Below are 224,894 nucleotides of genomic sequence, written 5' to 3'. Positions count from 1 at the left end.
TCAATGTTTGATGTTTCCAGAAGCACTAAGTGCAGCGTCAGGCTGTACTGTTAATGGAAAGCACAGCTCACAGGTACTGTTTAACATGCCTAGCCTCTTCAGTCCAAAGTTTAAGACGTTAATGGCAAACTTCAAGCTTTGATAGTGCAAACTGTGGTTGATTGGCTGTTTGGATTTCCCCTTTTTTCTGTTTTTTTTTCAGTTTAGTCTGCTTACACCTCTCAGTCGTACCATAGAGCAGTGGTTATTCAGCAGGCGCTGTGTGAGCGCCATCTTCTGCCTCACTGAGGTACGGCTGTGCTGGGACTGAGGGCGGGCTGCCTTTAACTAAGATGGCGGAGGAGGGCGGGTCGTGCAGGTGCCGCCATCTTGTGTGAGGGCAGCCCGCTAGCGCTGAGCTGGCCTTGCTGGGCCTGACGGGAGAGAGCGGCGGCTGTGCGGGCGGGGGCGGGCTGTCGTGAGGTGAACGGGGACATCGGCTGTGAGCTGCTGCAGCCCCATGGCGACCTACTTGGAGTTCATTCAGCAGAATGAGGAGCGCGACGGCGTGCGCTTCAGCTGGAACGTGTGGCCGTCCAGCAGGCTGGAGGCTACGAGGATGGTGGTGCCGCTCGCCTGCCTGCTCACCCCGCTAAGGGAGCGCCCCGACCTGCCGCCCGTGCAGTACGAGCCCGTGCTGTGCAGCAGGAACACATGCAAGGCCGTGCTCAACCCGCTATGGTATGTCACTCTGAGGGGTCGGGGAAGGTGGGGAGCGGCTGGTTTGTGTGACTTGTATCAGCAATAGTGCGGCCAGCAGGAGCTGCCTGAGCCTGAGAAGAGAGGTGTGTCATCAGGGAGGCTGTTAGGCTGGAAATAATAGGGACGTGAGCAATCCTGTTATCATTCTAGAGAGTGTTATGGTGAATGGTGGAACTTAAAGATGCTGTTTATGCTGGTGTTATCCTCTGGGCTGTGGTGTTCACTTGATTTCATGCTTTCTATACGTCCCCTTGCTTACAGGCCAGCTCCAGTATGAGTATTGGTTTTCTTTGGAGTTGTGCTGGGAAAGTAAGAGGGATAATCTTTGTCACAGAGTCATGTTACTAATGTACTTCCTTGGAGCATTGCTTTGGGCTGCAAAGAAAACAGAAAAGCTAGAAAGAGGAAGTAGGAAGAGGTCAAGCCTATGAAGGAAGAATAAGGGCAGGCTTCATTGCACTAGCAGTCAACGTAGTGTGTCGTAATGGGCTGAGGAGAGGAAACTCCTTGAGGCAGAGAGCAGCTAATTTGTTCTGTGTTGGTACAGGATGTGAGTGAATGGCTTCTGCAGCTCTATGACTGCAGTACTTGTGTGCTGCAACTGTACAAACAGTGAGGTGACTGAGATAAGCCTCAGCATAGTAAAAGAGTGATTAGATGCAAATGTTTGCTTACTGCATCCGAAGCTTTGACAGTCTGTTGGTGATCCCTCACGCTAACAAGCCTGGAAACAGCAGGATTAAATGAGCTAACAGGCTTTCTGGCATTGGAACAAGAGTCTGAATCCCAAAAACTATCCGTCGAGTTGAAGTGTCTGGTATTTTGTTTCCTCTTCATCAGCACAGACAGCTATAAAGCTGGGTCATGAAATTGTTCCTGTTCTTATACTAACACCTCACCTTTCCTTTGCAGCCAAGTTGACTATCGGGCCAAGCTCTGGGCCTGTAATTTCTGCTTTCAGAGAAATCAGGTACGTTGAAAGAACAATCAGCATTTTTTTTCTTTTCAGAGGGTATTTTATTGATGATCTCACTGTGCAAAGGGTGCTAAAAGAAACAGAAATTCTGCTTGTCTAGATTTCATCTTGTGGACTTTTCTCTTGTTGAACCCGGGCCAGAGTACTTGCTAATGGGTCTGTTTTGCTAGTGATTTTAATAGCACAAAGAACATGGAAAATAGATAAAAAGCCATTTTATCACATGTGCTTCCAATGTGGTTTTTGGTATGTGACTTTTACTGTTCTTGCCAAGTATGAAGTTTATTAGATTCGGGTAGACTTTTACTATCAGAAACAGTCACGTGGCTAAGCAAGTTTTGGTTGTTGTGGTTACTGCTTGAGTCCTGTTATTAACTTACACTGGGTTGATTAACTGTTGGTAGTGCTGGCCACTGTCATACGTGCTTAGCAAAGCAGCTGTACAGGGCTCTGATGAGTTAACCAGGTTGGTACAGTTGGTAGTAAGTAAAGAACTGAATAAACACATCATAAGCAGGGCAGCCTCTGTACTGCAGAGGAGAGCCCCACATTTCTGCCCTGTAACTTGTCCTAATTCTTGGTCCTATTTTTCAGTTCCCTCCAGCATATGCAGGCATATCTGAAGTCAACCAACCAGCTGAACTTATGCCTCAGTTTTCAACAATCGAATATATAGTGCAGGTAAATCATACATAGGCAAGTTTGTGGTCTCCAAAATTGTATTCTTTGTTATCTTTTGTATGCATTTGTTGTACTTAAGATAATGGAAATAAGTAGCACTCATGTTAAATGCTTCAGATAGGGCTCATTTTATTCTTTTTCTGGAGTCGTTGGGCAAAGTGTCAGCCAGCTTATGTACAAGCCTAGTAAATCCATCTCTCTCCACATTAGCGAGGCCCACAGACTCCATTGATCTTCCTGTATGTTGTCGACACGTGCTTGGAAGAGGAGGACTTGCAGGCGCTGAAGGAGTCCCTCCAGATGTCCCTAAGTCTGCTGCCTGCTGACGCTCTAGTGGGGCTCATCACATTTGGCAGAATGATCCAGGTTCACGAGCTGAGCTGTGAAGGGATTTCTAAGAGCTACGTGTTTAGAGGCACTAAGGACCTGACAGCTAAGCAGATACAGGTATGTCCTGCCATCTGTTAGGCCAGTGGCTTGTTCCTCTTAGCTGTGTTGCAACCACCGCTGCTATTTCAAGCACCAGGCTTTTGGGGAGGAAAGGAGGTTCAGTGCTCTTAATTATTTTTATGCTATTTCACTCCCAACACCTCTCCTGTCTTTTTGCTGCTTTAAGTTCTTTGAAAACATGCATGAGGTAGTTTTTTATCTCACATAGTGCAGTCATTAATGTTTTCCTAATGAGAGTGCAAACATTGATTATTTCAGTTTTTAATTTCTTTAATGCTACAAGGTTATGGGCTTTAGACTATATTGCTTGAAAGCAAACAATGTGTAGTGCTTGATTATGAAGTCTCCTCTGCCTCCTTTTCTTCTTTTCTGTAGGATATGCTTGGTCTTTCAAGGCCGGCTGTTCCTATTCAACAGGGAAGGCCTCTTCAAGCTCCAGAGCAGCCTGTTATTTCGAGCAGGTGAGTGCTACTAAACTGCAACCAGCGAAGAGCAGGGTGGGTGTTTTATACCCTTTGGGATCACACTTCTAAACCTATGTTTTCCAAGAGGTGCTTTTGTAACAAAACGCAAATGGTGTTGTCTTGTCAGAGTTATTGTCCTGCATCAAGTGATGCAAGTGGGTGAGATTTACTAGGGCAGTGTTTTAGCCTTCTGTGGTGTCTTGTTTTTGCAGTTACAAGAACATCATTGCTAGTCAGACTGGATTTCTTCTTGATAAGTATAGCATAGCTGTCTTCAGAAAGCATATTGTTCAGGGGTCAAATGTGTTTAGAGCAGGAACCTTTTTGGTTGACGACTTCATGGGGTCCTTGTTTATGAGTAACAGTTCTTGCTTGGATGAGTAAAATAAACCACAAGAAACAACAATTGGTGGGCAGGTAGTGACCCCTGAACAGTGAAGCCCTATTTGCCTCTGTTGAATGCAGTTGTTTGCTTTTATTCTCCACTCCTCTTTTCCTGTGGCAGCTCCTCTACCTTTTGGTGGACTAAATCACCACTAAGGTCCTTTTCTGTGCTGTGAGTGACTTTGCTTTCTTGTCAGTTCCTGATGGCTTCCTTTGATCAATTCTGTTACTTTGCCTGTTAGCTTGGATTGTCTGGACGTAAAGGAACGTGCTATGTAACATTTTGCTTTTTGTTAAGTCTTCCAGTGTAATTAAAGTGTGCTAGGAACAGGGGCACACTTAAAGTGGGAAAACATTTCAATTTTTCAGGTTCTTGCAGCCAGTACATAAGATTGATATGAATCTAACAGATCTCCTTGGAGAACTTCAAAGGGACCCGTGGCCAGTGACCCAAGGAAAGAGGCCTTTGCGTTCCACTGGAGTAGCTCTTTCGATTGCAGTTGGCTTGCTAGAGGTACTTTTATTGCAGCTGTTTGTTAGGGATGAGCTGGTCAAAGTAAGCACATGGCAGTTTTTGCTGAGACATGTACAGGTCTCAGTGCACATTGGTTTGCAGCCCAGTTACTTTGAGATGCAGTGGCATATTTTGTCTGTGCTGATGTGTGGCATGAGTTAGCACCAGCTGGTGTAGAGTGGGCTATAGGAATTTATATTTAGCTGTAAACTGTGTGAAAGGTGCAGGTGTTTAAAGGTTTCTAATTCTTACATATATTGCCATGTGAAGGTGATTGTATGTACTGTGATTCTTTCTGTTGTTTCTTTGCATGGGTCATCTAAGGTTGAAGTAAAAAGAATTGAAACTGCCTGCTTCCTGTTGTGATGATTGCTGTAGTTTGAGTCTAACCTAGAGGGTGCCTGTCAGGAAATGTCTTGCTGTTTTTCAGGCCTGCCTGTAACAGAGATAGGTCCCAGATGGTGTTGCAGAATAACGTACAGATTCCTCTGTAAAGAAACCACTGTCCTCTCCCTGAGTTCTAATATAAGATCTTGTCTTTATTTTAGGGCACGTTTCCAAACACAGGAGCCAGAATAATGCTATTTACAGGTGGTCCGCCAACACAGGGACCAGGCATGGTGGTGGGAGATGAATTGAAAACACCCATTCGTTCTTGGCATGACATAGAGAAGGACAACGCGAGGTTCATGAAGAAGGCCACCAAGGTACGTGCTGGTGTCAGCTGGGGGAGAAAACACACACAGCAGCTTAGGCTTGTTGTGTGTGCAGGGGGTGCTTAAAGGCAAAATACAAATGCAAGTGTTGGAATACAGAATGGGGTTGGGAGGAAGGAGATGACCCAAACCTATATAGGCAGCTGTCCAGTATCATTCTGTAGGTCATGGAAGTCTTATTTTCTTTATATGGAATTAGTATGTCCAGACATTTGCATGGATGTTCACAAAATGCATGAGCCTTTCTGTGTGTTAAGCTATGAGAATGGTCAAAGGATGGGTGAGAGTCTTATTGTTAGTTACTTCTCCAAGTATGGTCGTGTGCCTTCTCAGAAGTATTTCAGTGTTCTCATCTGGCTGCTGGGGAGCGGAGGTCCTTTTACCTCCTTTAGGAGAGGGGAAAAAATACAAGCCTGTATTCCAAGAACTGGTGATTTCTAAAAAGGCTCCGTTTTCTCTTAACATATGAAAGAATAGTTAAAATATTAGGTGTGAAATGTGCCTGTCAGCTTAGAGGCATATTCCTTCATATTCCTTAATGTTGTTTGTGTTGTCTGTTCTCCCCAGCACTATGAGACTCTGGCCAATCGCACTGCCACCAATGGGCACTGCATTGACATCTATGCCTGCGCCCTGGATCAGACTGGACTGCTAGAGATGAAATGTTGTGCAAACCTCACTGGGTATGTCTGCAACAGGAAACACAAAGGTGGCACTTTTATTTCTGGAGGGGGAGAACAGTTTGGAAAGCAGTTAGTTTTCTATGAAAGCAAAAGGGGGAGATTTGTGTCATTTTATTCTAAATTGTGGTTTGAATTTACCAGGAGTTACATGGTAAACCTCCCCTGATCCCAGGCCACATTTCTGAAGCCTCAAAGTAGCGTAAGAGTTAACACTGCTGGTAGAAAACTCAATGTCCTGCTTTGGAGAAAGGTATTCTAAAGCATGATGCAACATGTCTTGCAAAAATGCCTTCTGTCTCCTTCAAGTGCCCTGGCAGGTAGCAAGAAGATCCTTTGCAGAACTGGTGGGACATAGATCCCCTCTGTTGTGTGTGCGTGACTGAAATGCTATCAGAATAGCAGAGCTTCAGGCATGGTGGGTAAATGCTTTCATTGTGTTGGCCAGATTTCCTCATGCTTAACAGCTCATTTTGCTTTCTTAATGGAGGTAGGCTGAGCAAAGCTCTCTTCTGGGTAGAGCTGTTTGTAACCAGTGAAAACAGGAGCATTTTTAAGGCAGCTGAAGGGATGACAAGAAACATAGCTTAGAAAGCAAGCTGGCAAAGGTGGAGCACTAACTTGTTTGGCTTTGGAGGCATCCATGAATATGTTCCCTGATGCAAATTCTACCTATGCAAAGGCATGCTTTAAAACAGTTTCTGTCTGTATTTGAGTGCATGAGAGTTGGAGGGGTTTGTATCCTTGGTGATATACTTCTAGCTCTCAATTGTTTCAATTCCCTTGCGTGGCTTTTTTTTCCTTCTCAGAGGACACATGGTGATGGGAGATTCCTTCAACACTTCTCTCTTCAAGCAGACCTTCCAGCGGGTGTTCAACAAAGGGCTCAATGGGGAATTTCGGATGGCTTTTGGTGCAAATTTGGAAGTGAAGGTGAGAGATAAGTTTAATTAACTGGCACTGACTTAGAAGTGCAAGTGCTGTTGATTGGAAAAGTTGACTAGGTATTTACGTGTAGAAAATTCTCCATCTTTGAGGTCAGCTGTAGTGCCTTCTTTGGAAAAAGCATCATGCTGGAGTGAGGGAAGGCATTCTTTATTTGAAATTTTATTAAATTTATGGTTAAAATAATAATAATAATAAAAAGCTGAGCTTATTTTCACCAGCTGTGGCAGTAGGGGTGACCTGTGAGAGTACTGAAGGATGCTTTCCATGGTAGCCTTGTATATTCACCTTCTGATTGAAGCTGAGCACCTCATTCAGTCTATGTGTGTTCCATCTGACTAACTTGATTTTTTTGTTTAAGCATTTTTGTTGTCTTGTTCTAGACATCCAGGGAGCTGAAAATTGCAGGAGCTATTGGACCGTGTGTATCCCTGAACGTGAAAGGACCCTGTGTTTCTGAAAATGTACGTTTCCAATGTGAAAAAACATAGAATGTGAGAAAAGGCAGTGCTTGCTAGACTGAGTTCTTGACCCCATAGAGCTGTCTTCTAACTGTATTGCCATCAGTAACTTAATCCGCATCCTGAAGATAAATATACGGAAGGATCGCCTCATGTCTCTGATCAGAATTTAACATGAGCTGGCCTTAACTGCTGCCAAATACAAAAGGCTGTTTTCTTTTCAATTCTGTGCAGGAACTTGGAATTGGAGGAACATCTCAGTGGAAAATTTGTGGTCTGGATCCCTGCACAACTCTGGCCATTTACTTTGAAGTGGTAAATCAGGTCAGCCCTGGCTTTTCTTTTTTTTGTCTTCATTTTTATGTACCGACTGTTTGTAACAGTGTTTTGCTCTGTAGCTTGCAAAGCCAGCCTATGTTGAGGGCTTTCTTTGTTTAATTTGCAGCACAATGCACCGATACCTCAGGGAGGCCGAGGGGCTGTACAGTTTGTCACTCAGTATCAACACTCCAGCACACAGAAGCGTATTCGTGTCACCACCATAGCCAGAAAGTGAGTACCTCATGCTGGTTCTTTGGCAGAATCGCAGAAACTCTGTGCTGGTATTGCTTTAGCTGGTTATTGCATTTGTTGGCCGTGGAGTATTTAGCATGGGGGTAGAAATGTGGATTGGGTTTTGCTGGTGACAGATTTTGCACTAACCCTTTACTAATCCTTTAGCTGGGCAGATGCACAAAGTCAGCTTCAGCACATAGAAGCTGCGTTTGACCAGGAAGCAGCTGCTGTGCTGATGGCGCGGCTGGGAGTGTACAGAGCTGAGTCTGAGGAGGGACCTGATGTGCTGCGATGGCTGGACAGGCAGCTGATCAGACTGGTAAGACTGATGGAGTGCACTGAGCAGCAGTCAGTGATCACTTTTCAGTTAAAGTGATGTCTTGGAATGAAAACACCGTTCTTTTTCCAGACTGACTTTTGCTTCATTTGTGCTGTTTGTGGTCTTACAGTATGTGATAACTGCGAAGGGAGTATGATCAGTAAGCTGGTGATGGGGTAGGCAAGCATCCCATTGTGATGAAAGAGTTAAACCTTGATATTAAAGAAGTAATAGTGAAATGACAATGCAGGTAGGAAGGGACCTCTACAGGTCTCAACACTCTGCTTCATCAGGGCTAGTTTCATGTTCCAGTTAGATGCTGTGGGTCTTGTTCAGCTGAGTTTTTATGATCTCCAGGGATGGAATTTCTCTTGGTAGCCTGTTCCAACATTTGATCACAGTGTGATTTACTGTTATTATTTCTTATATCCAATTGGAATTCTAGTTTCTTCAGTTTCATATTAGGTAGCTATGCACAGTGTAACACTGTATTCAAGACTGAACAAACCTAGCTTTTTAGGGCCCTGTTCCTTTGCCAGCTTGCTGGCATCTGCTGGCCTTGCTTCAGTATATCCATGTCTGTCTTGAACTAGGAAGCCTTAGACTAGATGCAGCATTCAGATAGGATCTCAGCAGGACAAAGTTCAGGGGAGTTATCACTTCCCAGCTAGTTACATTGTTCTGTGCCTTCGTACTGTCTCTCTCTTCAGATTTCACAGGCCTGAATTGCCACAATCCCAATCAGTTCTGTCTTAATCTGAACACTTGTGAATTTCACACTAACAGTTCTGGAACATGAGGTGCTGGAGAAAAAAGGGAAAATATCAAATAAAAATTTGAGCACCAAAACACACACGGATATACTGCGTGCTGAAATGATTGTGGACTCATTTGTGGTTGATTAACACAAAAAATTAAATTTATAAAGATAAAGGTCACCCTGCTAGTCACATAACCAGGCCAAACCAGCCCATAAAACCTTGACAAACTACTTGTTTCCATTTAGCATCTAGTGAAATTTTAGTCTGCTGCTGCTTTAGGAGGAAGTAGGAGATGCTGCAGAAGCATTTAATAGCGTGCAGAACACATTAAGTATGATGATAATTCAATGGGAAAAAATGGGTGGTGCTAGATGCACTGTTTATTCTTAAATAACTTTGAATCTGGATTCAAAATGGAAGATTTTTATGTGCGTAAAATGATAAGGTGGTTATTGTCATTCCTGTAAGATACAGAAGCTATTGACTTAAATAAGAATAGCCTGTTAAGTTCTTGCTGCCACGTTCATGACTTGTTTGCTCTGTTTAAAAACATACAAAACCTATTCCAAAAGACGTTGATTCACAGAGAGATATAAACCAAGTCTGCATTTTGCTTCCAACAGTGTCAGAAATTTGGACAGTACAACAAGGATGATCCCAACTCCTTCAGATTGTCGGAATCATTTTCTTTGTATCCCCAGGTAAGAACCTTCCTGCAACTGTGGGAAAAGTTTGCAAGGGTGAGTGATGGTAAAGCTTTTTGTATCATTAATTAATGCTTTTTGAATGTGTTGGGTGGTCTTGTAATGCAGTGCTACAAATAACTGGTAAGTGAAGAACTCTGGGAAGTTCAGTGGGAGATTGTTTTCAGGGGATTTGCTGTTTACAAGGTGCAGCAGCTTTGGCAGCTCACTGACATTTCTCACTCATCTTTCTGGTGCAGTTCATGTTCCATTTGCGACGCTCGCCATTCCTGCAGGTCTTCAATAACAGTCCAGATGAGAGCTCATACTACCGTCACCATTTTATGCGTCAGGATCTAACACAGTCGCTTATCATGGTTCAGCCCATTCTCTATGCTTACTCCTTCAATGGACCTCCAGAGGTAAGTGTTTAACAGAGAGAAGTGAATCAAACCAAAGTAAAGAGCATTCAGTCGGGATAACATTAGTTCATAAAAAGGTTCTTGTCTATTAGTTTTTCTTAGTTAAGTAATTACTAGCAATGAGGCAATGTACAATACAAGTTATATTTTCAGTAGGCATATGGCTCTCTGAAACATTTGTATGTCAAGCAGCCCTTGACAGACACGACACTCCTCTGTACATGCGAGGCTGAGCAAGTTGTTCCCCTGAACTGTAAAGTTAATATTGTTTTGAGCTTTTAATGACGATTGACCTCTATTTTCCTTAGCCAGTGCTTCTGGACAGCAGCAGCATTCTTCCTGACAGAATCCTACTGATGGATACTTTCTTCCAGATAGTTATCTACCTTGGTGAGGTATGGTGAGATGTATTCTGAACTCTCCTCTTCCTGCCACGCATGCAAACAATGCTACTGTTAGAACAAAATGAACCACTTGCAAAGCATACCCCTGGCATAGTGACATCATATGCATGTTGCCAGTTGTAATGAATAAAAATCCTGCTGGAGTAGTTAAATATATGTTCTGCTGTGAGAAATAGCCATCAAGTTAGCTTGGAAACAAAGGGGAACTTTCCTTGCTGTGCCTGGAAAGGGCCAGAAAAACCTGAAGCTAAGTAGAGCAGAGAGACCTGCAGTTTGATTTGTCAGATATATAATTGGTTGCTGGGTTTTGACACTTAAATACTGCCACTCTGAAAGAAATCAGTTATGAATTTTGCCAGCTTCTGCTTTTTAAATACTGGATCTTCTTTACAGCTGCTCCTGTACTGAGGTGTGGGCTCCTTCTGAACCTCCAGACTTAGATCAATATCTAAAGCTTTGGCTTTCCAGTGCCTTTTTGGTATAAAGTCCCATAGATCTGTGTTGGAATCCTGTCAGGTTTTATAAGGGAGCACTGAGCTGCTGCAGCTTGATGATAGAAACATCTCACACTCTGAAGAAGTTACGATGTAGAAGGTGAAGGTGGCTTGATTCTCTCTTCTTTCTCTAGAAATGTCCCTTTTATTTGATTATTTTTTTCAGTTTTGTTTAGGGAGCACTTTTCATGCAGTTTTTTCTACCTAAACATGACATCAAAAGGAATTTAAATAAACTCAGCTTGGCATTTGGTCTGACCTTCCTGCTAGTGAATTTTTTGGAGAGGTGTTTTAACTCTTCTCTTTGTTTTTGAACTGAGCTACTGACTTTTTATGACTGCTACGTTTCAAGTTTGGCATGGTAACTTGTGACTGCTCCATTATTGTCTCCCCTCATTCTTCCATGTGGTATTTGTCCTCTCTGAAAAGTGAGTAGTGAGTTGTTTGGTCCATGCAAACAGAAGTTGGATGATGGAGTCAATAGTGACAATAAACCTTCCCAGGTTACTTCAAACAGTGCCTACCTACCTCAACTATTGGGAAGCAAGAGACTCATCAGCTGGGTAAAATTAGACAGTGGAAATGTTAAATATGTGAACTGCAAGCGTATAGAGGGACTATCAACTACATGTGGATCTTGGAAAAAATATAAGGCAATGGCTGTTCCACTTAAGAACATGTCAGATTTGGAATGTCATTGATTTATAAATGCTTTATGCTTTTAATTTGAGGCAAGCAGAAGCATAATGGCTTGAAGTTCACTTTGAACAATTTGCTCTTGTACTGCACAGTCTGCTACCCAATTCTGTGTTTAGTGCATGTTCTTAACTTAAGGAACAGACAGAAACTAAACAATGCTATTGACAGAATAGTGAAAGCGTGTGTTTGCCCTGCTCTATGTAACCAGAAATGCACGTGATGTTCTGTTACCTTAAGACGTGCTGATTAAAAAGGGGAAGTCTGTAAACATCTCTGCTATCTCTTCATTTTTTCCCTGTGCTTGTGAACAGACTATTGCACAGTGGCAGAAAGCTGGTTACCAAGACATGCCTGAATATGAAAACTTCAAGCACCTGCTGCAAGCTCCACTGGATGATGCCCAGGAAATCTTGCAGACCAGATTCCCAATGCCACGTTATGTCCACACTGAACATGGGGGCAGTCAGGTAAGTAAGGAGGTTTTTCCAAGAACCTTCTCTGTTGAGCAAAGCAAATATCTGTCTTTTCTTGCTTTACTAAGTAAACAGTTCCGTAAATTAAACACAACGGTAATTTAGCTCTTAAAAGTACAGAGCTTATAGATTTTTCTCATGTTTCTTTCAAAACAACTTGTAAATCTGTAACACGTTGTAGCAGTACTGTTATCTTTCTCATGGGAGTCACAGCTATGTGATAAAGCCTTTCCCAAATGTTTATCCTTTCAGAGCACTGCCATTAAAAGTAAGCAGATTCTTAGTTTTAAGTCCAGTGAAATTGTTTATGAAACAAAGCTATTTCTGAACTCAGAAACTGGCTTCAGTTAAACAAGTACTTCCCCTGTAAAAGCAGGAGAACATCACCAGTCTTGTATCTGAGGAGATAAGTCTTAGGGGAGCTGACATTTATGTCATACTGCTCAAATGTTTTTCCCATGTTTTGTCTTTATAGGCCCGATTCCTGTTGTCTAAAGTGAATCCTTCTCAGACCCACAATAACCTCTATGCATGGGGACAGGTAAGCAATGGAAGAGCCACTCGTGTTTGGGAATGCTGTAAAATGTACATTCAAATAATTGTCTGCATTGTAGCTGTTCTGTTTTATCCCATAGTATTTGGCCTCAGACTGGGAGTGGGTTGTATTTGTCCTGCTCTTCTTATCTAACAGCTTTTTGCAATATATATGCGGTTGGCTTTGAAGATCTTTGGAACAGTGCTTTGGAATACAAGAAAACAAGGTTATTTCTGTGCTCCAAATGGTCTGTGATGAAATTACTGTCTGACACTGTGGTAGCTGTAGCGTTTTAAAAGACAACTGTGTGAATAGGTTTGTCTCTAAGGCAGGTTAGATTCTTATTCAACCTGATAATTGACATCCACTAGCATACAGATACCTATAGATCTGATTTTTCTATGGATTATAGTTTTTAATGTTTTCTGCCTTGTCTCTGTAGAGGCTTGAGCAGAAACCTTCCTAATGCCTTGGAAGGAAGAGGCTTTTCTGCAGTAGTGCAGGCGGCACTGAAAGATACTTTGGATGCTTTTGTCACAAAGTAGCACCTTTTCTAGTAGTCTGCCCTTCAAGGGGAAAAGGTTCAGCAGGCAATTAGCTTCGTGCTGACATTTGATTTGCTTTTGCTTAGTCCTGAGGGCCAGCAGCACTATTTCAGGCTCAGTATTTATTACCTTAATTTATCCACAGGAATCAGGAGCCCCAATCCTGACGGATGATGTCAGCCTGCAGGTGTTCATGGACCACCTCAAGAAGCTGGCTGTATCCAGTGCGGCGTGACTTGATGGAACCCAGAAGCACAAATGGGATCGTTACTTATATATCAGTGATGATGGGAGAGGAACGATTTATTTACATTTCTTTTTAGACTGAGGTTTTTAAGTATTAAATGAAATAAATACACGGGGAGAGCTTAGTACTTTACCCTTCTAGATACTAATTTATTTGTATTCCTTTTTATCTCTGTTGTTTACACTGCTTTTCTCATACCGTATCAGGAGCCAAAGTATGTTTTATGTGGTGTAGCTTAATCCGTGATGATCTGTGGGCTGAGGTGGTGGCTTTAGGCAACCTGGGGCTGAATCAGTGGTGAATAAAACTGGCTAAGAAAGGCGTTAACACTGAGTGCTGGTCCCCACTGAGCTGTGTCAGTGCAGAACACTCCTGTCTCTTGGTAAGGCCGAGGCCTCAGCGTGCCGCCATCTTCCTCTTCCTTCCCTCAGCTTGGGCGCATGCGCGACCCCACACACAGCCCGCCGCCATCTTCCCGCCCTCCTAGCGGCAGCCCGGCGCACGGCAGGCCATGAGGGCGGTGCGGGCGGCGGTGTGGAAGGCGCGCTGGGCGCTGCTGTACTCCATAGGCGGCTGGACCATGCTGGGCGGCATGCTGCACTACAGCTACTACCACAGCGGAACAGCCGAGGACGGCTGCGGGCACGGTACGGGACGGTAAGGCCCTCTAGGCCCGGGAGGGAGGCTGGGCTTGGCGAGGCGGGCATGCGCACTTGGAGGGGAAGACGGTGGGGGAGTGTGGTGTGTGAGGGCTGTGTTGGCCCGAGGAAAGGATGGCTCGTTTTAATGCCAAGTTCTTTGTTTTGTTTCTTTCGCTCGTTAGAGAACAAAAGCGATGATGAAGAGCGCTCCAGAAGTGTGGTGGTTACAAATGCACCCCTAGGGATCCAGGTGACCACGGTAACGACGTACCACAAGGAGCTGCCTCCTCTGACGCGGTTTCTCCGCCGTGTAACAGCCTATTTCACTGCCGGCAGCGGCCCGCCCCCTTCTGAGGGCTGAGCACTCGGGACATGGAGCCTTGTGCTGCAGAGCGGAGCCTGAGCGTGTGTCCATCGCCTGGTACCGCCCCGTTGGCTGGAGAGGTTCAGTTGCACTGTTGGAACAGCAGCTCAATGGCTGAAATTCCTCTGCACAACTCGCAGGCTTCTTGTCCGTTCACATCAATGCTGTTCTTTGCACACGTACTCATTAAATGTGAACTAGGTGCAGCGCAGTGTTGTGAGATGCTGGCGAGCTGCAGTGCTGCCCAGCTGCTTCAGCAGCTGTTTGGTGAAGGTTTCCCAGCACAGGGGCTGCTGTGCACAAGCTGCTCCCACAACAGATTGGGTCCAGAATAAAACGTTAAGGAATTATTAAGCGGGAAAGAATGCAGTTTAATCTTTGGGGTGTAAGAGTTGCTGTCATCCTTCAAAAGAAGCAGGCGGGGTGTACAGCTGTGTCCCCTGATGTTCAGCTACCTTAGTACCCCCCTTTACCTCTTCTTTCTGTAGTTGCTCTTAGAGCTGCTGTTGCTTTATAGGATCTTAATACGTGCTGCCTCCCCTTGTAGAGTGCTGTCTCCCTGCAGTGGCTGTAACCTTCCTTTCTATACAGTTTCCCCCAGTCCTTGTGGGCATATTTCCTTCCTTCAGGGGCTTCTACCACTTCCTATAGGCACTGCATCCCTTCAGAAGGAAGCTCTAGTTTCCATGGTGCCAATGGACGCCTCATTCCTGTAGAATAGAATGGTACGGGTGTGCTGGTACCTCCAGTTGTGCTTTCTGTAGGTACTGATGAAAATATAAGGAAAGAATGTGAGAGGAGCCCTCCGTACCCATCCATGTAGGCGTTCCGTCCCCACACAGCCCCGTTCCCACAGGTGCCCCTCACAGGGGCTGCCTCTCTATGCCCCGCCCGTATTGCACTGCGATGGTTCCTCCACCCGCCAGGGGACGCTGTGAGCGGCGCGGCCCAACAGGGGGCGGCCGCTGTTGCCCGGCGCCGCCACCTCCCCGCGCCGGGCCTGCGCCTTGCCGCCATGAAGGCCATCGTGCAGCGGGTGGCTCAGGCCAGTGTCACAGGTCAGTGCGCGGCACCGGGACGGACAGCGGAGCCGGAGGGGCGGGGGGGACAGGAGGCGGGGGCGGGCGGAGCGTTGTTGAAGCGTTGCCCCGCCCGCATCCTTACCCCCGCCCCGCGGCCGGGCCCCCCTCCCTCTCTCCTCTCAGCGCGGTCCCTCAGCGCTTCGCTTTCAGACATCAGCAGGGGGATTGAGTGCCCGTTCAGCAAGTTTGTGGATGATGCCAACGCGTGTGGTGTGGTTGACATGCCCAAGAAAAAAGATGCCATCCAGAGGCTCCATGGATGGGACACATGGGCTCCAGCAGTGGGCCTGGGTGAACCTCGTGAGGTTTAACAGATTCAGGTGCAAGGTCTTGCAGTTGGGTCATGGCAGCTCTGGTGATCAGTATAAGATGGGGGTGTATGTAAGGAACACAGCCCTGCTGAAAAGGACCTGGGGGCACAGGTGGATGGCAAGCTGTACAGGAGCCAGCAATGTGTCCTTACAGCCTAGGAGGCCAACCATATCCTGGGCTGCATCAAAAGAAGTGTAGCCAGCAGGGCAAGGGAGGTGATTCTACTCCTCTGTGCTGGTGAGACCTCACCTGGAGCACTGCATCCAGATGTGGAGTCCTCAGTACAGGAGAGATGTGGACCTGTTGGAGCACATCCAGAGGAGGGCCACAAAAATGATCCGAGGAATGGAACACCTCTACTACAAGGATGGGCTGGGAGAGCTGGGGCTGTTCAGCCTGGGGAAGGCTCCAAGGAGACCTGAGTGTAGCCTTTCAATATCCAGAGGAGGGCTGTGAGAAAGAAGGGAACAGAGAGTAGGATCTGTTGTGACAGAACAAGAGGAAATGGTTTCAAACTAAAAGAGGGCAGATGTAAGTGTGATATAAGTACAATATAAGTTCTGTGATTCTGTGATAAGGAAGTTTTACTAGAAAGAGTGGTGGGGCATTGCACAGGTTGCCCAGAGAGGTAGTGGATGCCTCATTGTTGGAGACATTCAGGGTCAGGCTGGACGGGCTCTGATCTATGATTTCATCTTACTTTTTTCCCCCCCTTTCCCAGTGGGTGGTGAACAGATAAGCTCAATAGGACGAGGCCTGTGTGTGCTGCTGGGCATTTCTTTAGAAGATACGCAAAGAGAGCTGGAGCACATGTAAGTCATATATTTCCTTTTACATTCTCTTGTTTTGCTTGCGCATTTTTGATTCAGTGATACCTATTCTGTAGCTAAGGAAACAAGGCACTCAGACTCCTTTTGAGTTTGCGTGTGAGAAGTTGTATTCTTCCAAAAGCCTGGATAATCTCATCAGTTACTTTTCTGTAAAGATTAACTCATTTTTGGCAGTTCAGAGATATGTCATCCCTTCTACGGCCACAAAGCATTGCAAGTCAGCCGCCAGACACGTGCAGAGGAGAGCTCTCCAGGCAGTTATTCTATTCATTCAAGGGCTGATCTCAATTCTTAAGAAGGCAAATAAGAAACAGGTAATAGAGATATAGACCTATTACAAAGGAGGAAAAGCTCCTTCAAGCAGTGAAGAGACAAGAATGTAAATGAGGGTGAAACACCTAATGGATGTGGAAGAGAAAGTAGAGAGTGAGGGTGTGAACTAAAGGTCTGTAGGGATCTCACATGTGAAACTTGTATAAAATGGTAGCAAACCTTTGAAGGCACTTGTACTAAGATGTTCTCCCATGGCTTTTCTTACTGTTTGCTTCTTCAGCATGTAATGTTTGCTTTGTTGTTGTTTCTTGTTACTACTTTGTCACATGAAAGATGTTTCTGAATATTCCAAGGCCGTGATTAGTAATAACTACGCTCACAGCACTGGGATGTTTGGATAGCTGACACAAATGAGGTGGGAAGCTGATATCTGACAACAGCAAATAAGAAGTTAGCTTAATCAGTTTTACTGCACCATCTTTATGACACTCTGTAACATGCAGTTGTTCTGTCCTGACCTTGTGCTCTATGAAAAGATGAAGAACAACCAACAGCTTTCTTAAGTTATGGCTCTGCCTAATGTGAGGAGATCTCTGTCATTTAGATAGGAAGGGATGAGGGAAATCTGTTATGTGGTGGCAGAATGAATGTGTGTCTGCCATCCCTTTATCCAGGTATTACCTGCTCCTGTTGATCCTTAATGGGACAACTGAAAAACTTCAGGAATCCTTTTCTTCTCCCAGGGTTCGAAAGATCTTAAACTTGCGAGTGTTTGAAGATGAAAGTGGGAAGCACTGGTCCAAAAGTGTGATGGATAAACAGTATGAAGTGTTGTGTGTGAGCCAGTTTACTCTGCAATGCATCCTTAAAGGAAACAAACCTGACTACCACATGGCAATGCCCACAGAGCAGGCGGAGAGTTTTTATAACAGCTTCCTAGAGCAGCTAAGAAAAGCCTACAAACCAGAGCTTATTAAAGGTAAGGGCAAAAGGTTGGTAAGGTCCTTGGTGTGACCAGTGGACTTTGTGTCTGTGTGCTTTTCTGTGATACTTTGTTTTGTGCGTTTCTGTCTGTGCTGCAGAGGAGCTGCCTGTATGCAGCAATAAGTGAGGGGATGTTAGATGCTCCATCTGGCCTTCCTCTAGCCACACCATTTCCTGGCATTCCTCTGTAGTGCCTTGACATTTAGATATTCTTATGCTGTCAGCAATTGTTCAACAGGAATGATGATGTAACCCAGAGAGGCTGTGGTTATGAGAATGAGCTGTGATGTCAGGTTTGATCACAGGCTTGATATCTTTATGCTAGAATAACCCTGAACATTTATTTCTTCTGAGACTTAGGTGGTTAGTCAGGCTCGAAGGCATCACCGCTGTTTGATGAACAGTGCATCTCAATCTGGCACTGTATTTTTACATTTTGGTTACTGATAATGATGATAGTGGGAGGTGTAATGTGGTACTTGAAAACAGCATTTGATTTAGACTATCTTATGCCATTTATGCAACAGTTTTCACCAGAAAATGCCTGGCTTCCTTTTGCTTTTGTTCTCTATCCACTCTTAATCTTTTTCTGCTTCATTTCTTGGCCATTTGCAAATTTAAACTTGAATTTTTAGTGCAGTTGTCTGAAAAACAAGAATCTAGAAGTGTGTGTGTGTTGGTTTAAATGGATTATTAACAGACTTTAGTGGAAAAGTTGAGAGGGAGAGGCGGAAAACTAGCTGGAGAAAGCTTTGGATATTCAGCTTCGCTTTTGACTGTTGATGAAAGCTAATTATCCCAGGTACCCACCCTTATCATGCAGTGCTTTCCAATGAGGCACTGTGAAATGCACACATCAAATGCTTGTCTGGTGTCAACCTTCCAATGGCTTGATATATTCCTCCAGTCAACGTTTGTTGGTGATAAGGAATGCATTTCTTATACCCCTTCCATGCAGCTGTTTTGGTCCACAACATAAAACTTATGTTCTGAATTCATTAGACCAAGTGCTATTTGAATTCTAAACTTTCCTGAAAATTCAATGGGAATAAGATTTGCTCTGCTAAGATCTGATCAATTTGGATGTTTATGTCCAGGTAAAGTAAAAAGCAAGCATAGGATTGCTTCTTTCACCAAAAAGAGGTCAATAAAAATGGATATATTTCTATATATCTACATCCTTATGCTTGAGATTTGGAAAATGCTCTGTTTCTGATCTGCTCTCAAACATTTTGTATTTTGACAGCAGCTTTTTAATCTTCTTTTTTTGATGAATAACATGCCAAAGGCCCAGGAACCTTTTCCTCAGCTGCAGGGCTATTGCCAGCAATCTCTTCTGTGGTGCTACAGTGTTTGGCTTTGCCAAAGCTTGTCTCTCTGGGTCTCAGTGGCTCATGGCACGCAGCCTTTGGAAAAGCAGTTGAGTAGTAGATCTGTTAGGATATGGCCCAAACAAGCCTTCTTCCTTCTTAACTTTTAAGTAAATACCAGACTTGCAGGACACGGTTGGGTCTGGGACATCTCCCCATGTTACCAAATTCTGACAAATCCTATGTTGCAGACAGGAACACAGGAGTTACTCTGTCAGATTGGGATCAACCTGCAAGCCAGTGTTCCCTGTTCTAGAGTATCAGTGTTAAGTGTTTTAAAAGATTTCTTTCTTTTTTCAGTCCTTTGTCCATGTATAAGATTTCTGCAAACCATCAGCCTGGTTAGCTGGACTAGAGCCCTAGCTTAGCTGCTACGTCCTTTACTTTTAGCTCCTACCTGAGACAGCTAAACCATGAGCACCATGATTATCTGTAGTCTAGATCTGTTTTGTGGACATCTTTGTACTTAGCTGTGCATTTGTTGTCACTGAATCAGAGCACAGAGCTAAATGGGTGTAGACTTATTTTTTTAATGGCTTTTTGCAGTTTATTTATTGGCTGTTATTTCCTCTGTCTTTTCCTTTCCTCCAGTACGTGTTATTCTTTCACCAGTTCCGTTTCTTCCCTTTTCAGATGGCAAGTTTGGCGCCTACATGCAGGTACACATCCAGAATGATGGTCCTGTAACAATAGAGCTGGAGTCCCCAGCTGCTGCTGTTGATCCTAAACAGGTAAGCAACCAGAGAGACAGTGTGCAAGAAATGGACGTCCAGGTTATGCCTTCACTGCAGAGGTGTACATTTGCCTTTATGTGGCACAGGTGTGTGAGAGTGCTGCATCATCACAGGGAAGCATCCTGTTATGAAGTGGTACAGCTTCCCTTAGGCACGAGGATTTTATGTTTTCCACGCAGCCTCTGAAAAGTAAAATAATTGCATAGTTGCCAAGGTATCTTGGTTTGGAATTGGTTCTCTTTTACCTTCAAATTCTGTTCTGCATCCTTTTGCAATGTTTTACCCAGAGGAGGAACTCATCTGTTCCCTGTCTGTCTGTAACCTCACGGCTTAGAACAAAGTGTTATCAGCCCAAGCTGTACATAATTAGCAGCAGCAGCAGCAGCTCTGTGTGTGGATTAACGGCTGCTTGTAGATGTAAGCACTCATCCCCTCTCAAAGGAATTGAGCTGCTGCTGATTTGCCCAGGAAAAAGTGTGTAAAAAGCTGGAGGGCACTGAAGAAAGCTCCACTTTGAGCTCAGGAGCTGTCAATCTAATGTAAATGTTCATCTCTATTAACACTATCATTCTGTGCTTTGGGTAATTCATTCTGAACAGAGCAACGTCCACGTAGTTTGAAACTGCAAGGGCCAGCAGCTTCTGAACAACTGATGTTGGTCGGTGTTTTTTAGATAAAAGGGTCAGCATGTGCATGCAAGCCTCCTTTCAGGTGTCTATAGAGATTAGATCTACCTTCAGGCTCCTCTTCTTGCTCTGAAAAGCAGGGGGAAGTCAATAGGCTGAGGGAGTTGGTCATGTTGGTGCATGGTAATTCACCATCTTCTCCAAATGTCTGAAAATCCAAGCCTTGCTGGGTTGGTTGGTTGTTTCTTGTTTCTCGCTATTGTTTTTCCTTTTCTGCTTTGCTGATCTACGCGTACATGTTATGAATTGAGATACAAGTTTGCTGCAAATGCTCATTGACAATTTTTTAGAAAATTGTATAGAATACTGTCTTCTGAAATGAAATTATTCCAGCAAGTGTTTCCTCACTGTCCTTGCTTTGTGAGTAGCTGGCAAAGCTTGAGAAGCAGCAACAAAGAAAAGAGAAGACCAGAACCAAGGTACCCTCTGAATCAAGTAGAGAAAGAAATGCCCCCCGTAGCAAAGATGACCCCAGTGCAAGCAGTGGAGCAGAAGGAGATGTGTCTTCAGAAAGAGAGCCGTAGCTCATCCAAAGCAGGCCTCAGGTATGGCTTTTTCGTTGCTGTTTCATTCCTTGAAGTCATGTCCTCCCATTTGGCAGTCTTAAACCCTGGGTGCTTTACAGAAGCAGTACCTGGATTCTGCTGAGAGCTGCATTAGAAGTCTTGAAAGGTGGAATTCCAACAATGTTACTGGTGGGCAGCCTCCTTTTTGATCTGCATTTGGCATGCCAGAATGGAGACGTGGGTGTAAACCACTTCCCAGCTGTGTGCTGGGCTGGAAGTCTGCATCCGGAGTCTGGCCCAGCCATGGCTGTTTTCAGGCTGAGACTGGAGTTCTAAAATGTTGGTCTTACAGCACAGCACTGACTTAACTTAGCATCCCGCTTTGTATTCTGTGGAGCTAAGATGCATGATTTCTATTGTCTTTACCTAGCAGCCTGGTCACTGCAGGACAACCCCCATTACTTGTAGTACCCTAATAAATAAATCATCTCCAGTAATGGAAGTGGAAAAAACTTCTGGAAACTGGAGATAGGACAGAACTGGAAGCTGCAGCTTTCCTTTGTTTAATTATTTTTATTTTCATAAAATAAATGTGCTGTGTTGCTGGTTTTGAGCTTCCAAGAAGCCAGGAAAGCATTATTTCCCTCATCTGCACAATGGAGCCCTCGTTTGGCAGTTTAATTAGGAACAGCACTGTGAAGTTTAGATCTAGCCTTTCCCTCCTTTTCCTATCCCTAGGGTGCAGTCCAGTATATATGATTTATGCTCTGAAATATCACACGTGGCTCAGATCTTTCCACTCCCTCCTTCTCAAATTTCCCAAGTGGTGAGGGAAATCCCAAGACATTGAGGACTAATGACTACTTTATAGAAGTTCGTGTTATTACCTGTATGATAGTAATGTCTCTGTTTGTTTGCCTTCCGCAGTTTCTCATACAAAAGCTGCATTGGATCCTTGAAGAGAGACCTAACAGACATTCACCTCAGCAAAGCTCTTTGAGGACTTTGGATAAAAACGGAAAAGCAGAGCTAAGACAATAGAAACTTACATCATTCTGTATTGAAACAACCAAAGCAATGCTATCAGATTCAGTTGTTAATGTGTAGTACCGGTAGTAAAAGGGACTTGTAACATTTCTGTGTATGTGTTTTCACATGGCTGCCGAATAAAGGATAGCCATAGGCAGGTTGTAGCAGAACATTCACTCTGGGTACATAAGCTACATTTCAAAAATAAATCAGGGGTTTTCCTTAAACTTACACTTGAATTCTAAAAACCATTCGAGCAAGCTTGTACTTTGATCCTCACTCTGTGATGTCACGTGCTACCTGTTTCCATGTCAGCATGAAGGTCTGTGTGTATTTGGGCATATTGTTCAGCTGCTGTGTAACACTGAGTTAGGCAGGCTAGTCTTTCTGCATGGCTTAAGTTATTAAAAGGAAAGATCAGATGCTAGTTGTTTGTCATGCAGAACACAGCTGTCTTGTACACTTTTTTAAAAACAGAGGAGACTTTATTAAACAAATGATACTAACTGAGTGCCTGTTTGTCTTTGTATGTTGCATTCCTTAAGATATAGCAACGAGTGACATGAGTGACACAGAGCAAAAGTAACACCTATTAATGCAACTCATTCACCCGTCGTTTGGAAGCTTGGAAGTCAGGTTGCTGCCCTGAAATGTTTGCTCTTTACAACATGGTAAGTCCTTTAGATCCTTCATGGGGATCATCAAAATCCCTCAGCAGCTGCTCCATATGCTGCATTGTGCAACTGTTCACATTTATATCAAGTTAATCAGGGGCAGAACAACTTTTGGAAGCTTTATTCTTCTACCTCACTTGTTCTATCAGTGTTAGAGCTCAGTGAAAACTAAAAATGATGGCTCTCAATGTATTTGAGTGCATTTCTTTCTCCTCTATATGCCAAGCCTTCAGTAACAGTAATACTATTCCTATATTAGCTGCACAAAACATTCATGTTGACCCATCTAACAACTAGTTTCCTCCAGAAGCAGTCACCTCCTTCTCCTCTGACCCTGGCACTCTCCTGGCCCATCATTGAGCCAATCCAGCTTGCTGGTGGGAGCAGACAGGAGGGGGGAGCCAAACAGGTAAGCTTGGCTGTTTTGTCTGACCACAATGGTCTTCCTTGTAGCTGCTCTACTAAACACAACCTGAGGTCTTGGACAACAAACCCTTGTTGCTTCATTGCCGTCCTAGAAGATATTGCAGGAACAGAGCCCAAAAGGGCCTCAGTGTTTGAAACGGGGAGGCAAGAGCAAGTTACTGCTGGATGTGCTGAGACCTCAGTACTTAACAGCACAGTTCACAAGACATTATTAAACACTGGTTGCTGAAAACTCTAGGAACAGTAGTGCATGGGTGGCACTGAAGTCTAGATTAAAGAAGAGGAATGTAAAATAACTGATTTTTTTCTTGGTGGGGATGAATAACTTAATCTTTCATATTGGAAAATCAACACAATTTCTGTGCTGGAAAGACTGTTAAGCTAAGAGTTTTAAATTCACTGTTTTTCTTATATTAGTAGTAAAAAACATTGGGGGGTTGGACTCGATGATCTCTAGAGGTCCCTTCCAACCCCTACAATTCTGTGACATGATTTTGGTATCTATTTCAATGCCAGCAATGAAATAGGTTCCAGAGCACCAGGCTGCCCTATCTGCCTTCCCTTCAGTCAGCCTCCTCATCACTGGGCTTCTCATCAGAATCATCACTTTCATATTCCTCATCCTCATACTGGAAAGCACCCTCAGCTTCGGGGTCAGACTGACCCTCCTCTTGCTGTCCATTGGACTGACCAGACTGAGAGCTGGGTCTTGACCTATCCTCTTCTTCCTCATTCTCTTCCTCCAGGGAATGGCCAAGCAGAAGGCCTGCCTTTGCTTCTTCCTCCTCCTTTTCTTCTTTCTGCTCCTCTTCTTCACAGTGCTGGTTGGAGGTGGGGCTGGATCTGGCCTCCTCTTCACAGTGAGGCTGCTGAACCTGAGGGCTGGCTGGTGTCTCTTCCTCTTCCTCCCCCTCAGCAGATTCACCATCCCAGCTGGGAGTTCTGATGCCTTTTATCTTCTCTTCCTCAAAGGATTGCTCAGACTGGGGACTGATGCTGGCTGTTTCCTCAAAGAATTCCCTTCCTTTCACTTGATCCTTGCTGACTCTGTAAAAACAATTTGTATGGGATTTTTATTCTCAGACAGAATGCTTTCCAGGAGGTTTTAAAAGACTTACACACTCAGGTAACTTAGGGCCAATCCTGGCACCCTTGGCTGGGGTAGAACTGGGAAAGAGGGAAGGCTGGACTCTGCTTTTACGCTAGAAAGTAACAGTACTGCTTATATATTTGGCTTTTCCATTTCCTTTCTGTCATAACAGCAAATGGATATTGAGAAGCCTTAAATAAGGCTTATTTTAAAAAACAGAAATAAAAGTGAAGGTGATGCAGAATGAAATGACTTCTCAGCAGCCTTCCAGAAATCACGGTTAAAGAACCAGACTGAAAATATTACCCTGAATTGTTCTTTGAAGTGCATGGTGTATAACATACCCAGAGCCCTTCTCTGACTCAGGAAACAATTCAGGCAAAACAACCACACACGCTGCAATATTTACTTGGAAGTACTGCAAATGATTTTCTCAGCATTAAAAATGGCTCTCATTACTACTCGGTACACAGCAGCAAAACCAAAACCCTTCTGTGATCTCTACCTTTCTTTGGCATCAAAATCTTCAGCACTGCAGTACTCTTGCAATTTAGTTGTTTGTCCTTTCTTGGAAACCAAGTCTGGGCACACCCCCAGAGCTCTCAGTCTGTTAGAATAATATTTTTCTGCAGCTATTCTGGCATTATTCTGTAGGAAAAACACAAGGGTGAAGTATGAGCTAAATGCCCGTCTTCAGATACTTTTGCTTATATTAATACTGTTTCATTATTTGCACGTGAGAAGTTAAGTTCGATTATTCACTACAGCTAAGAATGGCAAAACTACTTGAGAACTTTATAGCAGATCTTCCTCCCTTTTCTGTACTGGTTCAAATGCAATTTGCTCCCTACATCCGCCGGGTAACAAAGCGCTGTAAATACTGTGTAATGCTATTGAGGGAGCGGGGAGAAGGTACAGACCTGAAACATCAGCTGTGTTCTTCCTAGGGCTGCTTCTCTCTGGGGGAGCTGCTGCTCTGAAACATGACATTGCTTTACTCTCTCACAGTGCTGTTTTGATGTGCTGTGCAAATCTGAATCTCTCTGTCAAGCTGTGTAAGCTCTGCTCCTCCAAGTGACAGCTGGGTGAGGAGGCCTTGTCCCCAGCCTTCATGCATGCTCTGCCCTGCAGCACTGCTGGGCCAGGAAACCCACCTGGGAGGGATGAGAGAACTGGGAGGAATGGGCTGTCTATGCCTTGCTGCCTCTCTATTCCAAAAGCAGTCGGGGACTGTGCTACCAATGCTTTGTTTTACTGAGACAGAGGGGTGAAAATTCTGCATCTCAGCTTTACAGTAGACATGGGGAATGCTTGAGATCTCCTAGTATTCTCCCAGATTAAACCTCTCATCTTTTGCTGTAAATGTGTTCGACTCAGTGCTGTGTGTGTTATAACTGAACCACTGGATGTCTTTAAAACATCTCATTTCCCTGCGCAAACGCACCATGAATGCTTGGTCACAGAAAAGTGATTTGTAGGGAGATGGAGCAGTAGAAATTAAAATGGACAAAAACTTGTCTAAATAACTTCATGTAACTTTTAACAGTGTTTGACTAAAAGTTCCCTACACACTTAACTGGAGATGAGTCTAAGAAACAGACAAACAAGGCAACCTGTGTTACTCTTTCCAAGAGCAATGGCCTTTGCTTTACTCTTTCTTCCATCTCTTGTAACTCTTGCAAATACTCCTGCATTCTCTGCTTGGCGGAGTTCCTAAAGGAAACACAGTGCAACAGAAGTCAATTGTCTGTAACACAAGAAGTACTTCCTTCCAATTGCTCCATGACAAGCATGGTCCCTGGTTAAAAAAAGCATAAGGTTTTACTGTCTTACAGTGGAATTAGGTTTACCTCCTCAACTTCATGGAATGATAAAATGATTTGGAAGGGGCCTTAAAGCCCACCCAGCCCCAACCCCCAGCTGTGGGCAGGGCTGCCCCCACCAGCTCAGGCTGCCCAGGGTCCATCCAACCTGGCCTTGAGCACCTCCAGCGATGGGGCACCACAGCTTCTCTGGGCAACTGTGCCAGGGCCTCACTGCCAGAACATCCTTGTTTGGAATACCAGTGGACAAAACTATTTCTGAAGTAGTGTCCTTGGATAAGCAGCGAGAAGTCCTGTCCAGTGAGGCTAACGGGGCCTGCCTGAGTATAGTTTCTTATAATAGATTCTTCTGCCTTCCCCACCTCTTTCCATATTGTCTCTGAGTTTCTGCAGAGAGGCTCAGGATTCAGGGGATGCAATGAAATACCTGAACGCCTTTAGTTTGGATTTAGAGGTCTGAGCGAGGCTCTGATGGGGGTCGTTGGCCTCAGCCCGAGTCGTGACAATTTTCTGCAGTTTCTTTGTTCTTTGTTTCTGCTTTGTCCTGTTCCTTTTCTGTTGTTCTTCCAGCCTTCTCTTTTCCTCATGCGAATTCCTGGGTGGAGAAACAAACTAAGGCTGAGTTTGTTTGAAATCAGGCACGAGACTTCAAAGGAAGCTTCGGCAAAGGAAATTTGAAATACTAAAAAAGAAATGGAGGAGGGGGGGAGGGGGGATGAAAAAGGGCTTGGTATAAATGGGTATGTGCCACTGTAAGGGATTAGAGCGTATCCTGACAAACTGAGGCCGTTCTTCCCTTTCCTATTGACACGTGCAGGAATGTGCATTACTGCTTCTAGGAAAACCCAGTATTAGTAAAGCCCCGTGTTTAGTGTAAGGACTTGACAATGGTGTACAACTGAACATATTAAGTCCCATATTCACTGCATGAAATAATTAATTGCATCTGTAGAGGTACAAAAGAATTCTCTCTAGGTATTTAAAGGCACAGAGCATCACTGCAGCAGTTAGTCACCTTAGGGCCTGCAGCCTTCGTTGTGAGGACCATGTGACTCTTGGCGACCTGGATTCTCCAGATCCTGAGAGAGGTGAGTTGGCGCTCGACTGTCTGGTTTGGGGTCTGCGCCTTGGAGAGGCGTACGGCCAGCGTGTTTCTTTCAGCCTTTCTTCATCCTCTTGAATGTCTCTCAAGACCTTCCCCTTGTTTGAGGGAATGTACGGAGTGCGGAGATGGAACGGCTCGCACACCGTGAGGTGTTTCACCTGCTGCTGCTGCCGGAGCCGTTTCTGAAACTTCTGGTGTAGCCGGTCAAAATCTGGAACGCTGTGTTGGACCTTGGGTTGGCGCTCCGTTTCCTTTGGTTCAGCACACTTGTGTTTCTTCTTGTTGGCATCCTTGGAAGCCAGCCTGCTGGTGGGCACAGATGCATTTCGCAGCAGCTCCTCAGCTCTCATTCTAATCCGGATTTCTCTGTAGAGCTCTTCCTCCTGCAGCTTGTCTCTAACAGACGGGCTATAAACGCACCTGGGAACTGGCTTTGCTTTGAATGGTTTTGTTTGCCTTTCAGGTGTAGAGAGGTCTCTCAATTGCATTTTTCTGATTTCATCCCTTTGCTTCTCTCTTTCAATGAACTTAAACGGCTTCTGAGAAGCCAAGAGCTTGAGTTTGCTCCTCTCCTTCACAGTCTTCCTGCGCTCCTCATTCCTTTGCACGATCTCACGGTAGAGGGGCAGGAAGACGGCAGCGGGCACTGGAGTGGCTCGGAACTTTTTCTGACACTCTGCTTCTTCCTCCAGCTGCTTCTTCAGTAGGTTATTTTCTATCTCAATCTGTGACTTGGATTTGACATTCTGTTCTTTTCTTCTGGCTTCTCTAATTGTCATCTGGAAAGGCTTGGGCACCGTGACTTTTGGTGACCATGCCTTCTGCTTCTGTCTTGTCCTGGCAGCCGGGGCTCTGGGCAGGCTGTGCTTCCTGGGGGGAAGGTAGTCATCCACCGAGAAGCCGTCCCACATCCTTGCAATCCTCTCCTTAGCAAATAACAATGATCCGGTTTCACTGCAGCTGTCTTCAGATGGCAGTTCTCTGTTGGACTCACCAGACACACCTGAGCCAAAGGGATCGCTAATGCTGGAGTCAGAGAAGGATCTGGGCAGACTTAGAGGCTGATACGTGCTCTTCTCCCAGGTTGGCCTTTAAACAGAGGGGAAAAAGAGAAGTTGGTTTGAATCCATTCCAGCATTGATTTGAAGGCAGTAAACTGTTTTCAGTGCCCTCACTAGAGGGAGAAAGATGAAAAGCACTTGCAGGGTATATAGCAAACTGCTGATCACAGCCTGAACCTCTGATTGACCACCTGAGGCAAGCAATGAGTCAGCTGGGGGAGCACAGGTGAAGGTAATTCATCTGTGCTACCAGAAGGAGTTGAGCCTGGCTGCACCTCTCCCAGATCCCATTTAAGGGCTGACCACCACTAAGGCAGGATCTCTTTGTCTGGAGATTGTTCCTGTGTGGAGTTTACTGCAAACCTTCAACACTGGTGAGCGTTTCCCATCATCATAGATTATCTTTCTATCATGATACGAAACATCTGTTTAATCTCTGTTTACTTATTGACTGTATAACTGCACAGAGGGTGAGAGAGGGAAGGGAAAAGGGTAACAAGGCACTGTGCTTTATTAAATGCATTGCACAGATTCTGCTGTGGGCATACTTGTGAGTGTGACAGCCTGCTAGCAAAGTGAATAAGCATTGTAAGAACTGAAGCTGACCTCGCTGTAATTATCCCTTTACAGGAAAGGGGGAGAGCAGCAGTTCCCAGCCGCAGCACATACCTGCCCCATGTACTGCAGCCTGCAAAGGTCCTCCAAAGGTACCACAGAACTTACCTACAGCAGACATAGGAAGTTGCACTGTTAGTGTTGTTCCTCTCCAAAAGCTTCACTCCTTGTAGATACAGCTTGTTCCGATACATGCTTTCTAATTTAGCCATGGTCTCCATGTGGGCATTCTTCAGCTCCTCCAGCTTCAGGTAATATTCCTGGTTCGAGGTGCCCAGCTTGGAGAGCTCTGTCTGTGTGTCACAGCCTGTGCCCGGGGCGATGGGCTGCTCGCTGCCAGGGCCCGGCTCTGTGCCCAGCTCCCCCTAGGGATAGAGGAGGCATTTCTGTGTCAGGCTTTGTGGTTCAGAGGGAAGAGGAATGAGGTTTATAGCGCTGCTTCATTTTATTGTCTCATGAATGAAATGCTACCGCCGAATTTCATACCTCTTACCTATGCACAGACTTTAACACACGCTGCATGGAACAGTCTTCCTGCAGTGCCTTATGGCTTGAGACTGCCGTTTATGGGAAGTTAAATAACGAAGTCTGTCCCTGTGAGCCCTTATCCTTGTATCGGGAAATAGATCCAGAAGGATCTTTTGGAAGGGAAAAGTCCTTTTCTTGCTTAGAACACAGCTCTAAGACAGCCTTAACCGGCACCTCCCCCGCCCGTTTCCATAGCCGCTGTAAAGCGAAGCCCTCCGCTGCTCCTCCTAAGCTCCTTACAGCTCTGCGGCCCATCTGCTCCGCGTCCCACCGAGCCCGGCCCGGCCCCGCCGCTCCCTCCGTTACCTGCGCGCTGTGCTGCGGATCCCGTGGGTTGTGGGCAGCGGGCGCCCGGCTGTGCGGCTCCAGGGGAGCACGGGGGCAGGCGGCGGGCGGCTCCGCGCTGTGCGGAGCCTCCATGGCTGCGTGCAGGGGCGGGGACGTGTCGGGACGGGAGAGGCGGGGCCGCAGGGCCCGGTACCGCAGGGCCCGGTACCGCAGGGCCCGGTACCGCAGGGCCCGGTACCGCAGCCGGCTGCAGGGCACGGGGCGTCTGGGGCTGTGTGAGGGGGCGCGGCTGGTTCCGCTCATTGGTCACCTCCCGTTCTAAGAGGTTTGAGCTCCAGACAAATGGGGGATTATTAGTGAGTACGGGTAAACTAAGGTCAGGAATGGTCTTCTACCTCTTGGAGGTGGAATCATTGAGCACTGAGCCCTGTTAGCACCATGGGATGGCCGGGCCACAGCCCAAATGGGGAACACCTTGTAATGGGAAGCAAAGCCTGGATCAGCTAACTATGCTATGTGAGCTGCAATGATGTGGAACGCTAATGTAAATGCTAATTTAATTCAAACTAGTGAAGTCGACCTCCTTTCTAGTGAAATCATCAAGCAAAGACTCAAGTAGACTGGTGCCTGTTTATTGATAAACAGCATTTCCTTTCCGAAACCAGGAAATGTATTAAATTAACATGAGAAAAGTACATATAAGCATTCGTGGACTTTTAAGACAATTCACACAGGCGCTTCTGGTGAGGAAGCTGCAGCTCAGACCATCTGAGGAGCTGCAGAGCACAGTCCCAGCTTCCTTTATCCAGCTTATCGAGTGTTCACCTGCAAAAGCACAACAGCACATGTGAGAGGTCCACACAATACAGTAACAATGACTTCTTTGCTTATGTATTGTTACAGTCACTGCAACATCTTGCTTTAAGGTACCCTGCTTATGCCAATAGCAGTTTAATTCTCCCGTGCCCTGTTTTTAGATGACCAAATGGTAGAAACAGCTGATAGTATCATCTGTGTTTCCACCTATTCTGGCATTTATCAACAAGAACGTGATACAAACGCTACTCACCACATCGTCAATCTTAAGAATGCTGCGCACAGTTTCTGTTGCCAGAGTCAGGGCGCTCACAGACACGAGCAGCGGCTGCACCACCAGCTCCTCCAGGATGTTGGAAATGCCACCCTGCAAGAGGAAGGCACCATCACTTTGTGCACGTGAGCCTACAACCACGTTTAACACCTTCTAATAGGATCCCAGAAGTGATGCTGTGCTGAGTTAGACTATCAATTAGCTTGCACGCTTCAGTTCTCAACAGGAATATTACTGTAAAGGGCTGCTGCTGAGTATCTGATGTATCCACTCAAAGTGAGCCAAGAGAAAAACCAGCCATAGCTGTTAGCAGTTCAAACAAGACGCTGTCCCAGCAGTACTGCATGTACTACCCCCAACCCTTCTAACCACACCTGCCTGCTTTAAGTTCACTGTGACTCCAGCTGGAAAACTGTTTTTGAAGAGAAATGTGAAGGTACCAGAACGCCATGGATGTAGAATGAGAACCTGCCATTAGCAGTACTCAGGGTAAGTTCCTAACTTTAGCAAGAATTTTGTTCTCTGTATTTCAGATTTCAGGTAGTACATCTTCCTTTTAACAGCCTATTTATTTAAGCTACAGAGTTCTATGTACAACTTCTTCATTACCTTTCTGACATTAATGCCGGCTGTTTTCTCTCCTTGAGCATGCCTGTTCCTCAGCTCTGTTACTGTTGAGATAGGATTGAGACCTGCGTTTTCAGCCAGTGTAGATGGTATGACTTCCAGTGCATCCCCGTAGGCACGCACGCAGTACGAGTCCATGCCCTTCAAAGTGCGGGCGTACTCATTGAGGCGCAGGGCCAGCTCTATCTCTGGTGCTCCACCTCCTGCAATTAAAGCTCTGGGGACAGAAATTGAAGTCAAACTTCGTAAAGAGTTTTCCACGTGAATATACAAAATTATTCTGGCCAAATGGATACGTTACCTTTTCTTAACTAAGCATCTAATGACACACAGGGCATCGTGAATGGAACGCTCGGCTTCTTCTAGAACAAGTTTGTTAGATCCACGTACCACAATGGTTACTGTTTTCCCAGGGTTAGTACAGCCCGTAATCTAGAACAAAGCCAAACAAGAGAAATAAGAGAAAGCCTTCATCTGGTTTGTGCAACTGCACTAACAGTACTGAGGTCTGCTGAGCAAAACCACTGTGCTTCCCAAGCCAGAGGCTCGGCAGGGATGACAAGCAGGTACTTTAAGGCCTCTTGTTACTTATGTTATTACTTTTAAGTTAGCAGTTATTAAAAGAATGGTTCAGAAGGAATTAATCTTCTGTCACTCACTCACCTTTATTAGTTTTCCAGAACCGTTCAAGTTGACTTCCTCTGCCAGTTCAGCAGAGCCCAGCATGTCAGGAGTAAACTGGTCAATATGAGCAACAGGCTTAGTTCCAATGGTCTGCAAAAATAAGAGTAGAAACAAAGTAAGGAAACTAATCTGAACTGCAGAGTCAGCAGCCATGCTCCATGGTGTACTTCAGTAAAGCACAGGTACTACTGCTGCTCTTACATCCACCCTTTAAAGTGGGACAGCTCTACTGAACGGGAATGTCTTTCAGTGAAACATCTTTGTCTGCCTTTACACTACATTCCCAATGTGAGATTTGTTCAAGTGTGAAGAGACTGGCACTGGCTGGGTACTCCAGTTCTGGTGTCTTCATACACAACTGTTATTTTAGTAGACGTTTATGTAACTCACTTTACCTTACATATAAACTCAATGTCTTCTCTTTCAATGTCTTTAACCACCATGATCTTCATTTTGTTCAGAAAATGCAGGGCGAGGTCACTAAGAGCATCCCTAAAAACAAGAGGGGAGCACTCAGTCCAAGGTATTATTTTCATAACCGCTTCTTGGCAGTAATGCTGAAATTCTTCAGACTACCTTGTAGGGATATCCTGAAATCCAGAACCCATTAGTGACAGCACCAGCCCTGAGAGCGACAGATACAGTCTATCACTCCGTATCAACCTGATCTTTGACTTCCACTTTACAGAACTACAAACAATTCCCGCTGTTCCCCAAACGACCAAAGCAGGTGAGCAAACCAGCACTGACGTACCGCAGAATAGACTTCTGGATCAGCAGCACGTTGCATCCAGCCTTCTTAATTTGCTTCACTAAGTTTAGAATATAAGCTCTCTCCTCACGCAGTACTCTGTCCATTTGAGCGTAATCAGAAACAACAATTTGGTTGTCCATCTATTGAAAAAGAAACAAGTATCATGAACGAGTGCTCATTTTATAAGCATTGGGATGCTATATATTCTTTGATTTAATAGCCTGTGATTTAAAGTACGTACAAACAGATTACAGCCAAATGTACTATTAGAATTTGTTTCTATGAGAGATACTGGAGTTCTGAACTGTTTTCTCATGCCAGCTACAAATTGTTTAAGAGTTATGAGTAATGGGGGTTCATTACTAGCAGGCCTTCATTACAGCTGTGGAATAGAGCTGCCATTACCACATCTTAAACAAGATCCGTATTTTGCTGTTACATTTACGTTTTCTCACTTGAGTTAAACTTACATCTGTCTTTGGAGCAGAGAGGCAGAACTGAATTAGGCCAATTTTGGCCTTTTCCACTCTAGTTACACCTGTGTTGGCCACCTTCTGAGTCAGGACCAGCCCTTCCACCAGCTCACAGTCGTCAATTGTTCCTCTGCAAACAAAAACAATCCGTGGCTATTAGTGCCTTGGGAAGCAATTCCACAATGACACAGGCCTATAATTAAGATAATTAATTTAGATTTAAATAAGAATATCTAAATAATTTAGATAATTAAATAAGATTGTTTCTTACCCCAACTTCTTCACTATTTTAATATCTCTGAGGTCCACGCTGTTAGCCATAGATGGGTCAATCACCTTCATCACTGCATCCACGCTCATGGGAGAAAGTAAGCTGGAATACTGACACACAACCTAAAGGATTTAATGAGGGAAGGGAGAAAAATACATCAGCAATGCATGATTTAACACTGATCAAAAACAGCCAGCAGTTTCTCAAGGTTCTTATTCTGTTTTAGTTTGACTTTATAATCTTGGAAAAAAAACCAACAATTCCCCTCTCTGTCCATCAGGCAGGTGCATCAACGTGGTTATCTTCTTAATAAGAGGAAAGAAGAGCCCCACTGGTGGGAAGAAATAAGCTCAGGGACTTTGGAAAACGAATTTGACTTTATTTCTTTGACTCTTAAAATAAAACCATTGAGAGCTTTGCAGATTGTTCACGTATCAGCCATACCTTTGAGTTCAGTGATGTAGTTGCACTGTTCAGCAGGGTTTCTCTGTCGCTCAGTTCCACTGGCTGTGCCATGTTGGTCAATACCTCAATACCTTTCTCCAAAGCTTTCTGGAATGACTCTGAAATGATGGTGGGGTGAATTCCTGTGAATAACATAGAAGGTTGTTAGGTCACCCTTGCAAACCAGCGGTCTTTCCTCCTCTCTCCAAACCAGTCTTATATATGAAATATGTATTATATGTTATATATATAAAATAAATATGCTTGCCTTTCTGAAGGAGTCTGGAACAGGCATCCAGAAGAGCTCCGGCAATGACAACAACAGATGTAGTACCATCCCCAGCTTCAATATCTTGTGCTTTTGACAGCTCTACCAACTAAATGGACGAGAGTTTAAATGTAATGTGACTTCACTGAAAACTCTGACAGTTAGAAATAAAAAAGATATGACAGAACACAGCACTACCAGAATTACCCACAGTACCAGGGCTTATCTTTTCTAACTTGCAGCTTCTCATACGTGTATGCATATTTGGCTGGAGCAATAACAGAAGCCTCCAACAAAATAAAAGCTGTATCCTAGGATCACCAGATCATCATGTCATTTGTTTTCTTCTTTGACTCTCCTTTGTCCTACTGGTTCAGGACATCACCAACTTTTCTTTCTCAGATAAGAAAAGCTTTGGGTCAAAAACCTTTTATATCTTCAACCGTATCCAGAAAAGATTATTCCTAAGCAGTAAGAAATAAGGACCTGGAATCCTTTAACGCATCTCACAATCAATGTCAATAGACCTGAAGCACTCAGCAGAAAGGCTGTTGCTCTATCACAGACGACACCCACGTGAGACATTACAATCTGTGTTCACTTGTCCCAGAAATGAACCTCTACCGTGTACCGTTGTGCAAGTGATGTTACAAGTATTTACCATTTTGGCTGCGGGGTGTAAAACCTGCATCTGTTTCAGGATAGTAGCACCATCATTAGTGATTGTCACGTCTCCTTTAGCATCCTGAATCTGAGAAGGAGAAACAGCACTGGTTGGCAGCTAGTAATGTTTATCGTGATTCAGCGTCAGACAGCTTGACAAATAACCTTGTGAGGAAAACTGAGATAAGAATTTAAGCTACATTTTACTACAAAGAAATAACATTTGATCATAAAAACAAAGGAGTGCTTTCCAAGCTTGGAAAAGCAGCTTAAGACAAAGGAGCACATTGGTGAGTTACACAGGGCATGACAGTCTCTTCAGCAATCTCAGTTTTTGTATTTCCATTAAAAGCCTTACCATTTTATCCATTCCCTTTGGTCCGAGGCTCGTTCTAATGGCATCAGCGACAGCTGGAAAGAGAAGAACGCCATTTACAAGATGATCTACAGAGCTACAACCACTCATACACCATCCTCAACAGCGTCTCCCACTACAAAGGCACCCTCCTCATTTTACCAGCACCGAGTCACACTCAAGAACAGAACAGCAATAATACAATAATACAACGGGGCCATTTTTGCAGCTTGCCCCTGAAGCTGGCCGAGCCTTCCCGCTTTAAGGCGGCAGGAGCGAGCAGAGCGTACAGCGGCCTGTAAGTACATCAGCCTATCAGTACATCGGTCTATCAGCACAGCGGTCTATCAGCACAGCGGCCTATTAACACAGCGGCCTACCATCAGGCAGCGCCGATGCCCCGCGGCCCTCACCTTTGCCGGCGGAGATGTTGCTGAAGCGGATCTGGGAGGGCTTGTCCCGGTCCTGGTACGTGCCCTTGGCCCGATTCCCGGCCCCGCCGTGCGCTTTGTGTCCCGTGTTCTCCGGCATGGCCGCTCGCCGCCGACACACCCCCGGTCCGAGCGGATGGGGACGGATTCGCCCCGCTCAGCTCACGGAGCCGCGAAGCTTCCAGAACACGCCGCCACAGCCCCGCAGCGACACCGGGTCCTCACAGCCGGCGCCAGGCGGCACGTCACGCATAGAGCTGTCTGCGCAGCGCCTGAGAGCTGGGAGCCAAGAATTCCCTTCGTGCAGGCGAGCTGCGCGGACACCTAAAGGAACAGGCCGCGCGGGGTCCTGCAGCACTTCCCGCGCTGTGGTGTTACCTCAGGGCTGTGGAGGAAGCACAGTGTAAAGCTGTTGCTGTCACAGTCACCTTGTTTTACCTCACTGTGTTTGGTCAAAACAAAAGCCTCTCTAATATCGAAGGTAGCTTAGGGCTGAGGCTTGCTGCTTGCTCCGTTGTGCTTAGAGCCAGCATGCACTTCCAGTCTTCTTGTTTGAGAACTAGATTTAGGCCGGGAGGTGCCGGCACGTTATCTTGTTCTTCTTACCCTCTTACCATCGTTTCTGACTGTTCTGCCCTCCAGAATTTGCAGGGAGCAGTGAGAAGAATCGTACTGTTCTCATAGACTGATTTAGCAGTCTGGGTTTTCCCGGCCAGCAGCCCCCTTCTTGATCTTTAGATGTCCATGGTTCTCCTCTACCCCATCAGACTGGCAGATCTCTTCCTGGTCATAATGCTACAAAAAGAGTAAAGAACAGATGAGCTGCTGCAAAGCAGTACAGGACAGGGACTGTCCCTACTGATAATCCTCATCACTTCCACTTACTGATCTAAAAACAGGTGAGCACCTCAGTACGAAACAAAGAGTTGTGTGATCAGCAACACAAGCATCTAGAAACTGAAGTTGCAGCTGAACTTATTCACACCGAGGTCCTTCCTTTCCTTCATCAACACTCTGGAGGGTTTTGTTAACTCTGGGGAGGTTACGGTGGAGAAAAGAAGCTGCTGGAGGCTGAATCGTGGCAGAATGTTGGGGTAAATGCTGCTGAGCCTTTGAAGAATTGCCGTTTGGTTAAGGGGTTTAGGACCACAAGTGCAAGCTCCGTTTCTTCACTAAGGTGTTTCCATGTGGAATAGTACCGAGGGTGATTCCATCCTCTCCCTGTAGGTGGCAGCAGAGCACCAGTCTTGCTCTGAGGGGTTATTCCCTGAATACATTGTTTCCAAAAAAACTGCTATTTATCGTCTTGCTTGATTATGTCTTAAAGAGGTTGAAATTACTCTTGATATGCTGCCCTGCTTCAGAACAAACTACGTACTTTGGATTGCTGATAAAAAGTACCAGGAGTTGAAACGTTGTTTTCTTTTATGAATGTTTGTTTCCATGGACATGAAGCATGTTCCCACCTGTGATAAATATCTCTATTTCATACATGAAGCGTGAACCAGATCCTTCTTGGAAAGCAAGATTCTGAGCCCTCAGAAATGACATCTGTTGCGCTGAAGACGACGTGGTCTCTCAATTCCCTTGCAGCCCACAAAGCTGTGAGGTGTCTGAGCCTTGAGGAGAATGACTTTTCTTCTGAGTGGAGGCCTTTTCAGGGATCATCTCTCTTTTTCCAGAGTTTCTTCTATGTAAATGACTCCATGAGACTCAGGGACTGATTTTGAAATACTGAGCAAGGAGGAGGAACAGCACGCACCTCTGCTGCAATGCCCAGGGGATGCACCCACACGCACTGCGGGCTGTTTTGGCCTTCCTTTGCTTGAACTTGGACCTCTAGAAAGAATAAAAGCCTTGCCAAGTGAGTGGAAAAGGATCTTAGGAATGCATGTAACATTTTATTCTCAGAGAGAAAGGCCGGGGAAACAACTGAAACAAGCTTGTGAGAAAGCATGTTTGGTGCTCAGAGTGCTTCCCCCAGGTGATCTTCCTTTCATGAGAGGGATGGGATAAATAGGACAGCAAGTTGAGCTGCTACATGGTAAGTGGATTTACTACTGATCACTTTTGGGTAGCTAGTTTTGTTAGCTTGTAAGATTGGTTCAGAGATGTATGGGTGTACCTTTGTCATACATCCAAAGGTTTGTTTTAGCGTTTGGAGCTACAGAGCAGGATTGGACTGAAACACGAATATGGGGAGGAACAAGCAGGCGGAGCAGAGCTGGGAGAACAGCAGCTGTCGGACTCCACCCGCAGATGGAATAGTTTGTGTTTTGCTCCCTGGTTGCTCTCCTCACTGCTCTGACCCCAGCCAGCACTGGGGGAGGCCGCTCAGCTGCTTGTGTCCATCTGCAGCACTGAAACAAAGGGAAGTGTCCAAAGTGGTCACTGCTCCTGTTTACAGGAGTGACAGCTCTGCTTTTGGGAGTCGGGGAATGGGGATGGTGCTGAGTAATACTTCTCTGCAATGATATGTACTTGGATCATGTAGAAGCTATAAATTAGGCTTCAAGAAAACTTTCAGCCTTGCTTTTTAGTGCTTACTAGGGCTTCTGAAGACCTTCTTAGTCTGAAAACAGAGCCTGCTTTACCTGTCTCTGCAAAATGCTGCTGCTTTTATCAGCCTCATCTTGGCTGTGACCCATGTGATGGAAGCAGCAGTTCTTGCCATGTATCTGTGAGGCTCTGAGCACTTCTCTGGCTTTTGCTTGTACTTTACATTTCTGCTCAGCCTGTTATCACAGCATTGTATGGTTGGAAGGGATCTCTGGAGATCATCTAGTCCAACCTTGTCCTTGAGCAGGTTCCCTAGACTAGGTTGTGTAGGAAAGCATGCTGTTTTTTTAATGCTTTTTTGTAGTGGGAAGTGAAATAGTGAGGTTACAACAGATGCAGAACTACACAGGTAAGTGGGGGTAGACATGATATTGCAAAAGAGGAAGCTAGACAGGAATGTTTTCTTTGTTTTACACTTATCCATCGTTATAATAATGCTGGCTACACTTGTGATATGTACAAAAAGCGAGGAGTATATCATGCACTACAACATTAGCTCTATCAGTATGTTTTTAATCTGTGACCTTCAGGTCTTTGTTAATGCAAATCCAGAGATCCAGTTCATTGTGACTATCTGGTCTGGCTCAACCAGCACATGATATGACATCTTTATTTCAGGTTGTTACTAGTAAAGCTGATGATAAGCAAGGTCAGGTTTGCGTGGGGAAGTAATGACCTTTTCTAAAACATGTGATACAGAACTTCATCACAAGTGGTCTATTAAATAATATTGTCTCTGTACAACCGTATCTTCCTGGATTGTAAGGAATTAAGACAAACTGGGCTCAGTGAGCACTGCCTTTAAACAAATTCATGGTGCTTGTTCAGAAATTCTTAGAAGGAACTGGTTAGTTTCCCTAGAGGGAAAGGAATCTGCGTTACCTGTGATATACAATAACTTCTGCAACTGGTACATATGAGCTGTAGAAGAATCTCTATTTTGTTTGTTGTAAGAGGTCTCAGAGTGTTGTGCCAATCTTTGATGCTTTGGTTGTTGAAACCAATGAAGCTCTCAGTGCTGTCTGCAAAACATTCCAGAGGAAGGTGGGTATTTCTTGGCAGCAGGTGGGGGGGCCTTGGGTGTGTGCCTGCCTCTGTGTCCCTGTGGGGTCAGGGAGCAGGAACTGAGGGCTGTGCAGCTCTGCGGCCGGGGCTTTATGGCACAAAGGGTCTCGTATCGAGGGCTGTGTGCTGGGAATCGCTGTTGCCTTCTCAGGGCTATGTCAACAAAAGGAGAAGGTGAAAGAGTAGCCTGCAAAGGGCCTAGGCTGCTATGAGAGGTAATCAGTCTTCTTTCTGGGAAAGCCACAGGGTACGCTTACACTGATGTGCTTAGGTGGAGGATGATAGCTTGTGCTTTTCTGAACCCTGGGTGTGATTTGCTCTATGAGGGGCTCCTGGAAGGATATATAATGAACATTGACTTGGTCCTTGTGCACAGACTGGGGTAGCAGCTGTGATGAGAAATGGCTGCTGTGCTCAGTTATGACAATATGCAAAGCTTGCAAGTGCTCCCATGTCTCAGCACAAGGCGAGTGGCCAGAGTGGATGTCAGTGCCAGCCCTTCTGCCTGCTGTGGCTAAAGGCTGTTTTGCTTTCAGGTAGCCGCAGGTTGACATGTCCCCTGCTCACTGACCCTCAGTGAGATCAAATCCTGCTGCCTGGTGACCTTCCTCTGTTGAGCCTTGCCGTAGGTGTTGCGGTGATTTTTCATAGAATCATAGAATCACCAAGGTTGGAAAAGACCTAAAAGATCATCCAGTCCAACCATTCACCTATTACACATAGCTCCCACTAAGCCATGTCCCTCAGTACAACATCCAGTTGTTAAACATCCCCAGGGTTGGTGACTCCACCACCTCCCTGGGCAGTCCATTCCAGTACCTGACCACCCTTTCTGAGAAGTAATACTTCCTAATGTCCAGCCTGAATCTCCCCTGCTGCAGCTTGAAGCCATTCCCTCTGGTCCTATCACTAAATACATGAGAGAAGAGGCTGACCCCCAGCTCACTGCAACCTCCCTTCAGGAAGTTATAGAGAGCAATAAGGTCTCCCCTGAGCCTCTTCTCCAGGCTGAACATTCCCAGCTCCTGCAGCCTCTCCTCATATGGCCCCATTGTGCTCCAGACCCCTCACCAGCTTTGTTGCCCTTCTTTGAACACGCTCCAGGACCTCAATGTCTTTCTTGCAGTGAGGGGCCCAAAACTGGACCCAGTACTCGAGATGCAGGCTCACCAGTGCTGAGTACAGGGAGAATTTGTAATGTGGGAAAGGATAGTTAAGATGCATCCTCTCAATCTCATTTTATGCATCATGTTCCTTTGGACTTGCTCATAGTTGAAGGACAACAACCTACTTTATTTCCAGCTGCTGTATCTTTTCTGTTCTTCCCTTCTAGAGCTATCTTCAAGAATACGTACGTAGCTATTCACAAGTCTCTTGATTTGTTCCACTTTATTTCTGGTAATACCAAAGACCTCAGCCGAGGTCATTTCAAGTGGTATTTTACATACACAGGGGAGCATGTGATCCCTGCCCTGATGCAGGGTAATGTGAATCAAAGGCTGACGGTTCCTGCTCATTTCATGTGAAGTATCATCTGCTCTTATTTACTAAACATTCCAGAAAACACAGGAGAAAACAGGCCTGAAATAAACATGAGGAACTACATCCAAAGCTCTGAACTACAAGAATAGGAAAGTGGATGTTTCCCAAGTGAGAGCTGATGCTGTCCTGGTTTCTTTACCTGCAGTTTGCTTCTGTTTTGAGTCACAAAGCTCAGCAGCTCAGGGTGGGCACAGGGAGCATCTGTTCAAAGCTGGTGTCACCTCCAGTGCTGGCGCAGGGGAAAGAGTAAATTTGCATTGGGGGGGTTGCAAACTCTTAGGGGTGAGGAAGCTGCGGCCTGCTCTGTGTGACATACAACGTGAAAACTCTCTTGGCATCAGACAACACAGATTTATCTTAATAAAAACGTTCCTTAACTATGTCTGAAGGTTCCAAAACAATGGAATGTTGGTGACTACCCTTCTGGCTGAACACCACGGATGGTAAACAGAACTCAGAGATCGGTCTTTAACAAAGAATCAGTCTGTAGCTTTTATTTCCATTAATAAAAGGAGCATTAAAAAATACAGAGAGAAAAGAGACTCTTGCGGCGTACAGCACCCTTCATTCTCTGAGACTGGGGTGGTTTTATGTGCTGTATCTGTACAACAGCAGAAACATACACCTTGTTCTCTGAACAGCGGTCGTTAGAGGGAAATGTTTGACCAGGACAAATGCTGTCTCATATAAAAACAACTTCAAATGAACAGGTCTCCCTAAGCTGCTGAAGGACGGGACTTGTCAGCCATCTGTTGCTATTAGAGTAGTAGAAATGAATACCCTGAAGTGCATGTGAAAAATGTCTGCATAAATCCCCGCTGTTGCTAGTGGGCGGATTTCAGTTTTTCAAGTCTCAGCAACATATACATTCAATTCTTTCTTTGCTTGGCTCTGTGCCTCTGGATGAGGTAAGCCATCAGCCGGCTCAATCTGCAGATGGAACTGAGCAGTAATCTCTTGTTTAAAGTCAGTTGTGAAGTAAATGCTGATGTGCTCCCTCCCACCCCTTCTGTGAGGAGCTGTATTCCAAACTCTGCACTGCCTGTGGTTGCTATTGTGGTGGCACTTGGAAGCTTCAGTTGCGGCATGTCACACCAAGTCAGAACAAGGCAGTTGTCCTGGCTGTGATGATCCTGCAGTGTCTTGCTCTTCCTTTTGGCAATTCATTGTCGTGTTTCTTTTTCCTGAGCTGAGCAGTTTCGGTCACCAGAGTTATTTACTGGAGGTGGACACATACAGCACCTTGCCACTGAGCCCAGGGAGGTCTGTCTGCCTCACACTCCTTCCAATAATGCTGTTTTGAAAATGAAAACTCAGCCTCACTTATGTGAGTAAAAGCAGCATCTGTTGTGCTTGGTGAGATGCAATGTGGATTCTTGCTCTGCGTGGACTGTATTGGTGACACTGACAAGGCACCATCTCACGGTGTGAAATGTATGTTCGTATATTTGTAGGTGAGCGTAAAACTAACTTGTCAAGATTAACATCCACACTTAGCACGAGAACAAGAACCCAAAGGCATTTTTTCTGTTTGGCTGCCTCTTTTTTAATTCTTTTCTCCTCTAGAAACACGGTGGCAATGAAGTCGGGTATTTCCTTTTTGGCTTTTTGCTGAAGGACTTTTTGATAAAAGAAAATGTACCAAAAGTGATAGAGACAGCAACCTTGGGATGCATAGAACAATCGCTTAGCGCTAATCTGTTGTTTGTAACTTTAACGGGTAATCAAATGCTGGGTTCTTGTAGGAGACTAAATGTGTACCGTACTGCTCGCCGTGAGGCTTTTTACGTGCCTTGCACAGGCAGATGGACAAAATAATTGTGGAAATGAGAAAGAGCCCGCTTGCTGCAGACAGAGCAGCAAAGATGGACTTGTAGCTGGGCTTTGTTCTGAACCTGGCGCATGAACTGCCGGCACTTCCCTGGTTTGCTGTGTGACTTAACCCTGCGCTGTTGGAAGCAGCCACACAGATGTGGTAAGTGGTGTAAGGTGAGAGGTTGTACAGGGTGTACTGCCTCGCTGTGGAGTAAATGTTCTCCAGGACAAGCTGTCCCTCCTCGCTGCCTTCATCATGAAGCATCAGCTGATAGGTACGAACAATGGAATTTGGGGCGCACCAGCGTATCTGTGCAGAGCTGTCTGTGACTTCAGACACCTCTCTGAGCCTCGGAGGGTCTGGAATTTCATTTTCTGTTGACATGCCGGGACATAAGCATGGGGATGCTCTCTGAAGTTCACTGCACGGCTTCTGAAGGTGTCTGCAAGGGTTGTAGTCACAGGAGGTGTACGTTCGTTGCACGGGGGGTTCCGTTGGCTCCTCGCTGTATTCATAGTCATCTACATAGTGGATCCGTGGTCGGGTGGGTGCGGATGCTGACTGAGCGCTGGGATTTGTGGAGTTCAGCTGCCGTAAATTTGTTTGTGGTGTCCTTTCCACAGCGAAGGAGTGAATGTAATGGGGAATGACATCTGGATTTCCTGTTGCTGGAGCAGAACGCTCGCTAGTGGGCTGGCTGAATAGGCGTTCCTGGGGAAATGCCATGTGAGTTTCTCTGAGCTCTCCCTGGAACTGCTGTGTTTCAGTTTGACTCACAGAGCCATAACCCGTGGTCTGGCTGTAGAGCTCTCTGAGAAAACCGGGGGAGGTGGTTAGAGATGCGAGGAAAGGGGGATGGCTCATGGATTTGGAAACTGCCTCATCCTCCGGGGAGGAACTGTTGGCTTCTGTGAGCATCAGCTCAGCTGGGCTGGCTGCAGTTGTGCTCATTACACTGGCTTCCTCATTCAGAGGAATGTAAGTGTCTTTGGTTAGCGGAGCAGAGCCTGTTGTCATTGCTGCAGTCGTGGTGTAGTAGCTGGCAAGGCTGAAAGCGCCTTCTTGGCTGGAGGGTGTATTTGAATCGGGCAGTGTGATATCTTTCTCAGCCTGGCATTTACTGTAGAGTTCTTGCAGTGAAAAAGAAACTGAAGGCCTGTCCCGGTTTTCTTGGGATGTGGTGCAAAAAGTGTCCAAAGCCCTGCAGAGAGAACAGGTAATAACAGACAAATTTCACAAGAGCATTACAGGCTTCTGTGAGCCTTTTTATCCCAAACCAATCTTCATATTAAAGAAATGAAGCCTAGAGCAGAGCTAGGTTGTGTTAATGATAGTCCTGTGCTAAATAGATAACTTTCCAGAGCACTGTGAGCATAGCTGACTAGCTCTTGGCTTTTGTAAGGTGCCTGAGACAAAGCATCCTTTGGTACTCTGCGCTCCTTGGCAAGAGTGTCTGGGTTCAAGGCAGCTTGTGTTAAAGGTTTAGACTTGAATGCTGCGCTTAAGAAGGAGCCACATGTAGAGAGTTGTAACAGAGTCCCAAGGATCCTTAAACTCAGCTGGCTCAGTCTGCTAGAGCCAGTGCTGAAGCACATCCAGCCACTGAGCTCAGTTTCTTTCTTTACTCAGTCCCTGCAGGCTTGTGTAAAGAATGCAAATGCTGTCCTTCCTGAAGAGAGGCAATCTGATTTTAACAGTGTACTTCCCTGCTTTCTTAGTTATGGGTAGTGAAGTCTTGGTGGCCCCTCCAAAGGAAGACAGATCATGCATATGCAAAGTACTTATTGTAACCACAGTTTATTGTAGTTAATCTGTAAAGCTCTTGGAAAGCATGAAAACAATCGGGGACAAATGGTGCTGTTTGCAAGAGGTTTTGTTCACTGCTTCTGGCTTTGGGAATGCAAGAGCAAGGAGGAAATTGTGAACCAAAGTACTTGTAAAGTCTTCCAGTCCTGCTCCCAGTGCCTGCCCACCAGGGCCGCCTGGCTAGCTCATTTTTTATCGCCAATAAATAGAGAAATATGAACCAAGAGGGAAAATGAACTATTCTCAGAATCCACAGCTAATATCACTTTATACTTTTCTACATAGGCCCACTGTATTTGTCCACTTTTGAGTGTAATTCAGCTACAGTTTCTCCCTAAAAGAGACTTTATTTTTCTACCTCTTGTGGAAATGAGGAACATGCAAGGAATGTGAGCAGCTTGTAAGGTAGTGACTATTTGGTCTTCAAATAACTTGCATATTTAAGTTGTGTATAAAGAGGATTACTTCATCTCCTTGAACACACTTACTTTTGCAGCACGATCTTGGGTGTGGAGAGCAGCCAGGAGAGCCTACAGTCACATAACAGAGGGTTTCCATGCAAGTTGATGATGATACTGTCTGAAGAATTGGTATTCCAAGAATTAAAGGAACTCAGGTTACAGCTAAAAGATGACAAATAAAGTAATTAGTGCTGAGCTCATCGTTGAAGAATTGGAGCAGGCTTAGTATCCTATCCTATATAAGATACAACGCAACATTGCCAGTTGCCTTGGAAATAGCATATTACCAACGCTTCCATTCTGCATTTGAAAGTCCAGATTGAAAACAACTCACTTTTGGAAGGAAAGATGGCTTAGGTTCGGTGTGCTTTCAAACATCTCTGTCCTCACGAAACCCAGAGAGCGGGAGTCACGGCAGTTCAGCTCTCTGAGATGAGGCATAGACCTGAAGTCGGTATCAAGGCTTCGTAATTGTGGCATCTTTGTCAGGTGAAGTAATCTGAGGTTGGGCAAGTCTCTGGTCCACTCCACTTGAACTGAAGCAAAAAAGAGATTTTTTACTTGTTGCATCAATAGTGCATTGCTGTGGATTTCTGCTTAGGAAAAAGCAGCAGACTGAACTGTCAGCCCAGTGATAGATGTTAGTGAGATGGTACCAAGCAGCACATAGAAAAGACAGAGCCCTCTCCTTGTGAAGCATGTGGATTTATTAGTAACTTGGCCAGGGAGCTACCAGATAAAATTCCTAGTGACGTAAAATGTCTCTGTGGTTTTCTGCAGCTATTACGTGTGGGAAAGGAATATAAACAAAAACCAGTACACAGGTGTATAAACACTGCTGCAGTCATTTTTATAGTGTTACTTACAGACCTGACCATATCGCTGTGGGGCAGAGGAGAAGAAGGGAAGATGAAGAGAAGGTAATAAAGGTGACCAGGGACATGGAACAGTTTTCTTATTAGGTAAGGTTAAAGGGATTCTCTGCTCAGAGAGGTGGTGGCTGGAGGGCGATGAGAGAGGTCTACAAAGTCCTGAATGGTGCGAGAACGGTAGATAACACCCCATTCCTCCTAGAGCAGGAAGAAGCTGAGACATGAAACCATGGAGGAACAGGTCTTATACAGAAGTGCCTTTCCATCCCAGGACTGAATCATGTAACTCGCTACCACAAGAGGTGTTAATTTAGTTGTGTATCTGTACAGTGCTTGGTGAGGTGACACCTCCAGCCTCGGGAGGTCTCCACTGCTGCCTGCTGGAACTGGGGCCAGTACAGTTGGGATGGATCCCTCAGTGCTGCCTTCCTCTTGTTCCCTGTCCTTGAATAGAGCTACTGCTGCCCTGTTCTGGGGGAATCACTGCTGTGACCCCATACTGTGCTTCTTGTACCAGTGCTGACTAATAATGTGTGGTGACACCTCACTGAGAGCCCCAATGAGAGTAGGGCTGTTTTAGATGAATAAGACTGCTATGAAGTGAGACAAAAATGCATGAGGTGGCTGTGTAGGTAGGCCAAGGAGGCAGTGGCCTGGCATGTGGGAGAACCAGGGCCAAGCCTTGACTCTGCCCCAACTGGGCAAAGCATTCAGCATCTCCTCGCCTCAGCACCTCAGTTACAAGGAAGCTGGCAGAAGAGATGCATTAAAGGAAAAGTTGTGCTGCCAGTTGCTCCAGGCTGGGAAGTCTCACTGTGCAGAACTGTTGGGCCGGTTGTGGCTGCCACGCTCTCTGCACTACTTCAATGCAGCAGTGTAAAGCAGGGTGTCAGTGTGGGGATGGACAGTGAAATATTTTGGCCATTTGTCCAGAAGGAGAAATTAATTTCTTTCTGTGCTTCCCAAAGCTAATCCTGGGGCTGGCAGTGGCATGCTGTGTGATTAGGAGGGAGGCAAGGTGCTGCAGTGAGATGGGCCATCGTGCTTGATGCTGTCCTCTCTGCCCTCCCTCAGGGAGGCTGCTCTGTGCCAGGGCCACCCCCCAAGGTTACATGACACCGGAGAGCACCCTGCACACTCACATTGGCTGTGGGTGAGGTCAGGCTCTGTGTTTACCATGAGAAATCTGTAAACTTACTTCTCTCGAGAAAGGTCCCGCTCAGATCAAGCACGTTGATGGTGTTCTCAGTTCTGTGCAGAGCATCGCCAGGGGATCGACTGATGGCAAAAGCAGACTCCTGAATTCCCCTGCTGCCCTCCTGCCCAAGCAGAGTTGTGGAGAGGTTCAGGAACTGTAGCTGGGGATAACAGGAAAAAGCCAGTGGCTGGATTTCAGTCAGTGGGTTTCCAGCCAAGGACAGCCACCTCAGGTTAGGCATTGAAGAGGTGTGGCATGGTGGCACTGACGACAGCTTGTTAAAGCTTAAGTCCAGGGAGTGGAGACTGCTGAAGGTTTCCGACCCCCATCTGACTGTCCGGAGGAGGTTCCGCCTCAGTGAGAGGACACGCAGCCGCGGGAGGTTTGCTATGTCCGTGCCATTCACCTCTTCTAAGAGGTTGTTGCTGATATCCAAGACCTGCAGGGTCTCTGGGAGGCAGATGGGGAAAGCCGTCAGGCTGCTGTTGGTGAGCTGCAGGGTGATCCATGTCCTGTTCTTCCAATCCTCGCAGGACATGCTGGTGAGGTTAACGTTCTCCCAAGTGTCTCCCTGTGCCAGCTGGAAAAAGGTGGTGACATCCCCGGATGCTGCAGGCTCAGCTCTGCTCACTGGGCCTGATGCTGTGTTCCTTGCCAGCAGACAAAGGATGAGCAAGAGGGAGAACATCTTCCTGCTGGATGGCTTGCAGTTAGTTGCAAGATCTGTTTGGTTTTTGTTTCGGGGAAAGGAAAACATAACATCAGCATTACAGACTAAATTAAGATACTTCTAGATAGCTACAAGCTATTTAAAAGTGAAACACTTATAATTGTTTTCCTGTTGCATGCAGAGAGCGTAAGGGATAATTAATGTTTCTCCTGTAATTAAGCCTAAAAAGGAGCCCCTTGGGACAGAATTATCATGTGATCTCAGTCCAAGTTAGCTGACAGTTTTTCATGCAGGAAGCAACTGAGCAGTGTTGCACCTCAGAGCAGCAGCAGCATGGGAGGTGAGCTGCTTCTCTGCTCAGTAGTGCAGCAGTACAGGTTGGTACAGCACAACCTGCAGGAGAGGGATATTGCCATGTTCTATAGCTTTCTTTTTGTAGCTGGTTGTGTATTGCTCTCTGTGGGGCTGTCCTGCTGCTGTGTCCTTTCTGGGAAGAGTTGCCTGCTAGGGAGGTACCCAGGCAATGGGGCTGGGGTCAGGTGTGGCCAGGGCTCTGCTGTGGGTGAGATACATGCTCCAGTTCCAGAGGCAAAGGGAGGTACTGGTAATGTAGCTCCTGAGCCACGTTTTTGTTCAAGTGGCCAGACCCGAGTGTGTGCTCCTGGATCAGGGCCCCCAGAATCCTGGGTACTGAGATGCACTTTATTCAGTGTCATGATTCCCATCTATGCTCCCTCCTTGTCCCACCCCAGCTGGGTTTGTGTGGGTATCACAGTGTCTGGTTCACTCGTCCCAGTCCTCTATGAGATGGGTGATGGGAGACATTTCTGATAGACAGACACTTTGAAAGATACACAACATCCATGAGACTCCTACCAAAGCTGACTGCGTTTGAGAGCTTGAAAAGCTCAGCAGGAACCTGAAGCCCCCTTAGAAAAACACAAGCCCTAAGTGACTTGCCCAACTGCAGGTAGCTCTGTGTCAGAGGAACAAGTTAACCATATCCCTGAACTAATGCTTTACTTCTTAATCTACTGTTTCAAGCTCTTTTTTCACCTTAATAGCTACTCGCTGATCCCTGAGCAGAGACAGATATTGCTCAGACCATCATTTATTGCTCCCATCTCATGTTTGAGGTAGGGACCAGCTTTGGTCACCTGAGTCCTTTCCAGCATCTGGAGCCGCACAAGAGCAGAGCAGCCTCAGGACCTCCCGGCCCCCGGGATTCCTGGCTTCTCTGCTCTATGGCACATGGCAGTGGGAGGATGGGAGCAGTGGGACCGCTGGCTCCTGCTCTTACGTTTGCCCTTAAGCCCCCCCCAATCTAAACCGCAGCCGCTCACACATACCTGCCCGAGAGTCCCGATGCCTTGAGCCTCCCCTTTCGCTCAGCACGAGCTGCCGGGCTCTGTTTTATACACTGGTGACTCAGCCGAGGAGCGTCTAAGATCTGCGTTCTGTTCCCGGCTTCCCCTGCTCGCGGCTCTGCCCACAAGCGCGGGCGATGTTTGTTCCAGGCTCGCTCCCCCTGCCTGGAGAGGGGGTGGCTCCGCAGCATTCCCCCCTCGCAGGAGGGTGGGAGGGCTGCTCTTAATGCTGCTCTTAATGCTGCTCTTAATGCTGCCGCTTCTCAGAGCCGCTCCCCGGGCAGACCCGCTGCTACCATCTTCTACTGAGCACGGGGTGTAAAGGGAGCGGAGCGGGGCCTCCAGTCCCACCCATCGCATCTTCCTCGGGCGGAGGGAGTTTGGGAGGGGACAGGAATTCTTCTGGATTTCTTTTGGTGGACAGGCTAATGATGTGGAGCTCTGCTCCATCTGCTGACAAGGGTGTTGATAACACTGCATGCCTGTAAAAGGCTTAAAGCATTTACATTTCTCTGTAAGGCACTAGCACTTGGGAGTAACTCTCCGGATTGCTCTCCCAGGACAGATGGCTTCTCTCAGAGCCGAGGAGGCCCCTCCGACAAGCTCCCACCCACCTGCTGCTCCTGCAAAATCCCTTCAGCTGTGGGACAGGCCTGCAGCATCGCACCGCACTGTGACCGGCTCCCAGTCCTGCTGTGCGGGGCTTCTCTTCTATGTGCTGCATCTGCCGTGATGTGCAGCTGGGAAAGGTTCCCTTCCTGCTCCTTTGCTCTTCCTTTGCTGGTGTAAGAGCAGTGGTGTAAAGCCAAGGGGCTGCTCCTAGCTAGGTCTATTGGCTGTGTCACAGTTTAAGGGCCAAGATGAAGGAGCGGGAACTTGAAAGGAATGTATTAACAGAGGTGGTTCCGAAGCTAAAGCAAGAATGTGGCTGCTCAGTTGCTTCTATAAGACAGTTACTAACATTTCCAGGGAGAACAGTAGTCAGCGCTTTTCATTTGTCAGGGTGACAAAAGAGATTGTGATGTGGAAGGCAGAACAGGCCTGTGGGCTTTGGTGCTAAAGTGCAGATAAAGGTCTTGCTTTCACAAAATCCTTGACTCTGCATGTATGCAGACCTTATCTTCTGACCATGTCATTCATTATCTGTGTGGGGAGAGGACCTTGAAAAACACCAGAACATCCATGGATCAAGATACTGGCTTTGAGTAGGACTCCTTGGAGCCCTTGTGGTTCCTTTGGAGGCTGTGTGCAATTTACACGTTGTTCTGCGTGGATTGGCTGTTGGGCAAGACAAATAGTTTCCTAAATGAAGGGCTAATCCCATGGATTAACCTTGATGGAGCAGCTGTCAGGCCTGTGCTTAGGGGAGCACGCAGGCCAGGTGTTCATAGGCCTACAGGTAACTCTGAGGATCCAGGGGGTTCAAAGGGCAAGTTGGAGCAGGTTAAAAAGATTCTGAAGCATTTGCAACAGGAGCGAGTAGGAGCAAAGTCTGGCCTCAACCACACTGGTGGGAGCCCTGCCTGCTCTTTGCCTTTGCAGCTCCTTAGCTGTAAAGCTCCTTTTTGAGAAGCTGAGGAGCTTGATTCTGAGCCACTGAGAGAAGCTCTTATGCAAAGCAGAGCAGTCATAGAAAATGAGCTTTAGTTAGTTTCTTTTCCATATTTGTCTCTGGTTTTTGGATGCTCAGCTTTGGGGCAGGCGTTACATCTTTTCCCGCTCTTAGCCAAGCTGCAAACCCTGTAATCCTTTGGAATATCATTGCTGTGGTGTATCTCAGAGAGCTGCCCAGCTGCGGTGGAGCTTTTCCAAGGCAGACAGCGGCCTTCTCTCACCAGTTTATTAGAAATCATCTGACAGCGGCAGGCAGGGATTTCCTTTCTCCCCGTGTGTCACATTGGCCTGTTTTCAAGCTGCTGTTTCTTCAGGTTACCGATCTCCTTATTCTGCTTTCCTGGGAGTTTCGGTGGCAACCTGAGGGAATGCTCAGTAAAGGCAGGCATTTTTGTTAGCTTCTTTTTCACACAGATGATCTATGAGGCACAAAGAGCTAAACCAGACCACCCCCTCCTTGGGGCTGATTCAGTGCTTCACAAAACCCCCCTGCCTGCAGGAATGCAAGGGATGGGCCCCGCATTCCTCAGTGACACGGCGATAAGCAGAGCCACGGGGAGAAAAGGAGAAGGTGAGGATGGTACCAGGCTGTAAAGTTTAAGAGATGAGTGTTTCTTACTGGCTGTGGTCCAAGTGATGGCTAAGAATGAAAATATCCTGAAAATTCTGGAGAATGGCTTTTAAAGCCAGCAGAAGAAACGCTTTATCGGTCATTCCATAGAGCGAGCACTAGCAAGATGTTTTCCTACAGACGTTAGGGGGAGAGAGGGTTATTCAGCCCAAGGTTTCAGGAAACTATGGGATGTGTCTGTTGTCTTGTTACAGTAGTGTGGTCTGAGGGCAGCAGTGAAATGCCCTACGGAATCTGTTGTGTGTATGGACAGACAGCAGACACCTAATGTTGGTAGCATTTTACCCTGACCTGACATTGCTTTAATTAAGCACAACATATAGAATATAGTCACAGTTGGGCCAAAGTATTTGTTTGCTATAGGTTTTTGATTTAATCTAAACAATGTTCCTGTCTGGGACTTTGTGCGTTGCAGAGAAAGATGATGATTTATTTCCAGGGTAGATACTCTGTAGCCCTGGGACTGTGCTGTTAGTAACTTTGTTACTATAGGCTGCCCCAGTGGTGGTACAAACAGCAAAAGCCAACTTAAATCATGTTGTTGCACCAGTAAGGGTGTGGTAACTGATGTGGGGGGAAGGTCTGAGTCTGGCTCTGACATGCTTGGTAACATGGGTGGGATGGAAGTGGGGCTGTGTGCAGGCCCAAGCAGAGCAGGCTGGGCTTGTGAGGTGCAGGGTGCCCTGTGCACCCTTGGGCTGCCTATGGGAGCTGCAGCCACTGCCCCGTGCAGTACTGAAGGCAAATGGATGAGAACAGATTCATCTCTATGTGCTCCTTACCTCTCATCCAAGGGTGTTGTAAGTTGGGTGGTACAAGAAGAAACAACAATCTCAAAAACCATGGAGACGGGGCAGGGGCAAGGAAGCGTGGCAGATGGTGGGGCTTGCGTGCCAGCCTGAATGAGCTGGCAGAGCTTCTGCTGGCATAGCAGCAGGAAGGCTTTCTGAGAAAGGCAGTGACGCATCAGAGTGAGACGGAGGGAGGGGTGGCAAAGAACAGCAAGATTTGGTAGTGTTGCTGGAACTTGAGCCAAGGCATCCTTGACTGGAAGGACATTTGTTAGCTAAGCACTGTAGGAGTCACATGCTGTGCTGGTGGGAACTTGTGTTTGAAGTTCCCCTGCATCTGGATTTTTGTATTCAGATAATTCAAACAACAGGTGGCAACCACGGGTGTTTGATGTGATGGTTGTGTGACAAGCCCTGTGCTGAGGGTGGCAAGCACAGAGCTGTGCTTCCTGGTGGTCAGTGTAAGGGAGACTGCTGTCGTCAAATGTGAGGCTCCAGCACAGACATAGCCACAGTCCTGACTGAAAGTCAGTAGCTGACGTGGAGGCTGCCCGGTGGAAAGCACCTCTGGCACTGGCAGCTGTGTTCAGCTCTCCCACAGCTCCCCAGGGCACGTTTTTTAAATGCAAGTGTTTGGGCTTGGACTATCTGCTCCAGCTGGCTCTTCGACTCTGAGGAAAATACCTGGCTTGTGTCAAGCGAGAAACAAGTCAGTCCTCAACTGAAGTAAAACTGGATGGTCCCTTGGCCCCTGCGTAGAAAGTGCCAAGGAGGGAATCACAGTGTGCTGGGCTGTGGGCTGTCTGTATCTGCTCACCCTTTTGCAAAATATGAAGTCACAGTTTGTTTAAACTGATTCTCCAGCTGCCTTCTGGCGTGCACAGAGAAAAGCTCAGGACATGACAGAAGAATGAGGGCTGCCCAGCCTGCGACATTTGGAAATGATGTAGTCACTTCTGCAACATCTCCCGGTGATACGGCAACACTTGTCCCTGAAAACAGTTTTGGTTTGTCCAGCTGCTTTATGAATCCTTCTAACTTCCTTCTCCTGCACCTTTCTATATGCTGTAGGGCAGAATCAAAGTTCTTTTGGAACAAGTGGATGTGCCTGGCTCTCTCTAGCAGGCTGCCAGAAATGTGGTTCCTTAAGCACAATGTTTCTGAGTAATCTTTCTACATTATATCCGTGAGCAAGGTAGTTCCTACTGGCACTTCAGCTCCTAACACCAGAACTAGCTCTTTTGTTACCACCAAAGAGAGTAACAAGGACAGAGAACAGAAATCAGGCCTATGCTCAAAGGCCTTTTTAATAAGTAAATAGTTTAAAATAATACCTAAAGCATTTTTTTTTCAACCTGGAAACTGACAAGAGTTCCAGAAAAGATGAACATCCTGAACCTAATTCTGTCAAGATAAATGCTTTGTTCTTGGTATGTGGTAGCTCCGCTGGCTCTTTGGGAGCAGTTTATATGGGTGAAGGTAGATGCAGCACCACGGTATTTTTGAACCATGTAATCACTACTTGGGTCATGACAGCTCAGCCTCCAGGGCTTTGGACACTGATTGAATGTCTGCTGTTCCCAGCACAAGTGTTAGACGGGTGATCTAGCTGTAAAACATATTTATTCAGCACTCGTTCTATTAAAGGATGGCCTTTTGAACAGGGGCTGGTTTGACAGTGGGAATTACACAGCTGTAACAGAAGAAATTCACCGCACAATGCTCTCGAGTTACTGTACAATTCATTTATTACTTAGAATTGAACCATCAAAGATGTGGTCTGGCTTTATTTTAATCACCTCTGGGACTCTTAAGCAGTGGGGAGAAGCAGGCAGAGCTCGCCTCGCCTCATTCCTGACCTCCAGTTAGTTTGTGGAACAGCTCTTCATCCAGAGATTCATTGTGGTCTTTGGAGCGGGTTGACAAGAAGATGTAGCCCCCAATATGCTCATGGATGATTTTGCAGTCTGCGCTCAGACATGTGAAAGCAATAGACACGTTCTGATCAAACTCAATTCCAACCTGGAGAAAATACATAAGGAAAAAGAAGGAATGGAGATAAACTGCGTCATTTTTCTGCTTCAGCGTCAGAGAATAAGCGAGTGTGAGCACAGCTGGACCAGAAATACTGTGGCAAAGCAGCACCTGTCTCTGCTAACCAAGAGCTGTAAAGATCGCTGGGTGTGCAGTGTGCTGAGGGTCTTTGGCTTCTTGTTTGTCAATGTTCTGTTCTGGCAGGGCCCCCTTGTGGTCAAACGCCTCATTGACAGGCAACAAAAAGTTTCAAATGATTTTTTTTCTAGTGACGTATTTAGTGAGAACGTTGAGAAGAGCAGAAGTGGCTCTCCTGACTCTTTGCACATTTAACCAGTTATGTTTAATACCACTCGTTGTTATGTGCTGCTTTGGGGGCCAGGTTTTGATTTCCAACTACTGTTAGTTCTAAAATCCAGCAAAGTGTGGGGTTAGTTGCTAACTGGCTTTTGCCTTTCTGAGAGGCATTATTTGCTCTGGCATGAGGTGTGCAGCAACAGGTACTGTATTTCATCTCTCCTGGCTCTTGCAGATGGATATGGAAAATAGTGTAAGCAGGAACAAGTTCAAGGCTGCTAGTGTTCAGATCAGCTTACCCTAGTTCTACACCTACAGTTTCAAAGGTGGCTTCAAACTTTGAAATCCAAATGCTCCAGTGGGCTGCTGGCCAACTGCTGGTGGCACAGAGCATCCAGGAGCAGAAGCACCTTGCTATAAATTGCGCAATGGAGCATCTTTCTCAAGACCATGTGTGGACATGGGGGAGTTTGCAACCTCAGTCTGGGATTTGAAAAACAATTTGTGCTGCTGCATCCTCAGCATGTAACAGGGACTGAACTACTGCAATTTAGAGGGTGATATATGAATAAGAGCTATTCTTACAAAGAGGAGGAATTTACCTTCAGGTCTCTGTATTTCATCCCACTAAAATCAAGGGCAACCTGAATAATCTTGGTAGGTAGATTTTAAACTTGGAGAACTTAGAGTTTTCTGAACATTCACTACAGTCTCACCGAAGAAAAAAACCCTATGTTATTTAATAACACATCAAACACATTTAAGATTTCCTCTGTCTGAAATGTAATGGCTGAATGCTGGGAGCTGTTCCTGTTTTACCTGGCGTATTTCCCAGTTCACATTCCACTGCTTCATGGCGGAGAACCTCCATGTTGTGATTGGGTCTCCTGTGGCCATATCTATTCTTATCAGCCTGTTGTAGGACACCCCAAGCACGTCTTCTTTCTTGCTTCCTTTAAACCTGAAAAGAAAACCACACCCAACTTTTGAGCAGATTTAGTCTGCGATGATTCTTGTCTCAAGATGCATTTAACATGCCTTCCTGCAAAAGTGCAAAAAAAAGAGTGGGAAATTCACAACAGCCTGTATGCACGTCTTTGAGTAGCAACATCACCACAAAATACTGAGACGTGTTGATTTTCTTCTAGCTTGAAGTGAAAATGAGGTACAACAGCAGCAGAATTTCCTGCAAACAGAAAGTTCTGAGCTGGACAAAACAAGGGAAGGACTAAGCAGGTAAAAAAAATACCATTCACAAAAGCTGAAAAAAGCCTAACTTGGCTGCTGCTTGTATGTTCTGTTATTTTTATCCTGCCTTTGAATTTTCTGTCCTTAGATTAAACTGAAAAGGGAGATAACATGACCTGGACCACAAATAGCATCTTCATCGTTAACTCCTCCACTGAGATACTGTCCATCAGCTTGCAGAAATAAACCATGACATGTTTTGCCCACCCTATAAAATTTAAGGTGGTTGTTACAGAATTAGCTCTGACAGATGGGGCAAAACATCTCTGTGTTAGTTAATTAAATACTGACAGGGAACATTCTTGGGCACTGAACTCAAGTGCCTGTTCTGTTCGACTGCTAGAGGAGCCTCGGGCACAGTTCTGGCTGCAAGAGAGCAGCACTTTCCCACGTGGCTCCCAGGGATGGCTGAGGAGCTGGAACATCCAGGCTTAGCTTATGTTTACCAGCTCTGAGTTCACTGCTAGCTCATGCTGTACTGGTGGTTCACACCCTACTACTGGGCTGGGGGAAACAGGTGAGTTTAATAGTACAGATGTCTGCTGTTCTATGCCAGCCGGCCTCTGTGCCAGAGTACAGTTACCAGCTTGCTCAGTTTATACCACGGATGATTCCTGAGTAGCACTAGGAGAGGTAGTAAGAAATTAAGGAGTGTGCCTCTGAGTTGTGTCAGTGCTCTTCATTCTCTTGGTGTTTTGTCAAGAGAAAAGGATGCGGGTCAGATCCTTTTGCAGAGCCACGCCATATTGAAGGGAAGCATCAGGGGAAATCACTGTGAAGTCAGCAGGACCTTTCTTGTGCTGACTGTTCTTCCAGACTAACCGAAAAGAGGGATTCTGTGTGCTGTTTTCTTAGAGAAATGCCAAAGAAATTATGCTCAGCAAAAAAGCATGCTTTTGTATTCTAACAAATGAGAAATAGAATGAGAAAATGTACAGCAAACCTGAAAACACCAACAAGATTTCCCTTTTTTAAAAAAACATTTTAGTGATTTTATGTCCAGAAGTGTTTAATCTTACTGATGTTATTTCAGGCAAAACCCAGCAGGTTTGTATAGAGGAAAAGTGGAGACTCTCATTCCAGGAATGGAGTTACTGAGTGCTACTGCTATAGAAAAAACCAGTAGCATGGAAGTTACTACAATTAACAAATGCCTCTGGGGAAAACAAGTACTAAGAGAATGTTTCTATAACAAGGAATCTAATAAATTCCTGAAAATCAGTGACTGTGAACAGCCTGCCATTGCCGCAGCAGCGTGATTACCTTACAATGTAGTAGGATAAGCCAAACTCGGGGAGGGACTGCCATGCTTGAATAAAACGCAGCTTTGCCTCCACTAGGGGCATCTGGGATACGTTTTGGTGAGCCTCCAGAATACGAGCTGCCAACTGGGAAACACAGTAAGAGAGAAAGATTTCAATTGAACAAAAATATACACGTTTTCACTAAATCAAACTGCATTAGCTCTGATGCCAAGTTCAGCTATTTAGTGGTCACTGTTCATGCTGTCATACTGCAGAGAGAACTTAGGGAAAGACCTGGAGCTATTTGGGCAGAACAGCACAGGAAGGTCTCAGTATTTGGGTTTGTGCTGCACTCAAACTACTTCCAGCACACCACAAAATGATCTTGTCAGGCCCGTTCTGTACTGGGAGCCTGCTGGCAAACAGTGACGAAGTCTTTGTTCAGTTCCCTCTGCTGTCTGTGTCTTCTTCATCAGGCAAAACTATGGGATGGTATTATCAGGGCAAGGTCTTCCCTTGAGAAGGTGATTCATAGTGTTATAGCACTGCCAAAACAGACTGCTGCAGTGTAGCTTGAATTACTAGTAAAATTCTGGCCCGTGGCTCCCTGCTGGCCAAGGCAGTTGCAGAAGATGAACATATGAATTGCATGTTCATTTTTAACAGGTCCTCCAAATTCAGCTATCCTGGAGCAACAGTTTGTTCTCATTCAGAACCTGCAGCATCCCATGCGAGAATTGTTTTTAGCCAATTTTTTCATGATTCTTGCCTTGCACTTCTCTGGCAACATGGGCCCTACTGTACTTGCTCTGGATTGACTCCATCAGCTACAGCTGACCTGGAATACCTCTGGAAAACAGTCTTGCTGGAATGTTAAACGCACTGCTAAGGCACAGCTCCACACACCTGGAAATGAACACTCATCACCCTCCAGGTGAGCAGGACATTCTCATAACTGAAGGCTGGGAGGGAGAGACGGAGCTCAGCAAACCCCTCAGGATTCTTTACTGATGTACCATTTGTTACTCAGGCATCTTTTAAGCTCAAGGTGTCATGCATGGGCTAAATACAAATGTATTCACAGTAACAAGAGTCCCCTTCCTTATCTAGCTGCGCTAGTTACTGTGCCATCTATCTAGTCCTGAAAGCAGAGTGTGAAATGTGCAGTCAGCCCCTCTTGATTAGGTGATGGGTTTATATGGATGATGCTGAGTACCATGATGATGCAGAGTACCCTATTACTCTGCTTGAGAGTTATCCTGCACTCATGTGGGCTGAACTCTTGTCTCAAAGGGGCAAATAGTTAAATGTAGGGGAAGGAGGGGTACTTGGTTTAAAATGCAGGCAAAGTCTTCTTTTCTTGCTCTGAAGAGACTTTCAGGGACAGCACCATAAGGAGAATGTGATGAGTGACTTAGGAGACAGTGCAGATGTAGGAATACCTGAAATAAGGGCTGAGAGAGCTGTCCCTGTGCTCAGTTTAAAAAAGAGGCCTCTCACTAAGTTTTAAAGGGGCAAATAAGTAATGCAAGATGATTCTAGTGGAACCAGTCCTATCCTTTAGCACTCGTCTGCCTGGTGTTTGGAACAACCCATCCCCACCTGTAAAGCCATGCTCCATATACCTGCTTAGACTTGTATTTTTTTGCGTAACGTAGTGAGACAAAGCATTCTGTTTTCATATCTATGCTTTCTGGATCAGAGGCGGCCTGGGGAGACATAGTCCAGTTCTTCATCTTGAGAAATGAAAGGATCTTGTGAACCTCAGGCTGGTAAGAGCTGTCAGCCATTGTTCTGCCTTTTGAGGCTAAAACAGAAGCAGCCATCCACCGAGCATATTGATTCTCCTGCAACAAACACAAATGTCGATATTTCTGGACAAACCATTTATGAAGATGGCTCACACATCTTTCTCTTTACAATCAAACCACAGTGCTTAGTATGTGTGGATGTCTAGTTACATTACTACAAATTTTAGAATTGGACTGTGGGTCTAGACAATCTGCTAATAAATCTGGAATATAAACTTCCCCTTGTCTTATTACTCACGTTATCACATCTTAAGTATACTTCGTTCATGCCAGAAGCAACCGGAATTAGCAACTTGATTCCAAACTTCTTTGCTGCAACATTTACATCCGGTACAACTTCACATCCTAGATAACAGAGATTGAGAAAGAAGTGGATTTATTTAATTAGTGCCTCACTTAGTACTAGTTAATACTGGAAAACTGCACTTAATGGTTGTTTTGCTTTAAAATTGAGGGCCAAGACTTCCAAAGATCAGGCCTAATGAGAGCTTTCTGTTCTAGTTCACTGCCTGGCCTGGCTTGCCATGGATATCAATGCTCTGAGCATGAAAAGCAAGTTATTCACTATGGAAGAGAACAGATGTGGTACTTTCAAAACTTCAACTTGGTCTTAAGAAATGCTCAACACTTAGAATGGAGTGGAGTTGATGAGACAGATTATTTTACCCTAAGTGATTTTTTTTCCCTCATTTTAACCTAAGTGGTTTATTTTCAGAAGCAACTTAGTAATGAAAATGGGACATAGGTGACATCTACAACAGAGCTGGAGATGTAGATGGAGGCTACATATAATGTTGGTGTGTGCCCTGTGTACTAGCAGTGTTTCTCTTCCAGAAGCACCTAAAGCTGGCTGCAGCTATGAAAATTCCCAAGGCCCAGAGAACTTCTTGGAGGTGTTGCTGCACAGTGGTAAACAGCTACAGCATTCCAGATCATTGCGTCATCCATAATCCTCTACTACCAATGTGTATTCGCCATAGACAGAGGTGAGTACTGCCACTTAACAAAGAGGAGAACTATTTGGTAATAGATCACATTCTATCTCTGATTCATCCTTATATTAACTCAGGAGTATGTGCAATTTTACAAGCCAGGTCCAGATAACCCTGTGCTAAACTACTGAATCCATTCTGTACAGCCTTCTGAAGATTCAGTCTGCCTGCTTAGGAGTGTCAGTAACTGAACAAGTAGTTTCAGGACTAAACACAACTGTGCATGTCTTGAGTCTTGCAGAGATGTATTCAGTTGTGATGTATTCAGTTCATTAATGCAAAACAAAACAGGTAAAAAAGGAGAAGAAAATTCCTACCTTTTAGGTTTAGTTTCTCTATAGGTTCTCCCTGTCCAGATTCTTTGTTTTTAAAATAAGATATAGAAGTGTCTTTAAAGACAAACCAATATGGCTTGATAGTTTTGACTGACAGTCTCCTGGGCCTACAAGAAAAAAAGCAATCACATTTGTTGATATTGAGATGTACAAGGCACTAATCATAATTGCCTTGAAGTTACGTACATGTGGTTTCAGTCGGGCAACTCACACTTGTGTCATCGAGGGGGAAAGCACGTGCCTGGAACCAGCACAACACCCAGGTTATCCCAGGTGTGTGTTTTTCTTATCCTAGACTCCAGCCGAATCTTACCTGTAATTCCTTTCCCTCTTTTTGTTCCCCTACTCTTCTGTGATTTCTCTTATTTTTTCTTCTTCTCATAAGTGACACCATTTCCTTCCAACAAAGAATATGTATGTGTATATAGATACATACACATATATTTAAGATAAACTCAGTAATGCTGATGTAACCCACTAGTTTGTTCTTAAACAAGAGAAACTTTTCAGCTTTTCCTTAGCTAGGAAATATGCACCCATCAAACTAACCTGTGTGCATTGAATTGTAATGGAGTAGAGACCATCTTTTTGGCTTTATCTGGAATAATATCTAGCACAACAAAATTATGTTCCTTGTCTAATTTCAGAGGTTCTGTAGCACTCCAAGAAGTAATTAGTTGAAACCATCTTATTCAACCCTGCACACATGTATATACATGGATTAACCCACTTCAGTACTTTGCTAAAGCACACTGATTTCTTTCTAACAGTAGGCAGAAAAAATGTTCTACCACTTAGCAAATTTCTACAATGCATTGGTTTAGTAAGTGATTAACTATGTCTATAGGACATGTTTAATGATGAAACATAACCACTGAATGTTTTTAAAGCAAACTATTCAACTGCTGGGGAAAAGTAAACTATCTATTGTTAGAAGCAAGTAACGGCTTAATTCCTTTTAATTCTAAACCACCTTTGTATTGTGCATGTCAAATGCAATTTCTTAATTGGAAATTAATAGCAGTTAACAACAAATAAGCATTTTCAAGTGTTCAGTTTGTTGATTACAAGTATGACTTGTAAACAGAATGAATCTAAAAGATATACCCGTAACAGAAATCTTTATCTTTCTAAAACCTAAAGACCGCCTTGAAGAAAGACACTGTAGACTTGAGGTCAGTGTAGTCACTTAAATAACCCTTAAATCAAGACATTACAATGGGATCACAGAACTCCACTTCCCTCACTTTACTTATTTAGGTGAGGTATTACTGAGCTGGTTTACTATACTTTTACTCCAACTTGAAATTCATTTTGATGTAGAAAAAACAGACTCCAGGTCTGGTGAGAATGGGGTAATATGTTTGTTTTGTTTGAAAAGGAAAAAAAATCTGCAAGGCTGCTTTCAGAAATTCTTCTCAGGGAAAGGCAAAAGTTCTTTTCCATGTTTCTCACTGGCAGAAATGAATCACAGTAAAATGTGATTGAAAACAAAATTGTAAATTATTTAGAGACAGTGATTGATGAGTGCTAGGAAATTACAGAGAAATATAAAGAGCCTAGACTTTTCACAAGCATAAATATAGATGCCATAGCACCCCAGAAGTTAGAAAGATTTGAGGAGAATCTGGCTTAGAAGCAGTAAGAGAAAGATTTGAATAGGGCAACACTAGGCTATTTAGAGCTATCTGGTGTATTTGCTCAATTATAACCTCAGGATCTTCTGTAAGATTAGAATCCATTTTCAAGGCATCTCTTGTATGGTAAGCTTTTTGTTATTATTGGTTTTAATAACTCACCTAACTAGCCTGAGATAATCAGCAAGTTTCGGGATGTCTGTGATGTCCTCCTATCAGGAATAATCAGGAATAATTTTAGTACAATACACTTCGTAATTGTCTGTTAACTCTGTTAAGAAATCAGGAACCAGGAAGGCTCATCAGAACCAATACATTTGATTTGGTGAAAGCAGTTCTGGGATGCAAAAAGACATACCAAAATATTACTTGATTTTCCACCTTCCAGCGTCACCTCCAGATTAGAAAGTGCAGCTTCTACTTCATCTACTTCTGATTCATTGGTGAAATCTTGCGTCTCTGATGATGATGATAACTTGCTTATGTGATACTAAAATAAATCATCAAGAATCAGATTTGAATGGGCAAATTTATTTCAAATAGCGATTAGCAACACAGAATCACAGCATATGAAAATGCCCTTTGGTCTTCTGGGTCTTGGTCAATTGTTTAAAGTTCTGCAACACAGAACGTCTTAAAGGGAACCACTGAGTCCAGTGTCCTTTCCACTGTAATTGGTGACAAAAGTTTCCCATCTTAATTGTCAAGATTTATATTCCTTCCCTGTATAATCATCCTGTTCTGCATTCTGTGAGGTTGACTCTGCTAACATTTACATTTTGTCACCTGTCAGTGCTATCCACACCACATGGAAACTTGAGAGGTGAGTTCTGTGGTATTCTACAGTGGCAGGCTGTGAATTTTTGGCAACTTCATTTAAATTTAAAAGGAAGGAATTTTATACTAATGAATTGTTGTGTCATATTACCCACAGTAAGGGACCAGGCCATGATAAATCATGTTAAATTTATATGTACTTAGCATCTTTTGTGTAGCATCTTTATCTTCACACTGCGTTACAAGGTTTTTTTATTTTTGTCTGTTGAGATCATATTCATTTGCGTATTAGATTTTCAGGAAGAACAAATGAAAGGTGGGAGCTGGTATGAGAAGCAACACTTCATAGTAATCCCCTTCAGAATAGACAGAATGGTATCAAAGTATTATCTTGTGAATGGTTAGCTTTAGCTAGAGCTAGTAAATGGTTCCATGAAGTGTATGTGTCAATTTGAGTAATGGTATGCTGCCACTGAATTTATTTGTTTTAGTTAGTTGATGCTCCTTACTGTGTCTCACTCAAATAGGAGGCCCCCAGACCAAGGAGAGCTACTGGCCTGCGCTCTGTTTGTGTCCCGTCCTAGCTTGTGCCTTCTTCAAGAAAACAGGTTTTGCAGCTTGGATCAAGTACGTGCCTGTAGTGCAGCAAAGATCAACATTTCTTCCTCTGTGCAGTCAATTTCTTCTAAGAGGATGGCCCAGCGGGCTTGCTCATATATTTGGTTTATTCGCACGGCATCATACTGTAGCGAAAAAAGAACAACACTGGTCATTCATGGCAATCAAGGTAAAGATTAATGTCAGCTGCAGCTGATCTAACATTGGATTGAAGCTGTAGAAGTTGACTCCTTCCTCTCCCTAACTTCTGCCCTGCTGTATGTTCCCATCTTTCTCTTATACAAGCTCACATGACTGTAATCACACAGTGACTTGCTGATCCAACAGAAAATGAATGAGGACTCTGTGGCTGAAGTAGAAGGAAAGACCGAGACTTCCCTTTTTGTGGTAGTAGGTTTTGGACTGGCTTTAGCCAAATGCGGAACCATGCTGAGAGTAAAAATAACATCACATGGCTGACAGGAATATGACATTCAATAGCTTGCTACCGACAAAAGACAGAAATTCTTAGTCCTTACTTCCTCTCTTTTGCTTTTGGCTTTTTTGGTTCTGGCTCTCCTCTTTCACTGGCTTGACATTTGTCAGGTCCTGCTGTGAACTGCTTTAATTCACTATCCATTTTTTCAACATGGATTAGTTTAAATTTGTTTGGTCAGTAAACTGAAGTGAGTCATGGATACTCAAGCTCCAGAGTTGGTGGAAGGCAGCTGACGGGAGGGTGAACCTGGGAGCATGACCTCTCTCTTTCAATAGCTTCAGGATACTCAATAGCTCATTGCTATCTTAGGTTATTTCATGGCTATGGCAACGAATGGAAATGTCAGGGCTGCTGAAGCTGAGGCTCCTATTTGATTTTTAGCGGGGATGGCATTTCATCTGAAAGAAAACAGGTTTACAGAATTTAAGGAAAATAATCATATGAATGGCAAACCCATTTCACATTTAACTCTTGATTTATAATGGTCAATAATCATAGTCTAACTTCTCGAAATGTACCATCCAGGCCCTTAAAAACCTTGGCTTAATGAAACCACAGTGCCTGATTGACTTTTAGTTGAAATAAACGCATATGAGAGGCAAACTGAGAAAAACATATAGGTGATTTTGGAAGACTAAGTCTTGCTTTCAAATGGGACTCAAATACTTTTACTGAGCTTTCCAGAAGTATTTAACCATCCAGATATATTGAAGCTAATTTGATTTAAGTGCCTTGGAGCTTCAGAGTCCAGAAAAGCTGAATATTCATTAAAGGGCAGTAGAGCATAAATGTCACTTTCACTCCTATTTTCAAAATTAGGGCTTATACTTCTAGATCATTTAGGTTTAGTTTTTTCCTTTAGTTTTTCTTATTAGGAGTGAAATGGAAAGTAAACCGTCCTCTCTAGAACTACAGACACTGTTTCTGGTGCTCTTCAGATCTCATCTTTACACTTCAGGTCTTATCACAGGTAAAGAATAGTAGTTGTGTGTCTAGAGGGGAAAAGTGCAGCCATAGCTGAGGGGCAGAATTAGAATTTTATCTCTGAAAGGCCTGTGACAAATCCTAGCTAAAATTCAGTATCTTTGTGCTACAGCTCCTTGACATGAAAGCGGTCAAAGAGTGAGCAACAATAAAAACAAAGCTCTTACTTTTGGATTCAAATCAAAGAACGTGTAATATTTAAAGCGTAGAAGAAGCTGATCATCCTCCAGAATGCCTTGTTCCATGAGTGATCGAGATGAATCTAGCCAGCTGTGGAAGAAAACAACTCTCAAATTCATTTGTACAGGAAAGCTGTCACACCTGCAAAGCTGCAGTGTAGTTATGAAACAGAGCAGTAATGAACTAAGTCTTGCAAGTCAGGGAAAAGTTCACCTTTCAAGTCATAACTTGAGAAAGTGGAATATTCATATAGGTTTCCAACTTTCATTGGATGAACACAGTACCTAAAATCTTCCTCTTCTTTTTTTCTCTATTCAAAACATTCAGGACTAGATATTGAGAACTTACTCAATTTATCCACATGTGTATTTCCACTGTTCCTTTAAAGTCTTCAGAGTTTGCTAAGCAGTCTTTTGCTATACCCAGTGCTACTCACTTCAGTGGATTTACCATAATCTAAAAGAATTTAATCTGAAGTCTGCGCAATTGTATCATTCATCACTTTAAAACAACATCATATGATCTGGAATAAGGAAAGAATGTCAAAAGTAGTTGACGTATTTTCAAAACAAAGCCTAGATCAAAGCATGTTTATGAGTATAAATACAGCAGTTTATCAAGGTTTTGTTTTCAAGGTCTCGTTTGCCCTTAATAAGTTGGATTAATGCCACCTCTGTTCAGCCAGCTTACAAAGAAGTCAGAAGCCGTCTTACCCTGCGTTGAGTTTGGCTTTGTCAGCTAAAGTCCGAGGCTGATACATCTCTGCTAGTGTTCCTGGAGAACAGTCGGGATGACTGAAGGCAAGGATGCTGCAGTTCTGCTCAGTCAAGGGACTATCGCTGAACCAAGTGATTGTGGAAGAAGCCGGTGTCCCACTGATGGGATCGTAAGTGGGCGTCATGGTTTTACTATATAAACCTGGACTTGCTGGAAGTTAAAGCAGTAAAATATTAAACCATGGAAAACTGCCTTTAGACTTAGGTAGTCTAGCATTTTCCACTGCAAGAGACTAACTAACCTTTTTCATTTGAGACACTACTATCTCTGCTGTTTGCAGCAGTCCTTGTCCTTTTACAGGCCAAGCACCCAAATGGATAGAAGTGCTTTTCCTTCTTCTGTGAAGTGCATCTCATTTGTGTTAGACACAGGGAACACTCCCATTTTTTAATTTCTCTTTTTCCTTGCAGACTGCCAAAACTGTCAGTTTTTTTAAGGCTGGTCTCACATTTTTAATGAGCAGCAGCTGATGACCTGTTTTGTGGTACTGCCTTTCAAACAACAATGGAAAGTAGAGCATTTACACAATAGAAGAATATAAATATACTGAGGATTTCTTGAAGCTACTGATCTCAACTCAGCTGTGTCTCTGTGACTACAATCCTACACTGAACTGCTCCCCTTGGTTTTAATTGCATAACAGAACTCCTTCCTCTTTTAAACTTTCAGTCAGAAGAAGAAAATTTTACTGGTTTCTCATTACCTGATAATCCAGAACTCGTTGGAGAGTTGCACAAGTTTAAAACGTCCTCTGTAACCACTTCTTTGCTATTCTTATCTTTTTTCTTCTTTTTTCGGAGTGTATCTTCTGGCTGTTTCAACAAAGAGAGTTCTTCTGACCGTCTGATATCTACAATGGCAGTTTGGGAAATGAAGGAACATGAAACATTGGAAACTTAGAAGACTACGTCCAAAAAACCCCCCATGGTTAGGAACGACATTTGAGGAAGCTTCATAATGCTCCTGAACCTTAATTTTGGCTGTCTGAAACAAGTACCCATAGAAAATCTTGGTAATTCAGTGACAAGGCCAGAGAATGGGCAGCAAGGGTGAGTTTTGCCAGCATTTAAGCCTGCTTTCTTAGCAAGAAGTCAGCATGTTTTAGAATATAAGAGGAAAAACTCTCTCCCTAAAGGTTCCATGGTAACCTTTGAAGAAAACCTCACTTTAAATGTATCATATAGAAATAAGCAAGAACAGAAGTAGAAACAATGTATTTGAAATTCACTCCTTTGGGGTTTTTTTTTGCTTAAAAATGTCTTATTTTACCCACAAGACTGTCTTGTTGATACTCTATTCCCTACTGCAGTACTGATTCAGACACGTATTATCAGCTGCAGATCTGAAAAACATGCAAAATACTTTCATCTTGGGTAAGCAAAGACATTTTAAACTCTGTTCACGTATGAGAAGAGTTAGAAGATTTAATCTGGAATAAAACGTGGGTAGAAATATTTAATTAAGCCAAATGTCAGTTGAGCAATTACAGCATTTTTATCAGAGTTGTTAGATGTAATAAATGTGCAGACCATCCACTGCTAGAAGATGAAGCCGAAAGCTACCTTGTAATTAGTGTATCACAGAATAGATTAGGTTTAAGGGACCTTAAAGATCACCTAGTTCTAAACCCCTGCCAGGGTTGCCAGCTGTTAGATCAGGCTGTTCAGGGCCCCAACCCGGCCTTGAGTGCCTCCTGGGTTGGCATATCCACAACCTCTCTGGGCAATCTGCTGTTCCAGTACTTCACCATCCTCCAAGTGAAAAATTTCTAACATCTAACCTCAATCTCCCCTCTTTTAGTTTAAAGCCATCCCTCACTGCCACGTACAGCTTCTTGTCCATCAGGACCCCCAAGTTCTTCTCTGCAGGGCTGCTTTCAATGAGTTCTTCTCCCAGTCTGTATTTGTATCTGGGATTGCCTCAACCCAGGTGCAACACCTTGCACTTGGTCTTGTTAAACCTCATTAAGTTCTCGTATGCCCACTTTCTGAGTGCACCACCAACAGGACCTCAACTATCCAGTACTCTTGCAGCTCATTTTTGACACTGTTTTTAGCAGAGAATGGGAACCACTGGCATGCACTGGTTACTACAAACAGAACACTTGTCATTTCATCCTACCTCAACTCAATGACACTTCTTGGGCTAGCAGGGAGTAAGGATTTTATACAAAAACAAGGACACCTAATAAAATGCTCATTTAGCTGCCAGAGATTTAGCTTTACTTACTGAGAATTTTGCAGATGTCACTGACAGCTTTGAACACCACAGAAGAAAAGCTGACTTTCAGTCTTACAGTCTTCATGTTTGGCAAGCGAAGCCGCAGCATTTTGTGCTGAGTAGTAAAGAGCAGCTTAGCATCTGCCTGTACCCCACATTTATCCAGAGTCCAGTGGGTTTTCAGTAGCCAGCACTTTTTTTGCTCCCACCAAAGGGCGTAGTCTGACCAATCTTGTGACACTTCTAGGAAAAAACCAATAACAATATATGAATGATAATCCTGATGTGAATGACAAAACCTTGACTAAATGAGATTGAAAAGCACACACATAAGGAAAGAGACAAAACATTGCTGCTCTTTGTTCCACGGGGAATTCCGAGATTGAATGGATTAAAGGAAAGCTTCACGTATTATATTAATAACACCATACAAATGGAACGGTCTTTACTCACTGATCTGATCCACCAACTTCAGCATCACTCCTCCAACATGGAGGTCCCCTGTGACCCGCAGTGTAAATTCCTTTTGCTCCTCTTCACACTGATGATCGACTGTCACCAAGAGCTCCCAGGTGTTAGAGCTGTACTCACTTGAGGAAGTCATTTTCTGTACAAGCTCTGCAAAAAAAAAAAGAAACAAAAAGGATATTTTTTCCTCTACTCTTTGAAACCAACGCACATCTTCACAGTCTCAAAACATATCCATATTGCCATGATTTCACAGCAGCCTTAGTAGGAAATTCAGATGTGTTCTCCTGTTACCTCTGAACTAAACTCTGTTCTTCTGATTACTCTTGCAGGACAGAGGTAGGATTTCTTTCAATTCTGGGTGTATTTTTTTCCTGTAGCTGTAGGTGGGATCTGTCCTGGCAATCTATCCACTGAACTGAGGGATTTTGTTGACTTTCACACTCACAGCTGTAATTTTCACTGCAAATAAAAGTTTACATTTAGAGCAAAAGGCAGAAGAGTTCTACCCGAGTATTTTACCTATTTGGGTAGGTGTGTGTGGGAGTGTACAAACATTTTAATGGCTCACTGCCATCAACATCAAGGCACATAGCAGCAGTTCCAGCTGACTGTCTGCTTCTGCAGGGATGAAAGCATGTATTCTGTCTCAGCATGATGAATCACCTGAGATTCCACCAGGTTCCTGCCAGGACAGGTACATAGTAATCATGCCAAGCCAAACTAGGAGAGATGCTCACAGTAGAAGCAAAGCAGGTTATCATCAGTAGAGTTCTGCTAATTAGTGAAGAAGGAGCTTGTAGGTGTACAGTGCCTGTTGCTGCAGGAATCATTTGGGATATTTACCCAGTGAAAGAAGATAGGAGATTATCACTCAGTGTCCCATCAAACTGAACCCTAGGAAACAAACCTTTACAGTGGAAGTTCAGGCAACAGAGTGGATGACTTCCATTTATCACAGACATTCAGCAGTGTATGAGAATTCAACTCACAAAGACTTTGGCCTCTGGTGCTGTATGCAGACTGCTTGAATGTACAAAGTAACTAGTACTTGTTTACAAAGAAGGCTAGAAGGGACACAGCAATGCTAACAGGCTTTTGTAGATCCTTAAAAAATCATTTAGTAAGCTAAGTCATTCAGCCTTAATTAGGTCAGAACATAAAATCAAGGCCCATTCCCACAGGTGAGGAGTGACAGAAGGAATGACCCTTTCTAAGACTGACCAAGGGACAAAAGCAGACTTGTTTAGGTTATATGAATGTAAAATGAAGCTAAGGGTTAAATACTTCATGCCTAAAAACAGGGTTTTCTAGTTTTTATTCCACCTATGCACCAAATTCATAATAATAAAGCTTTATGTTACTGATTAGATAACAAAGGAGCGTTTATGTGCCAAAAGATACTATTTGAAGGCAGCGCCGAGTTCAATGTTCAGAGGTTCCCTTCCAGAGGCACAGAGAGGCTCAACAGCCAACCTGTTCCTGCTTCGTCTTCCCCAGACTTTCAAATGTGCTTCCTAACTTCTTACAGCTTAACAATTTCAATGGGAAGACTTCAGATTTGTTGTTAAATGACACAGCATGTAGTATTTGCACTATGGAGTACAGTGTAAAGTCATCTAACCATTTCAGTCAAGTTCTTTGAAAATCTGTTCTCCGAATACCACCGTTGCAGACTTGGTTTCTTGAACTCCTTTGGGTTCAGGCCATACTTTGTGGCAATCCTACTGATATAAAAGTGGATATTTAAGGGATAATACAAATATGGTGGCAACGACAAATCTATTAATAAGAAAAAATGATTCCAAATGTAAGGGCCATGAAAATGTATGTGTTAAGATTTGATTGATGCCAAAAGAAAATGAATGATAACATAAAGGAAACAACCTGTCTGGCTGAAAGCCATCATTGATGCAGTCTTTTTCCCCTAAAAGGAGTTTAACTGGAATAGTGCTGAGAGTCTGCCCTGAATGGCTCAAATCGTGACTAGAACAGAGAGCTCCAACTCTTGAACACCAAAAGGCCAATTGACACTGTGGAACAAACGCTGTTATTATGCTCCTGCATGTGCCGGCCTACACCTTTGTCACCAAATAGTTACTAAACTAAAAACTAACAAGGGCTGGTGCTTAACCAAGAAGTTTGTTTTGTCTTGGTAAATAAAGGCATCATGCTGTACGCTGGAAAACACTATAGCTGTACTGCTTCTGGGATACAGCTGGGATCTGTGCTGCTATACAATACATGGATTTACCAGCTTAGGTGTGCTTTAGATCAGGACACTGTATGTATTGTGGAGGCAGTGTGCAAGAGCTCCTGAGCCCCAGAACACCAGGATTCAGCAGAAGGGAACACAGCGTGCAGGAGATCAGTTGTTACCATTGCACTTTATTCACGGCAATAGGAAAGTCACAGTGCCACCAATCACACTCCTGAGCATCCATAACAACATTAATATACAAAGAAATGGACGGCTGGCTAAGCATGAGGACCATGTGATTGCAGTTCAAGAGTGCAAGTATGAAATCTGTCAGAGCCGTAACTTTTGCCTACACTTCAGTCTGCTGTGAGGCAGTGTTATTACTGAATTATTCAGTAATATCTATCCAGCAAAACCATACGGGGAACTTCTTTTTCAATTCACTGTATCTTGCCAATCCAATTCCGTGCACAAACGCTTGTGCTGATGTGGGTGAAAAAGAGCAGCCCGAGGGCTGGGTGAGACTCACTCACACTGCGGCTTTACAGGCCTGGAAAACCATGGCCTGAGAGCAGCACATTCTGGCAGCCCATCATTCCCTGAAGCCGCTCTCCTGCCCACTTCCTCCTCGAGAGGTTTGAGTTTGAAGATAAGGAAACACAACCACCAGTAAATCCATCGCAGAACAAAGCCCGGCCTCAAAAGAGGTGGCAAACCCTGCAACGGGCACAACTGACTGCTGTGCATTAAAAACAGAAGGTACGGCCCCAACTGCCAAGAGGGGCCATACAAGTCCTGTGTCTTAAACCTTAAGGTGGGCACTGGATGTGCTGGTGGGGCAGCATCACTGCAGAGCCTGTTGGCCAACACAAGTCTCCAGTGCAGCCGTTTCGCCCTCATGGAGCTCTGTGCAGATTTTAACCTCAAGCTTCAAACTTCGTGTAGAAATACATGCGGACATGACCTTGTCTGTGCAGGAACAGATTCACCTTCAGGTTAAGCGGGGCACACATGCAGCGTGCCGCTGATGGCCCTGCAAGCTCTCAGACCAGGCAGCTCTCTATCCACAAAGAGAAACGCTTTGGAGCGCATTCTGCACGGAGCCCAGGCCTTTGAGGAAGTGCCCGGCTGCTGCCACCCCAGCAAAGAGATCTCCCCAAAGGGCCTCGGTTGGGACCGGCTCACAGCGCAGCGATTAAAGCAGCTCCCCAGATAATAATCACTAATAAGCTCAGCAGACCCCACGCTCGCCGCCGCTGCTCCGCGCCCCTCGGCCCCGGCACGGATCGCCCCGCCGCTCGCGCCGCTCCCGGTTCTCGCTCACTCACTGGGGCCCGGCCCGGCCGTCCCTCGCCTCCCCGCCCGGCTCCTGCTCCCTTCGCCGGCACCTGGCTTCTCAGCGCCGGGAGGAGGAGCGACGCCCTGCCCGGCCCTACCCGCTCCGCGGCGGGGCCCCGGGGGCTGCACCGCTCAGGGAGCGGCCCCGCTCCCGCCCCCTCTCCGCGACAGCCAGCCCGCGGCCGGGCAGCCGGTTCCTGCCCCAGCCTGCCCTGCCCTCCGCCCCCCTGTCGGCGCCTGGCGGGCAGGAACAAGCCGCAGCTCGGTTCTTGTGTTGCCCTCGCGAGGGGCGGCCCGCTTTGCTCCGGGCTCGGGGCTCCTCGCGGTGCCCAACGGCCGGGACACGTGTGCCGAGGGGCTGTCTTTAGTTTGCAGGCGTCTAGAGAACGCTGCGGAGGCAACCGAAATGTGCACCTTAACTCTTTGCTCTTCGGAATACTGAGCACCGACAAGTGCGAGTGACAGCTGGGGACATAACCTGGCTCTGCTCACTGTACTGTCGGTCTCTAGGACAGGTTGGCTTTTGTGGAAGAGGTGGCTGGGCTGTGGGGAAGCTGACAGCCACCCTCTGGAGCATGGAGCGGAAAGCCATATCGAGAATGCGCCATATCTCACCATTAGGAAGTGAAAGCTGCTGCGAAGAATCCATAAACATGATGTAGAGTTAATATTTAACATCAGAGTAACTTTTAAAAAGCTGTGACTCCATATCCAGATACTGTTTGCAAATGTAGCTACGCAGATAAAAGCTGCTTTGAAGTGACTGTAGATAAAGGCTTTCCTTTTGTCCTGGAAGGCTTCCTGTGTGAGTTGGGTGCTGGGTGTGGAGCTGAGAGGTGGGACAGCCCAACACCCCCAGTGCCAGACCTGGCACCTGTGTGTGTGGGGGAGGCCCCATGGGGAGCTCGGCCTCATTTACATCTAACCTGAGCACCCCAGCCCCAGGCTGTGGAGACACATTGGGTGTATGAAGAGTTGTTGCTTTCTGGATGCTGTTGTTGAGGAGCTTGAGATCAGTGGTTACTAGAGAGGAAAGTTCAGTTTTGAGGGTGAAACAGCTGGGAAAATAAAAATGTAGAATGCACTGATGCATCTCTGAAACTCCACTGGGAGCAAACAGCTACTCCCATTAGAACAAAGCAGATGTGAAATAACTGAACCACAAATAAAATCACGACCTTTGGTCCCTTTATTGCTGCCATAGATTCAGCCACTGAACTGCTCTAGCAACACTGATCTTTTCAGATTGCATGCACACCAGGACTGTGTAAGCATCAAACATCCTTTGACTCAAAACTTTGAGAACAAATGCCTTTCTAGACTCAGTCACCTGGAAGCACTGATGGGCCTTTAATTGCCCTGATCAGCCTCACCTGAGCCCTCCTGTTTATAAACCCAGTAGCAGCTGTTGAGCTTGGATTTAGGTTTTTAGTTCTTGTGTGAGTGATGCTGGTGATGCTTTTGGTACTGAAGGGCCATGTTCTGCTGTGTGGGGTGCTATGAGGCATGTTCTTCCTGGGCTGCTGCTGGAGAGAATTCTGTAACCCATCCACCAGATCAGTTGAAGAAGAAAATGCATTTACTGTGCACTGGAGAAGCTGGATGAGGAAGAGATGTGGAAAAAGCAAGAAGACAGCTAAGTCTGTGTAAGTTTTGTTTGAGTCAAGTGTGAGCTTCTACAAGATGTAGGTATCAGGAAGAAAGTGTTTTCTTTCAGTCAGCGTTGAACAATACCTGCACTGTGAAAAGCAGTGAGATGTTGCAGAGTAAAAGTATGTTTTGGGGGCAGGATACTCCTCTTCGGCTATTTCCCAGGAGGCTGAGGAGATCGGTTTTGGAGAAGTGTCATTTGTCCTTTCAAAATGATGAATGGGGAAAACTGTAATTGAGCAACAGCTCTTCTCTGCTGTAGTTCCTGTTGAAAATCACAGGAAGCCTCAGTTTGCACCCCCTGCCTTCTTTACCAGTTTCTATGCTAAAATCCCCAGCAATCAGTAACGAGGCTTATTGGAGGCAGTACCATGTGTCTCTGCCTGTTGGTTAAGAGTCAGCTCATTGGTTCACAGTTTGAACTCTCTTCCTTTAGGATCTATTGATGTCTGTAATAAAGTCTCTTAGTAGGTAAATGTGTATTTTGAGAGCATGGGAAGGTAATGTGGGCAAAGCAGAGAACTGTATGGTATAGTTTTTTTTTTTTTTTAAATGTATTTCTTCTTCTGGTATACTTTTTACAGCTCCTTTTTACTTTTATTAGGCCAATGTTTTAAATTACCACCAAGCAGGCATATGAGATTTGCTCTTTTATCTCCTAGAATCATTATTGCTTGTGCTTATGCTTCCCTTAACAAGCACAAGGCCCAAAGTAGCCTTTTTTTCTTGGTGGGCCTCTGTATATCCACCATGATTTTACCTTAATTATGGGAAGAAAACTTGCTCAGAATTGAGCTTCAAATACTGTTGGGGCCGCTTTGGCTCATGGATGCATCTGGTCTTCAAATTCATGTTGCCTTCTAGCCAGCCTTACTTTAAATCACTTTCACATCCTCTACTGAAGTGCCTAAGGTTATAAAAGAATTGGTTGTTGTGGAGGTAAGTGAGCTAGCATGATGCCTGATGCTTCCAATAGTGCTTGGGGTTCAGTTACTTTTCTGTTATTCCCCTTGTGAATCTCTGTAATTACGTGAAGCTTTGCGTAGCAGGATGTGTGTGTGGTGGCAGTGCTTGCACACAGGTGGGAGATCTTTGTTACAGCTGGTGAGTATTAGTGACCTGTGATTAACTTCAATAGTGCACCTTGGTGCAATTGAAGCTAATGGATGGCAGAGCTATAAGAGGGTCATTTTTTTTTTCCCCTCCACTGTGACTATATAACTGTAGTATAGTCTAGGCTATATTAGCTGTTTGAGGTTGATGTTAATATGTTAGCATCAACCATGAGTGATCATAGCTAACGCTGCGGTTTGTTACTGGTAGGTATGTGAACAAGTACCAAGTGTGCACATTGCAGGAGGAAGACATGAATAACAACTATGACTTGCAGGTGAAGGGAAAATTGTGTCGCTTTCTCATTGATGTGCTCACTGCACTTGCTTTGGTCAAGAAAAGTTTAGTCTGCAGTGATGCCACGGATCTAATACTTCCTTCCTCTCTGCAAACAAGCTTTCCTAATAGAGTGTGTCAGGCTGAGTCAACTCTGGATCCAAAGGAGAACCACGGGGGCCAGGCTGTGGGGAAATTGTCAACTCATTGCAAGCGTGGGTTTTCCTCACTTCTTGTTAGATGCTTACTCACTTCAGCTTTTCTCAAGTCATGAGAGAGCTCATTGAATTTGGAGGGCAGGAGGTGAATGCTGAATGTAGCCTTTGAGGTGGAAGTTGCTTAAGACTGTAAAGTAAAGACTGTAAAGTTAGACTGTAAAGTACTGACAGATGGTCTGTAGGTAGCTGGCACCTTTCTCCTCAATGAAGCCTTGAAGGTAAGATCACTACACTGAGTTTAAAAAGGAAATAAATAAATAAATTTTAAAACCTGTTTGTCTTACTCTTCGTTTAGAAGAGCTCAAGCTTCTATTGCAGATCTGAGCTGGGACCTGAAGTTGATGTGTCTTGAGTCTCCCAGGATGCAGAGCAGACAGCCATGATCTATCATGAATCAAGCTTGTTACCCTCTGGGTACAGGTGTTTCTGAAGGATTTGAATTTGACCTTCTATCTCTGTTTATCTTATACTTGAAAAACAGATCATGATGGAACACTGACATGTCTAGTACAAAGGCTGAGTCATTGAACAGTGCTATCAGAAAGTCCTTGAGTATGAGGAACAGTGAGGGGTGAGCAGGGGCAGTCACAACAAAGAACAGATTGAGGACGATGAAGTCTGAAATGGACCGTAACAATGCGTATTTTCCCCAAGCAGCTGATGTAATGACTCAGACCTGTGTCATGCTGCTTTTAGCTGAAGCTGTGAAGATTTACAAAGCTTTAGTTGCACGTAGGACTTTTTGGTGACTGAAAACGAAGTAATCCATTAAGCCAACCATTCAGTCTTTTACCTCACACTCCCTTGCCTCTCAGCACCCCCCTGTCAACCTTAGATGGCCTGATTATCCAACTATAGATGGCCTGATTATCGAATGTGATAGGTATTGTCAGACTTTCAGAAATTCTTAGTGTTGCCTTTTTTGTGCTTTCATAGAGTCAGGGCTATGAGGAGATGGTGCCTAGTAAATGTGACAGTTCTGTCTCTAAGGTACCTGCCTGTGTGGTTAATTAAAAGTACCTCCTCCACCACTCAGAGTCTGAATACCTGCTCTAGAGTTGTTAGGAGTAAAAAGTTACTGTGCCTGATTACGTGTACATAAATATTATAGGTTACAGGATTGAACCTTATACAAGATGTTGGCCAGAGGATTTAGTCTGCACTCCTGCTGTGTTGATTTTTCTTGTGGATTTCATGTCAACTTTTACCGTGTTCACATCGTTTTTGTTTCACCTTTGACAAAGGAAATGCTGGTTCTTACTTGTCAAGTTAGAAATATGAGGACTGGGATAGCTACAAGTCTGTATTAAGTTATAAGGCTAAAATGCTGATGTCAAGCTTAGAGCTTTAGCTGAAATGCCACAGTCTTTTGTACTTGTATATAAAACTAATACTTCAAGTCCTTTTGTTTGTAATGGCCACTCAGTAACATGGCTATTTGCAGTAACAACAGGCTGTATCCTGCAGAGTTGTGCGTGGGTTTGGTTTACATGTGCTGGTTTGGAGACTAGGGCTTACCAAACAAATAACTGAGTCTTCCTTCCATCCTGCAAAACCATGCTGTATCATCCTGTGGTGTGCTGCTGGACTGTGCTGTCAGTGTACTGTGTCATGTCTGCTGTTCTACTCTTAGCTCTAGGAGCAGGTGAAGGAAGAGTTCCAAAGGCAAACACAGGATTTGGTACTACTGCTACCGAAGTTAAAACATGAAAGACTGGGTTGGAAATAATTGTTTGATTGCGTAGTCTTGTTGTAAATGCTTTCTTTAGGATACTGTTTCTCTGTTGGAGTGACATTCTGAGATATTATCTGAAGCTGGATTGGGGCTGTTTGGATGAAGGCTTTTAAGATAAATAGGCTTACCTTTGTTTTAAAATTATTCGTATGCTACTTTAAGTCATTCTTCATTCTTTCTAAACACTAAATACTACAGCTGTACTTACAAGATCAGAATGAAATTGAACTTTATACGTCTATTCAGGTTGACTGAAGGCTGTCTTTTGCCTCAAGGTGGAGACCACAGCTGCAACAGGGGGACCTCAGTTGTCCTTGCTCCATTTACACAGTGGAAAAAAAAAATGCCTGGAGGTTGTGGAGTGGTTCAGCTGTAAATCAGGTTTCTGAGCCACAGGTGGTAGAGGCAGGGTTATACATGTGTTCCCTGGCTGCAGTCTGGGAGGTCTCATAGAGCCCCGGCTCCAGGTCGTGCTGGTAGGAGCCAAGCACTGCTGGCTCAGGCAGCAGAGGCTTGTGGAAGACTTGTAGTGGTGAGACACACCAAGGAGATCCTGTCCTGTGAGCTGTAGAGTTGTACCAACTCAGCCTTATCTTGGGGCTGTAGAGCTGTGCCTACTTGGCTGGATTAGGCTCACAGGCCTACACTGGAAGATCTCAAGCGATGAGATCTTCCCTGGGCTGTACTACTTGGCTTGGCATACAGTGCTTCTGTGGAAGGGAGCTGTGCAACTCTGACATAATTCCAGATGAAGGCGTAGTGAATATTGTGTTGATTGACTTGGTTTTCCCAACCAAATGTGCAATTCTTTTTTTAATACTAAGCCCAGACTTTAAAAATAGAAGGTTTAATTAAGACTTACCTTTCTGTATTCTGGCACCTAAATCAACACGGTGATTTTCCAAAGGGCTGAGCAATGTACAGAGTTTTCTACAGGGTTATGATTGACCCTTGAAAGCTGTGTTTTAGTTAAAACTCTGAGAATCATGCCATGGATTTATTCACCTGAGGAGAGAGATATGTATAATATCTATGTATATAACCTCATCCTCACAGTCACTGTCTGAATTACCAGTTTGTTGGTTTTACTGTTACCCTTATGTTAATTCATGTTTCTTAGAGCTTCAGCTGGGAGAGCAAGGCCTGACTTTGAGAACAGCATAGAAAAGTTGAAAAGATAATTCAAGCACATTTAAAACTAAAGAACAAGTAGCATATTGCTTATTTAAAACCAATTTACAAAGAAACTTATTTGGGGTACGGCTCTCTAAAAACTGGCTAAGTTTTCAAACCTTGAAGTGCTGCTTTAAATATTTCTTTAAAAAGAAATCACCTTTGAAGATGACTAAAGCAACGGTTGTCATAATAGTTGGGTTACTTGCATCTCTTCTATTTTTGGCCCTAACCCAAAGTTTACTTTCTTGCCTGTGCTTGTACTTGGGGTTGGACCAATTATTATTTTTATTCCAGGTGACAGAAGAAAACTGCTTTCTTTGCAAGATCAAGTGAGTGCTGGATACTTAAATTTCCAAACAAAACATGATGTGTAACTGCATTCTTAAAACCTGGCCCTTATTTAGTTTCTCTTTTCAATCAGTACCCACTCTTTCCTGCAGAGAAACTCCGTAATGGTGAACTGCTGTCTTGTACACGTGCCCCAGGCATGCTTGTACACAGTCTCATTTCATCATTCATTCCAGCCTGAGTTCTGCTTTTCGTATTACCTGTAGCCAAATTCATCCACTCCTTCTCATGCTGATCATTCTTAGTACCTAAGAAATGCAGATATTGCAGTTTGTTAAAGATAAATGCTAAGGGAGGTTCAAATATCCCTGTTTAGGTGCTGAAAATGGTTGGCCTTGTTGGCTTTCTCAGCAGCCCTGCTAATCCAGCCATTAAACAGCCCTGACCCCTGTTGTGCTGCTGGTGGGATGCACAGTAGCTGTGGGTTGGTTGGAGTGGTACATTCACATGGAGTTTCTCTTTGTCAGCAACAGTCAGCAGAAAAACAGCTGTGTGTTGGCTTTTCCGTCTTGCAGATCCATGGAATTTGACTCAGTTTGTTGAATTTGCTTTTTTTCCCCCCTTCTTAGAAAGCTCAGGGAGGTTTTTCATGTTGGTAGGAACTCAGCTCTAAGTTAACTTTTCTTCTAAATACATGTTTTACCATGTTTTGTTGTATGGGTTGGATCATTCCTGTGGTATATGTATTTTAAATATAGGTGGGGCTCTTTGGTAGGGATTTGGTGCCATATCTTCACTAATATTCTCTGCTCAACCTCAACATGAGAAAATGTGATCAGATGAAGTGAATACTGGCTGTAGTGTAGCATGTATGTGTGCCTTGCCTAGATAAATGAGGTTTGTAGAAAGCAAGGAGAACAATGGAAAGTCAAACTACAGCTATGGTTCCCAACAGAAAGGTTAGTGTAACAGTTGAGGTAATTTGTTGCTGGAAGAGCAGGTGTGTTTTTGTGGCTATATTCTGAACAGACAGAAACAAATTGTTGAACCTTTGACTTGGGGGGAGCAGTGACCGACAACTCAATGACTAAAGAAATTCTATGAGGTATTTTACACCTTTGCCTAATCTGCTGCCCATGGCTGAATATACTTGGAATTGCCTCCTCTGTGGAGGATGGAAGAACCAAGGGTGAGCCGCTACACCTTTTCTGTTCTAATGGAGGCTTTTAGGAATTAAAAACCTTTGAACCTGGGATAAACGTTAAAATATATTCATGAGAATTACTGTGACACTGCACTTGGTTGTGTATCTGTAATTTAAAAAAAAAATCTTCAAAGCAACGTAGCAGCAATGAAGATAAATAAGGAAAACTGTGAAAGAATCCTGTACAGTTAATGCTCTTTTATCATATGGAAGAACTCAAGCTGAGAAAAGCACCACCTGCCTCGCTGGGCTGTGACCAGTAGATGCCACTGCAGGCTTAGTAACAGGGGGCACCTCAGTGGGGAGTGTAACTGCAGCATGGGAAGAGCTGAGGACAGTATCTGAAGGGGACATCTAATGACTGCCTTGGTCATGATAGCTGATGACAGCATGTTCTATGCCACTTGATGCTGAAGAAGTATGGGACGGGCATGGGGTTAAAACAGCCTTAGGTACATGTGTACGTGATTAATTCTTAAAGCAGAAAGCATGCTTCCTGTTTAGGATTCCATAGTAAGTTTGCTTGTCCTGTTTGGGTATCCTGCTTGCACTTGCTCTGTGCTGGAAGTGAAACCTGTGACTATATGTCTGCTTCTCCCCAACAGAGGAGTGCAAATGATGACAGTGCTTTCCAGTTAACTAGAGCTTTGTGCTCAGCAAGCTCAGAAGGATTCTACTTGACTTTGCGTTCATGATTTGGTAAACACTGGCTATTGCATGTTTGTGAAATAATGTGAGCTGTCTCATAGAGGAAATAGAACATGCATGGGGAAAAGAACCTCATTCTTCAGAAACCTACAAAACTGTATTTAGCTTTTTTTTTTTTTTTTAAGTTTAATTACATTAGGGAGAAGAGATCTTACACTGAAACACTTAATTGAAAATAGGTTGTAACCAATAATATTCTTGCATACTAGTTTGCTTTGCTTATCTGTAAAGAAAAGCAAATAGTGGAAGTTGCACAGCTTCAGTCGTAGCTCCATTTTTACATACATATGTTTGCATGTAAAATCCACTTGACTATGAAATTTGTATGGAGCATTATCTATTTAAAAAGTATCTCTTAAGTTGAAATGTAGACCTTGCTACTCTTACAAAACCCATCCCCAGGACAGGCCTTTGGTTGCAGGGAGAAGGCCACGCGGTGAGGGTGTCTGGTTTAAGAACCAGTGCAGCTGTATAATACAGATGGTAGGAGAACTTGAGGGCTGAAAGATGTGGGTACAGGAAGGATGTGGTGGTGTCACATCTATGTCATACGTGCTGTTGTGTGGAGTTCATTAAGGGCTATTACAAGCTTGCAAATGTTAGTCTAGCAATCCAGAGTAATTCTATTGCTGTAAATGGGAAGTACCTCCTTCCTGTTGTATCTTGTCACTCATACCAGGCAGGGGTGTGCTGAGCTTTTGGGGCTGCTCTCAGAGGTTACTGTTACTGAGCACCTGTTACTGTTGTTTGGGTAGACCTTAAGGTGGGCACTGTCAGTGTCCATCACTTTTCCTTCCTGAGCTCCTCCTGATGCAAACTTTGTTTCTGAAGGGTAAGGTCAAGGTATTACAGGTCAGTTTTGTGAGGCCCTTCAACAGATACTTAACAATAGGAAGTGTCCCACTGAAGATATTCCGTTGTACATTGATCTGATAGGAACTCTTTGGTGATAATGCACTAATCAAACTGTGAGTTACTTTTACTGTGGCTGGCATTGCAGTTCAAGCTGTGCAGATCTGTCCTGATTTGATAAACTAATCCTAATAAATATGTTTGAACTGAACTGGAGTTAGGATCTTCCTTCTTTTACGAGGAAGTATGAGTGCATGTGGAAAAAAAATGAAAGCAGCTTAAATGAAGCTTTTTTTTTGCCTTTGTCTCTGTTTATGGGTTCTAAATTGATTACACTAATGTGGTAGTTTCTGTAATTTAATTATGTCTGCACTTAATGAGAACAAGTTAATTAAAAGTCATCTTTTCTTAGTTGAAATGTATTAGCTTTGCCTGCTCAGAGCTTCATGGCTTTTGTTTGCTCCTCTTGTTGTAGATTGTTATTCAGTGCAGATGTGCTTTCTATTGCATAACAACTTAATATAACTGGCTTTAGACCAGCCTATAAAAAAGGAAGAGCTATAAATTACCTCCAGTGATTTGCAAATGTAGATCAGTAGTGTAAAAACACAAGTCTTATTTGTATATTAAAGCTTGCTCCTAAGTGGCCATTCTGCTTTGCTTTTAGCCTCTTCAGCAGGTTGCGTTACCAGCTCTTGATGTCGGAGGACTGAATGTGTGTGCAGGAAAGTTGCTGGGCTTTCAAAGATGGTCCCAGTAGCCTGGGTTTGGAAATCATGTTTTGTTTATAACCAAGTTTTTTATTATAGAAACCTCTTGAGAGATGAGCTTAACCTTGGGCTACGGTAATGTCAGGACTGAACAGGGCAGGGCATAGTTTGTATTTAGGTTGGCAAGAGCCAATCCTTCAGAGCTGCATGACTCAGTAGCTGACACACTTCCTTCGGGGTATGAATGCCGCAGCATGTTGGTAGGAGGTGCTGCGCTGCTCCATGAGTCATTAAAACCAAAGCATCAAACTTTTCCTGGTCATTACGGATTACTTGGCTTAGTAAGAACATGGCTTCACCTGGTGTTTCTGACTAACCCCTGACTCCAGTATGCTCCTGCCCCATGTAGTCTACTCCCCAGCAATCAAGTTTCATCACTTACTCTTTGTCTTCTTGCTGAAGTGCTGTAGCTTCATGAATTAGGTATAAAATAGCCTATCCTTGATATTTCTGGGGACTTCCATGTCTTTCTATGTATGTGATTGTAGAAGGCTATAAATCCTCACGTGATATAAGCTGGATCATTCCCTTTGATTGTTAGTGTACAGAAACAGGCCAGGAATCTTGGTTTTCTTTTCCATTTGTAGTAAAGATCCTTGGAGTGATGTCCAATGACCTGGAACAGAAATATTTCTTGTCCATTTCAGAAGCAAGTAGAAGCTTCCCCTTTCCTGCAGTGGGGATTTGCACTTTCCTGGGGACCTGCTCGATCCTGTGCATATGTTTCCTTGCATATCTATTGCACTGTGACCTCCTCTTAATGTCCCAGTGAAACACAGCTGGTATCCTACCAAAAGAAGAGAGTGAAGTGCTTGTGATGTAGCCAGCAGCTGTGTACCAAGGCTGCCGTAACCTGGGGATGGTTTAGCAGCTTAATGCTGAAATACTATTCACACACACTACTGTCCGCTTAGCTAGAGATGTTGGTAATCAGATTACATTATGAAGCAGCTAGCTCCCCTTTCTGACTTATGCAGACCAGTCAGGTTTTCCTTGTTTTAGAGACAGCAGGTTTTGACTGGGTAAGGATGGAAGAGGAAAATGCAAAAATGGCTGATGCTCTCTGGACTCTGGAGAGCTTTCTGTATTTGCCTGTTCTAACTTGATGTGGATTCCCTGTGGGTCTTTGAGGTGTTCTCCACAGCAAGATCTGTGTGTTAATCCTGAAGCTTTTTAGTGATGATTTCTTACTCATTGTGTATAGCAACTTGTCAGCTCTGACCTGTTTGATCTAGCATTGTTTTAGGAATATCTAAGTGTGAGGGAAGCTTCTGATCTTTAGGTAGGAGTAGAGGCTCCATTTCTAAGTCAGTGTTCAATAGTCTTTATGAGCATTTTACTTTTATCTATCCATACATATTGCATTACTTTCCCAAGAGCTCTAGTTCTGTGCTTACTGACAGCTTACCGAGCTGATGGCCCATCTTGCCTAGCCCTTGAGGTAAGGGTTGTAGTCAAGTTTCCATCACATTTCCAGTCAAGTTTAGAGATAAAGAGGAACTTCTATTTTGTGAACTGTTTTATCAACTTTAGTAATAATAATAAAAAAAGCCACCAAGCAAAACATAACAAAACCATGAAAAGTTGCATGAAAAGCAACTTCCCTGCTTCCCACTTAGATGCAAAGGAAGTATCTACATGGATAAAGTACACTGTGCTGCTTTAGCTCCCCTTTTGTTCTTCTGGGAGTTATGGTGATTGTCATTCCAGTGTATGAAATCTTCTGGCACATCGGAATGGTTCTTAGCATGTTTTGAGAAGCTATTCGGTAGCCACCTACTATATAAATGCTTAATCAGAGTTTTTAAGGGCTCAGTTACGTTTCTAGGATGAGAGGTTAACAGTTAATAAATCTTTGACAGCGACAAGAGTCTTATCTTAACCCACTTACTAATTCAGTACCTGGAAAACTCAAATGTCTCAAAATCAGTGTTGCTTTTAAGTGGAAACTTGCAATAATATTTGTAGCTCACATACTGGTACTGTGCCGCGCTTGTTCTGACCTCCCTTTAAGGACCTGATCCAAAACCAATTTTGAAATAAGTGGAAGGTCTTCCATTGATGTTATGTTTTAGAACAGATCCTAGAAGAAACTGCAGAGGAAGCGATAACATGGTGGTGGGTCATGTGTCTTGTGTCTGCAGTACCGGGGAGCTGATGTCATGTTTATTAGAAGCCAAGATCAGAGTTCACAGGCTCAGGAAATGTCTGCAGAGTTTAGGAATGGTTTGTAACTTCTATCCCAATGACAGGTTTATTTGGCACTTTTTGATAAGTGGCCTGTTTGAAATTTCCTCTCCGAGTAAGCAATTTGTAATTCCCACTTGAAAGGGCTACTGTGGGGGATGGTGATGGGGCCATATTTGAGAACCATTTATGGTTACTAACATCCTGGCATCTGTCATCCAGGAGTTTTGTGCCTTTATGGTTTTGATCTGTCCAAAATGACTTCTTTATATAGAAACTGGAGAGCTCTTTTTGTGTCCTTAGAGAAGATAATAAATACTTGCAGTTCCTTAAAACATATAAATAGAATTGGTGACTAAGGTAAAGGATCATTAGAAACAGCTTTGCTTTTATTTGCTATGGAATTTGCTCACTTTATTTTGATTACCTTGTCTCATACAGACTTACAGCATGGCTTTCTGTTCCTCGCCAAAATAGCATCGTTGTGACACTTAAAATCTCCCAGTTCTGAACCATTGCACTGATTCACAATCCTGTTGTTACCTTAAGGCCATTATGTGCTGTTAAGATTACAGATGGATCCTGTAACTAGAACAAAAAGCAATGCTTGTTTTTGGTGATGGTAATTAGGATACAAGTGGCTTGTTTCATATATGATTGGTGTGACTGCTCTTTTGAGGCTTAAAAGGAGTATAAGGGACAACAATCAGCTGCTTGCTAGAAATGGAAATGGAGACTCTTTCCAGAAGCACCCAAGTGTGGTAGATGTGAACTTAGCCACACTGCCCTTTATTTTAAGAATGGAGCAGGTGTTTAAGGAAGTGTTGCTGAAACACAGGCTCCTCAGAACCAGCATTAAGGATCATGGTGGAGCCCAACAAATTTACTGCCAACTCCTTGAGGATTAATTGGAGTTGCATTGTTATCAGAGCTCTGGGGGATCACCCTTATCTGAATAAGGGCCCATACACCTCTATTGGAACCTGGATGCTCTGAAAATTGAGTCGTGTGTAAATCTTGTGAATAAATCCTGGATTCATCGGTCACTTGCTCTTGAAAAAATGACCACTGCTTTTTTTTGTGTGTGGTAAGATTTAGTTGGACACACACATTTACTCCTTTGATGTTTCTAAGGTTTCAATAGGTGAGGGAGACCTCATTTGCCTGAAGGCACACAGTGGACTAGTGATAAGGCTGAAGGGAATAACTGGATCCCAATTCCAAGTGCTGCCCCATTCTCTGAGGCATACAGTTATATAGACTCATCTTTAATCAAATCTATTTTGTCATCAGTAGTTTGTGCCAAATGTATCCTGACCGCTGTACTCATCAAAGGGAAACCAAGGGTATCCACATAGAGCTTTATCACAGTGTTGATTTTTTTTTTTCTTGTATTTTTGACTTCCCATTCAAACAGTTTAACACTTCATTCATGATCGCTGTCCCTGCAGTCATAGAGGAGGTAATTCTTTCACTGTTACAAATTGAGTCTGGTTCCTACCAGCAGAGGGCACTGCTGTTCAAGAAATTTGGATGTGCAGTTTAAATCCCCAGGAACAAGAAGTGGATGAGGAAAGTGGGAAGATGATTTTAGGAAAAGCATTAAGCACAAATCTTAGCCACTCACTGATTACTTGGATGGAGCTGATAGCAGTAGCTGTATTTTGTTAGGAGCTGGCTTGTGGAGAGGCTAGACTGGGAAAAATAGAGAAGACTTCAAACCAAGAGCCCCAGGCCACTTGTGAGGATAAAAATGGAGCAGCCTATATGTATATATAGCTTCATCTCTAACAGTAATGTGTCTTGTTTAATTTCATTGAAACCACAACAGATACAAAGAGCATAATGGCGCTACTTAATACAGCAAATCCTCTGCTACAAAACTTTTTCTGTCACCACTATTAGCCAGTGGTATAGAAGAGCCTTCATGTTGCATTTAACAAATCTTCACCAGTGGAGATGACCACAGTGCTCTGAGGGCATCATTGCTGCTGGGAGAGCATCGCTGCTGAAATGCACAACCTGCTGCCTTGCTGTGCTCACATTCACTGCTTGGTCTCCTTAAATATTCAGCAGGTATCAGTGGATGCTGATGAGTTTTTTTGTTTTTTTTTTTCCTCTTCGAGGAATTCAGTGTCGCGCTTTAGTTCCATACACACTTCTGTGTCAGATGCTGTTTTGTCAGGCTGTCCCTGTGCTGCCATCTGTCGCACAGAACAACATGTAACAGGATGTTGGTGGGAAGGTTGAGCCTCTGCTGCACCACCACTGACTGCATCTGATGTTGTGGGCCAACATTATAAAAGGTGTTACTTCCAGAGCAGCCCTTGTGTGTGTTTATATGTATTTTTGTTTTCATTCACCTTATATTTTAAGAATTACTTGCTTACTGAAAATAACACAGAAAATAAATGCTCGGTGTCTTTGGCCCTTGGCAGCCTGAGCTGGGGGGAGGCAGCCCTGCCCATAGCTGGGGGGGCTGGGGCTGGGTGATCTTTAAGGTCTCTTCCAACTTAAGCCATTCTATGATTCTATTAAGTTTTAAGAGATTGAAATGGATGTTATAATTCAGTGGTGAGGAATCAAAACTCCGGGGATTCATTTTCTTAGTGAATTTCATTATGACACAAAGGCTGACTTCTGGCCAGCTTTGCACAGTTAAGAAGGGAGGATGCAAGTTTTTGAGATCGCATTGTCAAGCTTTCCTGGCTGAGTGCTTTAATAAGTGTCACAGGCTGGCTCGTTCTTCCAGTATTGTTGAGAAGTGGCAAGTTTCAGATGAGATGTTTTGTGTAACAGCTGATGGTATAGGTGTGTTTGCCCTGCTCACTAAAAAGAGGTAGGTGACGCTTTAGTTCTTGATAGTCATATATAAGCCAGGCTTTTAGGTTCTGATTGGTAGGTACTTAGGTACTTATGCCCTGAGTAATCAAGTACCAGCTATGATGTATTTTGGGTGTATAAAAACAGCTGTGGAGGAGGCAGGAAAACTATTTGTCCCCCTTTGTATTTCTGAGTGTGTATCTCAGTGGCTCATAACTGAATGATTGCTTATTTTCTTTGGCTTTCTCTTATGGGTCTGTGTAGTCTTTTTGTGTGAGACTTGTGCATCTGGCCCTTCAGTCCTGCTCTCCTATCATGCTACTGGCAGCACATACATTTGAAGCATCTCAGCTTTTCTCTGAATTCCCCAGCTGCTGCATCCTCCAGCCTTCCGCATCTGGCATTTGTTAGTGACAAGCTACACCATCATAGATCTTGAGCTCTCCACAAACATTGTCCTGTGCTACAGCTGTGTCCTATTGTGTGATTTTGTTTGCAGGATACTCTACTGATATGGTCCAATATGATGGATCCTAACGGAAAAGGCTCAATGTTAGCTTGTTTTGCTGTTACATTTGTTATGGATGTGAGGGGAAACAAGCCAACTGGAAGCTTAAGAAAACAATGCTTTGGGGTTCTTTCTCATAAGTATAACTTATGTAAAACTTAACAGGTTGGATCCTTACAGTGGCAGATGGCAAAACTTGAAATGGAACCTAACCCAAGTGATTTGTTTCCTAAAGTGAAGGAGTTGTAGTAGCTTCTGTCAGCTTAGTGGAAACTGTGGAGAGCTCAGCACTGTTGGTTTTGATTCTGGTTCATCAGGGTCTTTTAAATATATGCTTATAATTATTCCTGTCCCTAATTATACAAGATGATCACAGGTGGCAAAAGTGTTATGTTTATGTGAAGCTGTGGTTTTTCCCATGACATTCTATCTCTGAATTATGTACAGGTGATTTTTCATACTTCTGTGTATGTATGTACTTTGTGTGTTAGAGGATTTGATTCTGGAGTTGCTGAATTGCTCATGTAAGCTAATAACTCTTGCCCATTTGTGTACCAGTGCTGTCATAGAATCATAGAATTACTCAGGTTGGAAAAGACCTCAAAGATCATCAAGTCCAACTGCAGCCTAACCATAGTACCCTAACTCTAACAACCCTCTGCTAAATCATATCTCTGAGCACCACATCCAGGGTGCCATTGGCCCTCTTAGCCACCTGGGCACACTGCTGGCTCATATTCAGCCAACTGTCCATCAGCACACCAAGGTCCCTTTCCATCAGGCAGGTTTCCAGCCAGACCTCCCAAAGCCTGTAGGGTTGCCTGGGGTTGTTGTGACCAAAACACAGGACCTGACACTTGGCCCTATTGAAACTCATGCCGTTAACCTTGGCCCATTGATGGAGTCTATCCAGGTCCCTCTGTAGTGCCCATCTTCCCTCTGGCAGATCAACACTCCCTCCTAATTTGGTGTTGTCTGCAAACTTAGTGAGGGTGCACTCAACACCCTCATCAAGATCATCAATGAAGATGTGCAGAAGTAAGATACACAAAGATGACTGTGTGCAACTTCAGGAGTCTTTGCTTGAAAATCAGCCCCTTTATGTGAACTGTTTGGGAATTCCCTTTAGGAAATGACTTGAAGTAGCTTCATCTCCAGTACTGCTAAGCTTCAGTCTCCTGAGGACACTTTCTTCTACTGTGGCTGTCTTTTTATTTTCTGTACACAGCAGAGTCAGCACATTTGCTCTTTAAAACAGAACAACAGAATTATTTGGGTATTAGTGTGTATGTGTAGTAAAAAAAACCAATGCCTGAATAAAATGTGAATGTGTGTATGTATGTGTCAGTTTTCAGAAGGTTATTGGAAGCAGCTGTGGGTGGAAGAGAAACAAAGCCATGGATTTGAGAGCCAAACAATTAACATAGGAGTGGAATACTGTAGTTACATCAGTCTTTCTTTAAAAAGCCAGAATTTCTCCCTTATTCCCAAAGGTATATTATTAATTCTCTTGGCATGTTACATAGCAAAATGACTGCGTTTATGAACTTGACTACTTCTTTTAACAAGTTCCAATAACTGCTTCCTAAACCTTGTGTTTTTATATCAATTACATACAGTAAGCATTGAAATCTACCAAAGAGAACTGCTGAGGCCAAGAAGGGTTATTTATGTTAAATAAGGATTGCCAACTGCCAGAAGTAAAATGTGGTTATAATTTTATAACACCATTTTATAATTAAAGTCATAAGTGAGGTTTCCTGCTATTGTTTAAAAATGTGTCACGATAAATTTAAATCAAGGATAAAGGCACAGAATAGGCTACTAAAGGACATATCAGTGCAACAAAGATGGTACGGCAAACATGTCTGTTGCAGAGGAAAGACATGTGCTAACAATTTCAGTGAAATAATTATATTTATTGCATATAGATTCTGTTTTAGGAACTATAACCACTTAGGAACCGTTTTCATTCATGTCAGATTGAGGTTAATTTGTTGTTACTGTATGTCTATAGATAAATTTTACTGTCAGAGAAATTTAATATGTTGGTTTAATGATAAGACAGTCTTCTAGTCTGTTTCTTTAAAAAGGTCAAGAAGTCCAGAAGTTGTTAATAATTTTGCCTAATATTTGTGTCCACAGCGCAGTGAAGTTAATACTTTATTGATAAAGAAAATAGAACTTTGGCAAGTAAGGACCCACTGACCAGATTTAGTAAAATATTTGAGCACATGCTTAACCAGTTTCAGTGGGATGTTGATTTGAATAGGAGTTAGTCATCTGCCTATGAACTTTTATAGGGATTCTTTTTTCAGTCCTAGCCTAAATTTGAAGAAACTTCAAATTGTGGAGGTGAACATCAATAATAATACCTCAGTTTTTTTTTTTTAAAGTTTATTGGTTGTCAGAGTATGTAATTTTGCTACTGTTCCATCAGGACCATTTACTCTTTAGTTTTCATTACAGCCTACTGGTATTTGATTGCGCTGCTGTATTCCCAGAAAGAAGTGGTTTAATTCACGTGCATTTGTAAGAGTTAATCACTAGGACATTCCTGACTTTAAGTCATGTTCGTGGAATAGGTAAGTAATTTCCAATGTATCATTTCATACATTGCTAATGTAACCCATGTGTTTCATATCAGCCCTGAAAGGACATTAATCAGTACACACTACTTCTGCCAGATGTATTCTACACAAAGTCCCAGGTTACATCTCGAATGTCAATATGTGGATAAGGATGAATAATAAAATGCAATAGATATCATTTGTTACATATGCTGTTTGTAAGTTTGTTGCTTAAAAAAGATCCCATGGAGCTGATGGTAATACAGCATTAGATATACAGTTAGGTGCTCTGAGGTAAGAAATGCCACATTCAGGCCTACAGACTTTATTCTTCTGCCCTGTATGCATACATTGTTGTCATATAGGCTCTAAGTGTAGTCATATCAGTGATGCTATTTTTTTGACCAAAATGGAAACAAAGCATGGAAGTAGCACAACTCCTTTTTAAGAACAAGTTCTTTACTCTTTTCCTGTCCATGAGGAAAAATAATTTATCTCCTTCTCATCTGTGTTTGGTGTCCTGTAGGATGTCCTTTTTTTCCTTCTCTCTACAATCTAAATGTTCTGATTTGCTAAAATTGGCTGTTATTCCTGTTGATTTACTGTTTTCCAAATGTCTGCCAAAAGCACTTGGAGTTCAGGATACTGCTGTACCCATTGTAAATGTAGTATTATGAAGATCCTGGTGAATATAATCTCTTGTTGTCACAATGAAGGCTTAACATGGTTCACAAAGACCATGTTTTTCCTTGGATTGTTTATTTATTTATTTTAAAAAGAGCTGTGTTGTGAGGGCAGTACTCAAAGCCTTGCTTGGCTGTGACATCTCTTTATATATACTGTGTGCTGCTACTGATGTAAGGGGAGAATTGTTGTTTGTTCAGCTGCACGTATACAAGTTATTTTGTACTCTAGGGGTTATAATCAGTTATATAGGATGGGCTTAATGTTTCTGAATGTTCTCTGTCTCTTAAAAAATGAAGTAGAATTATGCTTGCTCTTCTCTGGCCTCCTAAATGGTATGTGTGTCTTTGGTGAGCACTCTAATGACAATTGGAACTGGTTTGGTCCTTCATTTTGTTTAAGCGCACTGAAGTTACCATGTAGATGCATCTAACTATTTCAAATGCTTTTTAACATGCTTTTTTTTTCCCCCATGTGTTTAGAGCTGAACTTAACAGCAGAGTAAGTATCTGATCTCAATTAACCTCCCTTAAAAACTGCAGCAGGAAAGGCTGTATTTAAAGGCCATATTTAAGCCTTCTAGATGTTATCAATAATCAGGAGAAGCATTAGAGATGCCCTCCCTTACAGTTTACTGCCAATAGCTGGCAAATGCAAACATGAAAATATCTTGGACCATTAAGAGAAAGAGCCTCTGCTGCTGCTGGGGGTTTTATGCTACCAGAACACTCAAATACTTGTGGAGTGCAGATGACTGAGCTGCAATCACAGCCTTCTGCATTTAACAGCAGCAGGAAGCATTTTGTTTGCTACTTTCCTGGGTGTTTTCCAATGACAAAAAGAAAACACCCCCGTGCACTTCTGTCTATTCAGTTAGAATGCTTGGTAGCTGGATGAAAATCAGGCTAGACGTAGCTGCTTAGTGTGGTTTGCATTACGTACTAGCTGCGGACATAGCCTTGAGGAGACTATGCACGCAGAATATTTTGTCTTAATTGACTCCAGTCTGCTTCACCGAGAGGCTTCTAATCTTTCTCCTCTCTATTCTTTTCAACACACACCAATGCAAGACTTTGCTCTTTTATATATCTGTTATATAGATGTCTGTTTCTTAAAAATTCTTCTAAAAATACAGGTTAGGTGGTTTGATCTAGAAAGAGTGTAAGATCAGTCCTGATTTGAGTAGTGAGGAGTTGCTATATCAGTAACCAGAAGAGCTAAGCTAATGCTGTTAATGTTCAGAGCTACAGTGAATTTTTATTTGCGCTCCAGGCCAATGATGCATAGTGCTTCTTTAGCAGTTCTGCCAAACTGACCTCTTCAAGCTCTGTTGCAGAAATATCTGTATTCAAAACTTTGTTTACTTTGAAACAGAAAGGATTGCTGTTTCACTGCTGGGATGTAGCTTCCACAAGTAGCTGACATGTATTCTGGGTTCAAAACGAATGCAGATCTTATCTTCACTTTGCTCATACTTCGCATCTTTATAGGATGGAGCACAGGGATGAACTAAAACTTAATTTGTAACTGATCAAACCTCTGACTTCTTCTCTCAAAGTACACATGGTGACTGGTGGCCAGCAGCATGTTTTTTTGATAGCCTTGGTGAGATTAATTTGGATTTCATAGTATCTATTTAATGTAGAAGGTGTCAGCTGCTTTGAAAATGAAAAAAATCAAGCTTGGGGAGATTAAGTTGTTTAGGAACAATGTGACAGAGCACACTGATCCTCTGTTTCAATAACTGAATTATCTTCTATTGCTTTCAATTCTACTAAAGTAGGTGAGCTTAAAAGCCAGTTTAGAAGCATGACAGAGAATGCACAACAACTTTGAGTCCCTATCTTCACCCAGACCATCCTATCCTGAATCTAAGAAAGGTTCGTGCTAGTTCTTATTAACAAGTTGTCAGTATGGAACAGAAAACTGTTTAAAATTGAAAGAAGTTCTTATTTGTTACAGGAGATGAAGTATTGCTCTCTGAGTTGCGTTTGAGGTCAGGTTTACAAGATGAAGAACAACTTCTGGACTCTTTGGTACTGCTGTATGTTCTACTACACATAGCTTTCATCAACAGCTTGTACAGCTCTCCTTTGGGTCTTGTGCATCATGAGGTTGGTGGCAAAATTGTTAGATGATGTGAAGCTAGAATTAAAGAGAGAATTCTCAAAAGGCTCCTGTGAAAGTTCCCTGGTTTCATGGTTCATTAGAAACTTTAAACTCTTGGCCTTCATGTTGAAAGATTTGCTGAAGTCAGTGAAGTCCTGTGAGTGAACCTCATCAGGCAAAATCAGTGGTTCCTCTGAGAATCCAGAGGTGTTACTGTTTCAGACAGCTTTTGCTCTGAGATTTCTTTGATTCATTTGGACCTGATGTAGTAGAGTTGCAGAGCAACTTGAGACAAAATACTTGTGACCTACAAGGAAAAGCCGCAGAGTTTTTGAAGTTATCATTAGGGCTGCGTTGAAAACTAGATGCTCTCTTGGAAATAAGAGGGGAAATATGAAACTGAGATTTACAGAATTGCCTTGCTGTGATTGCAACAGTAAGAAGCTTAAGCCCAAGAAATGTCACCAACTGCTAAGCTTCATCACAGAACTCAGGCCATCGTTACTGCAGCAACAGGTACAACAATGCAATCAAAGTGCTGTCTGCTGAGCTGGACCTTATGTGGAGAAACATGTGATACATTAGTGCTAATGTCAGAAAACTGAACAAATATGGAAGAAATTTTCTTTTAAAACATCTTGAGGGAGCTTTGTCACAAATTTATTGAAACACTTCCATAACTTTCATCTGCTCTGAAAATCATAGCAGCAGAAGTCTGATAGTGTCCAATAGGTAAAAATGAGAGCACTCTGAGAAAATAGGGGTTCAAAATGTAATTTTGATACAAATGTATATTCTTGAGTGTTTGCTTTGTACCCTACTTTCCAAGCTGTGTTTGTAATACTCTTTATACTGTATTTTCTTTATATAATCAAATCTTCTGAGAATTTTCTATAAATATGAACACTGGTACATCTGTGCTATTTTGATTTATTTGCTAACCCTCTTAAGCACCTTAAGAATCTGTTTCAAGCCCCCTGAGGTCCTTTTGGGCAAGTTTGCTTAATCAAATGTTTGTAGTGAACCATGCTTGAAGATCCCCTGTACTCTAGGGAGAAAGAGGTGGTACCTCTTGAACTGTCATCAAACTAGAGATAACTATAGATTCCCATCTCTATCCCACAGGATTCAATCCACTGGTCACACCTTTTCATCTCACCAATTTATCCCTTGAATTATTTATTATCCACTCGGGCAATCAAATCAAGGCATATCTTGCTCTATTCTCATATGACTCTGCTTCTACCATTGCCAGACGTTGTAGAAATGCAACTTCTAAATACAAAGCTCTTTCTGATATCAATGGAGCCAAGGGGAACATAGCCTTAAAATCCATATTAAATGAACCAAATTTCCTCTGAGATGTTAACGTGCTGCAGATGCTTTCTCAACTGCATCAAACAGGATGTAGAAAATTTGCTATTTAATGCAGATTCAAAAGCAAATTCCTTATAACCACCATGGAAACCATGGCAGTGAAACCCAAATACAGTGAATTGTTGCTGTGCTTTTTGAGTGCTACTTGCTGGCTTATACATGCTGTTGCCTACATAGTGCAGACTTGCTTATGGCTTAGTTATACAGAAGCAGTAAAGGCAGTTAACCAAACCTTGTTCTTGGGGAAATAATTAATTACTGTATCTTGCTAATTTCTTAAATAGATACAGAATCAAATGCAGTCCCTACACAGCAGCAAGATGCTTTTACATACTTTAAATGTTCTTCTCTAGAAACTTTGCTGTAGAATTTGGGCATCTGATGCAAAGTAACTGTATGAAATGGAGTATGTTATTATTTGATGTTTTCCTCAACTGAGAACTACTTGAGGCTGTATTTGATCAGATCAGTTCTCTGACCTTGAAACTCAATGCTTCTCAGCATTGAGCAGTAGTGTCTTATTCCTGACATAGTGGTAATAGCAACTGTTTTTAGTCTGGTATCTATTTGTCTGAGTACCTGCAATTGAAATAGCTGTGTCCAGTTTATGCAGTGATATTTTAGTTGGGAATTATTCAATTTGAGTCTCTTCTGTTAAAAAGTTTATCCTGTTTGTACTAATTAATCAGGTAAAGAGCTGTGTCGAGCACTCAAGCAGTCAGGTGCTTCACCAGATACTACATCTACTGTGCAGTTTTGTGTTTATATTGATATTTATTATAAATTAATAATTCTGACAGCCAGTTGAGTAGAATTTGGTCTCTCTTGGCCCTTTTAGGAAGAACTTGGGCAATCTGAGGAGACTCAGAAATTCTGGGTTCAGGAATGTTCCTTCTTAGCGTTTTATGAACTACGTTTTGTCACTCTGCATATGTTCATTAACATATGCAGAGCTTAAGAGCTTGTTTCCTGTTGGTTAATTTTTATTTTTTAATTGAATTCCCTTCTTTCTCCCCAAAATGTTATTTTCTTGTTTTGACAAAAAGAAAAAATAATCAACTGAAATCAAGCAAAACAATTTCTTTAGTTTATTTGAAAATGTTTATGTAGTTTCTTACTATGAATTTATGTTTAAAAATAATCTTTTAAAATAGGTAACTACAAATGTTTCTTTTTCTTTCTTCAAAACTATTCTGTGGTAGGAGTTGTGTATCTGACTCTTGCTGTTTTACTGAATCAATTTGTGAAGACAACATAAGAGTGTTTTAGGCATCCTCATCACGGATTTCCGATCACGCTTATTGGAAAGTGGTGTCCTGGTCATTTAGTACAAGGTGATCATTTTGGCAGAGGTTTTATCATTCTCATTGTAAGAACCTATTTTCCTCTGGTCAGATAGAGTTTCATGTGATACAATTCATTGTGTTCATTGCTTCTTGTCCTGTCACTGGACAACAGTGGGAAGAGCCTGTTTCTCTTACTTATTGTTTCCTGACAGGTATTAGTACCAGCTGATAAGATTCCTGTGAACCTTCTCTGGAGAACACTTATCAGCCATGGAATAAAATCCCTTTAATTTGTGTAGGAGAACTTTTGTATTTGTATATCAGGGAGAGTTGGGTCAGACTTACAGAGTATAGTTATGTTATAATCAAACTAGTGACTTTCTGTTAAATGGCTGTTAAAATTTCTTTCAGTAGAGTTTAGCCATCTTAGGTGAAAGGTGTGCTATGGCAGCTGGGAGCTTGCCAGGCATCATGAGGTTGTGTCATTTGTGTTGTTTGATGCATTAGGTGACTGAGAACTCCACTGCAGCCTCAGCATAACAAGTTGAATTTGGTGCCTCTGAGCTTTGTTGATAGGTCTATGGTTTGGAAGCTTGTATAAGACTTCAGCCAGTTCCTGCCTTCTCCCACTATGTAGGAACTCAGGTTCCACTGATTTTAGTTGCAGTTTCTCAGTTAAACACTTCTCAGGATGTCGACCAAGGTCTCCTGAGATCTGTTACACGAAGCATTCTTAGTTTGAACTCTGTCAAGTCCTGGTCAGAATTGGGAAGTAATGAACCCAGGCCATTTGCTAGTTGTCTATTTCTGAACTTGTAAGGGCTTGAACATAGAACAGTTTAGGTTGGAAAGGGTCTCTGTAGGTCATCTAGTCCAACCTTTAACCTCATCTTTGAAGAGGAAGAATAATCACTTGTTTAAGCTTACAGTGATAACCACTTGCAGTTGTTTGACTATACGTGCCTTTGGGCATCTGTATTAAATGTTTAACGTGCACACTTGATATATCAGTTTCTTAAAAGCAAATTAAGGACCAAACTAATTGAATCCATTCTGGGCTAGACACATTCAGGCAGTGTAGGTACTTGGTTATATAATCAAGACCAAATTTATAAGCATGCGAATGTATTTTCTATGGTGATTTTGATAAAGTGCTGTACTGAATAGCAAATTCTACTTATGGTTTTCAGTGCTTCCTGTTAACCGGAGAAGAGCAACCTTCCCCTTGTATTTTTGGATATTTTTTCTTCTGGTCTGTGATTTGTAATCCAGGAGTAATAGATGATTCTATATAGAAAACAAATACATTCTGTGAGTTTGCCTTTAGGAAGGTTGAAATGTATTCAAGGATCAGTCACATTTGATTAGGAAGTTCAAGATAAATATAGAAATAGTTTGCTTTTAGATTTCATTTCTCGTTAAATTCTTTGCAATTGGTTGGGATGCTGTGAACCTGATGACAGTTCACATGTAATATCTGGCAAGGTTTTGTGCTGCTAAGATGGGATTTAGCTCTTACGTTGTTCTTTGGTAGCGTTAGTGTATCTTCTTTTGAGGGACCTGGTGTGAATTGTGGTCAGGTTGGAGGTGAGTGTCTGAGTTTGGCTTTACTCCACGGTGGCATCTCCTTCTCTCTTCTCTCTTCTTTTTTTTTTTTTTTAAATCAGAATTTAAAGTCAACAGTGAAACAGTAGGTGTCGCTACAGACCCTCTGTTATTAGGGAGCTTTCCACACTGATTCTTCCCTGCCAGTTTACCCTGAGCTTGTCTAAGTGTTTCCAAAACCAACAAGGTTGTTCCCAAGTTCTCTTGAAATATATGCACGGCTGGTTAGTTATTCAGAATCCCTTCTTTGCAAACACTGTAGATATTTCACGAGGGCAGCACGTCAGAGATGGGAGTTTTAAAGGAATTCCCAGTATCATGGAAAGGAGGCCCTGAAATGGTTCTTTCTGCCAGCATCTTTCTGCTATTGACCTACATCAGTGACAGAGCTGCACCCTGTTTCCCCTCTTTAAGCTCTCTCTGTGTTCACAGACTGCAGCCTGTGTTTGAAGATGCAGACAACCTTGCTGGAAGACTGCTTTTATTGTTGGAGGGTCCAGGTGCAAGCTTGAGTTTTCTTGCTTTCTTCTTCATAACCAGCCTCCTGTATGTGTGAGAGTGTAGATATGGGAGGAGGCGTTATGTCCTACTGTTGTGATTTGGAGCTGCTGCTACTGAGAATTGTTGGCTGGAGTCTTCTGTGTGACAAGTGCATGCTAAATTTTCCTTTAACTTTGGACTTTGGCCTTGCACCTTTTCTCTGCCGTCCCATCCTGTCTGCACATCGCACCTTGACTCTTGCACCCTGATTCAGCAAGCACATAATGTGTCTGTTATTTGGGGAATTATGTAAGCACCTGCTTTGGGCAGGTGATTAGAAGCAGCTGGTAATAAAGGAACTGGTGGGACATGTGCATATGCTTAAAGCTTCAGCACCTGAATATACTGGTCAGGTATGCTTTCCATATGCCCATGATAGCAGTTTCCTTTCCATTTCATGTGCTGGCTTAGCAGGGTTGTGAGCTACTTGATACCTGATATGAAGCCACTATATAAATAACAATACTGGTGATTATTATTTTAGCTGACTGTATTGCTGCAAATACAATCACTAGGTTTAATTTGATTTCTCAGCCAACCTTTGATCCTGAAGTGGGCTGTTTTTCTTTGCTATTCTAGGGAAGGGAGAACAGTTCATCTTTGAGGGAGCAACACAGCTAAGCTACAGGGCAAGAAATGGAGTCATGTCATGATTTTTTTTTTTTTTCTTTCCTGCTGGAAAAGCAGGCTTTTGATTGTTTCTTATAATTTAGATTCTGTATTGTGACATCAGGCTAAGAAAGCCTAAATCCATTAGAAATATTATCAAAAAGCTGTAGTGAATTCTGGTTTGCAATAGTCTCGGTACCAACAGATTACTTAGCCTGGTTGAAAGGTGCAGCTGCTGGCCCTCAGGTGCCCTCTTGTGTCCTGTGCTTGCTGTACCATCAGTGGTTAGGTGGGGCTCCAGAGGAACTTCTCACTCCCAGAACTGCCTAGGAAGACTGTCTTGAATAAGGTACTGAATTGCAGTATTTGAAATGTTTCTATTTCTTTTCCCTTGTTGAGAAAAATACTGTATTTATTTATTTATTTTTAATTAGCCTGGCGTTTTGAGCTCTTATTTTCCATTATTACCTTACAGAATCAGCGGGTTGTTAAGGTTGGAGAAGACCACTAAGATATTCTGTGCTGCTGTCCTGTTTCCTTCCAGTATGTCTGTCATGGCAGTGATCCCAATAAAATCAGACAACCCTCGGTACCTCTTATCTCAGAAGGAATGTGTTCTACTGCAGTGTTAAATCTCAACTCGCTAGCAGGAAACACTAGGTGCAAAATCAGCTCTGTGCTTACTAAGCAAGAGGCAGAAGTCAGTTACCCCCCTGGGTGGGCTTTGGAGGGGAGCTTAAGTTCCCACAGCACCATTCTGCTCATGTGGGCTAAAGCGTCTCAGTGAATTCTGCTGCATCATGCAGTATGTGGACCATCCCCTTAAGCACACTTTCCCTTTTAGACTATAACATAAATACAGCTGCTGTCACAGGTCAATACTGTCCATCAGATCTTTGTTACTGTAAAATTACAGTTCACTGAGGGTAATGGTCTCTTTTTCCTCATGCTTGTGTGTACTCCCTCTGCTTCACAGAAAAAAGGAGGAGAAAGAAGAATTTGGGTGGTCTTAAGCCTATATTCATATAATTCTAAAGACCAAGAGTCAGAATAGCCAGGAGGCCCTGGGAATCTTTTTAATCTACAGCTGTGCTGTCACAAAGGCGTTTCCTTCCTTGAGCTTACAACTTAAGGGACTTAGAATAGAGGTTTCAGGAACTTCTTGAAATTGTTATTTCTTGACTTTTGTGATGAAAATACTTTTTAGCAAGGACAGCAGATGCTCTGAAATGACTACACAGATGTCAGGCTGGTTTTTGCCGTGCCTAAGTGTAGCAAGATGATTCAGGCTGGGAGCATCTTTTGATTGATTGAACTGAGTTTTTGAGACATGGAAAGAAGTTGCAGTGTGATAATGTTGGGTAGTAAGGTTGAGAGCAGGTTCTGGACATACATGTTAATTAGTTTACTTTCTTGATTATCAGCTTGAGTAAGGTTAGAGTCTGGGGTCAGTTAAGACAAGGGGAAAAAAACAACAGTCCTTTTTATTGCCTCCCTTTAAAAATACACCCTTCGTCTGTGAAAGCTTTTGCACATCTCTAAAGGCTAAGCTGAAATGAAAGGCTTGTTTTTGAAGGTTTGTATAGAAAAGAACCTGTATTCCATGCAGAGAAGCTACCCAGTTAAATGTTAGAGTTCAGCGAGTGGTTCTGTGTTGTGGAGAAAAAGAAGTTGTAGGAAGTTATCGTTAGACCAAGGACTGAAAACAGAAGCAATCAGAGATGCGAGCATCCTGAAAAAATGTCTGGCTTGGCAGTGTGAGTAACTGTGGAATCTGAATAATCTTAGCTCTCCATACAAGGTGACCCTATTAGATCTATAGTGCACCTTCATTTCTAAGCAATGGTGTTAGAAACTGCAGATAGATATGCAGTACTCTTTAAAAAAAAATAAATAAAAATCAGGCTCAGAAATTTCTGTTTATTCCCCTGCAGTCCCTGTTACTTCTGCATGTGAGGTTTTTAGTACAGTAGCTAAGCAGGAAGGCCGGGGTTATGATGAGGTTATCTGCTAACCTCTTGAGGTTCACCTCTGTTCAGAGGTTAGAAGAGTTAAAGCTTGCCAGCCTGTGGGGAAGGTATTTCATTGTGCCCTGCAGCAATTCCCAAGAGGTTTTTATAACTTGTGTCCCAGGAAATGGGTACGTGGCACAGAGCTGTTTCTGTGAACATGTACCCATAAGTTGCCTGTATTTAGAAATGGCAGTGTAAATATCAGATTTTCACAGTGCTTGGTAATTCTTAGCAAGATGACTGTGAGATGATGTTCAAAAGCCTTCGTTCTTTATGCTGGGCTCTTTTGAGAACCTGCCTCTGTGTATGCGGGGTTAGGCACAGCAGAGTGAGTGGTTTCACAATCCTGTCTTTATTTGCTGAGCAGTGAGCAAGGAATTTTCATTACTACATCATTCATGACCTGATGTGGTGGCTCCAAGAATCACATAACCTTATCCTGCACTCATGTTAGCATGAATGGTTTAAATCAACATTTCTTATGGGGAAAATTGTTGCTTGGGAAATGGGGAGCATCCAGTATGTGTGTCTGTTGATATGTTTTTCCTGCTGAGACTCTGTGGATTCAAATACCTAACACAAGCTGGGCTGTTTCCTTGGGGTGGGCAGTGAGCTCTGATAACTACACCACAACATGCGGTACCAACTTCATGTTGTGCATGTAGATATTTTTCAGCAGGAGAGCTCTTGTCTGTTTATGCAGTGGTTACACTTTAATTAAAGGTGAGATTTAATTCAAAATAATTTGAAGGCTTAATTTCAGCGTAAGTGAAGTTCTTAAATATATGAGAAACAGCCTCAGTTTGCTTCCTCCATGGAGGTCCTTACTGCTTTTCTGTTGGCTTTGTAGGACACTGGAATGTTATAAGAAGTGAGGCTTTGAGAGAAATAATATTGATGTTGACCTCACAAAGGAGATTTCTGTACAGGAGAAATGATACTTGCAAATGTAGTTTTGTGGAGGCATCAGTATGTAGAAGGTGCATTCTACTTTAGGATGCAGATGCTCAGGGTGTCTAGTGAAGTGCTGGCTGTGTGTGACACTGGCAACTGCTGTTTCTGAAATGATGATAATAAAGAACTCTTGGGTAATTCTGACTTGGAATTTGACTGATAAAGCTACATCACTCAATTCACATCAAGCGTTTAGATAGTGGTAAAACTTGATTTGTATATGCGAACCTTTGCTAGCAACGTGATAAAGAATATAGATCATTTTGATCATTTTAAAATGCAATTTGTTCTGTTCTTTTCAAGCATTTAATCCTGATACAAAGCAAGGATTTTTGTTAGGGCATTTTTCAATTCAAATGGAACAAAAGCACAGACCACTTGGAGGTTGAATTATCACTTGCAGCTGCACTGATAAAAGAGCAAACACTAAATGCCTCTACAGTTCTGAATGCTTTAGAAGCAATGAAGTTTCTCTAAAGCAGCTGCTTTCTTCACTGTTATCTGGTTTCTCATTGAAAGCAGTATCTCCCTCCTTGCAAGGGCATTCCTACATCTGTCTTATGCACGTAACACGGGCAAGTATCAACAATGGAGAGAAGATCAGTTTAGTATCCTGCTATCTGTTTTGAGAGAGATGTCATGCTATTATCATTAGGCTATAGCTTCTGGCTCAAGTGTATTCAAAACAAATCAAATTATCAGCTGTGATTTGTTATGCTGTCTGGGGTTATGGACTTTAATCTAGGGTTATGGACTTTCAGTATCTTCATTCTGGATAGTAAATAGAGTAAATTTGCTCATACAAATATATTTATCTTATGGAAGAGGGCATCAGTTGCATGTGGAAAATGGGAACTTCTCTGCTTGTACTAAAACTTGGAGCATCCTCAAATTCTGCAGTGTTTCTGGGATCCAAGTTGTTATGAAAACTGTCAGTTTTTATTTAGTACTGACCAGTTTTTTGCTATGGCCACTGGCACTCGATGAACTAAGAAAGCATGTATGAACTCAGCTTCTGTGCAGTCTGTGTAGAGAAGATCTTGATGGCCAGAGAATCAGAAGAGAAAGGATTCTTCAGTGATCTCAGATGCTGCTTTCCCAAAAGAAGCAGTAGGGTCTCTTCTCTTGTTCCACTCTCTTGTTTTCACCTCACTGCTGACAGCCACTATCTACAGCCTTGGAGGTAAGCCAACACCAGTGCCACTTTGTGAGTCAAGTGTCAGGACATGGCATGGAGCAGTAGTGCCTGAAATCTTCCTGAGTCCTTAAAGATAACAACGGCAGGTGCTCTTGAGAACTGAAGTTCAGTTCCCATCACCTTATGTTAGGCCCGGAATCTCAAAAGGGCAAGCAGTGAGGCAGAGTGTGTTGACAAGTCAGAGGACGGGCTTGCTCTGAGCATTGACTTTCTGAGGAGTGGGAGAAGGTTGGTTGTATACACACACTTGCAAGATACTATTCTTACATATGTAACTGGTTTGAAGAGTCCTCTTCTGCAGTATCTGGGCACTGTAAGTGACAGTCATAAAAGATAGCTGAGACCTGGGGTCTGGGGTGAGTTCCTGCTGATGTAAATCAGTACAAAGCTGGGCAGAGAGAGGCTGGCTGCAGCCCAGGCTGTAGCACGTGCTTTAGGGGATGAGTACAATGTTGGTGAGGGGGGCTAATAAGCATTCGGACCTCTTATTAGTATTGTTCAACATGCAGTCCCATCTGACTAAGGCCCTTGTCAAAGAAAAGGCTGCATCCATCATGTTTCCACATATGTTATATCTTATCAGCTATTGACAAAAAGTTTGTTGAAAATGCCAATATTATTTTTACAGATAGGCAAGACAAATGGTCTCTCATTTAGTTTATTTGCTGAGAAATCAGACACAATTCAGCTGAAACTGTTTGCAGTCAAACTTGGCAAACAATTTGAGCTACATCTTTCTGCCCTGGAGTGAAGTGAAAGCTGTCGTTTCAGCATTTTCTATGTGAAATGTTTAGGCTTTGTTTCTAAATGTGGCTCCAAAATCAGATTCAATTACACTTCAGTATATCTGAAAGTGAAGGAGCATCCTCAAACAAGGGAGACAACTTGCTTTGCTGTAGGATGTAAGGAAACACTTCAGTCTGAAGTGCGTTTTCTCCCAAATTTACCCTTTAGCAAGAAAACTGAGGTGTTTTATGCTTTTACCCTAAAGAGTTAATCCTCCAGGTTATTCATCTTATTTCCTCACTCGTTCCTGATTCAGGCTCATTTTGTGCTGAGGAAGCAATGTTATCTAGTCCTAACTATCTCACTGTCACCAGCTTAGCGCTGTAAGTCACTATCAGGACTCCAACCAGTTGTCGTGGTGGTGCTGGAACAGTGATATGGTGGTGGATTTTCCTGATGTCCCAGTTGTTTATGTTTTATATGAGGGAGTGAGAGTGTCTACAGCATTTTTATCAGATAATGCCATGAAACAGGATAAATGAGGGGAAATGGAAGAAGGGAACTTTTACAACCCATCACCACAGCAGAAATTTGCTTCAGTGAGAATGTGACTGGAAAGAAACACATAAAAATAACTTAGGATGTGTTTAGTTAAAATAAGACTAGACCTCTGTATTTTGGCTAAACTAAGTGGAGGAATCAGATGCTAAATGTATATTTGCAGCCAGAAATACTATGGACATGGACCTGTTAAATGATCAAATGCGTGTTATGTGTGGGACCTTGTTTAAATTTGAATGTTAATACCACTCAGAAGATTTACAGAAACTGTTTGATTCTTAATACTTCTTCTAAAGATATATCTCTGCAGTCCAAGTGTGTTTATTGCTCAATAATAAACAGTGTCGACAGGAAACTCATACAGAATAAACATCTTCCGTATGTTTCACTTCTGTGTTTTCTTAAGAGGTCAATGTCCTGTTACAGCTTTCTTCTCCAGCTTCTTAGTAGTTCAGTTTAGATGTTTCTTCAATGATACGTGTTATCGAAGTGTGGGAAGAGTTTAATCTAGTAATACACATTTGTGGCATGTGAAATAGTTAACTTGTAAACAGTTCTGTAGGAAGACCTTGTACCAACAGGTAGCTTATTTTAATTGCTTTAAAATACTTGGAGCAGATAGCACTGGTTTAATTCTACCAACTCTGATAATTCCTGTATGAATAGTTTTATCAATATGTTAAGCATAATGCTAACTAAAGCTAGGTGAGGAGAGGGTCTTATCCTGCTTATTTTCTGATGTTTAAGCTATAACACGCTCGTCTCTTAACCTCAAGAGCTATGTTGAGGGGTGCAGCACAAGTGCATCTATGAAGAAAAATGATGCTGAGAAGCTGCAGCCTACACTGCATGTGGCTCGAAGGTTTCACTGCACGTGTAGTCTGTGCTCACTGAATTAATATCCTTTAATAGCTGGGGCATGTCTTTTGGATGTGATTTGTGAGAAAGAATTCAGTTCTTGTGCCCTGAGCTGTCTTTGTGATGGGAATCAAAGCAGATAAGTGAGGGTGAATGAAAGATCTGTTTCTGGAAGGTACTTGCTGGTTAGAATTAAAATGTTAATATTGACGCGCACCCAAATTAGTCGGGAACGGCAAAGAAATTTTCTTTCAGTCTTCCCTATAATTTTCTAGGTTTCTTTCAACTGCGGACTGGTGGATTTAGGATAAAATTGAATCTGCCTAGGATGAGCATTGATTTTTCTCTGGCAGTCTCTGCTGATCTTTCTTGCATTTGAAAGTTGATGGTCTGTCGTTCCACTGTTGGAGCTGCTGACTGACTGCTGGGGGAGAAAGCAGCAGGGGGCTGAGAAAGGGAGATGAAAGAAATGGGGAACAACCAGACCTGAGATCTGAACCTTTTGGTGCCGAATGTTTTCTTTTGCTGAAATCTACCTGTAATAGCTGAACTTCTGTACAGATGAGGTTCTCTGCTTCATGCGAAGGGCTGAAGTTCTCTAACTTCAGGTATTTTGCAAGGCCTTAATTTGTTCCTTTCAGTCTGCTGACTGATGTGTTGGTGTCATTCTGAGCACCCTCTGGTTCCTGCATATCTTTAAAACAGCAAAGCTGCCTTTTCTGTGTGAACTAAATAGCTGGAACTCGCTCCTTATTAGATTTTAGCAGGAAGTGGATGTGTTGGTTAGTGATGTGTATTGGGGGGCTGTTCTCGTACTGTTGAACTTGAAGCTTGTGGGCAGCTGCCTCTTTGCGGCTGTTGTGGTCTCAGTTGGTGCTGTGCTTTGAGGGGGAAAAGAAACAACCACAACCAAGGAAAAGCTCGTGCAGATATTGAAATTTCATGCTTTGCCAAGTGCCTTTTGTGATTCTTCAAGCTGAAATAGCTGCTTGACCTCCAGAGCCAGTGACGTGCATGAATAAAAGTGCTCTTCTCCAAAGTGCCTGGGAGCTTATGCAGACTGTAGAACGTCCTCACCACAGGAGTTTTCAAAGATCTGACCAGACTGTACTTAGAGGAGCTGTGATGGATGTTTTTCCAGGCATGAGCCAACAAGTGGTGAATTCTCACACTTATTTTTTTCATTTAGCTGCTATAATGTTGCAGTCAAGACCTTTTGTCTGTGTGGTATTTAGTAGTACTCTTTTTTTCCCTATACTTGGAGGAGGGTTGTGTATAGAATTGTCCTTATTTACTCGCTTGCTAATAAATCCAGTATTAGGTAATTGCTACTAATAAAATTTACTCCAACTTCTAATATTTATGCTGATGTGGCACAAGATAGCTGTAAGCTGGGCCTTGCGAGTCTTCTCCCAAGAGAGATCGCTGGTAGACAAACCAGACAGCGGGCATGTAGCTGTCATGTAATCTTATGCATGTCTGTGTTTTAGTCAGCAAGTGCTGTGGGGACCTAAGGATCGGGGAACTGTAGTTCCCTTGGTGTCTGAGTTAATGAAATAGGGGGATATGTTTAAAGTTACTTGTTTGGGATGCAAAACCTGAGACTCATCATCAAAAGAAAAGTATGGCTTCTGAGATTCTCAGGGCTTCCTGGAGGGATTCACACACCCTGTTCCTGTTAAAATGACAAGCTTAGATTTGAAAATTGCTTCTGCAGGAATGTTTTGGAAGGTGAGGCTATTTTGAAAATAACAATAAGAAAATTAAATTGAAAGGGGGAAGAAAATTTTGCATGACATGGTGGTTCTCTTTAGTCATTTTGCACAAGAAATTAGCTGGTAAGGCAGGGAAGAGTGAGATTGGTGACTTGGCTACAGTTGCTGTTTATCTCATCGTTGCCTTTTTTTGATGGGAAGGAGGGGGAGAGCATGATCAAGATCTGATAACTCCAAACTTTATGCAAGTCTTGCCCTTGATTTCTTTAGAGAGGAACTCTCTGCAGTTTACTTGGCCAGACAGCTTGCTTGTGGCTGTATTCTTGTATGATTGAGTGTATTTTACTGTTCCATATATTTTTTTTTTTTTTTTTAAGATTGTGCAAATGAAATACAGGGACAGTTTAAATTTGGAGAAGCAAGAAGGAAGAGAAAACAGTTTGCCTGAAGTCAGACAACCAGACCGTATCCTGGTGTGTACTTGCCTCTGTGTTCTTGGCCCTGTCTGATGTTTCTTGAATTCCAAGGTGAAATCAAACTCTCAATTTTGAACTGTTTTTATTCAGAAGATGGGTGTGAAGAGAACAGTTGGTTGTCAGTGTTGATAACTGATTGTCTGGATTTATCTGAAGTAGGACCAATTGATATTCCCAGTGTGTTCAAAGTTCAGTGGGTAAAACCTGTACTGGGTGGTCTCAAGTCACTGAATCCCAATGGAAAAATGCTTCTTGGAAGACTTCTTTGATCTCCTTTTTCATTGCCTCACTGTGGAACAATCACAAACTTTTTCTTTCTTTTTTAAATACGCATTTTTACTCTTGGTCTTTCTAGTTCCATTCTTGCCCTGTGAGAAACTTTGGCTGGGAAGGAGAGTCTTCTGGGGATCAGTCTTTGCCTGATCTTGCCTTTCTAGAGATCATGAGAGGTAGCGTTACCAGGAGGTTGGTTCCTCTTGTTCTTTCCACTAACAAAACAGCAGTTAGTGAGGCCTTTGAACGGGAGAGCTTGCTCTTCTTGGCACTGACTGGGTGTTCTTCTGGCACCTCTTCACTTGGTCCTGTTGGTCAGTAAGCATTCACCAGAGGTGGTCTTTCTTTTGAAGAAATAAAGAAAACCTTGTTCTGGATTATGGATGTGAAATGAGGATATTAAGTGCTGAACATGGCATTTGCCTACCCCATTAGATTGCTTCCAGCAGGGCACTGTGGTACAGAGCATCAGTGCAACATATGTTGTGGCAAGATGTAGAAGGGAGAACCTTTGAGATTGGTGTTTAAGGGATTTGCAAAGAAAAAAAATTGTGTTTAAATGTACTATTTGGCCAATATATCCTTTACCGTGTTTATTTTAGGTTCCAGCGCTTAATTGCAAAGTTTTGGAATTGCTTTAACAATTATTTGTTGGTCACCGTTAACATGCTTAATGTTCTTTTGGAGTTGAGAGACCAAATATCGTTACCTTTCACTGGTACTTAATTTTTCCCCACATGAAATGCTGAAAACGTCTCTACAAAAGGGGCCTGGGAGCATTTAAAGGCATTTATTATTCAGATCTATTTTTAACCAACTAATACGCTCTTAAAAGGAAAATAAGAAAATAAAAGAGCTCCTCTGAACTCTTTCAAGCTGTCCATCTTGAAATAGCTTGTGTGTTTTTTTTGTGTGTGTTTGTTTCTAACGTCAGGTATTTAATTTATTTTGGGAGAAGTTTTAACAGCTTCTGGACATCCAGCCATATCATCAGCTTATTCCTTCAACTATCTTAGGTGGGTGCAGTTTCCAACATAGTCACCAACTCAGATATTATGATTTCTGCTCAGAGGTATGTGGTTCAAACATGCTGTATTTTGCAAAGGGTTTGAGGTTCAGCATTCGTATTGTCATGACAGAGGCAAGTAAATGGAAGGTGTCCTCACTGACAACCTGTGTATTGTTTTCTGAAGTGGTAAGAATGAAAAACTTTCATCGTTCTTTGTGAGATGGTGTCTTGTTCTGGGATTTTGAGTACTGAAGCCAATCCTGGTTTTATTAAAGTCTGTTGGAACATTCCCATTGACCTCAGTGGAGCCATAATTTCATCCTTATTCTTAATAATTCATTAAGGAGATCTCAGGGGACAAGAGGAGAGGCAGGAGTTTGTGGCTTTAATGCTGGAGAAGGGTGCCTGGAGTCAAGCACAGGACTCAGCATATGGTGGAAGTCTGGCCTGTTGAAAATGTGTCTACAGTTGGAGCAGGCATAGAACCAACTTATTTGCTGAGAGGACTCCATGCAGAAAACTATGAAGGGGGATGCCCTGAGGAAAACAGGACAACTGTGTCTCTGTGTAGTGGGGGAGGAATAGTCGAAACAGGTTTTTGCAGTAAGACTATAGGAGCAAAATCAAGAGCCATCAAACAGAAAATTCAGTTTATTTCTTATAGTGTTCTGAAAAGGAAGAGAAACTTGGAGTGGTTATGGCATTTGAATATAACTGTTCAAAAAAGTTATTTTAAAATTGCAAGGAAAATACAAAAAAAAAAAAAAGAAAAAAAAGCACTGGCAGTGCTATAATACAAAGCTGTGCAAGAAAGCTTGTAGCTTGGCACTGCTTGTAGGTGTGCTGATGGAGTTGTAGAGCTGCTTTGTTTGATACTTAGAAATACCTGTGCTGAAGTTCTCCTAACACAGATTTATATGCAAATCCTTATAATTCATTGTGTGACTTCGTTGTCCTCTTCATGCAGAGCAATATATCAGTTGCAGTATGAAGCCTTTTTATTCACTGAAATCCCAGACTACGCAAACACATAAATGGGATTAATGAATTCAACTCATTACCGGCTCTTGATTGAGACCACACATGATGCTAATCAATCACTTTGGAGTGCTAATGGCTTTGGGTGACTGACCCCTAACCTAGTCTTTGATGGCCATCTTGTCAGGGACACTGAGCAGAGAGCTCTGGACAGTGTCCACTGCTCTGTAAAGCAGTCCAAGAAACCCTGGCCAGATGAGTGTGTTAGAGAAATGATGTATGCTCTGCAATACAGATTGCTTCTACACTTAGCTTTTCCTTTCTGCAGCATGGGAGGACCAACTTGGGTTGTGCCAAGATTTTTATGAGGAGTCCCTGCAAATAAAGAGATAGGAGCTGTGTAAGGGGAGGGCTGTCAGGGTAATAGCCCAGCTGAATTTCCCTTGGCAGCAGAGCCTGGCAGAGGTGTTGGTGAATTAGTTCACATGGCAGATGGCAGCTTCCTGGTGTCATGCTGCAAACGGGTGGCAAACACAACTACTGGATGTTATAGACTCATTTTTCCAGAGCCTCCTGTGTAAGTGCTGGGGCATCTCAAGTTGTGCTGTGTGTAAGAGAATGCTGAGACGTGCTACAGATCTGCCAGGCTTTGCTGAACAGGCAGCCTGGCTGCAGGCAGGGTTGGGTCACACTGTCTCCTTCTTTAGAAGTTTTTCAGGAGAATGGCATGTGCTCCCATGTTGTCCTGTTACTGTATGTTCTGCTTCCCAAGGATAATTCGTTTTCAGTTAAATCAAGACTACTGGTAGAGAAACTTCCTAAAAATATCCGTTCCCTTTACATTTGATAGATCCTAATGACTGGTTTCAATTGGCTTCAATAAAAAATGAGGAGATGGACTATTTTCATTGTGCCAGACAATGTAATGATATTCAAGTAAGATTATTTAGATGGCACCCCATTTTAAGCACAGTAGTGCTGGACTTGAAGAGTTAGGATAAGTAACAGTGGAGAGAAGATCTGCAATGGAAACGTGTGGTGGTCCCTCACATCCTTTGGTGGGCAGTAAATACATGGGTCATAGACCTTGCTGCTCACTGAGGTTCCCTGTTTGCTGCTGTATGCTAACCCTGACTTCTGTGCTTGTCAATTCAGCAGTAGCTGAGGGTGAGCCAGCTTTCCCCTTCTCTCTCCACTTTGGCCCCAAATTGTAGAGCCTTTTGTTAGGACTAAAAGTTACAAATTCAAGCAGTTAATTTTGAACAGTGAAGTAAATTAAGAACAGCTGGACTTTGGCTGAAGTGAGTTGGGTTTCTACAGCATTTGTATTCATAGCTGAAAGGAGGTTTTCGGAGATTCCTCTGAATGTGGGTCTGTCCCATGTGGAAGGGAGGGTCTTTGGAATATGCCCAAGTGTTTTGTAGCAGTTGTCTGTTTCTTGCTGAGATATTGTTGTCATTTAGTTACACTGCTTACCTCTGATTATTTATCCATTTGCCTCTATTTGCTGCTTTGTCATAAATAAAAAGAATTGCAAGGGATCAGAGACTGGGTTGGAATAGAGTCCAATTGCTGGCATGTCAGCACAGGAAGGCGAGAATCTCACACCACGATTTTTGAGTCTGGTATGATTGCAGGAAAAAAAAAAAAAGCCTTCCTGCAGAATTTGGGGCTAGAAGTGAAGTATGCTGATCTAAATACAACAACGTTCACATAACATAACATTCAAATGATAACTGATTCACATTGGCATCTGTCTTTAGGGAGAGATTTCCCCTGTGTGAGGTGTGTGGTGTCCAGGGCTGTGGATCCTTACAGTAAGGAATGCTTGTCGTTGAGATATGGGTTGAAGCTCAGCAGCTGCTCTGGACTCTTGAGAGCAACACAGGTGATGAGGAACATGTGGTTATGGAAAGCTGACAGCAGCAGGCTCTGAGTCTAGTTCTCAGAGCAGATAACCCACCTCTGCTCTTAAAGCATTGATGTTACTGGCTCCATGTCATAAAAATACAGAAATTTGGTCTGCAGTGATCACAGAGCCTGCATCTGTTCCCTAGTCCTGTTCTTATAATGAACCTATGATGCTGTCTGTCCTCTGTCTCTTGTTTCTTGGTACTCCTCCAGAGCTATTCATACCACCAATCCACTACAGATATCAAGTTAAAGTGTCCTGTTGTTTTCAGAGGCTGAATATATTGACTAATATGCATGAGTATCCAACCTCTTGGCTTGCCTGGCCTACACTGAGTGAAGAGAAGTTGTCTTGGGCCACATTATTTTATATGTAGTTAATGTATGCATGGTAACAAAATGTCTTTTGTCTTTTAATTTATTTTTATTAAAATATAAAAGGGCAACAAAAATATGAAACAAATGGTTTGAACACAGCTTCAAACAGATGTGCTGTTGAGAATGATTGTACTTAGTACAGACTATGAAAACTAGACTAGAAGGGTCTAAGAACTAGAGTTTGACGTCCTTGCTTGCATTCAATAGCATGAAATAATTTTGGGGCCTGGAGGTTGTGGTTATAATACAGCAAAAAGCAAGAGTGGGAATGATGGAAGAACTGCTCTTCGTGTTGGCAGTTCTATTCCAATCCCTTTGGTGTCTCTTGTGATATCTTTTAAGATTTTGGGTTGTTTTTAGCTTGTTAAAAGATCTCCTAAGGGAGATGCTGAGATTGTGTGTTCAAGGCAGTAAATACAGTGATGTCATGTTTGGGGCAGAACAGGGACTGGTGTATCTGCATATAATTATGAAGCAGTGTGGAACATGCAGCGCAGAAAATTCTATTCCCATAACAATCATATCAATTGCATCTCAGATTTTCTGCCTTTGATATTGCTATGGCTATCTTTTATTATGGGTTTCCTTCAGCAATCGGATTGGACGCTCAGTTTTGACAAGTGGCCAGACATTTCTGGTTCTCTCAGAAAGGTCATGGAAAGTTGGTCTGTCTATCTAATTGGAGATCTCACAACCCTACGTCCTCTCAAGAGATTTCTTCAGCTTTTCACTGGGCTGGTTGGAAATGCTCGCAGCTGCCTTTGTTTCACTACTCCTGGACCTAGACCAGACATAGAAACAGATGCATGTGCACTGAAGATGACTGCAAATGTACTGTGTGCAAATGCATGTGAGAAAAGGATTGTAGTTTGCTAATTTTATCTCCTGGTAGCAGGTGCTGTACTAGGGCTTGGAATTGCAAAACATGCATGAATATGAGAAAACTTGAGTGTCTATTAAGGAAGAAAAAGTGTGACAGGAAGTTCACAGTCCTCCTGTTGAGGAGCAAAGAAAACATGCATAAAGCAAGGAAAAGAAGGCAGACCTGCATGAAAGAGACATGCATTAAAATAAAACCAGTTGGCAAGATGCTTCAAAGCAAGTAAGGTGTAGAATCAATACCGTGTGAAAAGATCTGTACTGATCTTCATCAGTTAGCTATTGCAGACTGATCAATCAGTAGTGTACAAAACAATGGAAGATCAAGATGTAAGCTGAAAATAGATATTTATGGTTGTTCTTTTTGAAGATGGGGGAAGAAAAAGCTGTAAATGTCAGTAAAAAACTTAAGCCATATCTTCTTTTATATCTGGAATGAGAATTGAGAGTGGGAATTAGAGAGGGCTTCACTGCCTGCATCTGTTAGAACAGTATCACAAAGGTGAATGTAAAAGATTTTGTAGATTTCTGTGAAGACTAAGTTTTTCATTGCAAAGGGCGCAGTGGAATTGGGCAGGAATCTCTTTGTGAATGTTGAAAACAGAAATAATCCCAACTCCTGATTTGGATTAAGGTTTTTGATAGAAACAAGGTTTTTCAGCAAAATGGCAGGCTTGACTGTGTAACAGTTTCACAAACATGTGCCACTTTATCCAAATAGTTCTTCTAATAGAGCACAAATATCACCTAAATCAAGTGGATCTCAGTATTTCCAGGAGGTATTTGTGCTTCCAAGTTGCCTTTTGAAAACATTTCAAAATGAAAATGAAAGAATCCCTTCAGATCAAGTTAACATTAGTTTGGAGCCAAAGTTACCTAATTACTATGATTTTTTTCTTTGTTGTTTTGCTTTGCTGGAACTTTTGAAAGACACTTGGAACGGACAGACTCACAACAATGTTCTCTAGTTTTTAGAGACTCCTGGAAAGTCAAAATCAGTTATTTATGTAGTTCAGCTTCCGGATACAATCCTGCTCTTATTCAAGACAACAGAAATCCTTTTTCTGAGCAGGCTGATTGATGTAATCTGTGCTATTTCTGCCTTGACAGAAGGAATTTTGTGTAAGTACATATATAAACATCTTTTCTGGTGCCAGCAATAGGCAGAGCCATAAAGTGGGATGCAGGCTCTTCCATTTTATGGGGAATGCCCTTGTTGATTTCATTGATTATTTTTGCTGAGATCCATGGCTCTAATGTGCTTTCTTTATACTCTTGACTAATTTCTTTATTCAGGAAGATTAGTGTTTGTGATGCTCAAAGTAGTCAGATGTACCTACTTGTGCTTTTCCTGCATTGATGTTCTTTTTTTTTTTTTTTTTAAAATACATATATGTATCAGCCACTGTTTGTTTAAATTTGAAGTTTACCATCAGGTTCAGTGGAGTGAGAACTGGTTTACGTATGACTTCAGCCATTCAGCTGTCTTTCAGGGAACAGTGGTCACTGCTCAAGCACTTGAAAAACCCTCTTGTCAGAACGTACGTATCTTTAATGGCACATGGGGGGTCTTCTGGAGGCAATGAGTTGTCATAGGCAGCAATTGGATGTACTTGTAATTTCTGCCATATTTGTTTTGCTAGTAAATGTCATTAAGACTTTTTTTTAATGAAATGGCTTTTATTAATTCACTTGAATTTAATGGCCATGTTGCAATAGTCCCATTTACAGTGTAATTTATTGAATATACGCAGCTCTTTTTAAAGATGAGAGCTGGCTTTGCTAGATCAAGCTGTCATTACGTTTAACTAGGTCTTTAATTATAACCAGATGGATGAATTATTTTAATCACTACTATATATCTTAACAGTAGTTTGTACATTGACACAAAGTTGAGAACATCAAACAGAAATTAAATGCTAGAGCAGGAAAGCTGCCAACCTCTAGGGGAAGCAGTTGATCAGAACCTGTCATCTTAAAAGGTTCAAAGAATGCAAAACAAACATTCAGGATTAGTGTACTAAATATGGTTTATTGGCCCCACTCTCTTCTCTGATAATTCATCTATATCACTTATTTTAATACTTTGCTGTGCATATCTCAGGCTCTGTAATTAGAGAGCTTCACCTCTTCCTGCCTTTGAAATAGTTTGCTTTGAGGCTCTTCAGAGAGAAAGATACAATTATTACAAGGCTATTTGATGCGTAGTACAAAAGAATCTTCTCATAAAACTGTCCCTTTGTATATAATAATTGACTAGAGTTGATATTGACACCTACAGTGATTTTTGGCTTTTCTAATCAGTCTGGCTTCCTGGCTGAGGTTGAGATCTCAAGAATAAGACCACTGGTAAAAGCTGGCTCTGAATCTGGGGTGTAGGGTTAAGATACACCAATGGGAATGGCATTAAGGTGGCACATTTGCATTTCTGGTACCGTTGCAGAGAGTAGCTGTGTGCTGTGGCCTCTTCTGATGCCAGTTCATGGTCAGAAAGCTGTCTGACATTGGGTGTCTGCATCTCCACTATTCCTTTAAGGAAAGAATTAGGAAGGAGGCTCAGGAAGTCTCAGGACCGTCAGCTATTGAGTAAAACTTCCAAATGGAGTGGAACTGAATTGGCACGAAGTGACTTTGTTAGAAACAGCCAGGGTGATTTCGTGTTTGATGTCTGATTATACAGCAATTGCTTTCTAATTATAGTGTTGATTTGAATTAGATTATTGTACTCTTGATCAAATGCAAGTGCTTTGGTAAAACTGCTGCATGTGCTTGTTTTCTTGCCAAATAGTGATGATGTGTTAAGAAGGATTATCTTCTGAGTGTTTAACACATATCAGCAATGGTCCAACTATAATTTTTGTTCAAAACAGTGAGCACATCTGTAATAATCATTTATGCTACAGTATTTTGAAGTTTAACGTTCTCTTGGTTGTGAATTCTCTTACTTTGCTGAACAATGGCAATAACTTACACTTTATGTAAAGCGGTGCTTTGTTTGACTCCACTGTTTGTTTTGATAACATTTGACCCTAATGTGCTTTTCACTGAGGTCTTTCCACACAGAGCCAGAACGATCCTTTCTTCATAAGTGCTCTAAAGTTCTTTTCACAAACAGCCTTTCCTCTAGAAATTTAGGTAGTTCAGAAAATGTTAATGCTCTGGAGCTTCTTCACCACCCCAGGAGACTTCCTCTAGGGCATGGGGTGGGTCAGGTCTAAGGATCCTTTCAGTGACTAAAATACCTCTCGTATCTGATGGTCAGACTCTACCTGACTTTCCCAACTGGATAAGCTTATGAGGTGATTGAGTAGTGTAAGTTTGGCAGACGGGAATCAAAATTATATCAGAGGCAAAATGATCTTATTTTCATGTTTCCCATTTTTTTTTTTTTTTTCCAGCTGAAAGATTGCTGCCTTTCCATAAGCTTTACCTGTATTTGTTGCTTGCAGAAGTAATATTTGAAATCACTAATAACCATTGCTTCAAAACATTTGTTTCTTTCCTGTTAACTGCTGGGGAAAAAGAAGGCAAGCAATGTGCTCTTTTAGAGTGTTTAAATAATTACCTTTAGCAATTACTTTTAGCTCAGCATCTCTCCTCCCAAAGCTCTGGCTTCCTGTGGAAGCAGAGTATGTGGAAATGTAGAACTGTGTAAGGAGCACTGAGTTATTCAGATGCTCGTGCTCTACAAACCATACTGTGTTTTTGCAAGCCATGAAAGTTTGATCCGTTGAAGATTTCAATCCAAGATTTAGACCTCCTGAAGAATCTGTTATAAATTGTGTAGCAACTACTGTTAATGGCTTGTGCCTGCTGTTTTTATCTGAAATAAAGTTACAAAAATCATTATCCAGCAGTAGAGGTGATTCAGATTTTGGATCTGTGCTATCGGTGATGGCGATGATGGTTTAGGTGGTGTTCATCGGATACCAGGAGTGACTCTGTGCTGTGCAAATCACAATTGAAAAACAGCAGCAGAGTTTACTTGGAGTGAAGCAGAGCACGTGCAGGCAGAAGAGGCTGAGCGAGTGGAGGGCTGGAACACCCAAGCAGAATGACCAGTATGAACCTTGCAAATGTCATGTTAAGTTATCTAAAAATTCATCTCTCTAATGGGTGGTTTAGAAAAGCCCAGAGCTCAGCATGCAGGAACTTGTATTTTTGACAGCTAATTCCTGACAACTGAGAGCTGTTTGCCAGCTGAACACTTGCCTTCCCATTGTAAATGTTTTCTCTTGTTCACTTGTGCTTTTTCTGTTCCTGTGGTTTGTCCACACTTGAAGTCTGAGCCTGTTCTGCTTTCCTTTCTTAATGCTCAAACACTGAAACAAATGTCAGCTTGCTAGTGGATATCTAAAGGGAGAGAAGAGCTTAATGTACTTTTATTTGCTGCCTCCCAGAAGCCAACAGGAAAAAATGAGCAGAGTTGGAATTTCCATTTGGGACATTTCAGTATTTACTTTACCATTTACTTTCATAGAGTTGTAGGACTGTAGTTTGGAAGGTGTGTTTGTGTCTCTGCCCTGAAAGAAGGGCTGCTTTAGCAGTGGCATCTGTTTCATTCTGAACCAGAGCGAAGAGTCAAAGTTGATATACCTTCTGGCGTTTTACATCTATAAAGGGAAAGGAATAAAAAAAATTAGGGTAAAAAAAAATGATCCAGGAATGGTGAAATATTCCTTATCAAAGCAGAGTATTGTTGACATTTCTGAATGGAAACACTTCATTAGTATCTGTTTGACAATGAAGCCCATCTGCTTGTGATACCAGAACCATCTTGTGGAGGTCGTAGTTCTGGATTCTGAGGCTGTGTGTCATGCTTCCTGAATTACACTTCCAGTAGTCATCTTTCTACTTCTTATGTCTTCCAACCATAGCTGTCCCGTTTTACAGAATTAAATGTGCTCTTGCCAGTTTCTAGCCATTCTTTTGTCTTTTGATCTTTTGATCTTTCATGGCTTTCCTAAAATCACGCAGGAGGTGCGGTCTCCTTTCCTCGTACGTGATTGTGTATATTGGTGTTTCCAGGCAATTGAGGAGTTGCCCTTTGCCTAAAGACAAGGTTATTGTTTTAGATGACTTCTCCAAGGCAGAGATTTGTGTAAGCTGTTCTACATTTTCTGGTTTTGGTGGTAGATGGGAATTTAGTTGAGAAGTGCTTGTTTTTTCCATAGGAATGTCCAATGAGTTGGGTGGTTCTGCTGGATTCCTACAGCAGCAGAACAGGTGCAGACATTTTCCATAGCAAGCTTGAAAGTTAAGCTGTCTGTGATGTTAGTGATGTCACTGGGAAATAAAAGCAGTTTTAAGATTCCTTATTTTCTGAGGATTTACTCCTGCTATGATGAAGAAACACTCAATGGAATCATCTGGTAGGAGCACCCCATCCACTTTACACTGCATTGTATGTGGTGGCCAGCGTCTGTGGCCAAAAGGCAGTCTGTGTATTAGCTCACCGCTGGAGTACATGTTAATTTAAACCTCTAGGCCTTGATGTGCCTTGTCTTCTGTTTTTCCATTAGCAGTTCCTGGAGCTGGCCAGATTTGCACACTCACAAGATGTGTTAGGGCAGTGGGACAAAGGAGCTCCTCCTGTGAGCTGGGCCAAAAAAAGAAAGTCAAATAAAACCTCCATTCATGGGATGAAGGACGATGAAAGGCAGAGAGGAAAGATGACACAAAGCTGACAGCTGTGGCACACGTCTCCTCTCTTAGCCAGGAAAGCTGACAAGTAGATTGCTCAGGACAGGCACTTACAGGTTACCCTGTCAGCTACTTGAATGCCTTGTCTTTTATCTGCCACCTTCATAGGAAAGAACAGAGAGAGCCTGTGCCCATCTGATGAGCCGGTTCATACTGGCACATCATCAGCCTTAGCAGTGCACGAACACAATATAGTCCAAAAGCAGCATTTCGGTTTCTGAAGTCTTTCTCTTTTTTCTTGATGCATGCATGAAGACACGTACCCGCCCAAGCAGCTGAATGCATTGAAAAGTTCTATTCATAGAAGGAAAATTCTCTTCAGAACTAATTATTTTGTCTTCTAAAGCCTCACTCTTTTACTCATGGGATAATAGTCTAACTTTGTGTAGAGTAACTCTTGCAAGTACAGCCCTAATTCAGGTTGTAACTTCTGTTCTTTTGTTTTACTTATCTTTACTGGAGACCAGGAATTCTTGCTCCTTAGGAGGTGGGTGAGTGCTTGGTGTTCTTGAAAAGCTGAGAGTGTATGCAGAGCTTCAGGCAGACAAGGAGAGTGTGGTGCCATCTACATGAGTGATGTCAAACAGCCGGTTGTGGTTCAGCCTCTGTATGGTTTGTGAAAGAGGCAAAAGTTGTGACTTCTTCCTTTTTGTTTGTTTAGAGCTTCATATACAAGAAAGAACTTGTATCTAACTTTAGAATGAGGGAGTAAGATATAAAGCTTTTTTGCTTATACCTGGTGTAATGACTTTATGGGGAGAAAAATGTACGTGACCTTGTCATAAAAAGTAGGAGTTCATTCTGTCTTCATCTACAGATTACTTAATTGGTGACTCTGAAAAAAATGAGTCTGAGATCAACATAAAACTGGGAAATGATCATCCTTAATAGTTCCCGCTGTTTAAGTCGTGGTCTAAACGAGGATGTGCCAGGTAACATTAAAGTAGAGTTGCCTTTAAAATTAAAGCCTTACTGCGTTTCCTATCAAGGTCTGTTTGCAATAGGAGCAAGAAGAGTTTTAAGATTGCTCAAGAGAGATCTTAAGTATGTTTTGTTCTGAGTTGGGTCAGGATTCAGAGATACATGACCAGAAGCATTCTGTCTAAATGAAACCTAGTAACATAGATGCTGTTTTTAGCTTTAAGTACATTAAAGTGGGTACATTAAAGTGCAATCTGGGACCAGACTGTAAATCAGGACTTTCATTCTATGAACAGAACTGACACAGCTCCTTTTTGACTCTTGGGACTCTACAGATGTTAGTGGAAACAGACACTAAGTCCTGAATCTTTCAGTGGTGTAATTTCATTAGCACATCATCCTCTCCTCATTTCCTTCCCCAGAACTGTGTAGTCAGTGGTTGTGGAGGGCTAAATGTGGTGTGTGAAACAAGAGCTTAATGGTAAATTAGTAAACAATTATAACATACTTTGAGGAGGAGAAGAGTTGAGTATGATTAGGATAGAGATACATCTGAAGGCCATTCAAAGTATTACAAGTAATTAAAGATATATTCTGTACTGCTTCAGTAGCAATCTTTTAATTAGCTTGTATAAATGTGTACAGCTGCAGTATCAAGCAGCTTCCTTGAGCATACAGGTTTTGTTATTATAGATTGTTGGAGGTGGTTGCATACAATGTTGTTTTGTGGTTGCTGATTAAATGAGTTTAGCTGCCTACATTTGCTGTTTCTCAATTGCTATCAATTGTTGTCGCTCCAGGCTTGTGATCTGTGCTGATGCACACCAGAGGAACGCTTCTTTTGGAGGGTTTTCCTGGGTGTTGTGATCATTTATCAGTCATTGGAGTGTGGTTGAACTGATGGTCCTTGAGTTCATCAGAACAGAAAGGAAAAGGCATTTATGTTCCTTGGGGTCTCAGTACCACGTGCTTTTGGGTGCCAATCATACTGATGGGGAGTAATATTTATTTGCTCATTAAAGCATTGAAGAACAAAGTAGATGCTCTGTGTATCAGGAAATCTTGGTTTACTGCCCTGCTTGAGGAAATCATTAATACCTCTAAAGAAGTTATGTGTATTTGGAGGGCTTTAACTTGACAGGAGGGTTGAGGAATAGTTGCAGCAAAGTTGCAGCTTGCACTGCTTGAGGAAAGCAGCATATGGGCGCAATAAGTTAAAAGGGAAGAAGTGATGTTTTGTTAAGAAGTCAGTGGCTCCCGCTGGCAGGACAATGCCTCAGATAAGCCTGGCAGGCTTCACTGGTTGAGGTCTGTGTGGTGGATGCCTCCTGTTTAAGGAGGAGGAAGCAAGACCCATATATTAACGCATTCAACAGAAAAAAACATGGTGAGCCCCTGCCAAGGGACAAGAATTTAGATGACCTTGGCTGCAATATGAATATATTGTTCACATTTAACACAGGACAGAAAGAAGGAGCTGTGCTTATTTTAGTGTCAGAGGAAAAAAAAACATGTTTCTGTTCAGTGTAGTGTGTTGGAGAAATGTCCAGAAATAGTTCACCTTAGTGAAAATATTACTTCTGGAATATTACCAAGGTCAGCAAGACCCTGGCTTATCAATCCTGTTAATAGTCACATAAATTACAGCTGTCAAACGCTGGTTTGTCCAACCAAGATATTATAAGACTTTCATCTATGTTTCCTTTTTCTGTATTTCTTTCCCTTTTTGCATGCTTCCATCCTCCTCCTGTTGCATAGAGGTTCTGTCTATTTGTAGCAGAGCAGGAGTTCAAGACTCTGGATTTTCTAGGCATTAAATGAGGCAGAAAAGCTTGATAATTTCTTTTTGTTTTTTTTAAAATGTCTTAAAGTAATATGGTTTTCCCAGAATGTTCTCTAAGTGTAGCCATGTTCATGAGAAGAATATCAGTGTATTAACAATGAGCTGTTGGCCGTAGTTATTCAAATGAATAGCTGTAATACATGAAGGCTTAGCACAGGGGATGTAATGGTCTGTTGGAGTTTGGTTCTGCAAGATGCTTTGGCCCTGAGTTAGCAAAGCAAGTTAGTGGTTGTTTAAAATGAGACACGTGAAGTGCAGGACCTGTGAAGATAAAGGTAACTCATCACACCACAAATTCTGGTGACACCTGGTAAGAGTGCAGTTGTGACAGCCCTTGGGGTTTCCATCTGAACGAGTTCATACCTTTGGAAGCACAGCACCAGCCTGCTCATGCTGTTACCCCTGACTTGTCACTGAAGCCTGACAAGTGTCCTTGGGCTGTGGAGGGAAAGAAGACCAATGCTTGTTTAAGCTATTTAGCCTTGTTTTAGGATTTTTGGGCCTTGACCCTTTGGTCTCAGTGCCAACTCCACTGCAGTGAGAGCCTTCAGCTGTCTGTCTGCAGAGACTGAAGAGAAAAACGCAGGCTAAGTTCCTTATAAAAGTACAGTGCTCAAATCTAACACAGTCTGTTCTATTTTTAAAAGCTTGTAAACTGTTTAAAGGTTTATTAATGGAAGAGAAAATAAAGGACTTGTGCTCTTTCTTTGTTTCACTCTTTGCCCCATTTCATGCTGCCTTAAAACGTTAATGACATATATCTGAAAGATTGATAAGAAATGAGAAGCCTGGGGGTACTGGTGACATTTCACAGGATGAAGTTAAGAGATAGCTGACCTGATGTGACAAGTGTCTTTTTTTCAAGTCTTTTCTAATAGCAGTAACCACTTAGACTCCTTAGGTGTGTGTCAAATGGCACGGGCAGTCAACTGAATCATGTCAAAAGGTTGCCTCTCCTGACTAAATAGTCTCATATCAGCACAAAGCCCTGTAAATCCACCAGGTGGACTTTAATCATTTTGCTTTCAATGGATTTCTGTTAGCAAGACTTGACTGAGAAGCTAATGTTTCACCCACTGTGACTGTGAATTGTATGTGACTGTCCTTTTTAGCTGTACAACCTCTCCTGGTTTTCTGTTCTTTGAGGAGCGGAGCTGATAACAAAACTGAGGGGGGTTTGCCATTGATTTCCATGGATGTTGGTCATACTTGAGCAGTACTGATTTCTGATGTGCTTTGTAGCTGAAATACTGCTTAGGGCTGGAATTATTAAATGCTGGGCTGGGATTTACCATGCGGTATAACTGGGGTCCCGAGTCAGTACTCACCTAGTGACCTTACAGCAAGTTTAAGTACAACTGGCACTGATGAACTTATGCTTGTGTTTCAGTAACTCTGGGATGTAAGTTTCAGGTAGGTCAGCAGGCAGATTGTGTCTGAATATGATATCTAAGTGTTGTGTTGTCACTCTTTCTTCTGTGCTCAGATTCAAGCAGACAGTCCTAAACCAGGCCTGTGTTTTTCTTGGTGCTTTACAAACATACAGCACCAAGAGGCAAGTCTTTTGTGTAGCAAGAAATAGACAGATCTTACTCTAGGAACAGAAGGAACTATCATAATGGAACTATAAAGTGAAGTTTCATATTGCTGTGCAGTCATCCTTAAAAATGAACGAAGCAAAATAAGTGTGAAAAGTTGGAAAGAAGTTTTTAAAAAAGCAGTGTAAGTGTTCATATATTTCCAATTTTAATAGAGTTCTGCTTTGAAAAATCATTCCTTTAGCCTTTTTCCTCCTCCTCCTCCTCATTGTTTCTACTCTTACATATTGCCCTCCAGTTCTTGCAACTTCCCTTTAAAAGAGATCTTTCTGATAATATTTAGAGCAGGAGAATCCAGACCTGATTTACTTTGTTCCCTGTAAGAGGTTAAGTCATAAAAAGAGGCAAGAAAAACCAAGATATATTCCTGTTTGGACACTGGTGTATCTACTTGTAGCCTGGGAGCTTTACAGTTGCGCTCACTTCTCATGTCACTCGCCACTGTGGAAGCTGAAACCATTAGGAATAGTGTCGGTGGTTACTTGAAGAGGAAGGGATGTTCACCATCTGCTGTTTGCCAAGTGCTCCCTTCTACAGCCTGGGGCCATGAACTGCCTAGTCAAAGTCAAGTGTTCTGTAGTCACTGGAGCAGAAGAGGGCTTGAAGGGAGGGATTTGAAAGCTGATAGGAGAATAGGTTTGTCTTATTTACAATGAATCCCTTCCATGCTTAAGAAGCACTGTGCAAGGAAGCATAAAGGCGCTCCTGTGGAGCAGTAATCAGCAGGTGTGAAACTGTTGGGATTGGAAACTGACTTGAAGGTTGTGATACACAATAATGCAGGTAAGAATAGGCCAAGAATGTAAAAATGAAGATGAATAGTCTGCAGCAGTGTAAGAAGAGGAACCAAGAGTTCGTCCACAGTGACCATTTGCATCTTATTTTCTTTTCTTACTGCAACTTTCTGGGATTTCAGGCACTTTTGCTGCTTTGGTCAATGCAGGCTTTTAAATGAATTTTAAGTCTACTTTTTTTTTTTTTTTTTTTTTTTTTTTTTTTTTGTTTTAATGTTTTAAGGTTCACTGTTTAAAAAAGCTCAGTAACTACATGGACTGGAAAAAAAACCCAAACCCACCTTCATCTGACAAATTATAAATCTCCAAAGACTTATAAGCCAGCATAAAAGATTGACTTAATGGAGCAGTATATTTTTGATACAGTGAGGAGCCCCTCAATCCTCTGATTAGACTGATATATAGATTTTCTAGAGATTAGCAAAATCTGAAGTGCATTAAAAAAAAAAATCCAGTGTGACAAAACAGTTTTGACAGCATAAACGAAACCTAAAGCAATGTAAAATGTAATTACTGCTGCTATCCCTGTGACCCGTCCTATATGCTGCTTTGCTCTGACTTCAAGAGAGCTGGGCTTATTTTCCACCTATTTATTTTTGTGCGTGTTGACAAGTGTTTTTAGTTTATTCACTTGCTCTGCTGAAGTACTCCTGCTTTGGTTCACATCTATTCCAGTGTAGGTTTTGGTAAAAAGATTAAAAAGCAAATAAAAGATTGGATAGTTTTGAGGAGAGCATAGGAAGTTGAACGACAAACTAGAACCAGTTCCTTACTGCCTTTTCATGTGCATCAGTGCTAAGGCTGTGTGGTTACTTCAGTTAGCTTACAGATGTCCGGAAGAAGTGATGGGTTTTATTTCCATCCTAATGGAATGGAGAGGCTATCAATGGTTCTAGGAGGTTCAGTTTATGGTTGAATTAGGCTGCTTGAGGAGTTGTGCTAGCTGGTTCATGTGGGTGACAGCCTGCTTCTCCACCTGGCCCTACTTGCAGAGCCTGGGACAGGTTTGCCTCTGGCTTGGGTTCTCCATCTCCACCAGGCAGGAGGGGATTTCTCATTTTCTCTTCTCCTGGAAGCTTGGTTATGACAGTGGTGTGAATGAAGGTGGTGTATCCTATCCTAGGAATAGCACAGAGATCACAACTGTGTTACGAGATAACTACTTTATATCTGATTTTGATCTGGCAGGCTTGAGGAATGAGTTTTTGATCCTCGTGTCACCTTGTCATCCTGGACATTGTCACAGTGGAGAGTACTAAATCAGTCAACAGATAGCTCCAGATGGGAAAATGCATCTCTCAAAAATGACCTTGGGGTCAGTTATTTGGCATTTTGGGGAGTGATCATAGATGTAAATGTTATCTGCCTCTTGGACGGCATCTATCTTAAGTATTTGTGTGGCTTCCATTACCACAGGATCCGAGCAACCTTGTAATCATCAGTACACTTATCCTTGTGCTGCTGCTGCTTTCGTGTCAGTGGGAACGAGCTGCGGGGTCATTTGCCCTAAGGTGCATGGGAAGTCTGTCAGGGAGCAGCAGCCTGGCAGCTGGGCACTGGCTTGTGTTGAGGCACACAGTGTCCTCCACCAACACGGCCAGCACTGCCTGGGGCTTTTCACTGGTCTGCTGGTTCTCCTGGCTGTATTTGATAAAGTCTTATGAAAACCCCAAGCTGTCCCAAAGCGTACTAGCTGTGAACTAAAGTTCAGGTTCCCCAGACTTCTTTGACTTCTAGAAGGCTGGCAGCCCTCCAGCTGTCATGGGCCTTTCTTCCATTTCTGTCCCCTTCTTAACAGCCTGTAGTTGAAACTACTACTCTTTATAATTCAGTAGTGGCAGAACACATGCTCTGACCTTGTTGACCACAGCCTAGCCCAGGCAAAGGAGGGGACCTTTCCTCTAAGATGCACTTAAGGCTTTCCTTTTCATTACCTTGAGCAACCTGATCTGATTTTGAGGCTGTCTCTGCTTTGAGCCTCAGGCTGGAGCAGATGTTCCCATCTGACCTAAATTACTGTAAGATTCTGTAGTTCAGTGATAACAGAAAAAAACATAATCAGACACAGGGGGCAAGATCCAGAATTCTTATGAAGCTGCCAAATAGGACACTAAGTTCAAGGACCATGTTTACCCATAGCTTGCCTTGATCTTTACTACGCAGGTGGCAGCATTGTATAGAGAGAGCATCATGAACTGAGCAACAGAACCTGAGGCTCTGAAGACAGCTTATTTCATCTGGTTAGAGTGTACCTTTGGGATGGCATCCAGTTCAGGAAGGTGACAGAAAAAGTATGGAGGTACGTGTAGCTGCCTTATGAGTAAGTGCTGTTTTCAGCTGTAGAGATTGGCAGAAATGTGTCTGTTGAATGCATTGGTCCAACACCTGAGATGTTTGCCCTTGGCTGCAGGTTGGTTTCAGAGCTGCTTTCTATGAACTCTGCCCTAAAGCACTTAAACACAGATCTGCTAAAAGAGTGGAGAGGAAAGGAAGAATGCAAAATTCATTCTGGATTTGTTCCAAATGAAGTTGTTGGTAAATAGATAGCACAGCTGGTCTCAGGTAGCATCAATAGGTTAATGATCATTTCTGTAACTACTTATACCATAACATATGATTATAAAATCTAGACTAAAATGAATGCAATATCATGAATTTAATAGAGAACCCAAAAAATAACTGGCCACCCTAGCTGCAGTTTGGATGGTTTTACATTTACATACACTGTCAGTACAGTCGGAGTAGTTTTATTGCCCTGGAATTTAATGCATTTTAGATTTGCTAATCTCTCTGAAAACTATACATCAGTTTTTAATCAAAGGATTAAGGCTTCTTTAGTAAATCAAAAATATACTGCTCAATTAAGTCAATCTTTCACGTCAGCTTATAAGTCTTTGGAGATTTTGAACTTGTAAAAGGGGATTTTTCAAGTAGGATTTACACTCTTACAGCAATGCAGGAAAACAGAAGCGTAAAATAAATAGACTTTTACACTTAAGCAAAGAATGGAGAGCAGCATGCTTTTTTTTGACCAAAGTGTGTAACTTCAGAGATGCTGATGCTATAGGTGAGGTGCTCTGATTTCACAAAGATTTGTGGGCCTTTTCCATAATTTTCTACAGCACAGGTTCAGCCAAGTGAAGTTGGAGATCAAATGAACCCCAAACTTGATGACTTCCTGAATAACTGTTCATTATGGTATATTTTTGTATCTGATACTTTTTGACTCACTATTAATGGTATTAAGAGGAAAAAAAAAAAATAAAACCAAGTTTTGGATAATGAATCTTCAGGCCGTGGGGTGGAAACTCAATGTCTGAATAATGGAGACTGGGCAAAAATTTTCTCTGTAGTTATGTATGATGAATATTGTCTGTGTGAAGATTAATGGGAACTTGGTGTATTTATTTCCCTAAGCCTTTCAAATGTAGGGAATATATAATTTCATAGCTAAGACACAGATCTGCATCCATTTGTGGGTACCTATACAGTTGAAAGTAGTTGTGCAGATGTGACTTGACCAGGGCCATGTAGGATTGTGGTAAGGAACTGAAATCAGTTATTCTGAGCCCCTGCATAACAGCCAGAACTTTGGACCACTCATTGCATCTAGTGGATGTAATTCCTTGAAGGCAGTTGTTCTAGATTGTTTCTTGATCCAGGCTGAAGCCTGAGGTTCTTGGACAATGTGATCAAAGTCAGTGGGGAACCCTTTGCAGGGTTATCCATGAACATGGCAGCTGTCTTTTTCTTGAATTGAGGTTGTGTTCTAGAGCAGCATTGCCACCATTCAATACATTGTATACATCAGTGTTGTGCTATTGTGTTTGTGCTCCAAAACAGATAATGCCAATTAGAAAAGCTGCTGTAAACTGCCTTAGAGCTAAATTATTTATTTCACTTGTATCTGGGAAGGAGAATAAAGAGCTTAGCCCCATGAATTGCAGCCCACGTAAGAGTTACTCATGTTATGTGCCAAAGCAGGGTTATGTTAGATGGGGATGAGGTGGCAGTGTGCACGTCAGTGCACACAAACATAGTGTTGCTAAGATTGACTGTAATGCCTTAGGAAAATTAGTTTGTTGCACAGCGCCGTGTAAAATGATTCTACTTGTTGCAATAGCAAAGGCAGTTGTTAAGGCAGAGGTCTAATCTGCACTCTCTTCTATTAGCTTTTACCAATAACTTTCTTTTAGAAAATCCTGGTTTGTGGAAGTTGTGGAGACTACATATGGGCACAGAAACTTTGATGATGATGACCGCCTTGGGGGAGTGTCTCATGATTTAGACCCGTCTCAAAATCAGCTTTGACATTTAGGAGATTAAATGTCATAGAACGTGTAACACAGCTAACTCTTTTGGAGGACTGTGGTGTGGTGCTGGAGATGTATGGTGAGATGTCCTCTCTGTGTGACAATGGGAGGCCTCTGCTGCATTTCCTGTGAGCGTCCATGTCCCCCTGGTGCTGTAGGCTTGGCTTGAAATATACTGTAGTTCTGACAGAAAATGGAGCCACATCGATTGGCTTTAAGTCTTTTGAGTCAGAGTTATGAAACATTAATCTTAGATGTGATGGGGAAGTAAAATAGACCAAAAAAATCTCTTACAAGCATATCTTTATATGGGGGAGTATTATGATCTGCTTTTGTCCTTTGGTCTTTGTGTGTGTAGTTGAACACAATTTAATTTCAATGATATCTTAAATGGCTTCAGCTGAACTCTTCTTGATCTCGTCTGTGAAAGCCCTTAGATGCCAGCAATACCAGAAGCACAGCAAGCAAGTGCTACTGCAGTGGCTCCTGCTGACTTGCCATGGCTGTAGGCAAGGCTGAAAAGTCTTGTCTGTGTTGCAAAAATAGATCTGTGGCTAAGTAGATTTACTGCCTATGCTTTCTGCTTTCCTATTGCTGTCTTGTTCTCAATTAATCTGTAAGTGCTTTTTTATTAAAGGGCCAATTGGTGACTGTTCTTAGCAGAGACTCCATCCCGAGAGAGCCAAGCAGGCTTCAGCAGTGGGCCCCAAGAGAATCTCATGAGGTTCAGTCAATCCAAGCACAAGGTCTTGCATATGGGTTGTGGCAATCCTTGCTGTCGCTACCAGCTGAGGGATGTAAGGATAGAGCACAGCCCTGCCAAAAAGGACCTGGGGGTACTGGTGGATGGCAGCTGGACATGAGCCAGCAATGTGCACTTGCAGCTCAGAAAGCCAACTGTGTCCTGGGCTGCATCCAAAGAAGCGTGGCCAGCAGGGTGAGGGAAGTGATCCTGCCCCTCTGCTCTGAGCTGAGAGACCTCACCTGGAGTACTGCATCCAGATGTGGAGTCCTCAGTACAGGAGAGATGTGGATCTGCTGGAGCACATCCAGAGGAGGGCTGTAAAAGTGAAGGAATGGAACATCTCCCCTACAAGGTCAGGCTGGGAGAGCTGGGGCTGTTCAGCCTGGAGAAAGGGAAGGCTCTGGGGGAGACCTAGTTACTACCTTTCAGTATCTAAAGGAGGGCTGTAAGAAGGAAGAGGAGAGACTCTGTAGCAGGATCTGTTGCGGCTGGACAAGGGGAAATGGTTTCAAACTATAAGAGCAGAGATATGGGTTGGATGTGAGGGAGAAGTTTTTTCCAGTAAGGCTGGTGAGGCACTGGAGCAGGTTGCCCAGAGAGGCAGTAGGTGCCTTGTCCTTGGTGACATTCAAGATCAGACTAGATGGGCTCTGGGCAACTTGATTAAGCTGTAGGTCCCTGTTTGTTGCAGGGAAGTTGGATGAGAGATGAGATTCTTTAACGGTCCCTTCCAACTCAAAAGATTATTTGACTGTATGGATATAAAAACATGGGAATCCAAAGTTCAGAGCAAAGAAAGTCAAAAAATGTGTTTTGAATCACTAACTTAGTCTCATGGTGTGAGACTAGAAGGCATTTTCCAGTTCAATTTTCCTTGTTAAATGTAATGTGTTACTGTTTATTATTTAATCTATGCTTTACAGTATACAGGATGTAGAGTGTGGCTAAGCTAATACTGTGGCTGGAAAGTTCATTTTTGGAATTTTTTGTCCTTCTCAACTTTTTGTTTTCAACTGATTTAATGACAACTTTTGTATTTCCATCTGTATCACGTTCAGAAGCACAATTGAATGGCTTGAATGCGTATTGGAGTACTTACCTTGGGACCTCTTCTCAAGCCCCTCCCAGCAACTACTGCTGCTAGCAGAATTAACTTTATTTTCAATGATTTTGCTTTCCCCCTCATTTTCAGGGTGGCTATGGCCAGCTTCATTTCACTCACTAGAAGCAAGTTAAACATGATGGCTTTGCTGATGCTGGTTACCTCAATCCAAAATGGTTGTTGATATGCATCTCTCTTAACTTGGTCTGATGTTCAGTGGCTGGATGATGGGAAATTTTCTTTCAGTTTTGGTGTGTTTTGCTCAAAACTTCCTTTTGAATTGGCTTACAGGGATCTGAAATATAATTCTTAGGAAGGGATTCCCACATGAGTTGACTAACTCGTTATGTAGAATATGCGGAAAAATTCTCATCTGGAATCTTAGGATAATAAAAATTAAGTGATTTTTAAAATGAGCTCTTACAGAATGTATATTGATGAGCCACTGAGAGACACAAAACCCACGGAGTCAGTGGACTGACTTATAAATAAATAAAGAAGCAAGCAGCTCTATGGCTTTCATCTCAGCAGATCTGTTCTTTTAAAGTCTTAGTATGTAGCACCTTCCTTTCCTTACATTTCAAGAGCCCTGCATGCTTTTGCTTTTAAATCCTGCTTGCTTTAATTTTTATTTTAAAATTCATTTCCTTTTGGATAACTTCCTCCATTCCCTCTGCTAGGAATTTGGTGTGCTTCATAGCTGCCGTGTGCTAAGCAGCTAAATTGCATTACCAATGAGGGGAATAATTATCAGCCTCAGATTATGGCTTTATTAACGCCTTAATACTGATAACTCTTAGCAGTTCACAAGACCATCAAATGTTTTCTTTTTAATGCTGCCTTGGATTTTTCAGTGAGCGCTGGAGATAACATGACAGCCCAATAGAGTTTGATGTATGTGTCTGGAGAGAGGGGAGGGGAAAACAAAAGAAAGAGATCCTCCAGTCAAACCAATGTCTTTAATGGCTTCCCTAGATTAAAATAATCCCTATGGGAAATCCACAATGACAACAATTCTTACACAGAATTTTCCAGTCACTGCTTCTGTGCCACAACCATTCTTTGAAAATGTTTATGTTAGTGAAAGGCCACGTTCTCAGAGACGTCAAAAAAACCACCAAAAAACAACACCAAAGAACTGTTTTAATTCCATTAAGAAGAGTCTGAAGTTTTCACTTTCTTCCTTGGGCATTAGTGTGCCTATTAGTTCTGTACCTTCTGGATGTTTGATGTGAAGAAATGTAGGGGTCAGCTTGGACTCTTCTATTTGAGGTCATCTCAGTGTTTGCACTTTAGTACAGTCTTTGTAATGTAGGATGATTTAATTAATGTGTGATCCCTTTTAGTGCTGTGGTGAATTAGATTGCATGACAGGAGGCAAAGCAGTAACTAATGCTGATTTAAAATCAAAATGAAATAAAAGATTTGCTCTCGGGAAATGCATCTCTCTTAGTCCTGTCTAGATGCAACTGCAGTACAAGTTAGTGCTGGATGGTCTCTGTCCCATCTCTAGACCAGACTCGTGAACTGGAGAGAGTTTTAAAGTGGTCAGATTAAGCCAGCTGTTTTACGGGAGGGAAAAGTTGTCATTCTTGACAAGAATTTAAAGTTACCAGGTAAGTGCAAAGCTACAGGGGATGTAACAGAGAGCAAAATGATGGAGTAGTTTGGGTGTCTCTTGAGAGCTGAGATCAGACGTTTGTAGCATCATTGCTCTTAACCCCTGCACCTTTGCCTCAGATTGTACAGTAAGGCAGAAAAACCTGTGAATGGGAAGAAGGTCACAGTATTTGTGCCTCTGCCACTAGAGAGCTATTGGAATGCATTGCTGTGCCCACAGTTTATAGACTGTCAAATCAAAAAGTAGGTTTAGATTTGTCCTGCTTGCTACTTGTCACATGGGGACTTGCTGATGTTCAGTAGCAGTTTCATCTTGCTCCTGGTTTCATTTGGTTGTTGCATGAATCAGGTTGAATCATTGGTGTTCAGGGGCTGTGTGTTTTTGTACAGTAAACTCTGAAATGTATTTCAGTGTTCCTGTAGTGTACGTTGTTACTGCAGCACCCTCCACTGGCTCTTTTACCTACTTTGCCTTTAAAAGGTATGTTATGTGAAAAACATCGATTTATTTCTAATTTATAAAGTAAAGGGAAAACTGGTATCTTGGGTACTGTGCAAATGTTGGTTCCTTCTTGAAGGAAAGCTAGGTTAAGCTAGTAAAATGTAGTTAAACAGGTTGTTAATGGTGATTCATGGGGAATCAGTCATGATCAGTCATTCAAAGTCATAATTAAAGGACTTCACTGCATGAAATAATTTAGGTAGTTAGTGAAAACTGTAGTTCAGCCAAGGCACAGAGGAGGTAATAAAACAAAGTTACCATGGACCAAGCAGAAGAGTGAAGGAGCATGGAGGTAATAGGAATGGGGCAGTATCAGAATGGCTGCCCAAACTGTGCTAACAGTGCCATGCTGCCTCTAACCAAGGGAAGGAGTTGGAGTGATGCTTCAGCTTTATAGACTGTACAATTTGACTAATGATTATCTACTAATGACAACATGGTTTCAGTGCTCCTCTTGCATTTGATGCTGGTTGTTGGGCATTGATGCTCCCAAGGCATCTTTCCACAGCTTTACAGGTCAGCTTTTGAGGGAGAACGTGATCATGTTTCTTATATGTTACCTGCTTTGGTTAAACACTTCTACCAATCTGGAGTCAGCTGGACATTTGCTGTGCATGGTCACATCAGGCCAACCTGGATTGTCCCTACAAAGTCTGTCTCAAGGAAAGCTGCTAGGGAAAAAAATCTATCTCCCTTGTTAGGCATTTGTCTCTCATCCTTCTAATGAGCTTTCCACAGCAGCTCAGGGCCTCTGCACTTCATTCAGTGACAGAAAGCAGCAGGGCTGGCAGCCAGCAGGATCCATGCTGCCCATTGCTAGTGCTATCCTAGCCCTGCTGTACAGCGCCCATGGATCCAGTGCCTTACACTGAGCGGCTCCGTGCTGGGGATCTTCTTGCTGTGCTGGTGGAGATATGAAATTAAAGCAATGTCAAGGGATCAAACTGTGAACTCTTGTAGTGCTTTGGAAAGAGAAAGTCCAAGTTACCAAAACAGTGGGAGTCCTGGTTGGGATCAGCTCTGTAGGCACTGACCTCTGGTTAAATTTCAGCTGTACTGATATGACGTTAGGCCTGTTTATGTGATTGGCTGTAAAAACAGTGCTACTAAAGTGAATTTTCACAGTTCGATTTGTTCTGAGTGCTAGGAAAACAAAATATAAAAATTTCATAAATTGTTCTTCTTGCAGACAGGTCTGCTTGAATGAAATGAGCAGCCCCACAGCTTTATTTTAAGCTTTCCAGCTGCCTTTCCTGTTTCCCACACACTGCAGTCAGCAACCTTTGCCCAGGGCGAGGTGATCGCTGATTAATATGTAAGACTTAGGCCCTGCCTGGAGTGGTAGTGATGCTGCAGCAAATAGGATGTTTGTTCCACTTGCCAAGCAAAGGAAAAAGGAATTTCTGGAATGATCTGGGTAAAAAAAGATAATTGTTTCTTCTGGCAGCTTCACTTGGATAGTCCTTGAGCTGTTGTTCGGTGGTTTTGTTTACACCAAGGAAATTCAAGCAAACAAGGCTGCCCTGGGCTATCGGCGTGGCTCAAGTTCCTGACATCTTTCCTCCATATCAAAAGTTTGGACACTTGCCACTACAATCATTTTATAGTAATATGAGTGGAAAGCATTTAGCTTGGCGCTCTGCTTGTAGTCAGTCTGTTTCTAAGGTCTCCTATCACCACTGCTCCAGGACTGATCACTGCAGTCCCTTCTTGAAGTGTATGGGTTAAGGTCTGGCAGGGGAGGCCAGCAGGCAGGGGGATGGAAAAGCAAGCAGATGGCTTGGCTTCTCCTCCTGGCTGGCTTGAGCTCATTAGAATACATCTATCCCAGTCCAGCAAGATGAAACTTCTGAACCTGTTCAGCACTTCCCAGCCTGGCGGATACCACTGTTTTTCTGAGCACCATTTTTAGAGCAGTAAATCTTCTGTTATAATGGAGTAAATTATACAATTTTACACCTTATCTGTTTGCATATGTAAGATACTGCTGCACTTGCACTTGAATTTCTTTATCTTGTTTTTACCTGCAATATTCTGTGTAGTTAACCAAGGTCAGATAGTAGCTTTTAGTAGACTGACAGCTCAGAGTCTTGAATCTTCCGGAACAGGTGTTTTGGAAGATGCTGTTAGCAATTATTCCTTGTTTCATCATAATTTGCATCTGTGATCAGAAAGATGCCCAGCTGTATCTATGCTTAACACAAGTCTTGTCTATTTGCTATCGAACAGTATGCCCCTACATTTCTACTTTCTTGATCCTTCCAAACGATTGAGTGTGTACAGTGCTATTGCATTCATTTAATCTTTGCCACCATTTGTATAGTTTTATGACGATGGCAAGGGTGCGTATTACAATGGTAATAGCAATTTGGATTACCCTCAGCATTGTTTAGTTGAGATGTGTGCATACTGTCATGCTATTCCTCCAGCGTCTTGCTGTCATCATCTACCCTTCCAGTTAGTGCCTGGGGGTTTGTTCTGAACTTAGGAGTTCTGGAGAATATTTCTTGAAGAATAACATCCCCAGGGTTATGAATGGCCATTGAGTGAGAATACTGCAGTGTTTTCTTCTTTGTAAAATGCATTGTATCCAGCAGAGTGACAGGGACTGAAGAAAAAATTAGCTTAAGCATTGAAGAGATCTTCCTTCCACTGCAACCCAGAGAATGGAAACTGAACTCTGCAGTTTTTCTCTCTTACCATTAGGCACATGGGGTGGTTGGAAAAAAAAACAAAACATCATTATGGGACCCTGTAATGCCATCGGTGTATGTACAATGGTTCATGTTTTGGAGCGTTCAGTTATTTATGGGCAAAGATGTATGTTTTGTGTATCTCACCCTGTCCTCCTTTCTGTGGTTTAGAAATGAAAGGCCCATTTCCAGCTTGTTTGGGCTGAGGCAGATTAAGCAGCTCTCTCTGAGCAAGTCTTCCCTTGTTGCCTTTCCCATCCCAGCCCTGTGCACTGTGCTCGTTCCTGGTCCTGGAGCAGTTCAAGGTTTCTGTTGTAGTTTATTGCATTAAGCTGATCAAGGTTTCTGCCTCTGACCATTTGTACATTGAAGTTGTGTCCTTCTCATGGGCCAAAGAGTGAAAGAGTGATTCAAAACAAAACAAAAAATGAACACAAGAAAGTCTGAAAAAAACTCCCTATGTATATTAGGTAACTTCCATGGAAGGAGAAAATACTACTTCTTTTCCTAAAATTTTACTCGCTGTTGATATTCTTTTGTAGCATATATGGAGAGACTGTAGTTTTAGGAGCCATCTCCTAGCTTTATTTACAAGGGAAATAGCAGAAGAGTTGCTCACATTCCCATAAACAGGCTTCCAGGACTTCAAACTGATTTCTGTTTGTTCTGTTTACACCCCAGCTAAAACAAAAACGAAAGTCTCTAGTGTCAGTCAGCTGATGACTTGGTCTCACTGTTCTTGGACATGGACAGCAGAATGAGAGGGTACGGAGCAGTGCTTTGGACTTATGCCTGCTGTTCCCAGTGCCATCATTCCGAAGGAATGACCTTAATAGAGGCACGCTTCCCCATGCCTCTATTTCCCTGCATGTAAGAAGTTGGTTATGATCCTGACTTTTTTTTTTTTTTAAAGCATTTCCACCCCTGCTGCTGAAAAGAGCCAGATGCTCTGTGATTGACCCAGGTGCATGGGATAAAAGCAGGCTGCCTTGGAGGAACAGGCTGCTTTTGTCGGGGAGCACTGAGAGCTGGTGCTGCTGGAGGTGCACAACTGTCTGAAGTGTTTACATCCTGGACTTCTGAAGTAATATCTGTAGGCCATCACTTTGGGTTGGAAATTGATTTTATTAGGTGAAAATGAAAATGAACTGAAGAAATGAACTGCAAGCCACATTGCTGCGCTTACAAAGCACGTTCTCTGGCCTTACGTGCCCGGATGTAATGAATACGCACAGACCACCTACTTTGAACGCTACTCTGATTTTTCCACTTTCCTTAAAGTCTAATAATATTGGCGATGCAGGATGAAAGCAATTGTGAAAAGTGGAAAAAGTTCTTGTTTGCCTGTCCTGTCATCCGCGGTCTGTTTCACTGAAGCTGAAAATGAAGGTAACTTGCCTTAATGCTACAGGACAGCTTTTAGTCTAATTGAACTGTTCATTGGCAAGAACCCTGTATTGAGCCCTCGGTCTCGGGTTAATCCCTTTTATTGGCCTGGGTGTGGGTTATCATCCCTTCTTATCAAACAGGGATCCCTTTCTTCTTGCTGAGGATCAGAACTAAAAGCCAGTTGAGAAAGAAATGACAAATGCAAAGCACTAAGCCTTCCTTCTCTGTAAGCACCTCATGCACCCACCAGGCACTGTGTGCCATGCACCCTCCAGCTGCAGGGCTCGGGTGCGCTCTTTATTTCTGGGCAGCTCCCTCCCTTCCTCCTCTTTCAGATGTGATTTTTGTAGCAGCAGCTTCAAAGTATGTAGACTTGGTTTTGCCCAGCATTTTGTGATTAGTATGTCAGATGAAATTTATAGGCAGTATTTGAACACCTGCTTCAACCCCCTCTTCTGGCATGGCTTTGTGAGCAGAGGTGTGTGTGTTACAGTCACTGAGAGTGAGTGTGTGAAGTGTGAATTGGTAACTTTTTTTTTTTTAATGAGGAATATAAAGGTAGCTTTAGGGAAAATTAGTAAGCAGTCCTTTTGAGTGAGGCAGCTACTCAGACTTCAGGATCACCTTTGTCCTCTCTGACCTTAAACTCCAGGAATCCACTCAAATCACCTCAGCTGAAAATCAACTGTGCTTCTTAGAGAACAGTTTTACCATGATTGTGGTTATAAGTCATATTGTGGAGAAGTAAATAAAAGGGCATAGGCTGCCTATTTTAACCACAGTAAAAAAAAATGTAAAATGATCATTATGAAATGTCCCCAAACACTGTTATGTACATACTCCTCATTTATCCCTTGCTGGCTTTTGGAAGTCACTTATTCTGACACTCTGTTCTTTGAATACACCTTAAAACTACCAAGAAATTTCCACCTTGTTCCCCTCCCCATTTGATGCTTGTCTTGGCCTTTGGAAGAAGCTTCTGTGATGGGATGAATATCTTAACAGGTTTTATGACAGTTACAGGAGGAAAAATCTTTTATGGGTCAGAACAGTCTGTGAGGAGGTGAAATAAAAGCTTTCTGAAGGCCTGGAACCTTCATGCTTTCACATTTTCCTCCAGAACATCTGGTCTGCGACTCCCAGAAACAGGATACTGAGCGAGATGGACCGTTGAGCTGATCTCGTTTGGCATTTTGGTTTCCCCTCACACAGTCCAAGCTCCAGCAGTCAACAGCAATTTGAGGTGTGTGAGAAGAGTACGACGCAGCAAAATTTGGATGCCTCTGGAAGAAACAGATCCTTTGTCAGCCTCTGGAATGTTCAGCCAAATCCTTCTCATCATCAGTAGCGTTGCCTTCACAGCACTTTTCCTGCAGGCACCCTGAAAGAAGTGGCTTTAAAAACTTTAATTCCCTCCATATTGTTCTTTGGTGGAAGCGTAGTATAACCGGGGTTGCTTTTTCTCATACAGAACAACGCAATGCCTGCTGGCCTGGTTATCCAAAATATGGCTTTATTGTTGAGGAAAGACCTTAATGAGGAAGAAAAAAAACCTATTTAATAAAGTGCATCAAGTGCCCTTGGGAAAAATTAGCACACAATGACTTCTTGTGCCGCCAATTGAAACAGCAGATCGGTGTAGTGATAGGCTTCACAGGAAATATTAAAAAAGCACAGATGGCTCAAGTTTACATGTTTACAGTGGAGTTGGAACAGCAGCTAAAACCTTCCAGCTTAGTATAGTTTACTAGAAGGTCGTAGACCTAGTGGTTAAGAATGAACCTGAAGACTATTGTAAACATGCTATTAGGGTTTGTGGAGGTTTAATCCCAGTGTTTTTCATTCTTTTCTGCAATATGATATTAGAAGCAGCAGGCTGCAGCGTTAGTGAGAAGAGCTGCTTCAAGCGTGGAAGAATGTGACATTCTGCTGGTGTGTGTGGGGCTGAGCTGTTGCAGGAGCTGGAAGAGCGTTATGCAATTGCTACCGTTACTATGTAATTAGAAGCTCTTTGACACTAATCTGTGATTCAGTTTGCAACGTGATTAAGAGACATACCGAAAACTGTAACTAGAAACGAGCTGCTTTAGCAATTATGGGAGTATCTGCTGTGAGTGTAGGAGCAGCGGTTCACAACTCCCCAAGGAAGGCTGGCTGGTGGCAGAGAATCCGCTGGGCTCTGCTGTGGGCTTCCTGTAGGTCCCAGGTTCAACAGCTGGGGTGTTTGCTTATTGAGGTACCTGGATGAAATGCTGATACGTTTGTTCACGGATTCTAAGAGTTTGTTGCGTGAGTGGTGGAATCTAGTAGATGCATAGCTGCAGTTTGTAGCAGGGCACTCAGCAGGAATACTTCAAGCTTCCTGGGTGTACTTCTTATTATCTGTGGCTTCTCTTTGTTCACAGTGTCAGCTCTTCAGGGCAGGAACAGTAGCATCCAAAACCAAAATAGAAGGTGGGCTTTGATAGCATCTGCTACAGATTAGAGCGTAAGGTAATAACATGGAGTCCCTGAACAGATGAGTGAGCAGCCCTTACTAGTAGAAGACTAACTGTGTTTGGTGACAGGTAGCCTTTCAGCATTTGATTTACATGGTTTGTTTCCTATGGAAGTTAGCAGCCTGGATTAATCGAGCATCTCCTTAACATAATGACAGTTTAATGTGGAACCATTTTCTGTCTCCTTTGCAGATTGAACTATGTTGGTCACTTAAAACAATCCCCAATCTGTGGTAATGGTTCTAGCAGCTCTTCTGGTCTAGGCAATGAGCATAAATCTGAAGGTGTAGAAAGCCTTAAATAAATGCATAATGAGACCTAGCAAATTTATTTCCCTTTGTGACCCATTTTTAGAGCACAGCGTGAAGTGGTTCAGTATTATCTCCTTCCACCAGACAGATGAACTGAGACACAGAGGTGAAGTGATTTGCCAGACATGCGTAAAAGTTTGCACATCAACAATAAATTATTAACTTCTAGGTCAAATGTTCTATCCTTTGGGCCACAACCCCTGGGTTGCACTCAGCGGAGTGCTCATCTGATGCATCTAAATGTCACCAATTCATACAAGACATAGTTCCATTTGCTGTCAGCCTGGGAGCAGCTGGTTTTTTTTTCCTTCTTGCACATGTACATATGAATTTGGACAGCAGTAGTTTCATTTAACAAGCTCCTCTAGTATCACTGAGATCACCTGACGCTTAAATCACGTTAAATTAAAACTGACTGCTGCTGCCGTGTCATGAAATTGACAATACAATAGGTCTGTTATTAACTGAATATTTACTTTGCAGAAGATTATCTTCCTCATCATATAGTTGACTTCACCCGGGATTGTTAAAGTAGGTGATTTGGAGCTGGAGTTTTCAGCTAATCGGGTACTGATCTAGATGGCAATATCTCCATGCGAATTTTACCAAATGAGACCTGCATGATTCATGGTACAAAAATTTCAACCAATAACACGAGCTCATTAAGCACAAATCAATCACTATAGTGACTAATACCACAATATGTCAAGGAGCACATAAAAAAAAAACCAGGATATCTAGGTGAAAGTACCCATCACGTGTAGCTTTTCAAGCAGAGCTTGTTGCTGGAGGTGGTGAAGGGCTAGAGCAGATGGTGAGGGCTGTTCCAGGACAGGATCCGTGATGAGTTAAGTGATTTTTTGGACAAACTCGCATTTTATTTACTTGGCAGTCTCTTCTCAACCCTTGCAGCATGGGCCAGAAGCCTGGTAGTGAGTCTTATGGTATCTAGAGGTATTTTAATCTCTTTGCTTCTCTACTAGAGATCGTGTGTACATGCCGTGTGAAAATACTTGAGTCTGTATGCAGGAGGGAGAAGTGAAGTATAAATGTATGGTTGCCCTTAACCCAGATCAGAAGGAATAATGAGTCCAGCTTCCTCAAACTAAGGTCAAGAGCCAAACACCCTCTGATGATTAGTTCTTTTTATGCAGCTAGGGCAGGAATCTGTGGCGATGCTGAGCATGCACAAAAGTGAGACTGTAGGGTCGAGCTCAGCACTGCTTTGGCCTCGTGCAGCCTTTCCAGGCCTGCCTTCAGCTTGTTCTGGGAATGCTGCCAACCAAAATTCCCAGTTCCCCATGTGAGTAGCTTTTGAAACATCTCAGACTAATCTGCAGGGTGTACTACAGCACCATTTCCATTAATGATCTTCTATGAATCCCAAATTCAGGAGGCATTTTGAGGTGAGTTTCTCATAGATGAATACGTTTTCTGTGGATGCTCATTGTTCCTGGCTGTGAGAATTGCTGGCCTTGTGCTGTAGAATGCTGTAAGATGGAGGCAAACACCTTTTGTGTCCTAAGGTCAGCATCCTCAGCCCTGATAATTTTGGTGACTTTGTTTTGCACACCAATTCAGTGTCACAGAGCATCATGAGCTTCAGATAATCCACACAGGATTTATTTAGTGTGTATGTGCGGGTGTATGCAGAAGGAGAAACGGATTGAAGGCCTGCTGTGATTCTTCTACTTCTGACCTGGGGACAGGGAGGTTTCATACCAAATTCATGTTGTGGTGTCCCATGTGTGGCAGCATGTCTTGTTATGCATCTCAGCGGGTCACTCCCCAAGCAGTTTGAGCTAGGTTAACAATGACTACTGTTCACACCATGTTGGCAGTCTGAGAGCTTCCGCACTGACGAATGCACTCCTAATGACCACGAGGGAAGAAGTATGGAGAAAAGAGTTCTGTTCTCCATTGTGGAGGACAACATATCTCTTATATCTCTTATTAATTGCAGTGGGATCTGGGCTGGATCATGCTGTGGCTGCTGTTAATCACTTATGAATTGATATGTCTGATAATAATGCAATCTACTAGATCTTTATTATATGCATAATGAATGTATATATCTATACACGGTACAGAGTATACGTGAGTTCATAACCTTATTTTGCTTGTTAGCAGTAGCTTTGGTTTATAGAAAGAAAAGCATATTGGATTCCCTCAGTCTCTAGATGTGTATGTTTGTATGGGCCACGGTTCCACACAGTGCAAGTCAGTGATAGCCCTTAAAGTCAGTGATGAATATTGGTTGAGGGTAGACTGCTGCTATTTACAGCACAAACCCTGCTGTGTTCTATGTTTTGATAAAAACCTGAAATAAATTATAGGGGAAAAATGTTATAACTCCTCAGCTTAGGGACTTTTTAAGCAGAAAATGCCAGTGTTAAAAATGCTTTAATTTCTGAGAAGAAAGTGTAACAAGAACCTCCGGGATGTAGAACTGACCTCAGTGAATTCAACCAAGAAGTAACTTATTGTTAAAACATAAGGTTAGCTAGAGGGAGGTGTAGCAAACCACCAAGGGAAGCAGCGGTCTCCGTGTTTCCTCTTCAAGAGTAAATTATTTTTTTGGGGAAAATATTTGCAATCCAGACTAAGTTAGCAGAATTCATGTAGAAAAACTGAGCCATGTTAAACAAAAGGTTGGGACTAGGTTACCTAAATCATCCCTTCTGGCCTTTGACGCTATGATTCTTACCGTGTGTTTACATAAATCCTGACACGATGAATTCTTGAACTCTGCTGTGTCTTTGTGGTGTAATTACTAGTAATTGCAAAAATACACTGTAATAAATTTGGGAAGTGAAAGTTTGTCTCCGTGCCTAAGAATGTAGAACATTTCTTCACATTAGCTGCAGTATGACTTAAAAATGAGGCAGTTAACCTGCTTTAGACCATTAGTGGATAATCTGTTCTGGAAATAAAATTCATTCTAATTTAATTTAATTTTGGAAGTGGAATAAGAAAAATCCCATTGAGGTCACAAATGAAGGAGCTCCTAGGGGTTTAACACCATTGGACAGACCTCTCCTGGGTTAACTCCTGTTAATTTCCTCAAGTGTCCCCATCTAGACAAGTTTGTGGTTATGATGCTCCCGCTTGTTTGTTTCAGAGTCTCCACACTGAAGCTAATGTTTTTTTCAACCCTTTTTGGTGACGATAGCTGTCCTTTATCTCTAAGAGGGTTGTTATATTAAATGCAGAATACATTAAATTGGGTGCCTATCACTTTGGATGAAATCTGTTACTTCAGGGCTTAACATCTCATCTTGACTTATGATTAGGAGGATGAACACTGCTAGGATGTTGTCTTCATTCTCCAGGAATGCTAAAAAGGTAAATACAGTGTCTTATTGAACATAGCTTAGACCACACACGTTGTTGATTTTGCTGTACGTGTGTATTATATATATATACACATATATCATATATTTATTTAGGAAAAGAAATTATTAGGGGGTGCCCTTATCAAATAAGAGACAGTAGCATGAGACTGTTAATGTACTAAAGGGCACATGACCAAATTGCCTACACCAGGTATGTCTACCCTGTGGGCTGCATGCGGCCTGGCACAGCTAGTAACGCAGCCCCTTGAGATTGTAAACTTATAGCATTATTATGTGACTTTTAGTGATATTTTTCATGAGTTGATTGTGTGTAGTTTAAGTGTGGATGCTGATGTGTTTTTGGTGTTTTTTTTTTTTATTCTTGACCAAAACAGTTTAATGCAAAGACACCATCTGTGGCTCAGGAAATGCACAAATCACAGATCTACAGGTGCTGAGAGAGTACTGAACATCACTGCGTGTGTACCTTGACTATTTGTACTGTTCTCTGGGTACCTGTCAGTGGTTGTGGGTGGAATCAGAGGTTAGGTGGACTTTTTCTTGGACTCGTTAAAGTGTTCTTATGTAGAAATCTGATTTAGCAAACTTGAGTATGAATGGGATGCTCCTGGTTCTGTTTGGCAATGGATACTTACATATTGATAGTGGTGATGGTGTTGTGGTCATCATTTTTATTTTTATGATCTACTGCAGTCTCCACTGAAGTCCACACCAGGTACTGAACAAGTCTCTGCAACCACCGGCTTTAAGCCAAAGGGTGGGTGTGGTTTTCATCTTTATTTGAAGATTTGAGAGGAGAAGTGCTTGCACCACTAAATCGCTAAGGCTGTCATAAATCTCTCTTTCCCAATAGCCAGGGCAGATGTACAGTGGGAAAGGAAAACAAATGAAAACAAGAGTGAAGGGATTTGCCCACCATCACAAAGCATTTCTTGGCACAGCTAAGCCAGATTCCTTAAGCCTTAACCTGCTATCTGGTACACTGGGCAGTTCCTTCCCTCACACCCATCCCTTCATGAAGATGTTATTGTAAAACAAAACCATTTTAAAACTTTGATTCAAATACTTCCTTTCTGCAAGCACCTTGTGATGAATCAGGATAGTAAGCTTTTATTTCCCTAAATCTGCATGTTCTGACAATTACACTATGAAAGAGAATAGCTTAGGACAAATAGTTGCAGTTATTTCTGTTCTTGGCCATTTAGCATCTCTGACCACCAGAGTGGTGAACTCTTTAATGCTGCTTCAGCCACTGAATATTCTCTGCTCTTCACACCTGTGTTCATAGCTTGCTGAACCTTCTTTGAAGGCATGATTGAGTTAAATCATGTGTAAATTCTACCTGACACAGTATCTGTTTCAAGGTTGTGAAGTATACACTTGACAAAATCATTGAGTCATTAGCTGGTGCTCGGGAAGAGGAAGTATCTCAATCAAAGCTTACAAGCATTTTGTCTTATGTTAGGTTTTTTGACAAGACCCCAAGGGGCTGACTTTTGTCTTGGTAGTGTCAGATACATCACACGGTACTCAGAAGTTAAGATGAAAAAATCACTCCTAAAGAAAAGGTTATTAGAAATTGTCGATGTGATGTGGTCTGTGGAATTGGAGGCATTTAGCATAAGGTAAGGAGTGTATAGCTTTGGGGAAGTAGACCTTGGTCAATGTAGACTGACCATATACCTTAGAAATAGACTGTTGTCTCTTTCATCAGTAATTTGCAGGAGTGACCAGCCTTCAGTCCTGTAGTGAGGGAAAGTGTATTTCTTAGGAGCATATTATACATATTTCTACTCTTACTTTATAAATCATATAAAGCTGTTTGATAGCCTGCTTTGAACATCTAAATAACAACAGGGGACAATAGTTCCCTGGTGATTCTACTATGAAACCAGCAACCCCTCTTTGAAATTGAACATATTTAGAAAAGAATCATTTGTGAAGATGTAGTCAGAGTGTTTGCCAGCAAACCGCTGTTTCTGGGTGTAGGGTTTTTCAGGTCAGGACCTATATTTCAGTGTACTGTACAGTGCTGAGCCCTCTAGCGATGTTTAGCAAAGAAAGAAATGCAGCGCAGACACTTTGTAGCAGTCAGCCAATTCATCTCTGGTATAATGGCCTTGAGGCTACTCGGGATGTATTGGGAATGACTTGTCCCTCTTAAAGAGAAGCGAAAACCTACCCTTCTCTTGTGCCTGAAAGCACCTGGGTAGCTATTTCTGTTAAATGCACTGCTGTCTCTTACTCTCTCAGAGCAATACCACCCTTCTTTTTGGGCAGATACAGTAAGTAATCCTCAACTGGTCTTATCTGGGAGCACTTTCCTACCTCTTTTTCTTTCATATGGTGCACAACCAATTAAAGTGTGACTGCTATAGATCAGTATGTGCAAGTATCAGTGTTATCATACAGCGGAGTCTGTACATGCTGCTGCTTATAGACTGATTTGTTTGCGATGGAGATAAATGAAGGTTGAAAAAGGGGAAATGATAGGCTGGGGAATGCTGATGAGAGATGATTTAAAACAAAACAAAAACCTGCATTGACATTTCTTACATGTGGCTTTCTGTTGAGGTTGCAGATTTGGAAGCTTCACTGCTCATAATATTGGATTCTTCTGTCAAAAAAAGGGCAAGAAGATTTATCTTAAAGGGCCTGCCTTGTGTATATGCCTCCAGGAATCTAAGGTCGATAATCTGTGCTACCTAGGTGTAGAGTACAGCACTTATCACAGTAGGGTCTGGTCTCTGAATGGGTTTAGAGCTTCTCTGTTTATTAGTATCTCTGTCAGTAAAATCTGTCTTCTCAGTGGCACGTTTCAACGTAGTTACTGAGGATTTCGGTTATGTTCCAGGGATGCTGTTGATGTGAGACACCTCTGTGCACCTGTCCACTTAGAAGGCTGATCTTATATTGGTCTTAACTTCAGGAAGTGGCTGTTGCTAATAATTTATTGGGTGCTGACAGCCTGTTCTTTTCTGTCCCAAATACCTCCTCCCAACCAAGATTGCGTACTGAGTAAGGCAGACAGTGCCCTATAAATCATGATCAAATACAGCCACGCTGCAGTGATTCAATATGTGATTCATTTAAGATGGGAGGGGAGGAGGAGAGATGGGAGAAGGTGGGATAAAAGCACTTTCCTGAAGAATGCTAAGTGTAGATCACAGATTATTTTCAATTAGATTTGCTGGCATGCAGCTTCTGCATGCAGGCAGGAACTGGTAGTCATGTGAACTGTCAGCTTTATTCACGGGAGCAATGCTTAGATGTCCTTCTCGGGAGCTACTTAAAAAGCAGTTCTGTTTATCTGTAAAGGGAAAAAAGTTATAGATGTTGCTCTGCTTTTCAGCCCTTAGGTTACATCTATTTTCACCAAGTTCTTGCTAAGCATTTGTTCTTGAATCAAAAGATACTTTCGATTGATGAAAGCAATTAAACAATTTGGAGATAGCAGTCTGTGTTAGGTCTGTCTTCAAGGATTTTGGTGTCTCAGAAATTCTACACTGAGAGGTTTCTGATGTGTGTCAAAGAATTCAAACTCAGATTCTGGGGCAGGGTGTGTGTATGTGTAATGACACAGGAAAGGAAGTCTGTCTTTCAGTTTTGCTGTCTGAAGAGCTGTTCAGAAGGCTCTGCAGCTTTTGTCAGACTTGCTTTCTTGTGTGAATGACTTAAAAGTTCAAAGGGACTGTTACACAGACCTACATGTGAGATACTGCTCTCCCTCAGGGGGATCAACCATCAGCCTTTGTGGATGGTGGCTGAGTTACTCTGGCCAGTACAGAAGTCAGTGGGACTGCTGTGAACATAACAGCATAACAGAGGGAATGCAAGGTTTGTGGGTTAGCTCCAAGTTGTGTCTGGGGAAGATTAAAACTCTGAAGTATCCAATTCTGGATAGACCTGGAAACAAGGTGCAAATTTATCAAAGACCAGGGCTGTTCTCCTATGGCAAGTGCTGTTTTTCTAGAGGGCGGGCTTCCTTTGCACTTTGTGCTGGCATAGGCACTGGAGGTCAGGTTTGTTAAAGCCTCTACGGGACTCAGGAGTCTGTGGATAACATACGGTAGCCTGGTTAAAACTGGACTGCTGTGCAAGATAGTGACACATTAATCTCCTGCCTGGGCCTGAGTGCCAGTTCTCTCTGTCATTACCAGGCAGTGAGGCAGTGCATTCCTGCATCTCCATGGATATGGCTGAGCTCCCTTTCTAGACTCAGGATTTTGGGTCTAGGAACGACTCTTTGCTTTTTGACCATGTGGGCGCCTTGCAGGTAATCTGTTTATGTGCTTGGCTGGACAGATGGAGCTCTGCTGGCTGGATAGGTTCTGTGAAGGAATCTGCATCCATGCTTCTGTTTGGATCATGCATGAGCTTTTGAAATGGATCTTTTTACCACTGCACTTCAGTTAACATCACAGAGTGGTCCTGGATTGCATCTGGATGACACTGGGCCACAAGCCGTGCAAATAATACATTCCAAATGCTGAAGAACACTCTGCTCATAGGTTAGGCTTTGGGCTAGGATAGAACTTAATGATAGAACTTAATACTGCTTCTCTGTAGATTCTTTTGTATTATTCCACAGTATTTGCAGAAATGTTAGCCTTACATGATTTGTACAGATGGCTCTTGGATGTGATATACCCTAATGCCTGGGGTACTTTTCAAGATACATTATATTTTCAAATGTATTCCAAACCATCATCATCTCTCACAGGCTGTGAGAAGCCTTCACAAAACCAGAAAGCAAGAAGTTGGAAAAAAACCCCAAAATTTCCAAATTCTGCTTTGTTAAATCAGGGCATGGGCTTGAATTACTTGGAGATGCTGAATTTGCCTCTCCTCTCTCCTGCACCATGCTTGGTATTTTATACCAGCGCACATGTGGCATTTCTCAGATTACCAACCCCCAGCTGAAGCATGTGCCCGTGGGCTTGCAGAGTTGCGCTGAATTTCAGCTGATAACAAGGAAGTGGTGTAGAAAAATTATGCCCTAGGGGACACAAGACACCATGTAAACAGGACAATGTGTCAACCCTTTACCTTGATCCCAGGTCTCTGCACCACCTGGGGCTGATAGGTTCATTTCTCCTCAAGAGGGCAGCAAGGCTTTAGGGAGGGTGCCTGCGCTGTGAACCTGCAGCCCTTGAGGAGAACTAGGGTGGTTTTAGCAAGAGGCTTTCGCAAATAGATGAAGGTCCAGCTAACACATCACAGATCTATGTCAGAGTCATCTCTATCTTCATAACAGGGATTTTACCAAGCTTCTCTGCAGCAGTCTGTGCAAAAGATGTTGGCCATCTGCTCAGCTGGAAGGACCAGAACCCCTAGTATGATGATGTCCCAAGATTTTCAACATGGGGGAGGGCTCCTTTAAATCGAAGGCACCAAGAAGAACTAAGAAATGAGTAGTTTTCATCTGTGAGTCACTGGCCCACATCAGATTGGTTTCCTCTCCCATTTCCCAAAACTTCCTGCTAATGATTTCTAACAACGAATCATATGCTGCAGCATACCAGTGAAAAGTTAGTTGCTGTCTATATCATTAACCCAGACATGCAGTGTGTATCAACATATCCCAAACTTTAATTAGACACCTTGTCAATTCCCAGTACTCAATATGTTAATATATATTTATTCTCACTAGGCTTGGAACTTATGGTTTAATAGGGATTTATTAGAAGCGACATGGTGGTCTGACAGAAAATGCAAGTTAAACTGGTGAAGGTTTTATATAAACGCACACTCACGCGTTTATCTGTGCAAGGCTCTCATTCAGGTATTCATCCTGTTCTGCACAAGCCAATATCATTATCTTTTCTAGTGAACTGGAGAAAGGAATGCATTGTTTTTCTTAGTCAAAGTGTATTTAGAATAAATAAATAATTGGAGTGCTGCTGGTTCTATGCCTGAAGGCAATGACCATTAGAAAACCAGGTGATCTGTTTGTAGTTAGTGTTCTGGAGGTACACTTCATGCACCAGTTTTTGTCCTTTGAAGACCCGCTCAGGCATGGAAAGATGGCCCAGCCCATCCATAACCCCAAGAGCATGGGGCACCTTGTGTTTTAGAATGCTGCTGGTGTTAGTACTACTTAACTGACTAAGTCATGAGTAGCCCTGGACACCTTAGTGCAGTCAGGTCCCTGCATGGACATGAGGTGGGGCATGTTTGTAAGCACATCAAGCTCTTATGCACGACTGTTTCTTTCTCCTGGTGTGGATATGCCCTGTAGTACTCTCTGTGAAGCAGATAGTAGGCAGTTCAAGTCGGACCATTCCTGTTGCTTTTACCAGCCCTTCCCTCATATGCTTTGCATGTGGGAACATGAGGAGAGATGATTGGGGGTGGGAGAAGGGGTGGCTCAGTGTAAAACGCTACTAAAACATGTCCCATACAATAGAAATGCTTCATCTAGACAAGGAGTGGGGAGGAGGGAGCTAGCTATATCGCTGCTAATAAACTAAACAATGCAGAGGAACGTTTCTGGGCTGGGAGCATGACTGCCCGCCCTGGTGAACTGTTAGAACAGTCCCTGGTGAGGTTTTGGCATGCACCAACCAGTGTTGCCCCAGGTAGTTTTCGAGTACGATTTGGCAGCAGACAAGTTCTTGGGACCATCCTCCGTTGGCTGTTTGCATGCAGCCTCCCTGTTTTGAAGGTTAAGAGTGTTTACTGACAAAGACTTGGGCTGCTCTGTGCCAGCTGGCCTCCGTGCCTAGGAATGTTCCCAAGCACACTTAATTTACTTGTGTAGATATAACCTGATGTTAAGAGTTATCATCTCTCCCTGAACCTCACCTTACTGTGCTGAACTCATACTGTGCTGCTTGTACGCATGCGTTTTTCAGCGACGCCTTCTGCTGCATAGGGCATTAAGCCTCATATTGCACATGTATGAAATCCAGGTAAGGTGTCTTCATTGGAAAGCAGCTGGCATCAACTTTGTTCCAGATACGCTTCTACTGTGAGGGATCACCTCTTCCTTCATGGTAATTCCTTTCAGTTTGTCAGCAGTTTAGGTTGCCATGCCACTTTTAGTTATTTACTTCACGTTGAATTTACTTTGGCACTGTTGTTTGGTAATGGAGGAATCCCAACCCAAATGAATTAAATAGGAAATTCTCTCTGATTCTGTAGGGATAGGATATAGTGAAGTTGCCTATATCCATCAGCTCTCTGTATTACTGGTTATTTTAAATTTTGGTAGTGTTTCTTGTATGCTTTCTACTTATTTTCTTCCTGTGTTTCTCAGCCTCCTTAGTCTCATTGTATTATTTCTGTTCATTTTTTGTTGTTGTTGTGCACTGTTTTATTCTTCTATGCATTTCCAATCCATTTTATTATGTAAAAAGTCTTCCGCATATTCAGGATGTAGTAGCTGAAAATGGTTTTTGCAGCTGTCATTTAGGTCAGCACAGATGACCAAAAACAACAGGTCTATTGGAAAAACGTAAGTTTTGCATGACAGGTTTTCCTCTTGGATTGATAACCTTGAGCCGCATGGTTGGGTGTCAAGATGCGCATGATTTCTTCATTAGTAATCTGGAAGAGAATACAATGTATTTTCATATTGGCATATGGCTTATCTTCGGAAACCAGGAAGATCAGTACACGCTTCAGTAATACAATGTTAAATGTGGGAGGAAGCTGTAAATATATAGCTAATACAGTCACCAAATTTTTGTGATGTGAGAGCAATGGTGTATATCCTTTATTAGGTGTCCACGCTTGTGTGTATCCACGCTTCTTTGCTGGAGATCTCTGTCTCTAAGCCAAGTCAAGCTGGGTAATTTGGTTCATTATACTTCAATTTTATTTTCTTTTTTGTAATGTGCATAATGGTTCACATGCAGATAGTGCTGTGCATTGCCACTTCCTAAAAATGCAGAGAGAGCTGTAATAAAGAACACCTAGACTAAAGGCTATTAACTTTTGTATTTTTAGCTCAGAATACAGCAGTTGCTGTTTGAGACAGTACTGGTATCTGTCATACACTTCCTACAAATAATTCTGGCTTTAGTACTTAGTGTCATTATTTCATCACATGTGTTTATACTCAGTCACTTGAATGCTTGCTGTGACTCTCTTCTCATGTGTACTTCAGGCAGGCTTATTTCAAGAAATCTGCATTGTTTTACCCTGGGGGTTTCTTCAAGGCTGTGCTGAGTTGTATCCATTGAAGCTTTTGGCTCTAAATACTAGAGAAAAGAAAAACAAAAGTTTTATAGACATGCATCAAAAAGCAGAGGTTAGTGAACTCCACCTTATTAAAACTAAGCTGGTACAGAGCATGATAGCAAACACCGTGGATGCAGAGCTACCACCTTCTCAATCCCATAGTCCAGATATGTTGGAGCAGTCATATTCCTGTATCCTCCTTCTTGATCTATTTTGTCTAGTTAGAAAATAATCACATAGATTTTTATTCACAGAAGAACAGCTCTAAAAGATGCAGGTGACTGATGGGTAAATTAATTTGGAGTGATTCTGAAATAGATAAGGAAGCAAGTAGTCCCCCAATGTCTTTAATGCTGTTTTTTCTGTTCATGACAGACCACTTAATTTAAAGGCAAAGCTGCTTTTTCACTGGGTGCTGAACATCTGCTTATGTTATTAGAAACTCGGGGGAATGGTTTCATTTGGATCCAAAATGACAGTAGTTCAGAACAGATCCGTTACCCTTTTATCTCCCACATCTTCTTAAGAAGCACATTTTATTCTCCTTTGGACCACCAGCTCCATGACCCAGTTAGCCACTGCTTTTAGAAGAAAAGGCCTGAAGGAAAGTTCTGTGGCTTAATGAAATAGTAAGAAAGCAAATACTAAAATCTTAATGAAAGAATGAAAATGAAAGTATGAAGTAATCAATACTTCATGATCTCTGAATTCTTTTCTCTTGCCCTGCAGAAAGCACATGTTCTGCAGTAGTTGAACTGATCCTACAGAAACTACTGGCAAATCTTTTACTCAGTGTAGCGGTGCAGGATCAGGGATTTGGAAGGAATGCAGGAAAAGGAGTGGATAGGTCCTACTCATACAGAAATCCAGCCTTCTGCTGTCGTCGTGGGTTCTGCACCATAAAATCATAAGCTTTTCAAACCTCCATCACTGATTGTTGGAGTTCTCTGTCCAAACAGCTCCCCAGGCTGTTCTAGTGACTCATCTTCTAATCTTCTTGCCCAAATTCTTTCATGGCTATAGATTCTGCTTTGTTCTCAAGCCAGTATTCTCCTTTACTTTGAATGAATCTTCTCTCTGCTGCGCGCTGCTCTGACATACATGGTGATGGCAGCCACAACAGCCAAGCTGTTTTAGTGTTCTGCCATGGAACAGTGCTCTCATCATACTAGGAACTTCACCCTGCCCCAGGTATCCTACACATTACAAGGACCAGAAAACGACTTCAGGTAAGGCCAATGTTAGTTTTGTTTTGGACATCGCCTCCAACAAACTACTCGTGTCAGAAAGTGAGAAGTGAACTATAGTGTCCTACCAGTAAAAAAGCAGTCCCATTGACAGCAGACTTCTTTAGATGATGTTTGTGTCCAGCACTAAAATTTCTGGGGAAACTCTTCAGTCCAGGCATTGTGAAGCACGTTGCTGCTACATGTGAGTGCATCTCCCAGCTAGCAAGAAGGATGATGATGAGTCACACAACTGGCGTGGGGCTTGGGGTCTGATTTGAGTGGGATCTGTGAGTGGATGGATTATTTCTGTGGTTTCTGTATTTCAGTGCGTTCAGTTTTTCATCACTGATGTCAACCATTTTCTGTGTTTTCAAGATAATTGTGAATCCTTTATGAATTTTGTAAAGTCTTCAAGGCGAAGTCTGCTGGTTTCTGTGGCCAAAATCACTGAACGCTGAAGAATCATGACAGGCGAAGGTTTCTTAGAGAACTGTAGTGTAAATAATTGTCACTAGATGAGCACTTTCGAAGGAGCCATTTTCAAATGACTGTGTAGTTTTGCTAGCTTAGTAGCACTGCACCTAGTCAGGCTCAGTGCGAATCAAACTCTCTCAACCTCAGTATGTTTGAGCTAAGCCTCTACTGACGGAAATTTTCATGGAACACATTTAATTTAATTTTCTACATTTAAAGCTGTATTTCTTGCAGATGAAGTGAGTGTGCTTGTTCATTGTGAAGATGACAATACAGCCAATGAATTGCATATGCCTGAGAAAACTCTAAACACACCAACCCAACGTGGAATATAAATCTAAATGTCTTGCACATGCTATGCAAATTCAGGAGTCTTCAATAGGGCCCTGTTTCACCAAGGAGCTGATTCCAGAAAAGTCTGAAAAAGTAGTGGAATAACTTTAACATTATTAACCCACATAAAGACTCCTGAATATAGTACAAAATCACTCATGTTGATATTGGCTCCCCCCCGGAAAGAAAAAGAGATCAAAGTTTTTTTTTCCCCTGAAAATATTAGCCTTGAGTTTGTTTTTAGATCTTTAATGTAAAATTGCATTTGCTTTCTGTGTTTTCAAGACTGAGGCACTATTGTTGCTCCAGTTCAGTGGGCCTTTTATAATCAGTTCATATACTCACGTTTATTTAGCTACTTCTGAATGGCAGGGAGATGATTTTCCCTACAGAAACGGAGGGTCTTTTTAAGCATATCTCTAAGAATTGCACCTTTACAATGATTCACGGACTTACTTTATAAGGTTAGAACCTCATAAAATATTTGGATGTAATTTAATTGGTAAATAACACTGAGTTGAAATGATTTTGTCTGTTTTCTCTTCCAACATATTGCATTTTTATTGCATTGTAATATTGGATTGTTCAGATAAACAAGAAGAAGATACTTATTTCAACCATCACAGAACTAAACCTGTTCAAGAAAAAAACCAACAAAAAAACAATTGCATATTGTCTTATAATGTTAAAATTTCAAAACGCTGCCTGAGTATTCCTTTCAAAACAGAATGAATTATGCTGTGTCTTGATAGGATATATATTTTAACATCTGCAGAATAAAAGTCACTAAGTAACCTCCTGCAGCATCTCTTGAGTTCCTGCTTTGGATCTTGCTTCACCAGCGGCCACGCTGACTCTGGGATTCTGTACAGCCTTGAGAGATGTACTGTAGCTGACTGATGTACTACAACGTAGTACATTGTTAACTTCATAGACAGGCCCTTAACATGAGGCAAAGGGATGTGAAAAGTTCTTGGTTGTTGTTTTTAACTTTAAGTTTTTAAGCTCTACTTTCTACCTTCTCTACCTGCCAGGACTGACCTTTATCATAAAATGCTGGCAAAATGAGGATGCACATTAGAAGTGGCCTGGACCCCAGGTGAGAGCACGCTTTTGTTCACCCCAAGAAACACATAAGTTATACTGGCTCCCCATGGACTTACGAAACAGCTAGAAAAACACTGGCCAGTCTATTTTCCATGTGGCTTGAGAACTGAGGGAAAACAGCTCTGTCCAACCTTTGCCTGTTTGTTCCTACCTAGAAGAATGAAAATAGCTAATTTGGAGGCAATGACACATCACGGTTCTTTCTTTCCTTCAAAATTAAGACCATCTCCTGAAACCATGATGTTAGGGGGAAGGACTTGCCTGATCAAGGAATCTGGCACAAAATGAGTTCCTTACACTAGGATGTTAATTGCTGTTGAAAATATTTATGAATGGATTTCTTTAATGAAGTGGTTTGTTGGTCCTAAGTAACTGCTTTATCTCATCAAGTCCACAGTGCAGGAAATCTACTGTGAAGGTTTGGTCCCAGCAAAGTATGCTTGGCTTGAAGAAAAGAATCACACTTTGGAAAAAAAGAATAATGGAATATTAAGTTAGTAATGTCTTTTGCAGCTTATTTGTAGTTTGACGTTTTGACTCTGTGAAATGATTTTAGAATTTAAATTCTGGGGCTGAATTTGTGCCTTTGCTTGGATAGTTTTTTAAAGTATTTCTTCTGCTTGTTTCTTACAGAGAAGAATAAGATTACAATAGATGGCTTACATTTAACTGCCAAAAGTCTGACTGCTGGGACAAGGATATTCTGGCAAGTGTGTGTACAGCATTAAGACTGACTAGCTTCCTTGATTCTCCAGGAAAACACAGCTTACCTCTCCCAGGTCTTCCATCCAGGAAAGCAATTATGTTTGTATTACCTTGACTTTTACAGGCCTATTCGTATGCTTGAGAGTGAGATAAATGCTCATCTGCTTGGCTGGATTGGAGTCATACAGCTGTGTCTTTTAAGATGGACACAGGAACTTGGAGCTCAGCAGAACCCAACAACATGCATTGCCCTCTGTGCTGTGTTAACAATCCATGCCAGTGGTTGGCCAGCTAGTTAAGGAGGATCCTGAAGGAAACTAGGATACGGGTCGAACACTCACTGTAGTACTGGGTTGCAGGGGAACAGACCTTATTGAGCCCATAGCAGGAGAGCCATACCCTCTGAGATGGTGCTGCTGAGTTTCACCATGAAACTGTTTCCTCTCACAGATTTCCCTAAATTTCTGCATGCTTGAGCTGACTGGATGAAATACCTACAGTGTGAAAGGGAAGCTGATCTCCAGAGGAATAGAATTGTTTGCAAAGGGTCAGGAATGGTGGAGCTGAACACTGAACGGAAGTCTCTTGAAACCATGCCAGTGCTTCAGCCACAAGGCCACTGTTCCTTCATAGCATGTTTTCCTTTGACTGTAGCAGCTTTTGCAGCTGGCTGGCTTTGTAGAACAGACCCAAAGCTCACTGAAGTCAGCAGGAGTCTACTTACTGATTTCCAGTGGACTTTGGGTCCAGCTCCATTAGATGTTTTTTTTTCTTATACTCAGAAAGTTCTGTCCTTTAATACTCCATTTACCTGTCCCAGCTTATGTATTAAGGAGGCTGCTTGAGTTTTGAGTTGTTTATTTTACCTTGTAAGGGCTCCTGGCAACTGTTTGGAAACAGTGATATAGAAAACAATGTTATTGCTCCCATCTCCTCACTGGAAATTTCTGCTCCCTCAGAGCGCAGCTACATAAACAGCTGATTTGGCATTTAGCACAAGGAAGGAGCGGAAACGCCTGGCAGGGTGGTGGGAATGAGTTATTGGAGGTGATAGGGGCAGGGCCACATGCTCCGAGCAGAGCTAGTGCCTGGTGGAAGAAGCTGTGCTGGATCCTGAATCCCTGGCTCATATGGCAGCAGTCTCTTTGAAGGGATGGGAACTATCAGAAGTAGGTGGGGAGGAACCTCTTCAAGTGCTAATAAAATGCTAAAATTAGTGTGATCGCTGATAACCCACTTAGTACTTAACAGCTGCATGTGAAGATTTCCTTTAGTTCCTTGGGGTTGCTACTTCTTGATTTAAACTTGATTTAAGCTAATATACATGGGCTAGAAATGTTCTCATAACAGGTCCTCTGCTCATTTGCAGATAGTACTGAGGACTCCCGGAGTCTGGATTCATCCCAGTTTTCTTTTGATCCTTAGATAACTGCTTATCTTAAGTCGTTCTGTGGCTGTGGGATCCCTGTATAATTGGTGGAGAAAAACAGTCACTTCTGTAAAACAGCACAGAATTCAGATGGGATGAAAGCACTTACCGTTTTTGTGGTCTTGTAGTCCCTTTCACTATTGGGGTTGTTCAGTGCAGGTTAATTCCTAATTTAAGCAGTTTGAAGTGCCTTGAAGTTAGATGAGATGGATCCATGGGCTGGTGAGCAGTGGTTTCTTGCGGACCTCACTAAACTTTCGCAGAGCTTCTGAAATACAGATATGTTGTTTAATAAGGAAATGAGAAACCTGTGGGAAAACAAAGAATATCAATAATCACAAGTACTTACATCTGGCAGTAAAGTTTTTGGGGAAAAAAAATAAAAATCAGTACAGCAGCTTGTTGCCTTTGAAACTTATTGCTGTTAAAATGGTCAACATGAAGTTTCTATTTTTAAAACAGCAGTTGAAAGAAATGCCCAAGATTAATAAGAAACTAAATTGAAACCATGTTAGTTCATAGGTAATGCAGTTGAACACTGAGTTAATGGGGAAGTATTTGTGGGAAGAGCTGTGTGTGCACTCAGGTTTGTAGCGCTGCTTGTTTGGTTTTTATTTTGTCTTTCTTAGAAAGCAGAAGGGGGTAGAAATACCAGCCTGTTAAATGCTTTGCTTTCTTTTTTAGACTGCTGTTCAGTCCAGTTTATTAGGCTTTCTGAAAGAACACACTGTGATGAGTTATGACATCGTTTACCACCCCAATACGTGGGGAATTGCTAATGTAAACCATTCTATAGCAGAACTGGGCAAAAGACCTGCCCAACAAAAACCTCTAGGACAAATGAGAAGACATAGCAGTTATGTGAAAACTGATGGAGTGGAGATATGAGCTCCGTGTCATTTACCTGGCAGGGAGAAGCCGCCTGACCCAGGTGTCCAAGATAGCTCTGTCTGTCTCTGTTGCCATCAGAGCTGATGCTGTTTAGAACAGGCACCTCTCCTTCATCTGGCCAAGTAAAATAGTAGTTACAGATGGATTTCTCTTTCCAAGATAACCACGGCTTTGTGGTTATCTAAATATTATATCTTAATAATATCTTAATAATATCTTAATAACTGTAATTACTAGCCCAGAGGATGGGATGGATTCATGTACTTGCTATTAGATGGAAAAAAATGAACTTGAGCAGTGGAATAGGGTGTTGGTAGGTTGGACCCTGGAGAATAGCTTTGGTTTCCTTGGCACTTTGACCATTCGCACCATGTAAGTTCTGGCTCACTGACTGAGTTCGGATGATTCATGCCAGCTGCAAGAGCTGTCTCGTATGGTTTTTATTTTCTCTCAGATTATTATTATTATTATTTTTTAAGTCTAAAAGGAACTGACTGTGTGGTAATAATAGCAAAATGAGCACTGAAGGACCTTATTTGCAGCCTGAAGGAGAATATGCAGGTAGTTGTTTGCTTTGTGGATTGTTAGCAGAAGAAGTGAACTTTACCAGCCTGCACTGCATGGAGCTGTGTATGGAATAACCCGCAGTGAATAAACTGCACAGAGCAACGAATGTATATTTACATATGGGAGACGTCTGTAAAATATTGTAGTCATAAATGTAGTTATGTTCATTTATATGTGCATTATTTCACTATGCTAATACTTGAATGCAGGGTTTGTATTTCACTGCGAGTTTGGTTCAAAATGTATCTTTATGGCGGTGAATTAATGTGTGGTGTTTAGGCCTCACCAACAGCATACTGGAGATGGCAGACTACTTGCCAATAGCTGTGGTTTGTACTAGTTAAGTGCCCCAAGTTACTCATTATGACCCTAAAATCAAGTAGAGATGGTTTCTGCCTTGCCATGTGGTCATCATGGTGTAAGGCATGGGCACAGAGAAGCAGACTTGCCCATGCAGTAAGGTGACGGACATGAGAAAACCAAGAATTGATGAGGCAGAAGGACAGGATAAAGCCAGGGCAATCTCTGCTGTGTGATGCGTTGAGGCAGTGCTCAAGCAACTCTAGCAGTGACCTCAGCTTCCTTCCATGCCATAGTGACCTCTAGAAGTGCTTTACAAAACTAGGTTTCTGGCTTACTGTTCTCAAAATGTTTGATTTTCAGCTGGATGTTGCATTTGTCATAGAAGTTTTAAGTCTTATGTTTGTGCTTGCGATTTATGTTATGTGAACACTATTGTTTAGGTAATGTAGCCAGTGATGGGGGGGAGGAGGTACAGTCAGTGATCAAAGAACACTGAGGAAGGCCTCAGTTACCTGGGGAGGGATCTGATAGTCTTTAACAACAGAACATTATAAATTTCCAGCTTACTGTTAGCATTGTTCTGCTTTTGTATATAAGCAAGTTATGTATGTTGAAAGGCTTCAATGAATTAAGCCCTGCAAAAAGCCCAGGTGAACAACAGGAAGACAGGTATGAATCATAGAGTCATAGGATCACCAAGGTTGGAAAAGACCCAAAAGATCATCCAGTCCAACCGTTCACTTATCACCAATAGCTCCCACTAAACCATGTCCCTCAACACAACATCCAGTCATTCCTTGAACACCCCCAGGGTCAGTGACTCCACCACCTCCCTGGGCAGTGCATTCCAGTTCCTGACCACCCTTTCTGAGAAGTAATACTCCCTAATGTCCCGCTTGAATCTCCCCTGCTGCAGCTTGAAACCATTCCCTCTAGTCCTACCACTAATGACATAAGAGGCTGACCCCCAGCTCATTACAACATCCCTTCATGTAGTTATAGAGAGCAATAAGGTCCCCCCTGAGCCTCCTCCAGGCTGAAACTGATGGTAGCATTCCTAATTAAATCTTAGTCTGTGTGTGTGTGTCCCCCGAGTTGTTTGATATTAAAGGGCAAACAAACAAAAACGCTCACAATTTTGAACATATTAACTCCCATTTTTTTTTTTTCCTCATTGGCTCGCTTATTTTCACAGATGCTGAGCTGTTTTCTTGAGCACTTTGGTGTCCCAGAGTCATCTGTATGTTACGTGCAGTTGGTGGCATTGATCGGAAAGTAGAACTTGGTTGAAATAAAATATTAAGTTTCTAAATGAGTTTTCAAACCCCATCAGCAGTCAGGCAGCAGTTTGGCACTCATGGTGAAGTGGGTTTTCTGAGAAGTTCTGCTTTGGAAGCATCAAAATGTTTTGATTATGAAATGTGAAAGTGTGACACCTGATAGTAGTGATTCTATATTATCACAGCGTATAATAATACTGAGTTATGTATATCAGTGTACACACATGGTATTTATTAACATTTTTTTAATGTAATATATGTATGAGTTGAAACAATGAAATACAGCAATGCTGTGAGAGTAAAAATATATGAGTCAAGATTAACTCAGGCAAAATCAGCTGAAGTCAGTTTCGGTAAAACAATTTGGTACTGAAAAAAAAGGTGTTTATTATGTAAAGCTAATGCACCAAGCTGCTCCTAGCTTTCAACTGAGTTTCATTACTGTAAGTGAAACCAGTGATGCCCAACAATTTCCATTGTAGTAGCCTCTAATGTTGTTAAACTTTTACCATGCATGTTGAAATTATACATGCTGAGGTCTGCTTCAGGCTGAGTTATTTGGAAATGATCAGCAGAAACTGTTTGGTATTTCTGAGCATAAGGAAGAATACATTATTTTCCTTACAGAAAATACGTTACAGCTGTTTCAGAGGAGAGCCTTAGGGAGAAAGGCTCTGGGATGGTCTCACTCCCTTGTGAGTGTCCACCTTGATGTAGCCAAGGTGTGAGCTTGTTTGATGCCTCAACTGATGTGTTCTGTGTTGGAGCTCAGCTATACTCTGTTGGCCCAAGGAAAGTTGGGTGGAAGCAGGGACTGGGTTCTGCTGTGCCCCTCCAGCCACTTGTGGAGGAAGAGCTGCCCAGAGCCATATCACAAGGATCAGTCCTGGGGCGGGCAGGTCACTTTGTCTGGCTTTGTCTGGAGCCTTGTGCAGTGCCATCAGCAAGAAAAGCACCCTCTGAAAGGCTGTGTATGTCCATCTCAGGAGCAGCGGGCACAACTGCCTCCTGAAGGCAGAGTGCTCTGAGCTCTCATTCCTCTATAGCATTGCTTGCAGCCTTGGGGCTCACCTTCTCTCTCCCTTTGGGCCGTATGTTGTCCCTGTGGCCTGTCACTTCAGCACTGGCTCTGGATGTGGAATGCAGCCTGGCTGTCCAGAGGAGGCAACTAATTACAGCTTTAATTTTATTGTGTTTAGCAGGAGACAGAGCTCCAGCCTCCGCTAACTATGGATCTGAAGACAGGCAAGAGAGCAGATAAGAGGCGATGACAGAGCACATGGGCCTGTGGCATGCTGCCCATCAGGTGAGTAAAGCCCACTATTGATGAGCCGTGTGAAAGGGCAACTATTGCTGGAACAGTGTGTAGAGGTAGGTACAGGGGTATGTCTGCATACACGTACAGGCATTACACATGGAAAAACTTCTGTTTCTATGTGTTGCTCAAAGAATTGATTTAAAAAAAAACAACAAAAGAAGGAGTAGGAAAGGTGTGCTTTATATTACGCTGGTAGACAAACCTCCTTATGTAATACATGGTTCATTTCCTCTGGGAACTTCTCAAATAAGTTGCAAATATGTAAGCAGTGAAACTTAAAACCAACTGGCACCTAAATAGTGTCTTGTGATGCCTGCAGTTTGGTAACAAGGAAAAAAAATGTGCTTTGAGGCAACAGAAGTGAGCTATTATTATACAGTAAGAAAGCAAAAGCGAGAGTGTTCTCTTAGCTGTAGATATTGTAAAATGTTTTTGTTTTGAAAATGGCAACCTGTAAGTTACATCTTAAATCTTGCAAGTTACAACCCCTTTGCTTTAAAATATGAACAGCTGATTTATATCAGCTGGAGATCTGTTTTTGCGTTGTCCGTCTTTTATGCAGAATTCTTAGATTTCATTACATTAGAAATTGCTGCGGTAGATTTTACCATAAATATTCAGGTTTAGTGGTGCATTATTCCTGCAGTGATTTCATTTGTTTCAGAGCTTTAACAGTGCTCAGGAGGCTGGATTCCTCTGGAAGAAGGAAAAGCTGATCGATTTTGAAATATGGTTAGTGGGAATGTTACCGCAACCTGCTTTGCAGCATGGCAGTGAACTTAATTGCTGTACTGTCAGCTCTGTTCCTCGTTCCGCACACAATATATTGGTTGGTGATAGTGCTGGGCCTTGTACAGCACCTCTTGAAATTGATAGGAGCCTTTCCTCTGACTTCATCAGGTATTGGGTGTTTAGGGATCTTGAAGTAGATCAAATAGCAGCTATTGATGTAGTCTGGCCTTCTTCCAGCTTTAGTTATTGCCCGTGGTGCTTATGCAATCTGTTTGGTGTATAATTTTCTCTCATTTCATAAAAGAAAGAGAGTGACTCAGAGCCATGCTATGCCATTTGGTATTTTTGTTGGTATATTGTCACTTACCTCTTTTCCACTAAGATAAATCCAGCAGCCGTCAGTCTACTGACCTTTTCTGTAAGTGCTGACATTGCTGAAGGCCGGTGTTACATTTATATGATTGAAAAAAAAAAATGATTAGGAAATTTCAAAGTGATTTCCGTGCTCTTTTTAAATGCTCATGTTTCAAAATTGGGGTAGATATTTGGCGCTATTGGAATAAGAAACACAAAGTATTTGTCCACATCTCAACAATATGCTGAAGGCTTCAGTGGAAAGATCCTGTCTTGGTGCTGAGGGAATATCAGAAATGGAGCTGGTTGATATAGTTTCAATTTAAGGCAGTGTTGGTCCTTCTCATTTAAATTTCAGACAAAGGAAAATAGAATAAAGACCATAACTTCAGACAGTGTTTCAAGTAAAGAGTTTGCAGGTCTCTGCACTCTGTTAAGAGCTGAGGAGCAGGCACACAGTCTGTCAGGAGCCTACCAGCATTGCAGGCACATGAATTTACTGTTGTAGATGCTGTGTGTGTTTTCTGCAGTACTGACTTGAAGTAGGACAACTGACATCCCGAGTTTGGTAGTTCTCCTCCCAGTAGGAGTTTACTCACGGCTTCATTTCCACCAGCAGTTTGTTCAATTCTCTGCTTTTTTTCCTCTAGTTGTTTGAATGAAACAGGTGTTTCACAGTGAGACTGAGTGCTTACAGCTCTAATCTCTCTCACAAATGAGTCTTTTGTACTGTCTGGTGGATTAATAGGGGGGTGAGGTGCTTAAAAAAATAAACAGTGAGTGCAAACAGTAGGAAGGAAGGGGGAAGGAGTAAAGCTGCATGTGGTTGATTGAGTGAGGTGATGTCATTTATTTAGCAGAAGTGATACAGGAGTCAAGAGATGCTGTAAGAGGTAGGGCTCCTTTGAAGGAAACAGTGCAGCATACCTCCAAGTGTTAGTATACCACCAAGAGTGAGGCAAACCACAGCCCGTCTGTTAGATCCCAACAAGAAAAGTTCATTGGTTTTGAAGCCTTGGAGCTCAGGTGCAGTGAAAGGAAATAGGGGCTCATTGTTAAGGGAGGGATCAGCACTCCCTTTTGTTCCTTCCCCTGCTCCCTCGTCCTTTGGCACTACAGTAATAATATCTTGTCACTCCTAATACGTGTTGGCATAGATCACGCACACTGATGGATGTTCAGTCAATGAATGTACTAAAATGGTTTGTTTCTGTTGATGTATGCCTTTGTAGGCTTCTCTAACAGGAATGTAAATAAATGAACCCTTCACCAGTGATTTCTTTCACTGTAGCTCAGTTTAACCCCTGAGTGCATCCTTACTAAGAGGGAGGCAGAAAGTTTACTTTCTTATATTACTTCTGCCTTAGTCTTTTTGTTTAGTTTCAGTTACTTCATTTTACTGTCTGAGTGTTCAGGCAACTTTCTACCTGAAAAGACAAGTTGCTTTTAAAAGTCAGCATTCAGTAAAATGAGGTTGAGAAGTTAAGGTGTGCAGTCAAGAAAGCTAAGGGCCTAATGTCTGCTGAGAGTACTGAAAAGATTTCTCATGTCCTCACTGGGCAACGTAGGAGTGAAGACAAGCTTTTCAAATTCACTTATTTTAAGCTTTGTGGGAAACCTGGTTTGTATGGGTTTGTGAATTGTGGAACTGGAATGTGTTTCTTTTTTCATTGGTGTGTGAACACTGCAGTGGTACTTGTCTTCAAGCCACTGAAACACCAGAGCGTCTTCAGAAAATATCCAGAACAAATTATTTCTCATTAAAGATTAACCATAAACAGCTTTTATGGAGAAGGTAAGTGCTGATGTATTTATTCACAAGAGGTTTTTTTTTCCCCTCCTCAAATGTATTGAGAGTTTTGAGATTTGCATAGCTTGCAGAGCTCTGTTCTGGACTTCAAAGTGTTCATAGCTGCTTATACTTAACCTACAACACTGGAAATACCATCTTCTGTAATCATGCATTTAAAGAATGGTTTAGTAACTGTCGGTCAAACCTCTATTTTTTGAAGTCTGCTCTTAAATTTAAGAAGTCTGTTTTTCAGAGAAATTTGTACACCAGCAGTAACATGCTTCTGGTGAAGACAGAAATGGAAGGCAAAAGGGCTGATGCTGTCAGCGTTATTTCAATTGTGTTTGGATAAATTGCAGAACTGATTATGGCTTTCCTCCCATCAGGCAAATCAATCACAGAATAGGGTATTTTTGCATAGCAGAGACTGAGAACTGTTGGAATATCATATGCTTGTGCAGAAATGCTCAGTAAGTACAGAGCACTGTTATGATCAGTGTAACCTTATAACAAGTTTTTATGTTGGGACAATATATGGTCCTTTCATTTTATGTATGGAACAAAGGTGATTAGAAACAGCCTTCCTTCTCTTCGTTGTCTTGTGAACAGAAGGTGCGAATGCCAGACATTGCGAAGAGACCAAAAGTTGTCAGAATTCATGTCTTCATAATATCTTATTTCTAAATCTCATCTGCTCTGTTGTTCTAAATGCAGTCATACTCACCAAAGGAGAAGATACTTATAAAACATGCTGTTTAGCGTATTTTTTAGCCTACGTGCTTGGTGCCCTGCTAATTATGTTCTATCTAGAAGCTGCATTTCAGAATGGAGAACTTTGTGCTGCCATCATCTTGTGTATACTTGTGGTGGCGAGATGGACTTGGCTATGAGGACACTGGAACAGAGCATACAGTATCTCCATATGATTAATTACTTACGGTTGCAGTATAGTAACATGCAGCACCAGATGTGAGAAAGAAGAGGGAGAAGTGCAAAAGAGAACTTCAGTTGACCGCGATGAATATCTGAAAGTGAACAGAGGGCTTTTTAAATGCCTTTAAAGAAAGCCTAATGCTCTGCTTCTCTAAGCAGCAGGCTGCTGCTGATGGAAAAGTCACAGGCATACCTGCAGCGATTTGGGAAGCTCTTGTTTCAAAAGGTCTTTATGGCAGCTAAGAAATGTTTTCTGTTTCTGCCAACTTGGTGTGTACAAGTTACATCTCTTCTTTGCGTTTTGTTTTAGGGACAGCATGCAATGACTTGGACAGTGCCAACTTCCAAATTGTGTTTATTCTTTGTGCCTCACTGAGAACAGCTAGCTACTCCCAGCAAGGCCAGGCTTTACTTGTGCCTGGTGCTTCACCATATGGTGTCAGGATGTATATACTGTGAAGTGATGTCAAACAGAACAAAGAATTTTGCTGGAGAATAGTCGTGTCATCAGAACCTTTGCCAATGAGACTGAATTTAAGCTTCATGTAATAATCTGCTTGTCCAGTGCACCATCAAGGTGTGAAACACGAAAGAAGCAAGTGGAGCTTTCTTGAGGACTGTTGACTCCTGGCTGCTTTTAATTTCTCATGGCAGCAGAGAACACAATTCCCCTAAAGCCCTGAATCATCTTTGTCTCATTGAAGGCAGTATACATGGCCTTATTTGACAGGCACCATCTATACTTAATTGGCAGCATCCTTTAAGTCCCACGTCATTATAAATTATGAACTAATTAAGCGTTTTTGCGTTATCCCTCCTTCTTCCTACGTCAGTGTGCATGTGCTCTGCAGGGCTTATGCAGGTGTGCTGTGGGTGCCTGGGTTCTAGAGGAGAGGGCAGTTTGCTGTGTGGAAGTGAGGTCACTGAGTGGCTGTAGATACAGTGGTGTGTGGGCAGCAGGGCATGTAAAATGTGGCACATACATCTGCTCTGAGTGCTGCCTTCACTCATCATTTTCTTGGTTTGTGCTGGTTTCATTGGCAAGAGAATGCACACCAGGAGCCTTAGCTCTGAAGTTAACATGGGTTTTGTGCGAGTGAGCTAATTGGCATAGCAGGCCACACCTCCTCATGCAGACATTTAGGAAATGGTAAAGCAAATAATCCCAGTGGTGCCGAAATCAGCGTGATAGCTGATGAAGCCCTGATGGGGAGAACAGCCAAGTAGCATGAATGGAATGTCAGTAAGCGCAGAAGTTAAAAATATACATCTCAAACCTTGAGGACACTCTGGGGACTAAGAAGCTATATTGATACTAGACTTCAAAAGATCCAAATAAACAGCAGGTTTTTCTCAATGCACAGAACTACATACTTGTGATGTCAGAGAGATGTTATTTCTGTACTGCAAATCCCAAGACAGATGCCTAAAAAAGCAGTCCAGATATGTTGCTTCCTATTTGATTTACATTTATATTTTATCTTATTTTCATTTATCTTAGAAACTTAGTTTTAGATTGATATTATGACTCCATATTTATGGTAAGATCATTATGCTAATGCTTATTTAAGGGAGAGTACATGACCTGCGTGGTTCTCAGCAGTGTTTCAAAGCACCGCAGTTCAACTTGTGTCTGTTCTGGGTGGCCTTGGGCAAGTAAATCAGGAATAATAACATCAATCTGCGCTGTGAGGCATATTGAGATGAACAGATAAAAAGGGCAGAGAAGAATGAGGTATAAATCTGAATCCAGATTTCTCCTGGGTACTCCTCAGTATTTGAAAGACCAGCATGTCCCTTTTCTTGGTGCAGGTGGCTTCCCAGTTCTTGAACCTTGTGTAGACTTTGGTTGTCTCTTTATTCCAAATGAACAAAGGTATATACAGTGCTTGGGTGGAAGCTGCTGGGAATAGCTACAGATCTGGTATTTCCATCTGTGCTGCTTACTCTGTGAAGCAACTGGGAGTTGCTTTTGCAGTCATACTTTAACTCACTTTGAGTTGTGTCTGAGGCAAAATGGAAAAGAGTAAGGTAGGGAGAAAATGTTGATGGTAGTGTCCTAGTTGGTCTAATGGAGAGCCAGGCAGGTCAAATAGGGACGACAAAAGAAAGTCATACCAATTTCTCATAGTAGAGAGAATCTCTGGGATAACACATTGTGATATAAAAACTTCGTGTGAGAGTTATAGACTGGATTAACTGATGATTTTGTTCTATGTGCAGATCAGATTGGTGGATTGTAATGTCACTCTCTGAGGCCAAGAGCTAAGCAACCCTGTGGAGGAAGCTGAAGAGCCTGTTGCTCTCATGACAAGGTGTATTTATGACAGATGCCAACCTCTAACTGTGTGCCAAATTGCATGATTTATGGCTTTGAGAGAGTTGCAGCTGGTTGCCGCAGGAAGAGCGACCTCACTTATCGTGGCAATGTGATGGTTTATGTGTAGGCTGACAAGAACAAAAACAGCAGCATCAGAATATTAGTAACCTGTGCACTGTCATATAGCATTATCTCTGAGAATGTGGAACTCCTGTATTCTACACACATTATTTTAACTAGGTTAGGCTTCTCAACAGTAACACTGAAAGTGTTAGAAAACATGTAAACTTGGGCTTTTATAAGATAGATACTAAAGCAATGTGTAGATTCACTGTAGACAATCGGGGATGTAGTCTGTACTGCTGTGTAATTGAGTGGTGGCAGAAATCTCTGGTCACCATTTGAACACAGAGGAATGTTCTGCTCTTGTGGATAGTTCTGCCTATGTGAATTTCAGTATGAAAGACCATTTCTGTGTGGTTCATCTCCTTCTGTTCTTGAGAACACCATGGCCTTCCGAATGCAAAGAAAAATAATCTTTATAACCTGTTCTGTATTTTTAATATGTCCAGACTATTTGTATGAAAATGAAGTTGAAATTGCTGAGCTTTTCCTTATGCATCCCACCTTGCAAATGCCTTAATTAATCTCATAACTTCTGTGCTTCAGTAGCGCTGATGATTCTTTAGCACTGAGCAAGCTTTGGGCAGGAGCTGCTTTTAGAGCTGGATTTGAGCTCTATTATTGAGAACTCACTGGAGGGCAGCGCACTACAAAGTGGGACACTTGAAAGCTAGGAGCTGGGGAGAGGGAAAGTGCTGCATGAGCAAGAAGGGAGATTATGAAACAGAATTCAGCTCAGCGTGTTTGGAGCCACATAAATAGATTAGAGGGTTGTAAAAGAACACCCTCAAGGATTCAGAATTGCAGCCAAAGAGGAGGGGAAATGTAATGCTTTCGTACCCTGTGATTTATGTACCAAATAAGTTCGAATTAGTCACTAATGTGAAGTGGGTTTGGAAGGATTAATAAGCCTTACCCAGCACTTATTGTATGATGATCAGCTATAAATCATCTTCAGGCAAAACAGGAAGTAGCCAAATCCCTTCTGTCTAGAGATGGGAGATATTTGTGCTATTGTTCAAGGGGAGCAGTTTGAAATCTGCTTTCCTTCTCAGGGTGAGGCTACTCAGTGAGATTACTCATAGCAACTTGTCTGTTTCCAGTTTGCTCAGAAGGCACAGGCTGCCTGGTGACTCTGGTGAGGGATGGGACAACTGTGTGAAAACATGAATTCCCATTTGCTGGGCTTATACAATTAGCAGCATACAGTTCACTTCTAGGAATGGCTATATTTGCCTGGAGAGTGAATAGATGAAGTGTGAAAATGCTGTAGGTTGCAAACTTTCTGTTTGCGGAGCTTTTCTTACTGTTTCAGTCCTGTCCGACTTTTAAGCTCATTTTGTCTACTTGTTGTGGTAGTTTGAAGTGGAAAACTTTACATTAAAGACTTAAAAATCTCATTCTGGTTGATGCTTTGCCCATTTGGATTTGTGCCAGTAACAGCGTGACTTTTGATTTCTTGTGATCATAAGTCAGCTGGTGACCCACCACACCTTCTCTTGTGTGGTCTATATAAACTGATGCCGACCGAAGTTTCAAAGAGCAGCTTTCCTCCCTGTAGGACTCTACCTCACACTTATTTCCAATAAACTTCCATCCTCTTGATTTTCCACAAGCAATGGTGTAATTGAGCAGTAACCTCAGCATATGAAAATCTGCATGGCAGATGAAAACAGTATCATTAGGCTAGAGGCAGCTGGAGCGCGGTCATGAAGCACACAGGGCTCAGCTCCTGTATGAATATTTAGAATTGAAGAGAAAAACCTGTTGAGCTGTTTGGTTGAAGTTCATATTGAACTAGGAAAGAGGGAGCATGAGCTGTTTGGCTAAAGGAATTGTTGTTCATCCAAAGAGGAAGGAAAGGCAGAATTACCTTGTGAGGAAGGGATGTTTGGGCCAGGTGACTGTGAACCCCTTGGGGTATTGCTGTCTGGGCAGACAAATTTGTTTGGGCTTATGACGGAGAGGTACCAGAAGATGCACTGTCCATGAGTCCGAGGGAGTCCTCTGTATGGCAGAACAGACTACTGCTATGCTATAAAAGGCATCTTTTGTTTATTGCTTAATTATTTTAGACTTTAATGTCTTTCTGTTAAATTTACCTGAACTCACTTAGCTGATATTTACAGCAACTTAGCTGCTGCAAACTGATTGCACAGCATATAACTGGTCCATTTAAAGCATTGTGATGGGCTGAAGCACGAGACTGCGATGGTCTCACAACTGGCACTTGCTCTTGAGTCCATCCTTAGAAATTTTGAAGACTTCATTTCCCTGAGGGCACACAGCAGAGGTCTTCATGGCTGCTGACATGATGTGTGTAGCAGAAGCAATACCTGCTCTTTTCAGCTTAGCTGAGCAGTCCCAAAGAAGAGCCAAAGTAGTTTCAAAGCCAGGAGTTACATGTTTGTATTGCCACAGCTGTTGACCACAGAAAGTAGTTCCAGCTGATGCTTTCCCATTTTCCAGTGAGGGGGCATTGCCTCTTTGCTTCTCAGTGGACCTTGGCACGAGTTGTAATGCCCAAATGGAAACTAAGTGAGAATTGTCTTGAATTCGACTTGACTTTTCAAAGTCAGTCAAATCCGTATGAAAATATGAAGCTGATCAGTAGAGCTCTTAAGATTCGGCTCCTGGTAATACTCATGTAAATAATGATGGTGGAACCAGGACCATAAAAGGCATTAAAATACTCTTCCTAAGCACACTTGCCCCTGTGCACAGCTATGGAATGTGATTTTGAAATGCCTCAAATTCACACTCACACAGAATCTGTCACCATTCCCTGTGACCTTGATCAGGAGCATTTCTTTAAATGCCTCCAGATAAGCCGAGCACCACCCATTGACCCAGGCTGGTCATTATCCTCTTCCTCTTTATCAGGAATCCTTCAGCCAATTAATCACGCACTGCTCTGCAATCTTGAAGCTCAATTATGCCTGGACAAGTGTTGCTCAGCTGTTCCTCCTGCTACAGATGTGACATATCCTGAGATTAGCTCCGATTCACAGAAGGTCACTGATTCAATATCAGGCGCTAAGAAAAGCTGGGCTGTCTAGGAGGGAAGTGACACCATCTTAGAAGCATTTTATCACAACGTAAGTGTAGATGTCTAAAAAATCCTACTTGCCACCACCACATCACAGCAAGTCCTTTTCACTCTCTGCTACCTCTCATCTTGAGACAATTTACCAGTTTTTTTTCTAGATGAAGATATCAGCAGACTAATAAACTGTTAGCAGTGCACCGATGACAGACAGTAGCTTGTCCTTCTATGGGTTAGAAGATAGCTTAACTTGAATTGCTGGGAGAAACCTGTTTGTCCCTGATCTGCACAAACCTGTTTTATGTGCATCAAATAGTTTGTTTTCCTTTTCATTTTCCTCTTGTTAGCATTTGCTTGGAATACGCTACGTTTTGCTGCCCATGCAGGCACTGTGGAGCACCCCCTGAAACGAAGGCCAGGCTGGACCTGGTGTTGGCAGCGTGATTCTGTGTTTGTGAGGATGTTCTTGATGGTAATTGTTTGCCATATCAAATTATTTTCTATACAGAATAAGTACCCTTTCTTACTTTCAAACTTAAGTAAATCTTATTGGAAGCTGCTGCAGAATGAAAGCTGTATGCATATTGCAGGTGCGGATGGTGCTGCAGAGCATTGCAAACAGATAGGATCTGGTTCTGCACGCTAGCCTAGCAGGGTTGTGTGCTTGCTCAAGGAGCTGAGCCTGCCAGCTTGAGAGATGAAATACTTGTACCTTGAAACACACAGATCTTCTGTGCCTCATTTTCTGCAGACGAAGGTATTGCTACTGCATGGCACCTTGGCATCTAAACGTTAAAAATGACTCTTGTGTCAGCAAGTCTGTGTAAAGGGCTACAGGAGTCTGATCTGAAGCATTTGTTGCTGAAAAACTTGTGTTTGTATCTTGTGGAACTATTTGTATCTCTGAGATACATGGAGTGGAGACTGGAAAGAGTACAAAAAAGGTGTTTCACTTCAGAGCTGCCATGCTTTGTTCCGTTTCTCTTAGTGACTAGGCAGAATTTGGCTTAGCTGTTTGTTCACCGTCAAACAGTGCAAATGCGTCTGTATTTAGAGCAGTTATTTGAATTACAATATTTATATTGTTTTTGCAGTCAGGGAAGTTGCTGGGAAGCGAGCCAAACTGAGCTCAAAATAGCTGCCTAATTGAGACATTTTATCTGAAAAGCTAAAAGCTATTCAAGAGGTGTGCTGGGCACAACTAGTGTAGGTGCTCTTTATGGACAACATACCTATATTGGTCTATCTGTAGTTTATTGCAGTAGTAAAACATCTCAATGTTTGATATGTAGCAGTGGAGATGATGTAGGACCCTAAACATTGAGTGCTATGGCCAGAGCAAGTCACTGTGAATGTATCTGTCAGTTTAAGGACTACTGAGTCCTGTAAATGATCCTGTAAATGTCTATGCTGAGATTCCTCAAAATCTTGTAGCTCCTTCTCTTCCCCTCTTCTCCCCTCAGAAATTCAGGACTCTGTCAGCAATGACTGTATTTTGCCTTTCCTAAGTTCCTTGTTTCTGGATGAATGTGGTCAAGGTTGTATGAGAGTCTGCATTAAGGTCCTGTGAGGAAAAGCCAGCACGCATTTAAACACTGCTATATGCCTTTCTGCTCTAATTTGTTACTTTACAGCAACTGAATACAGAGGAAATTAGAGAGCCAGATTTGTACCTTCTCAAAAAAAAAAAGAAAAAAAAAAAAAAAAGAGAGAGAGAAATAAAGGAAGGATCCCACCAAAATTGCTTTGTGATTCACTCGAGGGTCATGACCCCATCCCGCTGAGACTTGTGTTGGAAAGTAGTAACTCGGTAGCTAGAGGTTTTAAAAGTGGTTGTTGATTGGCTTAGCTGTAAGAAAATCACATTTCCCTGAAACTCTTAGAGATGCTTTAAATGGGTGGATTATCCAGCTGCCTGATTAGAAGTTTGGGTTATGTAAACATGGAGTGTTTAGATTTAGGCTTTTCAGTTGAAGTCCAGGCAGCTGTTTGCACTTAACTCCATCAAGAAGCCCAGTTAATCAAAGAGCAGGAAGGAGTTTTTTTTTTATCTCCTTAAACCTGTGTCATTATTTTTGCTGTCCAAACTCTTTGGAGTTAAGCTTGTTGCAGTGTAGAACAAGGTATTTTGGTTGTTCTGCTGAGGAAACAGGAAAAATGGATGGGGTTTTGGCTAGCAAGATGTGCCGAGTGGAGTTTTTGCCCCCTTTGCAGTGACGTCATCATTTCTGCAGTCAAAACTTTGTCAAGCCTCAAAACTATGGCTGACTTGTACCTTCTGTGCTGTGGCACAGAGATGACCCGTATTTGTTGTACAGTCTTGTTTCAGAGCTTCTCTGCGCATTTGTTTATAGAAGGATCATTGCTCTTGTAACTTTAGTGACTGAGCAGACCTTGAAATTCAGTCCACTTCTGTTGGAGTGGACAAGGAGCAGGCAGAGACCTGTGTGAAACACTTTCCTGGTGCTCAGGCCTTTATGTCCAGGTTCTGTAGCTGGTTAAGGGCACGTGGCAATGGTCTTTTTCATGGCCCTAGTGCTTATAAACCATAAGGATGCTACACCAGACAGAGGACTGCAGTGAATCCCTGAAGTCATCAGGCCAAAACTGTCCTGAGCTGTGAGCAGCTGAAGCCAAGGTGAAGACACAGACTAGAAGCTGTATGCCCGCTCCTGACATTTTCTATTTCCCTTGAGTTTTCAGTAGGAAAAAAAATAATCAAATAGATTTGCCATTAAAGTCAAACCTGAAGTTTTGATTCGTCTTTGGGGAGCTTGGTAGAATAAGAGATTGAGGCAGGTCCACCTCAGAGCTCTGTCTTGCTCATGTTGCTCTTGTATACATGTCCCATTTTCAGACATAAGGACCAATGTACCCTCTTTACACCAGATTTGTTTTAAGGAACTCTTGACTGCATGAATAGATGGGACAGCAGAGTAACTAGCTTAATAAACTAGCTTCAGGATTCAGGCAAAAGAAAGAGTTTGTGTAAGAAAGAAGTGAAGGTCCTGACAGGAAAGTCAGACTATGGAATGATCATTTTCTGTCTTTCCTCCTTTTGGTTTAGTTGCTGTGAAGATACATTTCTAGATGTGCTGATCTTGTAAGGGTTCAGTTGGCTATCAGGTAAAGACTTGATGGCAAATGTGATGTGATACTGTGTTTGTTGTTGTTATTGCTGATATTATTTGTTTTCAGAGAACCAGACATCTGGATGAAATATAACTTTGTCATAACCTCTGAATTTCTTGCATTTTATACCTGTTCTTTTCTACTTGTCTCTCTTGTTTTTCCATCTTTGCCCATGACAAGGAACAGGCAGTACTTAAGATATCTCCTCCCAGGTAATGCTGTACTATTTACTGTTACCAGATGTAGAATGCTCTGGTGGCCCTTCTGTAAAGAACAAGGGTAGTACATGGGGTTTGTTTTGTTACAGCATGCCAGACTGGAATAACAGCATAAGGTATCAGTCTCCAGGGAAGTGTTTCCACTTTCTACCTGTGATTAACTCGGGAGGCCACTTTATGTCACTATTGCTCCACATTCAAATGTGTCTGAGGCAGCATTTATTGAGCAGCAGAGCAGAGGAGGCACTTTCTAGTTTCCTCTGTACCTTAGAAATCCACCCTTCTGGAAGTGGGTTCTCAGCATTCCTTTGCTGTGGACATCCCCATCAGCTGTGTACCAGCCAGATGACTCCGACTTCCAACACAAGAGATACCTGGGCACTAGGCTTCTGTGGCTAATTATTTCCTTTTAGACTGTGCTCCGCTGTGACTTCAGCTGGAGGTCGATGGGCTGAGGCATCACCTCACCAACTTTTAGTCTTCGCTTTTCAGCTTTTGAGACAGCTGGTTACATATCAAGGTGGGAGTTACTGGCTTAGCAGCCACCCGGTTGGAGTGGTAGAAAGTCAGTCTTCCTTCCATGCACCAAGTTTGTGGCCAATAAGTAAATGTTGTGCTTGCCAAGATAAGGGTAATAAAATCTTATACCTGAGGGCATAAGACAATCACTACAGCAGTCTGACTGAAATTCCTCCCCGGACATGCTGCGGCATTACACAGTTGCCTCAGCCAACGGTTGTCATGAGTTTTCCATAGCGTAGCTTCTCTTTACAAGGAAGATACCCTCAGACAGTCTCTTCCCCAATTCTACATGCTGAATCTTCCTTGTAGCTCTTCCAGTGCTTACTTGTACAAAAAAAGTAAGGTGGGAAAAGCTGGGGTGAGGAGGAAGGTAGAACCTCACACTGATGCCAGTTGTGCTGTTGCTGCTTGCTGGTATCTGTTTACCATCGATGTACGTGCTGGTGGTTTTTCCTTCCCTTTGGGGTCATATCTACATTGGAGCAGTTTATGCAAACCTCCTGCTTTTGCTGTGGTGTTGGCACAGCTACAAGGGTGGAAGTGAGAGTTTAAACCAGCTGCGGGTGTCTTCAGCTCTGTATATTCTAGTCTCTGCATTATTATCTGGGCTTGGTGGAAGAGAACTGTGTGCAAGAGAGAACGTTTAGAGGTTTAAATCATCAGCTGATAGAAATGGGCAGAATTCCATTGACCTCAGTGGAATGACACTGGCCTTTGCCAGCTCAGGAGTCTCTGTGGTGAGGAGGGAAACCAAAGAAAAGCAACTGTGAGGCACATTCATTCACTTGATTTAGCTTGTGAAGTAATGGGAAACTTTCCTTGAGCAACTTAATGCTCAGTCTGGAAAATGCTGTGAACATCCACAGCCTCAGGTCAGGAGGATGCTGCTTGCACTGTGACCAGGAGAAGTGGTTGCCAGCACGTGGAGCTCCTGGTGCTGGGCACTGCAAGCCTGGCCCTCTGCAAAGTGCCTCTCCATGGCCCTCTTCCTGGCAGTAGGTATTTAGTGGCTAAAAACAGTAGGTGTGAAATGGGGCTTCCTTCGAGACCATGCTCTAGTCACCAGTATTCACTGTCTTGAGACAGTAGGAGGGTAGCATCCTCTTGTTCACACAGCCTCTGTGGGAATCAGCATGAAAGAGATTTCTGCTGACACCTGCCGTGCCACCGTGATGAAGGCAATTCTGATGTGTCTGTGTCTCTGTTGGTAACCCTGACATGGAGTTTTGTGCATCTCAGCCCATACCCCTGGTGCTGCAAGCTCACGTGTGCCTGGGTAGCAGAATGTTCTATTAAGACATGAAATGCTTTGAGGTCTGGTGAGTGCTGTGTCTGCACAGTGAATCAGATTCATTGCAGAGTTACTTGGTAGAGACAGTAAAAGAGAATCTATAATTATGATTCAGTGGGAAAGTATACAGTGGTCAATAACCCACATAATTCTGACTTCTATTTATGTTGTGCAGCGAGGTAGTGTCAGTGCTCTGAGCTGAAATGTGAAAGATCTGTATATATGGGGTTTGCCCAGTACCCTTTGTTTAGGAATCTTAAGGGTGCAGCTGCTGTGGACTTTGGATTTTCAGTCTCTGGTGGGAGAGGTGCCACCATACCCATCTACACAACAGACTGGGGTAGGAAAAGCAATTGCTAAAGTTGAGTGGAGGTTCTCAACTGGGAAAAGGTGGTCTTGCCCTCTTCAATTCTGTTGAATTTTAGCAGCTAATTCTCTGGTAAAATCCATTGGAATTCAGTGATTTTCAGGATAAATATTTGTGTCAGTGATAAAATTGGTTGGAATAATTAGGGTATAATAAATAGCATTATGCAGAGTTGCCACTTTGCCTTCTAAGTAGTTTGGATGTCTTCTCTGTGGACCAGACAATCCCTGTTGTGTGCTGCACCTGAGGAGAGAGTGGGGGACAGCTGTGGACACCGGGCTCCTGCAGTGTTCTGGTCAGTGCGGCCCAGAGAGGAGGAAGGGACCTGATGCAACTTGTTTTCAGACAGAAAGAGTTGTAGTTAGGTCAAAATATTCCCATCAAAATTGAAAGCTAGTTCAACAGCCAATGGAAGACATACTGCGTTTTGTAAAGCTCCTTCTACAAAAAATGAGTAGCGTTGTCTTTGCTTGTAAGTGGTATTCAGACATAGCTGGAAAGATTAATTTCTAGTATGTGCTTCGTTTTTCTCTGTTATAGATATTTAATCCTTATATTCTCCAGCTTTGAAATGTAGGCAAGAAATGCAATTGTGTGCGTGTATATAAATATATATATAGATATAGATATATAATGTATGCATACCTATGTGTGTATTGATAAATATGTTCTCACACATTTATCAAGAGCTCTTGGTAAAGTCGCTGAGGGGAAAAAAAAACCACATGAATTTTTAACACTTCTCCTTTGTCAGAAATACTGGCTATCTAAATCAATGGATTAAAATCCAGAGCTTCCTTTTCCTCTTGTTAGTTACTTTATAGGCACTTCAGCACTCTTAGGGTTGTTAGTCTTTTGGTTTAGAGTGCACTAACTTTAATGATGGAAAAAAAATCACACAACTTAAAAAAAATAAAATAAATAAAAATGAAGCAAATTCAAAAACACAGAAGAGCATTTTTGCTATTATTTGCAGATTATATCTTGGATTTTAATCAAAAGGAAAGCTTTCTAGTGAATCCAGTTCTTCACCTAATTTTTCCTTCTACAGTGTTCATTTTGTTCCTCGTGATGCTGAAACTTACTGGTAGGTCACACCCAGCCTTGTTGCAAATTGAGGGTTTTAACCTCTTGGATGACATAAGGCACAACTTTCAGTGCCTCTGAATCTAGGAGGGGTTTAAAGTGACCGAAATTATATATACTTCCATGACATTTTGTCCCCACAAACCATTAAAGCAGAAAAGCCAGGGAGAGACAGTAACACAGTGTAAGGAGGTTTATTTGCCAGTCAGAGTGGTAGAGTGGTAATCATTGCGGAAAATATACTAATTACATGGTTACTTTATTAAGAATTAGCAAAGTAATCTCTCTTTCCTTCTCCTATCTATCTGTCTATTTATTTTCAAGCTGTTGAGTTCATTTCTAGTATTCCAAAATCAAACTCTACCAAGAGAGAAGGTTGGAAAACCTCTGATGTTGCTGTAGTGCCCCTGCTGCTCCTGCTTATAAATAGCAGCATCTGTGCTGCAGTAATTATGAGTTGTAATGGAATAGGCCACGTTGCAAAAGGAGTGTGGCTAGACTAGTGTGGCCCATCATTTTCTTACAGGCGTTACCTGTTTCAGTTAAAAGGCAGATTGGAGTGTATCTCTAGGGGAATGAAGTCTGTCATTGTTCATATGTTTCAAACATAAGAAATAAACAAGAATGGGGGTACTACAAGCTGATGAACACCTGAAGCCTCCCAGAACTGAGGTGACTGGGTACTTTTTTATCCTGCTGCTCAACCTGTCTAGTCCAGCTATAGAAAAACAAGCGCAACTCATTTTTTTTAATATCTATTTTTCAGTACATTTGCCAACAGCAGTAAAACCAAGGAAGCTTGTTCTTTGAGTTGCTGATTCAGTATTAAATGCTTGTGTCATTTTGCCAGTGTATCCAGTGCCATATATTTATTCTAGAGAAGCCTACTAATAATAAATAATTCCATACCATCATTTTTTTTCCCCTTAGCAAAACTAGTGAGATAACCAGCTGTTAACAGAAGATGTGTGGAGCAGTGAATGTCCCAGTGTGCGCAGAATATAAAGACATAGGTGTTAGTGCCGAGAAAATTGCTCTTTGCACTGTTTGCTACATTTTCAGTGCCAGAGCATGGTGTTAGCTGCTTCCATTTCTGACAGCCAGTTTCTGACCTTTTACTCTCTATGATCGTTCCTTGTTTTTGCAAGAAACTTCCTTTCTTGTCCAAAAGTTTTAAGCAAATACAGTTGTTATTATAATTGCCTCTGCAGTATTGGCTTCTAGGAACCAAGAAAAGTCTCACATCACCGCTGTGTACAATTACATCATTTCAACATCTCTGCTGCCAACTCTTACTCTTTGCTGGAGACCCATTATCATTTTTTCTTTAAAGACATGGAGTGACCTCATGAGCTTCTGAAGAAACCCCACAGCTGACTGCTTGCCATACTAACATAATAAAACAGTCTTGTGGGACTTTGATTAATATTTCATCACAAAAGCACCTGTGCTCTTTGCAAGAGATGAAGTCCTCTCTGTTAGACCAGATCCTAAACTGAAGTTCATTTTCTGTATCCTTTTAAAGGTAGGAGGCTGAGAATGGAAAAGAGTAACTGGTATTCACAGCTAATCGGGAATGTGTTGGGATTTAAAAATAGTCTGGCCTCAGTTCCAGCTTCTTATTAAAGCTGAAGCAAATCTAAGTATAATTGAAAACAAGAACATGCATAGAAATTGTGAACCTGATTTTTATTTACACTGCACACCCCTTGCACCTCTCCAGCAATGTGAAAGGTCTTGGAACATGGCTCAGTTATTTTTATATTCTCATGAAGGGCCTGTTTATTGAGTCGGAGCTTAGAAGTATTTGTAAGAGTGCAGAATTTGCCTTTCAGAGCAGTGGAAATTCAGCGTTGCATGACTACAAGGCACTGTACTTTAACTTATTTAGGGTTTCCAGTTGGACAGTTGTGAGGAAAAACAGGAATTGAACAATGGGTGGGTCAGAGGTTCCATAGAGAATGTGCAGTACCTCATCTGTAGGTGATTTGCGGGAATCAAGTAGACCTTATTATTGGCTGGAAGTATATGTAGCCTTTGTAGCCTAGGTGAAAGTAAATGGTCTCTGAGCTGTCTCATTGGCCAGATGATTTCATCCCAACTGGCAGTATTTGACAGATACACCCTTGTTTGACACTGTAGCTCTCGCTGAGTGACCTAATGGTACTACAAGAGAAATGAAGTGTCCTTATATCCTTATGGGAGAATATCTACAGGTCAAAGTACTCAGCATCCTGTGTGGGGCACTGCGTGGAAAGGCTTCCATTGCTGTTGCCTTTTCTGTGCCCACTTGGAGGGCAAGCAGAGATATTCAGGTTCCTGGTTGACTCAATGGTGCCTATTGTAAAGTCTGAATTGGTTGTTGTAACGTCTAAATTGGAATGTTAGAAAATGGAGAGGCAAAATGAGAAAGTAAAGGAGTTGTCTAGGAGAAACATAGTCATCATAAAACTAGCAGGAAAACAAGGATTTGATTGTGTAGCTTCAGGAGGGCCCTGCCAAATTCCACTGCAGCGGTAAGAACCTGAGCTGGTGGCAGTTGTTCCTTAGTGTTGACATCCTGTATGAGGGAGGTGCCTTCTGTGCTACATTGAGTTTGGTGTTTTCAAGCAATTCCTGTTTTGCTCTACAACCAGGAATTGTGATTCTGTGATGCTGCAAATTCACTCTTGGTCAGCTGGTTAGGACTGAAGTGTTTCTTTAGTGGGTGGAGAATGTAAAGTGGAGGATGCATCTGTCTTGTGTTTATTTTTCACATTACCAATTCTTATGTTTTTTTGTGGTTTTTTTTTTATTTTTTTTTAAACACACGAATTTCAGGAGTTACTGAATAATTTCACCTTCCAATTTTAAGTGACTGTAGATGAAACCTGGAAGACACAAGACTTACTAACTCTCACTCAGATAGAAATAAAAAGATACAAAGTCAACATCTTAAAAAGTCCTGAGCGCTACTCAGGGAACATGGAAGAATAAAGAAGATGGAGATGTGTACATTATTGCCAACACAAAGCACTCAGCACTGTTAAGCACCATCTGACACAGTAGATCTTTGTCAAGTATTTTTTCAGGGAACTTTTGCTGCGTCTTCCAAGGTCCCTTCCAGTCCCTGACATTCTGTGATCAAGGTTTGAATCTGTGCTGCCCTGAGGAGGTCAAACACGAGTTCTTCCCCTCTCCCAAATGCCAAGCTGCAAACCACAGCTTCAAATGTATTTGACTAAAGCAGTATTTTTATGAATTAACATTCAAAATAGATCTCAAGAAGTAGACCTTAAAAGAAAAAAACAAGACCAACAAACCTATTCTGCTGACTTGAATTTCATGTTGCTCATGGATGTATTAGGTTTTGATATGAAGTGTGCTTTCCTGAATTGGAATTTGTCCTTAAATTACTCATAAACAATGGCCTCTTTCAAGAAAAATAACGACTTGCTTATCACAGAAATTAGTGCTGTGGTTTTTGTAATTGAATCTCCTTAGCTTATCAAATCCTTTATTTCCTTTTAGTTGAAGAACTTAAAAATGTCCATCAGTTGATGCTCTTCAATTTCATGATTTTCAATCACATAATATCCTGTATTTTGCCTTACTATTCGCTCTCGTTCTTTGTCGTAATATGTTTAGCTCAAAGAAACTCACTGTTTGTTCGCTCATTTTACAACTGCTTTGACTAAGGAATACAGTATTAACACCAACATAAGTGCTTATGTTCTTTTACAACTAATTCTACTCTGTGAGATCCCAGTGTGGTTATCATGTGATTATGTTTGTCACTGAAGTACTGCCATCTGTGGGTGAATTTGAGTTGTTATTTTGCATGGGATGGTAAGGGGAGATGGAAGAGTTTATATTCAGAATCATAGGGTGGTGTATGTTGGAAAGGATGTCTGGAGGTCATCTGGTTCAATTTACCTGCTCAAGCAAGGACACATAGGGCTTGGCCCAGATCATATCCTATTGCTAGTTTGATTCCAGTTAATAGATATTTCTGTTTCTTGCTGTTCTGAAACTCATTCATCCTTCTTTAGGAGTGTCACACGTGATAGTGGCATTCCAATCCTTTGACCTTCAGGTTGCAGGCTACACTGATGTTATTAATCCTAGCTCAAATTATACTGTAAAAGCAATACAGCACACTCCATGAATGAAAGTTGCAACCTCTATCCTTGACTTCTGGTATTCCTTGAACGTCAGAGTTTGAGGGCCTTTTGTATCAAGGGGATACGTTACAGATGTTTCCAGCAGTGTTTTGCAGTGGACTGAGCTTGAATCTTGGCATTTGTAGCAAGAGCACTAATTTCTTCCCCTGTGGTGGTATAGGAAGATAGGTAGGATATGGTTAGGTGAGCTTCAGTTTGCAGTTCAGATAATCACTTAAACACATACATAGGGCTAGGTTGAAAAATTTTGATTTAATTGACTTTTGTAACAGCAAACATACACCTGAAATTAAGTGTTTTCCAGGGAAGCAGTGGTTTCTTGCAGTGATGCTAACAGCTGTAACTTGTAGCAGCATGCAATTACATTGTCATTATTTCTGGGATACTGAGAAATACAGGTACAGGATCAAGATAATAGATATGCTTTTCTATACAATACTGTGTTCTTTGTATTTCTGTATGTTCAAAGCATTCCAGATTTACCCTTAATCCTGTTGAATTGTGTGCCTGAATGCAGTGTCATTTGTAAAGCTGAAAGCAGGTATCTTCAACAAGTATTATAAATGAAAAACTGGGCTTTATAAATTGTATAAGAGGGGAATCCCTGGCCAGGGAACAGAGGATAATGCTCAGATTGCATTTCAAATAATAAAAAAACTTGCACAATCCGATTATGAAGAGCATACATTTCACAGCCCATCTAGCAGACAATAAACATTGTGATTCTGTGGGGTGGAAATGCTGAACATTGTAAAAAACTCTGCATGTGTGGCATTGGGTGATAAAGCAGTCATGACACATCCAACCCAAAAATATCCATCATGTTTGTTGGCTTTATGCTTTCTACAAGGTATTACGTCCCTTAGTAATTATGGAGCAGACATACTTGAGCATTCATCATTAAATGCCTGCTACTAAGGTGGCATGGATTGTGCCATATTGAACTGCTGTGCTTTTGTGCACTGATCCACAGACAGCAGATCAGGTTAATGAATTAGGTGTTGCTAGAGTTGTCTGATGTCTTTGGAAGAGATTTTTCTTGCTGGGGAATTGCAGAAGCTGGAGTGCCAGCAGTTACGTCAACTTGACCTTCTATCAGGTGGTTTGTGTTTGTGATTCTGTGGTAAAAGAGGAAATTCAGAAGGTGAATCCTCAAACTGTGGAATGTTTCAGTGTCAGAAAACAAAATGTACATTATTGTTATTAGAGCTCAGCTTAACCATTGGAAGTTTTGTACATTGGTTCAATGAATGCTGCTGTCTTCCAAGGCACTACAGGTCCTTCATAAGGACTTCATTTTCCTCAATCAAGTTGCTGTCATAAAAGATAAATTCACTGCCACAAGGCAACTGGGAATAATGCTTGGTCAGTAAGATAAGTATTAGCCTTGGTTTGAAATGTCTGTAACAGTTAGCTACCCCCATTGCCACCTTTTCTCCATAGGTTGGAGTTGGGTTGGAACTGTTGTTCTGCATTTGTTCACATTAGTTAGGGGTGTGACATAAGATAACAGTCTGCACCTGCAGCTGGCCTCCCAAAACGTCTGGATCATGTTGGAGGCAGTCTTTGCTATTAATTTTTCTGGAAAATAGAAAGGGAAGGTGTGACCCTTTTCAAGATCCTTTACAGGATGAGGTATTTCACACAGTCAGTACCAATGCGTTGAAGTGTCAAGTTCTGTTACTGATATTTTCATACTCCTATTATTGATGCCACCAAGCTCCATCTCTGGGGTGGGCAAAGAGGAAGTATCTGCAAACATGTTATATCCAGACCTTGAAGAGTTAGAAAACCTGGGGCTTATCTGAGGAGTTTATGAAAGTAGCAGGAAAACTGAGTATTGTTGTGTTGATGGGTTTTTTTTCCCATGTCTGGACTCATTCAGCTCCTGGGGCTGCATGACAACCAACAGCACAGACAGTGCCAAGACGAAACACATTTCTACATGCAGCTGCCTTTATGTTTTGATTAGCATTGCCTGTTACAGTATCATTGCAGTAAGATCACATTACTTGGTTTTACCAATGCCATTCTTGAACTAATAATGAAAAAAAAGCATCAAAACTCCCTCTCTTTTCCTCCTTCCTGATTTCATTCTCTGAATATTTATGAGTGCTGCAGCCCTACGATAGCTGAACATTCATGATTTCAGCACCATGAGATTCCTTTGAGATGGAGAATTACCAGTCCATTTTGTAGATGAACGATTGAGGGGGGTTGGAACTACATGATCCTTGAGGTCCCTTCCAACCCAGGTCATTCTGTGATTCTTTGATTCTGTGATTGAGACAGAGCAAGGTTGTCCATGACCTCATCAGGATTAAACAGGTATCTCTCCTGAGATGCTCTTTTTCTTCTATCCATTTGGATGGCAGTAGAAGGAAACTTCTACTACTTCCGTGTAGCAAACAAAAGCTACTGAATCTCAGTAACCAGTGAATGAGTCTTAGTAACTGTATGTGGGTATGTACTTGCTTGAGGTGAGAGAAGAGTATTCCATGATGCTGAAACTGGCGTGCACATGAAAACAGCAGAGATCATTTTATAATTAGGAAATTATTTAAAGCTATGCTCTAATGGAGGAGTTTCAAAGTATTTTCATGAAAGAGTAGGAAACGTTATTTCCTGCTTCTGTAATTTTGCTCTTCTTTATAGTTGATTAAATGTTGAAGAGAGATCTGAGAAGCTTGTTGGAGCTTCATTTTTGTGGAGATCCACAGTTGCTCGTTTGCTTGTAGGATATCCGTTTGCAGCTGCATTCTCAGTGATGCTGCTGTTGGAAAGTTGATACACTTTTGTCTCATTTAACTTCTTAAAAAATGCAGGTCTCGTTTTGCAAGCTCTGAAATGCTCAGATTCTGTTTTATTGTGGCACCTTTGATCTCCCGCCTGTGCCTTCACTGGAGTTGGGCTGGTCAAAATATGTAAATATCTGCAAAGGCTGTTTTCTCCTATTTGCAGACAAATCCATTTTACTTCACATCAGGAGACAGAATGAGAATGGCAAATACTGCCTCACAGGAGATGACATGCACCTGTTCTCCTATTTGATTTAGCGTGAGTTTCACGTACAGGGAGAAGCTAAGTGCACAACTGCTGTTAACTCCGAAAAGCCCTAAAAAAAGAGCCGAGGGAAGTGGCATTAAAATGAAGTTTGTAGTCTTATGACTGAAGAAGAGCAAATTCTCTTTAAAAATTGTTTTCCTAAGGACCTATAACAGCATAAATCACATCAGTTGTAAATGGTAGAAATGATTTTTGATGAGAGTACACAAACAGCTGGAAGAACGCAGCTGGCTCCTTCGTACACATGTGCCTTCTCTAGTACTAACAGCAGTAGAAATTAGGCAGTTGGAAAGGCAGAAGCTTGTAAAGACTTTGATTCTCACAAGAAGCACATCTTTTGAGTTAGGCAAATGGTGCTGGTTTTGGTTTGTTGGTTACTGACATTTCAGACTGGTACCTGTAGGGATCAGTGATGATACTGAGGTAGCATTCATGGTTAACACTAGCAGGTGTTTAGATCACTGGCTGTAGATGACTAAGGCAGTAGCTGACTTTATTAGGCCATAGACTTCAGTTGGAAGTAGTGCAGCTGGCAGGTACATGTTGTACCTTACAGATGTTTACAGCCTTGCCTGAGGTTTTCCTGGCATTGATTTAAAACTCCGACCTTGTCATTTTGGTGGGGGATCTGATATGCAAGAATGGCATTTTAAAAAAGCAGTTTCCTATATTTTCTAAGGTGACTTAGAGATGTAGGAATTTTAGAATGATTGGCAAGATGTAGAATCCTATGCAAAGTAGATCTTTTGAGAGGTGTTTTTGTGAAAACAACGAGATGCTTACTTGAAATGAGAGCCTCTTGCAGTAACAAGTCAGTTTTGTTGTATTGTTTGATGTATTTCTTAAATACTGCTGAATTAAGTCAGCTACAAATACAACAATTAATTTTGCAAGGGCCGGGGAAAGGATGGGAGGGCATTTGTGTCTTCATTTTTGTTTCTTTTAAGGACCGATTTAAAGTTTGAATGTGTCTGAGCATCTTACTTGAGGTCTGCCCAGAAAATTAGAGCAGGACAGAGGGAGATGTTCTTCACCTGGTTGTTTTGGTCAGGCACTTTTCTAATGTATTTGCTCACCCATCAGAGTGAGCCTTAGTTTCATCACTTTATGCATGGTTGCAAGGCATGAGATGGAAGTCTAGAGTGCCCTCCATGGTACTGATGCTCATGATGCAGCATGGAACACTTCCCTTTTTTTCATTTTATATTTTATATTTTTTATAAAGGATTTTTATAAAAGGATTGTGTCACCAGAGATGGACGTGAGTCTGAGTGCTGCTGGCCAAGTGTATGTATTAAAGGGCACCTTTGTGAAATGACTTTTCTGCCTGTCAATAAGTGTTACTAACTTACAGGTAGCATAAACATCAGGGAGAAGAATTGTAACTGTATTAAAAGAAAAAAGCGAATAACAAGAAAATATAAGGTGAAAGATCAGAATATTTGTGTTTGGAAAAGCTGCCATAGCACCTGGCTTTAAACTTCATAAAGCTTTTTAAAACCTGTCTTCTATTTGGACTGATCCTCTGTGGCCTCCTCCCTTAAAGATGATAGATATATGACATTTGAAATGTAATTCGCTTAAGGAGTTTGGCTTAGATGAACACCAAAGAACAAAATCCAGCTCCCATGGAACACTGCAAAGGCATGCAGAAATGTCTTTCTGCGTGGTTGAAATACTTCAGTATTTTGAACAATCAGTTTCTTCAGGGGAAGAAGGATCCTTTTCATGCAGAATGAGCATTTTTCAGAAGAATTGTGTTACGAAAAATACCATTCTTCATCAGAACATCTGTGATTCATTTTCAGACCACTATTTATAATGATAGCTAATTTGATTCACATTTTCCTCTTTCTCTTCACAAGTCATATGTGAAAAGATGGTGATTTTCACATATGGCTTTGCATTTCATCCATGCTTGTCAAACAGTCTTTGCCTATAGATCATTAACAGCTACTTTGTTGAAAAGACTCAAGATCCAAAATTTAATTGGTGTTGAGTTGCTGTGACTTGATATAGGAGGTGGGATTTTCAGAATAATTGGTTGATGATCCACCTTTACTGCTGCTGAACTCAGAATATGTGGGAAGGAAGATGTGACTTCCTTTGGAGAGCTATTTCTGCCAGCAAAATATTAAAAGATTGGAGCTGTTCGGAGAGGTAATAGCACAGCATTATACATATTTTTAAAGGTACTCAACTCCAGGTTGACCTAAGGAAAGAAGTGATGAATTCAGTAGAGAAGAATGGCTGAGTGTACTTGGCATTCTTGAAAATCTGGGCATTTTATTGAGGTATCAGCCAGGAAACTGGTTGTACGTGATAATGTATCCTCTAGACTGTGAACTGTTTCAAAATCAGTCTTTTTGGTACTTATTGCTTATTACAGTATTTTTAAGACTAGGATTTTCCAGAAGTGTCTGTAGGACTCAGAATCATAGAAGCACAAATTTAACTGGAAATTGATAGGTAACACACTGAGGAATATTTTATGTCAGTGCAGTTTGGAGATGTAAGTATCTGCAAACATCCAGCACTAAGGTACCTCTGAAATTAGTACCTTAGGTATTCTGGGAGAGAACGAGTGTAGACTTTTGGTGGAGGAATTGTAGGCACCTGTAGAGTAGTATATACATCTGCCAAAGTTCTTTAGTTATCTTGGACATGTCAAGACCAACCTCTAAATGCTGAGAGAGAAGGACAGGACCTTCCTATCCAGCCTTGCATTGCTGAAATGAGAAAGTTGTCTCTCATGGAGCCATTAATCCTCTCTGGAAATAAAGGGTAGCTCTGTTGTCATTTTAAATCAAAACAACCTGGTAAGAAAACCAGGTAAAATCTGATGCATTTTAGTCTTCCCTGGCATCTCTTTAAGTTTCAAGGCTGGGCTTTGAAAACAGCTTTCCACCTTTGAGATGATGTTGATCACTAGGCTATGGAATTGCTCTGGGCTTCTTACAGTACAGTACAGTAAATCTGGAGCAATCTTTCAATTACGCAAATCTTTCTTACACAAAAGAAAGACACTACAGCAGGAAGAACAAGACAAGACCCAATGGGGATTCTTGCAGCCAGGGGTACAACTTTGTCCTAGAAACAGGAGAATCCCCATTTGAATCTTTGGTAGATGATGGAGTTTGAATGAAGTGTAGAAGGGACAACAACCTAGTACTGCTAAGCTGGGTTCCAGGGAGGCTACGCAAAACACATGATAGATATGATGAAGTTGATGCGACTTTGTGGTCAGATCTAGCGGGCAGTCTCACTGGATTTCTGAGTCAGCCTAGGATTTAGGCACAGGACAGGAACGGAGCTGCTTGCTTCTGCCAAGACACAGACAATACTTTCCCACTGGGTAGGTTCACTCTTGAGGATGTACCCACTGAAAATTAGGTGGTGGCAACGTATGAATCTATGAATGTCAGTCTGATTGGAAGTCTTAAGTTACGCTTCAGTAGGGGGTTTTGATCTTAACTTCCTCTTGAAAACAGGACTTTAAATCCAAAGTCAGTGAAGTGCTTTTTAAAGCCTTAACTCTAGTCCTTTTGAAAATCTCAGCCTTGATCCTTACCACCAGTAATTTACGTTAGTATATTGTGAATGAAATTAGCCTGGTGTGTTTTCTGGCATTACTTGCTTATTCCAAAAGTCCGAGTATCTAGTCCTCTCTGTGTCTGGATTCTCCTTTTCTTGTCTCCAAACCATCAAAACCATCTGGGGCAAATGTGGTTTAATTCTGTGCAGACCTTTGGAGTTGGGTTTTTCTTTTTTTCTTTTTAGCCATCAGATCTTAGGCGTTTGGCTTACAGCCCAGCGTGAAGAAAGAGAAATAAGGAGTCTGACTGAAGTGAGGAAACCAGAGAGAGAGATGAGCATAGAGAATCGAAGGACAGAAAGTTGGCTACTGTGGAGGTGGAGGAGTAGCAGCCTTGAAAGAATAGAGGATGTGATGACGCAGACTGAAGGTCATATTCCATCCTGAGACTTGGTAGAGGAGAAGGGAAAGTCTGCGTCAGGTTCTGGTGATGTCTGATGTTACTGTGAAGAAGTAATTGAATGCTGTTTTTTCTTGTATTGCTGTGAGGACAGCACAGGGCAGACTGGAAAAAAAATGAGGTGGAAATGAGTGAGAGAGATGCAGGAAGAGGAAGGAAAAATAGGCCAGTGTAGGAAAAAGGGGTGTGCTGCTTGGATAAATGAGGAAAGATAAAATAGCAGTGAGAGAGGGGAAAGGGTCACAGCGTTTTCCTAGTTCAAGTGGAACATAATTTACTTAATGCTTCAACCTTTCTCATATAGAGGAAGAAAACTCACCAACATTTGCAGAGAGACTAGATGAAATCACTGATTTTTGTGGGTGATTCCTTTCCTTGCACAGCGTGTTGTAAGACAAGGATTTGATATATCTAGTTTTTAATTTAGCCGTTGTATTTTGTGGCCTTTTGTAGGATAAAAGAGTAGGCTTCCAGGCCTGATTGCGGTCTAGAAAGGGAGTAGATTGTGGGGTAGTTAGGGCTGAGAAGAAAAGGAAAAGTCATTCCTATAGCCTTTATGACCTGAATGTGATGGGAAAGATTAGGGTTGATGGATATTTCCATAGCACAAAGTGCGGGTGTGTTCTTAATTTGGATTTGCTAACCTGAGCTAGATAATTCAGATTAAATCAGATAAACCAAAGCAATTTGAGAGCCCTCACTGTTATTTTAACCCGAATTGGCCTGCCCCAATTAAAAGCACATACTTGTAGATTTGCTGTGTGCTGGGGAGCTGTACCCATGTTCTTACTGGCTCTGAGAAGCATAGAGTCATGGAATGGCTTGGATTGGAAGGGACCCCAAGGATCATCAACTTCCAGCACCCTTGCCACAGGTGAGGCCACCAACCAATCTCTGCACACTCTCCACCAGTGGGCTAGGCTTTGGCTTTGACATGATCCCTGAGCTCTTGTGTAGCCATGCTGGCCAGGAACAGATGGAGCAGGATTTCTTGCTTGCCTTGCCCAGCACCAGGCAGGAGCCTGGCAGAGACAGGGTCTGAGTGGAGACCTTTTGAACTGTAGCCCAGCACGTGGGATTGGATCAGAAGAATTTAATATTGGGTTTCTGCTGAGAATACTCACAATTATGAACAGTGAATTTCTTTCCCAGGAGCATTCTTCAGTACTGATTTAAAATGTACCGTTTCCACAAAAATTCCTGCCAGAAAATTAATTTGTTAAAGTATTCTTTGAAAGCAAATATGAAAAGAGGGCTGGCACACAGCTGAAGCAAATTAATGTAAGAATTCAAATGAATATTAAATCTCTATTGCAATAGTACATTCCTCTCTCTAATTATGACTCTGGGTGAGTAGATGAATCTGTAAAGTCTCTCCTGGAAGGTGTACATAGAGCAATCAGGGTGATAACAGCTTTGCAGATCGAAGTGGGTGGATGACTTGAGCAGTATGCTAATGACATCTGGAGCCTTCACTGTCTTAGAGACAAATTCCTATCTGGCTCAGATCAATAGTGGGGTAAGCATTATTGCTTGTGGAGAAACTCTGTAACACGAAGACATCCAGAGGCTGTGATATTGTCAGGAGCTCCTGGCCACAGGCCTGCCAGCTCCAGGAGCAGCTGAGGGCAGGAAGCCAGACCCAAGCAGACAGACTGAGCAGTCACATCATGTCTGAAATACTGCAGGGATGGCAACGGTGAGAGAGAGGTCACCCATTCAAACTGCAGACTTCTGTTGATGGCTTCCATTTATGGCTGGATACCCTTCTACATTCTTGAAACAGAAGATTTTGGTCTGAATGAAGGATTTTGAGATGTAATGCCTTATGGTACACAGAACACGTAAGGATCTGTAGGCTGTGGAGAAGCTGGCCTCCTGCACCTGGAGTAGTAGAGCGATGTTGGCTCCCAGTAGCTGGGTGCTGGTGCTGCCCAAAGCTCATAGCCAGAGTGTGATGCACTTTGTAAGGAAAGTTGCTCCCACTGTCTTTATTCTGATTTTTATTTTTTGCCTGTTGCCCCTTTGATACTCATATGAATAATCTTTCATATATGAGAATAGGAACTTCTGGCTTATCTTTCTATCACTGTTATTTTTACTTCAACCCCTCTCCTTGATTCTCTACTTGCCCCATTCCTTTCCTTCCTAATTATTTTATGCCAGTAGATGGTGGTATTCAGCAAGTTCTTTGAGTGCCAATATAACTTCTTTTGTCACTAGCTGGCAGTCCAGATCAGCAGCAGGCAGAGCTGTTAGTATGTGCAGGAATTTGTGGCTGCACTGGTGGTGATCTACATGAGCAAGATGCACAAGTTCTGTTTGAATTGCTTTTTATTTTTCTTTCTTGTTAGGCATGTGAAAGAGCTGCCTGGCTGACAAAGAGTCCTATACATCACCAGATTGTTTGTTGTGGTGAATGGGATTTAGGAGAATCCAAAACAACCAAATCCTGTACACATTTCTGTGGGGTTACTCAGTCAGCTGACAGAGGCTGCTCTTGGCTTTGTAGCCTGCTTTCTGACAAATCATAAGGGCTGCAAATGAGGAAACGTATCTGAACAAGATTTATCACTGATGAAACCGTAGGGCTTAGGTCTGGATAATACGTGATAACAGGAATAGAAAAGCTTAGCCACCTTTAAACTGTTTTGTGTCAGGCACCAAAGAACTGAAGCTTCAGCAAGCAAGTTCTCGGTGAGCCTCACCTCTAGTAGGGGCAGGATTTGCAGCAAGATGTTGGCTGAGGGTTTTCCTCCTATCATAGGTAGTGTAATGGGACTATACATGCTGTGCATTAACGAAGAAGCTTAATCCAAAGTCATAACACTCTGCTCTGGAGGTAAAGGTGCAGAAAGCATTTTCTTCCATGTCTTCATTTTGTATGCTTCATTAAATCATGTAACATCTCTGTTCTTCTTTGAGACGATTTTTATACCAGCACCTTGGTGCTTATAAGACTCAAGGGGAAAGCTTTACAGAAGAAGTGTGAAAATGGATGGGAAATGAGCCCCACGTGCTTTCTAAATGCTGTCAAAGTTCCTGTTCTGCTCCATGCTGCTTCCTGAAGAGTGTAACCATCACTGGCCAAAGCTTTTTTGGAAAGGAAAAAGAAAAACTTTGGTTGTGAAATTCTCCTTGCCTTGTTTAACATCTCCTTGTCATTTTTGCTTTTTTTACTTACTTTGCAGGTTGGTTTTTTTCCGTCCCAAACTCCTTTTGAGTATTCTCAACTGAGAACAGCACTTATTCTATCGCTGAATTTGGACTCCTTTCCTGTGGACAGCTTACCTTCAGCAGCAGATCTGAAAACAATTTGCTTATTAGGACTTGAGGTCATCAGTAGTAGTCAGAAAATATGAACTAAACTGTTGAAGTGTGATGCTTTGATAGGCTTCTGGCTGGAAAATCACTCATTTGATTGTGTGGAAAAAGCTGACAAATCTCAAGTGGTGCGTGGTTTTGGGTGACTATTTTAAGAGATTTTGCAGGCCTCTGGTATTCAAAAGGTGCGGAGTGTTTTCTTTTTTTAATGAGTTGTTTAAAGTATTTTTACCTGAGAAATGAACACTTTTCTGATTTGAAGCAGGGGTCACTTTTCCTTAGAAACTTTAAACATAAACCTTAGAGAGACCTTGAGTCTCACTGCAAGAATTGCTCTGTTTTTAATGTTCCAACCTGCCACTGAAAATATACTTATCTCTTTTTAGTATCATACCTGTGCAAAGTATCTTGTCCCGGGAACCGTCTTCTTTCTTCCACCCCCTCTCCCCCCTCCCCATCAGTTGCAGCACACTATTGTTTCTTGTTCTAGCAAGGAGTGTTTCATAGCCAACGTGTCTCCTTCCCGTTCTTTCTCCCCTTTGTCATTCCCTGGGGCTTTACCAGCCCAGTTGATAAACCTTCATCAGCATACTGCAGATTACCTCATCCTAAGATAAGAACTCAATACACAATTACAATTCTATTTCTAAATAACAGTGGGCCAGGCTGCAATGCCTTTACTCTTCCTAAATAGACTCCACAGTTCATTGCTGGAGTGGCTTGAAATCAAAATGCCATTCCATGTGGGTAAGAATATCTGGATTGAGTCCTGGAGTCAAAACCAATGGATTTTAATACAGTATTACTTTTTCAGCACTTCACATCTCTAATTTTCATCTAGTTTTCATGGATATAGCCCAAAGGTTGCTGGTCTGTATCTGGAGTCCTTTGATTCTCTATAAAAAGCACGTTCTCTGGGATGAATCGTACCTGCCTCCATTGAACGTTAACAATGTTATTAACACTGCATTGTGTCTGCATACATTAGCAGTAAGGCTGGTTTAAAGATTGTTTTTCCATATGGAAAAATAAAATCTTTCATTGTGTAGCTTTTTAATGTATATTTTACCTAAGTTTTTATAATGGGAGGGGGTTTCAAGAACAGAAGAGAGAGCTCACGTGAACAGGAATGTCAGCATCTGAAATGATGTGTTTTATTTATTTTTTTTTACCTAAAATACAGTGTTGAGATTGGGATTTTCATTGAAATTGAGTTTTCAGTGGAAATTCCAAAATGTTGTCAACAGTTGAATTGCGTTGGTTGAAGAAGCCACCATCCTTCAAGAGAAGAATTGCCTGCTTGTAGCCAGCAGTGCTGGGAAGATTGGTGTCCTTTCATAAATGGAAAGGCATTATTGGCTCTGGACTCGCTCTTATTCAAGTAGCTGTGGTCTCACCTTTGCTGCTGCTCTGTCAAATGATTCTGATGAGGATAAGTCTACCTTAGTGTGGGGCTGAAATTGCCAGTGGTGCTTTACAACATTGATGGAGCTGAACCAGGTATGTCATCTTTGCAGACATGAAATTGATTTCCCCCAAGGAATTTCAGGTCAACTGTGAAACATTTCACAGGTGATGAATATAGTCCTCCTTTGGAGGGCATAGCATGAGTGAGACCCATTTCTAACTTCATGTGCCCACTGACTTGTTGCTGTTCACACTACTGGAAGCAGCAGAGCCTTTTGTGGAAGCTTGTGTGTCAGATATTGGTCCTCTCCCTTGTTCCCTCTGCAGGGTTAAGAGATTGCTCCTGGGCGAGGGAGTCCACATGAATAATGTCACTGGCAGATTTCTAATGAACTGTTAATTTTAGGATTCCTGGCTAATTGCCAGGTAGACACATGATTGACTTTAATAAGTACAGCTCACTTCAGCCACTAGAACTGTCAACTAGCATTACTAACCTGAAGCACTAAGAACTCATGAGTCAAGCCGTTCAAATCATACCACTGGTTAAAAATGATGAGATTTTGTAAATAATGCCTGCTGGGGTTTTATTTGACTGGTAATTACTCAGGTTCATGTTTCTGTATTTCATTTGCTGCAGCTGTGAGAATTAGAATTCGACTGTTCTGTTTTTTTCTAATGGCAGCACCCTGTAGATTGTCGCTGCACTTTATGTAATGTAAATAACATTGGCATAGAGGCTCCTGCCTTTTGGCCCCTCAAATTTTATTCCAGAATGTGAACGTGACTTGCCCTGAAAACTTTAAAGACAATCATCTCAGGTGCTTTGGAAGAGGCTTGTTTTAGACATTGCCAGGCTATGGAGCTGGCGATTCCATATCATTTTAATTTGGTTCACATGGGATGAGATAGAGATTATGATCTAGGAAATTATATAATCTTATTGGTCCAGTGCAAGTATCGTCAATGTTTAATGTGCCAGTAATGCCTGTCATGCTTTTTTAAATAGCGTGCCAGATAGCAGCACATCGCACTCTCAGTGAAGGCAATGAGGAAAACAAGAATCCTCACAGGGCACGAATTTGCATCCAACATCGTTGTTAGATAATTGGCTGCATATCTGCAAATATGAGCAATCTGTGTTAAGAAGATGCTTGTTATTTCATTGTATTCTCTCTGAGAGCCTGTTCCTTAAAATTTCTATCGCTTCTAAGACCACATAAACAGAGGTTTTGCCTCAGAGAGAAGTGCAGAAAGGATTTCTTGATGGGTTTGGAGGTTTTCCTGAGGGTGAGCACATCTGTGTGTGATCGCATCCTGCAGTGAGTACATTATGAATCACACATGTTTCTATTCAAGGGGCTGACTTTGTCCCAAAGGGTGTCTGAATAGGCCTGATCTTCATAATACTCTGAGCTCATCAAATGTGGGTTTTGGTGAGCGTCAGATGAGGAACAGCAAGTGGTGACATCTGTAGGAGAACATCCTGTGAGATAACAGGCACGACAGTGGTCCTCCTAAAAAGGATTCCTTACTGTCTTTGATGCTTGAATAAAAGATTTCCTCTTCAGAAAATGTCATTACTTGTTAGTTAGAAAAGGCTGTGTCAGAATGGTGCTCCCATCATGTGCCAGCTTTCCTTGTTGTGCACCTCAGCACAATGTGAGGAGCCTGCTTATACCAAAGGAAGCTGTAAGCTCTCTCTTTCCAGTTTGAGAAAGGTGAGAGAGAAAGATACTTAGCTTCTCCTGATTTATTGGTGAAATACCAGCTTATGAAGACCCCCAGACTCGCTCTGGGAACTTCTCTGGTAGCCAAAGATATTCAGGTGGCTTCCCTTGTATTCTAGAACTCTTCAGGTATGTGCAAAGCGTAAAACGGGGTGACTACTGTTGCTGAAGAGAGATTCTCTCCAGCTTCCCTTTCATCTGAAGCTGATAAAGACCTTCCTTTGAAAAGTTTTTTACTAGAAGGAATGAGTGTCTCTCAAGGATCAGTGCCACCACAAGGAAAGGAAATGGTTCACAATTGCAGTGCCTCTCACATCTCCTTCGCTATCAACCACTACTAGAAACTCTACTTTGCTTCAGTACCTGAAGTATTTTTTGTTAGCAAGCTTCAGGAGCTTTGAACTGAAGTAAAGATAGTGGTTAGATGGTGGATTTAATACCTCAGAACCATTGGACCCGTGTGTAAAAAAGTGCCTGTTTTGCTACCACATTTGAGAATGGCAAGAGCTGTACATTTTGGGTCAGAAGCTTTCTATAGAAAGATGAAGGAGGGAGGATTTCTCTCAATTCAGCCCTCTGAGAAAGCTCTGACATCCCATCAAAACACATTGCTCTTTTGAAGACAAAACTTCTGATTGTTTCATAGGTCTGTCTCACTTGAGGTTTCTTTGGCCTTCTGTGAAAAAATCCCTGCCCTGTCAGTAGGACATTGCTGAATTTAAAAACAAGGGAAATGTTTTTGTTTCTTTGAACCTCTTGGCGGAAGATATTTCTCACTTTCCTTCTGTCTGCAACCAGAATCTCATCTGCACTTTTCAGGTGTTATCCATATCTAATCTCAACAGACACAGGGAGATACTTGCTGCTGTCACACTGGCAGATGTGGAACAAACTCAGAGCCAGTCACTGGTGGGGGAAGGGAGAGTAAAAGTTAATTTTAAGCTGGTTGGGAGAGGCACTGTCATTATGTTCTATGTGCATTAAATGCAAACACGGAACAAGTTCAAGTCTGCGGCCGATTCTCTTAGGTGTGACAGCAGTACAAATGAAATAATAATATCAAATAATCTCAGTTAGTTATTAACCCTGCAGTAAATGCCTGTTCGAATTGCCAGGTAGGAGCACTCAGGGACCTCAGCTAAAATTGGCACCCTATTGTGCTAAGCATATGAAGACACCTAATTAAAGGCAGTCCTTTTCAATGAAGTGTTTTTTGGTATAGATGGGCAAGACAGATAAAGGATGGAAGTATGAAAGTATAATTATCCCTGTTTCACCGATGGGGAGCTGGGAAGCTCCGATCACACAGGGATGCTGCCTTGGCTGTTTCAGTGCTGTGATGGAGGTATGCTGTGGGTTAGCTGAGGCTTACACTGTAGCCCTGTATGTCAGTCACAAGGCCATCCTTCCTCAGCAGAAAGATGTGATGAATTTCTTGTTGCTTAAATAGGAAGCTCAAGTTACATTCTCATTTTTCCTCTTGAGAACAAAACAAAACAAACACAACAAAACAAAAAAACTCCCTGACCATTTTGGTTTCTCTCATCCTCTCAGAGTGTTAGTCATCATTTAAAATACACATGATGATTAAAATGAGTCTGATCATGTTCAGGTACAATATTTCAGGGAGGCTACTTGGTATGACTTGCATGAGGACATGAAATGCCAGAAGGACCAGTGCAATCAGCAGCAAACTTCTCTGCCAAGCAGAGTGGGTGGGGTCATGTGCCGTATACAAGGGATTCATAAATGTTAACTATAATTTGCTGCCTGGTTATATTTGACCTCTGTGGGCTGGCACATGGACTGATTTATTGCATCTGTGCTATCTTAATTACTGAGGACACAGCTGAGAGCTTTTCAAAATTAAAAGCGACATATTTACCTCAATTACTTAAACGTGGAAGCTCAAACACATATGCAGTTGTATTTTTCTAGCAAGAGAATATGTGGTTCATATAGCCAGTTACCTTTGCTTGTGGTTCTCCCAGATGCTGGGCTTCAGGTATATGCAGATGCAGGCACTTGACCCTGGCTCACATAGGACATGTTTACCAAGGCTTAGCAAACTTTTCTTTCCCCCACTGCTGGTCTTACTTAAAAACGTTGCTCTTCCGGGTCTCAGTTGGAGCTGGAAGGCAAAATGAGGAGAGTCTCTGGAAGGTTGTTCCGAGTGTTTTTCTAGCCCAGCGGGATGCAGGTATTACTTGAGACCTCATGAGAAGGATTATTCCAACAAAATGTTCACCCTGGCATCATGAACTAAGAGATACAAACAAGTTTTAAGTAAGTATCCAAACTTGTGCTCGCTTAGCCAAACTCAGACACTGAAGCTTTTGATGCAGCACTACTAACGCGTACATTGTTGGACAAGTGTGAATGTATGACACTAAGCAGTTATGTGGCAGGTCAGCAGGAATTCACAAGTGCTTGGATTTAATGTTTTCATGGGTCTCATTTTAGAAATGTGTCTAAATAAAGAAGTCTGGCTTTAGAAGAGCTGTTTGTTTTTGTTTTTTTTTTTGTTTGTTTGTTTTTTACCAGCTATTGCCCTGTCTTGACTTTTGCAAATTTAAGCAAAGATAGTGAAAATTAGTTTGCAATTTGAAATTCTCTGTCTGGGAGTTGAGACTTGCCCAAAGGGTCTAGCTTCCAGGAGCCCTTTTAACGTACTTTTGTTATTAGCCCCTGTAAACTGTAGCATCTGAATTATTCTTACCCTTCTCTTATTTATTATTGCGTTTCTGTGTACAGATCAGGTACACAGCTTGTACTTGTGGATCTGAATGTGAAGATGCTCCATCTGTGTATAGCTGCAGAATCGAGTACTTATGGGCCTTATTCTTACTTCACATTAGTTATGCTCATACGTAACTTGGCTGCAGCTGGTGACATTTTCCCTGATGTCAGATAGTATTGCACTGCACTTCAGTGCAATGGGACACCAAGCATCAGGAGGCATAAAGTCACTCTAAAGATGTTCTCATCTCTTCTGTAAGTGAAAACAAGTTGTCAAATCTGAACTGGTGTAAGAAAGGTGGTCGTTTAATTTCTGTAAATCTCCACAGTGGCTCATTTTGCACTCATTACTTGTTCATTACTTGATGGATGTAAAATACATAATATAAATATTAACTTCATACAGTAGTGTTCCCCTTTAACTTGTTCACTTGTTGAAAAGCAGCTAAAATAAATTCAGGCTATTCCAGTCAAAAGTCCAAATTCTCTTCCAGAGCTTTGGGAGGAGAGGGTGACATTGGAACATCACAGTACTTCTAAGCTGCTAACAAATCTTGGGCTGCCGTGGAACAAAACAGGCAGGCAGCAGGCAAGGAGGACTGCAAAATGCAGCCTGCTTGCCTCATTGCTTCCTGCATAGCTATGGAGTACTTCTGACAGGACAGCAGGGACAGAGGAATGGTTCCCTGGTCACTGACTGTGCCCCTGCGTTTTAACTGGGAGGTATGATTGCAGTGCAGATAGTCAAATAACAGCCAGCTTTAATCTTCACAGGGCTTGTCCAGCCTGCCCAGGATGTGACATGCATATGCAAGAGCTGCTGCCTGAACACTGTGTTTCTACTGTGTAAGATATTCAAACTAGCTAGATTGAAGCTGGTCAATATGTTGTCCTGCCTTTGGCTGCAAGGCGGACAAAGTCCTGGATGCAAATTAAGATGTTGTAAGCTGACATCTTGAGCAACAGGAATTCTCCATCCAGAGTTACTACAGAGATGCTTCTGGTTCTCCACAAACTCCAGGTCCCATCTCTCTTGTAGCTGTGCAAACAGACATCAAAACCAGCTCTGAAGGACTTGCAGGATGTCTCTCTGTACAGACAGAGATGGATCTGAAAATGAAACAATTTCTTAATGGTTGCATTTGAAGGCCAAGATGATCTGGAAGCATAGACCAAATCCTCAATCTGGACCCTTAGTAATAGTAAATGTGTAAATACGGATGTAACTAGAATAGAGACGTGTATCTGCAGTTGCAAAATACCAAAGGGAAAAAAAGTGTAAGGAACACAAAGCTTTCAAACAGACCCCTTTAACAAGTCAGAACTAACCCTTGGAACAAGACTGGAGGGAAATCAGCACCACAGAAACCCAGAGCCAGGTAGTGAAGAGTCATCTAATTTAATCGTGAGTCCAAGGGCAGCCGAGTCCTGTTTGAAATCATAACTCTGCTGAAATCAGTGGCAAAACTCCCAGTGATGTCAGTAAAGCAACTCCCAGCATCTGTAGCAATCTCTCCTGGTTCTTCTCATGAGATGTGGGACTGTGCATGGTACCGTAGTCTGCATGAAAAGCAAAGGCCAGTAACAAGTATGTTTGAGTGTATATTTGATCGGGTACCTGGCTTTTTTGGCAAGGTGCATTTCTTCTGAAGAGTGCTCACTTGCTTTCTGTGGGAAATGCCATTATCCTGTCCAAAACTCCTAAAAAAGCAGTAAGTTTTCAGCTGAAGTAGATGACCTTACTGGAAAATATCCATCTCTACAACCTGACCCATGGAGTCAAAGGGCGGCATGATTTCATTTCTAATGGGACAGCACCTCAAGTCACTATACTAAGGAACTGGCTGAAATACTGCAGTGATGTTTCACTTCCACGTCAAAATTTTCAGCACAAACCCCTGTTCTGTTTTGTGAGCAGGGCAGAAGCTGAACTCAGAGGCCCGCTTGGACAAAACCCTGTTTGTCCAGCTGCTACACAGGAAAAATCAGCTTCTTCCAAGGACAAGCCAGCATCTTGCAGCCTCTCAGATGGTGCATTGTCACCTCTCCAAGGGTAACAGCACCCCAGGCTGAGGTTCTGGATGTGATAATTGGCCCCGGGACCATCTGTTGTAGTCAGTAGAGGGGGACAGAGAGCCACACTAGGAAAGCACAGTGTTTTACAGCTTTGTTAGCAGTTGGATAAGAAATTGAGAGTTGTGGTGCCAGTGGGTCTTTGGCATAGGGTCTGCATTTTGTTCTGTGTTTTTACAGTGACTGATCCACTGGAGTGTCGGTCTGTGAGCAAAGCCCCCATATGCTTTGCTATTACAGAGAGAGAATAATAGTTCAACAAAGGAGCATTGTTAGATATATCTAACTTAAAATAAAGGCTGGTTTTGCTAAGCAAATCCAACGTCACAGCAAGCAGCACTTTTCATTTTATCTGCTGCTGAAAAGAATATGCTTAAGGGCCTGTCTCCAAAGGGAAAATATGTTCTCACTTAATTGCACCTTTTCTGGCAGAGAGAGAGTGTGTTATTATTATTTATTACTATTATTATTGTTAGATGTATTAGAAAGAGCTATATGCTGCAATATCCTTCATTGCAACCGCATTGATTAGTGCTAACTGAGAATCTGGTATAATATTAACATGAGGTGCACAGGACTCGTTTGGCTCGTCCTGTTTGTTACTTAATTACACATGAATAAAGTCAGAGGCACTGTACCTGTAGATTCCCAGCACCTCCTGTTAAGCTGAGGCAGGAGCTGTAGTACATGAGAGCAGTAACCAAATCCTGTGAGCGTGTTTACATTTTGAACTTACCAAATCTTCCCAAGTGGAATGCAGGGTCCGGTTTCAGCCAAGGAACTGTTAGCAGTGAGTGAGAGTTAATGGATCAATCTGCTGTCTCTTGTCAGTGCTTTTACTGTTGACTTCTGGAATGTGTTTGATGAAAAGAAAGCAACTTCTTGAGACAGAAGATACAGATGTAGCATGTTAAGGTTGGGACCTACATGAACAATAAAGCAATGTTATCAGTGTTTCGCTTCCCCAGTGCTGCTTGCCAAAACTGACAATAGAACTGCAGCAAAGCATTTCTTTTTTTAACTGCCATAACTACACATTAACCATTTGCTCTGATTCTTTTTGGCGACAGTCAGATGTAGTGCGGGCACTGCAGATGCAGGATGCCAGATATTTCAGCCATAGCGAGCTGCACAGCCCCCTGCTGCCTTTATGAAAAGCTGCATTAAAGTGGAATTTGCTGAATTGTTTGGCCAAACCAAGCCTGCTTGCTCCCAGTGCTTTACATGCTGCATGCCCACCAGCAAAGCGCCTGGGCGCAGTGCAGATCCGACTGACCATAGTTATTGTCCCAGTACCCTGCCAGGCCGGCCATTAGCCAAATTGCAGTGTGTTTTGAGGTGTGTGGGCTATACCTACCCAGCAGCATGCCGTACTGTGTGGTGATATCCAGGCTATCTGTGAGCATGCTGTGGCCAGATATACAGTGGTGAGAGCTATCCCCGAGCAAATTGCATTGCACTCATGGGCAGCACCAGGAGCTTGCCCTTCTCCTAAAGCTATGCTGCTCAGTTAGCTCTGCCACGCCTGCCTGGTACTATGGATACCCTCGTGCTGTGTAGACATAACCACAGAGGCTACAACCCCGGACCCATAGAGGTATTTAGGCTTTTAACTCTCACTGAAATGAACAGGAGTTAAAAGCCTAAATACCTTTGGGGATTTGGGCCTAAGTGGCTTATGGAAAGCCCGTGGCACAGCAGAGACTCAGATGTTCTGACTCGGAGGCTAGCAGCTTCGATATGAAATCATTCTTCCTCTCAACATCTGGTAGCAGTTTTCATTCACGTTTCCCAGCTAGGGCCATCAAAAATATGCCCATGCTTAGGACAGGAGGTGAAGAATAATTTAGGTAATTGAAGCTACAGCAGGAATGTGGTTCTGTCAGAGGGCTGCAGCCTGACCTGGAATTTAACCAGACAAGTAGGGGTTGGGGAAACTGTGAGCCAGCTCTCGCCTTTCAGGTGCACTGCAGGCAGTTAGTTTCTCTGCTCGAAGTGGGATAAACAGTTCAGCTTATGTGTGTGCTGAAAAGGAAGCCATATTGCTGAGAATGAAAGCAGGAGGCTTGCCAAACCCTTGCCTTGTTATCCACATGACTGTTTATCAGTTATAACTAGATCTGAGCCAATAATTCTTAATGGGTAATTCATATGATGAATATCTCCCCCGTACGCTGTGTTTGAATGGTCTGTGAACCAGCCATTACTTTCAAATATTTATTTACTAGTCACAATTATTTGTTTAATACTGTGAATAATTCATGGTTTGTGGAGGCAGTTCTCTGAAAGTAGCCAATATTCAGGCTATTTTGATTGGGCAGAGAAGTAAATGTCGCCTTTTTCTGATTACACCAGTGTTAGCTGAGGATAACTTGAAGTCAAAAGGCTGGGTCCATCTCTGATGTCATTTGGCATAGCTCCATTTTTTTTTTCCCTCTCAATTGACTTCAAATGACTAGTGTTAATTCACACCATATACTACATGGTCCTGAAAAGAAGAATTGTATGGGGGAAGAATGACTCCCATCATATTGTCCCCAAACTGGCTAAATGTACTATATTTGTATTTGCAGGGTGAGGGGGAAACTGTTTTAAGGACAACTCTGTGGCTTGTGTCGAGGTTTATCTGGGAACCATCCATGTTCAGTGTGCGAGACTTTTCATTTCCACTGTTCCTCTCACCATTACAAAACCTTGCCTTATATAAGTCTCACTGACGTCAGTGAAGCTTTGCCACGTTTATTTGCTTTATCAGATTTCCAGTCCTTAAAGCTGTTTTAGGAGAAGTTTCTCACTGTGTTCTCTGTGGTACTCTGCTGCTGACGGGAAAATCAGAGCAAGGAGCTGTTGAGCTGCGTCTCTGATTCTTAACCAGTCATTTGCAGTCTCCAAGGGTTATTGTATGTCAAGAGGACTGTACTGGAATATCTCAGCCCTTGTCTGTGCCCTGTATCTGTCCCTCTCTGCCCCATTTCCCTTTACAACAATTGCAAATTGTAAGTAGTGCTTACTCCAAGAGCACCAGGGAGCTGTTGGTCCCAAGCTTTCAAGACGATTTCCATTCCTGGATGCAACATGGCATCTCCCAGCATGGCTGCAAATTTCCTGGCTGAATCTCTAAACGTCCCTAATGTTCCTCTGCAGGAACCTCTGTAAGTCTTCCAGCCATGCAGCAAAAACTTCAGTTCTGTCACTTAGGTAATTGTCCTATAATGCGGCTGTGATCTTGGGTTCAGGATCCTTGTGTTCAAAGCATAATGATTATTGACAACACTTTATAAGGAATTCTTGTGATTTTCATTCTTCTCTTTTGTTCTTGCTTTGTGGTGCTTCTACTCTGTTTATAATACAGCTCCTAGAAATACAAAAGCAAGAAGGAAAAACACATTTCAGAAAGATTTGTTGTCTTTCTTTGCTAAAGTAGCACAACTACCAATTTGAATGGTAAAGAACCTACCTCAAACTAAATGTCCAGCTGCACATCATTGCTCGTGACATATCATTTACTAATGAGTGAATCCAGACAAACAAACCGAACATCCATTATGCCCTCTGGCTGCATATAGAAATGAGAAAAAATAATGAAGTGGTGTGAAGCAGGGACTTTCTTTTAGCAACTGGACATGGAAAGGAGCCTAGAATTCAACAGCTTTTGCTGCTAGGTACCAAACATCATCTCAACAATTCTGCAACCAACCAGGGGAGCAACTCAGTTTCGTAAACCTTATGAGATTGGGGTTGGTTGTTAAATATTTTTCATGTCTTAGATTTCATGTTTATGGATATCAATGAATGTTTCTGTTGTGCAATTTATGTATGTTTGTTTTTTAGACTGTAGGAAGGTAAGTGGGGTTCTACTGACCTTTCTTTAATTACAGACAAATGCAGGGGGTTGATGGATATTACCATGCTGTTGGTCTCTTCTGTTGACTGAACATTACTGAGCGGCCTTCTAAAAAACAGTGGTGTCTTTGTACTGCGGGCTGCAGTTCACCAGGAACGCACCTGATTACACCAAACCCTTTTTAAGCAGAGCCCTGCACAGTGTCAAAGGAAAATGTTTTATTGTGATGATAAGGAAGAACAGATGCATAAAAGAAAGGTCAAAGAAGAACAGAACCAAATGACCTGCTAAAACAGAGTGTCTATGGGGATTTGTAGCAGAAAACCTCTTAGTCTTCCAACCACTGTGGTGGTGCAACTGTCAATCAAAAAGAACTGCTGCGCCCCAAAGAAATGATGCCTTTTTGTGTGAAGTCTTTCTAACTACCAGTTCAAAGGCAGTAGTTCTCCATCAGCCATATACTGTCATCACAACAGCATCCTGGACTGTGATGCGGGGCTTGGTCTTGCAAACACAAGGTTTCTGATTTATATTTATATTTGTATGACTCCTACTTCCTGAAGCACAGTCCTCCAAGACTCAGGCTTGTAAAATTCTCCCTATTGACAGAGGGAGTGACGGAGATGAAGAGCACACACACATACCTCCCATAGAGCTGGCTGCCCAAGTGTAGGTGCACTCGCAGGGTACTAGAGTGCTGCTCTTCAGAAGTAAAGCCTGTGCAGAATGGAAATGTACGCAGAGTAGGTGTCATTCTTTGGTTTCTTCCTACTTATTTGTTCCTGTTGTTTTGCAGTACTTGCTGATGCACTCTCTGCATCGGTGTCATCAGAGACACCCCAAGTCCCATCTCAGTACTCTGATCCTTCTTTCCCCACACTGGGATGTACCATTCAGAACATTTTTTCTTTGTCATTTTAAGACTAGGAAATCAGGTTTACTTCACTGTGACTGCCCTGCCCATATACGAATGGTGATGGCCGCATGTAAATACTTTGCTGAATAGGAATGAGTGTGTCACATCTGGAAGCACGAAATGTAGACCTCTTGTCCCATTGCAAAGCCATGAGGTGTGTAAGGGGCAAAGGGTGAATTTCTTTGTTTTGCCTTGTTATACAGTATCTGATCGCATCTCATGATAGTCCCCTTCCCCTTACTTGCACTCATATAATTACCAAACATTGCTTTTTCGTGCTGCCTCTGGAGGCTGACACTGTTGAAGCATGTAGGTTAGCTCTCCTATTGACCCTCTGGGGGAAAGATAGGAAGAATCACTGAAATTAAATGTAGGTGGGGTAGCAATTATAATTATGTTGGATCATAACTTCCACTGATCTAATTAATGCCACCTAGGTTGTGGCTTGTGCAACTGCCTTGATTTATTGGTTATCTTCACAGTAGGCAAGAGGTTCTTAGAATGACGTTTTTGCACAAGGCCTGTGGCTCTGATATGTGGTGTGATAGATGTGGTATTTGATGAACATCAAGTAGGATAGTTACAGTACATATAACAGTTTGAAAGATGCCTGTTCTGTGATGCGCTTTAGAGGCACTGTAAGTTGGTCATCTGGGCAGGATTAATGATGTAGTCTGTACAGCCCAATGAATTTGTCTCTAGCCAGAATCCCTTCGTGCTTCTTTTGAAATTACATTTTCCTACTGAATCTGGTATAGCAAGCTCTAGGTGTTCCCAGCATTAAGTGACACTAAAAGATGGCTCTCTCACCTAAGTTCCAGTTTATGTATTTATTTTATTACTCAGGATATGTCTGGATTTTACAGCTGAGTATGCTAGGAATTTAGTTACAAGTTGAAACCGCTTTATAATGCGTGGCTATAAAGATCAAAGGTTGCAAAACCAACACTGGAGAGCCAGGTCCTGTTCATCCAAGGCTCATCAATCACGACTTAGTTCTGGCCCATCTCACATAATTTTACACCGTGTGCTGTCATTTGGGCAAATGTTTACCCATAGCAGTAGACCAAAGACTCCCACAACTTTTATGCTAAGTATTGCCATCAGCTCCTGACAGCACTTCTCTTTTGCTTTCTTTTTCTCTTTACCTTGTATCTCTTTCCCTCCTTAGGATTTTTTTTTCTCTTCATTGGTTCACAGCTGATAATTTTTGGTACTGGTGGCATGCTGGGAGATCTTCCTGCCAGGTGGGCAAAGATCTTTCTTGGTTTTTTCCTCTGGTCATCTGTTGGAGACCACAACATTTGTACGTGCTGAAGTTCTATAACCCTCTAGCAGCCCACCTAACAGAAATAAAGCAAGAGAAACCAAAATGAAAGCTTTCTCCGGTGAGTTTGGCCATACGCTTCTATCAGCTAGGTCAGTCAACTAAGAGCCAAGGTGAACTGCTGTCAGCTTGCTCTGTGACAATGAGCAAATCCCTTCATTTTTGTTTTCCCATCTTTCTCCTTCAATTGTGAGCCCCTGAGGGAAGGGGCAGCCTTTTGAATGATGGGGCAGCTGTGAACTGCAGTCACTGGAGGCTTCTTAGTGCCACTGCAGTAGGGTAATAAAATTATTGTCGTGCAATGAATCATCCCAGCTTTGTCTGGAAAAACTGGAATGCACATTATGAATTTTCTTGTGAAAGATTCCTTGGTGGAGATATAAGAACTGGTAAGGCTCCAGGATCACTTGCAGTTCTGGCTTATTAGGTCTTCCAAATGAATTTTACCTCGCGATATTCGGTCTGTCAAAAAGAAGATTGGTTTGGTCTCAGGGATAGTGTTTTATGCAATCTGAAACAAATTGTTTTGTGATTATTTTTTTGGCACGTTTAGATTTATTTATTTTAAATAATCAAGTGAATTTAAATGAACTTTCTTATCGGAGGAATTCAAACTTGTCTCCAGAAATGTTTAAATCAAATATTTCAAGAGCAGTGAGCATCTGTATATTAAATTGAGCATCAAAATCTAACAGCTGTTAACTTCAGGCTTTAGTTTTCCTACTTTGATGACAGAGCTTGAGGAAGTCAGTGCTATAAAATCTGTTGGTTGGTATTTCTGAGGGCTGGAATAGTTTTGATCTGAAGTTTCCACCCACTTCTATTCTTGGACAAACGTCTTATGGCACTGCAAGGTGCGTGTTGAGTTCTTAGTTAATTATTGTGTATGTTACAGGATTGGAAATGAGAATTAATGTGAGCAGCTTTTCAAATAACTGATTTGTTTCCTTTCTAAGGTGTCTGTTTTTGTAGATTCATCTTCAGTTTTCTCTCTCTTCACTGCCCATTGCTTGTAAGGATTACTGTAAAGAATAGTGGTGAATTTGATTGGTGTGTCATCATGTCTGGTTCTGTCCTAGGTTTAGGGTCAGAAATGCTTTTGTCAATGGAGAGGCTGATTTTCAGAAACGATTGGTGAATTTACATGCTTGGCTTTTTTACTGTCTTTTCTTTGGATATCGTGAAGAAACTCAATACAAAAAATAATGAGCCTTATGTTTAGAAGCCACTTGAGAAAAGAGTTGTAAGCAGAACAGTTTGCAGTTCTGCTTCATGCCTTTGAGGGTACAAGAAAGTTGCATGAAAAGAGAAACAGCAAAAAAATGAAACAGGTTGTGGAAACCTGTGGGGTTACATGTGGGGTCAGATCTGAGGCTGTTTCCCCATTAGTTCCCATAAGTTCTGAGGGAACTGTTTTTCTGTCTGTCTTCTGAAGATGGAGATGTGCAAGATAGACATCCCCTATGAGCACGTGACCGTGTGGGTGCATCTCTCCATGCCCTCCTGGGCAGCAGCAGGGACAGAGGCACAGACCTAGAGCCTCAAGCTGATTTCACAGATTTAATCTGTACCTGCTTCAGTAACTATGCCTGACGTCTTCTGACCCAAATTACCTAACTCAGCTGGTATTTCCTTCCTCATATTCCTTCCCTTACATCTACGCATCTCACCTGCTATAGTTTAACTGGCTGCAGTGAGGGAGCTGGGGAAACTGTGTGCTAATGCTGTGCCCACCTCTGCCCTTCTCCCCGCCTGGCTTAGAGAGACACTGTGTAAATGGAATTTTTAACATCAAAAGTTTCAATTACAGCAGGAAATGTCAGACCGACAGAGTGCAACTGTTCCAGGCTTCCCATAAGGAATACTCCCACCCCTACTATTTACCCATATGGAAAAAACAACCTCTGACAGTATTTTTTTTTAAGTTCTCAGGTAAACGGAGCTGAATGGTATCATCATTTATATGGCAGGCTTTCTACAGGAGATGAATAAGTGTAAATCACAGCACAAGGTCCAGAGTTTTTACAGTGCCTTTTTCATGAAAGAAAACCCTGAGATTCAGGCTAAGAGGGAAGGGGCTACTTGGGAGAGAGCTTAACCTCCTGCAAGTTAGCAGTCTGCAGGAAAGGGGAATAGGATGGAAATGTTGATCTCAGAGTGGAACATTACATGGAAAGCGGTGTCAAGTGTGGCACGTATGCACACGGCTGGAGAAGACAGCCTTTGGGAGGAGAGCCTGATGGGGTTCTTTGTGGGAGGTGTGAGCTGTTAATGTAGTGACCAGGAGAACTGTGTAAGAGAAGACTGTGCGGTGCAGTGGGCTGAACTAAGAAGTGCAGCACCTCTTTCTGAAATTGGTGCAACATGATGAGTGCAGAGATTTAGAGAATTGGTGTGACTGGTGGTGCAGGTAAGCAGTAGTACAGTAAAGAATAGCTGCCTTTGCTCTGATATCTTTTGATTTTAATAACACTTAGTGGCTGAGGAGTTGAGTGAGATGTTCCTGCAATGCTTCCCAAGCATCTAGATCATGTTCACAAAACCCACAATAGTTTAGAGTGGCAGGCACCTCTGGAGATCATGTAGCAGCAGGTCTTCCTACTCAAAGCAGGTGCCTTGTCTAGTCAAGCTTAAAATATCTCCAAGGTGGTGACAAACTTTCTCAAGCTCTGTTTCAGTGTTTTACACAGTGTTCTGTGTAACCCAGAATTGGGTGATCAGTTCATTGTCCAGCAGGAATATTGTCGCTGTTGAGTGTTTAGAAGCATTTAAGCTCTCTGACCTGCTTAGCAAAAAGTTTCCTAGAGGGAAGTGTCTGGTTTCGTGTGTGCTTTATGTAAAGATCAGTACTAATATACAAGGAAGAAGATTTGAGTGAGGTCAGTTTGTAGTGCCATGCAAAGCCTTGTTGCGTTTCTCTGCAGAAGGGCACAAAATCATAGCACAAACCAATGTATTGTGCAGATGTGGTGGTACAGTACTCCTGGTTAGGGTGAGCAGGAACACAAGAATTCCATTGAATAGAAAACGGTGAGGTTTCAAATGTGTTTTTATTTCATAGGAAGATGAAAGCAAGGCCTCTTGAAATGTTTCATGACATGAAATGAAAGGGAAGTTGAATTTTTTTAAAATAGCTGTTAGCTTGGTGGTGAAGGAATTCACTTGGGCAGAAAGACCTGTGCATCCAGGTTGCTGCCCTCTATCAAGCACAGCAGGAGTTTTAACCTCAGTCCCCATTGTGACCCTGGGTGCTGGTGAAGAGGATGTGTCCCCAGCAGGACTCAGGGGCCCTTGAGATGTGTGGTGCTTGGGGAGATGGAGAGGGAACAGAGCTCCATGTCAACAAAAAAGTCCAGTTATGGGTGCATCTCAGGCACTACCCTGCTCAATATCTTGGCCCTGATTCACGTGGCCATGACCCTTTAATCTACTGAGGAGCAGCATGAAGGACTTGAGGAGTGATGGGGGGAGGCATCCACAGAAATCTTTGTCTCCAAATAAAAGTTTAATAGATGTCGAGAGTCTTTTTACTTATTTAGTTATTTTAAAGCAACCTATGAGCTATGGAAAAAATATACATATAGCAGTATTCCCCATGATGTAAATCTGTATAGATTTAAATTGATGGCAGAAATTTGCAACTCGTGTAAATAGGCACAGCTCAGTGAAGTTGGTGGAGTCACACCAAATTATATTAGCTAAGGATATAACCCATCATTTTTAATGGTATCATTTTTACATGAAAGAAAAAGCAAGGAAATGGGAGTATGAAAAACAAACAAACAAATGAAAAATGGCACAAGATGTACAAAATCTTGTTCATTGCTTTTCTCAGCCTCTGCGTGGAAAACATCTGCACGTTACAAAACACTTTCATGTCTAACATCCCAACTCTGGGTTCTCTTCTGTGCTGAATGGCACATTCACGGGGCATTGCTTCTCTGATGTCAGCTGCCCTTGGTGGGAACAGGCAAGCTGAATGTTGCTGTGAGCAGCTGTACATACACCACCTGCTGATTTCAGTGAGTTCATTCCGCTTGTCTGCAAAGATAAAATATTGAAAGGGTTGCAGTTATTGTTCCTTTGGACATATTAAAGTTTAGAAGCTGCCTCTAATGACTGATGTATGGTAGACCATGGACTTTCTGTGGAAAGTTGATGGCTGCTACAAGATAAACCTCATGCGGGTAAAATAAATAATATCTTTCTTTTAGAAGCTAATGCATGATGTTTGGTTAACCAGAGGTGCCAAATGTGTTGGAAACATACCTGTAATTTACCGGGGAATCCCATAGCTTTCTGAGTTTGGGAATCTGCTGGTGAAAGGCTGACTGGTAAGGTGGAAGACCTGCTGGGATGTTTGCAAAGGTCTCTTTTGGGGCTTTATGTTTACATGTAATAACTTGGCTAACCAGTTCTGCTTCAAGCCCGTGTGTTAGAGCAGCACTGCCTGTGCATACGCGGCGGTCTTCAAGTTCTCATTGCCTGCTGGAGGTGTAGGGATGACAGCGGGTTGCCTGTGCTAGAGTCAGTCGTAAAAGACTGCTTAGAAGCGAGCCAAATCAGTGGACAAAGAGCAAGGGACATGCACAGGGCCAGATGTGTGGTAAAAAGACAGTGCTTTTGATCTGTCTCAGCAGCAGCTTAGCGTTTGACCACTCACATGGGATGCTATTCCTCGATTGCATGTGGACATCTACAGCTGATCCAGAGCTAAATACTCTTAGCAGCTTCTGGGGGAGCAGTACTGATGTTATCCTAAGGTGGCCTTCAGCTGTAGACCAGGTGAGTTACTCCCCAGGAGTGCCTGTGTCTCTTCATTAACTATGATGACAGGTGAACATGGCTGAGAAGATGTGGAGTTTGTTGAGAAAAACCCATCCCTTGTTCCAAGATAAGACGTTGTTGAGCTGGCTGTTAGGGAAAAAAAGCCAGTCCATGAGAGAAGGGTCCATCAGACAAACCTGCTTGAAGCCCTGCTGACCTTCAGCCAGCACAATAAGTAACAGGGAATTGTGCATTTGGAGAACAGGTCCTGAAAGACAGTTAGCTTTTACTGCCTGCCAAGCTGTTGCCAGGTGTAGACATTGGTTCTAGGTTGTACTTAGAAACAGTTTTGGAAAAGGCAGAGAGCCTCTTCACATTGCTGGACATGGTCAGCAGTGGGCTGTTGTGAGCAATCATGCTTGCTGCTCACTGCCAAACCCCATCTCTCCCATGGGACCATGTTTAGCAATGACATCAGTGGCGATGTACATTAAGTGTCATTACAGCTAGCACTATGGATAAACTTGTCCCAGAGGGGGAACGCTCCCTTTTGATCTGCTCTGCAGATCCTTTGCCCTCGATGTGTGGATCTGTACACCTCGCTTGTTCCACACACTGACATCAGTGGAAACTCCACATTTAGGCAGGTGCAAAATACATGGTTCTCAGATGTGTCACAGCGATAAGGGCTCTAAACTGCTGGCCTTGGAGGAAAATTCCCTGTCCTACTCCTACCTCACTGTTTAATTTTGTGTTACTTAGCAGTAAAGGATGACTCTGTGATGTTTTCTCTTCTGAAATCTCTGAGTTTTCTATATGGTGAGGCTCACTGTACCAATGTGAGTAATTTAAAGAGTTCAATTAGGAATCTATAAAACTTATTTGCAAGTTTTAAAGGCCTGGTGCAATGACGTGCTACTCGAGTGGTCTGCTGAAGGACTTGTAAAGCAAGCTATCATATCAGATAGGCCAATAACGCAAACTGGTTTGTTCAAAAGAAAATAGTAATTCCAAGGTTACTGTCCTCTGCTACAAATACAACAGTGTAGCGGGGCTAGTGCTGTATGATGGCATTGAGCAAATGAGAAGGGTTTTTACACTGGAATGGCAATGGCTTGTAGATTGCAATTAGGGATGGATGAAGAAAGTTGCTATTTTTCTGCAGCTCATGAAATTTTGTAGCACTTATAAAGCTGCATCTGGACTGAATTGGATCAGAGGATCCTAGAATGGGATGTTGTGGCTGGGGGCTGAGTTAGCTTTAAATTACAGGCTTTGGGTTCAGGTGCATTTGTATCATTACACAGGGAGATGCTCTCATTGTCCAGCGGATAAGACCACTGCTCGTTACAGTCTTTGCACTACATGCTGAGGGTTCTCCTCAACCTGAGTTTTGGGCATAGGCAAGAAAGATACAGAGCAAGAGGAGAGGTGCAGTTGATATTCTCCTTGGCCAAAGCTTTTCTTCCTCCAGGCTGCCTCATTTGTACAAGGGTGCAGTCTAGCTTGCACTTCAATCTAAGACAGTCCTCCAAGAAGTTGTTGAGGTTAGGTCTTCCTCAGTGACTCCTCTACAAATATTGAGACTTGGAGCCTAGGAAACAGCCAGGCTAGCAGCCGGAGATGTGGACGGAAAGCAGGTAAGTTAGAGGACTGGATACACTGGAATAGCTTTGAGTCCCACTCATCACACAGCAATGCACAAATAGCCTTGGATTGTATTTTAAAACTGTTTAACCCACATCCCAGTGAAGTGAATGAAATGTTTGCCAGTGACTTAAATGGGCTCTGGAACAGGCCTGCAATGTTACTCATGCCTTCAAATACTTCCTTCACCTGTAGGATGAAAGTCCTTCTCCTAATTCAATGGGCCTCCTTACTTCTTCCTCCCCTCTCAGTTTCCATGGGCCCCTAGCATGGGAAACTCAGACTTATTCATCTTTGTATTTCCATGTCTCTGAATTGGGCAGGTTCTGGGTATGTTCCACATAGAAGCCTGTTATCTTTTCAAGTGGCAAAAAAAGAGGGGATTTTTCCATAGTCACATAGTTTTTCCACAGAAATGTATTCATGAGAGTTAAACTTGCCCAAACTATGTTAATGTATGTGGTTGGCTTCTGTGCCAATTTTCATTGTGAATAAGACGCAAAATAAAAGGGCTCTTGTGTCTCCTTTTCCTCCTCCCTGAATCCCTCCCATAATTTTTGAGTTCATAAGCCCATTTTGTATGCGAATCAGATCAGGAGAGGGGAAGGCAGGGGAATTACTTTTTCTTATAAACTGTGCCTTTGCTTTAAACTACTGATAGACATGTGGAAGTCATGAGTGAGCCAAGGAGCAGGTAATACAATGGAGCTGGAACATAAGTTGGTGCACATCCGGATAACTCTCCTTGCCCTGACCGAGCCTTGCTGATTTACACCAAAGGGAGGACACAGTGTTAGCTTATTAGAGGCTCTGTTCATTGGTGTGTTGTTATTCTAAGGCATTTTTGACTGACAAGAGGAATGGTGTCTGTCTTGAATATAAACGTTAGGACTTTCGCTTTATGGTAAGCCATGAGCCATGGCTTACAACGGCGTATACAAAACACCAGCTGAGTTTAGGCAGCTCTCTTAGCCAGATGGCTATGAAACATTCATAATACAAGCTGTAGCTATTATGAGCCATTTCTCTTTTGTGCATGTCCTGACAAGCTGCTGTTATTAAGTTTCAGTGTATTTCTGTTAATGTTACCTACCTATTTTCATTCCTGCATGCTGTCACACCGAGCTGGTTGGCGTGGCCTTGGGAACTGGTCTTCAAGGTTCCTCCCTGTGAAAGTTGCCAGCTCATTTATTTGTTTCTTTTCAGTGGTTCAAGCCAGTGCGTTATTCAGAAACTTCTGAAAGAGCGGTGTTGGGTAAACCTCTGATTCAGTTCATTTGAAAGCACCCTTGAAGTCCTCCTCCACATCTTGCCCTCCTGTGGCTCTTGCTTCTGAGGCGTGATGAGGCTGATTTGGAGCCTGTTTCTGAGAAACCAGCAATTGCTTCTGCTGGAAGCGTCCCTCAGCTGGCAGGTCCGTGTCCTTCCTATGGCAGCTCTTGTTTGGGCCCTTGCTCTTCCTGATCTTTGTACCAGATGGCAGAAGTGCAAGAAAAGAGAGGGGCAACCATGGTGTGAGATATGGAGGTGAGCTGGCAGGAAGATCACTTGTATTTTATCCTTGTCCCAATATTGCTCTGAGTGGGCAGTAGTCACTGCACCAAATTGTGTTCTCCCAATGGCCGTTCAGTTTTTCAAAACCCTTTAACTTTACAAATGGTTGCAAGGATCCTGCCAGCGTTGCCTCCCCATGCAGCAGGAAGAGCAGTAGTGCAGGAGCTTCTCTAGGCTATTGGCCAGTAGTGTAATCCCTCTTGGTTGGATTGTGCTGGATGAAGTGGTTAGACTGATAGCTGTAGGCTCACTTTCAACCCACCTATGAAGAAAGGCTGAAAGAGCTGTGCTTGTTCAGCCAGGAGTACAGAAGGCTGTGAAGAAACCTCATTGCAGCCTTCCGGTACTTAAGAGGCTTATCAGCAGGAGGGGGACTCATTTTTTTTACGTGGTCTGATAGTGACAGGACCAGGGCAATGATTTTAAACTGAAAGAAGGGAGATTTAGGTCAGATGTGAGAAGAAAATCCTTTACTCAGAGGGTGGTGAGGCCCTGGCACAGCTGCCCGGAGAAGCTGTGGTGCCCCATACCTGGAGGTGCTCCAGGCCAGGCTGGATGGGCCCTAGGCAGCCTGAGCTGGGGGGGGTCAGCCCTGCCCATGGCTGGGGGTTAGGGCTGGGTGGGCTTTGAGGTCCCTTCTAAGCCATGGCATTCTATGATGCTATAATATGATTGTGTGTTACTGCTCTACTACAAAATCACTGGTGACCACTCTGGAGAAATCAAGGAGCAGCTGATATATGTAACAGGCAGCTGAATGTGTGGCAGGCATCTGAATTACTATTTTCAAATGTTGTGTTGCAGTGCAAGTCTCTGAGAGAATGGCTGCTACAGGAGTCAGGTGGCACCAACATGCTCTGGGGTGGCAGAAGCTGCATCAGCCTTTTGCAGCAGGCTTAAGGTCCCTCTATGCTGTGACCATGTCAGCCAAGATGCAGGCCGCAAAGGGCAAGCTCTCCTTCTGGCATGTCTTGGTAGCTCTTGTTTCAGCTGCTACCTTTTGGAAATGGAGTGCAGATAGTAGTTGCTTTGTGTTGGGTAGCATAAGAAGTTTCCATCACAGTTACCATCTGTTTGGGTGAATCCATGTTCTCTCTCCCCAGCCTGAAAAAGAAGCAAATCTGTGGCAGGCAGCACCCATCCCCAGGTGCTCGGGTACTGCAGCCAGGCTGTGGGGAGCATGGTTAGGGCACATTACCCAGCTGTGAAGGGAGAATGCTTTCCTCTGCAGCCGCATGTAAATTTGTATGGAAATGGAGAGTTATAACATTCTTGTTTCAAGAATTGTCACGAATGCTTGGTTTTGAGGCCAACCATTCAGCTCCTGTTATCTCTAGGAATCAAGATACTTATCTGTCTAAATGATTGCTGTGTGTCTCTGGTATTTGAAGGTGGTTCTTCCTATTTGTGAAACAAACAACAAAAAAAAAAAAAAAAGAAAAAGAAAAAGAATCAATCTTTGTTTCCCAAACTATAAAAAGCTCAATAGCCTCAGGCAGGTCTTTTTATCTGTAAGGAATAAAGCAGATTTGTCCAGATCCTCAGCCAGTATAAATCAATTTAATGCCCCTGGCCCATTATTTTTCCTTGTGCAGTTTCTCTTGAGTGGGATTTAGGCTGTGGATAAGCATCTTCTTGTGTTGTTGTGGGTGTCTTGGTGCCTTTTGGAACTTGGCAGAACTAGCATCAGCCACAGCTCTTGGAGAGCTTGCACAAGGTTCCACCCTACTCTCCACTGTCTGTAGAGTCAATGGTGTGAGGCTGAGCCATTGGACAAGCAGCTGAGCAAGGTGATTGTTTTGAAGGGACCTAGGGAGGAATATGAGCTGGAAGGGTGAGGAAGGTGGAGCCAAGCTCAGGTGACCCCAGGTACAAGCGGCGTGCACCTCTGCCTCTCCGTTCAGTGCAAAGCAGTGCTTAGGCAGAACTTCACCAAAGGCCCTGGGGGCTGCCAGAGGTTTTGGCTTCCTGGCTGACTTGGCTGCTGCTCTGGCAAACTGGAGCATATCTCTGGAAAATCTGGTTGCCACAGGAAATCAGCAATGTTCTCCTTCCCTGATGAAAATCCGCAGCTCCCATTTGCACTTGGTTGGAGTGATTAAGGGGCATGGAGCTGAAGATGGTATTCATAGAGATGTACAGCATCAATTCAAGGAGAGGCTGAGAGCAAGACATGAGTCTAGCTCAGAGGTTATCGGCAAAGCAGGGCCTTCTTTGCAGACAGGGGGACAGGGAGCATCACTGTGAGCAGTGGTGACACCAGGGAAGGGCTCTGGGCTGCAGTGGGTGCCTGTGCTCCCCATTGTCCAGGAGCAAACCTGCCCGGGTCAGCTCAAATAGTAGTTTGGTTATGTTGCGGTTGGACTTGATGATCTTTTAGGTCTTTTGCAACCGGAGTGATTCTGTGATTCAAATCATCCTGGCAGCCACCAGACATGGGGAGGCTCTTTGTGCTCCCCTGTGCAGGGTTCTGTCCCAAGAACAGGGCAAGCCCTCTTATAGCTGAGAGTGATTTCTTTGGGGGCTGGCCCTTTGAGCCAAGACATTTGGGTTACTACAGGTTCTCCCCCTACTTCTTCCTTTCTTATTTTTAGGGCGTGGTGTATTTTGTAAGTATTATGTTTATCAAGAAGTTGATTGTGTAAATAAAATTGTGGCCTTGTGTGCCAAATAGCTGGGTTATGGTTTCCTGGAGGAGAGCCAAGGCGGTGTGTGGGAGCGTGCCAGTGTTAGTATATTCACTTTGGGAAGAAATACAGTGTGTGTGAAGCAGCGAGGGAGGACATGCTCTGAGCCCAGTGCCGGTTAACCCTTCCTGGGCACTGCCCTATCCCCACCAGACTCTCCCAATCACAGACTTACAGGCTGCCTGGAGCCCAGGCAGATCAATGTGGGACTGCACGAGGCGTCGGATGCCACCCCTTTTCACCTCCCAAGGTGGGAACCTGGTGTCCTCCAGAGCTGGTGTGTGTAGGCTGCATCCCACCATCCTCCAAAGGGCCTCTGAGAGAGGTCAGGCCAGGCCAGACATGTGCCTGGGTATGCCAGGGCAGAGAAAATGGCCCTGGGGCAAATGAGAATCAACTGCCCGACTAATGACTTGATTCCCTGTTTCCTACCAAGTGTTACTCAAAGTTTACCTTTTCTATCAGTGTTTTTCTCCCCTGGCTGTTCAAATAGCAGCTGAATCACTGAGGAGTTGGAGAGCATTTTCTTCACAGGATGGAGAAGCCTTTACAATGGAAGCATTGCTATCAGGGTTTGCACCAGCACCATCCTCCAATTGTTTGCTTTGTCATATTTCCCCTAGAAATCATACAATCCCAGAACTGCTCGTATCTCCTTCCACTCATCCTTAGGTCATTACGTTGTGAAAGTATTTTAAATGCATGAATGAAGAAAATGTAAGCTCCTGCTTTCCACCAAAGAGGAAATCATGAGTTCGCTGCTTCTGCAGACAAAGCAAGTCCTGAGGATGCATGAAAGAACCTCATTTTACCAAGCAGCAGGGAGCAGGGTTAGATGTGGTACAGAGGGGAGGAGGGGAGATGTGTTCATGGGGAATTCTTGCAACTCAGACAAAAATAGTGACTTCTATTATTTACCTACCTAAGCCGGAAACCTGCTTGCATTTCAGGCATTTATTGTAATTCCTCACATAGCTGGGGATGATAAGCCCTGTTAACTAGTCATTGCATGCTGACTGAAAATGATAGTTAATGTTCATCATCTACCCAAATAACTTTCTTCTTTAACCCCTTCAAACCTGCTGGTTTGGAGGGTTTTTTGCAGCTAATATTGCTGCCGGTCAGCCTCACCTCAAATCTCTGTCTTCATGAAATTCACTTTAGTGGAAGTCTTTGATCGCAGCCTAATCTATATGGGAGCCTTCTCAGAGCACTTCACACGTCTGAGATACAGTGACGGTTATGGCTCAGATTTCAAAGGAATCAAAGGGAGCCATTTGGCCGACTTCCACTGAATGTCACTGAAATTTGGGTGCATAATTCCTATGTGTTCCTGGAGTAGGCTGGGTACTGCGGCTTGAGCCTATTAATGATCCTGAGCCGTAGTCCTGTGCGGTTGTTGGAATTCTTTTCTTTGTGCCCTGTTTTGTATTATCCGGGCCCAAAAAGCTTAGCAGGAGAAAGAGCTTCACTCGGCAGAGACCATGTGAGATGACAGTAAGGATGGGCAAGAAAGTGCCCACTGAGGGGCTGGCTATAGGTGAGGGGAGTGTACATTTCCCAGCCATGTTTACATGTGTACCCATGTCTCTCCTGCAGGCTTACTGTGTCCTGCAGCCCTCATGGTTTTGCTGTGTGCAGGAGCACTGCCGTGGTGCTGGGCACACTGTCCCATCTGGGCTGGCCTTGGCTGTGCCCGTGGGCTTTGCACAATGTGCCGAGCTCTGATCCTGAGGTCACCATTGAAATGTCTGATGGAACTGTTTGCTTATCTTAAGGGAAACTGGCACAGGGGAACAGAGGAGGTGCTCGTTGTTGGGCTGCTGCTCAAAACTGTTTACAGTGAGGTGGGTGCATCGCATGACTTCCAGCAGGATGTCGTGCAGGGGATTTGGCAGCCGCAGAGAAACGAGGTGCATATGGATGTTTGGTACCAAGGTTATATAAACGCTCCTTGCGCAAGCCCAGCAGCTGATCTGACAAGACGTGGGGAGAGACGCATCTTTTTCCAGGGGCGGGATTGAGCCCTACCTGCAGTGTCTTCCCAGCCGTGATATAATAACAATACTTAGCAGGCATGTAGTTCTTAAGATCATCAAAGTGATGTACAAGCAGTAACTAATTAATCCTCACAACAGCCCTGTGAGGCAAGTATTACTATCCCCATTTCACAGATGGGATGATGTGACTTGGGAAGGTCGAGTGACTTGTCCAGAGCTAAGGAGTCTGCAATAGAGCTCATTAACTGCTGGCTCGCTGCCACTGCTCGCTCTACATGCCCAGCCTATTACTGTATTTTATTATGCAAATCCCCATGGAAATTAGAAGCCCAAAGCAACCCACAGATCTAACCATGTTGCCTTAGATCTAAATGCTAGATACATTTTGTTGAAGATCAGAATTGGGTTTAGGATGGCGATGGAAAAAAACAGAGTGACTGTCATGCCTGGAAGTCTCCAAGAAAAGCAGAGATTACAAAGATGTTTGCTAGTGGCCGTCCAGCTCTAGTGTTGTTTGCACAGCCTCTTCTGAGGCTGCCAAACAGCACCAAGCCAGACAGGCTGCCATGGAGATCAGTAAAATGGCGGAGAGAAGTTTGACCTCTGTTCCTGCAGGTGTATTTCAGGCAGTGCCTGGAGGGTTGAGCTGCAGAGCCCCTGGAAGACTCCGCAGCCACCAGGGTAAAGCTGGCTGCAGATGCAACCTGGGGAAGCCAGCTAGCTGGATGGAACTGGGGTCTAATTCAGGCATAAAGCTTTTTTTTCAGAATTGGCAAGCTTTGCTCAAAAGCTGATGTTGTCCATGCAAACTGGCACTATTTGGATGATTCAGAAAATAAGCCAAGCCCTGTTTGGCTTGCACAACCACAGGTCTGCCGGAAATTGCTGGGGATTTTGCGTGTGCAAGGAAAGGAAAAGACATTCAGCACGTTAGGTTGGACTGGGACTGCTTTTTGGCTCCATGCTTCACCAACTGACAAGTGCACTGCTCGATTTCAGGAGGGTGTCATCAGGCCACCGAAAGTTATTTACACTAAGTCACCCTCCAGGAACTGGGTCACAACTTTTTCTTTCATGAGACTTGGCAGCAATCTCCAGGTTTACTAGAAGCTGAAGAGAGGATGCCTATGTGCAACGCCAAAACCAACTGAGATGTAAGGGGAACTGGGCCCCGTGCCACTGCTCGGTGCGTGGCAAGTCGGGCTGCAAAGGCAGTGGGATGGGACTTTGGTGCTCTGCAGCACTGAGTGGTTGCTGCTGGTCGCCGTGCACACCATGAACAGGTGTAAATGACTGCCCAGAGGCGAGGCAGGGCAGAATCGAGGCCAGATCTTCAGCTGGTGTCAATCAGTGCCTCAGCTTCAATGGGGCTGCATCAGTTTGCCTTAGGAAAGGGTGTAATGTGGGAAACGGAGATAAGGGAACTCATGTTCTAGCACCCTATATCCTATATAATTGCTTAAATAAGAGCACAGCCCAAAATGGGTTTGCCGGATGCTGGGGTGGTGCAGAATCAATCCCAAGTTTTTCATGGCAGGTTTATGCACCTGACTGCAGAGAGCTTATGTCAGGAAGGGGCAGTTTGGGTGCAACAGTCAGACAGGTGTGGAGCACAGACCTCAGCACAGAGCCCAACATGGGGCTTTCTCTGGGCACTAGGCTGTGCTCAGGCCATGCTTCTGTATTCGTGCTGCTCCTGTGACCCATGGGAGCTGGAGTGAAGCCAGTGCAGGTCTGTCAGCTGGAGCCACAATCATACCTTTGTCTCACTGGGCAGATGAATAGATAGATAACAGCGAGTTAATGGATGGCAGCCCCTTCCCCCACAAACGTCATCCTATCACTCACCTCCTCCCCCAGCAAAAACGAGGCCTCGAGGACAGAGAAAGAGCGCAAAGATTAAAACTAACCCGTTGCTTTGGAACTCCTCAGTGAAAGGGGCCGATAAGAGGAGGCTGAGATTGGGAATCAGATTTCAGGGGTAACAAATGAATAACCAGAAAACGGAAGGATGCCGAAAGGGTTATCAGACGAGAGCGAGATGGTGAGCACGTCTCAACAGCTTCTCTATGGAGGGAAAAAAAGAAGAAGAAAAAAAAGAGAGGAAAAAGAGGAAAGATATTTCTCTAGTAGCAGCTACAGACACAAAGAGCCGTTCAGACCACTTTGCACCAACCAAGACCTGGAAAGATGGAAGAGTGTCTCCAAGCTCTGGTGGATGCTTGTGAGCTGTTAGTCATCCCTGTTTCCATGCTGGCAGGTTCCCGGGAGCTGTAAGCCCCACTGTTCTGTATTCTTGCCGGGAAGCAATCAGCACTGGAAAGACTTGGGGAGCAGACAGAGCTCATGCAACAGGCTCTGGCTCGGACTGGGCAATGTGGTTTCAGTTTAGGAGCTCTCCTCTCAGGAACCTCTTTTACCTCTGTAAAAGCAGCCTGAATGTAAAAACCTGTGTTCCTACAGCACAGGAGCACTGGGAGGACCGTCCCCAGCTCTAGAGAGGAGTGAGATGTAGATTCTTCTTCCAAGTGCTGTATTTCACCCCAGTGGGGATCACAGGGGGTTGTTTAGTTTGGAGGAGAAAGGCAGACATCAATGGCAAGGTCACAGAGTTACTCCAGCAAGTACACGGTTAGTGGGTTTCAGCCACTGTCTGAGTGATTTGGGCAAAGCTATGAAAAACAAGCAAGGAGGGTCCTGGGGCTGTGTCCCTCCTGCCTGGCATGGGCTGACCTGGCCTGGTTTTGGTTCTGCCTTCAAAAACAAATGTGAGCCTGAGGAAAGGGAGGAGGAGTTATTGGCCTTTGAGGTGTTGTTTTCCTGTTCCCTGTGGGTGAGCCTGTCTACTTACTCACTTGGGCACGTAGTAGTTAATACAATTTCCTCGATAATAATAGTTTGGGGGCTCCAAAGAGTCAGCAGGTGGGAGCTAGGTAAACCAGTTGCAAAGGTAAACATCAACAGTTCCTTAGGTGGCTGCAGCTATACCACAATAGCCTTGGCCATAGGGCTGCAGACCCCCCTTCCAGCTGCTCTATGGTGTATAGAGCTCCATGTAAGTAGTATTGAAATGACAATGAGATCATCATCGCCCTGATGGGTGTCCTTTAACTGCAATCTAAGAGGTGGACAGACTGAGCTTATGGTGCTTTCCTTCTTTTGAAATACTGAGTTTCCTGGTTTTTGAGCATCTCTGGGCAGTTCCTGAGGCTGGTGGGTACCATCGCAAGGACAGAGGTCCACACCTAGTCCTAGATTTCCAGAGATGGGGGTTAAAAGCCCTGTTGGGTGCCACGAGTCTTGGGGAAGCCTTGGAAAGGTAGAAAGTTTTCCTGGCAGCTACTCTAAGAACTATTTTTAGGCCTGGTTTACATGAAAAAATTGCATTGATAGAATTTTTTGGTTAGGAAATTTATTTTTTTTTTTATTTAAATAATTTCTTTCAAAAAAGCCACAGGTTTCAATTGGATGTACATGTGATCTGGTGTCTAAGTGACCTTTACCATTTGACTTTTAATGAGGACCTTAGAGCATTCGCTCTTCTGATATGTACCAAGATGCACCTTTGCATATAGATGAGATGTGGACAGAAGAGACTTCATTGCAGCACCATAAGCGTTGAGCAGGAAGATAATTACAGTCTTGCTTTATGTTGTTCCTATCCTGTGCTGCTGAAGATACTTCCCGTCTTCTCTTATTCTGAGTCGTACAGGATTCAACGCTATATGGCAAGATGTTGTGGGATAGCTCATCTTCTCCTCCTTGACCATAGAGGAGCAGAGGAAGACGCGTGCTTGCAGGTTGTGGCTGTGTGTGAAGCTAAGGATACCATCAAGTTTTCTTTTCATGGTCAGTTTTCTAGAACCAGGGGAGGGCCTGACCCTAAGGCTGAGTTCTTAAAGCAGGAGATGTGTAAGGTTACTTAAAATCAGAATCCGGATTTTATATCAAATCTTGTGATATCGACACCTAGGGTAAGTCAGATCTAAACAGTGAGATTGTAACTCTTGACTGTGCTGTTTAAGCATCTCTCCTACACCGAATACAAACACCATGTGGCTGCACCTCAGGCAGTGCTCAGCTCTAGGTCACCATGCTTTTGTTGGGCTCTGTGGGTTTCCTGGCTGTGTGGAAATGCCAGCTGAGACTGGTGGGTGAACCAGAACTTGCCTCAGCATCAGGGGAACTGCATGCCTGCAAGTCCCAGACAAAGAAATCAATTCCTCCTACACCATTTTAGGTGAGATAAGAAGAAACGGTACAGGGAGGTAATGAGGTAATAACAGACATCCCGTGAAGTAACTGGTAGGGCTGTCAAACTTATTTTCTTCCCTTCTCTGTGGTACCAGGTCACAGAACCTTTTGTTGTATGCATGTAGAAGAGGAAGCGTGTTCAAACCTGTTAGCACTGCCAGGACATTATTAGTAGTATTACTACTATTAACACCGCTACTACTACTAATATGTTAATGAGTCACATCTTTAATAGATTAAGAATGAATTATGTACTGAGGTAAGGCATGTTACGCTTTGATTTCAGGCAGAGGTCATTTAGAAATGTCATGCATGTCTTACTGTAGGGATATATTTCCCTGCTTAGGAACTCCGGTGCTAGAGAAATGTTTGGCATTGCTTCTGTTTTCCTAGAAGTTTTCCACAGGATTGCAGTTTTTTAAATGATGCTGCTTATTTTGCTCATGTTTTCATTAATGAAATAAGGAAGGACCTCATTCAGTATTTTTGGAGGCCAGGAAATTTCTCTTCAGTTTTGAAAGGATCAATGAAGAACACAAAAAGCACAGGGCTAGCCCTCAAACGTGCTTTTTTAGGTAGCAGGTAAGAGATGGCAGAGAATGTTTCTTGCCAACTCCTGCCATTTCAGAGAGTGTTTCCTGAGGAGCTCCTTTAGCCTGGTAATAGCCGTGGTCTACCTGCTGTGGGACAGGCAGTGCTTCCGCAGTGTGTCATACGATGTGGTATTCCTCCGTGTCAAAGGAACAGGATCTGATTTATATTTGTAGATCTGAAATCGGATGCCATCATTTAATTTTGGGGGGAAACGTGTTCCCTTCCAGGGGAAATTCTTGCTTATGAAAGAAAAAAAAAGGGGGTGGGGGAAGAAAAAAGAAGAGTGAGAATCACAGAGGTTACGATAGTATTATGTTACCAATTGGATAAACTGACAGAACAGCCTACTGTGAACTCGGAGAGTTTAATTTTGTACATTTTGGCAACTTCTTAAAGCAGAAAATGAGAGCAGTACTGTCAACAGGGCTTTTGATATGTCTTGGTGTTTATTCTAGAGATGAAAGTGCATTCTGAATTAGGGTGGAAGGCAGCAGGCCAGGTTCTGACTTGGGAGACGAGAGGTGATAAACGCTGCAGATTTACCCCCCATCGCAGCGGGTAGGAAATGGTTCTCCTGTTGCACAAGATGTTGCAAGATTTCAAGTTTTTTCCATTCTGCCTGTAAGACACAGGATGCATAAACGTTTTGTTTTCTTTTTTTTTCTTATTACCACAGTAAACCAGTAGAAAGCCAAGTCACTCACTTGGCATATGGGAGACCCAGCATCATGTTCCTGCTCTTTCTGGCTCAGCATTCTGGCCTCTGGGCTGCTGAACTGGTCTCACTGTTACCAGCAAATATGTTATTACTTACATCCAATCTGAAATGGCTCCGGCAGGAAAGCAACATCCAAGAGTGGCCTCTTGCCTAGGGGTTAAGATATCCCACTTGGGTTTAGCAGATCCAAGTTCAGCTCCCTGATCTGTATCAGGCCGTGAAACATAGAGCTTCTGCACTCCAGCAGAATGCCGAAACCATTGGCTGCTCTGAGTGGCCAATGTTTGTGTGTGTGTTTTGACCAGAAGTCTCCTGGACCAGAGAAACCTTTTCCCAGTAGAAGTTCTGCTGAAGCCAATAAGTATAAACAACCAAAAAACATAGGGAGGGGCAAGGTGACAGACTATCAGAAGCAGCTCTCTGAACAAGGATGGGCTAAGACTTAGTTTCGCCAGCGATTCAGTTCAGTTTCTGCGCCGTTGTTTCATTTTGCTAAGATTTTATGGAAACAGCTGTAAATTGTGGTTATGGTTAACCAGCAAGAAAGGTATCTGTCAGGCAAGTTCTGCCACCCTTACTCATGTGCAGTATTTCATTTCACAGGTTGTCTTGGCTATTTTGCTGGACCATCCCTGTAAGGCTGCTCTGCCCTGCTCCTCTCTGCCTCCAGCAGTGCTATTAAAGGAAGGAGGGAGCTGTGGATTCCTGCAGTCTCTGGTCAGGTATAACTTCCTTCCTAGCTCGCGACTAATGAGAAAGGCTTCACCTCTTCTCCAAACCTTCTTGCCTGTTTATTTATAGAGGCTAGTATCCAGACAGTATGGGTTATGCTTCAAACCAGACTTGGTCCTAGGCTGGAGGTTGGTCCAGCTCAGCTACATAGTAGAGTTTTTGTTGGGTGGAGGCATCTTAGTGTCCTGCCTGGGACATAATATCTTGCCTCTAAATACATGGTCTGCCCTGCAGGATAAGGTGATTCTCAGCATGAGCGAGGCTGGTGGAACTGGGCTTATAAAAATATCTGAGCGGGGGAAGAAAATAACTACTGTTTTCCAAGAAGATGCGTTTTTCTATTTTAATTCTTGTAAGGCCGTGATAAAATAAATGTTGTCTATGATGTAAAGCTGAAGGGTTGACCAGAACTTCCTTTGTGGTCAAGCTCTTTTTTTATTGATTGATTTTAAGTCCTCTAAATTTGTCAGGCTCACAAGTGCAGCGGTGACTTAAGTTATAAGAGAATGTTTGTGTCCTTAAGGAAAAATACTGCACCCCTTCCTCCCTCTCACCCTTCTCAACCTTGCAAAGAAACCTACACTTGGCCAGAATATTTTTTTCACCCTCAGTGGAAAATGTAAATTAAATATTCAGGGGGGGAAAAAAAATCAACAACAAAAAAACCCCACCCAAACTCAATTTAAACCCCCCAGGCTCCTAAATGCAAGGAATTCATGATGGGCTGAACAGTGGCATTTTGGTGGATTTTATTTATTTATTTATTTTGGTAAAAGCTGAAATCTTTAGGAGAAATATATTAAAACAAACAAACAAACAAAACACTTCTCTGTTGATAAAAAGAGGCACATCTTTAAGGATTTCTATAAGAACTGTCCTGCAGTTGAGCTGGATAAGCAAAACCACTTGGCTGTGTTTTTCTTTGCTACTCTTTTCTTCCTGAACCACAAATGATTTTGATTCAGCTTTTCAGTCATTCTCCGCACTAGGACAGACATCAGGGTCTGATCTGGGATCTTTTGAGTGGTTGAGTGCAGCCCTGTCACACTGTATGGATACTGCTGCTGCTGCCAGCCTGAGGGGTCTGGTGTCAGGATCTCTCTGCACTCTTGGAGTATCTCTCTGCTTTTTCAGTGGAGTAAATGTCCTCCTCTTATTGCTCCCCACTGCTGTACCACTTTGCTGCTGACTCAGGTTTGTTCTGCACTGAGCAAGTGTGTTATGTGCAGAAGTACAAAATATGAAGTGGTCAGGTGAGATGCCCAGATTATGGCAAGTCAGTGACCTGAACAACAAAGCTCAGCTGAACTCCATGAGATGAGGCTGCAGAGTGCTCAGCCCTCAAACAAACTGTGATTACTCACCTAACTTCAGAATCCTCATGTACTTGCATAGCTGGCTTTTGAGTATAGAAATGCATGGAATCCAGAGTTATGAAATGAAGTCCAGGTAAGAGTGTGTTCAGCACTCAGTGCTTCTCAGAGTTTTCTGTTAGGGGACTGATCCCTCCCCCATCTGACTGTGCCTCACTCCTGGCTGAAGAAACCGTCAATCTTTGCAAGACCTTGTCAGTCTTTGCAGGAGTGAAGAATGAGAAGATGGAGTCAGGTTTTGGTATCATTTGAGTTTATTTACACCATGTAGGATGAAGACTTCTCTGCTTTGTTTTCCCTCAAGGAAGAGATACAGAGAAGTTGAAGGTGCTCTCATGTGTGGTTGTACAGTCAGTCAGTAGCAGAATCAGCCATCTAGGTTGCCTGTGGGTGTATCTCGTGGTGTTGGCTCAGTGTAACTGTTGTTGAGGTCAGTTCATTCCAGTGCCCTCTATTATGGGAGCTGAGGTTGCCCATTCCTCATCCACATCCCAGGGTCTCTTATGATGGCCAGCAGTACAGCTCCAGAATAAACTAGAAGCTTTAAAGGTAGTGCTCAGTGGCAGTAGAAAACAAAAACCAAAAAGCAGAAGGGGAAGAGATTTCTTTCCACAGACCTTTGTTTTAAAGGGTGTTTTGGGATGCGAGTTAACCTTTCGTTGGGTCTCTTGCCAGCAGGTGGGAACCTTTCAAAGTTGTCCTTTTACTGAGAAGGGCTGAATCGTCCGCCCTAAAGCATCCCTTAATGCAATTAAAACCAGCACTACTGCTTCTCCAACACTGGGGCCTCCGATACTGGGAGGGGAAGCGGTGGCTCCTCTTTGAAGTCCCACCTACGTGAACATCAGTGGCAGGACTTCAAAGGGAAGCTGCTATTTCCTGTTGGAGCTCAGCCCTGGTGCTCAGCTCTGCTAACAAAGCAGTCGGACTGGTTGCAAAGGAACTGATCCAGCAGAGCCCTTAAGCACATGCTGAAGTCCC

General features: G+C 42.7%; 6 protein-coding genes and 3 long non-coding RNA genes across 15 annotated transcripts; 4 read left to right on the top strand and 5 right to left on the bottom strand.

Annotated features, from left to right (window-relative positions):
* The first annotated feature begins 431 nt into the window (after positions 1–431).
* Positions 432–14,360, top strand: SEC23B (SEC23 homolog B, COPII coat complex component). Of its 2 annotated transcripts, XM_015857017.2 has the most exons (20): positions 438–720; positions 1,654–1,711; positions 2,312–2,398; positions 2,609–2,845; positions 3,224–3,309; positions 4,066–4,210; positions 4,759–4,917; positions 5,494–5,609; positions 6,416–6,539; positions 6,935–7,015; positions 7,247–7,336; positions 7,458–7,564; positions 7,733–7,886; positions 9,271–9,348; positions 9,591–9,752; positions 10,061–10,147; positions 11,661–11,816; positions 12,298–12,363; positions 13,048–13,796; positions 13,973–14,360. In XM_015857017.2, exons 1-19 carry the CDS (start codon positions 500–502, stop codon positions 13,135–13,137), a joined length of 2,304 nt encoding a protein of 767 aa, XP_015712503.1. In that variant the 5' UTR covers positions 438–499; the 3' UTR covers positions 13,138–13,796; positions 13,973–14,360. The 2 variants fall into 2 exon arrangements, with proteins under 2 accessions (XP_015712502.1, XP_015712503.1); XM_015857016.2 differs by having other exon boundaries at positions 432–720; positions 9,591–10,147; positions 13,048–13,806.
* LOC116653205 lies at positions 13,275–15,058 on the bottom strand. Its single transcript, XR_004306700.1, has 2 exons — positions 14,966–15,058; positions 13,275–14,864 (listed from the first exon to the last, which is right to left on the bottom strand). It is a non-coding gene; the product is annotated as an uncharacterized LOC116653205 (long non-coding RNA).
* Positions 15,059–15,105: 47 nt separating this feature from the next.
* Positions 15,106–22,466, top strand: DTD1 (D-aminoacyl-tRNA deacylase 1). Its single transcript, XM_015857021.1, has 6 exons — positions 15,106–15,212; positions 16,270–16,360; positions 17,395–17,630; positions 19,639–19,736; positions 20,794–20,970; positions 21,859–22,466. Exons 1-5 carry the CDS (start codon positions 15,170–15,172, stop codon positions 20,947–20,949), a joined length of 624 nt encoding a protein of 207 aa, XP_015712507.1. The 5' UTR covers positions 15,106–15,169; the 3' UTR covers positions 20,950–20,970; positions 21,859–22,466.
* On the bottom strand, positions 21,972–29,996 carry FAM161A (FAM161 centrosomal protein A). The gene is made up of 7 exons (XM_015857015.2): positions 29,589–29,996; positions 28,863–29,119; positions 26,989–28,167; positions 26,401–26,568; positions 25,764–25,863; positions 24,656–24,798; positions 21,972–24,107 (listed from the first exon to the last, which is right to left on the bottom strand). Exons 1-7 carry the CDS (start codon positions 29,871–29,873, stop codon positions 23,624–23,626), a joined length of 2,616 nt encoding a protein of 871 aa, XP_015712501.2. The 5' UTR covers positions 29,874–29,996; the 3' UTR covers positions 21,972–23,623.
* Positions 29,997–30,181: 185 nt separating this feature from the next.
* Positions 30,182–35,875, bottom strand: CCT4 (chaperonin containing TCP1 subunit 4). The gene is made up of 14 exons (XM_015857013.2): positions 35,613–35,875; positions 35,203–35,255; positions 34,843–34,932; positions 34,182–34,290; positions 33,914–34,056; positions 33,470–33,591; positions 33,196–33,328; positions 32,726–32,865; positions 32,367–32,463; positions 31,951–32,061; positions 31,589–31,719; positions 31,270–31,504; positions 30,640–30,753; positions 30,182–30,395 (listed from the first exon to the last, which is right to left on the bottom strand). Exons 1-14 carry the CDS (start codon positions 35,728–35,730, stop codon positions 30,381–30,383), a joined length of 1,611 nt encoding a protein of 536 aa, XP_015712499.1. The 5' UTR covers positions 35,731–35,875; the 3' UTR covers positions 30,182–30,380.
* Positions 35,876–41,257: 5,382 nt separating this feature from the next.
* On the bottom strand, positions 41,258–49,347 carry LRRN4 (leucine rich repeat neuronal 4). Its single transcript, XM_015857005.2, has 5 exons — positions 48,969–49,347; positions 46,950–47,672; positions 45,214–45,415; positions 44,907–45,041; positions 41,258–43,813 (listed from the first exon to the last, which is right to left on the bottom strand). Exons 2-5 carry the CDS (start codon positions 47,635–47,637, stop codon positions 42,490–42,492), a joined length of 2,349 nt encoding a protein of 782 aa, XP_015712491.1. The 5' UTR covers positions 47,638–47,672; positions 48,969–49,347; the 3' UTR covers positions 41,258–42,489.
* Positions 49,348–53,752: 4,405 nt separating this feature from the next.
* FERMT1 (fermitin family member 1) lies at positions 53,753–71,804 on the bottom strand. 6 transcript variants are annotated; one of them, XM_015857009.2, is made up of 17 exons: positions 71,651–71,788; positions 69,747–69,849; positions 68,417–68,584; positions 68,108–68,272; positions 67,664–67,897; positions 66,138–66,284; positions 65,371–65,584; positions 64,645–64,747; positions 63,033–63,140; positions 61,979–62,110; positions 61,783–61,832; positions 59,966–60,090; positions 58,895–59,001; positions 58,471–58,692; positions 56,865–56,989; positions 55,173–55,314; positions 53,782–54,044 (listed from the first exon to the last, which is right to left on the bottom strand). In XM_015857009.2, exons 4-17 carry the CDS (start codon positions 68,256–68,258, stop codon positions 53,871–53,873), a joined length of 2,034 nt encoding a protein of 677 aa, XP_015712495.1. In that variant the 5' UTR covers positions 68,259–68,272; positions 68,417–68,584; positions 69,747–69,849; positions 71,651–71,788; the 3' UTR covers positions 53,782–53,870. The 6 variants fall into 6 exon arrangements, with proteins under 6 accessions (XP_015712493.1, XP_015712495.1, XP_015712496.1 ...); XM_015857010.2 differs by having other exon boundaries at positions 69,747–69,846; XM_015857011.2 differs by lacking the exon at positions 68,417–68,584.
* Positions 71,805–71,961: 157 nt separating this feature from the next.
* LOC107310917 lies at positions 71,962–125,037 on the top strand. The gene is made up of 2 exons (XR_004306701.1): positions 71,962–73,306; positions 124,899–125,037. It is a non-coding gene; the product is annotated as an uncharacterized LOC107310917 (long non-coding RNA).
* A 33,932-nt stretch (positions 125,038–158,969) lies between these two features.
* LOC116652411 lies at positions 158,970–223,996 on the top strand. Its single transcript, XR_004306774.1, has 2 exons — positions 158,970–159,075; positions 222,412–223,996. It is a non-coding gene; the product is annotated as an uncharacterized LOC116652411 (long non-coding RNA).
* Positions 223,997–224,894: the final 898 nt, after the last annotated feature.

The sequence above is a fragment of the Coturnix japonica genome, chromosome 3, assembly GCF_001577835.2.
Source record: "Coturnix japonica isolate 7356 chromosome 3, Coturnix japonica 2.1, whole genome shotgun sequence".
Lineage (NCBI taxonomy): Eukaryota > Metazoa > Chordata > Aves > Galliformes > Phasianidae > Coturnix > Coturnix japonica.
Note: the sequence above shows the minus strand (reverse complement) of the source record. Positions and strands in the feature narration are given on the sequence as shown.

Excerpts from the sequence above, each read along its gene's own strand:
- LRRN4 (XM_015857005.2), bottom strand. The coding sequence starts at position 47,637 with ATGTTCTCCCTCTTGCTCATCCTTTGTCTGCTGGCAAGGAACACAGCA. Across the intron at positions 45,416-46,949 it reads CGGGACCTTTCTCGAGAGAA|TTCAAGTGGAGTGGACCAGA; the intron begins GTAAGTTTACAG and ends TTTTTGCTTCAG. Across the intron at positions 43,814-44,906 it reads CCCAAGATCGTGCTGCAAAA|GGCTTTGGACACTTTTTGCA; the intron begins GTAAGTGTGTTC and ends TTCTCTCTGCAG.
- SEC23B (XM_015857017.2), top strand. The coding sequence starts at position 500 with ATGGCGACCTACTTGGAGTTCATTCAGCAGAATGAGGAGCGCGACGGC. Across the intron at positions 6,540-6,934 it reads GTGCAAATTTGGAAGTGAAG|ACATCCAGGGAGCTGAAAAT; the intron begins GTGAGAGATAAG and ends GTCTTGTTCTAG. Across the intron at positions 9,349-9,590 it reads CATTTTCTTTGTATCCCCAG|TTCATGTTCCATTTGCGACG; the intron begins GTAAGAACCTTC and ends TTTCTGGTGCAG.
- FERMT1 (XM_015857007.2), bottom strand. The coding sequence starts at position 68,258 with ATGACTTCCTCAAGTGAGTACAGCTCTAACACCTGGGAGCTCTTGGTG. Across the intron at positions 65,585-66,137 it reads AACGAGTTCTGGATTATCAG|CAAGTCCAGGTTTATATAGT; the intron begins GTAATGAGAAAC and ends TTTAACTTCCAG. Across the intron at positions 60,091-61,782 it reads GATTATCTCAGGCTAGTTAG|GCCCAGGAGACTGTCAGTCA; the intron begins GTGAGTTATTAA and ends TTTTTCTTGTAG.
- DTD1 (XM_015857021.1), top strand. The coding sequence starts at position 15,170 with ATGAAGGCCATCGTGCAGCGGGTGGCTCAGGCCAGTGTCACAG. Across the intron at positions 16,361-17,394 it reads CAAAGAGAGCTGGAGCACAT|GGTTCGAAAGATCTTAAACT; the intron begins GTAAGTCATATA and ends TTCTTCTCCCAG. Across the intron at positions 19,737-20,793 it reads CTGCTGTTGATCCTAAACAG|CTGGCAAAGCTTGAGAAGCA; the intron begins GTAAGCAACCAG and ends CTTTGTGAGTAG.
- FAM161A (XM_015857015.2), bottom strand. The coding sequence starts at position 29,873 with ATGAGCGGAACCAGCCGCGCCCCCTCACACAGCCCCAGACGCCCCGTG. Across the intron at positions 29,120-29,588 it reads ATCCGCAGCACAGCGCGCAG|GGGGAGCTGGGCACAGAGCC; the intron begins GTAACGGAGGGA and ends CTCTATCCCTAG. Across the intron at positions 24,108-24,655 it reads GATTTTGATGCCAAAGAAAG|AGTCAGCAAGGATCAAGTGA; the intron begins GTAGAGATCACA and ends TTGTTTTTACAG.
- CCT4 (XM_015857013.2), bottom strand. The coding sequence starts at position 35,730 with ATGCCGGAGAACACGGGACACAAAGCGCACGGCGGGGCCGGGAATCGG. Across the intron at positions 34,057-34,181 it reads TTCCAGACTCCTTCAGAAAG|GAATTCACCCCACCATCATT; the intron begins GCAAGCATATTT and ends TGTTATTCACAG. Across the intron at positions 32,866-33,195 it reads TCTCTGCTCCAAAGACAGAT|ATGGACAACCAAATTGTTGT; the intron begins GTAAGTTTAACT and ends CTTTTTCAATAG.